The sequence below is a fragment of the Vipera ursinii genome (assembly GCF_947247035.1).
Source record: "Vipera ursinii genome assembly, chromosome: 12".
Taxonomy (NCBI): domain Eukaryota; kingdom Metazoa; phylum Chordata; class Lepidosauria; order Squamata; family Viperidae; genus Vipera; species Vipera ursinii.
The window spans coordinates 14,035,816-14,316,440 of NC_139525.1; the positions used below are offsets into that span (position 1 = coordinate 14,035,816).

Here is a 280,625-nt window from a genome sequence, read left to right on the forward strand (position 1 = left end):
CTTTGAGGTGTTAGTTTCTGGTGGGCAAGGAGCTTTTCTGGCTGGGAATTGACCAGGTTGACCTCACTATATATGGTCAGGTTCAGGCACATCCCATTTATTTCAGGGTGTCCAGCCAGTGGATTTAACATGGAGCAGCCTGAGTAAACTCACTCTCAGTGAGCTCTGAGTTCTATCCTCAGTGGCATGAGTTCTGCTTAATTAATTAAATTAAATGTATTAGATTTGTTATGGTGACCCACTCCAGAAAACTGATGAAATTGCAGAGGGTTTATAGCACAGCAATAGACTATGTGGCTCCTAAGCAGAAGGGCTTACAGTCAATCCCAGGTATCCACACAATGTAAAAGACCTTGATATCTACTTTCAGAGTCCACCAGCCTTCTTCAAGTTGTTCTCAATACGTATGACACAACTTCCAATGCTGGTGAGGCATGCAGAGGTCTTTGGGTCAATGTATTTGGAAAACATCTGGTAATGAAGCAGACCGTGCTAGGCTGGAATAATAATACGAGTTATAGGCAGCTTCTTATCATACTAAAATGCATAATTATAGGAGAAGAAGAGGCAGACCCTGGGGTTGGAGTCAAGAGAGGACTCAGCCTAGAATCCTTACGTGTCAACAAAGGCTCCAAGTCCAACCTCCCTTGAATTCTGTTGACTCTCATCTAGCGCCAAATTTAATGCTGACCATTAGTTGAGTAGAATCTTAGATGTAGGCTTGAGCAAAAAGTATGCGCCTGGTTTTATCCATCTGACAATAATTAATCTACAGAAGTTATTCCCCCCTCCCAAACTGTAACAGGCTGTAAGTTGGATGGCTTTAAGATTAGAAAACTTAATGGAGGATAGGTTTATCAAAATCTAGAAAGACTCTACTTTGCCAAAAGCAACAGATTAAAAAAAAAGTGCCACTATTCATTGAATTCTTATCACACTTTTTTTTTTCCTGGCCAGAGAAATTGCAAAATTGCATTCATGATACACAATGTGGTTTGTCTCATGTGTTATATAGTGTATCTTGGAGAATTTAGCCAGTGTGACGTATAGCATGGATTAGGGCTTTATGAGTCATTCAAATTCCTCAAATTCTGGCTCATTAAATCAGTTATGGATAAGCAGACTATTGCTTCATAACTGTGCAAATCCAGCCCCTGTTTCTGTCACTCATATTTGATGGAATTCACTTGTCTGAGCAGTGAAAATGGCCTCTTTCTCCAAGCCAATTTTCTATGCTGCTACAGTACAAACCGAACCTCATTTCTTCCTCCGTAATCAATTAATATAATGTGCATGTCTTTGGAACACTCAAGTGTAGCCAATTGTCTCTCAGATTAAAGTATCTTAGAAGAAAACTAGGACACTCTTTAGATAGAAATTCAAATAATAGGAAGGAAGGAAGGAAGGAAGGAAGGAAGGAAGGAAGGAAGGAAGGAAGGAAGGAAGGGGAAAGGGAAGAAGGGAAGGGAAGGGAAGGGAAGGGAAGGAAAGGAAAGGAAAGGAAAGGAAAGGAAAGGAAAGGAAAGGAAAGGAAAGGAAAGGAAAGGAAAGGAAAGGAAAGAGGGAGGAACAATGAGGAAAGAAAGAAGGAAGAAGGAGGGAGGGCAGAAGGAAGGAAAAGGAGAAGTGGAAGGGGAAAGGAAAATGAAAGGGAAAGATGGAAGAAGGAGGAATAGTGGGGGGAAAGAAGGAAGAGGGAGGAAGGAAGGAAGGAAGGAAGGAAGGAAGGAAGGAAGGAAGGAAGGAAGGAAGGAAGGAGAGAGAAAGGGAAAGGGAAGGAAGGCTTTTACCTCTTCCTGGCTATCTAAGCTTAGCCCATGGCATTTTCTTTCTTTCCCACAAGTCATAAAGGGGCCAAGTCTGAAGACCCCTGAGCTAGGTAGAACCAGCCTCTTTTGACCATCACTCAGTTTCCTAGAGACTGTATTCAGCTCTGAAAGCAACATGGGTAAGGGTGGGGGGGGGAAGGAAGGAAAATGGGGAGGGGTAGTACAAGTTAACTCCCCGGGAGAAGCAAAAGGTGTGGCATTTTCACCTTCCTCATTGGTTTTCCAAAAGAGATGCCAGAGTCTACTGCACAATAACACTTTCAAACCGAAATGTAGCTTTTAGCCCCAAGGGGAGGGGTGTGTGTGTGTGTGAAAATCCGTCTTACTGAAATAAACATGCTTAGTCAGTAAGTCCTCCTGAACTTGCTGGAGACAAACTTTTAAATAAATGCCACGCTTGCAACCGTAGCCTTATTCCAAATAGAATCTTCCTAGCTCCGCTAAATCCCTCTTCCCAATCTGCTGCCAGCAGGTACATCAGGACGAAAGGCAGTGCCATCGTTGAGCCCCAGAATTATGGCTATACGTTGTTGTGATCGTAAGACGAAACATTGTGTGACCGGATTTGAAGTTAATGTAACTGGATTTGAAGTTAAGCAAATGCCACAGTCATTAAGGAAATTCATTCTCCCCAATGGGCTTTTTTTTTTTGCCAGAAACTGGAAAAAAGCTGGGAAACTGCCCCCCCCACCAAAAAAGATCACAACTCACATTCATGTGACTGTTGGACGCTGCAAAGGGCCATAAAAGTGAGCCACTTGCCCAAAATCCAATCATGGGACCACAAGGTGCATCTTCGGGAAAGGGCGGTATATATAAATTCAATAAATTAAATATATGCAGCCCTAACTCCGAAAACAGGACACAAGTAGCTCTAGGGAGATCTTTCTTTCTTTCTTTCTTTCTTTCTTTCTTTCTTTCTTTCTTTCTTTCTTTCTTTCTTTCTTTCTTTCTTTCTTTCTTTCTTTCTCCGACTGGACTTTCTCATTTTGCTAGAAGACATTTTGCTTCTCCTCCAAGAAGGTTCTTCAGTTCTGACTAAATGGTGGAGAATATAAATCCTTCCATTGTCCACCATTCAGTCAGAACTGAATAAGCTTCTTGGATGAGAAGCGAAACAACTTCTAGCAAAACGAGAAACTCTGCTCGCCTTTTGAAAGGAAGCGCCTTTTGAGTTCTCTGCAAAGGGCGTCAAAGAAGAGAAACTCTTACGAATCTCCTGGAAGTCACTGGTGCTTTGCTATTGGGTGAGGAGCACAACAGAGCTGTGTTGTGTGTGAAGACAGTAGAGAGGCCGTGTTCCTTGTCTGTCATGTAAGTCATTGTCCAACTTGATAGAGCCTCATGAGATTGTCTGAAGACCAAGGCCCTTGGATTGGGCAGCTTTTGCTCCATCCCTTTCTGAGCTCAACCCAGAAGAAAATTCCACCCAGCCTAGGGTTCCCTCTTCCAGGCCTTCTCCAACTGCATGTCCTGACCCATTCCTTGTTTGTAAAGAAGCCTCAGAACCTTGCTGTAATTGTAACTGGAGACTACAATGCCTGTGCTCTCGTGGAACTAATAAGCTGTAATTAAAGCAAAGTCCCATGATCAGAATGACCAAGGGATGGATTTGAGAACGGAAAAAAACCCCTCTCTTCTCTAATGGCAGCAGACAAAGCATCAAAAGACCTGAGTTCCTCATCTAGAATTCTCACTGGAAAAGGTTTATAAAATCATCAGCTCATTCCAGGAACACTTGTCATCATTTCAATAAAGTCCCTGGCCCTTTAAAAAAAACCAAAAAACTATGTGCCTGTATTAACACTCCCAAAGGCTGTTTGTTCATCTGTTGATATAAAGTGCATGTCCTGTCTGCTTAATCTTTGATAGACAGCCCCAATTGTTTCCAAAATCCCCTACAACAAAGAGCTAGAAGGTCTATGGTTAAGTTGAGACCCATCATTCAATGGGACTTCCTGTCCCTCTATGGCTGGAATTCACGAGTGTGCAGAATATTCAATTGTGTATCAGGCTGGAGCTTAAGCCAGGCCCTTTGTATAACCACATCTGAGATCTGGTCAAAGATTTCACCTGTCAAGATTTTATATTCATTTGCTGGTTGACGAGAGGCAGAAGGAAATACAGCTGCCTCAGATGGCTGGGAGCTACTGTGCAACTATCAGCAATATGGCTCTCTGATCACAAGATAAGCATCTCATCTGGGACTTTCCGTAGCTTCAGGGAGGTTGATATGGGCCATCCAAAAGCTGCTCTCCCAAATAATAATAGTAAAAAAAAGTAATTCAAGAAAACAAAAAGTCAACAGTGTTTAGAGAACAACCATGGAAAAAGGAGAACCTCTTCAATACTTAGTACATAATATTATTATACAAGGGCTCCTGGTGCAAACAAAGGCTTTGAAGAGTTCAAAGCTATGTTTCAGTTATGTCAATATTCCTCCCTACACACCCCAAAAGAATGTGAAGTATTCTTGAGCACTTTCAGAAGAGAGCTACGAGAAATGGATGGAAAATTAGACGGACCAAAGAAGAAGATCTCTGATGAATCCAGTCAAGGGTTTTAGGTGGTCTCAGAATAGGGGTCTCCAATCTTGGCAACTTGGAGACTTGTGAACTTCAATTCCCAGAATTCCCCTACCAGCACAGGGATTTTAAATAAAAATCATATTTTTAACCTGCTTGAGAATGTCTACATATTTTTTTCTTGGCAGTGCTTTTAATGTTCTCTGTAAACTGTACAATGTAAACGGTAAAGAACCAGTTTGGTCTCTAGTAGTGAAGGCACCAGGCTAGAAAACGGGAGTGTGTGAGTTCTAGTCCTGCCTTAGGCAACAAAGCTGGCTGGGCGACTTATTTATTAATTCAGCGACTTCTGTTATCATGGCTACTTCCTAATATGCATTCTTCCATCGTTAAGAAATCTCCCTAACTGATGACTTTTTGTTTCTTAAAAGAAAAGGAAAAACGTACAGGTGTTGCTTGATATTGTCCCCTGGGATTTAGCATAAAGCTATGGTGGCGAACCTATGACACGCGTGCCACAGGTGGCACGCAGAGCCCTCTCTGTGGGCACATGTGCCATCGCGCCAGTCTTAGCCCTTCGCTTTAGGCCTCCGCTGCCGTGTGCAAAAAAAAAGGGGAGGTTAATTAATCAATCAATTTCAACTTCTTGCTGGAAAAAAAAAATCTTGCAAAGTTGGAATTGGATTGAACTTTTTAGTCCCACTCAGTCTGCCATTGCCACCACAGCCACGCCCACCCAATGGGCCACACCCACCCAATGGGCCACGCCCACCCGGCACCCAACAATACATAAGTGGGTTTTGGGTTGCAGTTTGGGCACTCGGTCTATAAAAGGTTTGCCATCACTGGCATAAAGCATGGAAAAGCCAGAGAGGGTAAAATGAGGAACGAAAGACAAAATAACCACCCACATTATTTGAGCTGTGTTATAATTAAAGAAATGCAAGAACAGACACTTCTCTGAAAGAGTTTCATTTAACCTCTTTCCTCCTCAGAAAGAGATGTTAGGGGCAAAGTCTATTTGATCAAACTGAGTAAGTTTTTACAAGAATACACACGTGCTCACCCAATCTTCCTACTTATTCAAAAGATACACAACCTCCTAAATTGACATTCCAGTTGAGATGCTGTGGCACTGTTGATAAGATGATCAGGTGACTGGAGGCTAAAACATACAAAGAACGGTTGCTGGAATTGGGTATGTCTTGTCCAAGGGGTAGGCAACCTTGGCTCTTTTATGACTCGTGGACTTCAACTCCCAGAATTCCTGAGCCAGCTATGCTGCCAGTCCACGAGTCATAAAGGAGCCAAGGTTGCCTACCCCTGGTCTAGTTTAATGAAGAGAAGGACTGGGGTGACATGATAGCAATGTTCCAATATCTCAGGGGCTGCCCCAAAGAAGAGGGAGTCAAGCTATTCTCCAAAGCACCTGAAGGTAGGACAAGAAGCAACGGATGGAAACTAGTCAAGGAGAGAAGCAACCTAGAACTAAGGAGAAACTTCCCGACAGTTAGAACAATTAACCAGTGGAACAACCTGCCTCCAGAAGTGGTGAATGCTCCAACACTGGAAGTGTTTAAGAAGAGACTGGACAACCATTTGTCTGAAATGATATAGGTTTCCTGTCTGGGCAGGGGGTTGGACTAGAAGACCTCCAAAGTCCCTTCCAACTCTGTTATTCTGCTGTTCTGCTATCTATGATGATCAACTCAATGTTTAGGATTGATACAGGGGGGGGGACAACCTGCCTCCAGAAATGGTGAATGCTCCAACACTGGAAGTCTTTAAGAAGAGACTTTCACTGTTCACTGTTCTGAAATGTATAGGGTTTCCTGCCTGAGCAGGGGGTCGGACTAGATCACGGGTTGGCAACCCACAGCTCTGAAGCCACATGCGGCTCTTTCAGCCTTCTCCTGCGGCTCCCAGTTTGCAGAGAGAGAGAGAGACAGAGACAGGCACTTGTGCTACCCTTCTCTCTCTCTCTCTCTCTCTCTCTCTCTCTCTCTCTCTCTGTGTGTGTGTGTGTGTGTGTGTGTGTGTGTGTGTGTGTGTGTGTGTAACTCAGCTGTCCTCCGAGAAGCTGACAAGCTTATTGGGCAGGGCTCCTGCATCTGCTGCATCTGCACAGGAAGCAGCAAAAAGCAGCAGCTCTCAAGGGCAGGAGAGCCAGCCCAATAAGAGCGTGTCTCAGGTTGTCCGAGAACAGCGTGAAGCCAGCTTGCCAGGTGAGCAGAAGATGAGAGAGAGAGAGAGAGAGAGAGAGAAGGGAAGTGCAAGTGCAAGTGCCTCTCTCTTTCTTTCTCTCTCTCTCTCACTCTCACACACACACACACCACTCAAACACACTGAGTGGGGGAAAAGGACTGGCAGACCAAGGGCAGAAAGAGAGAGGGAGGGAAAGAGAGAGAGAGAGAGGGAGAAAGGGAGGGAGGGAGAGAGAGAGAATATGAATATATGTCGTTGTCCTTACTGGACTTTTAATAAAGAACGTTTAATGAAATATTTTGATGTTGTTTTTAATTAAGAGGTGAGGTATGGGGATAATTATGCTGTATTTAAAGATGGTAGATAAGCTACTAAAATTGTTTTTACCTGTTGGGATGAAGGAGGAGAAAGGGTTTTTTTCCCCTCCTCTTTCTCCTGTCCTTTTCTTCCCCCCCCCCCGCAATTTTTTTTCTTTTCTATTTTTCTGTTTGTAGTTTTTATAGTTTGCACCGGCTTTTTATTTCATAAATACGAGGTGGACTCAAAGGGACATTTGAGTATTTTATTTGAAAGTAACCTTTAACCCAGCGTCTTTTTTTGGTTTTTTTTGGAGTTCAGAATGCTTTTGTTGCATGCAGAAATAAAAATTTGCTTTCTTTGTAGCAGTTCATTGATTTCATAAATGCAGCACACTATATTTTTTTTATACATAGCATAAAGGTAAAAAACAATATATGCCGTGTTATCTTCATTTTAGATGTCAAAAGGGTTTTGCGGCTCCCAGGGTGTTTGGCGGGAAACGAGTCCAGGTGGTTCTTTGAGTGTTTTAGATTGGCTAACCCTGGACTAGATGACCTCAAAGGTTCCTTCCAACATCAACATCATCATCATCATCATCATCATCATTATTATTATTATTATTGTTGTTGTTGTTGTTGTTGTTGTTGTTGTTGTTATTATTATTAAACTTTTATTCATTAAACATGAAACTCAGTCAACTGAACACTCAAATTGACTGGCACTAATGGTTGACACGGGTTGCTGCCAGCATCCTAGGTATCAACCAGGTATCTCCTTAAAGTGTAAGATGTTCCGAGTAGTGCAGTTTTTTGTAGCTTTCCTGGAGTTATTGCAGGAAGCTGCAATTTCTTGATGTATTTTGCAAAGTTTTTGGACGTAGTTCCCAGTGCCCCGATGACAATGGAGATCACTGTTACACGTTTCATCCATAATCGCGCAGTTTCGATGGCCAGGTCGTGGTTGTTGTTGTTATTATTTTTATTATTATTCATCCCATAATTACTAAAAAAAGGGGGGATAGCATTCCTGACAGAACAATTCCCCATGAATGTCCTCAGCTAAAAAAGGCTGGAAAGAGACTTGTTCTGAAGGCACAAGTAGCCTAATCTCATCATTTCAAACTCAGCCCACACCTTCACTCATGTCCAGCAAACTTCAAACTCGACACTCGATATCCAAGCCAGATCTTTCTAGACCATTTGGAATGCTATACCCTGGGTTAGCATAGGCTTCTAATTCAAGGTACATGTTTGATACCAATGCATTCCAAATGAGGTTAAGCCTTCAGAGAAAGAAGGACACCCACATCAAGGATGAACATCCGTGTCCTCAGTCAAGCAAAAGTCAATTTGAGAGCTGGATTGGTGTAGCGGTTAAGGTGCTGGCCTAAAAACCAGGACACCGAGAGTTCTAGTCCCATTTTAGACATGAAGGACACTGGTTGGATAACTTTGGGCCAATCACCAGGAGTTTGTGAGTTCTAGTCCCACCTTAGGCATGAAAGCCAGCTGGGTGACTTTGGGCTAATCATACTCAGCTCAACTCATCTCACAGTGTTGTTGAGGCCAAAGCAGGAAGAGGAAGGAATATTAGGTACGTTGAGTTGTTTATACAGATAATAAAGGTGGGAGGGAATAAAAATCAAATAAATAAAATAAACTTGCAATCAGGACAGAGGCAACAGATGCCTTTCACTCATCTCATCAAAGCTAAAGGCTGGAGAAGATTCACAGCAGCCAAGTAGCTGCATGAACAGGAAACAATTTGAGTACTTGAGGTCTTGGAGAAATGTACCTGTTGGAAGGTAGGTTATTTTCCCCACCCCTAAGAAAGTCTGTGAGATAGGTGGTGCTGAGAGGGATGGACTTCAAATCACCCAGTGTGAGAGACTGCAGGGAGTTGGGAGGCTAATGGAAAGAATGTTAAACATAAACAACCTAGAGATAGGAAAGGAGCCACTGGTAGCTTATCTCATAAATGGCCACTAAGTCCAGATGGTAAGAAACATTCAAACATTCCGAGAATCTCTGCCTTAATGAACTCCTTAAATAAGGGTGGGAAATTCCTCCGGCAGTTTCCAAGACTCCATATTTACCTCTAATGTTAGCCATAAAGACTGTACAAATCTCAGGCCCCAACCAAGATTGACACCAGGTCAATCTTCCAAGCTGAGTTTTTCATTGTTTCACACTGTTGAGTCAAAATCTTCAGACTGAAGATTCTACTCTCTGCATCTACAATACATTCTGTGAACTAGTAAAGAGGTTGTCTCTACAATACCCTCTTTCTGTCACAGGGGACATCCAGAACAGAGTTGTCTCTGACTCCTTTGGAGCACACATTTTGGAGCACAATCTCCTGGGAAGCTACCTCCTTACTACAAACCATTACATCAAACTTGGATAGTTTTTATTTTCTTAAAGTTGCCCAGCTATCTGGAGATGGTTTTCCTCAAAGGGCCAAAACCCAATAAAGCTTCCAGAGCTGGACAGCCTTAGAATATGAGACTCTACACTTGTAACCCAACACCAACATCACTACACACTAGCATTTGGGTTGAGAAAGAGGGACTGGCCCAAAGTCTCACATGGATCTTCTGTGGCTAAAATTGGGGTTCCCCACTTTTAGCCCAACACTTCACTAAAAGGTAAAGGTAAAGGTTCCCCCGCACGTGCGTGCTAGTTGTTTCCAACTCTGGGGGCCGGTGCTCATCTCCGTTTCAAAGCCGAATAGCCAGCGCTTGTCTGAGGACGTCTCCGTGGGTCATGTGGCCGGCATGACTAGACGCCAAAGGCGCACGGAACGCTGTTACCTTCCCACCGTAGTGGTCCCTATTTTTCTACTTGTGTTTTTATGTGCTTTCAAACTGCTAGGTTGGCAGAAGCTGGGATGAGTAACAGGCACTCACTCCGTTACGCGGCACTCGGGATTCGACCCGCCAAACTGCCGACCTTCTGATCGACAAGCTCAGCGTCCTAACCCACTGAGCCACCGCGTCCCTTAACACTTCACTACTATATCACAAATGGCTGTCTTGGAGGCTAAGCAAATATACAACAATGGTGTTCCACAACTAGGTGTCAGTTTGAATGAAAATGGTCAACAGTAACACTAGCAACAGTGGACTTGGAGTTCTTGATTTGTTAGTATTAACAAAAGTTTTCACAAGACATTCTGTCTAGATTTTGGACCAGATATGGAATTATGGCTCATTTGAAAATAAAAGCAAAAACTTCCAGTTTATTCCTCAGAAGAAAAAGGAAGAATGTACAACCAAAGTTGCAGGTCAAAGACCCTGTAGAAATCATAATTTCCTATCCTGGCCTAGTTATGTGCAGTGAAGGACCCTCTTGATTACTTCCTGTCTGGTGTAGCAAATGATAAAAGCCACATTTGTGAATTGTCTAGAAAATTGCTACTAATGACTGAGGGATAAACAGACTAAGTGGCTGGATAAACAACTGCAGTGGATTAATAGGTCACTTTTAATTGTACCCTGACTTCCTCTCTCTCTCTCTTTTTCTTTCAATAGGTCCAGGAGGATGCCTTCAAAAACTCCCGGGGTGAGTAGAATCTTCTAGCATACAGTTTCAGCCCATTCCCAGTTCAGTTTGAATCCCAATTATTGATTCTGTAAAAAGTGAGCAAGGGAAAAGAAAGGTTACAGGTAGTTCTTGTTTAGCAATGGTTTGTAGTTATGACAGTGATTGAAAACATAACTTTATAATCAATCCTCTCATATATGACCTTCTCAAGTCTGTAAAGCAAAAGAAAATTGAAGTAAGATCATAAGCATAGTGGTGGTTTTGCTTAGCAACCGAGTTGCCAGTCCCAATTGAGGTTGCTAATGAGGGCTACCTGCTCTGAAGAATGATAGAGAGACACACAGTGTAACCATCTATTTACAGATAAATTAAAAAGGTTTGTAATGCGATATAGCAATAGCCCTTAGACTTATATACCACTTCACAGTACTTTACAGCCCTCTCTAAGCGATTTACAGAGTCAGCCTGTTGCCCCCAACAATCTGGGTCCTCTTTTATCAACCTCAGAAGGATGGAAGGCTGAGTCAACCTTTGAGTGGGTCAGGATCGAACTCTTGGCTGGGGCAGAATTTGCCTGCAATACTGCATTCTAACTACTGTGCCACCATGGCTCCATGCCAGATATCATTTCTTGTTAGGAAATACGTAACAAGAAGTGGAAAGTGTGCTTTAAAGCAACAATTTCAATCAACAATGCCTACCAAGGGACACACTAAATTTAACTAAATTTCTGATGCTAAAGATGCAAAATTGGTGTCTGGATCTTCAGAAAATATAGTTTATTTCTCCCAACCAGCAAGACAACGAAGTCACAAACAGCAGGAATCTTGTCATTTCTTCACAACCTACTGGGTTTCCCTGAAAATAAGACCCAATTGGAAAATAAGCCTTAGCATGATTTTTTCAGGATGTTCATAATATAAGCCCCACCCCCAAAATAACCCCCAATTAAAATCGTCAGCCAGACGGATGCATTTAGTACTGTATTTCCCCCCAAATAAAACCTAACTGTGACTCTGAGGCAGCAGTGTGAAGCAGCAACCAAAAAAGCTAATACAATCCTGGGTTGTATAAACAGAGGCACAGAACCAAGATCATGCAAAGTATTAGTACCACTTTATAACACCCTAGTAAGACCACACCTGGACTACTGCAGCCAATTTTGGTCACCATATCACAAAAAAGATGTTGAGAGTTTGGAAAAAAAATTCAGAGAAGAGCAACTAAGATGATCAAAGGCCTGGAGACTAAAACATATGAAGAACAGCTGCAGGACTTGGGTTTGGCTAGTCTAAAGAAAAGAAGAAATAGGGGAGACATGATAGCAGTGCTCCAGTATCTGAGGGGCTGCCCCAAGGCAGAGGGGGTCACGTTATTCTCCAAAGCACCAGAAGGAAGGACGAGAAACAATGTTTGGAAAGTGACCAAAGAGAGAAGCAACCTGGAATTAAGGAGGAACTTCCTGACAGTGGGGACAATCAACCAGTGGAACAGCTTGCCACCAGAAATTGTGAGCGCTCCATCACTGGAGATTTTAAAGAAGAGGCTGGACATTCACCTGTCTGAGATGGTGTAGGTTTTCCTGCTTGAGCAGGGGGCTGGACTAGAAGACCTCCAAGATCCCTTCCAGATTCTATTCTATTCTATTCTATTCTATTCTATTCTATTCTATTCTATTCTATTCTATTCTATTCTATTCTATTCTATTCTATTACATTTGTCTTATTTTTGGGGAAATACGGTATTTGGCAAGGCAGTCATTCTCATAAACAGCAATAAATTTTGAGGCTAGGTTGATGCCTGGAGTTGTATGTTCCAAAGAACAATGAAATAGGGACAGCTGCCGCTTTGCAACAATACTCTCACAAAATCCCCTAAGGGGGGGGGGGAAACTCACTGGAAGTTTCCACTCCAACTTCTTAGACACTTGGAACTTCAGTGCAAACTTTCTCATCAATTCCACAGGTGTCCTTCATCTTAAGGACTCACCCATCTGCTGAAATGCAGAGTCAACAAGCAAACTCTTTGACAAATATTAAGAAAAGGCTGGTTTCCTTCCCTGCAGAAGTCATCTCCCCAAGGGAGATCAATTCTTCAAACGATATTCTGTTTGTTCAGCTAACTACTGCCAATATCCGGTCAACTGATTGGCTTTGCTGCAAGAAGTCTTCTCCAGACTCTATTCTCTAAATTCCCAACAAGGGCCACGATAGATATCTCACTCTGGAAAGAGGAGTTTGCATATGGAGTTGGGAGGGGGTCAAAGTAGTTGGGGGGGGGGGGAAACACAGTGTAACCAAACAAGGAAAGGTCTTGTTTGTCCTGACTTCACAAACATATTTTCTTGGTGAGTCACAGCCCTTCAAGGTAGACTAAACTAGGAAATCCAAATCATGCATACTAAGACTACATTTATCATAAGGTTCTGGTAAAAGAATCTTGCAAATCTGACTGTGGTTCCCCTCCTCCCTTTAACTTCAGAAGAACTGGGGGGGGGAGTCTTTTCTGAGATGCTTCCTTGGATTACCTTTCTGTCCCAGACTGCAATTTCTTTTATCTGACGATCGTCTGGGAGGCAGCTCTTTCTCCTGTTCCTCAAGGCTATTCTTTCTTCCCATTACAAAGAGTGACCCAACCAGAGTATAATTCTAGCTGCAATAGGTCCTTTTGAACACGTAATATCTCAAGTGGTAGAATAGAATAGAATAGAATAGAATAGAATAGAATAGAATAGAATAGAATAGAATAGAATAGAATAGAATAGAATAGAATAGAATAGAATAGAATAGAATAGAATAGAATAACAGGGAACAGAAGAGAGAATAAGAAATAAGGAATAAAGAATAGGATAGGACAGAACAGAACAGAACAGAACAGAATAGGGAATAAGGAATAAGGAATACACTAGACTAGACTAGACTAGAACAGAACAGAACAGAACCTTGGAGGTCTTCTAGTCCAGCCCCCTGCTCAAGCAGGAGAACCTATACCATTTCAGATAAGTGACTGCCTAGCCTCTTCTTAAACTCCTCCAGTGATGAAGCACCCACAATTTCTGAAGACAAGCTTTATTTTGGAAGAGAAATGGAGGTAGAAAGCAGCAAGAGCACTTAGACGTATACACTGCCCTTTTTAAATTATTTCAAGTGGTTTGTTTAAGGCTGGCTTCTCTGTTTGTGTTTTGTCTGGACTTCTGTTTTTCCACACAGGTGAGTGCATGTTGCACCAAAGAGAGATATTAGCTTATAACATTCCATTTTGGCCCTGGAGCTATAAACCCTTCTACTCTGCGTGTAGCTACGTGCGTGGTGTAAGTGAACATTCTGCTCTCTTTTCAAAAAAATAAAAATAAAATAGAGCCTAAAGCAGAAATGGAATCTTGGCTCAAACACCAAGTTGCATGTTCAAATCACAAGTCCTCCATCCCAAAGGTCACGCGTTTTAAAGAGCTGAGGACTCTCACTGTGACTTTGTACCCCACTCCCCACCTTCCCATTAAACCCCGAGGAAATATTAGGAAAGGCCTCTTTCCATGGGCTTTTCCAGTTGCAGTGTTCCTCTCACAGTTCCAAAGGGAATATGGAGAAATGTTGGGGAATTTCTCCTTTAGAATATCTGTAGCCCAGGATTGAATTCTGGGGTTCCTGGTTCTCTCAGAGCTTGGTTTCTTTCATGCAGACATTTCATTACCCAACTAGGTAACATCATCAGTGCAGCAACATCATTGTAGTAGAGAATCTGAAAAGGTCATTTGCCCCTTGTTTTAAGTAATTTCGTCTCCCAGAAAATGTGTCCCTTCAAAACAAGGTTTCTTACACTTTTTGCTGGGTCTCCCCCCAAAAAAACTTCGATACTAATATAAATAAAAGATCTTCATGGAAAAAAACCTATTTTTAAGAAAAAATAATAATAATCCCAAGTCAATGACATTGTTTTAAATGTTTGAAAATGTCTTTGATACCCGGCAAGTAGTTTTTATTTCATGGAACCCTGAAAGGGTCTTTGGTGGTGGTGGTGGTGGGACTTCCAGGACCACATTTAAAGAAACATTAAGGTAAAGGTAAAGGTAAAGTTTCCCCTGCACATGCGTGGTAGTCGTTTCCGACTCTAGGGGCCGGTGCTCATCTCCGTTTCAAAGCCGAAGAGCCAGCGCTTGTCCGAGGACGTCTCCGTGGTCATGTGGCCTGCATGATTAGACGCCAAAGGCGCACGGAATGCTGTTACCTTCCCACCGTAGTGGTCCCTATTTTTCTACTTGCATTTTACAACCTACTGCTAGGTTGGCAGAAGCTGGGACAAGTAACAGGCGCTCACTCTGTCATGTGGCACTCGGGATTCGACCCGCCAAACTGCCGACCTTCTGATCGACAAGCTCAGCGTCCTAACCCACTGAGCCACCGCGTCCCTTAAAGAAACATTACTTTAAAGGAAATATTACTAACCCACCAATACATTTAAATGTTGAACATATACTTTGTTGGGTGGCTTTGCAGCTTAGTTTTGGAAAGAATTCATAACATTATCAAGTTAGGGGACTGAAAAGGACCACATGAATAGGTTACTTCACTCTAGGGCCATTTTGCCCCTCCCTCTACTTGCTGTTCCAGCTAACACCGCAGTGCCTCTGCAGCCCAATAATATCAAATTCAGGAAAACCACATAAACCACAGTGCTTGTTATTAATCATACCCTCGTGAAATTAATATACTCCCTCGGGATTCCTCTGCCTCATTTCTGCTGCCGACCGTTCTGGAAGAATGCGATTGTGGAAGTGGTGAAAAAGTGTCCACAAGATTCTAAATCTTTTTCTTACACATAGGAGTTGTTTGGGGTTTTGTTTTTTTGTTTTTTTGAAAGTTGAAGGACAAACATTTTTCAGAATAAACACAGGCACGCAACTTCACACATGGGCTACAGGTAGCCTTCGACTTACAATCCTTTGTTCAGCAACCAATCTCAACGGCAGTGGGGAAAAGCTGCTCACAACAGAGCCTACTAGTGTCAGAGCATCCTCACAGCCACATGATCAAAATCCAGGCACTTGGCAACCAGCATGCATCTGCAATGATTGCAGGGCCCCACGGTCTTGCAACCACCATTTGTGACTTTCCAACAAGTCAACTAGGAAGCCAGATTCACTTAACAACCACACAATATACTTAACAACTGCAGTGATATAATGGCAAAAGAGGTCACAAAAGTAGCCATCCTTCAATTAACAACTGCCTTACTTAGCAATGGAAATTCTGGTCCCAACTGTAGTCATAAATACCTGTAGCTTAAAGAATATCTTGGTAGGATAAATTAGGAAGAAATCTATCTTAGCATGAAGTCTCGGAAGAGGGGGCAAAGGGAACTAACACAATGAAGGCATTTTAATCAAAATTAAGGCAGTGCAGAGAGAGAGAGAGAGAGAGAGAGAGAGAGAGACAGACAGACAGACAGACAGACAGACAGACAGACAGACACAGATGATATAAAGAGAGATGACATAGAGAGATGATAGATGACATATAGATAAATAGATAGAGATAGATAGATAGATAGATGACAAAGAGAGAGATGATAGATGACAGATAAAAGATATATGGATAGATAGATAGATAGATAGATAGATAGATAGATAGATAGATAGATAGATAGACAGACAGACACAGATGATATAAAGAGAGATGACATAGAGAGATGATAGATGACATATAGATAAATAGATAGAGATAGATAGATAGATGACAAAGAGAGAGATGATAGATGACAGATAAAAGATATATGGATAGATAGATAGATAGATAGATAGACAGACAGACAGACAGACAGACAGACAGACAGACACAGATGATATAAAGAGAGATGACATAGAGAGATGATAGATGACATATAGATAAATAGAGATAGATAGATAGATGACAAAGAGAGAGATGATAGATGACAGATAAAAGATATATGGATAGATAGATAGATAGATAGATAGATAGATAGATAGATAGATAGACAGACAGACAGACAGACAGACACAGATGATATAAAGAGAGATGACATAGAGAGATGATAGATGACATATAGATAAATAGATAGAGATAGATAGATAGATGACAAAGAGAGAGATGATAGATGACAGATAAAAGATATATAGATAGATAGATAGATAGATAGATAGATAGATAGATAGATAGATAGACAGACAGACAGACAGACAGACAGACAGACAGACACAGATGATATAAAGAGAGATGACATAGAGAGATGATAGATGACATATAGATAAATAGATAGAGATAGATAGATAGATGACAAAGAGAGAGATGATAGATGACAGATAAAAGATATATGGATAGATAGATAGATAGATAGATAGATAGATAGATAGATAGATAGATAGATAGATAGATAGACAGACAGACAGACATAGACAGCTTGGGACATTTAATTGGCGATTCTATGGGCTGGGTCTCAATGGACTAAAGGGAGGGAGTCAACCTCTTCTCCAAAGCACCTGAGGGTAGGACAAGAAACAATGGATGGAAACGAATCAAGGAGAGAAGCAACCTGGAACTAAGGAGAAACTTCCTGACAGTGCAATGAACCAGTGGAACAACCTCCCTCCAGAGGTTGTGGGTGCTCCATCACTGGAGGCTTTTAACAAGCGATCGGACAGCCATTGGTCTGAAATGGTAGAGGGTTTCCTGCTAGAGCAGGGGGCTGGACTAGAACAGATGTGGCCCCCTACTGAGCTGTGGCCTATTTAGAACGGGGCCATGTGAACGGCAGGCCGGTGTGCACGAGTGTGCAGCTCAACTTGCACAAATGCTGGGCCAGCAGCATGCACAGCTCAATTTGTGAAAGTTGAGCTCGATGCATGCATGCCACCACTCTTGCTCACATGACCCGGTTCTCTCCCCTCCCCAAGCCAGGCCACCAAGCTGCAAAGGTTAGGGACCGCTGGACTAGAAGACCTCCAAGGTCCCTTCATTTTGTTATTCTGTCATTCTGATAACATCATTGTAATCAGATATACTCTGAGAATTGCTACAGAGGAGCCTTCTTATCTTTCTTTCTCCCAACAAAACTCTCTAAGCTTCACTGTCTCTTTGCCCTCTGGAATGCAGCCTCTTCCTCCTGGGAGTGCAGACTCCATTCCATCATGTGTATGCATTTCTGGATGCTCTCACAAAATGGTGGTACTGAAGGTTATGAGCACCCACTTGCTGAATGTGGGAGTTGACTTCCCAACTACCTCTGCAACCTCTTCATCCATCCAGGATGCTCGGTTCCCACTTGGACAGGTGAGCCCACTTCCAAATGTCGCATCTCATCTGCAGTTTTATTTCAGAAATGGAATCTCTGTTGGGCTCAGAAGCATTACTGAAAATTGAGACGCTGCTAAAGGTCACGGCTTTCCTTTGACCTATGCCAATTTCTTTTAAAAGTTTCTAAAAAGCCAAAAGCAACAACTACAACATCAAAACATCATCTGGGAAAGAGGGCTTGCTGGTCATCAAGCCTTCTGTCTAGGACTATAATTGTTGATCATGGGCTGTCTGAATAAATTCTACATTTCAACAGCTGGGACCAAACCTGAACGTTAACTTGCGCAGATTCCCCCCCAAAAACAGGGGGCAGAATGAAACTGCAACAGCAGAAAGCATAAAAAATAGATAATTAACGCCGTGTCAATAATTACATCTGTTGCACTTTAAATCAAGCTGGTCAATAGTGTGATTGCAGATGCATCAAAAAAAGCCAATTAAATGTCCCAAGCCGTTATTCTTCCAGATGGAAGATGGAACAGTGACAAAACATAAGGGGATAATAATGCAAAAAGACAACTCAGATACAGTGGAAAAACACCCAGTGTTGTAACAGCTGACCATTACACTTCTGCCTGGACAGCTACTTCTGATACTACTCTAATCTGCAGCTGGGATCACCTGGAGCCCTCTGATTAGCCGTCTCTCTTTGCACAAAGTTTTAAGCGATTGTGTGGAAATGAATGGGCAAATGGGATTTGAAGTGGAAAAAAACAGCCTACTGAAATGGAAAGTTTGGATCCTAAAAGAGATGTTATCTGAGCCTTCTACGATTACAGTATGTCTGCTTCAGTTTCTGATTCAAGATTGCTGGCACATCTTTGCATCTCCCAAATACACAAATTTTCACTGTTTGCCCTCCTCATTTGAGACAGGAATATGCATTCAAAGGCACAATTTCTGCTCAAATAGTGAACAAAAAGACTCATAACAACTATAGGAAGCACTGCCATTGCAAGACAAAGGTTCAACCTCCATATTGTCTAATTTGTAGATTCTGTCATTTTTCTACACAACGGTGTGTAGCAAGACTGCTATAGACTTTTAGCAGATATATTTTATTAGATTTATATATTGCCCATCTTTTTTGGTTTAGGAAATATATTGACAACCGTACCAGATCTCAAAGCCACTGCGATATCGGGAGGCACCCCAATCTACAATGAATCTCCATTTTTATTTCTGTTTGGGGAAAAACAAACATGTTTTGCATCATGATAATCAACATTATTTTTTTTCTAGAAATATCCATCAATTTGATCTTTGCTCTGAGCCAACTGGCAACCAAGCAAAATTTGGGGATTAACCAATTGACTTTAAATTCCATTTGGCTGCAGGCTTTAATGGTTGGTGAACTTCCTCATAACCTAATTGTGTTTGCCTTCAGTGTTTTGGCAAAACCCCTTGTTGGCTAGACATTTTTTTGGCATTCTTTTAAACTCTTCTCCTTCTGGTGGTTTCAGGGGGTGGTTCCAGAACTTTGTTTTCAATAATCAATTCTGAATAACCAATCTCAGGAGAATAGCTAACCCTGTGTTTGTGTAATTTGTTCCCTTCCTTCTGCCTCTTCGTATTTCCTGAGTGAATTCACATATCCCGTGAAGCCATGCTTTGTTTAACGATGATTTATTGAACCAGCCTACAGTTGGCTGGTTTTCCATGACACATTAAGCCATAACACATGTTCTACAAACGTTGAGCCCCAAATAAAAAAAAATCACATTATGCCTTAGCTTGCTACATGATGAAGGGTGCAAATCGTGAAATACACTGGGATCCAGTCAAAGGAGTTTAACTCAGTTCCGACTGAAATTGCTAAAACAAGTTTTATCATGACTTGATCGGAATTAATGTCAAGGGAAAGTACGTGCCATTGACCTAAGACTGGTTGAGGATCGAGGGAGAAAGGACATTCTGTTTTTAATTCAACGTCTCCCAGATCTACATGTGATCTGGAACACATTTATGGCAGAAAAATACTCTTTTTCAGAATTTCACAATGGGGACTGTGCAGAAAAACAGATATCAAGGAAAGAAAAGCGCAACCACAATTTATATTCAGGGAAATGGTTGATGAAGACCATTGTTGAGAAATTATGATCTACGTAGATTTTCTTTTTTTAAAATCCAAGTGTGTATATTGACATTGGATTCAGGTTGAAATAAGATTACCCTCAGAAAATTAAAGGTCCCCAAAGTTAACCTGACTCAGGGATATTTACGGATGAAACATAAGAGCTAAATTTTGTACAGATTGCTATCGTAGGCTCTTAACCAAGCCTTCAATTTAGCATTCTAAGTTAAGCAGAGATAGCTCATTGACAAATAGTGTGAAGTAGATGCTATTTATTTCCAGAGCAAAGAAACCAAGGATGTGCCAGGATATTCACAAAGATTAAGAATATATTTCTTCTACTAGAACTCAGAATCATCCAAAAGGAAGTCCAACAATACAACAAAAAAGGAAGAGAAAGAACTTTTTTGGGGGGGTATGAGTGCCGATAATTTATCATGCTACTAATTAATGCTTAATCTGTTTCGACTTCCATCTTTCCGCTTCAAAAATCTGTTAGGAGGAAAATTAAACTAAAAGTTGGTTTTTTGTTTGTTTTTTTGAGGTATTCAGTTCAACTGGGGAACTATACAAACTGGTTAAATACATGGTTAAATACATAAATACTTGCCAAGCATACAGATTTTTAACACATGACCACAGGGATGCTGCAACAGTGTAAGTATGGAAAACTGTCCTGTCACTTTTTTCAGCGCCATCATAACTTTGAAGGGTCGCTAAATGAATGGTTGTAAGTTGAGGACTACCTGTGGAGATCTAGGACTCCTGCTTGGTCGTCTTATCTACCTTGTCCTTCCTTACAAAGGCCAACAGCCTTGACTACAAAGCAGACCAAAAGCCACACGTGAAGGCAACCACAAATTTAGTGTGCATCCTTTTCTTTTTGGGGCGGGCCGCGATGGCTCAGTGGTTAAAGACGCTGAGCTTGTCAGCTGGAAAGTTGACAGCCCGGGTTTGAGACCCAAGCAACGTGTGAGCTCCCGTTCTTACCTCAGCTTCTGCTCATTCTAAAGCAAATGTGAGTAGATAAATAGGTACCGCTTCGGTGGGAAGGTAACAGTATTCTGTGCGCCTCAGCATCTAATCTTTACTTTCTACCTTTTCTTCTCCCAACACAAATCAATGGTTTTTATCCAGGCAAAACTTCTGTTCTACTTGGGTCTACTCAGTTCGTCTACCAGCACGTAAACATAAACATCACAGGCACGGTCAGCCCTGCAAAAACCCCTTGAAAAGCAACAGATGGGGTTCCAGAAGCAGTTTGGCCTTGCTCTAAAGCAGGAGTCCTCAAACTTGGCCCTTTTATGACTGGTGGACTTCAGCTCCCAGAATTCCTCAGCCAGCGTGCCTGGCTGAGGAATTCTGTGAGTTGAAGTCCACCAGTCATAAAAAGGCCAAGTTTGAAGACCCTTCCCAGAATTCCTCAGCCAGGCACCCTGGCTGAGGCATTCTGGTAGTTGAAGTCCACAAGTCATAAAAGGGCCGAGTTTGAAGACCCCTGGTCTGGATCCAAGCCCACAGTTTCATCAAAATGGCCAACTGAGGAATTCTGGGAGTTGAAGTCCACAATTCATAAAAGGGCCAAGTTTGAAGACCCCTGCTCTAAAGCTTGCAGTTTCCAAACTAAAACACTTGGAGAGGTCCTCGTTTTTGTATGGGAAAGATTTTAAAATTTGCTTCAGCACCGATAAACTGTATCCAGGCAGCTGCATGGCAAGGAGAACTGTTCTTCTGCCAAAAAAATACCCTGGCTTTTCCTTGGTTTTGGTCCATGAATGCATTCTGTAGCTTTTAGAAGGGATGAAAACACTTCTATCTGATGCACCTGCCTTCAGCTGCTTTGGAGAATAGCTTAACCTCCTCTTATTTGTGGCAGCCTTTCAAATATTGGAACATGGCTATCATGCCCCTGACACTCAATTCTACAGAAAGCAGGGATCTTTCCCATAGAAATGTAGCCACTGTTTTCTTTATCCCTGTTTTGTATGGGAAGCCACCTGGATCATGGAGGCCCTTAAGAGATCTGGAAATTTTCAGATCTCTTAAGGGCCACCATGATCCAGGTGGCTTCCCATACAAACAAGGGTTACATTTCTGTGGGAAAGATCACTGCTTTCTGCAGAATTCAGTGTTCCACATTATTGTCTCCTGGAAGGCCCTATGAGTCACCCAAATCCCAAAGGTCCAAAATAATGCCCAGATGTTTGAGAGCAAGCTTAAGAGCATCAAAGCCGCACCCTGGAGATGTTTCAGCAAATAGACTCCCGCTGGGCTTGCAAACCTGCCACCACCTACAGGTTTACTTCTGACTGTGTACAATTTCACTTGAAGCATTGGGAACAGCTGCGGCATTCCATGTTTTATAGTGCAGTCGATGGTGGGAGCTGCTGTACGCGTAGGAGTAGAGAAATGGACACTAATTACTTAATGTCCCACTTGGCAACATAAAGCATTTTTGGAAATGATAAAGTTTGGGTCTTATGGTACTTACTAAAAATAACACCAGCCAACTACTTTTTTGTGTGAATTATTATTACCTCATTTTCACCTGACGTTTTGCTCTAGACATGTCAAGTAACAGTTCACAGATGCTGAAGATGGCTTAATTTTGAAGATTCTTCAGCCCTATTTCTCCCCTGGGAAATATTCCTCGGATTTACCCATGGGAAGGGAAACGTGACTTTTATTTGCCTGATTAATATCCCGCTGACAAATAGAAAAGATTTAACATTTGTTACTGATTAGTAGCCTCTAATAGTGAGAAAATATTATCTCAAGGGGTAGGGGTGGGGGTGGACTGGCAATCTTTCCTCAGGAATTTTTTTTTAAAAAAAATGCATTGAGCAACAATGACTTTATTTGAAAGACCACAGAAGAAAAACAGGAAGAATCAAGAACATTTAATAAAAGAAGAACACGGCAAGGCATTGATGCTATATAAAAGGTAAAGGTTCCCCCGCACATGCGTGCTAGTCGTTTCCGACTCTAGGGGCCGGTGCTCATCTCCATTTCAAAGCCGAAGAGCCAGCGCTTGTCCAAGGACGTCTCCGTGGTCATGTGGCCAGCATGACTAGACGCCAAAGGGGCACGGAACACTGTTACCTTCCCACCGTAGTGGTCCCTATTTTTCTACTTGCATTTTTAGGTGCTTTCGAACTGCTAGGTTGGCAGAAGCTGGGACGAGTAACAGGCACTCACTCTGTTACGCGGCACTCGGGATTCGACCCACCAAACTGCCAATCTTCTGATCGACAAGCTCGGGATTTGGGCCTCAACAAAAAGGGATGTGCAGTTTAGTTTGCAAGATATCAGAATATCTGGATCAAAGCTTTCAGAAATTGTAAGTGCCACGGTGACACAGTGGTTACAATGAAGTATAACTGGCTAATTCTGCTGACTGCTGATTGCCAGCAGTTTGGCAGTTGGAGTCCCACCAGCTCAAGGTTGACTCAGCCTTCCATCTTTCTGAGGTCGGTAAAATGAGGACCCAGATCGCCGGGGGCAACAATAAGCTACTTAAAGTGGGCTGTAAAGCACTGTGAAACAGTATAGAAGTCTTAAGTCCTGTTGCTATTCATCACTGGAGGCTTTTAAGAAAAGACTGCCCAGCCATCAGTCTGAAATGGCACAGGGTCTCCTGCTTGAAGAGGAGGTTGGACTAGAAGACCTCCAAGGTCCGTTCCAGGTGTTTTCTGATTGAAAGCTTCTGACTTCAGTCCTCACAGTTCCCTCTACTTGCAGATCTGTGTTGTTTTCACGAAAGTACGAAACCTACAGTTGTGTTGATAACGTATTTTACTTGTTGCACTTCACAAATCAGCCAGAGTCTTAAAGTAGGGGTGATAGATCAATGCGGGTAATTAAAAAAATAAACCAAACTGGATCTGTAGTCACACCTCGTTCTAATGTGACTTGCCTGGCTTTGGATTATTATGTAGAATGCGCAAGGCATTTTTGCTTTGCAAAGCGTACTTAATGGTTTAGTAGTGAGTTGAGTTAATCTATCCAACTGTTGTTTAACCAACAGCCTGCAGTTTTCTATGTCATGACATCATCTGTGAAGATTAGAAGATCTAAGGTTAGATGCCAACAGACTGGGATCACACAGGTCCATTATGTAAGATTTGAATTTGAAGATGTATACCTCTCTCTCTCTCTCTCTCTCTCTCTCTCCATGTGCAGAAACAGACACACAGATATCTGTCTCTCTCTAGCACATGCACAAACAACAAGGGGTTTGTTGCTGGCAGTTGGTAATCTACTTTGCTCCCGCTCTTCTAATATTTAAATAAATCCAGTTTACCAAGAATCTCTGTCTACTGATCTTCCAGCCTGAGTAACAAGATGGATGAAACCTGACACTGTCCATGTAATAACCATAAAAGACCACAGCTTATCCAGCTACTTGAACTTGGGGAACAAAGGAACAATTTCTCCACTTTTAGATCTTCAGTCCGACCTTCTCATTCGTGAGAGACATTATGGACCCCACTCTCATTTTGCTTCCTTTATCAGCTTGGGATCTTGACTGTTAATTTATCTCCAACCAGATCATTTCTGACCCTTTGGTTGCTTGGTTAGCTACTTGCCAGCTGGGACCTCAATCATGTCCTTCATCACCGACCGCTGAGATTCTGTCACAGGTTAAAAACTGAAGAGCCAGAGGAGGAAAAAAGACCAACAATAGCTGAGTTCACCCATCTGGGCAAGCCAACGCCATAATGAATATTGCGGTTGAACTCAGTGTGTGAATCCAGTTGTAGGCTTAAGAGCTTTTGTAGGAGAAAAAAAAATAGCACCGACATTGCCTTGAATCAGTGTGTCTTGAATAATATTACAGCTGTTTGAGGTTACCAAACAAGTTAAACCCATAAAGCAGACCTGGGCCTTTTACAGCCCCTGGGCCACATCTGATCCTTGGGATGTCCCTGCCCAACCCACGCATGAGGTCAATTGGAAATTAGAAATCAAATGTAAATAAGCACGCTGCAGCGGGCAGGAGAAGAGGCTGAGTCAGGTCTGGCTATGTGCAGACAGTTCACCCTGCGTGCCTTCAGTCAGCTGGCAGCCGCGCGTGGGCGAGGAGAGAAAGCACATTTCTGCGCTTGCGCAGTGCTGAACTGTCTCCTGGGGCAGCCTGAGAAGACAGTGATGGCGGTCATTACACGAGGGAACCCAAGACTCAGCAATCCATTGCCGCCTCTGTCGAAGCACAGCCTTGTGGACGAACAAGCGGAACGCAGCCGGAAGCTATCGGTTTGGCCCTCTACAACAGCTCCAGTTTCTCATGTGGCCCCTTGGGAAAATGAATTGCCCACCCCTAACATAAAGCAGGGGACGCGGTGGCTCAGTGGGTTAGGACGCTTAGCTTGTCGATCAGAAGGTCGGCAGTTTGGCGGGTCGAATCCCGAGTGCCGCGTAACAGAGTGAGCGCCTGTTACTCGTCCCAGCTTCTGCCAACCTAGCAGTTCGAAAGCACGTAAAAATGCAAGTAGAAAAATAGGGACCACCACGGTGGGAAGGTAACAGCGTTCCGTGCGCCTTTGGCGTCTAGTCATGCCGGCCACATGACCACGGAGACGTCCTCGGACAAGCGCTGGCTCTTCGGCTTTGAAACGGAGATGAGCACCGGCCCCTAGAGTCGGAAACGACTAGCACGCGTGTGCGGGGGAACCTTTACCTTTACTAGTTAACATAAAGCACCGTTTGGAAGACACACAATAGCTCACTTAGCCATCCTTTATTATTATGTACAGGTCAGACTCGCCAGCTGTGCAGGGAAAACCTGCATAGTGTTAACCCGATCTTTTAATGTCTTGAAACAGCACAGTCAGGGAATGTTAGTGTTTTGTTTCTTTTCTTCTTCTTCTTTTGTTATTATTTTAAAAGCGATAAAAAAAATAATTAAAAATACAGTCTTCCAGATGTCTCCCTCTTTTTTCTTTTCTTTTTTTTTCTTATGGGAATCTAGTCAAGAATGTCAGGTGGAGGAGAATCCAGGGACTACAGGCTGCGTAAAGTTGTAGGTCAAAAGGGTGATTGATAAATGAGTGGAAAATCAGGTGCGGCAGATGGACAGTTTGAAATTACATCAAAGCTCAGCTTTAATTGACCACCGTTGACCTCCTCCTTGGGCCCTTCCACACCCAGGGACCATGGAGACTTCTTGCAACTTCCTTCGGCACAAAATGTACAATCAACACCTATCCTCCTGCACTATATTGGTGGTGGAAAGAATGTTCTGTCTGCTCTCAAGGATGGTGACCTCTGGCAATGGGAGGACATCTCCAGCTGTATAATCACTGGGATGTGAGAAGGAAGATGTTATACAAATGATGAATCTTCCCTCCCTAAGCCATAGCATAGCACCAAAAACTGACAGCAAAAAACAAAACTGGGCCACCTCATCGTCCTGCATGGGAATTTCCAGGAGAGCAAGGATTTCTCCACCAAACACATCTGGAGGTTATTTTTTGGGGGGGTTTCCTGAGCTACCTCAAATCTCACCATATTTGTGGGGTCCTTGCTGCTCTCTGGGCTTGGTGGTTTTCTTTCAGACATTTCATTACCAAACTAGGTGACATCACCCTACTATTCAATGCTAGGCCACAAATATTCTCTTCTAGGGATCCCACCATACTTGGAACTTGAGGACCTCCTGGCCTCTTCTCTGACTGGACCTCTCTTTGTATTATAAAGAAGCTGAATTACATCAAGAGAAGAAGACTGATGATCCAGATATGTTTGGAAAGAAACATGAACTGTGTTTTGGACGCAGAGATAGCACTTATTAAAATATCTATATGAAATCATAAAAAATAAGCTTCCTGGCCATGAGAAAAAGAATCTAATGTGATAAATATCTTTATACAGCCAACCCAAGTTGTGCAATCATTGAAAATTGCTGCTTTTCCTAGAACTCTTCATCAGGTTACATACATCTGAATGATTCTTCCAGATAAACAGTTCTGAGAAAGGCATGAGCTTAGGATTGTGTAACTTCAGCTGGCCTAATTGATCACTGCAAAAGCTTTTCAGGGAGGTGTGTATTTGTATCAAGGCTTGACACACATACACACCACACGGAAATATCACTGGACTATCTTACAGGTGGCGTAAGTTGATCATATCTGTCTGGCTTTGTATAACAGACTAAGGTGGAAGCTGTGTTTGTAAAACCCTGCTACCTGGATTCACACATCACAGCAAGCCATAATCCCGTGAGAGCAATATGTGAATCCAATCATGGGCTTATGAGCTGCATAGAGAATGACATTGGTATACATTTGTGTGAATGGAAATTTTAATCCACTTTAACACAGGGAAGCATGATACTTGGAAGTAGTTGGTAGGATAGTAACCTTTTGTGTTAGGAACTATGGTGGTGGAGATGACTCCTGCGAGTCCCTTGGACTGCAAGGCGATCAAACTGATCAGTCCTAGAGGAGATCAACCCTGACTGCTCTTTAGAAGGCCAGATCCTGAAGCTGAAACTCAAATATTTTGGCCACCTAATGAGAAGGAAGGACTCACGGGAGAAGAGCCTAATGGTGGGAAAGGTTGAGGGCAAGAGAAGAAGGGGACGACAGAGAATGGGGTGGCTGGATGGAGTCACTGAAGCAGTAGGTGTGAGCCTAAAAGGACTCCAGAAGATGGTAGAGGACAGGAAGGCCTGGAGGAATGTTGTCCATGGGGTTGCGATGGGTTGGACACGACTTTGCAACTAACAACAACAACAACCTTTTGTGCTTCTGAGGTACCAGTAAGGACTATCTAAGATATTTAAGGAGATTCAGAATTGAAAAATGGAAAAATATGGCCATAAGCAATAGCAAATTCAAATTCACTCCAATGGGAGGTGATTTCTCCAAGCTAAAAAAAAAATCCATTTCCACCAAGAAGAAGGGGTCAGAAGATCTGGCTGACAGTAATCCAGTAGATACCTTTGTGCAGTGCACTAAATTGTAATGAGGAGACCACCAATGTTGGCATCAGCCCTTTTTTATGCCATGGGAACTGATCAGGAGTTTCTGCTTTTAACCCAACACTGCAACATCCAAACTTAGAAAACAGTCATTTATACTTGAAATTACCAAAACCAAAAAGGACAGATTTTGGAATCTGTCCATAAGTCGATAAAAGAATTTGCAGCCACATCAGATAGGAATGACCAGCAATTTGGAAGATTTTTCAAGAGGGTTCAACAACTTCATGGAATAGTCATATGAGGCCGCAATGGCTCAGCGGTTAAAGACACTGAGCTTGTCAGCTGAAAAGCTGACAGCCCGAGTTCAAGACCCGAGCATTACACAATGGGTTGAACTCCCATTCCCAGCTCCTGCCCACCTAGCAGTTTGAAAGCATGCAAATGTGAGTAGATAAACAGGTACCACTTCGCTGGGAAGGTAACAACATTCTGTGCACCTCAGTGTATAGCCATGCAGGCCATATGATCACAAAAAATTTCATGGGCTCCCTTGACCAAGAAACAGAGATGAGGCCTAGATTCGGACACAACAGGACAGGGAAACCTACCCTTCAATCTGAGTTGCCAGAAAGAATGAAAGTGAGATGTGAGGGCAGTTTTGTGTCCCGTTTGTGGTTCTCCCAGAGTTGGGAGTCTGAGGCTCATCATGGCTCCTGTATATGCCAGAAAGCTACATTTCCCCCCTTATCTCTACAATAGACCAATGTGGTCCATTAGAACATCTCAGTGCTGCTCCGAACATTTCAGACCACCCACCAAGCAGCAATGAGCTGTAAGTGCTGCCAACGGAGGAAGAAGCGATCATCAGTGTAACAGGAAGAATTGTGACCTACATTCAAGTTGACTTCCCAGACGCTTATAAATCATGAACTACTTCCTATGTGCAGATTAATCAACCTTATTCTTTTCCCCTGCTCACTGGCTGCCTTTGCTGGAATCTCTGTGGATGGACTGCAGGCCTTCCATGGGAAGGTCCAAAGAGTTGGCTGGATCCAGTCTTTCTCCTTCAGCTGTTCTTCTTCACAGCACTGGCCTTAATGTTCTAGGCAAAATACTAAGGGCGTGTTTGTCTTCTTCAAGGCCAAAATAATGCTGAAGGCTGTTCCCCTTCATCAAAATAAGGACCCCATTTACCCTTTCAAGATTATTGGAACTTCACTTCCTTCTCTCTAGGACATGGCATATAAGCGATGCTTGAGCAAGGTCCGCAGGATTGTCTTGGACGCTACACATCCTCTCCATGACTAGTTTTCTTTGTTACCTTCTGGGAGGAGGGGGTGGACTCCGTGGTATCCAAAGAACATCCAGATTCAGTCACAATTTTGTTCCATACAGTATCAACCTTGTGAACTCTCAAGCTTCCTCTTTCCGCTATGTGTTCAAAATGGATTGTGATTAATATTTATTAAGGAGAGACTTCCTGACAGTGAGAACAATTAACCAGTGGAACAGCTTGCCTCCAGAAATCATGGCTGCTCCATCACTGGAGGTTTTTAAGAAGAGGCTGGCCAGTCACTTGTCTGAGATGGTACAGGTTCTCCCGCTTGAGTGGTGGGCTGGACTAGAAGACCTCCGAGGTCCCTTCCAATTCTATTCTATTCTATTCTATTCTATTCTGTTCTGTTCTGTTCTGTTCTGTTCTGTTCTGTTCTGTTCTGTTCTGCTCTGTTCTGCTCTGTTCTGTTTTGTTCTGTTCATGTGTGTGTATGTATGTGTATATGTATGTATGTATATATACACATACATATATAGCATATGTATATGTGTGTGCGTGTATGTGTATGGTTCTATATTTATTTTCTTTTGAGAGTGGGCATCAGAATTTCATTTTTAATGTGTGCAAGTGTGTTCACCGAAATAAAGTGACAATAATAGGGTTATCTCATCTCATCTTACCCGCGCCCCTTTCTCCGGGAAGCACTTGCAGCCGGCTGTACAATCGCGACCCCCACAGATTCCATGATAAAATTTCTTCCCGCCCTGTAAAAACAAAAGGAAACAAAAAGGAATGTTAGCAACTTGGCACCTTTAATCCTAATTCATCTTCCTCGGAAAACATTCATTTGATGACCATTTGGACAAGTTCTATTCAGTTGCAAAATCTGGCTCATCCTACACTGGACACCCAACCTCAGCTTGTGATAAAGCAAAAAGTAGCTCTGGCCTCTTCTCCTCACTGGAAAAGCCAGAGTTGTGGGCTTCCGCTTGTCAAAAATGAGTCGATGCAATATAATACCATTTATTCAAACTGGACCAATATAAGTTGCACAGCATCTCCCAAAACCTCCTAGTGGTTTTGCAGAAAAAGGTGCAGAAAAACACCCGGGACCCTAGACCCCTGAGTCCTAAAACATTAAAATCCAAAATAATCAATTATAAAATGGCAAAATATTGGAAATAGCAATAGCACTTAAGACTTATATACTGCTTCATAGTGTTTTGTAACCCTCTTCAAGTGGTTTACAGAGTCAGCATATTTGCCCCCAACAATCTGGGTCCTCATTTTACCGACCGCAGAAGGATGGAAGGCTGAGTCAACCTTGAGCCGATCAGAATCGAACTGCTGGCACTGGGCAGAGTCAGCCTGCAATGCTGCATTCTAACCACTGTGCCACCACAGCTCATGCTTGGGCACATAAGTGACATTTTAGCGTCACATTGCGTGGATTTCATTCTTTTCTACCTGGTGCATTACAAGGAAAGCCACATATTTGACCTAATGCTAATATATTCTTTGGTCCTATAGCACAGCCAGAATTGCATTTCTTTAATTGTTGCAGCAAGGGAGAATATATTAATCTAATTTAGATGTTGGATCTGGGACACCAGTTATTTTTCTTCAGCTACCAACCCCTCTCTCCAAAGATTGCCTGGGTTTCTAAAATATTAGATAATCTCGAGCAGAGCAACTACTTTAAATCAACTTAAGCCTGAGCACAGAGAATTCATTTTGAAAAATAAGGAAACGCGTCCTATAAAATACCACCTTCTAACTTTCTTCTGCTTCGCTTGTCCAAAAAGGTCAACCTGCTCACTTGTGAATGAATGAATGAATGAAATCTGAGCAGGGAGGAAGTGCAACAGGGTCAGCTGGCAAGAAACCAGATGTTGCCTGTCACACAAGCACTTTATTTACAGAAGACGCTCCTCTGGGCCCTGCTAAGTGACTGAAACAGCAGGTTAAAGCATGCAGTAATTGAAATCAGCTTTTGACTTTCTGGAAGGGAAATCCCACAATTTTTCTTGCCTTTTGGAATCAGTACAGCTCCATCGATTGAAAAGAATGGGCTGCTTTGACTCTAGTTAGGAGTTAAGATCCCTGCTTAACACCCCAGCAACGAGATATGATAGAAATCAGAACAATACAGGATTTTCACCAAGAAGTATAACTGGACTCTAACTAGGATGCATTTTAAGACGAGTAAACCCCGCAAAGGAGAATAGCCAATACAGGCAGTCCTTGACTTTTGGCCATCACTGAGGCCCAGTTGTGAAAGTGAATTTTGCCCCATTTTTGCGATCTTTCTTGCCACAGATGTTAAGTGAATCACTGCAGTGGTTAAGTCACACAGTTGTTGTGAATCTGGCTTCCCCGTTGAATTTGCTTGCCATGACCCCAGGACACCATGACGGTCACAAAAATTTGAGTCAGTTGCCAGGCGTCCAAATTTTGATGACGTGACCACAGGGATGCTGCAATGCTGCAATGTTGTTAAGTGTGGAAAAAAGGGGCAAAAGTCACTTTTTTTCATTCCCCTTGTAATTTTGAATGGTCATCAAATGAATGGCTGTAAGTCAAGGGCTACCTGTGTTGTCTTTTCTTTAATCAAGCAAGTCAGTTAAGCCATGTCTGCAAATCCCATCATTTTCACCAATTGTTTCTCTGTGATGGGTAGAATATAGAATACAGAATAACAGAGTTGGGAGGGACCTTGTAGGTCAGACATGTCAAACTCGCGACGTCACGTGACGTCGCGCAACGTATCGGGACAGTTTTGCCATTGCCGGCAATGGGGTAGGCGTGGCTTCTGGATGACGCATCCAGCCTGTGGGCCGTAAGTTTGACACCCCTGTTGTAGGTCATCTAATACAACCCCTCACCCAAGCTGGAGACCCTACACCAGGGGTCTTCAAACCTGGCCCTTTTATGACTTGAGGACTTCAACTCCCAGAATTCCTCAGCCAGTGTGAGTGGCTGAGAAACTCTGGGAATTGAAGTCCCCAAGTCATAAAAGGGCCAAGTTTGAAGACCCCCTGCCCTTCACCATTTCTGACAGATGGCAGTCTAGTTTCTTCTTGAAAGCTTCCAGTGATGAAAGCTAGTGTTGAGTCTTTTCAGTTTTGAGCATATAATAATCTTCCTGCAGTTGTCATATACTCTACAATGATTAATGCTTTGTAAAAGGGCTATTTGTACATCTTAGCTCTCCAGCAGCAAACCCCGCGATTGCTCCAGGCTACCTCCAAATCGAACAAACGACAGTTACAAGCATCATTTTAGTATCTACTTAGAAGCCAAGGTACTAATTGAGACATCATAACAGCTATTGCCCAATTCATTTTGCAAGTTCCCTTGGTGAGAAAGCTGCAGATCAGTGCGACTTTTTTTTTTTAAAATTTATCCTTAGAAAAGGGTGAATAACTAGAGATTCCAAAAATGCCAGGCCCGGGCCAAAGCTATTAGATTTCATACAAAAACCCAGGTTATGTAACAGGAGGATTAGAGGCTTAGCAAATATTGCATTTGTGTTTCTTAATTGGAACAGTTGCAAGCCAGGCTGGAGAAAAGAAAGTAAAGCATTGAGAATTGGGGCACAGTAAGAAAGGGAGGATTTTTTCCAAGCAACTATCTGTGCATAAAATCTCAGAGGGAGCTCCGCTGTTTAAACCTTGAACGGAATTAACTGTGGAATTAATGGGGATGGAAACCAGCACCAACTCCTGAAAACCAACTTCTATTTATCTTTTAGTAGCCAGCAAGTCAATCTATCACAAGTTTAGTTACTTCAGGGCACATGCAATGTAAGAGCCGTGGTGGCACAGTGGTTAGAATGTAGTATTGCAGGCTAATTCTGCAAGCTACTTCTGCTGACTGCCGACTGCCAGCAGTTTGGGAGTTCGATTCTCACTGGCTCAAGGTCGACTCAGCCTTCCATCCTTCCGAGGTCAGTAAAATGAGGATCCAGATTGCTGGGGACAATATGCTGACTCCGTAAACCAACTCAGATTGGATCCTTCACCAAGCTGATTATGATTTATTCGAAAGTTGGGGCCAGCATTTCCATCGCTAAGCAAGGCAGTTGGTAAATCAGTCATCCCAGATTTTATTACCCTTGTTGTTGTTGTTTTTTGCTGTTAAGCAAATCACTGCAGTTGTTCATCTGGCTTTCCCATTGATTTCGCTCGTCAAGAGGTTGCAAATGATGCTAACACCATCCCGGCATGCTGCAACCGTCATAAATACATGCCAGTATAAATATATGCCCATCCCAAATCTTATTTACAGCCTTTTAAGATAGATTAATACACTTTGGATCCCATTAGCAATAGCAATAGCATTGAGACTTATATAAGGTAAAGCTAAAGGTTCCCCCGCACATGTGTGCTAGTCGTTTCCGACTCTAGGGGCCAGTGCTCATCTCCATTTCAAAGCCGAAGAGCCAGCGCTTGTCCGAGGACGTCTCCGTGGTCATGTGGCCGGCATGACTAGACACCAAAGGCGCACGGAACGCTGTTACCTTCCCACCGGAGTGGTCCCTATTTTTCTACTTGCATTTTACGTGCTTTCGAACTGCTAAGTTGGCAGAAGCTGGGATGAGTAACAGGCGCTCACTCTGTTACGCAGCACTCGGGATTCGACCCGCCAAACTGCTGACCATCTGATCGACAAGCTCAGCGTCCTAACCCACTGAGCCACTGCGTCCCTTTTTGAGACTTATATACTGCTTCATAATGTTTTACAGCCCTCTCTATGTGGTTTACAAATGTATAATATAATAATAATAGTAAAGTTGGAAGGGACCTTGGAGGTCATCTAGTCGAAACCCCTGCTCAGGCAGGAAACCCTATACCATTTTGGACAAATGGCTGTCCAGTCTTTTCTTAAAAACTTCCAGTGTTGGAGCATTCACCGCTTCTGGAGGCAGGTTGTTCCACTGGTTAATTGTTCTAACTGTCAGGAAGTTTCTCCTTAGTTCTAGGTTGCTTCTCTCCTTGATTAGTTTCCTTCTGTTGGTTCTTGTCCTGCCTTCAGCTGCTTTGGAGACTAGCTTGACTCCCTCTTCTTTGGGGCAGCCCCTGAGATATTGGAACACTGCTATCATGTCCCCCCCTTGTCCTTTTCTTCATTAACCTAGATATACCCAATTCCAGCAGCCGTTCCTTATATGCATCCAGTCCCCTAATCATCTTTGTTGCTCTTCTCTGTACTCTTTCTAGAGTCTCAACATCTTCTTTACATCAATATAAGAGCCTTGGTGGAGCAGTGGGCTAATGCCTCCTTAAGTAACACCAGCTGCCTGCAATCAGTGCAGGTTCGAGTCCCACCAGGCTCAAGGTTGACTCAGCCTTCCATCCTTCCGAGGTAGGTAAAATGAGGACCCAGATTGTTGGGGGCAATAAGCTGACTTTGTAATAATGCCGCTTGGGGGTGTGTGTGAAATCCCTGATTAGCAGGCATATACATAGAATGAAGGCTACTGCTAAGCTTGTAAGCCGCCCTGAGTCTTCGGAGAAGGGCGGGATATAAATGGAATTTTTTAAAAAATGGCTCCTCATTTCACCAACCTCAGAAGGACGGAAGGCTGAGTCAACCTTGAGCCCGTGAGTATCGAACTGCCAAACTGCTAGTATTCAACAGTCAGCAGAATTAGCTTGCAGAATTAGCCTGCAATACTGCATTCTAACCACTGCACCACCATAGCTCTTACATTACACGTACTGGAGTTACTAAGACTGTGACAAACTGACTCTATACAGAGAGGTTCCAGCACGAATCCAAAAGCTTGCAGTCTCTGGCCAACTGAGATTGGATCCTGCAATGACATCCTGGCACACATATATTTGCCTTCATTTGTGACACCAAAGAAAAGTCCAAAGTGTTTTACAAATCATGACAGCTGGCTTCGCGCAATATGGTAACCTCTACCAAGCAAGCAATACTTAAATGAGTGTGCAAAAGCCAACCATTTGCTGGCTGTATTATTCTCCCTTCCATCCATAAATTACTTGTCTAAATAGGAAAGAATGTTTACAGGCTTGCAAAAAAAAACACAGAATGTGATTTATCTCTTTCACAGTCGGGACAAAACTCCAATGAGTCCCATGCAATAAATTAAAAACTGCTTTTAAACACAGGCTGCTTCTCTCTCTCAAGTTGAAAGGCTGCAGGCTAAAGGTATTATTCCTCAGCTAGACAAGCAAAGCAGCACCATTAGCCTGTTCAAATTACCCAGCCTCTGATTTAGTTTCTAAATTAGAACCCTTATCCATCTCAAATGCAGACAGGGTGGAACCAATGGCAGATGAAGCCAGTTTGATTTCCCAAAAATAAGCCCCAAATACACACTGCAGTGTGTATTTTCAGGGGCATCTCCAGCACCTAGAACAAGGTTCCTGCATATCTGGCTTAAAGGCCACATGGGATCAAAACGATCGATCCTGGCGGAACCGTTTCTTCCTGCTGTTATTTTTAAAGCCTGCAGTTCTCCTTACAAGTTGCAAGCAGACCAAAGGCATCTGAAAGTCCATATTTAATTATAGCCCATCTAAACAACAAACTTGTACCGGGAGGAGGAGGGTTGGTTGTTTGGCTAGTCAAAATAGATGGTGGTAGAACAACAAAACCATCCAAAACGGTTCTAAGGCCCAAAAGAAGGATGGGCTTCCCACTAACTCCTGGGAATGCTCCTTACCCTCTTAAATTACTTGATTCTTCTTTCCTGGGCTGAGACACAAACTTTCAAAAAAAAAAGATGGTTCACTAATAGCCACCCCACTTTCCAAGAATATAGAATATAGAACATAGAATAGAATAAAACAGAACAGAACAGAACAGAACAGAATAGAATAGACAATAATAGAATAGAATAGAATAGAATAGAATAGAATAGAATAGAATAGAATAGAATAGAATAGAATAGAATAGAATAGAATAGAATAGACAATAAAAGAATAGAATAGAATAGAATAGAATAGAATAGAATAGAATAGAATAGACAATAACAGAATAGAATAGAATAGAATAGAATAGAATAGAATAGAATAGACAATAACAGAATAGAATAGAATAGAATAGAATAGAATAGAATAGAATAGAATAGAATAGAATAGAGTAGAGTAGAGTAGAGTAGAGTAGAGTACAGTAGAGTAGAGTAGAATAGAATAGAATAGGAATAGAATAGAATAGAATAGAATAGACAATAACATAGAATAGACAGAATAGAATAGAGAATAGAATAGAGAATAGAATAGAGAATAGAATAGAGAATAGAATAGAGAATAGAATAGAATAGAATAGAATAGAATAGAATAGAATAGAATAGAATAGAATAGAATAGAATAGAATAGAATAGAATAGAATATAATAGAATCTCACATACTGTATTTTTCCGTGTATAAGACGCTATTTTTTCCTGCAAACACCCTGTTCACCAATCAGGTGCGTCTTATATAAGTGCAGCGTCTTATACACGAAAAAATAATGGTAACCTCCGCAGCCCAGGGCATGCCTATGTGGGTTCTTTACATGCCACTGCCATGCTGCCTGGTGCAGCAGGATATCACTAGCCCGAGATGCTGCCTGCTGCTGGAGGATCGCGCTGCCCCAAGGATGCCGCCAGTGCCACTGAATCCGTCTTCTGTGACCCGTTTTTCACCGGCATAAGTCGGGCTGAAGCCTCAAGAGGCCCCGGGAAGCTACCTCAGTACAGTGATTGACAGCCGAGGGGATGGGCAGGACTAAGCCCGCAGAGTGCCATCTGATTGAAGGAAGTTGCCTCCCTTGCGTGATGGTACCGAAAAGTACCAGTAATTGGGGCGCATCTTATACAAGGTGCGTCTTACAGACAGAAAAATAACGTGTAATGTGCCTGCCACATATTGCAAACAGCTCAGTGCATCTTCAGTGCTGTAGATTCTGAAAGGACAGATTTTCTACCAACATGTTTGGAGTGTTGACGTCTAGCCTTACCATGCTCCATGACACCAGGGGACACAACATCACCCCAGTGAGAATATGAGCTGCATAAAAATCCCACAGTGGAGCGAGTTGATGCAGATTTGGGCAGAAAGAATAGGCTATGATATGTCAACAGAGATATCATTAGCTCCTTGTCTTAATCCCACGTTTACTGAGATACTTTCATTTGGAGATCACCAAGAACAGGACAGATCCCTTTTCATCAGCTTAACCTCACCAACCTCGGAGGAGCAGAACTAGAATTCTTCAACAATCTTTATTTCATATTATTAAGCAGCAGAGAGTAGGTGCAACCCTGCTCATTCTTTTGCTGAGATCAAGGCTTTTCTCTGGGAGAAGGGCGACACATAACCGGCCAAGTTGCATAAGGACTGTTTTTCAGGCTTGACACCAGGAGCACCAAAAAAGGAGAAAAAAGCTTGAACAAGTGTGAGACGTACCCTTTTGTGTATAAATAATCCCACACTCAGCAAGGCTGTTGCCATGAAAGTCCAAACATTTGGAACGGGCAAATGGTAGGTTGAACTTTTACGCAGCTAGGACAGAGCATCTTATCATAAAAGAGCAGCCCAAGAGAGGAAGATTAAATACAGTCTGGTTGAGAGAGCCAGTTTGGTGCAGCGGCTACGTCACGAGGCTAGAAAAACTGGGAGAGGGTGAGTTCTAGTCCTCTCTTAGATATAAAGCTACCTGGGTGACACATTCTCATTCTCTCTTTCTCTCTCTCTCTCTCTCTCTCTCTCTCTCTCTCTCTCTCTCTCTCTCTCACACACACACACACACACACACACACACAAACAAACACACACACACACACACACAAAGAAATTGGAACACATCTTCATAAGGAGATACAAATGGGAATCTGGTTTGTTTTAGATACTTTATCCCAGGAAACCGCAGAGAAAGCAGAAGCAAAAAATGCCAGAAGCCCATCATTTGAAAATGTTAACGTATGGGTCTTCTCTAAGTTTGGTTGTTTTCTTTGCAGACATTTCATTACCAAACTAGGTAACATCATCAGTTCTAGAAGGGATTGGGATATTTTTCTCTTTTTATATACTAAAAATATATACTAGAGAATTGTTGTTTTAACCATCTCGTCATGCTGGACTCTTGGTGACTTCTCCAAGCTACCTTGTCAAGCACAGCTTCTTTCAACTGTTGGATGTTCAACTTTGAATCAATTTTGATGTGATCAAGCCAGCGTATTCTTTGCTTGCCCTTCCTTCTTGTTCCACTAAGCATTCCTAGCATCATTGCCTTCTCCAGTGAAAATGTACTAGAGAGTATACATTACAGGGGTGTCAAACTCAATTTCATTGAGGGCCGCATCAGCATTGCGGTTGCCCTCAGGGGGCCGGGTGGGTGTGGCCTGGGTGGGCGTGGCCTACTGGGTGGGTGTGGCTAGAGTGAGTATGGCCTACTGGTTGGGCGTGGCCAGCTCGACATCGTTCACATCAAGGGTGCCTATGGGGGCCTGGGCAGGAGTGGGACAGATCTGGGGGTCTCTGGCAGGAGGAGGGCCTCTGGACCAGGGCCAAGGCAGTGGGGGCCATTCCCTCACTGTTTCCAGGATGGCTTTGCAGGCTGCATGAAACCACTTCGCGGGCCAGATCCGGCCCCCGGGCCTTGTGTTTGACATGTCTGCATTAGAATATACACTAGAGAGCAAAGCAACAACCAAGCTCAGAGAACAGCAAGGACCCCACAGTTCATCCCTGAGCTACAAATATTCTATCAGTATATCAAACTTTTAACACTCAAAGGAATGGTTTCCAAATCTCCTGCAAGCTATAATTATTTTATTTGGCCTGCAAAAACAGTACCAAAATGGTTCACAGAATTTGGATCCCATGAGTTTAGCAGTTTAGTTGGCAAACACTGCACAGTTTGTCGTATGATACTTAAAGAAACGTAAGACTAAACTCCAATTTCATATCTAAATGCACTTTAGGTTTAGCATACATGTTTTTCACTCCTTCAGAAATTTGAAAGTTTCCTGTCCCCCCTTTTTTTTTGCTTATGTGATGTCATCCATACCCATATCATCAGATGGGGGTTAATATTAAACGTGCCTTGATAAATGAAATAAATTGGCCAGTCAAGAATTTTCTCCTCCTATCCCATCCAGGGATATGGGGCTTTTTAATCACATTAATCCTATTTTCACACTTAGACCAGAGCTTTCTTAGGTTCCCTGCCGCAAACAGCAGGGGAAAAGAAAACACACTCATTTTTGAGAACTGAGTTGTTGATACAGGGAGTCCTTGACTTATGACCACAATTGAGTCCAACATTTCTGTCGTTAAATGAGACACTTGTTAAGTGAGTTTTGCCTATTTTACTACTTTTCTTGCCACCGTTGTTAAGTGAATCACTGCAGCTGTCAAGTTAGTAACCTAGCTATTGTGAATCTGGCTTCCCCCATTGACTTTGCTTGTCGGAAGGTCACAAAAGGGGATTGTGTGAACCCGGGACACGGCAACGTGTCATAAATACGAACCAGTTCCCCAGTATCTTAATTTTGATCACATGACCACGGGGGAACGCTGCAAAAGTCGTAAGTATGAAAAACGGTCACAAGTCACATTTTTCAGTGCCATTGAAGGGTCACTAAACAAATTGTTGTAAGTGCAGGGCTGCCTGTATTCAGTGGCACGCATTTTATCTACTCAGTCTGTGAGGGTGCAGACATGGGTTTCGGAGGCTGCAGGATGCCCACTCCTGTTCTAAAATTTATTTATTTATTATTATTATTTATTAATTTTATTTGTATACCGCCCTTCTCCCGAAGGACTCAGGGCGGTGAACAGGGCAGTACATGTTAAAAGACAAAATACAAAAATTAAAAAAGATTAAACAAAATGCCCACAACTCTTACAATAAGTTAAAACACATTAAAAAAGTAGGTTAAAACACATTAATAAAACCCAACCCCATGCCATCAGGCCAGGCCAGCTTGTTCGAAGAGGTAAGTTTTTAGATCGCGCCGGAAGGAGCGGAGGTCAGGCGCCATCCAGAGCTCGACCGGAAGATGGTTCCATAAATCCGGCGTGCCCACAGAGAACGCCCTCCCCCTGGGGGCCACCAGTCGGCATTCTTTGACCGGTGGCACCCTGAGGAGGCCCTCTCTGTGGGAGCGTACTGGGCAGAGGGATGTTGACGCCGGCCGCAGGTGCTCCCCAATAAGCTTTGTCAAAACACTGCCATAGTTTATGCTATTACAGAAGACAGACCTATAAATAAAATTAGCCAGCTATTTAGGAACCAATAGATTCCAGTTTCTCAATAGCAATAGATCTGTTTTTATAAGGTCTCATAGTAATGTAACTATTCTCCAGAACAAAAGCTAAGATTTGTTCAATTTTCAATTGCTTTGCACTTATCCTGCACTCAGAACTTCAAGCAGGTTGATTATAGAAAATATCTGGTGTCAATTTTTAATTTGCACAACATTGTTAAAATCACCAGATTGTACTCTATGTAACGTGATCAAGATGTAGCTGAATACAAAATTCAGGGGGAAAAACCCTGAAAAATGCTTTGCAATTCCAAATTAGTTAAACATAGTTACCATGCTAACTCCGCATACATTCAATTATTTCCCCACCCTTTTTCTGAAATAAAAGTGCTATAGTAGAGTCAACAGAATGGGACAAGTTACTCTGCTCCTATACAAAATATTTTTTTAAAACTTTATTCCCACTGCCAGTACAGCACATCTTTATCGAAACACATCTAAAATTGCTTTGAGCAGACCTAGAAAATATTCCAGGAACTTCAGCTGATACAAGATACAGCAGCAAAAATAACAAATGGGACTGACATCTTGAATCCACAGTTTCATTAAAATCACCCCAAATGCCTCTGAGCTATGCTTGCTTTCAAATTCTCCAGAAGTCTTCATCAGGATAAGTTAGTCAGCCCCGACTTGGTTTCTTCATAAGGGGAGTTCAATTCCCACAATGAACAGCAATGCTGGCTAGGATATCTGGGGAGCTGAAATCCAGCCAGGTTGGGCAAGGCTGAGATGGGTGATACCCAAAACTCTTAATGTTTTCAAACTTTAATATAGGAAGAACTATGTTGCCCCAGGTACACGTTCTTACTATTAAGTTCTATTAGGTGATACCCAAGGTCAGGTGAGGACTTGAATATGAGTTGCCTTAGTCCTAATCTAATAACAGAAATAACAAAGGTGGAAGGGACCTTGGAGGTCTTCTAGTCCAACCTGCTCAAGCAGAAGACCCCATATTATTCTGGACAAATGGCTGTCCAATCTCTTCTTTAAAACATCCAGTGATGGAGCACCTACAACTTTTGAAAGGCAAACCATTCCATTGGTTAATTGCCCTCACCGTTAGGAAATTCCTCCTTAGTTCTAGGTTGCTTCTCTCCTTGATTAGTTTCCATCCAGAGCCTTGGTGGAGCAGTGGGCTAATGCCTCCTTAAGTAACACCAGCTGCCTGCAATTAGTGCAGGTTCGAGTCCCACCAGGCTCAAGGTTGACTCAGCCTTCCATCCTTCCTAGGTAGGTAAAATGAGGACCCAGATTGTTGGGGGCAATGAAGCTGACTTTGTAATAATGCCGCTTGGGGTGTGTGTGTGTGTGAAAGCCCTAATAAGCAGGCATATACATAGAATGAAGGCTACTGCTAAGCTTGTAAGCCGCCCTGAGTCTTCGGAGAAGGGTGGGATATAAATGGAATTAAAATAAAATAAAATCTTGACTTCTGATGCTTTGGAAAAATAGTTTGCCCCCCTATTCTTTGTGGCAGCCCCTGAAATATTGGAACACTGCTGTCATGTCACCCCTAGTCCCTCTTTTCACTAGACTAGACTTATTGAATTCCTGCAAGCATTCTTCATATGTTTTAGCCTCCAGCCCCCTAATCGTCTTTGTTGTTCTTCTCTGCAACCTTTCCAGAGTCTCAACATCTTTTTTTTTATATTGTGGTGACCAAAACTGGATGCAATATTCCAAGTGCAATCTTGCCAAGGCTTCATAAAGTGATATTAACACTTCACGTGATCTTGATTCTACCCCTCTGTTAATGCAGCCTAGGACTGCCTTGGCTTTTTTGGCAGCTGCACCACACACCTGGCTCATATTTAAGTGGTCATATACTAAGGGTCCAAGATCCTTCCCACAGATGCTGCTATTGAATTAATAGTTTAACCACCCGCTACATTGCCTTTCTTCAGATTATTGGGACTTCAGATTCATTTCTGCGACAGTCCAGCATAGATCAGCAGCTCAGGGAAACAGGTGGAAGCTTTTTTTGGATGGGGGGGAGGGGAAGAGACGTATTACCCCCAAATTTATTACCAGATGAGTGAACCAGGTCTCCAACTAACGGAGGCAGATTCAAACTCTTTGTTTGTTTGTTTTTCCCCTGCTGTTAAGAAAGGTGATTTTTCTCAGAACCCAAAGTTTATTTTCAAGTGCATCAGCTCCTTGGTGTCGACATATTTCTCCTCTGACTACTGATCTCTATTTGCTGAGAGGCAAGGTCTGGCATTCTGGAAAACAGCCGGCCTCTGCTACTCTTTCTGCAGTCCGATTTAGACCGGCATTAAAAAATGTTTTAGAAAGAACCAGCCCCGATGCCAGGGCGTGAGATGTAATCTGCCCGAGTCATCTTGAGACCAAAGCCGGCTGCGCTGCAGACAGGCCGCTGAATAAATGTTGTCTCCTTTGGTGGGTGAAAGACACAGGGCCCCCCACCCCCACCCCAAAAACCTGGTAACGTATGTGTTTTCTCCTGGATGTGCTGCGCAGGTGCGGAGTGTCAGAGCACAGCCACAATGTAGCATTTGGCAAAAAGTGCCATGTTGCTCTTTCAATCAGACCCTTAGCTCAGTCCGGCTTCCAGCGAAGGCTTTGAAAGTATTGCAAGGAATATTATGCAGAGGAGAGGTTAAAAAAAGATTCTTGTACATGGAGAATGGAAACTTTAGGCCTCGGGCTTGTCACTCTGTGTGTGTGTGTGTGTGTGTGTGTGTGTGTGTGTAGTGTATGTTTGTGTGTGTGTTTTGCTTCTCTACCCAGAAGCTAAAAAGAAAAACATCATCATTCTCTAAGCATTTTCGAACAGGGTTTTAAGCTGAAATCTCATATATATATATAAATGATCATATATATATATATAAAGAGATCATATATAAATGATCTTATGACAGGCATTTGAAATGCAAGTTGAACTGTAAGACTATTGGAAATTTAACAGCAACCCCTCCCCTCCAATTCTACATCTCTAAAATTTCCACGTTCAGGGAGGATAAACTTAGTTGTTTCTGGACAGTGTGCACAAATCCAAAAAAAAGCAAAACAAAAGAGAGATAAACATACAGTACAGAGACAAATCTGATACTAAAGCAAAGTTTATGCGAAATCGCTGAATGCCATAAGTATCCTGCCTGCTCACAAACAGTTTGTTCTCCTTCCAGACGAGAGATCAGAGAAGGATTGCTGGAGGCTGGAGTAAAACAGGTCATTTTCCCCACCCCCCCACCCCCCTCCCCATCCCATGCTATTTAAGCTTCTTTTGCAAGTATCTTCTGCCACTCAGAAAGAGCTGGTCCAAATTCACTCATGCAGCCCCACACAGACAAAGCCTCAGAATAAACCGAGGGGACAATTGCGTTGATGACACCTTTAGAAATCCAGAACCGCAATCTAAAAAGTGAAAACAGTATACAGTATGAATCGGAAGCTGTCCATTTATAACACTCTGGTTGGCAACGGAAGGAACGGTACAGGCAGCCCTTGACTTACAGCAGTTCATTTAGTCACCCTTTCAAAGTTACAACGGCATTGAAAAATGGGACTGATGAACGTTTTTTTCCCATTTACGACTGCAACAGCATCCCCGCGGTCACATGACCAAAATTTGGACACTTGGCAGCTGACTCCTATTTGTGACGGTTGCCGCATCCCGGGGTCACATGATCCCCTTTCGCGACCTTCTAACAAGCGAAGTCAATGGGGGGGGGAGCCAGATTTACTTTACAACCAGGTTACTAACTGAACAACTACCATGATTCACTCAACTGTGGCAAGAAAGGACATCAAATGGGGCAAAATTTCACTTTAACAACTGTCTTGCTTAGCGACAGCAATGCTGGGCTTAACTCTGGTCCTACGTTCGAGGACTTATCTGCATGGAGTAGCGGTTAAAGTTTTGCTTGTGGTCCCAAACAGGCCCAGTTCAGGTGGACTTTCAGCCATGCAAACTCAGCCAGTCTTTTTCAGTCCAACTTAATTCATAGGATTGTTGTAAGGACAACAATGGGAAGAGGCAGCAATGTGTAACACTGGCAGGGAAATCAATAAACAGACGTGGCCAAAAAAGGGAAAGCAGTATAATTAGGGAGTAGCCGTATTATTTATAGCATGCAGGGCCGCAAAATAATGACATTAACTTTACTGAATTTTAACTGAATGCAAATGGAAAGGAAAGAAAATTAAAGTGTCCACGGCTTGTTGAAATGAGTCTCTAAGAAGGCTCTAGGACAGACATGTCAAACACAAGGCCCGGGGGCCGGATCCGGCCCACGAAATGGTTTCATGTGGCCCGTGAAGCCATCCTGGAAACAGTGAGGGAACGGCCCCCACTGCCTTGGCCCTGGCCCAGAGACCCTCCTTCTGCCAGAGACCCTCAGATCTGTCCCCACTCCTGCCCAGGCCCCCATAGGCACCCTTGATGCGAACGATGTAGAGCTGGCCACGCCCACCCAGTAGGCCATACGCACTCTAGCCACGCCCACACAGTAGGCCACGCCCACCCTGGCCATACCCACCTGGCCCCGAGGGCAACCGCAATGCTGATGCGGCCCTCAATGAAATTGAGTTTGACACCCCTGCTCTAGGACCAGGGACATAGGTAGATTAGCAGCCTCTTTAATTGTTTTAAATTGCCTGGCTTCAGCTGTCTCCTCAGATGCTAATCTTTTCCTGAATCCGCTATTTTCTAAAACCCGTTTAGAAACTTTGCCCACCTATTGCAGCTGTCAACCCACCAATTTACAGGCAATCCCCAGCACGAAAGAGCCGCCAGCTGCTTGTTCTGGGGAATTTGGAAGATGTAGGATGGAAAGAATACTTTTGTTTTACAAGACTCCTGAGAATACCATGAGTAGCCAAGAAAAACAAACCAATGGGCCATTGAACAAATCAACTCAGCATTCTCACTCATGGAACAAACAATAAAACGCTCAAATGATCCTATCTTGGATAGATTATGCGAAGATGGAGCTCTCCGGAGGCGGTAAAATGATGCTGCGAAAGAGAAGAAGAGGACAACCAACAGGGTTGGGGAGAGATGAAGTCTAGGGAAGGATCAGATAAGAGAGGCTGCAGCCCTCAGTTGTATAATGGGCAGAGAAAGGTCCTCGGAAAGGAACCTTCATGACTCCCAATTCGTTGGCTACTTTTTACAGCTTGGTAATTGAATTGAACTAAATTGAATGCTTTCTTTGGCCCAGTGTGATTGGACACACAAGGAACGTGTCTCCGGTACAGAAGCATTCAGTGTATTAGCAGTTGACCAGTCTGAGCCTGAGGGAGGGGTCAAATGCATCATCAGTCATGAGTCCCTTCCTGCCCACAAGAGATCTATGTCCAGCTCACCTTGAATTCCTTATCTACCGCCAAATTGCTTTGGCCAGTTAGTAGTTCAGATTCTTGCAGAAAGCTCAAGCTTGCAACATATCTTTATATCCATTTCAACCGCCTGGATCTCCTGATTTCCCTGGCACTTGACAGCGTACTTGCAAAGCAACAAAGAGAATAATAACAATAATAGCAATAAAAGGGGGAAGGAAAGAAGGTAATAAAGAGGAGGAGGAGGAGGAGGAGGAGGAGGAGGAGGAGGAGGAGGAGGAGGAGGAGGAGGAGGAGGAAGGAGATGGAGCTACGGAGCTTTCTCTGTCCATTATGCAGCGGTGGGCTATGCCCTGTGTTATCTGACAGTTCCCTTACTTGCTTCTCTTCCATCCTTTTCCCAAGGACATTCCCACTTACCATTACGAGGATTCAGCAGCAAGGTGGTTGGACTTAGCTACAGTGGTGATGGGACACCATTAGAAGACCTGAAGGATCAGGCTGGGGATAGATCATCACAGAGAAAATCTTATCTATGTGGTTGTTAGGAGTCAGCATTGGCTTGATGGGACATAATCAGCCAGTTGTACAAAGGGTTGAATTTTATAATCTGAAAGAGTTTTCAATGCATGAATCAGCAGTGACCTGGCAGCTTTATAAACCTTTTCCACAGAACCCCAAATGTGCTTTTTCAAAAGGCAACTGGACTTCCTTTGGGGTATTCCCCCCCCCTTGAAGACGTTTTTCTTCTTATCCAAGAAGCTTCTTCAGTTCTGACTGAATGGCGGAGGGTGGAAAGACCAGATGGCTGCAAGGAACACAAATCCTTCCCTTCTCCACCATTCGGTGAGAACTGAGGAAGCTTCTTGGATGAGAAGCAAAAGATCTGAAAGGAAAAACAAAGGAAGTCCAGTTGTCTTTTGAAAAAGCATCTTTAGGACAACCGTCACCTGGATGACTGAGCATCTCCATAGACTTTTCCACAGAAATATATACATCTGAAAGATTTCAACTTCTGTAATTGCCTGATCTGTCCGTGCACCAGATTTTATTTTAAAACCATACAGAAAATCCTACTTTGGGATTTTTTTCTCAGTCTTGTCCAATATCCACATTTCTTGTTCCAAATAATTTTCTCTAATGCAATTTTTCCACTCATGTGCACGCACACCCTGGAGAAGCACAAAAATCAAACTGTAAGTCAATTCCAGTCCACAGCTTGCAAAAGACCAGTTAGGTTCCCGTTAAAATGCTAACCTAACAAATTTCTGCTCCACTGCTACTTATCAGTACAAATAAGTCAGCTCCTGACTTCAAAACAATGTACAAAAAAAATTGCCAACTCCCCAAAACTTTGCAATATTCAGGGACGTCTCTTCTACCCCTCATCTCTACCCCTCTAAGTGGTTGAAATACTACAGGCAGTTGCAGATCAAAAATAATTGAGGTGGATTTTTTAAAAAAAACAGTCAAAGTCATGGTAGAAATAATTACCTAGAGTAGACTGTTAAAAATAGCAAATAATATTAATGAATTATATAGGGGGAAAAAACTATCCAGACTAAGCTGCTAGGTTGAGATGAAAGCTAATCTGCTTTCATTTCAGTTCTGCCTTAATTTTCAGATATACAGTATTTTCATTTTTTTTCTTAATCGTGTACATCCTAAAATATCTATGTTTATTAGAAAGAAATTCCTCCTAGTGCATTGTGTACATTATTTCACTTAACACATATATGCATTTAGGGGGTTATTTTTTCCCTGCTGTGCATTGATACATCTTTGTGTCTTTTCTGAAAATGGGAGATTCGCAACACAATATTTGGACAAGTGCATGTTCAGGAGAAAGTCATGTTTCCCTTTGATTATTGTGGGAAGATGTCATGAACATATGAACTGAACAGCTTTCCCTCCTACCTAGAGGTGTAAGTTCACATCATGCATGAACATCTAAGGAAGGGATTTGAGACTCTAGGACCACCACATAGCCTCCTAACAAAGGGAGGAGGAGGAGGAGGAGGAGGAGGAGGAGGAGGAGGAGGAGGAGGAGGAGGAGGAGAAGGAGAAGGAGAAGAAGAAGGAGGAGAAGAAGAAGAAGAAGAAGGAGGAGGAGGAGGAGGAGAAGAAGAAGAAGAAGAAGAAGAAGAAGAAGAAGAAGAAGAAGAAGAAGAAGAAGAAGAAGAAGAAGAAGAAGAAGAAGAAGAAGAAGAAGATGATGATGATGATATGATCACCTTTCTCCGGTCCATTTTGGGAGAAGAAAAGCTATGTGAGAATGGCGGTCTTCTGGGAGACAAACTGCTCCCTTTCCTTTCCCATTTCATCCTGGTATGAAATCCTGCTGCCAAAATTCAGCTATTTTGCGACCAAGAATTTGCAGCGCTCTCCAAGGTTTCGAAAGCACCATATATAGCCCACATGTCACTCAGTCCCCTTCGTTGGGCAGTTCCCCTCCATTAATAGAAGATGAATTACTAACATTGTGGCACCGTATATTTAAGTCCTTATGATGTCCTTTTCTATCCTACGTGGATCTAAAATGGTCAAGAAGGCAACAGGGACCAGTTGCTCACTAGGGAAGAAGCCTGCTTCATCTGCTCCTAAGAAAGGGTGGTCAAGTGGGTTGACAATGTACCCTTTATCGAAATAAACCAGCAGCAGGCTCTGAATGTTGGCAATGTTCCCCCTGGAAAGAAACCTACGTCACAGTCCAAGCATTTCTGAGAGCCCTCATTTCAAATGATTGTCTCTAATCCTTGCTAGACCTTGCTAATGCCACTTTAATTCCATTGAGTGCCATCCAAAGAATAAGCACTTTCTGGATGTCCCAGCTTGCTAACTAGGAAGAGCAGTGGGTTAATTTGCCACTCGTTGGGTCAAAGATTGCTTATCTCATCCCTTAGCAGAAGGGAAGGAAAAAGGAAATGGATCCTGGGGTTTTGAAAAGGAAGCCAGCGTGTTCATAAAGCAACCAGATAACACAATGTTGTTGCAGGGGGAAAAAAAGCATGTTTTCCCTGTCTGTTCCTTTGCCAGTGAAGTCACACACAGCTGCACTGTGATCTCATCTGCATCCAGCTAGGTTTTATCTCAAAGATGGAAGGGGGGAAAAAATCTTTGGCAAGCAAGATGATCCTATTTAAGCCTTGTTGGAGCAACTTACTGTGGTCCAACAAAGCTTATTGTATTAAAATAACATGCAGGCCAGAATGGCTATTGCTTCAGTTGAAACACCTGTCATCCTTTTTGAAGGCAAGCTTCATTCTGGATGTCCAGAGCTGGATGCTTCCCATGTGAAACTTACAATAAGCTTGACAGGATCCTGATCATGTGCCTTTTTGAGAATTCCAAGCTCCCATGAAGGATCCTTGGAAGCCCAAAACACAATTGTGGAAGTGTTCCATGAGTCCATTACCGAACCCCATAATGACAAAAACAGCATACCCGGCAAATTCAGTTCATAGCTGGCACACCAAAGAAGGTGTTGCAGCTTAGAGCCCAAAATAGTCAGATGATCCCCAGTAAGATACAGAAATCATGGGGGACCACATTCAACGCGGATTCTAAAGCAGAGGATGTAGTCCAAATCATGTAGGAAGGCAGCTGGTTTGTGAGCGTCAATAATAAAGATAAATTGAGCAGAGAGGGGAAGGTATGGGTGATGCTCCTCAATTATGAAGGTGTTCAACCCAAGGAGCAGTTGTAAAGGGGCGGTAAATCCATCAGTGTAAAGCTTTAGATCAGGGGTGTCAAACTCAATTTCATTGAGGGCCGCATCAGCACTGCGGTTGCCCTCAGGGGGCCGGGTGGGTGTGGCCAGGGTGGGTGTGGCCTACTGGGTGGGCATGGCTAGAGTGTATACGGCCTACTGGGTGGGCGTGGCCAGCTCTACATCGTTCGCATCAAGGGTGCCTATGGGGGCCTGGGCAGGAGTGGGACAGATCTGAGGGTCTCTGGCAGAAGGAGGGTCTCTGGGCTAGGGCCAAGGTAGTGGGGGCCATTCCCTCACTGTTTCCAGGATGGCTTCGCTGGCCACATGAAACCACTTCGCGGGCCGGATCTGGCCCCCGGGCCTTGGGTTTGACATGTCTGCTTTAGATCAACGATGACTTATCATCACGATGGAGAGAAGGTCCTGGTTTTGGTCCTTACCTAACCAGGTTATGCTTAGAAAGCGGATACTTGAAAGTCTAGAGTACAACTGTTAGTCCATGCTAACAATACTAGGTTGGATAAATCAACAATCTTGACTCAATGGAAGGAAACCTTCTTTGCCCTCCAGAATATCTAATCCATCATTTGGTTGTTATCAGAATCTAGGGTTGTCCGCCTTATTCAGTACACCAGACAAGACACACACACAGCCAGATGAGCTAATTCTACTTTATTGTAAATCTGCGTTACACAAATCTGAAAATACAATTCTCCCACGGTTTCCTTTACAGCCAGAAAAACTAGCTTCTTTCCTAGTTGTGGGCTACACAGTCTTTTATCTGACCATTCCCTACGCAACATCTCTTTGCCCTGCCTCCCAAGGTCTTCCCACATACCATTACATTAATGAACCAAAATAGATGGGTCTTTTTTTAGTAGATAGGATAGGATCTTAATATAGCAGAATTTTCAGCCTTTTTTTCTCTTTGGATTTTTTTTTTAAGAGGATGGGGACTTTTTAATCTTTCATAGAGCAAGTGAACTTTTTGTAAGGGCTTAATATGCATATTTCGCTGGAAAGCCACGCAGCAATTCTGCATTTTGCCACTGAGTTTTGGAAACGTGATTCTGAGACCTTCTAAAGGTTTACCTGAGCCTTTTAGGTTGACCACGGTTGCCACAGATTACACAGCAGAAGATAAAGTCTTTATGCCCTGTTTGGAAGGGACTGTGTTCCTCTGCATATAGTTTCAGCCAGAACAGATAATCACTGATAATCTTAATAACATTGGTCTGTCTAAAAAGAGAGCTTCAGGGACAAATTGTCTCCCAGAAGATGAGAAGTGATATCTGTACATCAGGACCTCATTTTCCCCCCCATGCTACAGCATGAAGTACCCAAGCTGTCATTTTGATTGGACTATTTCACAACAGCATCATCCTTTACTATAATCTGAAAGATATTCCAATACAGGTAGGCCCCAACTTACAAACATTCATTCCGTGACCGTTCGAAGTTACAACACCACTGAGAAAAGATGATCATTTTTCATACTTAACGACCGTTGCTGCCTCCCCAGGGTCATATGATCAAAATCCAGATGCTTGGCAACGAGTTCATATTTATGATGGTTACCGTGCCCCGGGGTTGTGTGATGACCTTTGGTGACCTTCTGACAAGCAAAGTCAATGGGGAAGCCAGGTTGATTGGACAGCCGTGTCACTAACGTAAGAACAGCACTGATTCACTTAATAACTGTGGCAAGGAAAAATCGTAAAATGGGGCAAAACCCACTTAGCTAATGTCTTGCTTAGCAACAGAAATTTCGGGCTCAGAAATTATGGTTGTAAGACAAAGACTATCTATAGTTCTTTGCCTTAGATCAGGGGTCTGCAACCTTGACAACTTCCCAGAATAGCTGGCTGAGGAATTCTGGGAGATTAAGTCCACAATTCTTAAAATGGTCAAGGTTGCCGACCCCTGCCTTAGATTGACCCAGGCATTAACAAATCTTGTTTTTCCAAATCCAGAAAGACCTAGTTTTAGATGGTTATTTCTGACCAAGAACCCTACAAGTGTTTTGGAGACCACCTTATCCAACCTCCTGCTCTGGAATGAGGTTGCAATTAAACTCCTGTCTCCTATGAGGCAATCTTGACTTGTTCTCAACCTAGTTTACAGTCCAGGGTTTTTCTGAATGTCTGTCTTCCAAGCGTTATCCAGACATCACCTGCATAGCTTCTCAATCCAGATAGAAATTTAAGCATGGGTCTCTCCTCTCTAGCTACTATACTCCTAAGACCACAGATCCGTTTCTTCCCAAGACAATAAACTGACTCATCTTCTGCAGAATATCTCACATGTTTCAGCAAACCTAACACCTGGTCATTGCCTCCATGAAATAATCACAGCCTCCTCCACAACATGTTCCACTCCAGATATTTCTGAAATAAGGGAGATTGGAAGATCCCCGAGGGGATACAGAAAATAAGGAGTAACTGACCCACGGTTCCAACACCTATTTAATTGGACCCAGGAACTCCAAGTTTGCTAGATAAAATTAAGCTTGAGGAAGAAAAAAAGAACAGCACTCATAAACCAGATGGAAATTAAGATTTATAAATGTGTGTTATGACAAACGCAATTAGGCAGACTACATGACTGGCAAAAAAAGAGAGAGAGAGAGAGAGATAATAGTCTGAACATTATGTTCAGTTCCAGGCAGGTGCTTCTAAACCAACGCATTAGTCATTTGTCCTCCACAAGAGGCCAATGAGATTTTCACCAATTTGTGGGTCTGGAACAACAAAGGGGAGCACACTCCAATTGTATTCCTTGTCCAGCAGATTAAATTGCTGGATTGTGAAAATGAAGACCCTTGGAGATCAACTCCTCATCTACGCTTGGCTTTTTGCTTCACAAAACTATTCCAGCAGCTTCTGGAGTCTGGACCATTCCGAATATCATTCAGTCCAAAGGAATGAAAATGTCAAAGCCAGCTGGGTGACTTTGGGGCCAGTCACCAGGAAACTGTGAGTTCTAGTCCCACCTTAGAGGTGAAAGCCAGTTTGGTAAGCTGGGGCCAGTACGTCTCTCTCAGCCCAACCAACCTCATAAGGTGGTTGTTGTGGGGAAAATAAGAGGAGGAAGGTTGCCCCCCCAAAAAAATTAATATAAAAAGCAAATCTCTCCATAGGATGGAATCCACAGAACTATGCATGCTGATTGAAGTAAGAAATCCATAAAGGAAATATGGAATTTGATTAACAGTGAGACCAAACACTTACATGGAAACAAGTTTTACAAAGAGAGAGATGGAAAGGCAAGGAGAGGGAGAGGGTGAGGGAGAAGGAGAAGGAGAGGAGGAAAGAAGAAGGGGAGGAGAGGAGAGATGGAAAGGAGAGAGAGAGAGGGAGAGGGAAAAGAAAATGCATTTCGTCTTGATTAAAAGGAAACAAGATCACCTTCTTCAAGTACTATAGTTTAGTAGTTCTCACCGACAAAAAAAGCTGTCATCATCCCAACGTAAGAGGATTAAAACCCTAGATTTGGTACGCCTGACCAGTGATCCTAAGGCATCTATTGCTACAGTCCATAGAATAAACACGAATTTCTGGTTAACTACAGGAAAAATCCCTTTATTTCCTTGGCAACCTTTCGGAAGTAATTTGCCATGGTTTTCTTCCTAGGACTGAGAAAGAATGATTGGCCCACGGTCATCCAGACGGCTTCATCCCTGCACTGGGACTAGAATTCACAGTCTCCTGTTCATTTCCTAGCGCAGGGGTAGGCAACCTCGGCTCTTTTATGACTCATGGACTTCAACTCCCAGAATTCCTGAGTCAGCTATGGTCTGCAACCTGCGGCTCCGGAGCCGCATGCGGCTCTTTCAGCCGTCTCCTGCAGCTCCCAGTCCTCTGCCATGTGCAGTCCACCCCAAAAAAAAGTGGGAGTAAAGAAGTTCAACCAATCAATTCAAATATGCAGGGTAGGTGCATATCTCGCCTTGGCTCCACTCTTCAGTCAAACCCTGTTCTGCGCATGCATGCATGTACGCGCATGTGCACACATTTTTTGCGGCTCCCAGTTTTTCCTTTTGTGAGGGAACCAGTTCCGAGTGGCTCTTTCACTGTTTCAGGTTGCTGACCCCTGCCTTAAGGGTAAGAGGGACAGACTGGTCCAAAGTCACCTAGCTGGCTTTGTGCTTAAGGCAGGTCTAAAACTCAGACTCTCCGAGTTGCTAACCCAACACCAAACTGACTTTCTATAACTCTGAGCCAAGAGGCCTATGGAGATGGATTTCAGTTCCTGCTTCGCAGAAAAGAATTTCTATCTAATGCTTTTGTTACGTGGCCAATCTGGAGAAAACTAGACCGCACTTTTCTCATTGTATCAAGGATCACTAGGAAAGAGGCTTTAACCACACAATACATTTTGATCTGATGACTAAATCTCAGACATGCAGAGACAAAATATTGTAACTGATTAACCAAGCCAACAAATTCAACTCCCCCAAAACTCTGGCGCTCCATGAATCTCCGTATTCTATGAACATGAAGATACTGCTCAAAAGAATTAAGAAATTGTTAGCCTACCTAACCATATCCGAGGAAAAGAACCAGAGAATAATAATATGTTGGATGGGGTGAACTCTCTTTCGCAGCCCTTTAGACATTTGCGTTTGATCTCTGACCATAAATAAATATATAATCTTTCTCAAGTCAGAAGTCTTAATTAAAGTATCTCCAGCTTGAAGGCATCCAACAAAGAAGATTTCACTGCTGATTATTCCTATCAGGTTTTCCCTAAAAGTGACATCAAAATCTGCCTTCTCACTCAGGATCTTCATTCGATGTCCTGCAGTTACAAACTAGTCGGAGAAACAAATTTGAAGCCTCCTCACATAGCCCCTTTCGGAAGATTTTTTCAATATTTTTTTTAAAAAAATTAAAGATGTTACTGTGTTCCCCAAGGGAAGAGAAACTAACAAAACTTATTCAAAATATCATTTCTGCAGATCTCTAAAGAAGAACTAAAACACAAGATATTTAACCACATAGTAAACAATTATATTGACTGTATTGATTTTTTTTTTAAGTTCAGTATCCCAAATCCAAAGCATCTCCTTTCCATTGTCTCAAGCTGGACTGAAGGAAAAAATATGGATGGAAACTAAGAAAATCTTCAGGAAGTGGTTTCAAAATGATTTCTCTGGCTAGTTGGTTACCTACAGGACACGGAAGTAAGACGCTCAGTTAGAAGGCAGCTTTTGATGTAGCTTTAGGGAAAACCTGGTAGGAATAATCAACAATGAAGCCTTCTTTGTTAGATGCCTTCAAGCTGGAGATACTTTCATTAGGACTTCTGACTTCAGAAGGGTTATATATTTGTTTATGAACAGAGATCAACCGCAAATGTCTAAAGGGCTGTTAAAGAGAGCTCACTCCACCCAACACATTATCTTGAACTGTTTGTTGGCTTTTGCAGCACCTAACTGACATTAGAACTGAATTTTTCCAATGACTTTCCTCAAATCCCCACAATTGAAGTAAAGAAGAACATGACGCAAGGGTGCCAAAGCCCAAAGCAAGCTATTCCCAAACTTGCACCTTCATGTATGAAGGCAAATACTGTATATGTGTCCCAGGATAATGTTGCAGGATCCAATCTGTGTTGGTCATGGGGATGAGTGGCCAAATCTTCCGAACTGTGTGCTGAAGCCCATCCTCAGGGAATTTCTCTCTGTTCTGTTCCCTGACCCAGACTGGATCCTTGAATCTTCACTTCCAGCGCTCTAAAAACCAGGAAATGATGGAATTAACTTACCTTTTTTCTAGGTATGTTCTTGGAAAGATCAAATAACTTGGCCGAGAAGAAATATGGAGAGCAGCAAAATATCTTTAAAAGGCTTGGTGCTCAGAGTATCTATCTCAGTTTATTAAACAAAAACGAGTCTCATGCTCTATAAGGGCATCATTGCTTACTTTCTCTCTTCTCGGTATTGCCATGGTATATGATCTTTACAGAACCGAGCACAAATCAAGTACAAAAGGCAATGTGTGAAACAGTGTTTGGACATGGTGAAAACAAGGATGGCTTGTAAAGATATAAAAGACATGAAGAAGGTAGAATGAATGCCGTCAGTGGAAAGTAGATTTAACCATTTCATATCATGTTCTTATGGCTTTGATTTCTTCAGTTTTCCATTTTTGGTTACCTTCTCCTGCTTTGCAAACGGCTGCTGATCCTAAAAGGGAATAGCATCACGGGTGTGATGGGATCACTGGTCAACGCAACCTCAAGCAACCAGAATGTAAATCAACTCCAAGCCAGAACTTTAGATCTTAGGGTTGTTGGTTTTTCCCAGATCTTAGAATGAGAGCTACCTGCTACAGGTGGAAGAGGAAAGTATGATTCACTAATTCAGGAAATCTTCAGTTGTCTTGTCTCTGGAGGTTCTCAGTCATCCAGATCATGGTTGTCCCAAAAGTGCTTTTTCAAGAGGCGACTGGACTTTCTTTGTTTTTTCCTTGAAGATGTTTTGCTTCTCATTCAAGAACCTTCTTCAGTCCTGACTGGATGGTGGGCAATGGAAGAATTTATATTCCTTGTAGTCACTGGTAAGAGATTGCCGGCGGGTAACACCCAGGGGGAGGGCCTTCTCAGTGGGAGCGCCTGCCCTTTGGAACCAGCTGCCCGCGGAGCTTAGGACTGCCCCCGACCTCCGTTCATTCCGCCGGGACCTGAAGATCTGGCTCTTCGAGCTCTCTGGCCCAGGCTGAGAATTTTAATTTTAATTTTAGTTTTAATCTTAATTTTAACTGGGGTTTTACTTGTGCAGGGATGAATATAATTTTTTTAATCTGTTTTTAACTTTTGTATCTCTGTTTTTTTGATTACCCTGTAAACCGCCCTGAGTCCTTCGGGAAAGGGTGGTATATAAATGTAATAAAATAAATAAATAAATAAATCTGGTCGTCAGCACTCCTTCTGAGAGTCATTGAGGCCACTTGGAGGTTTACCTGTGCCCTCAGGGTCACTTGAATAGTGCAAATGGATGTGGAGGGAAAGGGGAAGTTTCCATACCCATTTGCACTATTCAGGTGACCCCGAGGGCACAGGTAAACCTCCAAGTGGCCTCAGTGACTCTAAGAACCAGATGAGGATGCAAAGAATATAAATCTTTGCATTCTCCACCGTTCAGTCAAAACTGAAGAAGCTTCTTGGATGAGAAGTGAAAGATCTTCAAGGCAAAACAAAGAAAGTCCAGTCGCCTCTTGAAAAAGTGCCTTTGGAACTTTCAGCCGCCTTGAAGGAAGTGACCTAAATAAGGAGGCAGTGGGGCAATCAGCTTAAGGCGGCAACATTTCTGACCAAATTGGGCTCCTGACATATGAAGCTGCTTTAAAATGTTTTTAAAGGGGTTTTTAAAAGTAGTCCTAGCTCTCTCTCCTACCCATCCATTTTCCTTGTCCTGCAGTGCAATCTGTTTTTCAGAATGTAACCTAGCAAAAATGAGCTAGGATTAGTAACATAAATACAGTCCTTTTCTTTTCACTTTGATAGGAGCTGTGTACATGTATTTAATAAATAATGTTTACAAAGTGATTTTTTTTTAGGCTTTGTCCACCCTGCCAGTTTTTTTTTTTAAAATGTTCCAGAAACATACAGGAAACAAGAGTTAGCCGCTGGCAGTTAACTCAATCTTTTTTGGCAGGAAATTCTGGATACAGTTACACAGCACTACTATTTCTTTCCTCCTGTAAACAACATTGGTGGGGGTGTCGGAGAGGGGAACAAACCACCTCCATCTTTTGTGTTGCTTTCTTGTGTGCATAAGTGTCTATGGTGGTCTTCAAGTTAGGACTGCAATCGGCACAATTCCCACTTGTAAGTCCAATGGCTAAGAATTCTGGGAATTGCAGTCGCACAGAATTGCAGTCGTGCACTTTTAACAGAATAACAAGAGTTAGAAGGGACCTTGGAGGACTTCTAGACCAGCCCTTGCTCAGATAGGAAATCCTATCCCATTTCAGACAAATGGCTGTCCAGTCTTTTCTTCAAAACCTCCAGTGATGGAGCAGCCACAACTTCTGGAGGCAAGTTGTTTCACTGATTAATTGTTCTAATTGTCAGGAAATTCCTCCTTAGTTCTAGGTTGCTTCTCTCCTTGATTAGCTTCCATCCGTTGCTTCTTGTCCTGCCTTCAGGTGCTTTGGAGAATAGGTTGACCTCTTCTTTGTGACAGCCCCTTAGACAGTGATAGCAATTGCACTTATATACCACTTCACAGTGCTATACAGCACTCTCTAAGCGGTTTATAGAGTCAGCCTCTTGCCCCCCAACAATCTGGGTCCTCCTCTTACCGACCTCGGAAGGATGGAAGGCTGAGTCAACCTTGAGCCGGTGAGACTCGAACTGCCGAACTGCTAGCAGCCAGCAGTCAGCAGAAGTAGCCCGCAGTACTGCCTTCTAACCACTGTGCCACCACGGTTCATCCTAGATATGGTAGCACTGCTATTGTGTCACACACACACACCAGTCCTTCTTTTCATTAAACTAGACATACCCAATTCCTGCAACCGTTCTTCATAGTTTCGTATCTTCACTTTTGGAACAGATCAGGTTGCCAAAGGCTGTTTTTCATTCTTTTCCCTCACTTTTCTTCAGTTAGAGATGCAGGCAACCAACCATTATTTGCCATCCATATGCCGATAGAGAAGAGAGAGAGAGAGAAGATCCCTTTCACACTCTCTCTCACTTCCGCATAATTTGCACCACAGATAATACACTCAGCGCCAGACATCCACGGGTGACTAGCTGTTGATCAGTTTTTCAACCTTGGCAAGTCCTTGTGTGAACTTCTTCAAGCTTGTTGAATGGGGAATTCTTGAAGTTGAAGGGAGTTGAAGTCCATACATCTACAGGTTGCCAAGATTGAGAAACTTTGCTGGAGACAATAAGCGGGGGGGGGGGGGGGGAAGAGAAGAACTGTTAGATAAGCAAAGAGGGCTGAAACATTCTTTAAATTTGGAAAAGAAGATATTTGGGATACAAGAAAGTGGAGACTGGGAAGTACATGATTCTATTATTTACAGCCTATCTCAATAAAGGGGATGCGGTGGCTCAGTGGGTTAGGACGCTGAGCTTGTCGATCAGAAGGTCGGCAGTTTGGCGGGTTGAATCCCGAGTGCCGCGTAGCAGAGTGAGCGCCTGTTACTCGTCCCAGCTTCTGCCAACCTAGCAGTTCAAAAGCACGTAAAAATGCAAGTCGAAAAATAGGGAACACTATGGTGGGAAGGTAACAGCGTTCCGTGCGCCTTTGGCGTCTAGTCATGCCGGCCACATGGCCACAGAGATGTCCTCGGACAAGCGCTGGCTCTTCGGCTTTGAAACGGAGATGAGCACCGGCCCCTAGAGTCAGAAACGACTAGCACACATGTGCGGGGGAACCTTTACCTTTTACCTTTATCTCAATAAAACAAAGTTCTGGTCTTCCCATGGAGTTTGATTGTCTGGCTTGGTCTGTCTCGTGGGCTGACACATGCCAGTTTAGCTTCTTTGAATTCCCTGAGGTGGGAAAATGGAACCACTGTGAAGATAGTTGGATGAAAGTATGATGCACTGAAGTTGTTCAGAAGATGTGCAAAATTGTAAGCGTCATGCCTGACTTGATTAAAATGAACAAGATAGGTGGGGTCGTGTTAACTTCAACCAGAGGTTGCAAATTTTGGGGCAGTTAACATCACACTAGGCAGGATGGCAGAATGAAAACTACAATGTGCCTTACCCAATTGAGATTATGTCATTTACGGGTGGGACTGGAATTTGGGGGTCTTTTTTCAGGAAAATGAATACAGTCCTAATTTATGGATTTTCCAATTGTTTTTGTCCATTTCCTGACATGAAAGGGCAGGAAACCCTCCTATGCATTTATTTCATGGGATGAATGAAGGTGCAAAGGTATCTCTCAACCACACATAAATAAAAATTTGGGGAGATAACCTGTGAGTGCAGATTGTTAAACCCAAATTCTTATGGCAAGGCTATCAGAGGCCCACAAGAACAACGTTAAAAAAGAATTCCTCTTGCATATAATGATAATCACTCTCCTATGGTTCTGAAAAATTCTTAAAACCTAGTTTTAGTCCAGGCCTAAGAGTAATTTTCCCTCTCTTGTGTTTAGGAGGGGATGCCCCACTATATTTATGAGAGTAGTCTTCACAAACAAGAGTGGAACAACCTATTCTCCAAAGTATTTGAGGGCAGAACAAGAAGTAATGGATGGAAACTTATCGAGGAGAGATCCAGTCTAGAACTAAGGAGAAATTTCCTGATAGTGAGAGCAATTAATCAGTGGAACATCTTGCATCCAAACGTTGCCTCCATCACTGGAGGTTCTCAAGAAGAGACTGGACAGCCATTTGTCTGGAATGGTATAGGACCGTGATAGCGAACCTATGGCACGGGTGCCACAGGTGGTACGCAGAGCCCTCTCTGTGGGCACTCATGCCGTTGCCCCAGTCCTAGGCCTTCAGCTGGGTTTTATAAAACCTTTTCCCTTTAGCCCTCTGCCACCATGTACCCCCCCAAAAAAGGTTTAATTAATCAACTTCTTGTGGGGGAAAAAAGTTCTGGCAAAGTTGGAATTGATTGATTGAACTTTTTAGTCCCACCCGGTCTGCAGCTACCACTCCAGTCATGCCCACCCAATGGGCCATGCCCACCCAATTGGCCACACCCACCCGAAGGGCCATGCCCACCCAGCACCCTATGATACATAAGATGGGTTTTGGGTTGCAGTTTGGGCACTTGGTCTCTAAAAGGTTCGCCATCACTGGTATAGGATCTCCTGCTTGATCAGATGGTTGGATAAGAAGACCTCCAAGGTCCCTTCCTAATCTGTTATTGTTATATTTTAATGGCTGTTTTTAGCCCAGACCGTTTTGCCTTGCCTATGTTTTTAATTGTTTTAATGAGTATTTGATGTGGTAAACCCCCTAGTTTGTGGGTGGCTATATTGTAATAAATTTAATGAAATCATCATTTGAGATAGGATCGCCAACCCTTTTCAGCTGGTTTCAGCACAAAATGAAGCATTTTCAACAAGACAGAAGCCCTTTCTCCTGGTATCCGAACTTTCTTGTTCATTTAGTCATTTGTTGTTGTTAGTTGCGAAGTCGTGTCCAACCCATCGCGACCCTATGGACAACGTTCCTCCAGGCGTTCCTGTCTTCTACCATCTTCTGGAGTCCATTTAAGCTCACGCCTCCTGCTTCAGTGACTCCATCCAGCCACCTCATTCTCTGTCGTCCCCTTCTTCTATTGCCCTCGATCTTTCCCAGCATTAGGCTCTTCTCCCGTGAGTCCTTCCTTCTCATTAGGTGGCCAAAGTATTTGAGTTTCAAATTTAGTCATTACCCACTCTAAAAGATGAACCGTGTAGACACTTTAAAAATAAACAAACCCACTGAATAAATATTTGAGCTTAGAAATGCATGGATGTGAAGACAAGCAGGAAGTGATTTTTTTCAGTCCCGTTAGAACAAATGTCACACCTTTCTGGGAATGTGATGGTGCAACCTGCCAAGTTGCCAACTTGGGTCATTTCATCCCCATCCCTGTTTTATCTGCAAAATGTCAGTTTCCTCTTGAGAATGTCCATTCCGCCTTCCCTGGATTAAGAAAGAGAAGCATCCAAAACTGCTGATCCTATCAATCTGCTTGCTCCTCACCCTTGCCTTGGGATCCCCTCCAAAGGCTGAAAAAGAAGCCAACAGCTGCTTCCTTGAACAGACCCACCCACAAGAGTCCCATTGTGCTGGACAGACAAGGAGTGGACCATGCTCCCTTCTCTCTCCAAGGGGGAAAAAAGGGAGAGCAAAGGTGAGGAACATCATCTTCATCAGGAATCTCCCTGGAGACCATGCTCAAATCCATCTCCATCCCAGCCGGTCCATGTTCCTTGCAACGTCAGGTCACCTTGACCTTCACAAAACTTCTCTTCTCCCAGAAACATTACCGGAATTGCTCTACACCCTGCAAGCTCCATCAGATTTGGGTAGTTTGAACGATGCTATCACGCTTTGCTAAAATGTGTCTGTATTTTTCCCAAACTGTCACTCCCTTCAAGAGCAAACACGAGCAGAGGATGCTAACGTGATTGAATGCAAACCTCCCCCCCACCACCAAAGAAGGTGGGGGGGAGGGGAATGATCATACAAACCCTCTCCTGGGGATCTGGAAATGCAAAACAAGGCTAAACCTTTTTTTTTTACTGTCAAAAGCTAGATTTATGCAGCCGTGGCTTAATTTTGTGAGTAAGGAATGGACGAGAATACAGCACTGCTGAAATTCAGCTATAGGAATGCTGTCCCAAGGACTGGGTACTGCTGCTAAGTAAATTCATTTAAATACATCATCATCATCATCATCATCAAGTTGGAAGGGACCTTGGAGGCCATCTAGTCCAACCCCCTGCTCAGGCAGGAAACCCTATCCCATTTCAGACAAATGGCTGTCCAGTCTCTTCTTTAAAAAACTCCAGAGTTGGAGCATTCACAGCTTCTGGAGGCAGGTTGTTCCACCGATGTTCTAACTGTCAGGAAACCAGTCAGCCTTGGGGGAAAAAATTAGCCCCTAAAATTGCTTTCCAGACATGAGATTGTTGAGTGCCAGTTGGATAGGCAAGTCATATGCCCTGCTTTTTTAAAAAAAGTATTTCAAACATTTGGATGTACTTGGAAAAGACAGCTGGCTGAACTTTCGCCAAGGGTGAAATATTCAGTTATAATGTTTTCTGCAGGTTGATGTTTCACGCGTATTTTCTTGCCTGGCACTAGATTTCATTTCTCCTTCCTTTTACTGCAATACCCTTCCTTGTTTGGTCTTCCTAGACATCAAATGACAAATAATTCTTAAAAGAGGCAAAAATTAAGCAGGCTTGATTCACGAGCAGGATGAATGTTTGCTTATTCAAGGGCCCTGACCAACTGTCACTCCTGTTTGCCTTTTATGGTTAACAGCCTGGACTTTGGAGAGCCTAACCTGACATTGTTACAGTTTAAAATTTGTTCAGTGGGTGAGTTAGTCATCCTTTTTTGCACCACGTTTTCTCAATTTTATGAAACTGAAAGTTGGTAGTTTCTGAGAAACTAAACAGGGCCGATCTTCTAAATTCACTACACAATACACCACAGCAAACACAGCCCAAAATTTCTGCTGCTAAGCAAGTGAATTTTGCCCGATTTTATGACCTCTCTTGCCACCGTTGTTAAGTGAATCACTGCAGTGACACGGGTGTTAAGGGAATCTGGCTTCCCCATTGACTTTGCTTGTCAGAAGGTTGTAAAAGGGGATCGCGTGAACCCGGGATGCTGCAGCCGTCCTAAATGTGAGTCAGATGCCGAGCGTCTGAATTTTGAACATAGTCAGGCTGAATGGTCGTTAAGTGTGAAAAATGCTCATGTCACTTTTTCAGTGTGACTGCAACTTCAGTCACTAAATGAACTCGTGACCTCTCGTTTAGACTACTGCAATGCTCTCTACATGGGGCTGCCCTTGAGGACCACCCGGAGGCTTCAGCTGGTGCAGAATGCAGCCGCGCGAGTTGTCATGGGGGTTTCCCGATACTCCCATGAAACACCTCTACTCCGCGAGCTGCATTGGCTTCTGATTGCCCTCCGGGTGAGATTCAAGGTGCTGGTAATGACCTATAAAGCCTTAAATGGCTTGGGTCTGGATTACTTACGGGAGCACCTGCTGCCGGCATCAACTTCCCTTCGTCCAGTGCGCTCCCACAGAGAGGGCCTCCTCAGGGTGCCGTCGGTCAAAGAGTGTCAACTGGCGACCCCCAGGGGGAGGGCGTTCTCTGTGGGCGCGCCAGACCTTTGGAACCGCTTACCGGTTGAGCTCCGGATGGCTCCCGACCTTCGCTCCTTCCGCCGTGACCTAAAAACTTACTTATTTGAACAAGCCGGCCTGGTCTGATGGGTTTGGGGTGTTTTAATATTAATTTTATTATTTTTACTGTAATTGGGCTACAATGTTTAATTCTTTTTTAACTTTTGTACATTGTATTTCTATTGTATTTATTGCCCTGTACACCGCCCTGAGTCCTTTGGGAGAAGGGCGGTATAGAAATTTAATAATAATAATAATAATAATAATAATAATAATAATAATAATAATAATAATAATAATAATAATAATAACTATTATTATTGTACGTCGAGGGCTACCTGTACACCAGGGGTGTCAAACTCAATTTCATTGAGGGCCGCATCAGCATTGCAGTTGCCCTCATGGGGCCTGGTGGGTGTGGCCTCGGTGGGCGTGGCCTACTGGGTGGGCGTGGCTAGAGTGCATATGGCCTACTGGATGGGCGTGGCCAGCTCTACATCGTTTGCATCAAGGGTGCCTATGGGGGCCTGGGCAGGAGTGGGACAGATCTGAGGGTCTCTGGCAGAAGGAGGGTCTCTGGGCTAGGGCCAAGGCAGTGGGGGCCGTTCCCTTACTGTTTCCAGGATGGCTTTGTGGGCCACATGAAACCACTTCGCGGGCTGGATCCGGCCCCCGGGCCTTGGGTTTGACATGTCTGCTGTACACACTTTTCTCTTTCTGCAGCCAAGTGCGCAACTAATGCTAAGACCCTTTTAAAAAAAATCTGTTTTTTTAAAATATTCTTCTGAAAATTTAAACGACCCAACTTAAGTATCTAACAGAGTGCTGTAAAGAGATCACTTCTGACAGATGCCCGCAACCAAATGCTTAATCACGGAGATCAGCTGAGTTTACACTCACATTGAAAAGTTGCCTGGAAGCGAATCTGAAGTGAATTGGAAAAGGAATGCTTTTATCTCGGGGAAAAGAAACATTGGAAGAATTTTGAGAGAGGAAAAGAAAAAGAAAAAAACCTAAAAGAAACTCTCCATAACACTTTGAAACGGAAAAAGTTCTTTTTTCCCCTCATTGTCTTTTTAAAAGTATTTTTGTCTTTCTCTCACACACACGCACACAGGAAGCTGGCTGAAGAAGGATCAAACAGCTTTTCCAACAATCTGATGTGATTTCTTGTAGAGGATTTAAATCTGAATGGTCCAGATTACTGAGAAATTATTAGTAGTAAATCTCATGGACCAAATGCAAAAAACACAAAACAAAAATCAATGCAACCTCTGCATCTTCCACTGGAACAACCAAATAGCAGATTACGGCTAAGACAAGCATTGTGCTAAGTCAGGATGTGGTTTATTTGAAGGTGGCTTTGAGTACTATATGAACCTTGCCACTATGACTGGTAAGCCACAGTCTATGTGTTCAGCTAATGCATCTAACTGTGGCTTGTTGAACAAATCATGTCTTAGTAGAGGTAATCCTTGGTTTACAACCATTTGTTTAGTGACTATTGAAATCAGCACTGAAAAAAGCGATTTATGACCAACCAGGTTTTTTTTAGTTATGACAATTACGGCATCCTCACAATCAGATTTGGCCATGTGTGTCCAACCACACTTGGCCAATAAAAAATTCTATTCTATATTCTATTCTATATTCTATTGTATTCTATTCTATTCTATTCTATATTCTATTCTATATTCTATTGTATTCTATTCTATTCCATTCTATATTCTATTGTATTCTATTGTATTCTATTCTATTGTATTCTATTCTATTCTATTCTATTCTATTCTATTCTATTCTATTCTATTCTATTCTCTACTCTATTCTATATTCTATTCTATTCTATTCTATTCTATTCTATTCTATTCCATTCCATTCCATTATATTATATATTCTGTTCTCTATTCTATATTCTATTCTATATTCTATTCTATTCTATTCCATTCTCTATTCTATTCTATTCTATTCTATTCTATTCTATTCTATATTCTATTCTCTACTCTATTCTATATTCTATTCTATATTCTATTCTATTCTATTCTATTCTATTCTATTCTATTCCATTCTGTATTCTATTCTATTCTATTCTATTCTATTCTATTCTATTCTATTCTATTCTATTCTATTCTATTCTTACTACCGGTATTCTATTCTATTCTATTCTATTCTATTCTATTCTATTCTATTCTATTCTATTCTATTCTATTCTATTCTATTCTATACTATACTATTCCATTCCATTCCATTCCATTCCATTCCATTCCATTCCATTCCATTCCATTCTATTCTATTCTATTCTATTCTATTCTATTCTATTGTAGGATAATATAAAAGTCAGCCTTCCTCTTACTTTGATGGAAATTCTCTGGATCAAACAGTTCCATCAGCAGACAGCCTACTGGAGGCACCTTTCAGACTTTGTTATTCAGAGCAAATTGTCTGTAATTTCTATTTCTTAACCATTTTCAAAAAGAACTTACCCTACAAGTCAAAGCTTGCCTCCAATGCTCTTTGCACCGTTTCACTGCATGACAAAGCTACCTATCTATATTTAGCTAGCTGCCTGACCTCACAATTCACATATATGAAGTTCACTTGGAAGGAGAGTTAAAAGATAGGACAACCTCAACCTAGGATCACTATTAAAAATAATAATCAAATATAGAGCTTTTCTCCTTCATTAAAAATCAAAAAAAAAGTGAGCCAGTCCTGAATTTGAAAGCAGTTCATAGAAAACACATAGACAGGATGAACTGAACAGAAGAATAAGTAAACCTACTGTTTCAGACGGAACTGTCAGTGAACATCTTCCACCACCACCACCCCAAAAAAATGTGTAGATGATTAAAGTGAGGTGGACCTCAAATCCTTCCATGAAGTTAAAGGATTCTTCACAGGCCCGGTTACCAAATATTTCAGCGAGCGAGCCCACACTTGTCTCTCCATTTACATTCCTTTGCCAGTGGAATTTCAACCTGAAACTTTCCCCCCCCCCTCGCCTCCCACCTTCCCCACTTGAAAATGATCTCACCACCTAGGAATGAAAAGGAGAGAAATGGTTTGGTTTCTGGAATCTTTTTTTATGAAACATGCAAGACTTTTCGGAAGGATTGAGGAGGCACGTTTATTAGTGAGTCCTAGAGGTCAACTCTATGCTTGTCCCAAATTGCACCAGTGGCATTTTTAGTGCCAGAATTCTTTGAGATTCAACCTTACACCTTTGGCACATGAGAAGCTATAATTTTCCTGTACGGTTTTAGGAACATTCGGAATAGTCTAATACTGAGTTAGCCTGACTCATCCTAGCTCAGAGATCAATCCTTTAGGATCACCGTCTACATTAACAGAACGGCAGAGTTGGAAAGGACCTTGGAAGTCTTCTAGTCCAACCCCTTCCTCAGGGAAGAAACCCTAGACCAGGGATAGGCAACCTCGGCTCTTTTATGACTCATGGACTTCAACTCCCAGAAGTCCTGAGTCAGCATAGCTGACTCAGGAATTCTGGGAGTTGAAGTCCATGAGTCATAAAAGAGCCGAGGTTGCCAACCATACTGGACAAATGGATGTCCAGTCTCTTCTTGAAAAACCCAAATGATGGAGCACTCTCAACTTCTGAAGGCAAGTCGTTCCGCTGATTTAATTGTTCTAACTGTCAGGAAATTGCTCCTTAGTTCTAGGTTGCCATTAGTGGCATGTAAGACATCAGTGCCCAAAATACAGCTAAAGCCCAAGCAAAAATTAAATGCAATGTGATTTAATTAAATGAAATTCACCCCGTCACTTTCCTTTATCTTATTATTATACTTGTATCCTGTCTTTTTCTGTAGGAGATGAAAAAGACTCATGTGTTGTGCTATTTGCATCTCACAACACAGCAGCCCTGTGAGATAGATGATGGGGATGGGGAGAAAGAGATGGATCCAAAGGGATTCAATTCCATGGTCCAGAGTCCGGGAAGGCATTTCTGATCATGACTACTGAAATCTGAAGGTGACATTTCCTGCCATTTGAGATGGAAAAATAAATGAAAAGTGTAGGCTCCAAAACAAATATACCGGAGATAAAATACTAGAGAGTCAATTTGGTCTAGAATTTCCTTGGCTCCAAAAAATCCAAGATTGTCCAAAGGTGCTTTTCGAAACGCAACTGGAGTTCATTTTTTTTTCCCTTGGGAAACATTTTGCTTCTCATCCAAGAAGCTTCGTCAGCTTCTTGGGTGAGAAGTGAAACATTTTCAAAGAAAAAAGTACGACTTATGTCCAGTTTGGCAAAGCACCTTTGGAACAACCATGACATGGACGATTGAGAATCTCCACAAAGATGCAGTGTTACTTCTAAACAGTTTCCCTTATCATTCCTCACCTACAAACAGAAATTTTGCCAAACCAAAGGAAACTTCTCGTATCAATGAAGATGTATTCTGAGAATTTCTAGGGAGGGAGCTGTCATGATCCTCTTCCTCCTGACCAGGCTATCTAAAACAGGGGTCTTCAAACTTGGCCCTTTTATGACTTGTGGACTTCAACTCCCAGAATTCCTCAGCCAGAGTGCCTGGCTGAGGAATTCTGGGAGTTGAAGTCCACAAGTCATAAAAGGGCCAAGTTTGAAGACCCCTGATCTAAAACAACCAAGCTAACAAAATTCCATGTCACTTGGTCCTCTGGAATGCAGCCCCTCCCTTCTGAGAATCCAGACTACATTCCACCACACTGGTCCTTCAGAGGTAGTTGACGCCAAATGCCACAGGGCTGTGGCAGAAAAAAAAATTAATTAAAGGCTTGATGGAACTTCTATACCTTTATGGGAACAAGGAAAAGTTTTAAAGAATGAAGGGATGTTCCATCTGGATAATAACAGAACTCAACTCGGATGGGACTGGAGACACTTTCTTCCATTATCTAATCCCAAATCTGTTGCAGATTATGGCCCTTTTGCCAAATTCATTGGCGCAGGGCAGAAGGGAAATACAAAACTGGTCCAGTTATGAAATGAGCAAATGCAGCTGTTTTTATCATGATTGCACGGAGATCTGGGAACTCTGCCCCAAGAAGATCTTGGAAAGTTTGAATGGATGGAAGGAAAACAAACAAACAAGAAAAAAATACCCTCAGTGAGAAGAATTGGTGTAAACATTAATTAATCGGGCTCTAATATGTCCTCCGTAGATGATAATTCATTCCTTTGCCTGATCCTCTCTTGAACACACAAGGAATTTGACTCTTGACTGAAATGGAGAAGATAAAACTTGCACAGCTTAATACCACAGGAACAAATTCCAGTACAATTAAGAGAGGTTGACTGCAGCCATTGTGAACTCTTCTAAATAAATTTGCTGCTGGTGGGTGAATAGCCAGATAGTTATAGTTATAGTTATAGTTTATTTGATTTATATACCGCCCTTCTCCTTGGTAGGGACTCAGGGCGGTTCACAGGGCATATATAAAAAGAAAGACAATACAAAAATTGAATTCTAATCTGAGTATAATTCCAAACAAATTAATTAAATACAGATAATACAATCGTCTGATTCTCAATTATTTTGTCATGCCTGGATATTAAAAACTGCAATTTGATTGCTGCAGGCAATCCTGGTTGAGGTCAACTGATCCGGAAGACCTCTTTTGCTAGAACTTAAATATCCATTCAACTCTAAGCTCTGGATTCAATCAGCATTGAACAGCTTTGTTTTCATTACCCCCTGAATGTACTTTTATCGAGGCTTACCGGTCAACATTATTTCTTATCTCTTTATTTTTTTCCCCCCACTCTTTCTCCATTCTCAATCTACATCTGTCTTGCCATGACAGATGTTCTCCAGATGCGCTGGGATTAGAAGCACATATTCCCGTGCTGGAAATGTTGAGAATTGTCATCCCAAGACATCTGAAAAGCACCAGTTTGTGAAGGGCGATCAACACCATTCACACTTTCTCTGCTCTGCTCCCTTTTTGCTTTCCTACATATCACAGTACAGCCTAAACCTGTCCATCTAAAACCACTATTTTTCTACGTAAACATGGCCCTCTGTTTAAAAAAAAAAGGAAAGAAAAAATAGAAGTTCCTCTTTTGTCAGCATCAGCTTCAAGATCAGAGACTTCTGTGCCAAGTAAAGTTTCTACATTTGTCTCGTACAGCTTATCCAGTCCTTTACAAAGTACTTTATTAGGATGAAAAATGCATGCAGGTTGTCTCGGCTCTTTCTTAAAATAAATCTGTAAACTGCAAAGACACTGGGACTGCTGATGGTCAAGCAGCACATAAAAAGCTGGACCTCTTTTTCAACGTTCAGTAGCCGGGCTTCTGTTATGCAAAGCGCAACCTCAAACGTTTATATCTGCTTTTTTGGAAGGAAAGAAGAGAAGAGATTGATCAGTAGCAAGAGACTCACTTAGAGCAGCAATGGGGGCACATGTGGAGAATCCGAAGGACCTGGTTGGGAAAATATCCTCTTGGAGAAGATCTATCTGCAGGAAGGGTGTCCAACCTTGGCAACTTTAAGACTTACGGACTTCAACTCCCAGAATCCCCCAGCCAGCCATGAAGAATGCCCTGTCAAGCTTTTAGCCCGAGATATTTGATTTGTGGCACAATCAAGGAGGTTTCGGTGTTGCAAATTGCCTTAAATTGCTCACTCCTCTGACTTGCTTTCCTTTTTAATCTGCTGCACCTCACCCAGAGCAACAAAATTAAGGGGGAAGAGTATAAAACCTGTAAATTAAATAAAACTTTTCTGCAGCCAGAACACCTCCTCCCCCGCCCTCCCAGTCATGGCAGGGCAAAGATGAAATGCATGAAAAGGTGCAGAGCAGGTACGTGGATACAAGATTATAACTCTAGCTCACAGCAGCAGAAATTTCATGTGATCTGATGCTCCAGGATTTCAGAGCACCATTCTTGACCTGAAGACCTTTCAGCTGGATCTGTCAATTCAATTCAGAATAGATCTGGAAGGGATCTTGGAGGCCTTCTAAGCCAATCCCCTATTCAAGCAGGAGACCCTAAACCATCCCAGACAAGTGGCTGTCCAGTCTCTTCTTAAGAGCCTCCAGTGATGGAGCACCAACAGCCTCTGAACTCAAGCCATTCCACTGGATAATAGTCCTCACTGTTAGGAAGTTTCTCCTTGGTTCCAGGTTGCTTCTCTCCTTGATCAGTTTCCATTCATTGCTTCTTGTCCTGCTTTCAGGTGTTTTGGAGAATACACTGACCCTTCTTCTTTGTGGCAGCCCCTCAAATACTGGAATACAGCTATCATGTCACCCCCTGGTCCTTCTTTTCACTAGACTAGCTGTACCCAAATCCTGCGCCCCACAACCTGGATCTCAGAACTTCAATTAAGAATCACTAGATCAGACATGTCAAACACAAGGCCCGGGGGCCGGATCCGGCCCACAAAGTGGTTTCATGCGGACCGCGAAGCCATCCTGGAAACAGTAAGGGAACGGCCCCCACTGCCTTGACCCTGGCCCAGAGACCCTCCTCCTGCCAGAGACCCTCAGATCTGTCCCACTCCTGCCCAGGCCCCCATAGGCACCCTTGATGCCAACGATGTAGAGCTGGCCATGCCCACCCAGTAGGCCATGCCCACCCTGGCCATACCCACCCGGCCCCCTGAGGGTAACCACAATGCTGATGCGGCCCTCAATGAAATTGAGTTTGACACCCCTGCACTCGATCATTCACTGTGCAAACACTGAATCTGAATTGGTTTTGGGTCATCCAGGGCAGCCAGAAAAAGAAAAGAAAGAAAAAAGAAAAGAAAGATGCCATAGATATGTTAAGACCCACCGGCTATTTTAAGATTATAGTCAGATCCTGCAGTTTCTTTTTCTTTCTTTCCTTTTTTTTTAATCTCTTCAAGCTATGTTCTTTCAAAAAAAAACCCTCCACCCTGATTGCTAAATAATTATATAGCATAATGACTCATGCACATATTGTTTTATTAAAAGCTTTATAGCCCAGCAATTTAAGCTTGCAGTCTTTTCCTAAAGCAAAAAATAATAACTGTAAAAATCCTGGAAACCTTACTCCCAAATTTTGACTTTTAAGCAGGCCAGGTGCAAATTCACGCATTGCTTTCAAAGCTCCTTCAGGGTACTCGAATTCAACATCCCAAGTCAATTTACACAGGGATTTAATCCATAAAGTAGAACAGAACAGAACAGAACAACAGAGTTGGGAAAGACCTTGGACATTTTCTACTCCAACCCCCTGCTCAAGCTGGAGACCCCTTATACCACAGGTCTGCAACCCGCGGCTCCGGAGCCACATGCGGCTTTTTCAGCCGCCTCCTGCGGCTCCCAGTCCTCTGCCATGTGTAGCAAAAAAAAAGTGGGACTAAAAAAGTTCAACCAATCAATTCAAATATGCAGGGTAGGTGCATATCTCGCCTTGGCTCCACTCTTCAGTCAAACCCTGTTCTGCGCATGCGCGCATGTATGCTCATGTGCACACATTTTTTGCGGCTCCCAGTTTTTCCTTTTGTGAGGGAACTGGTTCCGAGTGGCTCTTTCACTGTTTCAGGTTGCTGACCCCTGCCCTATACCATTCTAGACAAATGGTTGTCCAATCTCTTCTTAAAAACCTCCAATGATGGAATACCCACAACTTCTGAAGGCAAGGTTGGTTGATTGATTGGTTGATTGCTTATCACCATTAGGAAATTCCTCCTTAGTTCTAGGTTGCTTCTCTGCTTGATTACTTTCCATCCATTGCTTCTTGTGCTTTGAAGAATAGGTTGACCCCCTCTTCTTTGTGGCAACCCCTCAAATATTGAAACACTGCTATCGTGTCACCCGTAGTCCTTCTGTTCACTAGGCTAGACAAACCCAATTCCTGCAACCGTTCTTCATAGTTTTAATTTTTAATATGTATTAATTACGGGCATAGTTGTTTAATCACTTTTTAATTTTTGTATCCTGTTTTTTATTATGTATTGCCCTGTTCACCGCCCTGAGTCCTTCGGGAGAAGGGCGGTATACAAATTAAATTATTAAATTAAAATTAAAATTAAATATATTTTAGCCTCTAGCCCCCTAAAGCAGTTTGGTTGATTGGTTCTGTGAATAAGCCCCTCCAAAAAAAAATGGCAACTAGGTAGATCAAACTGTAAATTAGAGACTGTGGGCATGCAATAAATAAATAAATAAAATAAAATGCCCTAAATTTCACAAGTGTTCAGCAAGCTCAGTCCTAAAAATCAGGCAAGATCTGGCATGAACTATCCCAAACTTCATGAGACTGCTGATGTGGAGGAATTTTATGAGTCTTGACATTACTGGATTTCAGCCATTTTTACATAGTTGAAAAAAAATATATGTGCCTTTCAAGTTCAACAGGTCTTATCTGGGGGGCATTGAAGGCAACATTATGTTGGAGAGGGATAAAAAAGGCAAAACAATAAATGGGAAGCTGTGACACAAGCCCCACCTCTTTTCTACGTGCATCAATCTTGCAATGCTGCTTCTGCAATCTGCCCCTTTTCAATGCATACGTGCACCCATGGATATCGGAATAAGCGAACAACAGAGTTGGAAGGGATCTTGGAAATCTTTTAGTTCAACCCCCTGCTCAAGCAGGAGACCCTATACCATTCCAGACAAGTGGCTGTCCAGTCCATTCTTAAAAGACTCCAGGGATGAAGCACCTGAAGGCAAGCTGTTCCACTAGTTAATTATTCTCACTGTTAGGAAATTTCTCCTTAGTTCTAGGTTGCTTCTCTCCTTGATTAGTTTCCATCCATTGCTTCTTCTTGTCCTGCCTTCAGGTGCTTTGGAGAATAAGTTGACCCCGTCTTCTTTGTGGTAGCCCCTTAAATATTGGAACCTTGCTGTTATGTCTTTGATAGTCCTTCTTTTTGCTAGACTAAAGGTAAAGGTAAAGGTTCCCCCGCACATGCGTGCTCATCGTTTCCAACTCTAGGGCCGGTGCTCATCTCTGTTTCAAAGCCGAAGAGCCAGCGCTTGTCCGAGGACGTCTCCGTGGTCATGTGGCCGGCATGACTAGACTCCAAAGACGCACGGAACACTGTTACCTTCCCACCAGAGTGGTCCCTATTTTTTTACTTGCATTTGTACGTGCTTTCGAACTGCTCGGTTGGCAGAAGCTGGGATGAGTAACAGGCGCTCACTCTGTTACACGGTACTCGGGATTCGACCCACCAAACTGCCGACCTTCTGATCGACAAACTCAGCGTCCTAACCCACTGAGCCACCGCGTCCCTTATTTTGCTAGACTAGACATACCCAATTCCCACAACTGTTCCTCATGTCATTATATTCTTCACATGTCTAATATGGCATTAGTTACATCTGCAACCTTGCCAGCCTTAACTGTAGATGTTCCCCAAGATGTAACTCAAGGAATTAGGCCACAAGCAGCCCAACTATCTCCAGACAGATACTGATCTTCAGAAGTCTGGAGTGGATGAAAACATCAAAGGGAACATTCAATGTCTGAGTTTTAGCACAGGCCGTCACTTCAGTTAAGTCTCTTTTCTGATGATTCCAGTGAATTTGCACTCACATTGCTCCCTCCCCATCCGATCTGTGGGACAAACGGGCTTACTCTGATTCATTGGGCCAGAAGCGAGGAAAGAGATCCCAATGCAAGAATGAGCTCCAGGCAAAAGCTAAATCCCTGGACGAGAATAATGGAGTTCAGCTAATAATGGGCCCCATCCTTTGAGAAGACCCTCTGGATTGAGTACACAGAAAATGCCATAAAGCCATAAAGGGATTTGCTTGGTTTATGGATTAGCACATTGTGCAAACCCAACAAATTGCAGAGTTAAACAAACCGCAGCTTAGCCCGGTGTGTGAATTCAACCTTGGCTTTAGATGATTTGGGGAAGTGTCTCCAAAGCCAAAGATTTGCCCTACGTTCGCATACCATTCAGAGCCATCACGCCATCCGTCTGGGTTTGACTTAGCATAATGTGTGACCTACTTATGGCTTATTCAACAAGCTGCAATGAACCCAGCGTAAGGTGTGAACTTAGTCATTGGGGGAGGAAATTTGCCATCAGCTATCATCACTTAGCAGGGTTTTTTTTCTCTCTCTCTCTACCAAAGCTACTTCCAGGACCCTCAAGGAAAGCAAAGTCCACTTTGGTGGCTGAATTCTTCGTCTCTCTTCCTACGCACTCCCTCCCAAGATTTTGTAATAGAAACCCAGAATTTGTGCTGTGTCTTCTCAGTGATATTGATATAAATGGAAAAAGCACGCTAGCTAGAGGAACCATCTTCCCTATAATGAGGTTTGGGTGTGAGAACTGGACACTAAGAATGGCTGATCGAAGAAGAATTGATGCCTTTGAACTGTGGGGCTGGCGTAAATTACAGCCCGAGGAACTAACAGAGAGGTGCTAAATTGTACAAAAGCAGACACATCAGTAAAAGCTAAAATCATAAGACTACATCTGATTTACTTTGGCCATATCATGCATGCAAATTGATTGGAGAAGGCAATGATGCTAGGAATGGTTAGTGGAACAAGAAGAAAGGGCAAGCAAAGAACACGCTGGCTTGATCACATCAAATCTGATGCAAAGATGAACATGCAACCATTGAAAGAAGCTGTGCTTGACAAGGTAGCATGGAGAGCACTTGCCTACAAAGTCACCAAGAGTTGGACTCAACCGAATGGTTAAAAGCAACAACTTCTAGAGATGGACGTTTGCGTTCACAGGATTTAAAAACAAACCTCCACAGGTCATCTTTTCCACCTGCTGGAATGAAAAAGAGGGGCCGTGACATCTTAGTTTCAGAAGGAAAGGGAGACGGGGTGCTCAGGGCCACAAATCTGACTTCACAGAGACTTTTCCTCTGCCATAGCAAAACCAGAAATGAATTGACCCTGATGCCAAAGAACAAGGTGGAATGTATATACAAGGCTGTTCCAGATGAGTGCAATAAATCCTTGTGGCATGTCCACATTTCATATGGATTCCTCTAGATTTTATGGGCAAGAACAGGCTCTGTGCGGATCAGATCAATTTCTATCCTTTGAACCAGGGATGGGGAACCATAGCCCCTTTATGACGTGTGGCTCAGGAATTCTGGGAGTTGAAGTCCACAAGTCATCAAAACGGCCATGGTTCCCCACTTCTGCTTTAGACAGATACACCAAGCAGAGACAAACTGATCTAGCTCTAACAAAAACTGTTGATCTATAAAAGAATCGCCTCATTTACACACAGGTGTATTCTGCTTTAACTACACCTGGCATAGAGAATATTCAAACACTACAGTAAGTCAATAAACTGTGTACTGCCCAGAGCCCTCTATGAGGGAGATGGGTGGTTAAGAAGTTTTAGAATAGAATAGGAATAGGAATAGGAATAGGAATAGGAATAGGAATAGGAATAGAATAGAATAGAATAGAATAGAATAGAATAGAATAGAATAGAATAGAATAGAATAGAATAGAATAGAATAGAATAGAATAGAATAGAATAGAAAACAGGGAACAGAACAGAGAATAAGGGATAAGGGATAAGGGATAAATTATAAGGATTAGATTAGATTACATTAAATAGATTAGATTAGATTAGATTAGATTAGATTAGATTAGATTAGATTAGAATAAGATAGATAGATAGATAGATAGATAGATAGATAGATAGATAGATAGATAGATAGATGATAGTCACAATGAGCTTGTAGTAATAAAGTACAATATTTGTAGCTCAGGGTTGAAATAAGGGACCCTTGGTGCTCTCTGAGCTTGGTTGTTTTCTTGCAGATGTATCATTACCCAAACTAGGTAACATTATCAGTGTTAAACTCAACAACCAAGCTCACAGAACAACAAAGACCCCTTGGAACCTTGCTTGTGTCCAGTGTGGCTGTGTTTGAACAATATGTAAACCCATGATTTATTCAAGCATGTTTACTCAATTTCCTAGATTTGCACAGTCCTTGAATTCCTTAGCCTGCCACTGGCTGGGATCACAAAGGGACTCTAGCATAAATGAGATAGCCATGTTTGAGCTCAGTTTGTTGAATCAATCCAATCTGGGGCTCAACCCCCAATTATCATCTGAGCATTTCAGCTAAGCCATGCTCTTTTACCTTTGGGAAAATAAAGTTTCCCTATCCCCATTTCACAGCTATCTCCAAGCCAAACCCCACCGAGGCAAGTATGTATTTGCATGACAAAGTTCACTACAAAACCCATGTCGTGCAAGCAGGGACTTCCCTGTGTGTGTCGGTGTCTACAGCTACATGATCAAAAGCTCACCTCTTCATAAGAGATATAAAAAGCACACACCAACAGAGGGTTGAACCGCAGACTCCTTAGTGCTCTCTGAGTTTGGTGGCTTTATTGCAGACGTTTCATGACCCAACTAGGTATCATAATCAGGGCTAATGTGCAAATAATCAGTGCTAGCATTGATGATGTTAACTAGTTTGTTTAAAAAAAAGGACTGCAAGAAAACACCTAAGCTCAGATAGCACCAAGGATCTCGCAAAAAAATCACATAGCTATGGACGCCACCATCTTGACTTTTTTTGAGCTACTGCTTGTTGACAAACCTCATGCTATACCCCCACTACCACAAACAATCTAGTCATCCATCTTGACGTGTAGCCTCTCAGCAACAGTCTGAAACTGGCCACAGAGTGCAAACATTCAGAAACAACCGCCTTGGTTTGAGTTGCAAAGCTGGCAGATTGCCTGCTTGTTGGAAGAAACTTTGAGCAGAAGCTGGATTTCAGTCTGTTTGTTTGTCTACAGCAATAAAATACAGAACAAAGAGGATAAGCCGGGTCCTCAAGAAGAAGATGAGGTCAATATATATTTGGACAGATATTCCAACTGATTGCACTCCACCATTGATCTCTTTAAGTTCTCAGGAACTGTCCAGACTCTAAGATAGTTGGAAGACAAAGGATGCCTCTTTATTGCAACGATAAATAGCTTAATTCAGCATGAAACTGTTCCCATCCGGTTTGACCTTAGGGATAAATTGCAGAATGAAGAGGAGCTTTGTGGATTTTATAGTGAGCTGAGTGATGATATTGGTCCATACTGAAATGAACAGGCAGTGCATTACGAAATACAGTAAGACGCTAAGGAAGAACAGTTGGGAGGGAGATGGTGGATGACTCCTTTACCCTCAGCGTAACTTCTCAAGATCATTCCTTGGCTCTTTGATCTGTTTGGTCCAGACTGTGGGGTTGTTAATTTAACTGGGTTTTAGATTTACTCTTGGGGCTTGAATTTAATTTAATTGTTTTAATTGTTTTTATTTTTTTGTATTTCATGGTTTTAACTGCCCTGTAAACCGTCCTGAGTCCTACGGGAATAGGGCGGTATACAAATTCAATAAAATAAAATAAATAAATAAATAAATAAATTCCTGGGGAGGTAAAATTGTGGGAGGATTGTACTCTAAGATGCTTTGAATTTTCAGAGGGAAAAAATAATAAGTGTTTGTTATGCCAGCGGTCCCCAACCCCCGGTCCATGGACCGGGATTGGGCCACGGCATGTCAGAAATGGATCCACGCAAACAAACGAAGCCCATTTGTGGGATGCAGGTACCACACAAAACCAGGCCCCCTCCATTCCACAGGAAAACCTCTCTCCACAGAACTCGGTCCCTGTTGCCCAAAAGGCTGGGGTCCACTGTGTTTTGCCACAAATGCAGGCAGTAATCAATTTAAAACAGTTCATTTAATGGCTGTTCGAAGTTACAAAGTGGCTTATGACCCTTTTTCACACTTACGACCACTGCAGCATCTCCAGGTTCACGGGATCAACATTCAGACGCTTGACAACTGACTCATATTTCTGAGGGTTGCAGTGTCTCCTGGGGTCATGTGATCCCCTTTGGTGACCTTCGGACACGCAAAGTCAAGGAGGAATCCAGAATCACTTCACAACCGTGTTAGTAACTTAACAACTGCAATGATTCACTGAACAAGGGTGGCAAGCAAAGGCGTAAAATGGGCCAAAACGTGCTTAACGAATGTTTCACTTAGCAACTGGAATTTTTGGCTCAGTTGTGTCGTAGGTCAAGGAGGACCTGTAAATGCCACCTGCAGATCAGTGAATCAGTAAAATCATCTGAGATAGGAGGTAGTCTTCTGAGATAATTTTCTATTACTCTGCATGTATTGAGCTCAATGGTATATTATTTATGGTTTGTTTTTTTTTTAAAAAGCCACCTGTAATTAGACGTTCTCATTAGTACTAGGCTTACTAATACTAATTTACTGCTTGCTGAAAGAAAACAACTGTTGCAGAGCAAGTCTCTGGTCTTGTAAATGAGCAAAGGGAACAAGAAGCTGTGAAAGGCACTTAAACAAATTACTGTTAAAAATGGAATATCTCCTCATTTTATTGAGTGAATAGTTTTACAAACAGCTCCCAAAGAGGTGCTAAACTCTGCTTCTATATTCTTATACTTCCTACTTCAGAAGTACAGAATAATTGAGTTGAAAGGGACCTTGGCAGTAAACCCTACACCAGGGGTAGGCAACCTTGGCCCTTTTCTGACTCGTGGCTGGCTCAGGAATTCTGGGAGTTGAAGTCCAGGAGTTATGAAAGAGCCAAGGTTGCCTACCCCTGCCCTACACCATTGCAGACAAATGGTTGCCCAATCTCTTCTTAAAAGCCTCCAGTGATGGAATACCTACACGTCTAGAGGCAAGTTGTTCCACTGATTTAAGTGTTCTAAAATTTCTCCTTAGTTCTAGGTTGCTTCTCTCCTTGATTAGTTTCCATCCGTTGCTTCTTGCCCTGCCTTCAGGTGCTTTGGAGAATAGCTTGACTCCCTCTTCTTTGGGGCAGCCCCTTGGATATTGGGATCCTGCTGTCATGTCACCCCTCGTCCTTCTCTTCATTAACTTGATTCATGATTTTCTGGAAACTGATTCTGCTCAAATTATTAGAGCTCAGCAACTGACACCAGTGCAGACTACAGAAATGCTGGCAGGATTTCTAAGAGGAAGGGACTTTGGAGGTCTTCTAGTCCACCCCCACCCCCACCCCCCCCCCACCCCCGTTCAAGTGGAAGACCTCACACCATTCCAGATAAATGGCTGCCCAGTCTCTTCTGAAAACCTGGGTCTGATTCAGGCGTCATTATTGTAGGAAAAGAGTTGCATTAGTTTTTAGGAGCCAAAAATCAGGATGAAGTCCGACAGCTCCTTTTCCAACTGGCAATTTATATTTATTTAATAAAATAAAATTGAATTTCTTTGAATGTATTAATGTAGTACATTCAACGCACTACTCAAATGTAGTGCCGTGCACATTTTCATTTTATTAAAAATTGTTCCTGAACTGCAGCTCAGGACAGCTAATGCCTCGTCTTCATAACACATGTCGGTCGGTAAAGGCGCTATCAGGTTCCTTCCAATTCTCCTGAAAATCAGGGGTACCTCGAGCCACTCTTACATTGATGCAAAACAGACAAAATTCCTCAAGTCAGTGGCACTCTGTCTGGGTAAGCAGGAGTAGAATTGTGTTGCTAATCTTCTCCTTCCTAGTCAACAGAATTTAAATTACTATTTACACAGACTCATCTGCTGGGGGAAAGCCTTGCAAGAACGGAAAGTGGGTCTCTGCGGTTGGAAGGACAAGTGGTAGCAAAAGGCCGCTTAACGGCTTCAAAAGTATTTAGATTTTGTCATAGAGAGCCAGGTTGCAGCAGTGGTTAAGGCACCAAGCGAGAAACCGGGAGACTGTGAGTTCTAGTTTTGCTTTGAGTACAAAGCCAGGTGGGTGACCTTGGGCCACTCACTCTCTTTCTTTCAGAGCAGTGGAGCAGTGGGCTAACGCCTCCTTAAGTAACACCAGCTGCCTGCAATTAGTGCAGGTTCGCGTCCCACCAGGCTCAAGGTTGACTCAGCCTTCCATCCTTCCGAGGTAGGTAAAATGAGGACCCAGATTGTTGGGGGCAATTAAGCTGACTTTGTAATAATGCCGCTTGGGGTGTGTGTGTGAAAGCCCTAATAAGCAGGCATATACATAGAATGAAGGCTACTGCTAAGCTTGTAAGCCGCCCTGAGTCTTCGGAGAAGGGCGGGATATAAATGGAATTAAAATTAAAAAAAAAAATAAAATGTAGGCAGGGACAGCGGTGAATCACTTCCAAAATCTTGCCAGGAAAACTGCAGGGACTTGTCTTGGAAATCACCAAGAGTCGACACAGGCTACGGCATACATGCACGTAGGCACATACACAAAGTCGTTGCTATTGGTCCCATGATCTCATGAATCTAGTTTCCCCCACTGATTTTGCTTGTTGGAAGCCAGATAGGAAATTTACAAATGGCAAACTTGACCAGTTCATCTCTCTCTGAACATCTCTGTTTAGAAAGAGATTCTTTGAGGGTTACACTGAACATGCTTAACAAAGAGTATCTTCACTTGGCAATTCCCGTTCGGCTCCTCGCGTCCCCAAGTGTGTTATCTAAGCCAAGCACTTGAAACGATCTTTTATTTACGCTCCTTTACATTTCTGGCAAAGCAAAGGGATGCCCTAAATGTGGCGATTAGCTTTCCAAACCTAGAGTTCAACTTTGCCAAGGAAGGAAATTCTCTCCGGCATTTTTTTTTTCAAATGATGATGTCATCACCACAAAGTCCTACCTTGGAGAATAGTGATGGAGAACAAGAGGATAGGATAGGATAGGATAGGATAGGATAGGATAGGATAGGATAGGATAGGATAGGATGGGATGGGATGGGATGGGATGGGACGGGACGGGACGGGACGGGACGGGACGGAACAGAATAGGAATAGGAATAGGAATAGGAATAGGAATAGGAATAGGAATAGGAATAGAATAGAAACAGAATAATAAAATAAATAATAGAATAGAATTATAATAGAATGGAATAGAATAGAAACAGAATAATAAAATAAATAATAATAGAATAGAATTAGAATTAGAATTAGAATTAGAATTAGAATTAGAATTAGAATTAGAATAGAATAGAATAGAATAGAATAGAATAGAATAGAATAGAATAGAATAGAATAGAATAGAATAGAATAGAATAGAATAGATGGAAGGGACCTTGGAGGTCTTCTAGTCCAACCCCCTGCTCAGGCAGGAAACCGTATACCATTCCAGTCAAATGGTGGTCCAATCTCTTCTTAAAAACTTAAAAACTTCTTTTCTCCTTGGATAAAAGCAAAAGCATGACCTCTAATCTGCTACAGAATTTTTATGTGTGTGTGAGCCTGATCCTAGATCTGGGCAGGTTTCTAACAGCATCACACATTCTTCAATCCACCTACTTCTGAATCCTGATCTTAAGGCTCAAGACCATCCTGGAATTGGACAGCCCATCATCTCTCTTTGATGCTATGCAACAGCCTTCATCCCTCATTGCTGACTAGGCTAAAGAGTAATTGTTTCTCCTTTTTAAACAACAACTTTGAAAGGTGATGGTCTCACCTGCACAATCTCACAAAAGTTTAGATATGTTTATCTTTTTTTTTAAAGCCTAGTCCTGAAATTTCTGGCCACTATACTGTTTATCCACTGAAGTGCCTGTATATGAATAGAAGCAGAACACACTCGCCTACACACGCAAACCAACTATGACACAGCAAGTGACAACTTCAGAAACATCTGGATCCAAGACCCAGCCTATCCCCCAAGATCACATTTTCCAAATTCGCCAAGCAGTGGGTCTGAAGAGGCCTTCTGTCCAAAGAGAAGTTGCTGAGGGTCACCCATCAGTGGAACTTATTTGTAACACCAGAAAAGGGTGTTTTAAACAACAGGACTGGAACAAGCGCTCTCTCTTCTCATTTGGAACAGGACCAGGAGGAGACCACGGCAAGGTCAAGAGGCCTGCAAACCAAGAATAGTTCAGAAGCTGGCCTAGTGTGGGAGGTGAAGTCGAGGTCAGCAGAACCTTTGAGACGTGTGCAGCAGCTCAAAGGGGTCCACAGTAAAGCAATATTCAGCTTATGCTAAATTGACAGAACGGTACCTAGCCAAGGTGCAGAGACTCAACTTTCTGCGCTTTATGATGACTGCAATCCTGCTCTAGTTTGGATTTATTTTTTTCCCCTGGTTCTTCTGCGTCAATGGATTAAGACTCAGTTCCCTGCATGTTCCTCTGGTCCTTCAGTTCTCTATTAATGTGCGGTGAACAAAACTAGGAGCCAGGATAGGATTCAAAAGTACTACAAGTGTATTCCAGGCTACGTATGCATGCTAACAGAGAATGAGGTGGCTGGTTGGAGTCACTGAAGCCATAGGCGTGAGCTTAAAGGGACTCCAGAAGATGGTAGAGTACAGGAAGGCCTGGTGGAACGTTGTCCATGGGGTCACAATGGGTTGGACACAACTTCACAACTAACAACAACAACATGCATGTTAAATCTAGATTGTTACTCCTGCTAAGTTGATTTCTGAGGAAGCTTGTACAAACGGGTATGCCCACAATTTGAGTTGACAAGCCTACAAAAAGCCATTTTTGGTTGTCACTTGGGTAGGCCACAGCAGTAAACCAACAGTCACATCAAGAGCCTTGTACCGCAGGAAAGAAATAAAGTGATGTAGCTCCTTTCTAACATATTAATACTTGCGTGCGTACACACAAACTGCCCAATACATTGCAACCACTGTTAGTTGATCACAGCTGTCTAAATGGTTGACTAACACAATCAGCTGGTGACATACTGCACCCCAAATCAAGGTGTCTGATAAAGGAAATCCCCTTTGATTTACAACCACTCATTTAGCAGCCGTTCAATGTTCCAAAGAACTGAAAAATAGTAGCACATCCTCATGCTTATGACAGTCAAAGCATCCCCAGTCACATGGTCATGATTTGGGCACTTGGCAACCGGTATGTGATTTATGACAGTTGCAGTCATGGATCAAGGGATTGCCATTTCTGACATTCTCAGCTGGCTTTCGACAGTTAATGGGAAACCGAGCAATTTGCTTAACAAGTGCTGCAAAAAAAAGTGGCAAAATCAGATGCAGTCACATGATGCCTTAACACCCACACTGCTTAACAACTGTTTTCCTGGTATATTTGTACGGTACGATTGTACGGTATATTTACGGTAAGCATTGCAGAAGGTAATTCTACAGTACAACGTGCTGGTTCTCCAGAGGAGAAAGAGACTTGTCAGAAGCCACGAGGGCATCAAAACACTATTGCACGCATCGTTGTGTGTCATTGCACACTTCACTTGGGCGATGACTTCACGGTGATGCCTACGCAGGAAATCTGCCATCCTCCAGATGCTGAGAAACTAACTTCCAGCAAGCTCAGTTGGGAGGGCTCAACACCTGAAATGGATGGAGTTAAGACCTAGGTCAGGGGTCCTCAGCCTTGGCAACTTTAAGACTAGCTGGCTGAGGAATTCTGGGAGTTGAAGTCCAAAGTCTTAAAGTTGCCAAGGTTGAGGACCCCTGCGTTAGCTAATGAGGGAGGTTGAGATTAACTACAAATTAGCCCCTAACACGTTATGTGAACACAACTAAAATTGGCACAACACATTTTGTTTCCAGAGTTCAGAAGAGCCAACAACCCTGCACCTAAAATTATCATATCCTGCCTTTTATTAAACTGATGGCCTATTTCCCGACACTTAAAATTAACAGCTTCAAGCAATGGCTGAGCTGAATGCTTAGACCCAAGAACCAAAACCTTCCTTCCTTGACACCTTTGCCAATTGTGTTTGTGTGGCACAAACAGTTTGGACCAACCCAACTCCAGGGGACATTTAGGCTCAGAGGGCCAAGTTAAGCCCTGCAACAGGGGGTCTTCCAACTTGGCCCTTTGATGACTTGTGGACTTCAACTCCCAGAATTCCTCAGCCAGGCACGCGTGCCTGGCTGAGGAATTCTGGGAGTTGAAGTCCACAAGTCATCAAAGGGCCAAGTTGGAAGACCCCCTGCCCTGGTGTGAAAAGGAGAAAAAGCAGAGGTCAAGGAAACAGGTCAACCAAGCCAGAAAGGCAAGAATGGATTGTCCTCTCTAGAGGACAAAGCTGGTCACAAAAAAAAAAAGACCTGCCAGCCTCTCTGCTCCTTTTGCAGCTTACTCCAGAGTAGAGGCTTGCAAAGGCAGCAACTGACAGGAGCCGGCCACAGGCATTTTGGCCCTCAGCCAAGTCCACGTGCTCCGGCACAAAAAAAAAAACCACCAACACGGAATATTTTTGCCTTTCTCAGCCATCCTGATAAGACCAGGCTGTTGCTTGGGATTTGGCAGGGATCTGGAGGCGACCCTCCAGCTGGCAGGGGAAGGGGTGATTGAGCCCCACAGATCACACTTGGGGCCTTGACCACCCCCTGCCAGTCACTTTTCCTAGGATCTCAACTTTTTCTTTTCTTTTTCTTTTGCACTTTCTCAAAGTTGCAAGGAGGGGAGGGGGGCCACTTTCCTTGCGTCCGGCCACCCACCTCGACCTTCCTTCAGAGGAGCCCACGGATTCCTCCTGCCCTCCCCTCCCTCCCCCCCCCACCCGAGGGCTCAGGGGCCAAGTCTTCCTGGCAGGATTCCCTGCCAAAGTGGGGAGGGGGTCTCCCCGGGCAGCCCGTGCCCTCCCGCGCTCCCCGACCCCTTTGATCCTGATTCGAGAGACTTACCCCGCGGACGGGATGCGCTGCCAGGCACAGGGCAATTACCAAGACGGGCGCGCTGCAAACCAAAAAAAAAAAGGGGGGGTGGGGGGGTGGGGAAAAGGGGGGGTGTCAAAATGTCACGTTTTTCCCACGGCAGACGCGACCCCCCCCTCCAAGATCCTGCCAGCCCCCTCTTTTATTCCCCCGGATCTGGACACTCACCCGGCGAACATGCTGCCTTCTCCTGAGCGGCGGAGCAGAGGCTGGACCCCGCGGGAGAACGCGGCTTTGGAGCCCCTTCCGCGGCCGGACCCCCGCGCCCCGTCCCAGAGAGGGGAGGCGGCGCGGCAGCGGGAAGGGCCGCTCGTGTGGACGCGCGGGCAGGACACGTGAAGAGAGGTCTCCGCCCTCCCGAAGCGGCAGGGGTGAGACAAGCCCGCGGGAGCCGGGCGATCGCTCCGCGCCGAAGCCGCGCGGCCGAGAGGCGGCGGAGGGGGGGGGGGACGAGGGCGGAGCCGCCGCCCTCCAAGCAGCCGCAGTGCCACCTCTCCTCCCCCCCTCCCCGCCTCTCCCCCTCCCCGCCTGCCCGTTTCCGGCTTGGCCCATCCACACGTGCCTTTGGCAGAGAACCAGGCGTTTCGTTTGAGGGGTTTCCATCCTTTTCCTTTAGGACCAAGGGGGTCTTTTTGCGCGCGCCCCCCCCCACTTCTCCAGGTTGCAGTTAGTGGGCTTCCTGCGACCGTGGGAATCCTGTCCCATCTCAGAGACGAGGAAGCCCCCCCCCTTCTCCTCCCAGTCAAGAGAGTGGACCGTCTCACCGGGGCTCTGACTAGCTTTTGGCATCTGGGTCTGGGGGGGGAGCAGCGCATCTTGAGAACTTATTTGGGGAGCAGGTGGTTCGGGAAATGACGGGCCAGGATCTTGTGGGAACGCAAATATAATGAGGGGAGGGGGGTCTTTGAGCCGCAGGCACGACCCCTCCCGTCAACCTCTTTGGGGGCTTCTCAAAATCCCCAAAGCTGCAGAGATTGTTTCCATTCCCTGGAGACGTTGGCGGGGACTGTCCGGTTTTCCAGAGAATGGGATATATTTTACTTGTGGAAGCGAGCAAGACGCCCCCAAAACGGAGCGATTCAGAGACAGCAGCCGTTGGGGTGCACTCACCGCCCCTCCCACCCCCCCCCACCCCGCTCTCTGGCGCTAGATCCCCACACATTGGGAGGCTGCAAAAACCTTAAAAGTTCCCTCTGGGAAAACTTTTTAGACTTGCCCCGGACAGGATCCTTCTGCAAGCCTTGCTCGGATTGACAGACTCGGTTATTGCGTTCTCCTTGTGGCGTGGGGCGGCGGGGGTTGACCCCACCCCGTTCGCCCCGCGGGTCGTAGGAAAGTTCTTGGTTGCGCGTGAAACTGGAGGGAAAGGGGCCGTCTGGAGTACTGAAGACGGGGTGTCACTGCTCCCGCCGGTTCCCTTGAATAACCCTCACGAAAACGCGAATCCACACGCGGGGGTTCTGGGAACCCAGCTGAAGAGGTTACGTTAATACCGGTAAAGCGAGTCACGCTCGGCACTCACACCTAGGTCGTCGGAACACAGCCCGAGGGAGGTTGCAGCTGCTGGGGAAGGGGGCAAACTGATCCGTTTCTCATCAGAGGAGAAGAACTTGGCGCAGAAAACCAACTTTTTTATTCCTCCGGCAAGTTCTCGGAATCTCCCGCTGGTTCATAATTTACTAGTTACCGAAAGGAACTAACCCGGGTTGAGTTTCTAGAACCGCTTGTTTGTCTGCGGCTCAAGCTACAAGGGCCAGAACGCGCCCCACCCCCACGAGTCCCCCCAAAGTCCGCGTAAAACCCCTCTAAAGGTTTCCCGATGAAACGCAAGGCAAGGCAGGTTAGCCCAGCCTAAACTAACCACGGCTTCGCGCAACGAAACTAGCAAGCAACGGGGGGGGGAAGATGGGGGAAAAAGTTTTCTCTTCCTTCCTTCCTTCCTTCCTTCCTTCCTTCCTTCCTTCCTTCCTTCCTTCCTCCCTCCCTTCCTTTTTAAAAATTCAACTCAGACGGAACTGTTGGTGGCCCAACAAGCGGCTTGCGCCCCGGGTCCGCCGCGGGAACTCCAAATCCCATCCGCCAGCGGCGCAGGCAAGCCGACCGGGCGGCGCATGAATCCGGGCCGAGGGCGGGCGGCGAGAGGAAGGCAAAGTAGTCCCCAGAGAGAGAGAGAGAGAGGTGGGGGGGGGGCGCACCCGAGCGAAGGCGGAGGCAGAGGCGGGCGCGGAGGCGGGCGCCCAAAGCCGCTTGCCCGGCCCAGCCCTGCCCATTCCTTGCCCACCCCATCCTCCTCTGCTTTTCTTTTTTTTCCCCTTTTTTCTTTTTTTTGGGGGGGTGGGCGAAGGCTGGGTCAGCTCCGGCGAGGCTGCTGGGCTCCTGCAGGAGGTGGAGAATGAAGCTGCGCCCGGCCGCCCGTCGCCTCCTCTTGCTGCTCGCCCTGGGACTCGGCGCTTGGGACGCCCAGGCTGCGGTGGGTCTTGCTCGGCTCCCTTCGGACGCCCCCGGAGGGGAGAGCGGAGTGGTGGTGGGGGTGGGGGTAGCAGGCGAAGCCGAGCCGCCCGGGTGGGGCTGAGCCCGAGCTGGAGCCGGCGGGGGTGCGGGGAGAACGAGAAGAAACTTTCGCCTCCCGGGGTGGGGTGGGGGACCTGCCAAGGCGCGGGCTGCGGACCCCGGAAAAGTTGGGCAAAAGTTGGTTTTAAAAATAGGCTCCGGGGCGAGCGGATGCAAGGAAGGCTGGGAAAGGGGAGGGGGCGCGGGAACGGGTCGGAGCCTGCCCTCGCGCCTCTGCGGGGTCCCAGGGAGTGGAAAAGCCGGCGTGGAGGTGGGGTGGGGTGGGGTGGGGGGAGAAGAATAAGGCTGGAGGGATTGGGAAGAAGGGACGGGTCCGGGGGTCCCGGGTTCGTAAGGCGCACAGATTGGAGCTGAGTGGCTTGGGTTGCGCCGGGGAGACTAGAAGGGCAAAGAGCCGCGGGAGAGATGGGGAGGGCTGCACCCCCCCTCACCCACCTATAACTGGCTCCTTCAGGTGGCCGCATCAGGGCACAGGGTCCTTATCTCTCCACACACACACACCCCTCCTTCTCCAGCCTCCTCTCCCGGGAATGTCCTTATCAAACAAAGGCAAGGGTAGTTTTGTCTAACTCCCTTCTGTGCAAAATCTACTCTCTCCCAGTGGCTTTTCTAGTAAGTGAAAGTGAAGGCATGGGCTCTGTGTGTGTGTGGGGGGGGGGCAGGTGGCCCTGCCTTGCCGGATCCAGATAGTGAGGATGTGAGGGGTGGCAGCCCTCGGATCTCAACCCCTTTCCTTTTCCCACAGTTTGCCAGGGTGTTAAGATCCCCTTCCGTAAGATGGAGACGGTGGCCTTAAAAAAAAAAGGGGTGCCGTTTGTTCTGTGTGTGTGTAATAGGACAGGCAGGTGGGTGGGTGGGTGGCGGGACTGTCTGCATCCCCGCACAAATGTAGCTTCTTCCCCATCAGAACGGCTGCTGGAGGGAAAGTGCAAACTTTGGAAAAGTCCATTTGGGGTGTGTGTGTGTGAAGTGGGAGCTGAAACAAAACATGGCACTTTTCTGTCCCCTCCTGCCCCTAAATATGAACATTAAATGGGCTGTATTCTTCTTTTTCCACTTTCTGGTGGTTGGTAAAATTTAGACTTCTTGAGAAGTGGGTAGATGGAATGAAATTGCATCCGGTCCTTGTAGGGTTAGCAAATCCGTGCCTTCTCTTTATGACCCACTGATGACACAAACACCAGTGGACGTTAGCGCTGTGATGGCTCAGGCTTGGAGGTAGCGGTGGTAGGGTTAGAGAAAAATGTGTCCACTCCTTGGAACCTACAAAATGTGTACTTCACCAGCTGTTTAATCTCTCCTCCCACCCTCTTAATTGTGTTCTTCTTCCCCCTTGCACGAAAATTGTCAAAATAGTTATTTTCTCCTTTTGCCTAGTTGTTGTTTATTAACATGCCCCCTTTGACACAATATGTATTATTAACTAATGCTATCTCTCCTTTTAAGGTAGTGTTTAATTGCCAGGCTCATTATGGAAAGCAGAATGATGGGCTACAATGCAGCTATGCGTGTTTGAAATCCCTTTTGGTCCAATATCTGTAGTGAACTCTTGTTTATTTATTCTCAGTAATGAAAACTCAGCCAGATGTTTGTCTTGCACCTTTCCCCTAAATATCTAATGACATGAATGGGAAATTAGTCATCTTATTTTATGGGACCGGTTTATTAATGTATTTTTTTTTCTTAGATTGGGACCACAGACTGAGATGCTTTAACAATCCTTAGTTACTCCTTAACAAGTTTTGTTTCCCCTTCCCCATTCAAGGCGTAAGCCTTGGCTATAAACTTGTGTTTGTCATTTAGGGCAAATAACTTTGTCCCATGTCTTACATGTTATCGAAATAATGTATATTTGTTGGCTGTGGGCAGATAAAGGGAACCTCAACCCCAAACTTGAGCTCCTGTGAAGACAAATCAAAATGAACTAATTTTAATTCTGTTCAGACATAATTTCTTTAATTGTTTTCTGGGACGTTAGGGAAATTCCTTTGCTGAATGATAACTAAACTGTTGGACAACTTATTCCATAATGCTCCATTCCCTGCAAGAGTTTCCATCTGGTGTAATAACTGACTTAGTGCATGTTAATTCAGACGTCAACCTCAATAAATTGAGCGGGCCTCTAACTTTTAATAAAAGTAATGTGAAGTTGCTGACAAACTACTCCATTCAGTTTGCCATCTGCTCTGAACTAAAATTCCCAGAGTTTGGGATGGGGGTGTGGGTGGGGACAAAATTAATTCGTTCTTTGTGTAACTATCTACTCTGCATAATTTGAGCGCATAATAAAGTGTAAATTCCTAACATTAGAAAAGGGGAGAGGACTCTGTATCCCACTTGTGCAGTTTGTAAAAACGTGAGTTCTTTTTCTTCGGCTTTTTTCAATGCTGGTTTGTTTGTAACACCTGCTTTGTTGATCCTGGTACACTGCTAAGAGTGCAGAAATGAGTTGTCCCTGGTGTGTGTGTCACCAATACTTGAAATTGGGAACTCTGCACAAAATTGAGTGGACGTGTCAGTGGGCCTTTAGGAAAGAACCGTGCTCCAGTCCATTTGAAGCGGAAAGGTTAGTTTTACTGAAAGCCAAGTGGTTACAGTAATGTGAAGCCAGAACTAAAGTTTGAGTGTGGAGAAAATCCGTAGGTTAAACTCCCCCCCATTGTTATCTTCCCATTGTCTAGTTGCATTTGGAGAAGATGTTTTGGTAACGGTCTTCCCCATCTTCCCCATCGTGGTTGGTAGATGGCTAGGTGCTACATTCCATTCCCAGGATCACGGCCTTGAGATGTCTCCAGAGGACACAACTATCATTTTCGGTTTCCTGTATCTTGCTTGCAGGTTCCCCCCTCTAAGTCTCTCTTTCCCCCCCCCCACACACACACACCCCTCAGCTCCCCTTCACACCAATGTATGGCAGACTGGCCTCTTAAGCCAACCTTGGTAACTTTTAAGACTTGTGGACTTCAACTCTCAGAATTCTGGGAGTTGAAGTCCACAAGTCTTAAAAGTTGCCAAGGTTGGGGACCTCTGCATCTTAAGCGAAGCATAGACGTGAGCGAAGGATATAGCACCTCTGACAGGAAAGGTATGTGTTTGTCCATAAGACTGAGGGACAGAGCTGAGCATAAACCAGTTCCTTTGCCTTCGAATATTTCTATAGGGGTGTTGATACTCTGTAAGATATCTGTAGGGAAGAAGCTGCATTGCCCAGGCTGCGTTTCTCATACAAACCTTGGCTGTATCCTCAGGGCACCTTTTTCAAGTTGTTGCCGACTTCCTCCGGTGCTGAATGCAACCAAGAGGGTGGGGAAAAAATAGTTGCAGGCACAACAAAAGTGCTGAAATAGTCACTTGATTGACATTGGGGTCTACTTAAACGTAGGTCACACACACACACATAATCTGTGCCCCCTCGGGTTTAAGGAAAGCAGCTCAAGAGGTGCTGTTCAAAGGCCAGGTGTGGCTTTTGCCCCCCACCCCAACAGTTGGATGCTTTGGGGGTCACTCCCTTTCCCCTTCAGGCTATGATAGTACGAGTAGGAATTGGATTCCAAAATGGTGCATACATAGAGAGGGGCTCCCGGTTCTGGTTCTTGGCGGGTCAGAAGTAGAGAAGGTGGCAGAGTGGAGTCCCGAGATCAGCCAGATGCCTGGAGTATTTATAAAGTTTAAGATACTCTCTTTCAGTTTCTGCTCTCTTGTGAACTCATTGATGTCCTGCGTTAGGAACTGAGTTGTTATAATCGGTGATTACTAGTGCTTTTTTTTTTTTTTGTAAAAGAAAAAGGTGCCGGAACTCACACATGTCATACAACCCGCCTTGCCTACCCTACAAAGTTCCATCCAAAAAAGGTGCCGGAACTCCGTTCTGAGCGTTCTATGAGAAAAAAAAAGCCCTGGTGGTTACATTAAACCAATTTACCTGCATTAGCAATGGCTTAGTGTCTGACGTGTCTTGTGTAAAATACACACAGTGCTGCATGGAATTTATCTGCCTGCTGCGTTCCCTTGAAGCATTATTATGGATTTGATTCACAGAGAGGCTATTTAAAAAGAGGGAGAGAGATGAGATGGAGAGGGAGGGTTGCCATGCATCAGCAGCCCCGTAGAGTGGATTTTTATAGATTATTTCCAAACCTTCATTATTTTTACGAATAACTCAAGGCGGCAAACATGTCTAATACATCTTCCTCCTATTATTTTCCCCACAACAACAATCCTGTGAGGTGAGGTGAGCTGAGAGAGAGAGACAGACAGAGAGAGAGAGACAAAGAGAGAGGGGGGGCCAGTCACCCAGCTGGCTTTCATGCCTCAGGCAGGATTAGAACTCACAGCCTCCAGGTGATTGGCCCAAAGTCACCCAGCCGACTTTCATGACTATGTGGGGAGCCTGGTGCGTTAACCGTTAGACCAAACTGACTCTCTCAAATCCCAAGTGGATTCATTTCAGAAGTGTAGCTCTTTGCGGGTGAAGTTAGGAAATGCCCAACTGCAAGTTTAACTGGGATGGGAGATTCAACATCATAACCTGAAAAGAAGCATGGCTCACTCCTGGCAGTCCTCAACGTACGACCACAATTGGGAATTGCTATGCAAGGCGGTCGTTAAATGAGTTGCATCCAATTTTAGGACCTTTTTTTTTGCCGTGATTGTTAAGCACATCACTGCAGCTCTTAAGTGAAGCATGAGCTCGTGAAATGAACCCAGCTTGTCAGAAGCGGCTCGAACGGTCGCAAACAGCAATCCCAAGATGCTGCGTGGCCAAGTGGCTGAATTTTGAGCGTGTGACCAGAGGGAATGCAGCAAACGGTCATAGGAGCGAGGACTGGTTGTAAGTCACTTTTTTTCTGTGCTGTCATTTCGAACGGTCACGAAACAAAACCAAGGGTTGTGAGCCGAGGACTACCTGAAATTGAGGCTCTCGGGAGGAAGACTATCCATGAGAATATTTTGCTGCAAATTTAGATACTGTTAGGATCAGCCACAGTCAAAGAGGGAGGGAGGGTTAGGGTGTTGGTTTAATTCATTTGACTCAATTTGATGCATCTCAACTCCAAATGATTCTGGGTGGCTCCTGGGACACCCCAACAGAAAAAAAACAATATAATAAAAAACAAGAAAGTCAGACTAGAACACAAGAAAACAGTGGGCTAATGCCTCCTGAAGTAACACCAGCTGCCTGCCATTAGTGCAGGTTCGAGTCCCACCAGGCTCAAGCTTGACTCAGCCTTCCATCCTTCCGAGGTAGGTAAAATGAGGACTCGGATTGTTGGGGGCAATAAGCTGACTTTGTAATAATGCCGCTTGGGGTGTGTGTGAAAGCCCTAGTAAGCAGGCATATACATAGAAATGAAGGCTACTGCTAAGCTTGTAAAAGGGAGGCGGTGGCTCAGTGGGTTAGGACGCTGAGCTTGTCGATCTGAAGGTCGGCAGTTTGGCAGGTCGAATCCCGAGCGCCGCGTAACAGAGTGAGCGCCTGTTACTCGTCCCAGCTCCTGCCAACCTAGCAGTTCGAAAGCACGTAAAAATGCAAGTAGAAAAATAGGGACCACTACGGTGGGAAGGTAACAGCGCTCCGTGCGCCTTTGGCGTCTAGTCATGCCGGCCACATGACCACGGAGACGTCCTCGGACAAGCGCTGGCTCTTCGGCTTTGAAACGGAGATGAGCACCGGCCCCCAGAGTTGGAAACGACTAGCACGCATGTGCGGGGGAAACTTTACTTTACCTTTTTAAGCTTGTAAGCCGCCCTGAGTCTTCGGAGAAGGGCGGGATATAAATGGAATTAAAATAAAATAAAATAAAATAAAATAAAATGGAATAGAGGAAATAAAACAGAAGAAAAACAATGCAGGTAATCCTTATGACTGCAACTGAGCCCAGCGTTTCTGGTGTTAAGTGAAACATTTGCAAAGAGAGTTTTGCCCCATCTTGCGACCTTTCTTGCCACAGTTGTTAAGTGAATCGCTGCGGTTGTTCAGTTAGTAACACGGCTGTCAAGGGAATCTGGCTTCCCCACTGAATTTGCTTGTCAGAAAGTCGCAAAAGGGGATCCCGGGATCCCTGGGGGACGCTGCGACCGTCATAAATGGGAGTCAGTTGCCAAGTGTCTGAATTTGGATCACGTGACCACAGGGATGCTGTAATGGTCATAAGTCTGGAAAACGGTCATACGTCAGTTTTTCCAGGGCTGTTGTAACTTTAAACGGTCTTTAAATGAACTGTTGTAAGTGGAGGACTACCTGTATAATAAAAAACAGGAAAGCCAGACCAGAACAGAAGAAGAAGAAAAAGAACAAGAAAATGACGAAATAGATCCCACCATCTAACCTCCAAGAAGAGCTTCCAGCCATTCAAGGCTCAGGAGAACAGATATTTCTGATCCTCTGGAATGCCAACAGAGTTGGGATTATATTCCCACGTAAAATAAAGCACAATCTTTATTTATTTATTTATTTTATTTATTTTAATTCCATTTATATCCCGCCCTTCTCTGAAGACTCAGGGTGGCTTACAATCTAAGCACAAATCAATGTGCTTAGCAATAGCCTTCATTCTATGTATATGCCTGCTTATTAGGGCTTTCACACACACACCCCAAGCGGCATTATTACAAAGTCAGCTTAATTGCCCCCAACAATCTGGGTCCTCATTTTACCTACCTCGGAAGGATGGAAGGCTGAGTCAACCTTGAGCCTGGTGGGATTTTTTTTTTAATCCCATGTATATCCTGCCCTTCTCCGAAGACTCAGGGTGGCTTACAATCTAAGCACAAATCAATGTGCTTAGCAATAGCCTTCATTCTATGTATATGCCTGCTTATTAGGGCTTTCGCCCCCCCCCCAAGCGGCATTATTACAAAGTCAGCTTATTGCCCCCAACAATCTGGGTCCTCATTTTACCTACCTCGGAAGGATGGAAGGCTGAGTCAACCTTGAGCCTGGTGGGACTCGAACCTGCACTAATTGCAGGCAGCTGGTGTTACTTGAGGAGGCATTAGCCCACTGCTCCACCAAGGCATCATTCGATTTACAATGTCTGTGTCCCGCTTTTGCCTGGAGTATAGATTTGCAGGCACCCACCAGGGCTTTTGCACCACAAGAAAAGACAACAGACAATTGTGAAAATGCAAGAAAATAAAATGGGAAGGTGCAGGCTGGCGTCTGTGTTATCACCAGTAAGAAGGTTTGGTCCGGGTTTTTTTTTTTTTTGCAAACTGAACTCCAGCTGCCAGAAAGGGAAATCGGAAAGGAATCTTTGGGGAGATATATAGAAACGAGACTTAAGAGTTTAAGTCAAATGGAATCTGAAAATTTACCTAGACGTCTAGATAACGTTGAAAATGGATAATTTGCTTCTCGTACTAAGTTCTTTTTCGGAAAGGGTCTCTGCTAAAGAAAACATCAGTCCCCTTGAAACAGATAGTCGATTAAACTAGAGTTAATTTAACATAATTCTCAATATCTCTTGAGTGTGAAGCAGCCAAACCTGGTCTTGGTTGCTTCTGACTCATCACCATTTCTGATCCCCAATTTTCACAGTGACTGGCTTTGCCCATCAAACTAGGTCATGGGTAGGCAACCTTGGCTCTTTTGTGACTCGTGGATTTCAACTCCCAGAATTCCTGAGCCAGCCATGCCTACCCCTGAACTAGGTCATATTTTGTGGACTTATTTGTTGAATAAGTCACACTTGGCTGGATTCACTCAAGGTGCTAAGCCACAAGCAACATTGTGGCTTTATGCACTGTACGACTTCACACAGTGTGAGATGGTCTGGTCCCCAAACAACACAGTTCTCTTTGCTGCCTTCCTAAGTCTTCAACTTTAGAGTTTGGCATGATTTTCAGTGCCAGTGATCAGAGAGGCATCCAAACTGGGTGTTTCTTGAAGATGAACACTTCTCTTTACCTTGACAAGCCTACCTTGTGTGGCCTTCAACATAGCTGGCTGGGGAATTCTGGGAGTTGAATTCCACACACCTTAGTCTTGCCAAGCTTGAAAAACACCGTTGTAATGCGTTATGGATCCCATTCTAGCCTTCCTGAGAATTCCTCGCATTCCTTTAACAAGATATTATCTTGATGCGCTTTTCAATCAGGAATGCCAAAATGTTTTGCTAGAAAGAGACTAACAAGTCCTTTATATCTAGTGCGGGAACCTCCCTCTGTCAGTCAGATGTGGACGATAAGGCTTCTGCATTTGATCAAGGGGGCCGACCCTTTCACCCAAATTTGCCTACCAACCCAATTCCTTCTGAAATTCCCAGTCCCCTTCCTAAGAAAATTACCAAAGAGAGTTGTGACTTCAGAAAACAGAAACCTTGCCCAAAAGATCAGAACTGAAAGAAAGATAAATACATTTAATTCAAAAGAGGGAGACTGTGAAGCAGAGGTCCCCAACCTTTTGGGCACCAGGGACTGGTTCTGTGGAGAGAGGTTTTTCCACAGACTGAAGGGGGCCTGGTTTTGTGTGCTGCCTGCATCCCACGGAGGGGGCTTTGCTTGTTTGTGTGGACCGGTTGCTGGCATACTGCGGCCTGGTACTAGTCCACGGAACGGGAGTGGGTGGGTGTTGGGGACCCCTGCTGTAAAGGATGCATAATTGATCAAACTTTTAAGATTAGATTTTTCCCTGGAGACCTCCAGCTAATGAAAGTGGACATTTTTCTACAAAGAAAAGAAAGGGTTCTCAGTAGTTGCACCATTTTGGGGGATACCGTCCCCAAAATGTTTTGCCTAATGCTCTCTGTACTGTCTTTTCAGCACTTACTAAAAAAATAAAAAAATAAAAATCCTCTTTTCCTGGCATTTTACCAACTTAGCATTTCTGGGATTTTAACATGCCTACTATAAGTCAATGGTTGCTATTAATGTGTTTCATTGATTTTTTTTTGTCTGACACCTTAAATGGACTTTGTAGGCTCCTGTGCTGTCTTTTTTCAGTGTGTCTTCCACCTTTCTTTTTAAAAGTAATCCTCTTTTAAAACCCAGAACTCTGGTTAGTAGACAAATCTACAATCCAGCGACAGAATTCAGATCATTTTCCTGGCTGCTTTAAACAAAGATTGCCAATAACTTGTGTTGGTTATTTAAACTCAATGCTTGAGCAGGGGGCTAGACTAGAAGACCTCCAAGGTCCCTTTCAGGTTCTATTCTATTCTATTCTATTCTATTCTATTCTATTCTATTCTATTCTATTCTATTCTATTCTATTCTATTCTATTCTATTCTATTCTATTCTTCATTCCTTCTACTCTACTCTACTCTACTCTACTCTACTCTACTCTACTCTACTCTACTCTACTCTGCAAAGTTGGCAAAGTTTCAGATGTGTGGACCACAACTCCCAGAATCTCCTACCCAGCTTTCTGGGAAATGAAATCTTAAAAGTTGCCAAGTTTAAAAGTTTAAAATGTACTGTTATTTAAAGCTTTTGCTCTTTGTTACATCGTATAACGGCTGTCCAAATAGTTTGTAACTAGTTTGGCAAAAGTTAGCTTTGTTTTCTATGCACTTTACAAATAGAAATTGACTAGAACTGGTGGTCTTCCTTCACAACAGGAGATGTGGAGCAAATACACTATCCTTAATTCTCCTCTCCACCCCAGTTGTGCTTCTCTCTTTATTAATGTGTTTCTTGCTTATTTCTCCTGAAGTTATTGAAAGTTTGTGGCTGCCCCCCCCTTTTCTTTCCCTCCCATAGTGGCAAGGTTATATGTTCATAATAAGGTTACTGTTACTGTCTTTGTATTTGTTTTTCTTTAATTGTTTTGGAATCTCTAATCCTTCTTGACGTTCTGGCTACTGTGCATACATAATGGAGAGTGAAAGCCTTCATCCATTGCCCTAAACTCGGGTTTCTCAACCTTGACAACTTTAAGACACATGGATTTCAACTCCCAGAATTCCCCACTCAACTGTGCTGGCTGGAGAATTCTGGGAGCTGAAGTCTATGCATCTTAAAGTTGCCAAGGTTGGGTTATCCTGTCCTAAGTCATCATGTGGGTTTTGCTTGGCTTTCTTTTAATAGGTTATGTGGACCCAGTCTTAATCATTATCAATGATTTACGACTCAGTTTGTAACATAAATCCAACCAAACACTGGTTTATCCAATAAATCAGGATTTAACCAATTTTGGCCTGGGAAAATATAGGAATCCAGCCTGGCTGAACAGACCTTTGTTTATTGCAGTTACTTTCATATTTAATTTCAGAGGTGTTTTTTTTAAAAAAAACCATGCACAGCTGTCAAAGATCACTTCCTCTTGGAGTTGAGTTCAGGTATGTGAAGCAAGTGCAGATAAATCGTGCCAGACACACATCAGTCTTTTTGGGGGGCAATAATGTGAACTCACAAATATCTCTACTATAATTTCAGGAAAGACTATTTGAAGAGTCATTGGAAACTGAGCTGCATCAGAATACAGGGGGGTGGAGGGGGTGGTGGTTTGAGAAATGTTTGCTTGCAAGACCAAATGACAACTGTCCAGCAAGGGTTGCACTCCTACAAACAAGCTTTCTTTAAATGCATCTTTTAAAAATGTTGGTTTGTAAAGTTCTAACAAATTCCTCTTGAGTTTTGGCTATCATAGACAAATGCAAGCAGTCAGAATCAGAATAGAGCCGGAAGGGACCTTGGAGGTCTTCTAGTCCAACCCTCTGCTCAAGCAGGAGACCTTATACCATTTCAGACAAGTGGCTGTCCAGTCTCTTCTTAAAAACTTCCAGTGTTGGAGCATTCACAACTTCTGGAGGCAAGTAGTTCCACTGGTTAATTGTTCTCACTGTCAGGAAGTTTCTCCTTAATTCCAGGTCACGTTTCTCTTGATTAGTTCCCATCCATTGTAAGTCCTCAACCTACGACCACAATTGAGCCCCAAATTTCTGCTGCTAAGGGAGACAGTACTTCAATAAATTTTGCCCCTTTTACCATCTTTCTGGCCACAGCTGTTAAGTGAATCACTGCAGTTGTTAAGTCAGGAACACCGTTGTTAAGTGAATCTGGCTTCCCCCATTGACTTTACTTGTCAGAAGGTGGCAAACCGTGATTCACATGACCCCAGGACACGGCAGCCGTCGTAAAGAGGAACCAGTTGCCAAGGATCCTAATTCTGATCACGTGACCATGGAGGAGGATGCAGCGGTCATCAGTGTGAAAAAACGATCACAAGTCAGTTTTTTAGTCATGCTGTTGTAAGTTCAAACGGTCTGAGGACTGACTGTATAGTTCTTCTACAATTCTGGGCGTAATTTAATCCTGGGCCTAATCCAAAGATAATGCTCCAGAATATCTCCGCTTCTTCCAGGCTGCTTGCTGTCAGAGCCGACAATTGCAGGGCAGAGCTCTTTTAGGTGTTCTCACTGGTAAAAGATCAAAGGTTAAAGATACAAAGCCGGCCTCAGGCCATCCTTAAAGATGGAAATCTCCCTCCTTTCTGCAAATCAAAGCCTGTCAGTTCCTTGTGATGTTTGGCAAGAACCTGAACGGAGGTATTTTTGATTTCATAGATAATGGACATTCCAATAGCTGCCTGTCGATTGCTCCTGAGGTTTGGCAAGAAGCTGGATTGAGGTGTTTCTGTTTCATAGACAAGGGACATTCCAATAGCTGTCGCTGCAGGTTTTCACTGGAATCCTGGAATTGTAAACTGTACAATTCATGGTCCAGAAACACTGGGGGGGCAGCGGGGGGGGAGAATGAGATTTTGACAGTATTTTTGACTCTGGCCACTAGAAACTTGGTGTAATTATTTTAGAAAGTTTCAATCTGTAGCCAAGAGTAAAACTTGGCTCTCGGGGATTCAAGGGGTACCGATGGGTTGTCTAACTGGGCTTTCTGCCCTGGGTCAAGCAGGACATGAGAAAAAAAATCCAAAATTCTCCTCTACGGCCTTTATTTTTACCCTTCCCTCCTTGAACTGGGAGGTGATGTAATTGATGTGGAAAAAACTGCGGGAGGCTCTGACCTCTTGAGGCAAAGTTTCCAGCTTGTTCTCTGGTCAGAAAGCAGAATGGCATTTTTTTTTCAGCCAAGCACTTAAGATAGCAAGCAAACTAAAATCATGCCAACTTAGGATAGAAGAAGAAAAAAAAAAGCATGGGTCATGCCAAGCTTGCTAATCTCGAGGTCTTTGTCCTTTGTGGGTTTTCACTTTGGCACCGGTCAAGCTGCGTTCTGACCCATAAATAGAATAGAACTGAGCCGGAAGGGACCTGGGAGGTCTTCTAGTCCAGCCCCCTGCTCAAGCAGGAAAACCTATACCATTTCAGATAAGTGACTGATAGCAGTGGGGTTCCTTCGGGTGCCTTCAACATACTTGGTCAAGGGCGTGACAGTGCTGAGGTCTATCTAGGCTGGCATTATGCCAGGCAGCCGAGGAGATGGTTTAAAAAAAAGTGAAGTGGGTTGATTGTGAGCTGGCCATTTCTTGTGGGACTATAAATATCTCACTGGGGTGGAGAAAATCAACCAGTTGAAGGAGCTGGGTTGAGTGGCGTAGTGTGGGGGGTGCAGGGGGGGCCGGCCGCACTGGGCGCAACATCTGGGGGGGCGTGCTCACACTCGCAGCTCTCTGCCCCTGCCTGGCTCACTCTCTCTCACTGCAGTGCTGGCTGTGCAAATCCGATCCGAGCCGCCGGGTCGCCGCCCACTGTGGAGGGGGGGGTGCCAGGCGTGCGGTGCGGTGCGGAGAGAGAGCGAGGGACTATCTGGGGGAGGGACAGTGCAGCGGCCGGGTGCTTGCCCCGGGTGCTGACAACCCACGCTACGCCACTGGCTGGGTTGCTTTCTAGGGCAGGGGTCCCCAACCCCCAGTCCATGGACCGGTACCGGGCCGTGGCATGTCAGCAACCGGTCCGCACAAACAAGCAAAGCCCCATCTGCGGGATGCAGGCAGCACACAAAATCACGCCCCCTCCGGTCCGCAGAAAAACCTCTCTCCACAGAACCGGTCCCTGGTGCCCAAAAGTTTGAGGACCTAGGGTACCTCTTAAATTTAGCTTATTGGTTTGAGCGAGTCCTCTTTAACTGACCAGATGGGTTCTTGACTGTGTTGATGTGCATTACAGGTAGTCCTCATTTAGTGACTTCCTTATTTAGCAACTGTTTGCGTTTAGGACAGTGATGAAGTAAGTTTACAATCTATTATTGTATTTTCGGCTTTCGCTGCTTCGCAAAGCAAAGGAAACCTGAAGTCTGATCATTCCAAGCATCGTTGGCGTTTCCCTTCCGACGACTTTGCTTTAACAGTCAAGTAGCTGGTCCCAATTATGGTCCTTAAACAAGGACTACCTGTATGCACTTCACAGCTTATCCCTTACAGCTTCTCCACACTTTTATTTGTCTTGCTGTTGTTTCCAATAATGGGTTCACACATTGCACTAACTCACAGTGGAGTTCCGTTCAGTTGCGTTTACTTGATTGTAGTTCAGCCTCTTATGAGTTCAGGTGTTGCAGTTTATAACTATGGAGTTGTGTATCTGGGAACCTAGCCAGTTGTGTCTTTTGCACTAATCACATCCGAGTCAAAAAGTCAACTTACAATAGTTCATTTAGTGATCATTTAAAGTTACAATTGCATTGAAAAATGTGACTTAACAACCATTTTTCACCCTTATGACCGTTTCAGCATCCCTGTGGTCACGTCATCAAAATTGAGATGCTCGGTACCTGGTTCATATTTATGACGGTTGCAGTGTTCTTGTGTCGTGAACAGCTTTTGCCACCTTCTGACCAGCAAAGTCAATGTAGAAACAGGACACACTTGACAACCATGTTACTAATTTAACAACTGCAATGCTTCACTTAACAACTGTGGCTAGAAAGGTCATAAAACGGGTCCAAACTCACTAAATGTCTCACTTGACAACATAAATTTTGGGCTCAATTACGGTCATAAGTCAAGGACTACCTGTAGCCTAATTAGTAAATCCAAAGTCAAGAATTCTTTTTTTTTTTTTTGACTGGAGCACAAAAGATTATGGGGAGGCTGAGCTCCACCACATGTTTATTGGACCCGTGCCCTTCCTGGCTGGTTTATGCAGCTAGGGAGAGGACACGAGGCTGGTTCCAGGCGGTGATATCGGCTTCCTTGAGTGAGGGTAACTTCCCCTCCGTCTTGAAGGAGGCGGTGGTGAGACCCCTCCTCAAGAAGCCTGCCTTGGACCCAGCTGTGTTGAACAACTTTCGTCCAGTCTCCAACCTTCGCTTTCTTGCGAAGGTTGTTGAGAGTGTGGTGGCGCATCAGCTCCCTTTGGCCCTGGATGAAGCGGATTATCTGGATCCGTACCAATCGGGTTTCAGGCCCGGGTACAGCACAGAGACGGCATTGGTCGCGCTGGTGAATGATCTCTGGAGGGCTCGGGATAGGGGATGTTCCTCTGTCCTAGTCCTATTAGACCTCTCAGCGGCTTTCGATACCATCGACCATGGTATCTTGCTGCGGCGTCTCAGGGGATTGGGAGTGGGAGGCACGGTCCTTCGGTGGTTCTCCTCCTATCTCCTGGGACGCTCGCAGTCGGTGTTGGCAGGGGGGCAGAGATCGGCCCCTAGGTCTCTCGTTTGTGGAGTTCCTCAGGGGTCGGTTCTCTCGCCTCTCCTGTTCAACATCTATATGAAACCGCTGGGTGAGATCATTCGTGGTTTTGGAGTTGGGTATCATCAATATGCTGATGATACCCAACTTTTCTTTTCGACCCCAAACCACCCCAGTGATGCCCTCGCTGTGATGTCCCGTTGCCTGGAGGCGGTTCGGGTCTGGATGGGGAGGAACAGACTTCAACTCAACCCTGACAAGACTGAGTGGCTGTACATTCCGGCATCCCGGGACATTCAAAATGTTCCATCTCTTTCTATGGGGGGTGAGTTGTTACCCCCCGTGGATAGGGCTCGCAACTTGGGAGTCCTCCTAGACTCACGACTTACCTTGGAAGAACATGTAGCAGCTGTGACTAGGGGGGCTTTCGCCCAGGTTCGCCTGGTGCGCCAGTTGCGGCCCTATCTGGACCGGGATGCCCTGTGTACGGTCACTCATGCGCTCGTGACCTCTCGCCTTGACTACTGTAATGCTCTCTACATGGGGCTTCCCTTGAAGACCACTCGGAGGCTCCAACTGGTACAGAATGCGGCCGCGAGAGTTGTCTTGGGAGTTTCCCGGTACTCCCATGTTACACCTTTGCTCCGTGAGCTGCATTGGCTACCAGTTGTCTTCCGGGTGAGGTTCAAGGTCTTAGTGATGGTTTTTAAGTCCTTACATGGCATGGGTCCGGAATACCTCGGGGATCACCTGCTGCCGGCGTCAACTCCCCTCCGCCCAGTGCGTTCCCACAGAGAGGGCCTCCTCAGGGTGCCTCCGGTCAGAGAATGTCGGCTGGTGGCCCCCAGGGGGAGGGCCTTCTCTGTGGGCGCCCCGGCTTTGTGGAATCAGCTGCCGGTGGAGCTCCGGATGGCACCGGATCTCCGCTCCTTCCGGCGCGGGTTAAAGACCCACCTATTTGAACAAGCTGGCCTGGCCTGATGGGGAATTAATTTGGGTTTTAAATATTGCTATATTTTATTGTTTTATCGTGGGCATTAATTTAATTCTATTTTAACTTTTGTAGTTTTGTATTTTTATTATATGCCCTGTACACCGCCCTGAGTCCCTTGGGAGAAGGGCGGTATAAAAATTTAATTAAATAAATAAATAAATAAATAAAATTCAGAAGTGGTTTCCAAGCAGAAACCCAGATGATCTCTAATTAAAGCAATCATTTTTGCGATTTCTGCTAGCTCCGTCACTTTTCACTACCTGGTCATGATTGAAGATGAATTCTTTGGTTCGAGAATGGAACTTGGGATGATATTTGCAGATGGTCTCCGTTTTAAGGAAACTTAGACGCTCTTGTTCACACGTCCTGAGCTGAGCTGTGGTTTGTGGCATCAGCCACAGTGGCTAGGTTCACATAAATCTTAAGCCACAGCCTATAATTACAAACCACGGTGGTCAAATTCACAGGGCGCAGTCAACCATGAAGAGATTCGTTACATGCTGGCTTTATCCAAACCCAGGCTTTAATTTTAAATAACTGGAAAAGGACCGTATTGTTCTTTGAGCAGAGACCTCTCCTTTGTAAAGTGGGAAGACGGCCATCTCTTCGTTTTCTTAGCAGTGAAATACGCTTCTATATTGTGTTTGTATTTCACTTCTAGGATACTTGTGAAATTGTACAGGGAGTCCTGGGCCAAAAAATTTATGTTGCTAAGAGAGACATTTTTTCGGTGAATTTTGCCCCGTTTTATGACTTTTCTTGCCACAGCTGTTATGTGAGTCACTGCAGTTGTTAAGTTAGCAACACGGTTGTGAAGTGAATCTGGCTTCCCTCTTGACTTTGCTTGTCAGAAGGTCGCCAAAATGGATCACGTGACCCCTGGACGCTGCGACCGTCACAAATATGAGTCAATTGCCAAGCGCCTGAATTTGGATCATGCGACCTTGGGGATGCTGCCATGGTCGTAAGTGTGAAAAACAGTCAAAAGTCCCTTTTTTCCAGTGCCGTTGTAACTTTGAACGGTTGCAAAATGAACTGTTTTAAGTTGAGGACTGCCTGTATTTCATTTCCATTTCTTGAAATTCTGTTTGGAACTTACCTGTGATTAGAATTGATAATGGGGCACCCTGCAATTGCTTGGCACTTGCTTCTGTCACTCCTGACCTTTGTCTACACAAACCATGGCTTAGGAGAGGTGTAGACCTAAACATCTGGAAGGAGCAGCACGCCTGCCCTTGTAGCTCTTAAAAACAAATGCAGATGTGTTAGCTGAGGCTGATTCACCAACACACGTGCCTCCCATTTTCTCGCTGAGGATTGAATGTGTGAACAGTTTTGATTGACAATAATTCCCCGGGATAAATGAACTGATGAATGAAAAAACCGTGGCCTTTGAGTTGTGTGTGGTTAAGTACACTGATTGCTTTAAATATTAAACTTACCGCCCTGCTCTCTTGTCATTCTTGAGAAGTAAATATATTTATCTATCCTGAGAATTTGTCCTTAACCACAACGAGGTCAGAGAATATGGGCTGTGTGCCATATATAAATGTGTGTGTGTGTGTGTGTGTGTGTGTGTGTGTGTGTATGTATATATATATATGTGTGTGTGTATATATATATATATTTGTGTATATATATATATATATATATATATATATATATATGTGTGTGTGTGTGTGTGTGTGTGTGTGTGTGTGTGTGTATGTGTGTGTGTGTATATATATATGTATATATATGTGTGTGTGTGTGTGTATATATAAAAAATATTCAAATTATTCAAATTGCTAATAAAGAATTTAGGGAGGCTGATTCAAAAGACTTGACAAATACTTAACACACACACACACACACACACACACACACACACACACACACACACACACATATATATATATATATATATATATATATATATATATATATATATATATATATATATATATATATATACATATATATCTATACACACACACTGTATAATGTCATCAAATGAAAGATTACACTAATCAGGCTATGTTGATATGTTTGGTTTCTATTTTTTTTTTAAAAAAACAACTTTTAGAAAATGACAGCCAAATGTTTTAAAGGACAGATACAATTATGAAACGTCTTTAGTTTAAACACGAGAATGTTTATATCTTAAGCGAATCTTAATGAATTTGACTTCGGTGTTGCTAATGAAACTAACTGCTGTTTACCCATTTGGTCACGCCTGCAAATACAGTGGCTTGGAATGTAACACGGTACATGGGTGACCTCAAAGAAAACACGAAGTGCTGAAAATATTTCAGGTTTTTTTCTTTTTAAGACTCTCTGGAGTAACGTGCAACTGCTGGTGAATTTATAGGCCAATGCAGGGAAACAGGGTCACCTTCTCAGATGTTCTCTCCCCATCTAGCTTACAGCCCTGAGATTTCCAGCCAAATATTAACCAGATCCAACCTGGCTTAGCTTTTTTTTAAAAAAAAATAGCCAACATCGATTGGGTGATGCCATCAGCTGCTGTTTGTATCCTAAGTTTGATGCCAGTTAGAAGGTTAGGAACTCAAACCTTCCAACTGGAAACAATAGAAGTATTTCGTGGAAATTTCCGTACAGGTTCGAAAAAGATGCTAGCTTTTGGGTGCAAAGGTATTATTTAAAAGCAGGAAAAAGCTACCATTTGGATGGAGTTGCCTTACGGTCCGTTTGAAATAAATGTTGCTTGTAATGTGAGAATGTTCGAATCTACAGACCGTAAAAACTCACATCCACATTAATCAGCAAATACACATGGAAGATTTGTTTAAGGTTTGTTTAAAAGAACAGCTGTGTTCATTAGCGGTGAATGTAACTGGTAGCATACCATGGGTGATCCCAGTAGCTGTAGGGTATATTCCCCCCAAGTTGGAAAAGCATAATCAGAAACAAAGATAAGAGGTGTATAGAAATTTGCCTGCACGGTGGCTCAGTGGGTTAAGACGCTGAGCTTGTCGATCAGAAGGTCGGCAGTTTAGCGGGTAGAATCCCGAGTGCCGCGTAGCAGAGTGAGCGCCTGCTACTCATCCCAGCTTCTGCCAACCTAGCAGTTCGAAAGCATGTAAAAATGCAAGTAGAAAAATAGGGACCACTACGGTGGGAAGGTAACAGCGTTCCGTGCGCCTTTGGCGTCCAGTCATGCCGGCCACATGACCACGGAGACGTCCTCGGACAAGCGCTGGCTCTTCGGCTTTGAAACGGAGATGAGCACCGCCCCCTAGAGTCGGAAACGACTAGCACGCATGTGCGGGGGAACCTTTACCTTTACTTTAATTTAAATGTGTAGAAATAAATGGATAAAAACATGTATTTTAAAGACAGGCAGGAACCAGAGGTAGCTTACCTTTGAACCAAATTGTCTAATCGAGTGTTCTTCTAGCTGGAAATTGGCTGGCTGGTGAATTCTAGGAATTGAAAGAAGGCTGTCAAATAGAATGAAAGAACACCTGTACCTGAGATGCCAATTGGTGAGGAAATAATATATGGACTCTGGAGATTCTCAGTCAATCAGGTCATGGCTGTCCCAAGGTGCCTTGTCAAGAAGCAACTGGACTTCCTTTGTTTTTTCTTGAAGTCATTTCACTTCTCATCCAAGAAGCTTCTTCAGTTCAGAACTGAAGGAGCTTTTTGGATGAGAAGTGAAACATCTTCAAGGAAAAACAAGGGAAGTCCAGTTGCCTCTTGAAAAAGCACTTTTGGGACAATATATGGGCTCATTTTGTTCAAAAGTGGTTGTTGTTGTTGTGCAGGAAAACGTAAACACTCTGATTTGATCTAGCCACCATTTGGTTTCCCGACTGGGTCTTGAGCCACTCCTCTTCTGGTCCTACTGATGAGACCTGTGTAGTAGCGTTGAAGCTCTGGTATAGCTCTCATCTTCCTCAGAGTACACAACTCCCACAACCACATCAAGGTGGTGCCTTGTTGGGGCATTAATATTCCTCATAACCTGGAATGTTGTAATTGCATATTGAAGGACTTTTCACGGGCTGATTTTCTTGTGTGTCTGTAGTGCTTTTCTTCCACATATGCGTTTATGGAATGACATTTCTCAAGTACAACTATAAGCAGAACGTTTGCAAGGTTGTACTATGTGTTTTTGTGTTCAGCAGACCGGGTATTCAGTAAGAAAACCTGCTTTAAGCATAGGAGCACGGACATCTGTTTTGTTTTAAGAGAAGAATGGAGGAAGCAGCGTTTTGGGAGAAAATATTGCCAGAAATGGAGAAACTAAGTTGCATTGTGTGTAATTATTCTCAACCAGTTGACAGAGCCTGCTGTTTTCTTTTCAATTACTAGTCTCCTATGGGATTTGTAGAACATTTATATAAAGGCAAGACATACATAAAAGCACATGGGATGTCTCATGTATTTATGGTTGAAATATGTGTTCAGGTCAGTAGAAGACTCTAACCTGTTTCATCTTAATTTCCTTTAAGAACTCTCATGAGAGAAGAAATAAAACTCAGTGGCTTCAACAGGTTTGGTTGTGGAAAATCATGGAAGATTAGTTCTTGATGTGGCCAGGTAGAAAGTTGTTTGGACTCCAAAAGTTTAACCTGCACCAGACTGGTCAACTGCAAGGAATAATGGGAGATGTAGTCTAGAGGAAGTCTACTTCTGCCTTATAGATTCAGTCCAAGGCTTGTAGACCTCTTTCACCTATCAAACCTGTTCTCTAAGCCATGGCTTGGTCAATGGGTTACCATCTTAACAATCATAGTTTAGGAATATGAGTATGGGGCAAGAGCCCCAGCAAATGTTCCTGTTTTCATTTTGCCAAAACAGAATAATCCAGCATCCATTCTTCTTTCTCTTCATAGCTTTCTGGTATAATGCAGATTTGCACCAGTATTAATCTGAAAGCTAGACAACCACTGAATGGATTAGTGGTCAATATGAAACCAGTTCAGAAGTTGTGGTTTTAAAAAAAAATTAAGCAACTGTTCAACAAGCCATTCCCAAAGTTGGACTGGCTGTCTTTTTTTCTTGGTTGGTAAATGTACTTTGAATTCATGATTTCTGGTTTATATATGTAAAGACCAGAGTTGAATCACTCAGAGCGAAGATAGAGTTTTCTCTCTTGGTGATAGAGGAGAGGAGAATATTCAAAATTTAGCCTTTATTTATTGCCTTTTTTCTGCATATAGAACACTGGGCCATAATGTTACATGCAAGTCCTCCATGATAATAGAACGTGGTATGTAATTCTGTAACCATTGAGGCAAGGGCTGATGCATCAGAGCCAAAATACTAAATTCATATTTGAAATGTTACTGGGAGTACATTTTTCTACCATAAGCCTGAATTCTGATCAGAATTCTGAATTCTGGCACCATGTGTTGTTGTTGTTAGTTGCGAAGTCGTGTCCGACCCATCACGACCCTATGGACAACGTTCCTCCAGGCTTTCCTGTCCTCTACCATCTTCTGGAGTCCATTTAAGCTCACACCTACTTGCTTCAGTGACTCCATCCAGCCACCTCATTCTCTGTCGTCCCCTTCTTCTATTGCCCTCAATCTTTCCCAGCATTAGGCTCTTCTCCAGTGAGTCCTTCCTTCTCATTAGATGGCCAAAGCATTTGAGTTTTAGCTTCAGGATCTGGCCTTCTAAAGAGCAGTCAGGGTTGATCTCCTCTAGGACTGACCGGTTTGATCGCCTTGCAGTCCAAGGGACTCGCAGGAGTCTTCTCCAGCACCGTAGTTCAAAGGCCTCAATTCTTTGGCGCTCAGCCTTTCTTATGGTCCAACTTTCACAGCCATACATTACAACTGGGAAGACCATAGCCTTGACTATACGCACTTTTGTTGACAGAGTGATGTCTCTGCTTTTTAGTGTGCTGTCTAGATTTGCCATGGCATTCCTCCCCAGGAGCAAGCATCTTTTAATTTCTTGGCTGCAGTCCCCATCTGCGGTGATCTTGGAGCCCAGGAAAATAAAATCTGTCACTACCTCCATTTCTTCCCCATCTATTTGTCAGGAATTGAGAGGGCCGGATGCCATGATCTTGGTTTTCTTAATGTTAAGAAGAAAATATATACTGTATCTACCAATATACATATGTACCTTACATATAGACATGCTACACACACACACACACACACACACACACACACACACACTTATAACCCATACATATATATAGATATAAATATTAATCACTGCCCTTTTGTCTAAGTTGAAGACTTACCTGTACAACTAGGATCATCTAAGTGCAGGATTCCAGATTCTGGAGCGGATCCCACTCAGGTGTGATCTACATGAGGAAAGGGGAAGGACGCCTCCTTGGAAGGTGGTGCCGGACAAGGCGTAGAGTTGTGTGGCATCTGCAGTGGGCATGTATGCTCCCATTTCCTCTCTGGGACTATGATGCTGAGACAAAGAAGACCTAGCAAAATTGTATCTTTCCTTGCAGACATGGTGACGTGGGATGGTGGCGGTTAGATGGTTGATAGCCTAAGATTTGCACCGTGGAAGGGAATCTACAGGCTGCATCTTGTAAGGGTGTGACTTTTGAAAAGGGAGGCGAAAAGAGATACATTCTTCCACGCTCCCTGCACAACTGTATTTCATATTCTCTTAGGCTACGTCGGTCTTCCAAATATTCTAACTACTTCATAGCTCTGGGCTGCATTTGGCACAGTGGGTGTTATTTGTTCTTTCCCGGTCCATTTGTGTGTCTAATGCAATGGTCCCCGACCGTTCCGGTTTTGTGAATCGGCAGAGGAGAGGAAACAGTTCCATGTGAACGGCCAGCGAGCGCCACGTGCATGCAGCTCCATTTGCACGAGGGGTGGGCATTTGCACATGTGCACAAAGCTCCATTTGCTCATACAAGTGGAGCTTCACGCATGTGTTCGAGTGCCTGCCACTCGCACAAATGAAGCTGCACACATGAGCATGCCTATCGCTCACACGCCCTGGTTCTGAACAGCCTGGGCCCAGTACCAGGCCACAGGTCGGGGATTGGGGACCCCTGGTGTGTTTAAGGCTTCCCTGCCACATTGGTTTCCTGAGCATGCCGGTAGAAATGGGATGAAAACCCCTTTCCTAAACCAGGCCCAAAGCTTGTCTTTTGCTGCAAATAGCTATGAAAAGTCCTGAAAGGACAGCTGATGGTTAATTGGTTGACTTTCTGCTTGCATTTTTTTTCCTACTTCTTAGAAAAAGCCTTGTGCCATTGATTCTTGGGAGTGAAAGCCGCCCCCCCTTGGGACTGTACAGGTAGTCCTCAACTGATGACCATTTGTTTAACAACCAGTTAAAGTTGTGCTGCTGAAAAAAAATGGCCTGCAACCGATCCTTCCACTTATGAGACTGCGAGCATCCCTGCAGTCACATGACCAAAAATTGGGCGCTGGAAAAACCAGCAGGTGTTTACAAATGGCGGCGGTGCTCCAGGGTCATGTGATCACTGTGACCTTCCCAAACGGCTCCTGACAAGCAAAGTAACCGCGTTACTAACTTATGAATTGCAGCGATTCACTTAACAGCTGGGGCAAGAAAGGTCGTAAAATGGAACAAAACTCACTGAACAACTGTCTTGCTTAGCAGCGGAAATTCGTGGCTCAGTTGTGGCCGTAAGTCAAGGATTACCTGTAGTGAACTAAAGAGTTGACATTCATTCCAGGCAATTTAAGAAATCAGATTATTTTTTTTTAAAAAAGCAGGTTATTAAAATATGCAAGCTTTTATTATCTCCAGATCTGCTCATAAGGCAAAGAGTTTATTAGAGGGAGAAAAAAAAACTTGCGGCTGAAGTCTTGACATTTTCTCTGTCTGGAACACACTGGAATAAGAGAGGGGGTGTCCAGCACATTATTTCCCCCCTCCACCCTGTGTCTTCAGATTTATTCCTGGACTTCTTGGTAAAGAAGGAAGAAAGATGATTTCCTCATATTTGCAAAGTGGAAAATTGTGCTATCCTCAATGCCCCTCCGGCAGGCAACGTAATAAAATTCCAAAATATTAAGGACCTTCGCTAAATATGCATCCAAAAAATTCAGTGGTGGGACTAAATTCTTTGCGTCAACTGTGGGAGGTGATTTCAAACCCAGAGTAATATGGGCAGGGAAGCTTTCCCAGAAGAAAGAAAACTGTTGGGTGTTGGGTGTTTTTTGCAAAGCACACAGGGCATGACTAAAGTTATTTCATGGGTTAGAAGCCAGATTTTAACTTCATTTAAATCAGCCTAATTTGAGGCATTAACTCTTCCCTTTAACCATCCCAAAGTGCTGAGTAAACTATCTCTGCACTGAGCTTCTTCTGGTGGGCTGATGCAGACAAATTTTTGAAGTTCTTTGGCAGCTCTATGGAAGTAATTTGACTTTAGATCAAGGATATTTTATTTATTTAATCCCATTTATATCCCGTCCTTCTCCGAAGACTCAGGGCGGCTTACAATCTAACAAGCACAAATCAATGTGCTTACCAATAGCCTTCATTCTATGTATATGCCTGCTTATTAGGGCTTTTGCCCCCCCCAAGCGGCATTATTACAAAGTCAGCTTAATTGCCCCCAACAATCTGGGTCCTCATTTTACCTACCTCGGAAGGATGGAAGGCTGAGTCAACCTTGAGCCTGGTGGGACTCGAACCTGCACTAATTTTATTTTATTTTATTTTATTTTAATTCCATTTATATCCCGCCCTTCACTGAAGACTCAGGGCGGCTTACAAGCTTAGCAGTAGCCTTCCTTCTATGTATATGCCTGCTTATTAGGGCTTTCACACACACCCCAAGCGGCATTATTACAAAGTCAGCTTATTGCCCCCAACAATCTGGGTCCTCATTTTACCTACCTCGGAAGGATGGAAGGCTGAGTCAACCTTGAGCCTGGTGGGACTCGAACCTGCACTAATTGCAGGCAGCTGGTGTTACTTAAGGAGGCATTAGCCCACTGCTCCACCAAGGCTGGACAACCATTTGTCTGAAATGGTATAGGGTTTTCTTCTTGAGCAGGGGGTTGGACTGGAAGACCTCCGAGGTCCCTTCCAACTCTGTTATAGCTCTGTTATATTCCCCAGGCATGCTGACTGGGGAATTCTGGGAGTTGAAGTCCACAAATCTTAAACATTGTCAAGGTTGGACATCCTTGCATTAGATGCCTTTTTTTTCCTGGGAAGAAATATCAGTGGTCTTCATCCAGAAATAAACTGATCTAACCCTGCTTTCTAGCTCAAGTAGCTTGCACCCTGCTTGTGGCTAAGATCTAGAGCTGAATTCCTCAACCTTGGCTGCTTACAGAAGTGTGGATTCCAACTTCCAGAATGCCCAGTCAGTAGGAAATTGGAGTCCAAACCTCTGAAAGCTGTCAAGGTTGAGAAACGTGGATCTAGATATCTTTGGGGACATAATTTTTTTTAATCCCATTTATATCCCGCCCTTCTCCAAAGATTCAGGGCAGCTTACAATCTAAGAAGCACAAATCAATGTGCTTAGCAATAGCCTTCATTCTATGTATATGCCTGCTTATTAGGGCTTTCACACACACCCTAAGCGGCATTATTACAAAGTCAGCTTAATTGCCCCCAACAATCTGGGTCCTCATTTTACCTACCTTGGAAGGATGGAAGGCTGAGTCAACCTTGAGCCTGGTGGGACTAGAACCGGGGTTGCCCTTTTGGAAATAAAATATATTGGGGTAGAAGGCAGCAGCGTGACAGAGGAGGAGATGTCCCTTTTCTTTGTGACTGTCCCGCTCTTCCCTAGCAACCGAATGCTGGCCAAGGGAATCCTCTTAGAGCTGCTGTTTTGTAAGAGGGAGACAATATGCCATGAAAATTCCATGCATGGGCTGGCCCCAGCCTTGCTTAGATTTCTTTGGACTAGCTAGGATGCGGCATCCGACTGACTTTAGCTCATCTGGAAAAGCTATGTGGGATCAAACATGGAAGGTATGTGGTTGGGAAGTCCCCAGGCGTTCCCCCAGCTAGGCTGAAAAGCAAAAACCAAAGCAGAACGTCTCGAGAACTCTTCCTGCATTGTTGCCGAGAAAATTGTGAGAATTTCTCCCAGGTTTAGCAGGAGCTGAGCTTGACCGGGAGGGCTCTTCTCTGACTGATTAAAAAATAAACTTCTCCAAGAATTGAGAGGGGGCTGAACTTGGAGACTTTTTGCCTGCAAAAACCTAGGCGGCTTTGCTCCACTGCCGCTCTTTTCCAATGGTTTTGGATGGTGTGTCTTAGCTGCAACCATTTCAGCAGCATCACTGTAGGTGTTCCTTGACTTAACAACCGTTCGTTTAGTGACAGAAGTTACAATGGCACTGGAAAAAGTGACTTGTGACCCCTTTTCCTACACTGATGACCCTTGTAGCATCCCCATGGCCGTGTGATCAGAATTCAGATGCTTGGCACCTGGCACATTTGTGACAATCGCAGTGTCCGAGGATCGTGTGATTTTCCCCTTTTGTGGCCTTCTTGCAAGTCAATGGGGAAGACAGATTTATTTGACAACTGTGCTACTAATTGAATAACTGCAGTGGGTCACTTAATGGTGGCAAGAAAGGTCCTAAAATTGGGCAAAACTCACTTAACTCACAAAACTCGAGAACCGTGGTGGTGCAGTGGTTGGGATGCAATACTGCAGGCTACTTCTGCTGACTGCCGGATGCCAGCAGTTCGATTCTCACCTGCTCAAGGTTGACTCAGCCTTCCATCCTTCTAAGGTCGGTAAAATGAGAAGGCAGATTGTTGAGGGCAAATATGTGTGAACCGCTTAGAGAGGGCTGTAAAGCACTGTGAAGCAGTAGAGAAGGGCTATTGCTGTTAACAGTGCTCTTGCTTAGCAACGGAAACGTTCCGCTCATTTGAGGTCGTAAGTTGAAGGCCACCTGTATGCATTTGGAATGAACTGGAGCAAAGTCACTGATGATGCTGATGCCCTGTCGTCTTCCAGTCTTCCCCGGCATCTGCAGCCTTCCAGATATATGATTCCAACTCTTTGAATTTCCACCAATTCTTTTGCTGGTTCAAGAGTTCTGGAACTTGACATCTGCACAGTGTCCCTGCTGGCCTTGACTGCCATGTCTATTTTCCAGAGTTTGCACACCCATCACCCTGGGCCATTATACACTTCTTGTAATACAGTATGTTTCCTTGAGAGACTGGTCTCCAAAGTGCCCTAAAGGTTTCCTCTGTCCAGTTGTGTCCAACTCTAGGAGAGCGTAACTGATCTTAGCCAAGGGAACCAACATTATCCAAGGACACTTCTGTGGCTATGTGGCCAGCATGGCTACATGCCAAGATGCACGGAACATTGTTACCTTCCCAGCAAAGTGGTACCTATTTATCTACTTGCATTTGCCAGGGGAAGAGCATGAGGTCATTCCATCATGGGGTGCTTGGATCTCAAACCCGGGCTGCCAGCTTTCCAGTTGACAAGCTTGTCATCTTTTAAATTGCTCTGGAGCACAGCCTTGCGGAAAATTGATATGCAGAGAGGTAGCAGGATGTAATAGTCAAGACGCTGGATTCAGAGTGTGGAGACTCCGGTTCTAGCCCTTCTTCAGCCATGGGGACCTTGCCCCAATCCCTCCATCTCAGCCCAAGAAACCAGCATGGTAGAAAGTGGAAGGTGCTACATTTGGAGCAATTTCTAGTTCTCCACTAGGTCCAGAAGCTAGCTAGGTACCTCACTACATCTCAGTTCTAATCTTTAACAGGCTCTGCAGTAAACTGGCTGAAAAATGAACCTCTTGGTCGCATCTTGAATTTTCATCTTGTTCTGGGTTAACCAGGTGAGGCCCACCCAAAGTAAGCAAACTTGACCATCGGGTGCGGGATAAATGTTAGGAATAACAACCGTGGTGACATGTTTCATCTTGGGTGGAAAACCCATAGTTCCATGGACCCATTTTGACAAAGGCCAAGCATCTTGAGTGCACCAATGAGCGTGTGTCCACACACGTGTCCAAAATTCCAGTTAACCCCCTTTAAAGCAGGTGTCTCAGCTGCATTTCCTTTCTTTCCCCATCTTTTTTTCTGGCAAACCTCTGTACAACTCCGCGGAGCTGGGCAGCTCTGCCAAAGGGAAGCTTGTTTTTGGATGATTGGACGTCTTTAGGTTTCTTTGACCCATCTGCTGGCTTCCAGAAATCGGGATTGTCAGACGCTCTACTACTTGCAAAAGGAGGAAAGGGAGAAAGGAAGGAAAAGGATCCTCAATCCAGCAAGTTTGAACAGATCGCGCATTGTAACGAACTTCAAAGGATCGAGCCTTCTCCAGATGCAAAGGAAGCCCGGCTTCGTAATTTAACCTTTTCAGAAACGATATTGGTCAGAAGAATTTCCACTAACAAGATACGCCAAGGGGTTGTTTCTTTCTTTCCTTTCCTTTCCTTTTTTTGTTTAGAAGAAAGCATGGCTGCTTTGTTTGAAGATTAGAGAAGAGAGCAGGACGATGCAGAAATAGCCGCAGCCACCCACAAAGCATTATGCTCACGTTCTGTTCACAGAGCATTGTGTCCCCATGTGCACCACCATTTCAAAGAAGTGAAGCTGGTGGCTTTCTCCTTCGCCCTGGGTGAGGCTTCTCTGTTCCTTGAGAAGCTTTTGATCAAAAGGGGAAGGCATGAAGGCATCTTCATCTTGAATGGTTGCTTGTCTGGAGAACTGCCGGTTTAAAGAGAGCCCTGCTTTACAGATTTGGGAATAAGCACTGATGACATTACCCAGTTTGGATGATGAAACATTTGCAGGAAGACAGCCAAGCTCAGAAGAGCACCTGAGATTTTGGACATGCTTGCCTCTCCCCATTATCCTTCAAGCCAGGTAAACCAGTGGCACAGTCTCTCCGACTCCATTCGGGGAGAAATAATCAAGTCACGCAGCGGCTGAGATTATCCTTTATGAATTTGGTCTCCTTGGGCTAAATGGGCACCACTAGTTATGATTCTGTGGATCTGTTTCTTGCTAAGCCTGAAGTGTGTGTAGACTTGCTTGGGTCTTTTACCATTTTTCAATAGCTGTTTCTACTTTCATCAGCATGTCTTTCAATCTTTTAAGGTTTTCTGGCAAGTTCATGTCCGGGCAGGTAGGAAATTGTCTATGTTGCCTTTGACCTGGTCCTCAGCCAAGAAACACTGCAGGTGTTCAGATTCCTTTGAGCTTGATTGCTTTCTCTTCTTCCTCCTCCTCCTCCTCCTCCTCCTTCCCCTCCTTCTTCTCCTTCTTTTTCTCCTTCTCCTCCTCCTTCCCCTCCCTCTTCTTTTTCTCCTCCTCCTTCTTCTCCTCCTCCTCCTCCTCCCCCCTCCTCCTTGTACTTCTCCATCTCCTTCTCCTCCCCCTCCTTCCCCTCCCTCTTCTTTTTCTCCTCCTCCTTCTTCTTCTCCTCCTCCTCCTCCCCCCTCCTCCTTCCCCTCTTTCTTCTCCTTCTCCTCCCTTTCTCCTTCTGCCTGTACCCCTTTCCCTCCCCGTCCCCTTCTCCTTCACCACTCTTCCTTCTCTTTCTCCTTCTCCTTCTTCTTCTTCACACCTCCTTCTCCTTCTCCTTTTCCTATCTCTGCCTTCCCCCCCTCCTCCTCCTCCATCGTTATTTTTTCTGAAAGAGTGGGGACCAAGTCACAAAGACCCAATTCTCTCCCAGTGCAGTGCAAATTAAAGAACTTCGCTTGGTTTCCTTCACGTGTTTCTCATTAGTCTTAGAACGTTTCCTTGGCCGCCTGTGACTTAAGGAGAGTCACAAACCAAAAGCATCAAAAAGGCCATAGGGTTTCTTCCCTTTGCGCTGCGTGGTAGACTTCTGTTCACTGCAGAGGGAGAAAAGAATGAACGAGCCTGCCTGCACTTCATCTCTGTTTTAGATGTTCGTCTTTCTTCTCCTCTCCTCTCTCCTTCCTTCCTTCCTTCCTTCCTCGGCGCCCTTTCCAACAAACCGGATAGTTTTAGGCAGAATATTCCCCTTTGGCTCATTCCTGCAATGCAAGAGCAAGCACGGACGGCGGCTCCATGTGTCATCTCCAGCTTCTTTCTGTGGTCCCAGAATAGCCTTTGACTGGAACATTACATTTTGGCTTCCTTTATTAAATAAGCTTTTTTTCTTTTCTTTTCTTTTTTTTAAAACACCCTGTAAAATCCACAAGATCATCTCTCGTTTTCTTAATGCAAAGATTAGGAGGCAAGGAATCCGCAACCCTGAAATGGTTTTTTTTTTTTTATTTTAATAGCTAAAATCTGGGTTTCCTAAAAGGCTAAAGGGCTTTGCCGAACTTGGCTAGCGTTGACTCTTTCGGCAACTCCGTGCAGTTCGGTGAAGCTTGCGTTTGTTATAAAAACATCTTTCTCTGTGCACGTCGCTTAAAATGCTGAACTGTTCTATCCCCAAGCCCAGTAAATATTGGTCCCTGTTATGTTGAAGTACAGGTAGTTCTTGACTTACATCCAGTGGCGTAGCGTGGGTTGTCAGCACCCGGGACAAGGCAAGTAATTTGCGCCCCCTAACCCGTGGATTTTAGCGGCGACCCGGCGGCTCGGATCGGATTCGCACAGCCAGCACTGCATTGAGAGAGAGTGAGTGAGCCAGGCAGGGGCAGAGAGCTGCGAGTGCGATTGTGCCCCCCCAGATGTTGCGCCCGGTGCGGCCGGGCCCCCCTGCACCCCCCTACGCTACGCCACTGCTTACATCTGTTCGTTTAGTGACTTGGGACCGTTTTTCACACTTACAACCGTTGCAGCCTCGCGGTGGTCACATGATCCAAATTCAGACGCTTGGAAACCGAGTCGTATTTATGACGGTCGCAGCATCCCGGGGTCACGTGACCTTCTGATAAGCAAAGTCTATGGGACAGCCAGTTTCGCTGAAGAACCGTGTTAGTAAGTTAACAGCTATAGTGATTCACTTAACACCTTTTGGCAAGAAAGGTCATAAAATGGGGCAAAACTCACCGAACAACTGTCTCGCTTAGCAACAGAAATTTTGGGCTCCTTTGTGGTCGTACGTTGAGGACTACCCGTAATTCTAAGTAAACCGAAACATTTTCTCCATTCGTGCAGAAAAAGTAAACTCAATAACCAATTAATGTTTGGGCGTGGGTGGAATACATGCTGGTTTATCTTCAGTAAGGCACGTCGGAAGGAGAGGGAAGTGATAAGTCACCAGTAGTCCTGCAAACCTGGGTCTAAAGAGGAATCTTGCCATTTGGCTGCTGAGAATGGAAATTTACAGCAGTGGCCAAGACAACATTCCTCCGGAATAAAGTGCCAATTGCTTTAAATCTGAGATTAACTCTTGGCCTGTATAGTTTCCATGGCAATAATATGGAAATTGTGATGCCGTGGCACTTTGCGCCACTGGTAGCTTGTGTAGCGACTGTGAGGTTAGTGCCCATGTTTCACTGGCATATGTTAGAACAGGTAGCTTACACTGATCAAAAACTGTCAAGGTAATGATTTAGAAGCTAACCAGCTGATGTAATGGAAGATGTATGATGTAATGGTGGGAATGACTCAGCAGGGTCTGTGGCCCTTTAAGAGCCTGCTGGTTCTGTGGCTCTTTAACAGCTTTGTATAAAAGGGAAGGCTCCGCAGATGTGTGCTCTCTCTTCTGCTTTCCTGCTGTAACTGCTATGTGTTGGAGCCTGCTGTATTAACACGTGTATGTATATTGTTCCTGGTGTATGATATTGTAGATAGCGTAAGATAAAGCACCATTTAATATAGATTATTGTGTTTACTCCTATAGATCAGAGGTCACCAACCTGTGGGCTGTGGTCCACTACCGGGCTGTGGCCTGCTGGCCACCAGGCTGTGGGACAGGCTGGCCAGTGTACCCACTCATCCCCACTTGTGCTAGCGCCATGGCCGCACGGCCTAAAGGGGGCACTGCACAGCCTAAAGGGGGCTCCACACAGCCTAAACAGGGCTCTGTGTGGCCTAAATGGGGCTCCACATGGCCTAAACAGGGTTCCGCATGGCTTAAATGGGGCTCTGGGTGGCAAAAAAAGGGCACCATGTGGCCTAAACAGCACCATATGGCGAAAACAGGGCAGCACTAATGCCCACATGGCAAAAATGGGGCAGGGCTATAGAGTGTCACGTGGGCACTAGCGCTGCCCTGTTTGTGCCACGCATACACGTAAAATGCTTCCCCTTCCCTTTCCCTCCAGTCCGCCAACTGAGAAAGGTTGGGGACCTCTGCTGTAGCTAGTGTAAGATAAACCACCATTTAATATAGACCACTGTTTACTGTGTTTACTCCTGGGTTATCTCAGTGCAATAAGACGGTGCATGCGGTGACAAAAACTTTTCATCAAGGCATCACAAGCCAAGACAGAAAGACCTGCACATGGGTTAGAGAACAAACAAAAATATGCAATGCCATCAGAAGAGTCAAAGAACTGAAAAGGAAGTGGGCTGGTCACATAGCAAGAAGAACTGCTGGCAGGTGGACCAAGACCAACCCTAGAATGGATCCCACTTGATTAAAAAGAGTTCATGAAGGAGACCTAAAACAAGATGCATTGATGACGTCAGCAAGCATTGCAGGCCCAACTGGCAAAGGAAAATCCAGTTGCCGTCTGAAAATGCACCTTTGGGATAACTATGACTCGGATGACTGAGAATCTACATCGGGCAAAGGAAAGCTTAAAACCGTGTTGGTTGGAAACATGCAGAAGAGCCTTCATCCTGCAGTGGACAGTGGCTAAAATGATGGATGTGGAAATGGTTTGCTTCTCAGTCTGGCCTATAGTACCTTAAGATTTGGCCTGTTCAGCTTCCAGTGATAACAAGGTTGGGTAAATGTTATCTATTGGCTAAGACCTCACATGGAAGAGAGATTAGGTGGCTCCACCAAGAGTTCAAAGATAAAACTCCGGGATGTGGCAGTCTGCCAGTAATATCATCTTCCTGCAGGCCAGGAATGCATGTTAGTGGGGGTACCATGTAGTATAGCCTGGGAAAACCCATTTAGCTAAACCGCTGATAGTTAACAGCTCTTGAAGGCCAAAGAGCATCGTATCCTACTTGGAAGCATTTATCTGTCTTCTTGGTTACTCTCTAACTTTATCTAAGGAAGGAACACCGTATTATCTATCTCTATAATCTTCTGTGGATAACCTGAGGATTCCTTGGGCTGATAAAGGAAATCCTGATTTAAGAGAGACAATAAAAGGAGATGAATGAGTGGGGGAAGCAGATGATAAGGCACAGGAGAAACTACAGAAAGTAAACTTGGATCTTTCCTGGAAGCAGGATTCAGCTGACCACCAGGAGAGCTTTAGAGTTGCAAACTCACGCTTGCTGATCTGGGAAACGGCCCCACTGAATTCAGTAGGACGTATTCAAGTAAGAGGAGCTATCAATGTATAAATTATTTTTGTTTTACGCGGGCCTAGGAACTTCCTTCAGGATTCAGATTGACGTAGACTTGGCCGCGGGCCCTTGATGCCTTCTGAATCTCTCTGCCTGCCAGGCTTCCTTAATTAGCCAGTATGTGGAGGCTGATTGATAAAGTGAGCTGCCAAAATGTAAAGCATCTTAAAGATCACAAGCGCCGTACGCAGCAGAGCCATGAATGGGGCACCTTGTTAAGGTCCTAGGCTTTGAGCAAGTTCTTTTATCATCGCCTTTTGAATTCATTGAAGGAAACCCTCTTTTCTGTACAGCAGGAGTGGATTTAGACTTAATGTCATGCCCGGTTGGAGCAAAATAGCTTCCTTTTGAAGTGACTGGCAAGTGAGTTAATATGTGTACGTAGAAAAAGAAAAAAAAAGAGGCCTTGAGGGGCTTCTTTGTAAGATGTCAGGTGAGGAATTACTTTTGACCTTCTTCCTGATTGGAAGAAGGGCTCAAACCCCCTTTGACTGCCGAAGGGCCGAATGTAAAGCACTCTTCCCCCCCCCCCAAATGTCCTTAATTGTTTCATTGAAAAGCATTTGGTGAATAAATTGGATAGGCTCGTGGGATCAGGGCTTCTGTAAATATTTGAGGGGAAACTCTGCTTCTAAAACTCGAAAAGTTCAGGCCAGAGACTTTGAGACTTGAGGCGATTTTTCTTTTTCCTTCAGCCGCGTTGCCACTCACGCACCCCAAATGTTCTTGATAAAAAAAATCGTATAATCACATTAGAGACTTACTAAATTAAATCAACTCTTTTCCTTTGGTGCCTGCTAGCTTTTCTAAGCCCAACCCCTGCCGTTCCGTAAGTAAAAGTTTATGATGGGAAGAAAACACAGTACAGTTGAGGAACAGTTGCAAGATGATGGGCTTCGTGCCCAATTAACCGGGAACATGTGATATTTCTCTCCTTCCCATTTGCCTTGCCTTTCATTTAAATGGAGAAGGCTGGGTGTTTCTGCCATCTTGCACAGGCCAAAGATTATTACAGGAAGCTCCTGATTACTCATGTTGTTTAAAAGTCCAAACAAATACTTCCGTTGTCCAGAATTAACATTCCAACTCTACTCTACACCACTCACCTGTTATGCGTAATGGAGATTCTTCAGTCGCTGGTTTCAACTAAAGAGGACTCAACTTGATTGCACCTACTAGATGAAAAGGTTGCCGTACAGGTGGAAGGCCTGTTTGGAAGTTTCCCTGTACTGGGGGGGGGGTGCCATCAAAATATTTTTTCCACCTCACATTTCTGCACAGAAGCAGATGCATTTTAAATATCCCATATCACGTTGTGGGTTTGGAAGCTTAGAAGAGTTGGTTAGTAATTGAAAGAGATACCTCCAGAGAATCCCAGGGTTCTAGGTTACGTCTCAGTTTGCCTATATCACTTCCCTACTTTGAGCACCTTTGAGTATCGGTGACCGTTTGACTTCCAGGTACAACTTAAGGCAGGGGCATGCAAACTGGGCAACTTTAAGACCCAGAATACCCCAGCCAGCCACGTTGAAGTCCACAAGTCTTCAAGTTGCCAAGGTTGGAAACCCCGATTGAAGGTGTTGGTGACCATCTTTGAAACTATATTGGTGCAAGATCTCCTCCTGGTTTACTTGCCTACCTACTGATGCACTGATGATGTTATCTAGTTTGGATAATGAAACATCTGCAAGAAAACAACCAAGCTCAGAGAGCTATGAATATTCTCCTCTGTCGGTACATGGTTTATGGCTTGGCATATCGTATGAATATTTGTGCTTAATTCAGTGAACCAGGGTTGAGTGAATCGTAGCTTAGCAGAGTGGAACCCCAGTGGATGCCTTCTGCTAAAAGAATACATTGGGCAATATTTTAAATTCTTCAACTGTTGATTTCAAAGTCCTTGAATGTAAGATGACGGAGGGAAAAAATTGTTTGAGGTATAGGAACGTATCTGGATCAGGCTGTTTACATAGCTGGTTAAAATTAATGGCTTTTTTAAAAAGCAAAACAATTAGCATAGTGCAGATCTTTTCTCAAACAGAAGTTCTATTCTCTCTGGGTTTCCTTGAGAGAGGGAAGAAATTCTAACCTTGTATTTCCAATGGGCAAGAGGGGTATTTTCCCCAGCAAAGAAGACTGTTGGGTCCCTCCAAAGAATGATGCATAAAGGAGTTGTAATATTTCTGGAGGAAGGAAGAAAAAAAATTTGTTAGCACAAGAACACCTTTAGAAATATGGTTGTAATTCAAGATAGGAACGGTTGCTGGAATTAGGTATGTCTAGTAGTTTAATGAGGAGAAGGGCGAGGGGCGACATGATAGCTGTCTTCCAATATCTCAGGGGCTGCCCCAAAGAAGAGGGGGTCAAGCTATTCTCCAAAGCGCCCGAAGGCAGGACAAGAAGCAACGGATGGAAACTGATCAAGGAGAGAAGCAACCTTAGAACTAAGGAGAAACTTCCTGACAGTTAGAACAATTAGCCAGTGGAACAACCTGCCTCCAGAAGCGGTGAATGCTCCAACACTGGAAGTTGTTAAGAAGAGACTGGGCAGCCATTTGTCTGAAATGGTATAGGGTTTCCTGCCTGAGCCGGGGGTTAAACTAGATGACCTCCAAGGGCCCTTCCAACTATTATTATTATTATTATTATTATTATTATTATTATTATTATTATTATTATTATTATTATTATTATTATTATTATATCTCAATTGCTTGCTTAAGGATTTAGTACATAGGACAACTAACTGCAGCACACTCGACCAGGGAGAAGTTGGTCCATCAAGAATTGAGGATTTGTTTAACTATATGTAAAATATTTAAAGGAAAACAGCTGGGCCAGGCAAGCTGCCATGGCCCCATACTGCTTGTGCAGCTTAAGAGTTGTCCAAACATTGCTTCTTTCATTTTGAGGTTATGATAAACCCCAAACTGTGTGTATGTACTAGGTCTCATTAAGCTACAGGTGCTCTGTAAACACTTCCATAGTGTAGTCATTTCCTTTGCAAATCAGAAGCTTTGCCAGAGTGAAAAATGTTCCATGTCTTTAACCCACTTGTTCCCCATAACTGTGCAGTGGTTAAAGTGCAGTGTGTGTGTGTGTGTGTGTGTGTATGTACATACTTAGAATATACTTATATACTTAGAAGTATATAACTCTAAGTGCTATTGCTATATAATAGCCATGGTGACACAGTGGTTAGAATGCAGCATTGCAGACTAACTCTGCCCACAGCTAGCAATTCGATCCTGACTGCCTCAAGATTGACTCAGCCTTCCATCCTTCCGAGGTTGTTAAAAGGAGGAACCAGATTTTTGAAGGGAGTATGCTGACTCTGTAAACTGCCCATACAGTGCTGCAAAGCCTTATGGGGTGGGTATATAAGCCTAAACACTATTGCTATAATGGGTCAACTGCCCCAATGTGGTAGGACTGCAGTTCCAAGCCAGCACAGCAACTCTAATCCATGTCACTGAGAGTTGGAGTTTTGGTATATCTGAAGGAGGTTCTAGAGCAGAGGTCCCCAACCTTTTGGGCACCAGGGACCGGTTCCGTGGAGAAAGGTTTTTCTGTGGACCGGAGAGTGTGTGGTTTTGTGTGCTGCTTGCATCCCGTGGAAGGGGCTTTGCTTGTTTGTGTGGCCCGGTTGCTGGCATGCTGTGGCTCTGTGCTGGTTGGGGACTCCTGTTCTAGAGTAAAGGAAGACCATTTGAACCAAAATGCTCCAAGAAACAATGGCTGAAAACTGAAAGCTGACAAGGAAGGAAAGAGCAGTGATCTCATTGGAAAGATGGGGACAGAATTTTGGCCCAGAATATAAGCGACTTCACAACTAACAACATAAGCTGCCAGTTGCTGGTTCTAAATCTGGCTAACCCCAAATACAATAGCCCTTTTTCTAGCTGAAAGAGTTTGGCTAACCCTAACTCCCAGCCTTGGGAGAATTGGTGGCAGACAGAGTAGAGAGGGCTTAAGGTGTGCCCCAAGATTGGAAAGCACTTTCTGGGAAGTTCATTCAACCAGAGGATGGAAATCTAAGGTTTTCGCAAGATTCCAAACCTACACCTTGCTAGCCTCTTTCCAAGCACCTTAGGAAACATGATCAAGTGCTTCCGTCACAAGGAACATTTCATAAGTTGCCTGTCCTACTTTGGAGTTCTGAGAGAAGTCATCCATCTGCCTGTTCTCCAGGACTCCACTAGGTTAAAAAGGAACAGAAAGAAGTAGACAGAAAGTTTTGACTTTGATCTGCTACTGGAATCAACTCTGCTTTTTGCCAACATACTGCCTTTGACAAATTGCTCCTGAAAGAATACAGATGTTGGTAGAGGAAAAAGAAGAAGAGGTAAAACCTTGGTGGAGCAGTGGGCTAATGCCTCCTTAAGTAAGACCAGCTGCCTGCAATTAGTGCAGGTTCGCATCCCACCAGGCTCAAGGTTGACTCAGCCTTCCATCCTTCCCAGGTAGGTAAAATGAGGACCCAGATTGTTGGGGGCAATTAAGCTGACTTTGTAATAATGCCGCTTGGGTGTGTGTGTGAAAGCCCTAATAAGCAGGCATATACATAGAATGAAGGCTACTGCTAAGCTTGTAAGCCGCCCTGAGTCTTCGGAGAAGGGCGGGATATAAATGGAATTAAAATAAAATAAAATAAATAAAATAAAACACTGATCTTGAGTTTTTCTAAGGAGAACTTAGAAAAATAACATCTGAGTTTCATTTGGGACTTTGACTTCAGTCCATGGTCTCTTGCAGAGGATTGGAGATGCCTGCTTATACAGTAAATCGTGTGAGCGTGGGAATATTTCTCATAAAGGAGAATGTTTGTAGCCCGGGATTGACATCCTACTTCAAGGTGTTCTTCTGCAGAAGAGGTTTCTGTTTTTTTCTACACATTTGCAGGAGGTGTGAGAATTTCCATCAACTTCTTAGAATTTCTTTTTGAGCTTCCTCTGTTGATTAGAAGGGAAGGCAAGAAACAATGGTTGGAAACTGGTCAAGGAGAAAAGCAACCTGGAATTAAGAAGAAACTTCCTCACAGTGAGAAGAATTAACCAGTGGAATAGCTTCCCTTCAGATGTTGTGGGTGCTTCATCACTGGAGGCTTTTAAGAAGAGACTGGATAGCCATTTGTCTGAAATTGTATAGGGCAGTGATGGCGAACCTGTTAGAGACTGAGTGCCCAAACTACAACCCAAAACCCACTTATGTATCGTTGGGTGCCGGGTGGGCGTGGCCCTTTGGCTGGGTGCAGCCCATTGGGTGGGCATGACTGCGATGGTAAAGGCAGACTGGGTGAGACTAAAAAGTTCAATCAATCAATTCCAACTTGGTGAGCTATTTTTTTCCAGCAAAAAGTTGAAATTGATTGATTGATTAACCTTCTTTTTTGCACACGGCAGCAAAGGCCTAAAGCGAAAAGGTTTTATAAAACCCAGCTGAAGGCCTAGGACTGGGGCAACGGCACGTGTGCCCACAGAGAGGGCTCTCTGTGCCACCTGTGGCATGCGTGCCATAGGTTCACCACCACGGGCATAGGGTCTGCTGCTTAAATGGGCTGGGATGGAGAACCTCCAACGTCCCTTCAAGCTCTTTTCGGATGGATGGATGGATGGATGGATGGATGGATGGATGGATGGATGGATGGATGGATGGACGGACGGATGGACGGATGGATGGATGGATGGAGGGACGGGTGGATGGATGGATGGACAGACGGACGGACGGATGGACGGACGGATGGATGGATGGATGGATGGATGGATGGATGGACGGATGGGTGGGTGGATGGGTGGATGGATGTGGCCAAGGAGATATTCTTAATGTTTTTACTTACTTGCTTCTGTTTCTCTGTACCTTCCTAGCTGTCCCAGGTTCTCCGTCAGAATAGGTCTCCTGGGATGAGTTCCTTTCTGGGGTCTTCTGAGAATAAAGGAGCCTGGGCAACTACTGTAGAGAGACCACGGAAAGCTGGAAAAGTGGTTTGTGTAACAGGCTGGATATTCATGCCACTCCTTAGCCACCTCATCACTGAAATGCAGGAACATCACACGGATCTTACAAACTGACTTCCTTCTAGCACTGCTGATCTTATTACCTAGTTAGGGTAATGAAGCATCTGCAAGAAAACAAGCCAGCTCAGCGAACACCAAGGCCACACACCTCAGGCCTTTCTTTTAGACTTGGGATCAGATGTTATGGAGGAATTGGGGGAAGGGAATTCAGTGACAGATTTCCAACTCACCTACCATGAGCTGATTGGTTTAAAAAGTTAATTTTTAACCCTTTCCTGGAGGGGGGATGGTTTTTTGGCAATCTACCGTGTACTGCCTGTAAACTACTGGTTTTAGCTTGAAGGCTGCATAATTTGCAGATGAGTTTGCAGAGCAGTTGGCAAATTGAAAAGGGCTTCTGACATTTTTTTTTCTTTTTAATGCAAGAACCACTTTGGTTAGTACCTGCGCTGATTTTAGGATCCATGTCCTCTTTCTTCTTTCTTGCTTAATCTGGCTATTGCCCATTAACCTAAGCTTGTTATCTAAGCCCAGTCTTTGTGGGATGCCGTTTGGCAATTTGGTAGATTTCAACAAGTTCTGCTTAAAAATTCCAATGCAGCATGTGAATAGAGGGAATTTATGCAGGAGAGTTAATTTAAAAACATGGTATAACTATCTGCATTGATACTCAGAAACAATCCTACGAAGTTCAGGATAGAGTATTTCCTTGAACAATCCAGAGTACATCTGAATTTAAATATCATGAGGTTAATCAACTAAGATTTTTTTAAAAAATATTATTTGGGTGAAATCTCTGTCTGAACTCAGCCCTGTTTTCGAAGGGAAATCCACCTTCAAACATTTTACTTGAGTCTCTATGGATAACTGTATTTATATGTTTTATGCATTTGCAGTGTGCAGTTTTGTTTTTCACTTCTGTATATCTTAAACACTCCATTTTTCATAGATTAATCGGTACTTTACTGAAATGGCTTCATTGTTTCATGGGCCTCTTTCATTACTTCTTAATGTTTGGTTGGTTGAAATAGGCTTTTGAAGTTATTTCATTAAGTCTTATTTTTCTTTGAGCGGTTTTAGGTGTGCTCAATATTTTATTTTATGTATTTTGAATCTTCTTTGGCATATTTAGAAGAGCAATGTGGAACTGCAACAAGAAATATGAAATTAGGAATGGAATTAAGCCAATGCCTCTAACATTTTATTTGTTGACCTATTCTGAATTAACTTTGAATGCTGATGTGATTTTTTTTCCAAAGAAGAAACTTTTAAGAGGCAAACATTGACATGAGTAAACAAGAGAAGGTGTGAATTTCTCCTCCTCTCAATATTTCTGGAATTTCTCTGAATTGTCTTTTGGGTGCTCTCCGAATTGTTTCTAGGTGAATTTTCTTTTTGGAGAACTTGAGGAGTGCTGAGATTGGAACGTTTTTTTTATTATTATTTAAGTAAACCACTTTGCAACTATAAGTAGAAAGCTCCATCTATTGGCTAGAGATTAGGTTGCAACCACGTCTATTTCTTATTATTAATATAGTTTTCTTGCAGCTTTGCTGCACATTGTCCTCATTTTAACTGTCTTACTTGGACAGTCCTTTAAGATGCTTCTAAGTCAAGTAGTATAAAATGCAATATATAAACAATTTCCTCAAGAGGGAACAACTGTTGAGCAATTCTGTCTGCTCCAATTATTTAGTAGTTTAATTGCTCTAATCATGACTTGCACAGCTGGCTAGATTACATGCAACTCAGAGGTGAGAGTTGGTGCCATATTTCACTGCATTGCTACCCTTCCAAAGGCAATATTCATAGGAAGAAGAATTGGGCTAGTAAAAAAAAAACCTGGCCACCATTTTTTGTTCAATTACAAGGTCATATTACAGCTCAAATTTCCTTAAAAATGACTTTGCCAAGTGCAGGTCTTTGCAAAGGGAAATGTTTTAATTAATTTTAAGGGTGTGTCCAATTAAGTTGTTCTTCAAAAGGGTTTGAATTATTACACACAAGTACTTACCTGAAGAGGCATTCCCAGACTTCTTACGGCACATATAGTCCTTGAGTTACAACTACAGTGGGGGCCAGCGTTTCCATAGCTAAGCAAGGCAGTTGCTAAGCAAGTCACGTCTAATTTTACAATCCCTTTGCCATGATTCTTTAGTGAACCATTGCAAGTTGCTAAGTGAATCCTGAGGTCAGTAAGCGAATCTGGCTTCGCCCATGGGCTTTGCTTGCTAGAAGTTGGCCGGCAAGGTTGCAAATGGGGAACACGTTACCCCAAGATGCTGCAACCATTGTAAAAACATGCTGGTTGCCAAGCACCTGAATTTTGATCACCTGACCATGGGGATGTTGTGACGTTATAAGTATGAGGAGCAGCAGTAGAAAGGCACTTTTTTTCAATGCTGTCCAAATAGTCACTAAATCGGGGGTTGTAAGTCAAGGACTAGCCGTGTAAGAGGAAAGGATACATTTCTTTCAGAACCCTTTCTTTTATGGACCTTGTGCTTCCAACTGCTGGATTGTGGTCCCTGGATTTCCCCACCCATGAAGCTTATCTTGCATGGGTCTATCTGTATAGATCATCCCAAATGAAAAGCAACACACAGCTCTCTCTCTCTCTCTCTCTCTCTCTCTCTCTCTCTCTCTCTCTCTCTCTCTCTCTCTCTTAGTTACTGGCATGATTGACTGAAGATCAGGATCAGTTCTTGTCCCAGGAACTGCCATGTAAGATGCAGTCTGGCTGAAAGCACAACAGAAAGACAAAGAATTCTGGTATAGTTATGTGTGATCAGGTGTTTAGATAGATAGATAGAGGAGAGAGAGAGAGTAAGAGAGAGAGAGAGAGAGAGAGAGAGAGAGAGAGAGAGAGAGAGAGAGAATATAGATAGATATTGAGAGAGAGAGAAGATAGATAGATAGATAGATAGATAGATAGATAGATAGATAGATAGATAGATAGATAGATGGGGTGTCCCAACTTGGTAACTTTTAAGACCTGTAGACTTCAACACCCAGAATTCCCCAGTCAGCCATGCTTGAAGTTGAAGTCCACAAGCCTTAAAGATGCCAAGGTTGGTACACCCCTGATTTACAGCCGCCGCCTCTCCCCTTGAGTTGGCTGGCAGTGCCAGAATTAAGATTAGGGGTATGAGTAACAGGTGAGGGCTCTGGGCACCTTTGAATAAGACAGCTATCTTGTGATGTTATAATAGTTGTACTAGGCCACAGAGCTGCTGAAGACTTTGAGGATGAGGAGAAGGATGATATTAAAGAGCAGAAGGGTGGATGATCAAAGTAGGGAGCTTTTGAAGTATTTGAGACATGGAAGGAACCACACTGGGAGTCTCAACGGCAGAAAACCTGGTCTCGATGATGACAGAACCAACAGATGGATTTTTGCTTAGAAGTGGGGAAACTGCCCTATTTTTGCATCTCTACAATGCAGAAGTAACCAACTCTTTTCCTACAGGCCCCCAGATAGGTCAATAAGTGAATAATGTGTTTTCTCTCCTTCTCTTATTCATGTAAACAGTTAAGTGGGCTTCTTCCTTGCTTAGTTGGCGGCGCCTGGAATGGCTGCGGCTGCGTTGGCTCTTGAGGGCGGATGGTTTAGGCCACATGATCAGGAAAGTTTGATGTGTTTGAGCAACATGGTGGAACTAAGGTAGCATATGACATACAACCGACAATCTTTGCTGGCATGGGCTGTTTCCAGAAGAGGCAGAGGAGGAGAGGACCTGGAGCTTATGGAGCGAAGGAACTGGATGAGGCTGTCAGCAGGCCCAGAGGAAGAGAGAGAGGCTTTTGGAGGAGTTGGTGGTGGCGGCAGCGTGCTCCAGGGGTGAAAAGAAGCAAGGCCTCTTTAAGGAAAAGGTGGAAGAGTCAGGATCAGAAAAAGGAAAGAAGGTGAGGTTGTCAGAATACAAGCGAATTTGAGGGCTAATCCACATGGAGCCCCATTTCCATCTGTCCTGTTTGCCATCGTTCACTCCCTAGAGACTAAAATGGACAATGTGAAATTTGAGCGGGCCACGAACAAGGAGGATATATCGGAGGTGGTGACCCTTTGAGAGCTGTATGCAACGAAATTTCATTTTGATGTATGCCTATTGGTGTACATTCAAAGTGACAATAAAGTTATCATAAATCATCATAGTTGTGTTGCAATTGACTTTCTGTTTTGCTGCTTGCAATTGGGATTCTCTGCTTGCTCGGTGTTCGGTACGCCTACCGTGTTTAAAGTATGTTTAGTTCCACAGTTGAAGCAGTCCAGAGTGGTGGCTCCCAATTAACTTTTGAGGATTAATTCTTCATCTCCAAGGACCACAATATCTCACACTGAGCTTCTTTCTCTCCCTTCTAGGCGTGCCATGGGTGTTCCACTAGCACGACCTGTGACTGTAGTGGACATAAAGGAGAAAAGGTGAGTCTGGAAGGAAGTGTAAATTTGTGCTAGACCTGGGGTTCCCAACTCTTAGTACGTGGACCAGCATTGGGCCGTGGCATGCCAGAAACCCCCATTCACGGGATGCAGGCAGCACATGGAACCACACCCCCTCCGGTCTGTGGAAAAACCTCCCTCCCTAGTGCACAAAAAGTTGGGGGCCACTGTACTAGAGAGTCAACCTGAAGAACCGCTTTACAGATGTTCCTCCAGAGATCTTCAGACTTGGCGACTTTACCACTTGTGGACTTCAAATCCCAGAATTCCTCAGCCAGTACTTGAAGTCCACAAGTGGTAAAGTTGCCAAGTCTGAAGAACCCCTTGCTCTTGGTGAAACAGATCAATCTGTTTTGCACAAGTCAGTGATCAATGCTCCTCCATTGCTCGGAATGTCTTATAGCTGGTTAGAGAATGGTCTTTTCTCCACATCTCATAAGATCTTGTTGATCTCACCCTGAGATCTCTACAATCTCAAGCAAAACTCTCACACATCCTTTGACGGTCTTGATCAATTCGCATGCAAGACTGCTTACATCTTGTGAAACTTCAGCTATTTTTATTTTTGTTTAGTTAATTTTTATTTCATCCCAGGGGCCTCTGGGTTCATCAAGACATAGTTCCATGCCTGTTCTTGTATGTCACATTGTGAATTATACTTTTTTTATTACATATAGCTCTAGTGTCAAGTTGGTACAGATAAACTTCATGTGCACATGCAATCTGATTTACCCACCATTCTAATTCCTAATGAGGTTTAGCTTTGGCTTAATGTTAACGAGAAGCCAACTACAGTGGTTTGAAAGCCATGATTGATGGCCTAGCACTATATACAAACTGGCTATGGCTTATTCTGCAATTCATAATTACACAGAGCATGACACAACATGGTGTATGAACCAGAACACTGATTTGGAGAAATCAGCTTTTAAAGTACATATCAACCAACAATTAACTGTTTGGATCTGAAATTCCAAGCTAACTTGAAGAGTTTGAGTGTCTTCTATAATTTGAGGCGCTGTTACAGTTCTAGCATCAGCCTAACTTGGGCTGTCTGTTTTGAAGCATACTTTCAGGCCAAGCTATTTAGGAGGAGCACCATTTTCTTTCCAGGTGCTCCAGGGAATGAGGTCATAACTTGGCAAAGGTGCTTGGTGAAGGTTGACTGCAAATGTACCTGTGCCAAGCCCAAGGGTTTGTCTCTTTTTTTTTGGCAAGGAAGACAGGTTAAATGAGGTTGCATTGCCCACAGTCCCAAGTTTTCCGATAAAAACAAGGGGCATTATAAAATGTACTGTTAAGACACAATTTTGGAACGAGAGGTTTGGAGAAAGCAAACAAGGTTACGCATTATCGGTGGGAATCTCAGAACTGACTAAAACAGTGGTGCATAACTGGAATTAACTGCCAAAGGGGTTCAAGTCACATATTGCAATAAGCCACGTTTTATTTAAATGTGCAGATGAGATCTAATCTAATTGACATCCTCCCTCTGATTATTATTTTTTTTATTGATTGGGAGGGCATGTTCATTTCTGACTGAATTGTCCAAAGTCAATTCGGTGCAGAGTCAACACTTTAAATCTCCAAATGAAGGCTTCACACATCACCTTTAGTTCTACCTACGGTTTTGTAGAAGCCGCTTTGTACATAGCATTGAGGCATATACTGGTTTTAGTGCCACAATGTTGGGTGCATGTATCACATTTATGCTTAAAGTGATATGTGAACATTTTACTGCTCCCATCATCCCTGATCATCAAGATTGGACAAATGGTCTTCAAAACCCCTTCTAGAATGGTTAACTATAAGCTGTAGATCAGGGGTCTTCAAACTTGGCCCTTTTATGACTTGTGGACTTCAACTCCCAGAATTCCTCAGCCAGCCACTGGCTGAGGAATTCTGGGAGTTGAAGTCCACAAGTCATAAAAGGGCCAAGTTTGAAGACCCCTGCTGTAGATGATTATTCTAAAAATGCCATTCACCATGAAACTAATATATTAGGGAAACATTTATTGTTGAGTTGTCTACCTGATTATAGTTTTTCCCATGTATGTACAGATTTGGTAAGAGTAGACTGGTATCAATCTTGGAAGGGCTGCATCATTTCAAAGAGGTCCTTTGGACCTCCTGAGCAAAGCTACTGGCCAGCTTGCTTCTAGAAGCAAAGAGAAGCCACCCATAACCTTGGTTTGCTCTGTTTTCCAGCCAAGTTTTGGCAAGTGTGCACCTTAGCCTTCTCCACTGGAGGAATCCTCTAAAAGTTCTTTGGCCTTAGCCTTTGTATCCTGTCAGTCTTCTACCTTGTTCAACGAGATTCCTCCTAAGAGGGGATCCTTGTAGCTGTTCTCCAGGAAGGAGTGTTGCAATTTGTTTTACGTGGGGCATTGCTCATTCTTTGCATTCCTTGCTGGGGCACAGATTGTCCTCTCTTGTGGCCAGGTGTTCAGCATCCCTGTTCTTCAAGAAGTCTTTTGAAGTTCACACTGGTTTTCCTTGCTAGAGAGCTAACATCTGTACAGCCTGCTGGTGTCTTGTAGTTCTTTCCTTCCAAAACAAATGACCTTCGGAGTCAATATCTGCCTGACAAGCCTGAAGCTTAGCTGTCCTACTTGGTTTGTGTCAATATAACTGTTCAAAGACTTACCAGGAATTTGATCATTTTTCTTATTTCCTGTCTATCCTTCTCTCATACACAATGGCTGATAATTATAGGGAATTGAGATAAGAATTTCCATTGCTAAGCAAGGCAGTTTTTAAATTTCACAAAAAAGGTTTTTAACTATAATCATTAAGTGAATCACAGCGGCCGTTGAGCAAAACATGTGATCGTTAAGCGAATCCAGCTTTCCCCGTTGACTTGGCTTGTTAGAAACTGGCTGTGAAGGTCCCATATGGAGCCAGGGATGCTGCAATGTTCATAAATACGTGCTAATTGCCAAGCACCCAAATTCTGACCACGTCACCATGGGGATGCTGTGACCTTTGTAAGTGCAAAGGCCAGTTGTAAGCCACTTTTTCCAGTGTTGTCGTAAGTGCAAATGGTCGCTGGATGAATACTGGTAAGTTGCGCAATGCCAATTCTGGCATTGTGGAGTACAGGCAGTCCTCGACTTACGGCCACAATTGAGCCTCAAATGTTTCTGTTGCTAAGTGAAACTGTTAAGTAAGTTTTGCCTCATTTTATAAACTTTCTTGCCACAGTTGTTAAGGGAATCACAAGTTGATAAGTTAATAACATGGCTGTTAAGTGAATCTGGCTTCTCCATTGAGTTCGCTTGTCAGAAGGTCGCAAAAGGGGATCATGTGACCCCAGGACACTGTGATTGTCCTAAGTATGAACCAGTTGCCAAGTGTCCAGATTCTGATCACCTGACCATGGGGATGCTGTAAAGGTCGCATCTGTGAAAAATGGTCATAAGTCACATTTTTCAATGCCGTTGTAACTTTGAACAGTCACTAAACAAAGTGTTGTGAGTCCAGGAGTTGCCTGTATTTGTATCTTAATAATATGCCAGTGGTTCAGTTGTATGCCTTTTTCAGAACATCGTCTTTAAACTCTCTGCCTTCTTCCTTTTGACCCAAATTCTCATCTCTTTAACCTTATTATTATTATTTTTTTCCTCAAAGAAGAAAAAAAACTTGCTCTGTTTTTAAAACTGGTGCTCGATATGCCATAAGCATCCCATTATAGCCCGTGAACCAGGTTCTCTGGAAAGATGCCAGATTTATAATTTCCCCTTGAGAATTATCTGTGCTGTTCAAACTTGCAACAGTTTCCAGAATCAAGGGAATTTACGTGCTTGGATTCCTTGTCCTTTAAAATAATAATAATAATAAAACAGTCTCATCTAAGCTTTCAGATTTAAGTATGGACTCGTTTGAACCTAGAGTAGCAGGGCAAATGTTGGGGTCTTCTTTCTAAGGCCTCGGTCCCTTACAAGCAGAATATTGAGAATTATACCCCATGCCTTTTTACTCTTTTCTCTTTCCAACTCTGAAGCAGTGAGTTGGGAGACTTGAACAGCCAAACAGGAGGGATTTACCTGAATTTGGAAGGCGAATTCTTCTTAAGGGTTCCAGGCACCTTCCCCAATATCTTGCCATGTGGGAGATGTTGCACTTTAATTCACATGGATCTTGGACCAGCCATTTGCTGGTCTCTTCCGGAGCTCTCTGTTCCATGCAAGGAACAGACAGTCCTAGGAACGAATTCCAAGTGAGAAGCTCTTCTGCAGGGTCTCCACTCTAGATTCTGTTCAGTAGCAGTCCCAGAATGTAAGTTCTTAAGCCATAGTAAAGGTAAAGGTTCCCCCGCACATGCGTGCTAGTCGTTTCCGACTCCAGGGGCCGGTGCTCATCTCCGTTTCAAAGCCGAAGAGCCAGCGCTTGTCCGAGGACGTCTCCGTGGTCATGTGGCCGGCATGACTAGACGCCAAAGGCGCACGGAACGCTGTTACCTTCCCACCGTAGTGGTCCCTATTTTTCTACTTGCATTTTTACATGCTTTCGAACTGCTAGGTTGGCAGAAGCTGGGACGAGTAACAGGCGCTCACTCTGTTACGCGGCACTCGGGATTCGACCCGCCAAACTGCCGACCTTCTGATCGACAAGCTCAGCGTCCTAACCCACTGAGCCGCACACACACACACACACACACACACACACTATACACACACACACACACACACACACACACACACACACACACATATATATATATATACCTCCAGAACACACATTTCATTTTGACACTTGAGCTAGTGCACACTGATGGTGTGCAAAATGTTTTGATTGTAAATGCTGCAATCTTAAAACTCCATCTTGGATTCTGAGCTGCTAGAACAATGTGAGAGAAACTCAGAAGAACATCTCTAGTACAATCTGAACAGCATCCTAATGTTTCCCATTAAGATCAGAAAAACCTGCTTCAGACTTAAAATGTCTTGAATCTGAAATGTTTGGCTCACTCCCTAGATGCAGTAATGAACATGTGATTTATTTTTTTCTTCACATTTACTGTTATACTTGATCAGAAATGGGTTGCATTTGATTTGGGTTAGTTCAGAGGGACACGGCCAATGAACCATGGCCCTGAATCTAAATTGCAGAGCTGAAATTCAGTGGCACATTGCTGTTCTAAGGCTGGTATGAGTTCCATTTTTTCTTAAACAGGAACCCAATGAAAGAGGTGAATTAACTCCTCCCAAATTCTTAAGGCACTTGTTTTACGGAAGTAAAAATCTCTGAGAAGTGTACCTAGACCCTGGTGAGTTTACAAAAATATCAGGGTGGGTTGTTGTTTTTTTCAGCAACATGGCTGTAATTTTTTATTGCCATTTTCTGGGATGCTTGTTTTGAATTCTTACTCTGGTTTACAATCCTAGTCTCCATCCAAATATTAAGCAGATCTGACCTTGAGTAGTTTCCAGACAAGGTTAGCTTGGCACCTCTGCTTTCTGGCAACTACAAACTTCCTTAAAATAAACTTGACTGGTGATTTCTCAGAATTGTCCATCTAGTTTCGTTGGCAACCCCACAGAAATTAAATGCTTCTTCTGCAATGTTTTATCAACTTTCCAGTCTAGTCTACAAGCTCTATGTCATCTTGTTTGAACTGTCTCATTTATCAGAACCATGACACTCTAATTATTGACAAGGGCCACCCTCCTTAATATTTTTAAGGTTGCCTAGGGCTGTCTGGGCCTTGCCATCTAGCTGCCAACTGCTTTACTAAAAACTAGAAAAAAGGGCATTCATGGTTGGAGTCCTCTCTCTCCTTGGGAGACATCACAGCCAGGTTGTAGAGGTGCGATGGCTCAGTGGCTTAATGACACTGGAGATGGCCTCAGCTCTGGTGGTTTGAGCCCTTGCACTGTGTGACAGTGTGAGCTCCTGTCACTCACTCAGCTTATGTCCGTTTAAGAGTAGAAAAAGTGTTCTAAGCAAGTAGATAGATAAGTACCACTTCACTGGTGAGACGAGCTGGTGTTCTGTGCAGGCAGTCAGATTCCTGATGGCTTTGAATCTTCCTGGTTGTGGCGCCCACTTGCAAGGCAGCTTTGGGGTGGGAGGACGGCTTTGGTGATGCTGCAGAAAGAGCCCCTCGTCTTTCTCTCTGGTGCAGAGCCAGCTTGTCCTCCTGTGGCACACCTTGGGAAGTGCACAAACGTGTCCTACAACAGGGCTGGTAGTTTGGCAATAGAATTATAGCCTCCGACCTACTGTAACTATGCCATATGCTAATAATAACAGCCCTGCCCTCTGTCTCTGAACAAAGGGAGAGAAAAAATTGTCTTCCTACCATTGACATATATGAGCTGTGGTGGTGCGGTGGTTAGAAGGCAGTATTGCAGGCTAATTCTGCTGACTGCCAGCAGTTCGATTCTGACCAGCTCAAGGTTGACTCAGCCTTCCATCCTTCCGAGGTCAGTAAAATGAGGACCTAGATTGTTGGGGACAATATGCTGACTCTGCAAACTGCTTAGAGGGAGTTGTAAATCACCGTGAAGCAGTACATAAGCCTAAGTGCTATTGCTATTGCTATTACTATATGAATCCATGTGATGTTCTCAGCCTATGATGTACTCCAGAGAAAAGACTGCCCAAACTAATAGATAAAGATTCCTGTAGGTGCTAATTCATCGTTTGGAAAATTGATAGAGCCGCTCTGTTTCTTGAATTTTTTTTTCTCCCTTTCAGATGGCACAGTTAATGGAAGTTGGTTTTGATCTTGCTTCTAACAGATCCTTTTATCCATCAGCAGGAAACAAGTGTGCTGCTATCCACATTGTCCAATGTGCGATGCAAATAGAATATAAAAAATGCTGCATTGCTGTCCTCCCCACTAACAGTTCTCATTCGAGCTAATGAAAGGGGGCTTACTACTTTTGAAATTCCTTCCAATGAATAAAACTTTCATAGATATTCTTCTAAGTGGGAATAAGTTATTTTTCCGTGGTTAGATGACCAAGGCACGTATGTGTGGGTGTGTGGGAGAGAGGGAGGGAGGGAGGGAAAGAGTGAGAGAATGTCCTATTTTTCAGAGTCCATCTTCATGACCTTGCATGTTTTCATTTAACCTGCCAAAAGGGTGTCCCTGGGGGCTTTTTCAGAAAAAGGAAAGATAGACAGGCAGAGTGGATTCTGCTGCAATTGGTGACCGCAAGTCTCTTGCGAAGAAACTAAAGACATAAACCAAGCCAGTCCATTAAGGATTGTACTAAAGCAAACATTCCAGGATAAAACCACCACCATCTCCAAAAGACACAATCTGTTTCTGGTTTGGGGAGATTAACTTCTGGAAAATCTGCCAGCCCACCCCCGGATCAGCTGTCTTGGCATAACAATTTAGTGGAAAAGACGAACATTCTGGACTTTGTAAGGACTTTCTCTCCCCATAAAAGTTGGAGTTAGATGAATGGACCTGATTGCAGCAGCAATGAGTGTACCACTGAGAGTCCTAAAAGATCAGTCTGGTCCAGGTCAACCTGGAGAAACAGGCCCATGTCATTAAGAATTGACACCAACTTCGTGACACTTTCTCAGGTCAAGCAATCACACTCCATCAAGAGCAATTATGTGAGTGTTCTCTTTCTAAACCAGCGGTCTTCAAACTTGGCCCTTTTATGACTTGTGCGTGCCTGGCTGAGGAATTCTGGGAGTTGAAGTCCACAAGTCATAAAAGGCCCAAGATTGAAAGACCCCTGTTCTAAACTGTAATCATCTGATTGACTGTAGGCTAACACAGTATTTGACCTCACAACCGTGTTCAAAGTTCCATGGAACTGAAAGAAGTGAGTTATGACCATTTTTCACACTTACGTTTGCAAGCATCCCTGTGGTCATGTGATCAGAATTCAGACGCTTGGCAACTGGCGTGTACTTATGACGGTTGCAGTGACCCGGAGGGTCATGTGATCCACCTTTTGCGGCCTTAGCATCAGACATTTTAAGGCTCAATTGTGGTCGTACGTCAAGGATTACCTGCATATTGCAGATCCTTTGAAGGTTTCCAACCGGCCTAAGGTTAAATTTGGATTGCAGATTTCCAGAGAAAAGAAAATTCAAGCCACCGCATTACTGCATTAATTTTGCTGAACTCTGAATGCTAATGAGCCAGAAAAAACATCTCTTAAGATAAATGAGGTGGCTGAGAATAGTTTTAAAATCTTGGTTATCACTGGATCATTGTCATCCTGTGCATCTCGGTCCAGATCCAAGAGAACAAGTATTTATAAGTGGTTGGTAATGACTTTAATAAAATAACAAATCAGTAATTTATGACCCTGGCTGCAGCCTTTCACATGGTAAGGGTAAGAAAAAACATTGTGAGGAACGCGAGAAACAACAGAAGGTTATTTGGACTATCAGCAGTCAGCAGAGAGAAGATCCTGTCAATGGTTTATTTCTTAAATGCCAGTTGACTCTGTGTTGCAGAAAGACCAGGGAGAAATCTTTAGAGACTCCATCTTTAAAAAAAAACTTGCTAATAAAGGAGATCTGGAAGTTCCTGCCACTGTGTCTAAGTTTTCAGTTTGTACTTTAGCACAAATTCTTGCCTTAAACCATCTTACTGAAATGTTTTTATTTTATTTTTATTTAAAAAAATGTATCTCTAACATATATATCTGTCTTAATATATCTATACAATCACTGTAATTCTTGCTTCTTTGACAGAGGCGCTGGTACTTCGCATAGATTAAGCCATGATGCTGTTTCAACCCATCTGTGCTGTGTAGAGAGCAAGCTCATTTCATTCTTGTTGCTTTCTTGGTCACAGGGGGATCGAGGCTTCCCAGGTTTAGAAGGCCAGCCCGGTTTGCCTGGCTTCCCTGGCCCAGAAGGACCGGCTGGATCCCGTGGCGAGAAGGTGAGTGATGGAAAGAACCGTTTTGGATGCTACGGTCGTCAGGATGGTGCCCTATTGGATGAGCTGTTTACAGCTGTTTATTTTGCTTTTTGTTAGAAGACTAGAGAGCCCGTTTGGTGTAGTGATTAAGACAGCAGGCGAGAAACTGGGAGACTGTGAGTTCTAGTCTCACTTTAGGCACAAAGCCAACTGGGTGACCTTGGGCCTGTCACACACACTCAGAGCAAAAGTCAGTCTGGTCTACTGGGAAAGGTGCTAGACTGAAAACTGGGAGGTCATGAATTTGAGTCATATCTTAGGCTCAAAATGAGCTAGGTGGCCTCGGGCCACTTCCTCTGCTTTCAGTCCAGGAAGGAGACAGTGGCCAACCACTTCTGACAATCTTGTCAAGGAATCTGTAGGGATTCATCCAGGCAGTCGGCAGGAATCACGTTTGACTTGAACGCAGTGAGAATCAGTTTGGTGTGGTGGTTAAGGAGCCAGTCTAGAAACCAGGAGATGTGAGTTCTTGTCTCACCCTTAAGCATGAAGCCAACTTGGTGACCGTGAGCCAGTCCCTTCCTTTCGTCTCTCAGCCCTCAGCAAGGTCAAGCTACAGTATGTCTGCAATCTTGTCAAGAAAATTGCAGGGACATTTCCAGTCAGTTGCCAGGAGTCAAAACCCAATCCGAAGGCATATCCACCCACATCCGGGAGATTAGTGGGCATCCTTAGGCAGTTGAATTGCCACTGTGAGAACACACTGCTGGACTAGGTGGGCCAGAGACCTGAGCCAGCAGAGCACCGCTCGTATTCTCATGTTTTCAGGTGAGGAGTAGGCAGAGCAAGCCCTGCTTTGTTAAAGATGCCTCATGAATATCTGCTTTCCTAGGAAGAGATCTGTTCCTGCCATTGTTGGCTTGGTCATACTTTGTCTTCTTCTTCCTGCAGGGTGATGGTGGACTTCCAGGGGCTACAGGACCCAAAGGCATTCGAGTAAGTGATGCTTTTTTATTATTATTTCTGGCATAAAGCAGAAAAGTAGATATGAATCACCAAGAGTTGGTTTTGATGGTGACATACAAACATATTACATGCATACTATGCATTTGTTGTTGTTGTTAGTTGCGAAGTCGTGTCCGACCCATCACGACCCCATGGACAACATTCCTCCAGGAGGTCCTATTGGTACTGTCCATGGGGTTTTCATGGCAAAGATACTGGAGTGGGTTGCCATTTCCTTCTCCAGTGGATCACGTTTCGTCAGAACTCTCTGCTATGACCTGTCCGTCTTGGGTGGCCCTGCACGGCGTAGCTCATAGCTTCATTGAATTACGCAAGCCCCTTCACCACGACAAGGCAGTAATCCATGAAGGGGATACTGTGCATGCATACATACATAAAACCTATAAGCAAACCCCACTCTCTTCTAGCAGTGATGATGTTCCCTAGTTGGGAAATGAAAGGTCTGCAAGAAAACTACCAAGTTTAGAGAACACCAAGGATCCCACAATCCTCCTCCTCCTCCTGTTCCTCCTTCTCCAGAAACTCCATTGCTTTCTAGCCCTGTGTCAGAATCCATTTATATCACATTCATAAATGTATGTTTAAAACATTATTTCCCCCCCCCCCCCGGATTCTGCCATCTCCCGAGGAAGGAGGAGCGGATGTGGATTCAGCCTGCCTTAGGTTATTTCAAAGACCAAGGAAACCTTTTAAACTGGGGGGAACAAAGGGGAGGATTAGGAAAGAAGGCATCTGGCCTGTGTCTCCATTTGAATCTGTAAAGGAAGAAGGCAATAACCGTAAAGATCCAAAGTTCCCTTTTTTCCCACGAAAGGGATGACACAAAGTAAATGATGGGGGGCTGACCAAATGGGGTTGAGGGAAGGGGGCTTGAACCGGGAACTCTTTATAAAGTTTCAATCTGTAAAACAATACCAGGTCCTGTCTTGTATTTCCACAACCAAACATGTCCTAGTAAAAATTCCTTTTGGACTAGAACTGACTCCAAGAGTTTTTGTTTTCCTAAGACGTGAATTGGGGTGGGTCCTGACACCCTGATTAGCTTACCTAGCTGGGTGATGAAGCATCTGCAAGAAAACCGCCAAACTCAGAGGAGACGAAGGACCGCACAGTTCAGCCCTGAGCCAGAAAATATTCTAACCTCGCTTGCTATCTGCTTTCAGGCCAGTGAAAAAGTCTCTGCTCTGAGCCTTTCTTTAAAAAAAAAGATGCTGTTTTCCTCTAAATATTCGATAATAACTAACTTGATCTGTGATTTTTTTTATACAAGTGTTATTGATTTTTTAATATTTACATATACATGTATTTGTGGAGCAATACGGTGGTTGGGTAGTCAAAATAACAGATAACCAGTTGTAAATAGTTCAGGTTGCACCAACAGGGATTCCTTCTCTGATTCCCTTTGTTATCACATAGCCAAAATAGTCAAGTTAATACATTTCTAGTTGTAACCTAGTCAATTAACAAAATTTTCAATATATTTTCACGAATACCTATCAGTATCCTGTTTTTAAATTTTATCTAATTGCAATAGGATATTCTAAAATAGCCTATAATATACAAAAGAAAGCTGAATTTTTGGCTAACCCACAATTCCCTATTTCAATAGAGAATAATTCTTTTGTCTACAAAACTTACATTGTTCATTACAAAGCATTCTTATGTTTTACCATTAAAGTCTAGTTATCATCTTAACAAATCACCAGTTATTAGAAAGGTATTTTTGGTCTTAACCGATCAACAATTATTAAAAAACTACTTTTATTTTTTTTCCATCTTAGGGTCCTCCAGGCCTACCAGGTTTTCCAGGAACACCGGGACTTCCTGTAAGTAAATTGTATTATAATCATGGTGGTTGAATGGCTGTCTTTAAAGACAAGCCACCAACCATCATAACCCAATCAATGTCTGCTGTTCTCCTTATTGCAGGGGCTACCAGGTCAGGATGGACCTCCAGGTCTCCAAGGTATCCCAGGATGCAATGGAACAAAGGTGGGATTAGCTGGAAACATACGACTTTCCTAACTAACCCGGGACAATTACTCTGCAGTCGCAGGAGAGCAGGGTTGATGTGCATGTTCAGAATTTTGCACATGTGCTGACAATCCTTGCCCCAAATGGTTGGTTGCTGAGGGATGGGCAACTTGTTAAAAAAAAAGCTGCCAGGAGGACATTTTTCAGTCAGAAAGTCTCCATTTACCCAAACAGGATAGGATAAAGCAGCAGGTTAATTTGGGAGAAAATTTAAGCAGGCTTGGATTTAAGCAGAGTTGGGAGACCACCAGGAAATGCCAGGGTTAGGTTGAGAAGGCGGCAGTGGCCAACCTATCTTACTGTCAAGGAAACTGCCCAGATCCAGCCATCCAATTAGTGGGGCTGATCTCACCACATTGAGGGCAGCATTCCTTTAACTCATGTGGAATATGCAGAGTGACCAACCAATGTCTGAAATACTCTGCTAATTACAGTGACTGCATTACTACAGTGGGTCCAACTTCAGACTATTTTTTTTTTTTTGCAAAGGGAAGGCTTTGGGGTGGACAGGAAATTCTGTCTAGAACAGGCACTTAAGGAAGTGATTGGCAACTTGCAGTAATCAGGCCAAATGCAGTCAACCAATCACTCTTTTTGCGATCTTTCATTCTCCAAAGATGCACTGCTGAAATTCAGTGGTTAAGTACAAGCTAACAATGGCATACATGCATACATGAAGAGATTTATTTGCAACGATGGCTACTTTGGTTTTCAACTCCCTTCTTGGGGGAAGGCGTGGGGGGAGAACTGACCATTCTGGCTAGGCTTCCTTGGAGTTAAATTCCAAGGTTCTATATCTCGGCTCTGCTTTTCATTTGGCAACTGAGGACATGATCTAGCAGCGCTGAATAAATAAGTGGAGTACGGTAGATGTCATCTTGACATTTCAGCTCAAGTCTTCTGATGAGGATAATCATAGGAGTAGCAACTGAAGGAATGTTCTCTGTCCTTGATTTTGCTGTCCAAGTACAGCTGGAAAGTGAAAGTGAAACCATGGGTACATGAGAAAGTTGAACACTGAATGGCAAAATTTGCCATTTTATCTCGAGGGCTTTGAGGTATGGTAAGGATAGTCAATGCTTCAGACTCAGTTCCTAAAGAAAGTGCTCTTGGAACGTAGGGCATTGCTGTAGCCTCTGTTTTAGCTCTTTAAAACAGCTGCATCTTTTCTTAGGATCCCATAATTAATGCCTTGTGCTGCTTCATTTTTGCGTCAGCCATGCTTCCAAAATCAATAATAATCAGTATTTCTAAATAGTAACCTATGTTTCCCCCAACCAACTAGAGCAATTAATCTCTTGCTCCATAGGGAGGAAGCCCTTCACTTCATATCATTCAAGGAATTGTAGGAAATGGACCATGTTAATCTATGGTGGCAAAAATCAAGAGTCTGGTAGCATCTTTTCTGACTCACAATTTTTTTATTAAAGCTTTTTGTGAACTGCAACTCAATTCATTAAATGCCTAGATTTACTGAACTGATGTAGGATTTAGATTTAGCAGCTAATCACCACACATCCAATGAACTAAGCTGCAGTTGCTACCAAACTCCTGATTTCTCAGGATAGAAAAATATTTGAAGAGCTTGCCCATAATTGCCCAACAAATAGAATGTTGGGGATAATCAGAATAGTGCCTGGGGCTTTGGAGAAGAGCTAATAAAAAAGGAAATAACCGCAGCATTAAAATCCCTAAGTCAGTTACTTTGGGATGGTTGCAGCAATTTGTGAAGCGTAGCTATTTATCTTCAAAATTAACTTGGAAGAAGTTAACCCATTTCTGAGCAAACCAACTTAGTTTCTTCATCAAGTGGTTTTAGGAACAGCAGAAGAAAGGAAGAAAAGAAAGAAAGAAAGAAAGAAAGAAAGAAAGAAAGAAAGAAAGAAAGAAAGAAAGAAAGAAAGGAAGGAAGGAAGGAAGGAAGGAAGGAAGGAAGGAAGGAAGGAAGGAAGAGAGAGAAAGAAAGAAAGAGAAAGAAAGAAAGAAAGAAAGAAAGAAAGAAAGAAAGAAAGAAAGAAAGAAAGAAGTAAATGGATGAAGGGAAGGAAAGGGAAGTAAATGGATGAAGAATGGAAAGGAAGGAAGGAAGGAAGGAAGGAAGGAAGGAAATGGATGAAGGGAAGGAAAGGAAAGGAAAGGAAAGGAAAGGAAAGGAAAGGAAGTAAATGGATGAAGAATGGAAAGGAAGGGAAGGAAAAAGGAAAGGAAGGGAAGGAAAAAGGAAAGGAAAGGAGAGGAGAGGAGAAGAGAGGAAAGGAAGTAAATGGATGAAGAAGGGAAGGGAAGGAAAAAGGAAAGGAAAGGAAAGATAAGTTGGGGAAAGTCTCATATGATTGCAGGTTGCCAACTCCCAGAATTCAGCATTGAGCAAAAAAACAAAACTACCTCTCTCTGTTCCAATGCTACTTTCTATGGAGATCTGTTGGCATGTTCAAACTTTCTGTCCATGTGATGTATTTTGCCAGCAACCAACCTCTACTATTTCGTGTATCTTAGATGATCTTAGATGATATGCCCAAAGAATAATAAATATAGAGCATGGTCTTCCATCCATCCATCCATCTGTACATAGGCGATCCTTTTGCTTTTAAATTGTGACATTCCTTCACCATTTTGCAGATGTCCAAATTGAGCCCCTGAAGGCCTTCAGTGAAATGTCTCCTTTTGTCTTCTCCAGGGAGAACGTGGTTTTCCAGGCACCTCGGGTTTCCCAGGTTTGCTTGGACCTCCTGTAAGTAAAAGAAATCACTTCTTACTGTGTGCTTGGCTCTGGATAGTTTTTGAAGCCTTAACCTGACTGTTTACTGTATTTTATGCTAGGCTCCCCAAGTTCAAACTTGTGGACTGCTCAGGGGCCAAATGGAGAACAGCAGAATATTAGTTTTTGATTATTATTTTTTATTATTTTAATCCCATTTATATCCCGCCCTTCTCCGAAGACTCAGGGCGGCTTACAAGCTTAGCAGTAGCCTTCATTCTATGTATATGCTTGCTTGTTAGGGCTTTCACACACACACCCAAGCGGCATTATTACAAAGTCAGCTTAATTGCCCCCAACAATCTGGGTCCTCATTTTACCTACCTCGGAAGGATGGAAGGCTGAGTCAACCTTGAGCCTGGTGGGACGCGAACCTGCACTAATTGAAGGCAGCTGGTGTTACTTAAGGAGGCATTAGCCCACTGCTCCACCAAGGCTCTAGGGTGATTATGCTAGGGTGCTAGTAGAATTTGCTTATTTTTAATTCTTTATCTCTCCTTTTTTCTACAGGGCCCCCCCGGGTTGCCAGGAATGAAAGTAAGTTTGGTTTCTACAGTGCAGAGGCAACCTTTTGAGCAGGTTGCTTCCTCTGATTGTTATTACCCGGTTAGCTCTCATTTTTCTGGGTTCTTTTCTACAAGGTGCTATCAGATGTAAATACATTTCTAAAATAAAAGATCTGACAAGCCAGCTTTGGCACTGACACATTATGGTGTCAGACCTGCCACAAACTTAAACCTCTTAGAAGAACAATCCTTGGTTCCAATTGCTGAGAAAGGTATATATTTTTACTAGAGGTCAAGTGTATTGCAGTGATGCATAGCCGGAACTGAGGTTTGTGTGCCAAAATACCTATGTTATGCTTTCCCCTCCTTAACTGTCTTTCATTTCCCATCTCAATGTCACCAATTAAAGTCTTGCAAGCTGTTTTCCTAACAGTCAGTTCAGCCTGCTCTGGTATGTCACTGCCTCCTTCTTCCAGCTGGGTGACCTTGAAGCAGCTTCTCGAGAGGGCACAACACCTACTTTCGATTTCCCAAGGATTCATCCCCTTCCTCCCTCTTCTCCATAGTTCATGGCAGACAGTCACCGCAAAAGAGCAAAGCACAAGCAATGCGCATGAGGTGGCAGCTAAGAATTGGCCTCTTAGATTTTCCCCAGTATTGTACCAAAGATTTTCTAGAATTTCCCATCCTCATCCCATTTTTCTTGGTAAGATTTTGTATTTCTGCTTTCTTTTTTTATTATTAGAAAAGGTGAAGGGTCTCGCAATTTGGATTTTTCCCCCTCTCCTGTTGCAAATGTTTCCAGCACTTTTCACACTTCTTCGTGCCCATATTCTAAATGAAATAAAATATAAGTCTCTCCTCCTTAGATTTCACTAAAATATGAGAAGCCACTGAAGCTACAAATTGCTAAAGAAAAAAACGGTTCGCTGAATGACACACAGGCTCTTTGGCCCTCCTGCAGCTAAGCTAAATGCAAGAAACTGACATCCCATTTAACAAGGTTTTCACCAGACATCACTGGACGCCAAGTCTAGTTCTCTAAGTCCAAGTGGATGATAATGGCCAATCATTTAACAAGCAGTGTAGCTGCCGGTAGCAACTTTGCATCTTGCAGCAGCCTCGTTAATTTTCTGAATATTTATACTCATGCAGTTTCTATTCTTGTGCTGGGTTTTCCAACTCCAACTTGCCCCAGTCTAAAAGTGTAGTATAAGCTATGGCTTAATGCCTTAATGTGCCTGTTCGGGACATTATGTTGAACCTTAGCTAATGTACGTGATGGTTTGCAGACCCAACTCTAAGCTGTTTTTATTCTTCTCCGTTCTTCAGTTCAGGCATCCTGTGAAACGTTGATCTAGCTTTGATGTAATGTCTGAGTTGAATCTCAGAGGTTTCCTAAACAGAAGACAAAACACCAACCCAGTCAATTAAATGTTTGTATGACGGTTGGTCAGATTAGGGGAAAAAAATCCTTTCTGAGTGCTTCTGAAAGTAAATTTCATAATAAACATAACTGCATTCTGGTAACATTTTCAAGCTGAATAAAGTATTTCTTTTTTCAAAGAAAAAGCACAATGTCCCTAATTTCCTTTTCTCTCCCCAATCTCTCTACCTTTCCTTGGTGCCACAAATTTAACATGAACATAAATCGGTACTTTATGCAACAAAAGAATGTCTCTGGGATGTTTAGTTGCGAGAACAAATATAAATAACAGAATTGAGGAGTTGGAAGGGACCCTGGAGGTCTTCTAGTCCAACCCCCTGGTCAAGCAGAAGACCCTATACCATTTTAGACAAATGGTTGTCCAGTCCTTTCTTAAAAGCCTCCAGTGATGGAGCATCCACAACATCTGAAGGTAAGTTGTTCCACTGGTTGATTTTTCTTACTGTCAAGCAATTTCTCCTTAGTTCTAGGTTGCTTCTCTCTTTGTTCAGCTTCTATCCATGATTCTTGTCTTGACTTTTGCTGCTTTGGAAAAATAGGTTGACGCCCCTCTTGTTTGTATCAGCCCCTCAAATGTTAGAACACTGAATATTATGAATGTATTCCTGCAGAAAAATGATTACATGAAGACGTTGTTGGGAGGATTTATGGTGAATGCTTCAGTTGGCGCTTGGATACGTCTTCTTCTTGAACTTCATCATGAGTGTAGCTTTCTTAATCCAAATCCCATCTTTACTTTTTAGGGTGAACCAGGAGATATTATCACCTCTCCCCTCCCTGGACAAAAAGGTGATCCAGGATTTCCTGGTCCACCTGGACTTCCGGTAAGTTGGCTAAAACATCTGATGTGCTTGAGTGGAATTTTTTTTCTTTTAAAGAAACTTGGTGGTACGCAGAATATTTTAATGACAGAGCAATATTAACAGGTAGGTGCTGCTTGGATGCGAAGTCAGAACTTAAAAAAAGATTCTCAGATCAAAGCTTTTTTTTTGATGCAGTCATGGCTGCTGATATAAAAGAGTTTTGAAGGAGTTGCAAGGAGACTCCCGCTGTGGACTAAAGAAAGTTGTTTTCAAGAAGAAACCTGTAAGTGGTAGCTTAATTTTGGGCAGGCTGTTTGGTATTTCTGGGCCTGACTTTTAAGTTCTGTAGCAAATGCTATCAGCTGATGAAAAGAACAGAAGATTCTCCTAATTTATGGCGTTTGAACTAAAGGCTTCGGTTCAGAAATGTGGATACGTATGAAAGTTGTTTCTCAGTGTAGTTAACTCTTCTTCTCTGTGTCCTTTATTCTTCCATTTGTTTCACAGACTCATAAAATTCCATAATGTGAAAGGAGTTGATTCAGTCCCCAAGTCCAATCCTCTACCCAATGTAGGCGTTAAATTAAAGCATCCTCCACAGATGATTCTCTAGATGAACACAATTAGCAGAAGGTCTATGGAGGTTATCCAAGCCATGGTTGTCCCAAAGATAAATTTCCAAAAGGCAATTGGACTTTCTCAATTCTTTTTCCTTGAAAACATTTCACTTATCATCCAAGAAACTTCTTCATTCTGAAGAAGAACTGAAAAAGCTTCTTGGATGAGAAGTGAAACATTTATAAGGAGAAAGCACACACACACACACACACACACACACACACACACACACACACACACACACAAAGTCTAGTTGCCTGTTGAAAAGCATCTTTGGGATATTTAGCAGAGAGCAAACAGTTAAGCAAACGTGGCCATTGTAAAGTGGCCACCATAGCCTTTAAATGAATGCTGAGGTTAAGTGTACCAACGGTTTGCTATGAGTCTGCAGTTTTGCCGTAAACCAGAAGTAATATGTGCCTCCTGTGGGCAAACTTCATCCAACAACTTTTCCTATTCTTCTAGGGCTCTGATGGTCCGCCTGGTGTAGAAGGTCCACTTGGTCCTCCTGGGCCCCCAGGTTTGACGGTACAGTCCCCTGATTATCTCTGTTAAATTAGTGAAAGGAATAAGTGGCAGCAGAAGAGACTAGAAGTGAATGAGTTAGAGGGGGTTTGACGGAGGGGGAGTTTGCTGAAGATTGGGGTAAAGGGATTGAGAAAATGGCCATGCAGGATCTATGCCTTTTTTTCCTCTCTTTTGTTATCCCAAGTTATAGAGGTACTCCTTAACTTATGACCGGTTGCTTAGTCTGATGTACCTACTAGTGGGGGTATTTACAACCCTGATTCCGGGTTTAGATTATCTTTCAACCTGGTTATGTGACCACACACTGTGGGTGCTTGGCATCTAGAGCAGGGGTCTCCAACCTTGGCAACTTGAAGGCTTGTGGACTTCAACTCCCATAATTCTGGGAGTTGAAGTCCACAAGCCTTCAAGTTGCCAAGGTTGGGGACCTCTGATGTAGAGGGAGCCAATTTGAGGAGAGGAATCTCTGATCTACTACTAGTCATTCGTGGACTCCAGTCCTTATCAGAGACTATGGCCTCTTTGAAGGTTGATGGGAGCGTTCAGTTTAGAGCAGGGGTGTCAAACTGCCAGCCTATGGGCCGGATGCATCATGCCGAAACCCCACCCACCCCATTGCTGGCAATGGGGGAAAAGGTCGAGATACGTCGCGACACATCACGTGACGTTGCGAGTTTGACACCCCTGGTTTAGAGCATCAGACTGATTTGATTTTCCTAATCAAACTGGATGACAAGAACGGGATCAGGAGGCAATTTTTACTTGTGTCTCATCATTAGTTGTACTATCAACTACAGATGTATTTCTCATGTGTACAGAAATAATCCTGGAAATTAATGAGTTTCTTTATTTTAATAGGGTCCTCCTGGTCCCCCAGGACTGCCAGGTCCTAAGGTATAGTATATAATAGCCTTATGTATGTGATTAGTTGGTATTTCTTCAGCTGCTTGTCCATAACCTTCTTGTGGCCACTGCAGCACTACTGTGGTCCATTGTGGCCACGGGATTGTGCTTTCCCACACTCCCTGCCAACTTCCTACAAGCAAAGTCAATGGGGAAGCCGGCAGGAAGTCAGAAGTCACTCCAAATCCCACTGTGTTTTGCCCACCTGTGGTCATTCTGTGTATCTCTTTAGGTAAGTAAATATTGACCCAGTGAGTCTTAGGTTGTCTAATCACTATGAAAAATCTGTAAACATAAAAGAAACCAATATTGATCCATAAGGAACATTTAACCAAGGTTCATCATTCTCATTTTCTTTCTTTCTTCACGGTATCCCTTATTTTCCATTCTTTTTTCAGGGCAATATGGGCTTGAATTTCCAAGGGTACAAAGGAGAAAAAGTGAGTGTGGAATATTGAACCGGCCCTTTGAACTGGTTTCCAGGATTGCTGGCCCTTTCTGTGGGAATGGCAAATACCACTAATCTGTCTTGCTGTTTTTTGGGGCACGTTAGGGTGAACCGGGACTTCAAGGACCCCCAGGGCCACCGGGACAGATCGGCGAACAGACGAGAAATAATGACATAGAATTTCAAAAAGGAGATCAGGTGAGTGACAGGAGATGGTTCTGGTGGCATCTGTCAGCTGCAAAAGATCAAGACCATATGTTAAATTGCAGTTCAGAAGATTTATTGTTCAAAACTATACACTAGAGCAGGAGTAGGCAACCTTGTCTCTTTTATGACTTGTGGACTTCAACTCCCAGAATTCCTGAGCCAGCACAGCTGGCTCAGGAATTCTGGGAGTTGAAGTCCACGAGTCATAAAAGAGCCAAGTTTGCCTCCCCCTGCACTAGAGTGTAACTAAAGTTCAACACTCAATTGATATCAGATAAGGGTCAAGAATTGAGGCCTTTGAACTCTGGTGCGGGAGAAGACTCCTGCGAGTCCCTTGGACTGCAAGGTGATCAAACCAGTCAGTCCTAGAGGAGATCAACCCTGACTGCTCTTTAGAAGGCCAGATCCTGAAGCTAAAACTCAAATACTTTGGCCACCTAATGAGAAGGAAGGACTCACTGGAGAAGAGCCTAAGGCTGGGAAAGGTTGAGGGCAATAGAAGAAGGGGACGACAGAGAATGAGGTGGCTGGATGGAGTCACTGAAGCAGTAGGCATGAGCTTAAATGGACTCCAGAAGATGGTAGAGGACAGGAAGGCCTGGAGGAACGTTGTCCATAGGGTCGCGATGGGTCGGACACGACTTCGCAACTAACAACAACAACAACAACAAGGATCAACAGGATACAGAAAGGGTTGGACCTGGACTGTCTGTGGCAACAAAAGGACTCTAGATTAATGACTTGTTTGACTCCACCCTCCAACTCTGCCTGCTCTTCTCCCATAGTGTCTGAGCATCTACCATTCTCACTCAATTACCCACTTGATGGGTCACACTGGACCATCCTCCAGCTCTTACCAGCATTACCGCAGTAGCATCAATTACTAAACTTGTTGCTACCCTACAATCTCTTTGTCTTTAGACAGAGATCTATACATTTTGCCGGAGGTTACATATGCATATACATCAAACAAAAGGGGTGAAAGTGTGGAACAAGAAATAGATTTAGCCTTCCTTCTTATGTTTGCCCTCATTTCGGTTTTACAGACTTTGTTTTTCAGAGTTGCCCTTTGCAACATGCTCTTTTGCATTGTTTATCCACAGAAAAGAGAGCCCAGAACTTAATAACTTAATCTTTAAAATAGTTAAACACAGTGTGCCTTCAGATTTACAAACAGCCACATACAATGACATAGACTTGATGTAACTATCATAAGATCTTCTCAGACATCATTTGTAATTACCGAGTCCTCAAAAAACATCCTTACCTTTCTCCTCTTGGACAGTTATTTGTCATCTTAATGGAAGGGGATTGAGAGGTGTGGATTGGGGTGGTTGTGAAAAAAACCCACCATGTTTGATGTCATGGTTCCGACAGATGAAACTGTTCAAAGAACTTCGAGGCATTGTTTACCTTAAAGAATCTTTATTCAAGTTGCATGGCATCTGCACGTACATGGTGGAAGCCAACATCTGAATTCTCCTCCCCTAAACACATAGTATCAAAGCACAATTCCCTCCTCTAACTAACAGTCATAAATTACATTCTCCAATTAGTTTGAAATGCCAACCTTCCCTCCAGTTCCCCAACCCGCTATTCCTTATCATCTCTTATTTCAAACAGCCTTGGAAAAACACTCTGCTACAATGTTGTTATGTCTAATTCCCATACACATTCTTCCTTCTCTCCCCCCCCCACCCCAGCATCATCTAATTCTAACTCTAAAAGTAACACACAAGTTAAGGGGGAAATGGCTGCATTTTCATATATTGTCAAAGCAAGAACATCCGACGTTAGCAGCATTGACCTTTAAAATGTAGTTAAAATCTTGAGATTGTCAAATCTCACATGATTGGTAGTGAAGACTTCAAAATCTCATGCAGATTTCGCATCAGGCAAATGTATGCATATATTTTAATTGAATGTGGGTCCTAAGGAGCCACAACTGTAGTGATGGCTCCAAACATCACATTACCAATTCCTTCAACAGCACAGAAGGCAACCTGGTTCAGACTGACTTGTTCGACTGATTCCATGGACCAAGCACAGTTGGGTGGTTTCAAATTGATCTGGTAGTTTGACAGACTTTTCTGCATACACATACATACAGCCTTTTGAATTAGATCAACTTGATTCAGTCACTCAGAGCAGTTATTTGAATGACAATTGTAATTAAATTGGATTGATAAATAAAGGTCAATTGGTCTAGTACAGGGGTAGGCAATCTTGGCTCATTTATGACTCATGGACTTCGACTTCCATGCTGGCTCAGGAATTCTGGGAGTTGAAGTCCACGAGTCATAAAAGAGCCAAGGCTGCCTACCCCTGCCTTAGAAATATGGACTTCAACTCCCAGAATTCCTGAGCCAGCGTGGCTCAGCTTGGAAACCTCTCCCTTTCCCCTCAGTGTGGCTGGCTCAGGAATTCTGGGAGTTGAAGTGCACGAGTCATAAAAGAGCCAAGGTTGCCTACCCCTGGTCTAGTAGAATTAAAATCTGGTTAGAGGAAAATCATATCCTCACAGAAGAACAAGCAGGTTTTAGACAAAACTGATCTGCCATCGATAGCTGCTTTGTCCTGAAGCATCTAATTGCCAAATATGCCTATAAGAGGAGACCCCTGTTTGCTGCTTCTATAGATCTTACTGCAGCATTTGATACTGTAAACAGAGAAGTACTATGGAGTAAATCGACATCTCTTAAACTAGAACCTAGATGGCTAGCTTTGATTAAAGCCCTTAACACTAGTACCTGTTGGAAAGTGTGGTATGGGGTTAAATGGGGCCCTGACTAACAGGATTCACACAAACAAAACAGTACGACAAGGGTGTATCCTGGCCCCATTATTATTTAATCTATACATTAAGGACCTACCAGGGTTAGTGAAGGATCCTATGGTATATATGCCAATGATCCTAAAAACATACTATAATAGCTTGCTCTACGCCGACGATATGATCCTATTATCGTATTCACAGGTAGGATTGCATGGGCTATTAAGAAGGTTTAACTCCTCTTGCCAGGACAGCTCCCTAATCATCAGGAAATCCAAATGTAAAAAATCATGGAAAACATCTTGAGAGACATAGATGGCAATTAGATAAATTGGTCTAGTGTTAAGGCACTAGGCTAGAAAACAGGCCCAGTGAGTTCTAGTCCTGCCTTAGGCATGAAAGCATCTGGGTGGGAGCCAGTCACAAGGAGATGGTGAATTCTAGTTCTGACAGTGAGAACAATTAACCAGTGGAACCACCTGCCTCCAGAGGTGGTGAATGCTCCAACACTGGACATTTTTAAGAAGAGAATGGACACTCATTTGTCTGAAATGGTATAAGGTTTCCTGCCTGAGCAGGGGGTTGGACTAGATGACCTCCAAGGTCCCTTCCAACTTATTATTATTATTATTATTATTATTATTATTATTATTATTATTATTATTGTTGTTGTTGTTGTTGTTGTTGTTGTTCTGCTTTACGCACGAAAGCTAGGCAGGTGACCTCGGGCCAGTCACTCCGGTCTCAGCCCAACTCATCTCACAAGTTTGTTTTTTGTGGGATAACTAGAAAAAAGGAAGGTATGTTGGATACGTTTGCTGCCTTGAGTTATTTGTAACAACGATGAAGGCAAGATACAAATAAATAAAAAAGGTTGCCTCCTCTCTAAGAATTGACAATACTTTCCACGGAATTTGAGCGCCTGATGGTCCACAAAACCTGAAGGTAGAAGTTGATCAGACCCTCAGGACGGATTGGTAACAATTTCCCTTTGCTCTTGGTAGGGTGTTCCAGGTGACCCAGGCCCCCCGGGGCCCCCAGGGCCCGCCGGGCTTCCTGTGAGTATTTTGCTTGGATTTGTTTGTGGAGGGGCATCAGGATTCTCCCCAGGTTGGGTCCCTCTTAATTGATAATGGGATGCTTTTCTGATTTCCAGGGCCCTTCTGGGGGTGGAAAAGGTGAAAAAGGTGAGCAAGGAGAACCAGGCAAAAGAGTAAGTAACTTCTTGGAACCGGATTATTTACCTTTCCAAACTATGTATAGCTTGGGGAGTTTAGGTTGGGCCACCAAATGTGGGGTGAGACATTATGACTTTCTCCTAGGATCTGTTTAAGAGTTGGTATGGATGGAGCCTTCCTGGATTAGCTAACCGTTGTCCCTGAATGAGAAAGAGGCCGTTGAAAAAGTGCATGAACACAACCACAGTCAAGGCATGTTCACAAAGAGACCTCAAGGTTTAACTTCTAATCTGGATTAATGAATCCAAAGGATTTCTTCCTTCCTGATTTGGTCTTTGGAACAGAAACTGGGGAACAACGTGCAAAAATAAAGATGTCGTTTCTGCTTTCCGACCAGGGCTTGCATCTAGGGCTTGCAAGTCCAGAATTCAGGTCGTCCAGATATGATTTTAAGATTGAAAAAGGCTGTTCCAAGTTGCACATTCGTGAGCTTCGTGTAGCGAGTAAGGTAGATGACCTTGATGGAGATGAGCAAGATCATAACAAGTCCATAGCAGATCTTGTGGCTTAGAAGGAGACCTAGAGAAGAACAGCTAATCACACTTGGATGATGGATGTCAACCCATTAGATGGACAAACTCCCGAGTTCTATAATAACAGAATCTTGCAGAATCTAATTCTCCTCCTCCTCCATCAACCCTTCTCCTCCTCCTCCTCCTCCTCCATCAACCCTTCTCCTCCTCCTCCTCCTCCATCAACCCTTCTCCTCCTCCATCAACCCTTCCCCTCCTCCTCCTCCTCCATCAACCCTTCTTCTCCTCCTCCTCTTTCATCAACCCTTCTCCTCCTCCTCCACCAACCCTTCTTCTCCTCCTCCTCCAACTCTTCCCCCCTCCTCATCCTCCATCAACTCTTCCCCTCCTCCTCCTCCATCAACCCTTCTTCTCCTCCTCCATCAACCGTTCTTCTCCTCCTCCTCCTCCATCAACCCTTCCCTTCCTCCTCCTCCATCAACCCTTCCCCTCCTCCTCCTCCATCAACCCTTCCCCTCCTCCTCCTCCTCCATCAACCCTTCCCCTCCTCCTCCTCCATCAACCCTTCCCCTCCTCCTCCTCCTCCATCAACCCTTCCCCTCCTCCTCCTCCTCCATCATCCCTCCTGCTCCTCCTCCTCCTGCTCTCCCTCCTTTAATGAATTAAAGAAGTGATCCTTTATGAACATTATCTATTTGCTGTAGACTTAAATATTTTTTCACCCCCTGTCTCCCTAGTAGCAGATCCTGCATATCTCCACCAAGGTCACCTTCCCTATGCTTTACACTTCAGATGTCACATTTGTTCTGGATTTTCTGGCAGAATATTAAATACAGGAACATTTCAAATTGATCTACGTACTTCTAGAGTCTACTTTCATTTCTAATAGGCAGATCACCAGAATAGAAAGTAGAAGGTGAAAACTTACCAGGTCATTCCTGAATCTTATCAATGGGTGCCAATGAGTGGTGTTTCCCCACCCCCCTACTGAAATGAAATTTTCATCCATTGACAACCATCCTGGTTTTTTATTCACTGAATTTCTCTCTCCGTTCTATTTGAACTGTGCTGACCGTGATACCAGTAAACCTCCATTTTCTTATCAGGTGCATGTTTTTTTTAGCGATTTAGAAGAAGGAAATCCAGTGCTGGTGGATTTTGTCACCATTCCAAAATGATTCTTAAATTTAACTGAACTATCTGGGAAAGAAGTGAGTGGAGGGGTGGGCTAGGGGTGAAGACGCTCGCCTCCCACTCAGAAGCTTGAGAGTTCGATCCTAGGCGGCCACAGATGTTTCGCTACCAGGGAGCAAAGAGAAAATATCTGTTGCAAACTCCGCATAGGTGTCAGGAAGGGCATCTGGCGAGTAAAGTTCAGCTCCATTCAGCCGCCCTGACTCTGCCACCAATAAAAGGGATTACAGGGTCGTAAAATGAAAAAGAAAAATCTGAGAATAAAAAGAAGGGGCTGGAACACTCTGACATTGGAGGGCTCTGATTTGCTATCCAGCTGTATTAGTGTGTGTAAGTAGAAACCGTTTATGCCAGGGCTTTTCGACCAGTGGTACAGGTACCACCTGTGGTACACTGGCACCTGGCAGATGGTACACGACCATCCTAGAAAAGTGGTAGTGGAGGAGGGGAAAGAGCTGAACCGGTGGCAGAGAGACGGCTGGAGCTGCAGGGCTGTCAGGGCTCAGTGGAAGCACCAGGATCAGTGCCAGGCTCCAGCTGGAGTTCAGTGCTGATCCTGGCGCTTCTGCTGAGCCCAGAAGAAGCGCCGATCAGCTGGAATGTTGCAGCATCTCCAGGGTCTTGTGATTTACATTCAGATGCTTGGCAACCGATTCATATTTATGACGGTCACAGTGTCCCAGGGTCATGTGAATTGACCAAAACCTGCTGCAACCACCCAGCAGAGGGGGGGGAATAAAAACCACCCACCCCCACACCACCCCCGCTGCCAATCCTCAACAGAAATGCTCACAACAATGAAAACCTTACTCAGCTGTGGCTCAGGGGGCACTTTTTCCAGTGCCATTGTAACTTCGAACAGTCACTAACCGAACTTTTGTAAGTCGAGGACCACCTGTACTTCATCACTTTTTTCCTTTTTTTTTTTTTTTTTTGGTCATCAAGTTTTTGACACCTCGCTAGGCGACTGGTGGTACTCGGATGTTGCCGTATCCTAAAAGTGGTACAATGGGTGAAAAGGTTGAAAAGCCCTGGTGTGTGCTGTCTTTTCTGGGGAAACGAAATCCATTCTACTGCACGCCATGGGAGAGAAGAGCTTCAGGCTGGCATTCCTCGTCCTGTTTCCAGCTTGAAACTTACTTTAATGCTGCCTGCTAACTAATGTGGATTTGTGGTTGTTTACCCAAGCCTCCCGTTTTCAGGCTTTGACTGCCAGCTCCAGGGCCAGGCCTGCCTGCCAGCCTCATAACTGTTTTAACGCCTTTCTCTGTGTTTTCTTTCAAAGGGCAAGCCAGGGAAAGATGGCGAACCGGGATTGCCAGGATTGACTGTAAGTTTGGTTTTTTTTTCCATCTTTCCTTCATTGGGAAAATGTGCAGATCCAACCGCCGTGAAATATTTCTGGGACTGAGATTTTTTCTTTTTCAATCGCTCTTGCCCAGGGTTTTCCCGGAGACCCTGGCACGCCTGGCATCTCGGGAAGAGACGGAGAGAAAGTAAGTTGTGCGGTTCAGAATCTTCCTGGGAATAGCTGGGAGTCACTCTGGATCTGCTTTCTCGGGAAACAGATTTCTGAGATATTTATGTTTGTCGGCAGGGTCAAAAAGGAGAAGCTGGTTTTCCTGGCCCACCTGGACAGGTAAGTTCTTATCCTGTCTCTTCTGCCTCCTTCTTTAAGTCGGCCTTCAGGCAGATTCGAGGGTATGTCTTCAGCTAACATCTTTTAGAACTTTTCCTTTTTGCCATTATTAAATCCTGTAATTTAAAACATGGCCATGCAGCGTTGTGATGCAAAGTTTGTTTCTTGCCTTTGTCCTAATTGAGAAGGGTATTGCACGGGCTTGCTTCCTCATGCTTTAAAGCTAGTGCAATACTCAGAAGGACGGCCGGCTTAAAATGTTTCTTTCACAGCTCGCTCTCAACTTACAGCCATTTGTTTAGTGACCAAAGCTATATCAGCACTGAAAAAAGTAGCATTCCCACGGTCACATCGTCAAAATTTGGTCCCTTGGCAACTGGCATGTATTTATCACTATTGCAGTGTCCCAGGATCACCTTTTAACAAGCAAAGTCAATGGGGAAGCCAGATTTGCTTTTTTTTTTATTAAAGAGTTTTACAAAAACAAAATTTTACAATATATCCCCAAATCCCTCCCACCCCAAACCCACCCACTTCCCCCCCCCCACTTCCCAGAGCTAAATACAGGATTATAGTTACAATAATCATATTCTAAATAAAAATTATGCATAATATACAATTAACCAAATTCATAATACGCTTTAACTGTCTTTTAACATAACTACCAACAACATACCAATAACAATATCCCACTAAAATCTACTCATAAGCTAAATGGAACTTTTTAGTCCCATATTTGTTTTGAATATAATTTATCCATCTCCTCCAAACTGAAATATATCTTTCCTGTGAATGATCCTTCAGATAAGCAGAAATCTTAGACATTTCTGCAAGATTCGAAACTTTAAACACCCATTCTTCTACAGTGGGGGAAGCCAGATTTGCTTAAGAAGTGTGTTACTAACTTAACAACTGCGGTGATTCACTTAGCAATTGTAGCAAAAAAAATGGTCATAAAATTGGGCAAAACTCAACAAGAGAAAATTTGGGCTCAATTGTGGTTGTAAGTTGAGAACCACCTGTAATGCATTAAAGCAAATGTAGATTTTTCACACACACACACACACACACACACAGACACACACACACACACAAAAGAGCATCGGTGGTTCTTTCCCCCCATGTTTACAAACTGTAATACAGGGGATATATAATTTTACTCTTTATTTTATACCTGTTAATGTTTAGATTTGACAGGGCTAGTTTGGTAATGAAATGTCTGCAAGAAAGTCACCAAACTGAGAGAGCATCAAGGACCCCACTGTTTTAGATTTATCACCCGGGTAACAATTGTATTACAAAGTAATAGAAGAATGAATATTACATTCTGCGATTGCTAATTGTTAGAATATTATTATTATTATTATTATTATTATTATTATTATTATTATTATTATTATTATTATTATTATTATTATTAAATTCCTTCACTAAGTCTCCACCTTAAGAGGCAGAGAGAGATCAAATGGGTTCTGATGAGAAAGCAAACCCGTTGTTATGATCCTTGTAAATTTATTTGCTTTGCTTTTAATAAATCTTGTTAAAGAAAATTCTGAGAGGAGTTTGATTTCAGAACCTGACAAAAGGGAAATTAATCTCCTGCTTGTATTTGAGCTTTGGAGACCTTTTCAGATTTTTGCTTTTAATGTATCAAATTTGGGAGCTGGCCAACTGGAGAAACTCTGTTCGGGGCCAAACAGGACGGGCCAATAGATTCCTGCCTGCTAGCGTTGATAGAATATTAAGAAAAATATCCACAAGTATTGATTACTTTTTCCCATATTCTGGCTGAAGTGCTGAACATAAATCTCCTTCGTTCCAGGAATGGTTCATCCATAGTTGTGTTTTTGGAGTAGTGGGAATCGTGGAATTATTTGAAACTCTCATGGGGGGGGGGAAAGATTCCAGTGTAGTTTGGTAGAATCCCATTTCTTCCATGCCCTATATTTGTATAACATTCTTCCTTGCTCTTTGGGCTACATCAGGTGATTCCAAGGCCGGGTACCGGTACAACAGTGGGACCAAAAGGTAGCAAAGGTTTAGCAGGCTATCCCGGAAACAAAGGAGATCGTGGTTATCCTGGCTCCCCGGGCCCTCCTGGTCCACCAGGCACCCCAGGTAAGACAGTGCATCTTCTCCTAAAGTAGAGCTTCAAGACAGTAGCACATCTGATACATCTCTCCGTTCCAGCCTGATCTCCCCTTTACAATCATTTTTCTCACTGTAGGAGTTGCAAGGGAAGGTCCTTCTGGCCCACCTGGATTACCTGGTGAAAGGGGACAGAAAGGGGATCAAGGCCTTCCTGGGATCGCTATACCAGGACAGCCAGGCATTGATGGACAACCGGGGCTCCCAGGAACACCAGGGCCCCGAGGGCCACCAGGATCAACCATCCCACCTGGTAAGTAATATTTCTGATCATCACCCATCAATTGCTGATCACCCATCTCAGTCAGTTTCCACAGCCTGCTGCCCATCAGGCATTAGGACTGGGTTAACTGATATGTGTGAACATGTGTGCATTTGAAAGACGGCAGCTGGTTGAAGAAGGCTGAAAGAGACTTTCCTTCTGGAGCAAAAAAAAAAAATGCTGCCAGGTAGGGCCACCAAGAAAATGAAGCAAATGTTTGAAAGATGACCATAACCATAACTATCTACAGGTAGTCCTTGACTTACGGCCACAATTGAGCCCCAAATTTCCATCGCTAAGCAAGGCCGTTGTTAAATGAGCTTTGCCACAGGTTATGACCCCTTTGCCACATCCGTTAAGCGAATCGCGGCAGTTGTTAAGTGAATCACGTGGTCGCTAAGAGAATCTGACTTACCTTATTGACTTTGCTGTTGGAAGCCAGCTGGGATGGTTGCAAATGGTGATCACGTGACCCCGGTACAGTGCAACCGTCGTACGTACATGCCAGTTGCCAAGCAATCAATTTTTGATCACGTGACTGGGGATGCTGCAATGGTCATAAGTATGAAAACCGGTCGTAAGTCACTTTTTTCCAGTGCCCGTTGTAACTTTGGTCACTAACTAAATAGTTCAATGTGGAGGACTATTCATAACTACCAGTATCTATTGAAAATGCTCAATGAGGTATTTATATCTGGTCCATATTAGCTGAGATTCAGGGACTCACAATCTAATCTGGGTCCAAGTGCCATCCAGGGTCTCCCTTACTAAAAAACCAGCTGTGCACATGAGGAAGATGATAATTATTGGTATCTGTTAAAAAAAAAAGTCCAACAATGGATTTCAGGCCGTATTAGCTGAAATTCAGGGCCAGGGTTATAACATGGTTTGAATTGCTGCAACGAAAGCAAGAGGTAATTGGTTAAGGGCCCAATTACTTCTATTTTAAATATTACCTTTGGGTTGGTAGCCTCTTAACTAATACATTGTTAGAGGATATATTTAGTTTTTATTTTATACCTATTAATATTTTAGAGTGTTCATCTGGGTAACAACTGTGTTCACATTAAGATGTGATCCATTTTGCTAGTGTATTATTGTGTTGTTTTGCTTCACTCTGTTTTTATTCTTTTACATTTTTGCTGGTCACTGACCAAATAAATATTATTGGTTGGTTCAATCCAGGATACTGAAATTCCACCATGTTGGCTGTGCATCCGAGAATCCTAAGAGTTGTAGTCCAAAGCCACCAGGAAAACGCCCATACTCTCTTTTTATTTTTCTTCTTTTTGTTTAAGAAATGTTTTTTTGATATTTTTTTTTACAGTAACAATCCTTAGTGCCTGGTGTACAGCTTGTTGTCTTGGTTCATATACTTTTAAAAAAACAACAACAACAATCAATAGTAGTTAATTAACAGTCAATAATAATTAATTTTTGTAATTCCATGATTAATATATTAATTAATAGTGTATTACTTTGATCGTCTCCCAATAATATTCTTCAACCTTAAAAAATACCATTCCTAATATTTTCAATACATAAATGGTTAAATATAAACATTTTTTTCATGTTTGTACAAATAATAATAATGTCCATGTATGACATTTTTTCTTATCAACCTGTGTTATTTTTATTTTTCTAAAAAATCATCTTATTAGTTCACCATATATCCTATTCTCATAGTTCTTATTTAAGCTTAATTTCCCCTTAATATTCAGACAATTCTTATCAGTCATAATTTGCTCAATATTAATCATCTAAACCAGACATGTCAAACACAAGGCCCGGGGGCCAGATCCGGCCCGCGAAGTGGTTTCATGCGGCCCGCGAAGCCATCCTGGAAACAGTGAGGGAACGGCCCCCACTGCCTTGGCCCTGGCCCAGAGACCCTCCTCCTGCCAGAGACCCTCAGATCTGTCCCACTCCTGCCCAGGCCCCCATAGGCACCCTTGATGCGAATGATGTAGAGCTGGCCACGCCCACCCAGTAGTCCATATGCACTCTAGCCACGCCCACCCAGTAGGCCATACACACTCTAGCCACACCCACACAGCAGGCCACGCCCACCCAGGCCACACCCACCCAACCCCCTGAGGGCAACCGCAATGCTGATGCGGCCCTCCATGAAATTGAGTTTGACACCCCTGATCTAAACATTTAGAATTTCCGTTTAGATACACCATCCCAATGTTTTTATATTTCATGCGTTATAAAAATACTATACTGCTTATCTATCTTATGACATCTACCTATAACATCTTCTCGGATCAGTTTATATTTCACTTATATTTGTAAAAGTTAATTTGTTAAATGACTATATATCTTATTTTCAAAGTTCTTATTTAAGCTTAATTTCCCCTCTCTTTTTATTCTTTTGATTTTTACTGTATTTTTAAAATGTTTTTTCTTTAACTTGGGAGTTGCCTGGAGTTGAGTGGCCTTCAAATTTAAGAAATAACTAAACAAATAAAGTTTCATTTTCTTTGTCCTGGTATTCAGAATGGAGACCAAGGATGCAAGTTTTGAAGCTCTTCTTAAGAGTGAAAAGTTGCTCTGAACTTTTCCAGCCTTCATTTCCTGTGAAAACGACTGGTGTCCTGACTCTCCTTTGTTTTTCTTTCTTTTAGTGGGTTTGATTTGTGAACGAGGACCTCCTGGTCCTCAAGGAATCCGAGGAGACCAAGGATTTCCAGGGGAAAGAGGCCAGAAAGGTACAAATCCAAAATATCGTTCATTCTTTGATTAGACTGAGATCCATGGTGTTGGTTTGGAATTTGGATTTTGTCATTGCTGCTAGTGTTGAAGTACCTGTAACATTTACAAGCTTCCTTTGCAACTCCTTATGATTTCAGTGGTGGTTTGCCACAAAATTGGGGAGGGCGTGTTCGGTTGCCTGACAAAAACAAAACAAGCATTTCTTGAGGCCATATCAGTAGACTCTGATTGTGCTGTACACCACTATCTGCAAAAGCATTGTAAATGAATAAATATCTAGATATGATAAAGACATTACAGAAATATAGGATGCAGTTCTAGGTAACTCTTCTAGGTAACCCCAACACTGGCAGGGCAAGCCATTGTATGTAAACAGGGAACAAACCTCACACTGACTTATACTGATAATGTTACCTACTCCGGTAATGAAACGTTTACAAGCTCAGAGAGCATCAAGAGAGCACCAAGGATTCCACAGGCGTTTAATCAAGAGAATCAATTTTTGCAAGAAGATGCTGTCTGAATGATTTTCAACTGACGTGTTTGTATCACTGCATTTCTTTCATTCAACTCCTTGCGCTGTGTGTCTTGTGATTCAAGGTGACAAGGGAGACACCTGCTTTAACTGCATAGGAAGTGGCATCCCGGGCCCTCCAGGACAAAAAGGTTTTCCAGGGCTCCCCGGAGATCCAGGTACACATTGGTGGCTCGTCTCGTTGCTTCTTTTTTTTGTGCCCATTAAGACTACTGTATCCCATAACTGTATAAAGCTTTGCATTATTGCATAGGACATAACATCCTCGTGAACCCTTTTTATTTGCATGCCGCAGAAATTACACCCACTGCATGAAACATGTGAATGGAAGGTAAAATTATGAGGAAAAAGAAAATTCAGTCTAGCCTTTCCCAAACCTGGCTTCTTTCCAGATGTGCAGACTTTCAACTCTTAAAATTTTCAGGAGTGGCTATGCCGGCTGGGAGTTTGTAGTTGGTTCCATATCTGGAGGGAGAGGTTCATGTTGGCCAAAGCTTGGACAATCAACTTGTTGTTCTGAAGAGCAAAGCATTGTGGGAGAATACACCACACTTTTCCCACGGATTTGCCTACCAGCTCAGCTGCCTCTGTTTGCATGAAATGGAGGAATGGAGGAGAAATGTATGCCACAGTTGTAGCTGCCAGCAGGATCAAAATATTAGGCATGCCCGTGTCTCTCAGGCAATGGGAGGAGAGGATCTTGTAAAATCTTTTTTTGGGATCTGTTAACAGCATCTTTTTTAAAGTTGTCCATTTTAGGAGGTGTGGATATCATCTCCCAGAATGCTCGCTGGGGAATTCTGGGAGTTAAGACCCATATCAAAGTCAACAAGTTTGAAAAATGCTATGGTCAGTAAATACCTTGCAAGCATTTTGGGAGCTGTGTGCTGCTAGATTTGGGTAATGCTTATGAGAAACCAGGTGTGGCCCGCTGTGAACCTAGGTTGGCCCTCCTTGCCCTGCAGGCTAGCATGGACTCAACCATGAGGATAATGTCTATGGAGTTTCTTGATCATCCAAGTCATGATTGTCCCAAAGGTGCTTTTCCAAAAGGCAACTGGACTTCCTTGGGGTTTTTTTTTCCTTGAAAATGTTCTGCTTCTCACCCAAGAAGCTTTTTCAGTTCTTCAGAACGTTTCGCTTCTCACCCAAGAAGCTTCTTCGGTTCTTCATAAGAAGCTTCTGGGATGAGAAACGAAATGTTCTAAAGAACTGAAGAAGCTTCAGAAACATTTTCAAAGGAAAAACAACAACAACAACAAGAAAATCCTTTGGGACACGGAGATAACATTTTCTCTCCTGTGCCATTAATCTCTTCTTTCCATTTGGATCCCAGGATCTCCTGGTCTTCCTGGGCCAAAAGGTGACAAAGGCGTTTCAGGTGTATTTGGACTTATTGGGCCTCAAGTAAGCATCATCCCTGGGAATGGAGGGAGAGCAAAGGGCCAAATGCTTGCACTCCTGCGGACTAAAATCATTCTTGTTTTGTCTCTAGGGTCCTCCCGGACCCCCAGGTCCTCTTGGACGTCCTGGTGCTAAAGGTGATCCAGGTGACATGATCGGTTTCCCTGGAATGAAAGGTGAAAAGGGAAATTCAGGTTTCCCAGGTCCTCCAGGGCTGCCCGGATTAGATGGTTCTCCGGGGAAAGATGGAATCCAAGGTTATCCTGGACCCAAGGGCGAGCCAGTAAGTCAGTGAAAAATGGCATAATGTTTGGAATCCTATAATGATAAGCCTCAATCAGGAATTTTCAAGCCTAATATCCTGGGAATAACTGGGTGCTGGTTGAGGAAATTTCTTTAGGAACTGAATTGAAACTTGGTGCCGAGTTTGTTGTTGTTTTCCCTTGATTGGCCACTTAAAAAAAAACAAATATAAAAGAAAGCATGAAAAAGAGTAAAGTTATATGATACAGATAAATAAACCAGGAATTTCAAAGTATCATGGAGGCTATAGCTTTGTAAAAGGTCAAGTCAAACTGTATTTTTGTTTGTTTGTTTGTTTTGTGCCTTTGAGTCAGTTTTTTGACTCTGGCAAGTTTTCTTGGCAAGGTTTTTGAGATGTTATTTGACCTTGTGTGTTTCCCAGGCGTGAGAGAGGGTGACTGGCCCAAGATCACCCAAATGGCTTTGTGCCTGATGTGTGACTAGAACTCATAATCTCTAGCTTTTAACCTAATAGAATGGATGTGGCAAAGATTGCGCCCAAAACAACTGGAACACCACTTGGACACCATCGGCATTGACAAATTCCGTCAATTGCAAAAGGTAGACTTACTGGGAACAGCTTCCATCCTGCGACGGTATCTGTAATATCATCAAATATCCACTTCTGCCTATTCCAGGTCCTTGATAAGGACTTGATAGGTAGACAAAAAGGCCAAAACCAGTCTGAACATCTGGGTGATTGTGCAAATAACAAGAACAATAAACAAACAAACAAACAAACAACAATTTCAAGGGCAAGAGATTTGGATTTCGATGACTCAGGCAATCCTATTAGCTTTCACCACCTGGTTCCCCTGGTTTTCCTGTTGCCTAATAAATGGTGTCGTCATTTGGTGAGTTGATGGGTTGCTTTGGATCAGGAAAGAGTGTGAAACTAGAAGCAACCAGATCATGGTGAAACCAACCTACGGGTTTTTTGATGCATTAATCGAGGCAGTCTTTTTTCCCCGTTGCCCTAGGGTAGCATTGCTTTCAAAGGAGATCGAGGCCCTTCTGGGGATCCAGGTCTTCCTGGACTCAGTGGAGAACGAGGGCCTCCAGGGCCTCCCGGATTTGGACCACAAGGACCTCCAGGAGACAAGGGGCTTCAAGGCGTTCCTGGACGTCCAGGATCCCCAGGAGCTCCAGGTAGGTATATTCCTCCTAGACGTCTATAACAATGTGCCTGCTCAGATTGATGAAAGATTATTTGCCTGGGATGATTATTTTAGTAGAAAAGAGGAGTTTGAAGTCCTGTGCTCTGGCTGGCTGGAAGGTCCGCTGTGTTTAATTCAGAAGAATGTATACATGTGGAATGGGGTGGCTTTGCCCTTTGCCAAGATGTACACGTGAAAGCACACAACCATTTATTACTGCTACCTTTATACAGGAATCTAGTCACAGTCAAAGCTAAATTGGCCCTAGATGAGGGTCACAGAATTCATGGGAGGCTGGACTTAAGTCTTTTGTGACAGCGTACTGATTCTAAACTGATGAGATATTTAACCCTGCCTTCCAGCTCAGCCGACCAATACAGACCAATACAGAACATCAGAAGACTAATCTAGTGTAGAAAATATGGGAGGATGGTCCCATTCAGTTTGGGTTTTGTTGTGAAATATAAGCAGTTTTCCTCTTGCTGTTTTTCTGGTGCTTCTAGGGCCCAAAGGTGAACCTGCTCAATCTATTCCCGAAAAAGGACCCCCGGGGCCTCCTGGCCCCCCAGGCAGAAATGGTGAAGATGGTTTTCCAGGTAAAAAGCTGCCATATTTCCTGACAACATAATAAAAGTCTGTTTCATTTCTGGAGGAAGGAATTTTAGGTTAGGGTCTAACCAATCACCTCTTCTCTGTCCCCATTTTAGAATAATTATGGAAGACCATGGTGCTCTGTGAATTGTTAGCATGGTTGATTGTCTGGTTAGTCAGATGTTTAGACTGGATTTGGCCTTTTTATCCACCTGTTATTTACTAAACTTGGAGGGTGCCTGGCTGCTCACAACAATCAAACAAAAGAATTTACATTGTCATTAACCAGGGTTTACTGATGGGGTGATCAGTGGATGTAATGATTGGAATATATTTCTTATCAGGAGACTCTGGTCAGCCTGGATCACCTGGGTTGCCAGGAAAACCCGGCCAAAAAGGTGAACCCGGCTTCCCTGGCATTGGACTTCCAGGCCCACCAGGGCCTAAAGGTTGGTCTCATTCATGCTCTGTAAAGGCAGTGTGTGGTACTGGTTGGAGCAGGATTTGCTAATGGATGGCTGAACTATAGTACAAAATGCGAAAGGAAAGAAACGTGGAAGAATTTAACCCATTTCTGAGCAAACCAACCCAGTTTCTTCATCAAGTGGTTTTAGAAACAGCAGGAGAAGAAAGAAAGAAAGAAAGAAAGAAAGAAAGAAAGAAAGAAAGAAAGAAAGAAAGAAAGAAAGAAAGAAAGAAAGAGAAAGAAAGGAGGAAAGGAAGGGAAAGGAAAGGGAAGGAAGGAAGGAAGGAAGGAAGGAAGGAAGGAAGGAAGGAAGGGGAAAGGAAAGGAAAGAAAGAAGAAAGGGGGAAGGAAGGAAGGAAGGAAGGAAGGAAGGAAGGAAGGAAGGAAGGAAGGAAGGAAGGAAAGGTTTGCAAAATTTTATTGGATTGGGTTGGAGTTTATTGTCATTGCCCTCTAATCTGTTTATCTTTTTTAAAGGTTTTCCTGGTGTATCAGGTGAACCAGGACTTCCAGGAAACCCTGGAAGACCAGGAGCTGATGGAACCCCTGGACTGCCTGGAGCAAAAGGACAGAAGGTCTGTGGAGAAAAATTGCTTGCTTTGGTGGAAGGATTCTCCTCGTCTTCCATCACCTGGTGTGTTCCAGATGGTTGTGCTATTTGGGAATGTTGAGGGACTGGAATCCCAACACATCTGAGGCACACCAGGTCAGGCAAGGTGAATTAATCGATGTAAAGATGACCTTGGTTGGTCTTGAGCCTTGGACCTTTCTTAGACTGATCCGGCTTCCTGGTCCTATGAAAAATAAACCTTGTGCTAGTTTCTTAATTGAGATGTGATGTGATAACTGAACAGGCCAAACAAAGTTGTTTACACACCTCTTTTCTGTAAGCAATGCAGTCAAATACAACAGTAGGAAGCACAGGATGGACTGCAGAATTGAGAACAAACATTCTGAACTAAATGTCTATGGAGATTCTCAGCCATCCAGGCTATGGTTGTCCCAAAGGTGCTTCTTCAGGAGGCAACTGGACTTTCTTGTTTTACTTTGAAGACATTTCATTTCTCATCCAAGAAGCTTCTTCAGCTTTGACTGGATGGTGAGATCCTTCCATTCCCCATCATCCTGTCAGAGCTGAAGAAGCTTCTTGGATGAGAAGCGAAACGTCTTCAAAGAAAAACAACGAAGCCCAGTTGCCTCCTGAAAAAGCCCCTTTGGGATCTTCTGAACTAACTTTTTGCTCTCTGGCATTTCAGGGAGAGCGGGGATTTGGCGTTCCAGGACCCAAAGGGTCACCTGGTCCACCAGGTTTCAAAGGAGCGCAAGGTGCCAAAGGAGTGCCCGGCTTCTCAGGAAATCCTGGCTCCCCAGGACGGCCAGGTTTTGATGGAGCTGTCGGAGCTAAAGGTACAGAAGAGGCTACCTGGTTGTGGCAGCCTTCAATGCAGATGAGTCTGACTGAAATGTAGGGATTCGGTTGAAGGCTACCTTCTGGTTTTCAATGTATCATTTTGGACCCATGCAGAATCAGACTGGATCAGTGCCAATATGAGCTCAGCATGATGGCTGAATCAACAAGTCTTGATTTGCAGTTGACTAGTCCTCCAGGATTGGAACCATCACTGATGTTCTTCTTCCAACCATAGTTTTGCTCTATCTAGAACCTATCCTCAGAGTTGTGGAGAAGTGTTACAATAGGGGAAAAGCAACATAGACTTGTAAAATTAATGTTATAAGGGGTGCAGTGAAAGAAATGTTTTTAAACAGTACTATTCTTTTGATTTACAAGATGATAAAACTATATATTTTTTATCTTTGAGTTACACTCCACTCTTGATGGTTTCATGGATAGGGCCGGGTGAATTTTTTTGATAGCAGTACTTCCATTTCCTCTTCTTCTTGATGTGGTCTGGATTAAAACTGTGATGGTTTCCCCTCCCACCAAGGCTCGTTCTATTTAGTTTTGATTCCAGACAAGGTCAAGAGTATCTGTTTCGAAGCAGAGCAAGGTGTGTCCTCCAGATGTCACTACAATACAGCTCTCAAAAGTGTCAGTTTATGAGAACATAATTCCAGGAAGGAGACTGAGTTTCAAAAAAAATGTGATTCCCTCTCTAAACAAACCACCATGGTTAGGTCTAGAAGTGTGATGCAGTCTGTCTGTCTAGCTATCTAGCTATCATCTATCCATCCATCTCTCTGCCTATCCATCCATCCATCCATCCCTCTCCATTTGCAGATGTAAATCTGGTCTGGTCAGTTAATATAGGATTTAAAAAAAAAAAACCAAGATAAATATGAATCATGAAACGACACAACACAATAAAAAACAGCAGAAACCAAGGTCAAATATGAACATGTTTAGAATCCTAATCCATTTTCCAGTTCATTCAACATCCTAACCCAGTGCAACACTATGCCCCCACCCCACCCTGACCCTTGAAGGAGGTCCAGAAGGATACTTATGGTCAATGTTCTCAAAAGTCCCTTGGATAACCATTGCCACTCTACTGCCTTCTCTGGAGTCATGGCTGGTGTCTCATTGAAGACCCAGGGAGGTGCAGTCCTGAAGAATTCCCGTCCTCTCATTGCCAGCCAGTTTTCAATAATACCTGAATTATTGAACAGAATCAATAATGGATAGGGGACTTTGTCCTCCCAGCTGCTTCAAAGGTAGGCAAGAGTTCATTGAATGTTGCGATATGCATATTTCAGTATGTTGTTTCTAAGAACATAGGTAGCTTCTGAAATATTTAGTTTCTTGAAATCTTCCTTCTTAGGTGATACAGGACCACGTGGCCACCCTGGACTCCAGGGACCTCCAGGGATTCCAGGAACTGGTGTGCAAGGACCACCTGGGCCACCTGGTCTTCCAGGACCAGCAGGACCACCAGGTAAGTGTCCGAGTAACCAGTTAGTAAGTGAGACAATTCCAGGTTAGAACGGTCAGCCTGAATTCCTGAGAGAAATCGCGGACAGTCTTCCCCAACGTGGTCCTCTCCAACTCTTTTGGCAACTCCTGCTCCCAGAATTCCAAGGCGACATCTAGCTAGGAATTATGGAAATTACAGTCTCAACACTCCTGGAAAAGGTTGGATTGGGAAAGTTCTGGGTTTGAATGAAACGAGGCAATATTTTAGGGTCCTGTTTTTGAGTTGCTTTTGGTAAAGATCAGCTGAGCTAAATAAGTTGGAGTGTAGCCTTAAAACAATCTTAAATAAACAAAGGAAGATAAATTATGCAGTTGATGCATAGCTTATCCTTCATAGATATATACAGATAGTCCTTGACTTTCAACCACAATTGAGCCCCAAATTCCTGTTGTTAAGTGAGACATTGGTTAAGTGAGTTTTGACCCATTTTATGGCCTTTCTTGCCACAGTTGTTAAGTGAATTATTGCAGTTGTTAAGTTAGTCACCCGGTTGTTAAGTGAATCTGGCTTCCCCATTGGCTTTGCTCATCAGAAGGTGGCAAAAGAGGAATCACATGACCCCGGGACACAGCAGTCATCATAAATACGAACCAGTTGCCAAGCATCTGGATTTTGATCACACGACTGTGAAAAATGGTTGTAAGTGCTGTTGTAACTTTGAACAGTCACTAAATGAACTGTTGTCAATCCAGGACTACCTGTAATATGAAATCATTGTTCAAATGACCAATAGTGTCAACGCTGCTAACATCGAATGTTATTGCTTGACAAGAGATGAAAAAGTAGCTATTTCATATGTTAAACATGTGTATTGCTTTAAGACTTGTGTATTGCTTTAGTTTAAAGTTGGGAGGAGGGAAGAGTAGGATTGCACCTTCAAGGCCATTTGCCTCTCTAAAGAAGATAAGGCTTTGGTGGGTCTTCTAATAAAAGGGAAACTGATTCTTTAAATTAATTGGAGAAGATGATTAATGACAAAATTAGAAAGGTGGAGAATTGTGTTTTTAATATATTGTGCAAGGGGCAGAGATTTCAGTTTCCAGCTTCTTTCGAGCAAGCATTTGCCAGTGTATTAGGCTAATAAAGGACTTTTAAGGTAAACAATGCCTCAGAGTCATTTGAAAAGCCAATAGGTCGGAAATTTGACAAATAGCTCCAGAGAGACCAAAACAGTTCTTCATTGGATCTGTGGCGGTCTACAAAAGATATAGATGATTTTAAGTCAAGAACTATCTGTACTTACATCTAGCTATTGTTTGTCTATGAATGCAGTTTTGCTTCCCTTGAAGAGTAGATTAGAAATTAATGTTGTCAATCTCTAATAATTATATGACAGGGCTCTAAGAATAGGTTGCATTTAAGAGGGTCTTAAACTGAGAAACAGCAAATCCTAAAACCCTTAGCCACAGTAGTAGCACTTTCAGGCAAATTACACCAAAACCTCTTCTCTAATGATTTCAGTTATGTTTTGGTTCTTCTTGTACACCCTGCATGATTTGTAAAAGCACAGATTCATTTTAAACCACGATTCTGCAAAATGTGAGCCGCCCATATCTATTTCTTTCAAGAAAATCTGTGGCTGGAGATTCAAGATTCACTGCATGTTCACAACTACATCGCAAAGTACACCCAACATTGTGCATCTCTTTCATTTGCTATTATATCCATTTTATTGTTCTTATTTTTTTAAAAAAAATGACAGAAGAAAATGTCTTTCATTTCTGGGCTATGGAGCAAAGAGATTTTTTAAAAAGCATTACTAACGTCTGCAAAAATGTTGGCCATGTCAATGGATCATGATCAGGGCAATATAGCTTGCCTTCATCATACGTTCATTGAGTCAGACCTGGGAGTGTAGCATCTGTAGGACTTCCTAAATAAACTCTGAAGCCCTCAAAGAGCACCAATCTCACAGTGCTTTAGTGATATGGTTGAGGGACTCCAGCCTGATCCTGGGGGTGGATTAGAAGACCTCCAAGATCCCTCCCAGGTCTGTTATTCTGTCATTGTTATTCTGATTCTTCCTTAAGATCGTACCAATATTTCAGGTGAGAACATGAGAGATCTTCAGAATGGTATTATAGATATCTGGGGATATGTCTGAAGTTTTAACCATTTGGCAGGTGTCCAGCGCATGATGACACCTGAAAAACCACCCCTAGGCTTTGACCAAGCAAAGCAAGTAGTAATCAATAGAATGAAGGACGTGGAGTTCCAAGAAGAACTAAATAGGTTGCCTCTTCACAGTAGGGATAGAATCACACAGGGTGTGTGGGAATCGGCAAGATATCTAAATGATCTGACCTTCCCAAAACAAAGAATAGCTTTCTTCAGAGCCAGATCTAACATTCTCCCCTCAGCACTCCTCCAGGGCAGGTATAAGAGAACACCAATAGCAGAACGGGTACGTATATGTAGTAAAGGAGAAGTTGAAGACATCTCACATGTTTTATTGTACCATGAGTTATACCGAGGCTATAGGTACATATATAATATAACATACATTCTCCCCTTATTAGAGAGATTGCCAGGAAGGGCAGACAATTTTTATGTAGGCTTTCTCCTCCAGGACTCAAACCCTTCTACCACGCATGCAGTAGCAAAATTCTGTGTTGCTGCAATGTCCACGAGGAAAAAAAATTGGTTACAGAATTGTAGTTGTCAACTTGTGCCAATTTTTGGAGATATCTCTAACAATTTTTGGAACATTATATTTACCCACAAACTTACCCTAACATTTTGAGAACATGTATTTCCTTTACAGGGATGTTATTATTTATTATTAATGTCAGTACTATTTTTAATATATTGTAAAAAGTGACATCTATTGCTGGTCTGTGACCGTAATAAAGTTATGTTCTATTCTATTCTCTGGAATTAAAAAAGGGAAAGGGAAAAACCACCCCTTGTTGTGTGGTTGGCAGTGTTAGTATTTGGAAAAGGTTCAATTCTTCCAACAGAACCTGAATCCTATGGATATGGACACGTAGCTTTCTTGGTAACAATAGAAATTATTTTGCTAGACTCTTGTCTGGCCTCCCTTTGTAGACTATCTCCAGATTTTCTGTGGTCTCCAACCCGGAACCTATCAGGTTGGACCTGTCTAGCTTTTTGCGATGAGTAAAGGTGGTCCTGATGCTGTTACCGAGGTGATCTGATACTGGAGAAATGATGCATTTAAAGTCAAAGTTCTAGCCCATGAATGGGAACCAGAAACCACTTTAGGGACCAGAACCATTTCCCCATCAGCTCAGCCAGTCATCTAGTCAGAAGATGGCTTGCGGTTAATATCCATTTCTCTGTTACTGTTCACTTCTTTGGATGGAGACCTTCATTGCAGAGGAAAGATGGGATGTAAGGCACAATGCATGGAATTATGCCTTCTTCAAGAAGAAATGAGGGTGCTCTCCAAATGTAAAATGATAGATACACCATCCTTTGTCCAAGGGTGTAGGCATGGAAGCAATCAAAGTGAAATGTTCATTGGGGTCTCTCCAGGTGACCAATAGAGAAGACAGTTGGGATCTGAACTGCAGAGAGCAAGCAGTAGACAGAGAGAATCTAATCGTGGGGGGGGACTGAAGGAAGGAGTAAGCAGCAGAAGTTGAGAGGATCTGTAGCAGAAATGGAGTAGAAAATGAGATGAGCTATATGGGTAAAACCACACATTTTCCTTTTGGAAAAGTGTGACTCCATAAAAATCCAAATTTGTTTTGCTATTCCCATTCCTAGACAATTTCTATCTACATCTCCCTGAAAAAATATGTAAAGTCAACATAAGACCTTTGCATATCTTTTTTCTTTCATTTAATTAAAACAAGTGCCCATAGACCTTAAGTACTCAATATAGATCAGAGTTTGCTCTCCTTTTTTTGGCACATTCTTGTCTTGATGGCAGATTTTTTAAATATATATATATATCTTGGATTTAAGACCCTTGAAGAATGTAACAGGTGGTATTGTAGGGTACCTGTGATAACATACTTGCCTGTGGGGATACAAGTATCCTGCCCCTTGTTATAAGAATGCTCTAATTTGGACCAATTTTGTGGACCAATATTTAGAGTAGTTCCCTGATCCATAGCATTGTGGGTCTCTGCTGCTCTGCAGATCTTCTCAAGATTTTGTATGAGGACAGGAAATGGGTCTCTTAAGGTTGCCCACCCCTCCCTCCATTATGTATTCAAGCACGTCAAGTGAATTGCTGCATGTAGCACAACCATCAGTGGAGATGTAGCCACAATCTGTATCCTGTCACTTCTGTTTGTTAATCACTGGACTTGGCGCACCATGTCATTGCTGATAAGTTTTTATTCTACACATTATTTTTTTTCTTTCATGGGACCACTGTTTCTGCGTATCTCAAACTTCTGTATCGTGTGGGTATTGTTTACCAGTCCTTTCTTTGTCTTGAGGAAAACAATGCCTGGCTAAAACTTAACTAACCATATCAATCCGCATGAACTTCATCTGTCACTCTTCGTGTTGCTGTGACGTCATCTCATCTCTTCTGAAATGTAGTTTTTCCCGCTGGTAACATAACATAGTGACGATGCAAGTTTTGCTAGCTGAAGCCTTTGAGCATCCTTCTTGGTTAATGTTTTCCTCGGTGGGTATGAGCATCATGTAATTAGCGGGGGGTGGATTTGGAGAATATTTTAAAAGGAGGAGGAGAGGATCCTGCAAAATATTAAAAAATAAACCACAAAAAATAATACTGAGCTATGCAGTACACCACTGCTTCACCTCCCTCACTCTGGGGCTTCCAAAAATAATTGAATTGAAACTTTTTTTTTTAAATCCCATTTATATCCCGCCCTACTCCGAAGACTCAGGGCAGCTTACAATCTAAGCACAAATCAACTTCCAAAGTCCCAACCGGTGTAACCAGTGGCTAGGGATGATGAATCGTAGACCATCATAATGATGGTGACTACCCTATTACTGAAACCAAAAAACTAGAGCATTTTTATTTAATGTCATTTATAAGAGACCTTTTTAGGAATGTCTGTATTTAACTCTTTTTTTCCTAAACTGGTGATTATCGTCCACTGGAAAACATTATCATGAAGTCTGTTCCACTTTTGTTGGTGTAAGTCTTCTATTGTCCTCTTGAAGTAGATAACAGAAACTAGAATCCAGGATAAGCCATTCATTCAATGGTGGCTCTGTCGAGTTGGTTGCCCACTCTTTTGATCAGCCTTTCTAGCCCAGGCATTGAACATGGCTCCCAGTCATCACTATGGAACTTCCCAGTGACATGGTTGCCAGGAAGATGGGAGCTGTAGTCCAGCATAGATGGAGAAATATTGGTGTAGGTTTTGCTCAAACGTCTGTGTATTAACGTTTGTATCCTAACCCTAACGGCGTTCTTCTGACTTTCTGCTGTGTTTCAACTTCCTGGTGAATTCTTTCCACGGTGACTTTTCAACTTCTCAGGCCCATCAGGTACAGTGGTTTGCTCCATCTAAGTCATTTTTTTGTTTGCTTGCTTTTCTCTGTTCCTTAAATGTATTGATTTGGTTCCTATTTATCCTTTTCCCCCAAAAAAACAAGAAAAGAACACCTCTCTATAAAATGCTGTCTCTGTCCAAGGTATTGATTTTTGTTTGTGGAGAGGGATTCCTGAGGTAACAAGATCTCAAGAGAAGGGTCTGAAAAGTTTCTTTCCTCTTCTAAAAGGTGGGGAAGGGAAGGGAAGAGAAAAATTGAGAAGCTGAAATCCAGAAGTAGGGATGGAAAAGGATGTACATTTGAAGAGCAACAGCCAATTTGGAGTTGGAAATAAATAGGGTTTATTAAAATTGCAATCCCAAAGGAAATTAGCCCTGTCTGTTTCTGGGAAGGACGGATACCAAAGCTGAAGCTCAAGTACTTTGGCCACCTAATGACAAGAGAGGACCTTGAAAAAGACATTGATGTTGGGAAGGATGGAAGGCAAGAGGAGAAGAGGACAGCAGAGGAGGAGGGGGTCTACAACCACTTGCCACACTCAACTCACCACGGCCATCTCACCGCAGCCAACTCACTGCAGGACAACTCACCATGGCCAACTCATCACGGGACAAAGGTTACACTAACACTGAAGAAGTACTCAAATAGAATCATTAAAGAAAAGATGCCAAGGGAGGGACCAAAACACAGTGTGAATAACAACAATGAAAATAATTTTTTAAAATAATTGTAAACGATTAACTTGAATTGTTGAGTTGTCCCGCAAGACGTTGTCCCACACTGTATGCAGCGAATTGGCGGTGGTAAGTTGACCCCGTGGCAAGCTGGCTGTGGCGAGTAGGGTCCATTCCAGAGGAGGAGATGGTTAAGATATCGACAAAATGAACATGAATTTGGGCAAACCCCAGGAGAGAATGGAGGACAGGAAAGCCTGTTATGGGGGTCGCGAAGAATCAGACACGACTTCACCACTGAACGACGACAAAAGTTACAAATTGGTTTCCTCTGTTTTGAGTTTTGAGGGTTTGATCATTTTTTTTAAGTTTTGGAAGGAAATTATTGGAGCTGGTTTGAAGGGAGATGTGAAAGTTTTGTTTTTCAAATGGGGGTGCGGGTTTCAAGACGTTGAGAAACACTGCTTTGTATGAATCTTCAGTCAGACAATGGTAAGAAAAGATGGTAAAGTCGAAGAAACGAGTAAGCCTTTTCAGAATTTAAGCTCTTCATGAGCTTTAGGAGAAATCATAAGAGGCACAACATTTTTTTGTTCTGTTTAATTTAGAATTCGGAAGCGCAATGAGAGAGAATTGTTAGTAACTGGACATTTTAGTCTTATTATAAGATTTCAACGCAGAGCAGGTAATCTGGACTCATGTCTTTAGAAGTGTATTTATTCAGTCTGTCCTTTTGCAGCACTGGTATCTGGTGGTTGGCCAACTTAGTAAGGATTCTGGTCCAATATAAGAATGTGCATAGCCACTTGCAAACTCAAAATATTTCAGCCTTGAGCTGGCCTATCTTGAGCTTGAAACAAGAGTTTCCAATTTAAAACAGTTTCAGGATAAAAGACATCCGATAGCCCATGTGTCAGAATACTTCTGGTGAAATGAGAATTCCTCCTGGGGTCTTGAAAGTTTAGAAACATTTCTAAACTGAAACTTTGTGTATTGTTCTAATCTAAATGCTCATATGTGACTAGTTTTTCTGTAGGATTTTAGTCACGCAATAGAACACACTTGGTTCTGTGCATATACAGAATATAGATGTGCATATACATCTATATGTGTTTCGCAGTTCGATCCTGACCGGCTCAAGGTTGACTCAGCCTTCCATCCTTCCGAGGTCAGTAAAATGAGGACCCAGATTGTGGGGGGCCAAAAGGCTGACTCTGTAAACCACTTAGAGAGGGCTGTCAAGCACAGTCAAGCGGTATATAAGTCTAAGTGCTATTGCTATCTATATGCAATTAGTTGCATACAGAAGTAGAAGTTTATGAATCTTAGACTTGACTTGCAAGGGAAGAAAGCTTTTATTGTGCAATATATTTGTCAGTGTTCAACTAAGGAAGATAATATGTGTTTCTGGGTGTTTTTTGTTTGTTTTTTGTCTTTTCAATCCCCAGTCTTTTAATGTTTTTATTCAGTTTTCTTTTGTTTTTGTAAAAACTCCATTTTTCTCTCGGAGCTGATTTTTTTAATTTATTTTCTGTATTAAAAAAATGAAAAAGTTAAATAAATAAATAAAAAATACTTGGTTCTGAAACTTAGACTTTGAGTGAAGGTCTAATAAGGAAGACATTAGACATGAGTTTTTCAGCTATACCTGTCCCCCTAACAGCCAAAGACAATCCTCACTGTCTCCCGACTTCTCAAAAGATGTAGAGTTTAGTTGAATTCTGTAAGGTCAATTTCCAAGGAGCTGGTGAGTAAATGCAGTTTTCCACACAGTAAAAAGGTAAAGGTTCCCCTGCATATGCGTGCTAGTCATTTCCAACTCTAGGGGCCGGTGCTCATCTCCGTTTCAAAGCCGAAGAGCCAGCGCTTATCCGAGGACGTCTCCGTGGTCATGTGGCCAGCATGACTAGATGCCAAAGGCGCACAGAACGCTGTTACCTTCCCACCGTGGTGGACCCTATTTTTCTACTTGCATTTTTATGTGCTTTCGAACTGCTAGGTTGGCAGAAGCTGGGACGAGTAACAGGCGCTCCCTCTGCTACGCGGCACTCGGGATTCGACCCGCCAAACTGCCAATCTTCTGATCGACAAGCTCAGCGTCCTAACCCACTGAGCCACCACGTCCCTTTCCACACAGTACCTTGTTTTAAAAAAAAAGATTTATTCATTTAAAGCATTTCTAATATTTTTCCTAGTACCTGGACTTAGGCAATGCTGCAGATTAAATCAAAACAATGAGAACAGTATTGCTTGGTTTATGGTACTACTAGTGTCTGGTTTGTGTAAAACACCATCTTGGTTCAAATCAACAGATCAACAGCCCAGCTGGAATACAGAGCCAGTGGAGAGAAAAGTGAATTTCCAGATATTTTTGCAGACATTTTCAACCTACTAATAATGCAGTTAAAATGCCTCAGAGAATCAATTCCTCATTTTCTACATATTAACAAGAATCAATCTGTTGATCCCTTATAAAGTCTCTTCTCTAAGGCAGGTTTACGTTGATTTTTTCTGTATTCCATACCTTCAAAACTAAATCCCAAGAGTTTGGTAAAAAAAAAAATGGTTTTCACCAAAAACTGCTGAGCGGTAGGCTTTGTTGAGTTGAGACTGAAGGAACTCATCTTAAAACCACAATTATTTAAGGCACAATGTGCAGCCACTGTCCAAATTCCTGTTTCTTAAAAGTCCCCAACCTGGTGAACTTCTCAGGTTTTGAGCTTCGTTCCCAGAATTCTCAACAATAGCCATGTGTGATAGAACGTAGTTTTGATTCCCAGGAAGGAGAGGTGCATCCCAGACACTTTGTGTGAGAGAAAGAGGGTAAAGACAACCACTCCCTAACAGTTCCCAGAGTATATGATTGATGTAGGTAGTAGTCTACTTCAGTCTGGCAAGATTCTGCCTAGAAGTGTGGAATAGTAAAGAAATCTACTTGGAAGAATCATCACATGTTGGTTTGAGGGGCCTGACGCCATGTTTGCTGAGAAATTCTAGGAGTTAACCCCTAAATACCTACAAAGCAGGAAGGTGAGGGAAGAATCTAACAAATGTTTTAGGGAAAGCTTTAATTAAAGGATTGTATTCTGACAACTTCTCCTAGGACTTCAAGGCATCCCTGGTATGAAAGGTGATCCTGGGCCACCAGGATTTGATGTTCCCGGTCCTCCAGGTGACAGGGGCAACCCGGGTTTTTCTGGATCACCTGGTCTTCCAGGTGGGCCAGGTGCCCCTGGTGCTCCAGGACGAGATGGAACTCCGGGCATACCAGGTAAACATATTTTGTGCTATTGTGGTTTGGGTAGATGAGAGGAGCTTTCTATTTACAGTACTGTCGGACAATTGCATAGACCAGTGGTGGCGAACCTATGGCACGCATGCCAGAGGCGGCACTCAGAGCCCTCTCTGTGGGCACGCGTGCCATGCCCCAGAGATGGCAACTGTCCCTCTTCAACCAGTACCTGCTAACTTGCTGAGGTCCCACATGGCCAGATGCATCCTGGCACATCTTTTTTCCCTCCGTCCTGTCCCTCCTGGCCTCGCATGCTCTCCTTTTCCCGGGCATGACCCACTGCATCACCTCCTCAGCTGTCGGCCATCCATCCAGGTCAGAGGCGGCTTCTTTAAATTGCTGGTGGTGGGTGGGGTGCGGAGCCCCAGAGTGCACCGGTTGAGGGACCAGGAAGCTGTGGCTGCTGATGGACACCATCGGCCCCCATGCGCTCACTGGCCTCTGTGTGCGGGGGCTGATGGTGTCAGGCAGCAGCCGCCTCAGCCCTTGCCTTGTCCCATGGCAATGGCACCCCCTCCCTGCCTCACCTCACCCCACAGAATGAGCCTCCTGCCTACCGCCCCACCTGCCAGAGACCTCCTGGAGCTCCCCCAACCCTGCCCACCCCCCACAGGCATCCCTCCCCACGAGCAACATTGAGTTGACCATGCCCATTTTGGCCACACCCACCCAATCTGCCATAACCACCACAGCCACGTCCACCCAGTGGGCCACGCCCGTCTGGCACCCGGTGATAAATAAGTGGGTTTTGAGGTTGCAGTTTGGGCCCTCGGTCCCTAAAAGGTTCACCACCACTGGCATAGATGCTAACATCCATAAAGGGGTGTCGTGATGAATGAAAAACAGTAGAGAGATGTCCTTCAACAATCAAAACCTTGACTCATTTCAAAGGTGATGAACTGAGAACATTTCAAGGTCCCGTACAGTCTGAAAGCTCTCCAAGAATTAAAAGCTTTCTGGTTATATTCAGTTATGCTGTTCTCACTGAAGTGAGAGAGGCATCATCTTGTTGTGGAGAGTTGTAGGGTCAACCGTATGTCCCTCCCATCTGCTCACAATGCTCCTAAGATGGCTCTCCCAAATTAAATAGGATCGCTAAACGTAAAAAAAAAAAGGGAATCATTTGAGCATAGGGAGAGGGCATCTGGTTTTCAACCTTGACAGCTTTCAACGGCGTGGACTTCAATTTCCAGAATTCTGAGAGTTGAAGTCCACACATCTGAAAAGCTTCCAAGGTTGAGTGATACTGAATTAGAGATTAGCCAATTGCCTTGCTGTTGGCAAAAATTTCAGGTTGAAATTCCAGGATGAAAAGGGAAGTAAAAAAGATTTGGAAAGTTAGGGCTTTTATAGCTCCAAATCAAACTGTTTCTGCTCCACTTCCAGGAAGCAAAGGCGAGATGGGAGTGATGGGGGCACCTGGTCCTCAGGGAACACCTGGATCTCCTGGCAGAAATGGCTTACCTGGCCCCAAAGGTAAGCTGTCTCTTGTTTTCCATCTCTGGAATTCAGGATTAATCCTTTGAAGCCTGTAAAAGTGCAACTATACTTTTGGTTTATCACCTATAGATAGAGGAGGGGAAATTCTGATTTCAGACACATCCTGCAGATTTTTTAAGACAAGGTGTTGCCAATAGGTGCTTCTCTTGGCATCCACTGGGCTCCTACCATGAGTTCCTACCATGCATATTTCTATATCCTTTTTGTTTAAAATAAAATAATGGAAGGCTAGCATGCTGCAAAGCCAAGCTCCCCTTCCATCACGTCAACATTTTTCCCCAAGAACTGCATTAACAGGCCCTGTATATATATTTTTTGAAAATAAACATAGTGGGAGCATGCAATTTAGTGCTTTGTGGCCCCTTCCAAACTCAACAAAATCAAAGACATGTTGGAATGGCAGAAGATCTCAGAGAGAGCATCTTGGTAGCAGCTCACCCATTTGCCTTCTGGCTGACTATGATCCAAGGTAACCCAGTTTGTGAGCGAGTCTACAAAATGCTCTCAAAATTCCAACTCCACTTACACCCTAAACATTTCCCTGCACCAGGGGTAGGCAACCTTGGCTCTTTTATGACTCATGGACTTCAACTCCCAGAATTCCTGAGTCAGAGCCAAGGTTGCTCTACCCCCGCCCTACACCTTTAATTGCTGACCTAAATGTGTAGTCGGCAATAATAAGCTATGATGGGAAGGTCTTTTGTATCAAAATGTTGACCTTGAACCAGAGCTGACTTCCAGCCAGCCAGATGGAGAAGTTAGTAATCACTCTAAGCAAAGCTTTGTGGTTGGCTTGGAAATGAATTGTAGTAGAATGGGATGAGATTAGAGGAATGGCACCCCAATGAAGAATGCTTTATCATCGTTGTGGATATGATTTAGAGTCCTTCCAATGTGGTAGGTTGATAACGTGAAGGATAAAGTGGATTTTCACTTATTCTATTGGGGCTTGTTGACAGTGCACTCCAAATTAACAAGAAACCTTCTGTGCTTTGGATACTGCTTAGGCAATGATGGTTTATCAGGACAACCCGGTCAACGAGGACTTGACGGACAAAAAGGCATCAAAGGAGAACCTGGCTTGCCAGGAGCTCCGGGAAAATTTGATGTTAACCAACTGGGTTCCAAAGGAGACAAGGGGGAACCTGGAGAGAATGGTAAGAAAACATCCTCTGTTTATTCCTTTCACATGATAGGAATCAACAGGTTGAGTGCTGACAAGTTGGGTGTTTTTCCAGTCTCAGAACTTCCATTAATCCATACATTTCCCTTCCCTTCTTGCTATGTTTCTCAGGGTAAATCTTCCTCTTAAAAGCATTTGCTCTCGGAAAAAGTGATAGGGATGGCTAAACAATGTTCATCACTCATATTTCCAAGAATTGGGAAGACGAGAATCAAATAATGGAATATTAATCTGTATCTTGCTGGGATATTCCTACGGTGAACAAAACCTGGTTTATTCCAGAGAAGAATAAACTCTGCGTTTGTTGGATTTGCATCCTTTTCATCACATTTTGTGTTCAAGTCAGCTAGGAACAAAATAGAAAATAAAATACAAATGTGTAATTAAACAGAAAGGCAAATCAGTCAAAATTTATCATTAAAAAGGAACTAAGTCGCTACTATCTCCCTTATGGCTCCTTTTGTGCGCTCTCTAGTGGATATTGCATTCAGTTTGGAGATAAACAACTCACAATAATGCAACAACATGATTAAACCCCTGATTGGGGAATGTTTAGGTGGAATATTGTCCAACCAGGCACCATCAGATGTTAAATACTATAGTTACCAGTATCAATAGGAAGATGGTGGAACTCAACAGCACCTATTCTTTGCTGCATTTCTTTGTTTGGCTAAGTCATACCTAAGTATGAAGACTACTCATTCAATCTTTTGTTTCCTTAAAGGTATTCCTGGTCTGACCGGTCAGAAGGGTTATCCAGGCCTGCCAGGTGACCCAGGGCCCCCTGGATCAGTTGGACAGCCAGGTGCACCTGGATTGTCAGGTGAGCGACAACCAACTCTTTGCTTTTCTGAATGGACATGTTATTTCAATGTTGAAGCAATAGCTCAGCTTTGCACCAATCCAGCTCTGCACAAAACACTAAATCCTATTAATAGCAACAGTCAGATCTTGCCCATTGTGCGGAGTCATTACATGGCCTCTCCAGTTTGACAAAGGACAATGGATGAACGTGGCCATTACAGCTTGTGAACATTTGCTTATTGCTTACATGTTTACAGCATGGCAATCCCTCCAGCATCAAAAAAACTAACCATAATTCTGTTTTTAATAGGTCCCAAAGGAGACACTGGGATCCTAGGCCCCCCTGGACCAATTGGGCCTCCAGGACTTAAAGGTGCCAACGGTGAAATGGGTTTGCCAGGTAGGAATTTCAGAAGCATTCCCCACTTCTTCCAACCATTCATTGAATTAAAGTTTGTCTTGGTAATTGGAAACATTATTCCTTGGCTGGAAAGATGTAGGAGAAGAGCAAGCAGAGCTGGGTGGGAGGGTGGAGTTAAATGTGTCATCAGCTTAGATTCCTAATGTTGCCACAAATGATCCAAGTCCAGCCCCCTTCCTTGAATTCCATTGGCCCTTATCTGGCACCAATTCATATTTGAACTTTAATTGACTGGATTCTTGTGTATAGGCTTGAACAATAAATCTTTCTGAAGGTATGTTCCTGATCCTTTGTGCCTGAGAAGAAATATAGGTTTGTATTGTAAAAAGGGGATGTTTCAGAATAAAACATTCCATAACTCAGTGCTCTCCAGATGTGTTGGGTCTCAGTTCAATAATACCATACCAGGAAGCTGAAGACCCACACCTCTGGATCATGCAAAATATTGGGAAAAGATGCTTTAGAAGATTGTCTGACAAAAACTGAATTTCAACAATGTAAACTGAAGAGCCATGGTGGCGCAGTGATCCGAATGCAGTATTGCAGGCTAATTCCGCCCACTGTCAGCAGTTTGATCCTGACTAGCTCGAGGTTGACTCAGCCTTCCATCCTTCCGAGGTCGGTAAAGTGAGGACCCAGATTGTTAGAGGCAAACGCGCGCCGTTTCCACCCCCTGTCCGCACGCGGGGAGGGGGGGCGGACGCGTTGCCGGGCCGCCCGGGCGCCGGGCCTCCGTGCTGTAAACTCTGTAAACTGCTTAGAGAGGGCTGCAAAGCACAGTGCAGTGGTATATACAGTAAGTCTAAGTGCTATTGCTGCTCAATTGCCTCTTCATGGCATGGACATAGATAGGAGCTTAGATGGCTTTCAACAGAAATTTATGGAGAGTCCATCTACCAGTAGTTATCAATCAAGTTAGTTTTTATGGAACCCTGAATTAGAAGCAGCATACATGCTGTAGGGAGACAACATGGTGATGTCTCCCTCTTCCCAGATGCCACTAGGAATCCAGGATGTTGGACTGAAGTAAAGGTAAAGGTTCCCCCACACATGCGTGCTAGTCGATTCCAACTCTAGGGGCCGGTGCTCATCTCCATTTCAAAGCTGAAGAGCCAGTGCTTGTCCGGGGATGTCTCCGTGGTCATGTGGCCGGCATGACTACACGCCAAAGGCGCACAGAATGCTGTTACCTTCCCACCATAGTGGTCCCTATTTTTCTACTTGCATTTTTTATGTGCTTTCGAACTGCTAGGTTGGCAGAAGCTGGGACGAGTAACAGGTGCTCACTCTGTTACACGGCACTCGGGATTCGACCCGCCGAACTGCCAACCTTCTGATCGAAAAGCTCAGCGTCCTAACCCACTGAGCCACCGCGTCCTTGAAACTTCTCCTTAAATTCTTATGCCATCCAAATTGAAAACAAGCGCCAAGTATTTCAAACATTAGCCACTCCAGTTTCTATATTTTGTGAAAGCCATGTGTTTCTGTGGTGCAGAAACTCCAGATTTCTCTTGCAAGCTTGGTATCCCATCTAATTCAACCCATCTGGGTTTGGTTCTTCTGGAGACCAAAACATACGAAGAACGGCCGCAGGATTTGGGTTTGGCTAGTCGAAAGAAAAGAAGAAATAGGGGAGACATGATAGCAGTGTTCCAGTATTTGAGAGGTTGCCACAAAGAAGAGGGGGTCAAACTATTCACCAAAGCACCAGAGGGCAGGGCAAGAAACAATGGTTGGAAACTGATCAAAGAGAGAAGCAACCTGGAATTAAGGAGAAAACTTCCTGACGGTGAGGACAATCAACCAGTGGAACAGCTTGCCACCAGAAATCATGGGCGCCCCATCACTGGAGATTTTTAAGAAGAGACTAGACAGTCACTTGTCTGGGGTGGTATAGGTTCTCCTGCTTGAGCAGGGGGCTGGACTAGAAGACCTCCAAGGTCCCTTCCAGCTCTATTCTATCCTAATGCCTTGCCTTGCCACTCCACTTTTAAAGTGTGATCCTTGATCCACACTGCCTCAGAGCTGCTATGATCTGTTTTTTTCACTGTTTTCCACAGGTCCCACTGGCACAAAAGGTTCACAAGGCATCCCAGGGCGTCCTGGCCAGGCTGGTTCTCCTGGATCACCTGGACTGAAGGGAGACAAGGGTGATCCCGGTATTTCAGGCATCGGTATCCCAGGTCCTCCTGGCCCCAAGGTAGGTTTGCCCAGCCTTCTTTCCAAGATAGGTTTGCCCACCTTCTCATAATCCCGGGTTGCCCTCTGCTACTCTCAAGACATCCCAAAGGTGCTTTTCCGAAAGGCAACTGGACTTCCTTGGGCTGGGATTTTCCTTGGAAACGTTGTGCTCCTCACCCAAGAAGCTTCTTCAGCTTCCAGATTTTCCAATTTATTTATTTATTTTTTCCTTTCCGCCCCCCCCCCTCCCCCAGGGTGAAAGCGGACTGCCTGGTTACTCTGGTCCTCCAGGCATTAAAGGGTCCTTTGGAAATCCGGGGTTGCCTGGATCAGCAGGTAGGCCAGGAGCAAAAGGCGAACCTGGCCTTCCGGGACCCTCAGGTAATTGATGTAACCTGGCTCGTTTGTCTTCTCTTTTCTTCTGTGGTCTTCTCCTTTTGCTTCTGGAACATGTACGTCTTCCCGAGCATGTGTCCTTTGTGAGGGTTTCTCTCCATCTCGAGTCCTCCAGGTATGCTGGCCTCCTACAGCATCCTCCAGCGATCTGGGACTCCTATTTAGACAGCCTTCGATTGGGCAAGGTTTTCGTGAAAGGAGTGGGATTAAAGCAGTTCTAGAGAAGCAAATAGCAAATAGATGGGGAAGAAATGGCGGTAGGGACAGATTTTGTTTTCCTGGGCTCCAAAATCACCGCAGACGGGGACTGCAGCCAAGAAATTAAAAGATGCTTGCTCCTGGGGAGGAAAGCCATGGCAAATCTAGACAGCACAGTGAAAAGCAGAGACATCACCCTGTCAACAAAAGTGCGTATAGTCAAGGCCATGGTCTTCCCAGTTGCAATGTACGGCTGTGAAAGTTGGACCATAAGAAAGGCTGAGCACCAAAGAATGGAGGCCTTTGAACTACGGTGCTGGAGAAGACTCCTGCGAGTCCCTTGGACTGCAAGGCAATCAAACCGGTCAGTCCTAGAGGAGATCAACCCTGACTGCTCTTTAGAAGGCCAGATCCTGAAGTTGAAACTCAGATACTTTGGCCACCTAATGAGAAGGAAGGACTCACTGGAGAAGAGCCTAATGCTGGGGAAGATTGAGGGCAATAGAAGATGGGGACGACAGAGAATGAGGTGGCTGGATGGAGTCACTGAAGCAGTAGGTGTGAGCTTAAATGGACTCCAGAAGATGGTAGAGGACAGGAAGGCCTGGAGGAATGTTGTCCATAGGGTCGCGATGGGTCGGACACGACTTCGCAACTAACAACAACAGAGAAGCAAGTCTTTATAGGTAGTCCTCGAATTACAACCGTTCATTTAGTGTCTGAAAAAAGTGACATGACCATTTTTATTTTTATTTTTTAAACTAATTTTATTCAAATAGAAATAATACAGACATAATGCAGATAAGTCTAAATAAAAAACAACATCAAAAAAATACAAATATTACAGTGCCCTTCCAGAGACCGTTTTTATTACCTCCATTTCTTCTCATATAACAACTAACAATATACAGTATAATTCAATTGTGCCCTTATCGCCTATTTCTGAGTAGTACACCTTCTGCTAGTTTTCTTTCTCTAAAATTTTACCTGTTTCTTGAAAACAGATGCTTCGTTTCTTTCTTGCTCTGAACTTCAAAAGCCTTCTAGAGTAGCTTGTGGAAATAACCAGAAAGGCCAATTTCCAAGGGTTTCGTGTTCCAAAAAAAGACAAGAGAGGGGATAAGGAAGGAAAAAGAACAAAAAAAGAACTTATTAATATTTTTCAAATTGCGTCATGGCCAGCTGTGATGGAAACAGATTGCTTAGGAATCAAAAGGATTACTTTAATGGAAGGAAGACAGGAGCTTCTATATTTAAGACAGAGGTTCCTGTATAGTCCATCTTCATTTGGCCTGATAACTAAAATCTGTTTTATTTAACAAATTTCATCTTTTTTTTTCTTTGCTTCTACTCACAGAAGATTCCATTTCATTTTTTAGGATTTCCAGCTTTGGGATTCTTGGTGCTCTCTGAACTTGGTTGCTTTCTTGCAGATACGTCATTACCATACTAGGTAACATCATCAGTGGTCAGTGATGATGGTACCCAGTTTGCTAACGAAACAGCAGCAAAAAAACAACCAACTTCATAAATGACTTAGATGAGGAAATTAAAGAACTCATCAGATTTGCAGATGACACCAAACTGACAGGAGTAGGCAACATCCCAGAAGACAAACTCAGGATCCAAAAACGATCTGGACAAACTTGAACAATGGGCCCTATCCAACAAAATGAGTTTCAGTGTGGAGAAAAACAAAGTTTTACATTTAGGCAGGAAAAATCAAAGGTACAAGTACAAATTGGGTGAGACCTGGCTTAAAAACAGAAACTGTGAGAGGGACCTTGGAGTCCTAGTGGACGATCAACTGACCATGAGCCAGCCATGTGCAGCAGCAGTCAAAAAAAGCTAATACAATCCTGGGTTGCATAAACAGAGTCATAGAATCAAGATCACACGAAGTATTAATATTGCTTTATTAGTAAGACCACACCTGGACTACTGCAGCCAATTTTGGTCACCATCTCACAAAATAGATGTTGAGATTTTGGAAAAAAATTCAGAGAAGAGCAACTTAAATGATCAAAGGCCTGGAGACTAAAATATATGAAGAACGGCTACAGGACTTGGGTTTGGCTAGTCTAAAGAAAGGAAGAAACAGGGGAGACATGATAGCACTGCTCCAGTATCTGAGGGGCTGCCACAAAAAAGAGGGGGGGGTCACATTGTTCACCAGAGCACCAAAGGGAAGGATGAGAAACAATGGTTGGCAGCTGATCAAAGAGAGAAGCAACCTGGAATTAAGGAGAAACTTCCTGACTGTGAGGACAATCAACCAGTGGAACTGCTTGCCTCCAGAAATCATGGGCGCTCCATCACTGGAGATTTTAAAAAAGAGGCTAGACAGTCACTTGTTTCAGATGGTATAGGTCAGGGGTAGGCAACCTTGGCTCTTTGATGACTCATGGACTTCAACTCCCAGAATTCCTGAGTCAGCTATGCTATGCTGACTCAGGAATTCTGGGAGTTGAAGTCCATGAGTCATCAAAGAGCCAAGGTTGCCTACCCCTGGTATAGGTTCTCCTGCTTGAGCAGGGGGCTGGACCTGAAGACCTCCAAGGTCCCCTCCAGCTTCTATTCTATTCTATTCTATTCTGTTCTGTTCTGTTCTGTTCTGTTCTGTTCTGTTCTATTCCATTCCATTCCATACCGTATTCTATTCTATTCTATTCTCTATTCTATTCCATTCCATTCCATTCCATTCCATTCCATTCCATTCCATTCCATCTATTCTATTCTATTCTATTCTATTCTATTCTATTCTATTCTATTCTATTCTATTCCATTCCATTCCATTCCATTCCATTCCATTCCATCTATTCTATTCTATTCTATTCTATTCTATTCTATTCTATTCTATTCTATTCTATTCTATTCTATTCTATTCTATTCTATTCCATTCCATTCCATTCCATACCGTATTCTATTCTATTCTATTCTATTCTATTCTATTCTATTCCATTCCATTCCATTCCATTCCATTCCATTCCATTCCATTCCATCCTATTCTATTCTATTCTATTCTATTCTATTCTATTCTATTCTATTCTATTCTATTCTATTCTATTCTATTATTCTATTCCATTCCATTCCATCTATTCTATTCTATTCTATTCTATTCTATTCTATTCTATTCTATTCTATTCTATTCTATTCTATTCTATTCTATTCTATTCTATTCTATTCTATTCTATTCTACTCTATTCTATTCTTCAGACAGCACCAAGGAACCCTATAATTCAACCTTGAGCTACAAATGTTCTCTTCTATCAGTATTTCTGTCTTTTCGGTTCAGGGATGTTGATGCCTACTGAAGTTGTGTGGTGTTTCTTTCAAAATTATGGTTTTGTTTTCACAGGGACACCAGGCGTTCCAGGACCAAAAGGTCTTGATGGACCTCCAGGAAGCCCAGGTGATCCAGGGCCACCTGGGCCTCCAGGTAGGTGCTGAAAATATCTAAGAGGTAAAAAGGTTTGCCTGGTTGATTTACTTGTCTTGAACTATCTTAAAAGCCTTTGAACTACTGAAGTATATTACAGATGAGAAGAAGGTTTTGCTCATACCCATCATTTTTTCCAAGTGAAATGAGGGTCAAGGGACAACACTGCTTGACTCTGATTCCTTGCCATTACTCTCGTCGATCTAGTATGGATTGAAAAATAATTCATGATGGTCTCCAGGCTATCAATCAGGCACCATCCTGTAGTGGATATCTGAAATCGACAACTAGGTCCATCCACAGTGGCTACCACTGAGCATCTTGTTAAGCCAGAAAGCATTGCTTCCATATCCTAATTCACCCATACATGTCGTGCCACCATTTCCTTAATTGTGATTTGTTGAGTAAGCTACAGTGACTGGATCCACACATTGCACTGTTCAAAAATAAAAACAAACAAACCGCTAGTTTTGTTTCTATGAGCTCAGTGTTTTGAGAAGTTACAATTTGACACCAGTTAGGATGACCTTGTTCTCCTTCCCTCTCCGGAGATACCTGGGTGTGGCTATTTATTTAGGTATTGTAATTTCCACCCGACAATGTGAGGTCGCAGCTCCCAGTTTTTTAGCTGATGTTGGCCTTCATATGCATCAAGTTCTTCCCAAGATCCTGAGATGTGGTAATGTATCATCAGAGCAGATGTGTAGGTTCAAAACAGTTTGGACTTTGGCAATTGACAGGTGGAAGTTTTGACAACGCATAGATTTATTATTTATTTATTTATTTATTTATTTATTTAATTCAATTTATATACTGCCCTTTTCCCGAAGGACTCAGGGCGGTTTACAGGGCAAAATTAAAACAATACAATATAAAAATTAAAAAAAAAATTAAATCAATAGCCCCAAAATTTAAAATTAGAATTTAAAAAACCTTAAAACCCCTCAGTCCAGGCCAGCTAACTCAAAAAGCCAGGTTTTTAGGTCCCGGCGAAACGAACGAAGGTCAGGGGTGATCCGGAGTTCCACCGGCAATTGATTCCATAGGGCAGGTGCACCCAGAGAGAACGCCCTCCCCCTGGGGATCGCCCGCCGGCATTCCCTGACCGGCGGGACCCTTAGTGCTGGCCAAGATTTTGTGGTATGGCACTCATGTGCCAATAATCACTGGAACCATCACGGACATGGTTATATGCCCTAACGTTTCAATTAGAAGCTACCCATTCATTTATAACAACCTTGGAGAGCATGGGGACTTGTTTTAAACGAATTTTTATTAAAGAAGTTTTTTGAAAAGTAAAAACTTTCCAGATTTTAAGAAAACGGATACTAAAGAAAAGTAAAAGCAAAATTTTAAGTAATTTTTTTTTAAAAAAAAATGAGGGGGAAAAAATCTCATCAGCATTCCCCTTGGTATTTTTATTACATGCATTTACTAGTTTGTTTGTGTGTTAGGTTTATGTGCCCCCCCCCATCTCGGTGGGAAGTAGACAATAGTTTTCAGATTTGATTCCTTAAGCAGTCTTTAGGTTTGCTAGGTTAGGTTAGATTAGGTTATGTTGGGTTATGGTAGGTAGTCTTTTGATTTGCTAGGTTGGGTTGGGTTAGGTTAGTTAGATTTAGATTAGGTTAGGTCAGTTAGGTAGTCTACATTTGCTAGGTTAGGTTAGGTTGGATTGAGTTAGGTTAAGTTAGATTAGGTAAGGTTGGTTAGGTAGTCTTTGAGTTGGGTTGAGTTGGGTTGGTTAGGTTAGGATACGATAAGTTAGGTTGGGTAGGTAGTCTTTACATTTGTTGGGTTGCGTTAGGTTGGTTAGGTAGTCGTTGGGTTGGGTTGAGTTGGGTTGGGTTAGCATAGGATAGGTTAAGTTAGATTGGGTAGGCAGTCTTTACATTGGTTGGGCTGGGTTGGGCTGAGTTAGGTTAAATTAGGTTGTCTTTAGGTTTGCAACCTATTCTCTAGATTAGAGATCCTAGTTTGCAGAGAACAGCATTAGCTTGCTTAGTATAAACCTGGACTTGAATTGAGTTTTTGAGTGCTTTCTGGTCCTTACTGTTTGTGGAGAAGACTGCGTATCAGGGGTGTAGCTTAGGGTTGATAATCTAATCTACATCTTCATTAGTATACACATAAAGGATAGCAGCAAGAGCAAATGGGGGGACCACATTTCATCCTTGTACATAATTGTGGCTAGCTGTACATCTACCCTTATGTGAAATGTCTAAATTTCTCCTTTCCTAAAATGTTTTAAGAAGAGCAGCTGAAGCGGTCATCTCTGTGATAAGTGAACAATTCCAGTCCTAAATCAAGCCTGTAGAAACACAAGGAATTGGTTTTGTCTGCCTTATGAATTGCATTAGAAGTGTTACTATTTACAACAGGCAGATCCTTGCATCACTTTTCTAAAACATCAAGAGAAATCATTGATGGCAATTCTTCTCTTCCTTAGGTGAATTTGGTCGCCCTGGCTCTCCAGGCCCTCTGGGGGAAAAAGGACAACCTGGGCAAGATGGCATTCCTGGACCTGCAGGACAAAAAGGTGAACCAGGTGAGTGAGTCTCCTTTTTCCCCAGTACGATGCTTTCCTTTTCCTTTTGCATCATGGCGATGAATCCATCGGTCAAAAGGTTGATGTCTTTTAACAGAGATTGCATTCAGAGGTCCATGACACAAAATTGCATCGTTAATTTGGCCATTGTGGTTGTGTTCTTCTTTCAGGTCAACCAGGATTTGGACTTCCCGGACCTCCAGGCCTCCAAGGACTCGCAGGCAAAGATTACATTTATTTATTAATGAAACAGAAAGTTCATTGTTTCATAACAGATCTCAGAATTTGGTACCAAGTGAGAGAGAAAAAAGCTTTTTCTTCTTGATTCCTAAAACATGATGGATCATCATCTGGATGGTCAGGTTGCTTCATTTTGGAGACAGAAATGCAATTGACATTTGGATATGAGAGGGCAAGTGTTGCAAATTCTGAAAATCTCAGAATGCCTTTAACCAGATCTCTTAATATTGCAAATCTCTGAATGCCTGGTTAAAAATCATGTTGGCTGCAAACCTCTTAGGAGATATATGCCCAAAATTTTGGGAAGGTCCCATCCAGACTGAGGGTAATGTAAAACTTGCCTCCAGAAGTTGTGGGTACTCCGTCAGTGGAGGTGTTTAAGAAGAGTTTGGACAGCCATTTGTCTGAAATGCTATAGTTTTCTGCTTGAGCAAGGGGTTGGACTAGGTGACCTCCAAGGTCCCTTCCAACTCTGCCATTCTGTTATTCTGTTAAAACTGAATTGCCCGTATTCCCCCCAAAAATTGCATCTAGCCATCTAGGAATTTTTGCTTAACAATCTAAGGAGTAAATTCTTTACTTTTGATTCACATCCCATGTCCTGCAATGTTGCCTCACTACCCATCTTGAATCGTGAGCCACAGATATGGAAACTCTTCATATATCTAAAGTAAAGTGAAAATAATGGGAGCAGCAAATTTGAAGGATGGTTTTGGATGTTCCTGGTCTTCTTGAGAATGTTGGCAGGTGGGAGATACTGGGAGGGATATATCAGAAAATATTGGGTACCAGTTTCTCCGCCTGCATCATCAAATACCCTGGTGGTCTCTCCCAACTCTCTTTTACTTCATCAGCGATTTAAAGACCTTTGTGGAATGCTGATCCATTTACACAACTCTCTCCTCCTTTGTTTTAAAAAATAGGTCAAAAGGGAGATTCAGGCTTCTCTGGACCCCCAGGGTCTCCAGGACCCCCTGGTTTAAAAGGAGAAATGGGTGCCAAGGGATATCCTGGCATCCAGGGCTTAGAAGGTCCTCCAGGACTTCCTGGGCCACCATCAGAAGGACCTAAGGGTAGCCCTGGATCTCCAGGCATTCCAGGACGGCCAGGTAAGAAAAAAAAAGGTCTATACACTGAGTATTTTGCTGGAAGGTTATTGGCTTATCGTTCTATCGTTTTGATCAGCTCATTCCAGGCTTGTGCTTTTGATGATCTGGCCAGACATTTCATATATAAAGTGCCTTTGAGGCATCGTTCAGTTATCCTGAAAAAGACAAGCAGATAAAAAAAATAGAATCTGCTGATAATCTGCCAGCAAAACTTTGCCAATTTTACATGGGCTCTGCATGTCATCACGGCACTCATCAAGCCAAGCACCCAATCAGCCTTAATAGCATCTGCCCAGGCTGCCTGTACCATGATGCCACCTGATCAGGAAATCCATCTTGTGCACCGAATGATAATTCTCACTGCTCGTAGGACCATTGGAAATCAAATTCATGTTAGCAGCACAGCATGTTCAATATTCATCATTTATACCTCCTTGTTTGGGTTATGCTCATCATTAATGCTCGTTCTTGCTCCATCGTATCCTCCATTCCAGCAGGTGCAATGCATCCCGTCTCATCTTCATTCTATCACCCCATCCATCTTGTTTGTTTGTGGTTCCTGTGTAATAAGTGATAATGTTAAATAAATGCCACCGCGCCATTACTGGTATCTGATAAAATCTGCCTGACGTGTGGAACCGATTTTTGGCAAGTTTAGAGAAAATGCTGTAACTTGTGTGCTATTGCTATATCTCCAACAGTCCTATTTTGGAATTTGTGGAATAAGACAACTGAGTTATTAGACTAGCCATTGTAGATAATTTAGGGCTATTTAGACTGACCTTTAATTCAAGGGAACTCTAAACTTGGCAACTTTAAGACTTGTAGATTTCAGTTCCCAGAATTCCATGGCTGGCCGAGGAATTCTGGGAGTTGAAGTACACAAGTCATAAAAGGGCCAGGTTTGAAGACCCCTGTCCTACAAGAAGGGAATGTGTGTGTGTTGATTTGATTCAAAGATGAATCAAATTCTTCTGCAGTCACGTGGAACTACCCAACAACGGAGCTCTTCTTCAGATGCCTTGCATTTACTTCAAAGGCATTGATGAGAAGTCCTAGAGATGTAGGAGGATTGGGAGAAGACTAAATTGCACCTTGTGACTAAGGGGAAGTGCTAGTAATGGCCTGGTGGCATTGTTTCTATCATCTTTGTTTTCACTGCATGTAGAATGTAGCCGTTCATCTCATGCTACCGTGCATCTGCCAGTGGGTGAAGACCAAACTGTTGTTATGAGTAAAAGGAATTGCAATTGGCCCATTGTTGAAGGAAGCAGTTGCAAGCCAGGAAGAAAGAGAACTCGATACATAGAACAATCTATTTTGCTGACAGCGATTGTCAATAATTGGCAGGAAATTCACACTTTTGACTGACTTCTTGAAGCTACTCCTAACACGGAGATGCTTTTGATATACAGGTAGTTCTCAGGTTACAACCACAACTGGAATCAGAAGTTCTTCTTATGTCAGTTGTGCCCAATTTTATTGCCTTCTTTTTTTAATCACAAATCGCTTCAGTTAAGTGAATCATGTGGTCATTAAGAGAATCCAGCTTCCCCCATCGACTTTCCTTGTTGGAAGTTGGAGGGAAAGATGACAGATGGTGATCACATGACCAGTGTAAATACATGCTGGTTGCCAAGTGCCCAAATTTAGATCCTATGCCGTCTTAAGTGCGAGGACCAAGTTGTAAGTCACCTTTTACAAATGTCCTTGTAACTTTGAACAGTCACCAAATTAATGGTTGTAAGTTGAGGAACACACACACACACACCGTAATAACTTGCACTTATTCCAAACGGCATCCCTTGAACAGCCTCAACAATTTTTTTTCCTTGGGGCTGAGACATTCACTGTAAATAATAATAATAATAATTTTTGATCATGATGACAGTTTGGTGTTCACGTGGAATTAAAAACAAAGAATCGTAGATGGATTGCTGTGAAAACATATTGGTTTGTTTATGTGCCTAACTATATTGATATTTTTCTTTGTAATGATGGCCTTGGTGAACTTTTGATCACCTCCTTCCAGGTGCCACAGGTTAGCACATTAACTCTAGCGTAATACCTTTTGCATGAAATTAAATATATAGTCTTGGATAAAGACAATTTCTTCTCCAGAATGGGTATGCCAAGTCATCAATCTATCCTGTATATATAATGAGGCAAAGGCAGAGGTTTGACTGAAAAATACCATTAAAATTTAAAGAAAAAGATTATGGTCTAAATTTGTACAAAAGTCTTTCACTGTCTAACACTTTTTTATTTTATTTTATTTTATTTTATTTTATTATTTTATTTTATTTTATTTTATTATTTTATTTATTTTATTTTTAAAAATGTGGGATTTATTTACCCCACAAATTGCAAGGATTGTGGCCCGATTGAAAATGAAGCGTGTTTATTTACCATTTATAAATGTCTCGTCTTTGGTAGAATCAATGTGATGCTGCGGGCCCAATGACATTTGCCATAACATAAGCTATAAATACTGTATGACTTGTTAACATTTGGGATCACTTACTGTGTGCCTTTGCAATTCTTGTCTCGTTTGTTTATAGTGAGAGTCCAGTTTGAATGAGGCTATAATAAAATGGATCTGTACTTTTGTCCAATTTGCCTAGGAGTAAATCCCTATTGAATTCAGACTCAATTCTGAGTTTAAAAAAAAAAGCAGAGCGTTTAGCTCTAAGAAGTTGTTAGCCTCCATGTTTTGTAATTGCAACTAAATTTTTTCCTTGTAGTAAAATAATGTTGATGAGACAAAATCATATTTTCTCTCTCTCTCTCTCTCTCTCTCTCTCTCTCTCTCTCTCTCTCTCTCTCTCGCTCTCTCTCTCTCTGTGTGTGTGTGTGTGTGTGTGTGTGTGTGTGTGTGTGTGTGTGTACACTTCTTAGGACAAAGTTGACTTGGCATACACATTTGCATAAAATGGAGTAAAAAGGAATATTGAAAGTTTTGCTAAGATAGCTTTTCAGAAACAAATCCTCCTGAGCCCAGTCATGGAAAAGTTCTGAATCTAAGTGTTACTTAAATAGAGCAATCAACTGTGGCTCCTTGAAAGTGCAGTTTAATTAAATGTATATATATATATAAAAAGGAAATGGAAATGGTGAAGCAACAAAGATTGGTTACTTTCTGTTTGTATATTTTGAAAAGGCTTAGCAAAACTTGGACCCTGTTTTGCAATAGAAAGTTTTGGTTAGTCTAATCTTTTGTTTAGCATTAATATAGAATGGTCAACTAAGAATGCAGAGATGGAAACATATGCATATGTACTTCCTAATTTATTGCTGATAAATTTGCATGGATTCTTTACATTTTTGTGATTATTTCACTGACTAGCTGTAAACTGTGCCTATTAACTCCATGTCACTTTAGCCATCCATTATTCTGGAGAAGTGTACAAATCATGATGGATATTATAAACCTATCCCAGAATTGGTTTCATCGGAAACAATTGGCAGTTATGTTTTAAGTATTAAAAGAAATACATAATAAATATACCTTTGCATCATATTCAATTGCTTTAATAATAGTATTAATAATAGCATCAATACTAGTGTCACTAGCAGGATTAATTAACATGGGCAAAAGGAACCTTATTTTTGAATTGAGCGGGAATCCTATGATGATTTTTTTTGGCAATAATGTAGTTTCTGAGATTTTTTTCTTTTTAAATTTTGCAGTCTAGCCTTCAAACCAGATGACAGTTCCTAGTCATTTTCTGCCATACCATGTTTAACATAAATAGTAAAGGTAAAGGTTCCCCCGCACATGTGTGCTAGTCGCTTCCGACTCTAGGGGCCAGTGCTCATCTCTGTTTCAAAGCCGAAGAGCCAGCGCTTGTCCAAGGACATCTCCATGGTCACGTGGCCGGCATGACTGGACGCCAAAAGCGCACGGAACGCTGTTACCTTCCCACCGTAGTGGTCCCTATTTTTCTACTTGCATTTTTACATGCTTTCGAACTGCTAGGTTGGCAGAAGCTGGGACGAGTAACAGGCGCTCACTCTGTTACATGGCACTCGGGATTCGACCCGCCAAACTGTCAACCTTCTGATCGACAAGCTCAGCGTCCTAACCCACTGAGCCACTGCGTCCCTTTAACATAAATAAAATTATGTTAATCCCACTCAGAACGATTACAGCAAAAATATCTGGCCTTTTGTCTTAATGGCAATGCAAAAGAAATTGGCTTTTGTTCTTCTTTAGAACTTGGAGAACTATTTCAAGGTCACTGGAACAGACTGCGAGTTGATTTCAACCAGGTTATCCCTTCTGCAGCCAAGTCAGTGAAATGATCACGAAAATGTTTGTTGTTTACCTGAAACTAACAGATATTGAGCCTTGATCAGAAGAATGTCAACCAAGGCTGACTGAGTTGTAGCAGCCTTATCACCAGAATAAGTTGTATATCTAAATAATGTTGTTTAGAAACACATGGTATGTGCATCTGATGTGGTGGGAAGGAGGGTTGTCTGTGCATGCACATTTGCAACCTATAAATACAAAATATGCTGGTGAGATGGGTTTTCTCTGTGTAGTATCAACTCATGAATGCTAATTCTAACTAGTCATCTTGTTTTGCACTGTTATATCTCATATCTTCCCCCTAACAACGAACATTGGCCTTTGGTGAACTCTGACTCTTCCAGGTCCTCCAGGTTAGATTCTTAACTTGGCAAGTTTGTTTGACTGTATTGATTGCTTGATAATGTTATTTTTGCTGTACACTTAGATCCCGGTTGCATAAGATATAACAGTTAATCATGATTTAATGTTACCCCACATTAACACAGACCTGTGTGGCGATAAAAAAAAATCAGAAGCTTTCTGTATCATACTTTTGCTCATATCCAAATTTAAACCAGTCCATGGTTAGCTTGAACTATACTTTATTGAACAAGCCAACTTCAAAACATCTCCTGTGGGAACACAACTGTCAGGTGTGAAAGATGAGGCTCACACCTGAAGCTCCAATGAAACTGATTTATTGTTACGTAGCCTATGTGCAGGAATCTTCTCAGCTAACAGCACCTGCTTGGACTTAGATACGGATCAACAGAATTCAAGGAGATTGGACTTAGTTCCCTTGTGGCTACATAGGAATTCTAGGCTGATCCCTCTTTTAACTCCAACCCTAGGTTCTGTTACTCCTTCTCCTACAATGATACATTGATCCATAATTCAGTTCACCTCCATTTTAGCCTTGCGTGTTATGCAAACTTGTGAACATTAGGTATTATTTTGTCAATATAACCATACTTTACAAAGCGGGCTTGTTTCTGTTAACCATTGTTACAGTTGAACTAGGTTTAGGTTCAGAATTCAGGTGTTATCACTTGAAAACGCAGAACCTAAACAGCTAATCTGTTTTTCCTAATTCTGTTGGAAAAGTTTTTTCAACTGGGACTTTTGCATTTAATTACAACTTGAGGAGGGCGATTGTTAAGCAGAACCTTGTGGTGTTTTAAGAATTGTGATTGTACTTTTCTTAATGTTTCTTTTCATGTGGTATAACAATTACCAGACCTTTTGTTGTTATTATTATTGTTATCTCAACAATTTTCCAGTTGGTATTAATTTTAGTCTTTAAAAGGCAAGCTGGATTTGGTAGATTATTGCCCCTTGATATATGCTATCTCTCCCTTCTACTTCTATGGTTGAAAACATTTCATGAGATCAACATTCTCTTCAATCAAACTTTTAAAAAAGCACTTAAACTAATTGGTTGGTTTAAGAAAATCATGTTCGTAGGACAGAAATAGCATAGAAATGGCCAGAATCTTCAGGACAGGCACCCAGTTAATTCATTTAAATCAATTTTGTCCAATTCCTGGCCATCTCATTCAGCTCCAATTCATCAGAAGGATATCACATGGGCAAATTCTGATCTGGTGTTTATATAGTAATATCTACATTCTCCCATTCTGTGGCAGAATGTGTTTAAAACAAGAAAAGCACCATATACATTTATCTCATTTTTATTTAAGATGCCAAAGACCTTTTCCGTGTTAAACTGTTACTATTAATGATCACCTGCAGTTTGTTGAAATGCCTGAAATGAATGAATGAATGAATGAATGAATTGACTTCAGCAAAAGGAGGAAGAACTAATCCAATGTGGAAAGATTGTCTCAAAGATCAGGACTGTCCTTCTTCCCCATGCCTTTTCTCCTTATCTTCGTTGGTGCCATTTCACTAATAATCATGGGCTGGTTAGTCCCCGTTTTTGTCTGCTGATCTTAGAAACCATAGATGGCCAGTTGTTGAGTTTGTTGACCAAATAATATTAAAGTTACTTTCATTGATATGAGAATGTCCACCAAATATATTTGTTCTTCTTCTCACCCCTGCCTGTACCATCTCTTTGCGCTCTGCAAGGCCTCAGGAGATCACCTGGGGTTCCAGGTTGGTGAGGTAGAACCCCCACCTTAAACCCTTTTTATGGCAGTTCTGAACTCCCTGTGGCTCCCAGCCATAGTTTCCTACAATTCTGTAGGAATATACACAACTCTGCTTAGAAGACCCAAACTTCCTTTCCAACCCAAGGATTCTATAAATACATCTCAAGAGGAAATGTTAACATCACGGTGTGGGTCCTCCAATTTTGTACCAGCATAATCCCTCTCCATACTATCTCAAAATCAGTGTTCCCTTCTCCTTGGACATTCCCCATGTAGAATAAAACTAATGAAAGAATACTTTATCTCAGCCCAAAGGCTAAGAAATGGTCAGTTGAATACAATAAGGAAAAGGTTAAATGTACGTTGGACAGTCGATGGTCAGAAACTAAGGCACAAAGCATTATAAATTGACATAGCAGAACCACCATAACCCCCCCCCCCAACTGCTTGGCAGATCCTTCCTTGACTTGACCTTGAACGTCAAATGGCCCACCGACATAAAGGGCATGGTATTTTAGCCCAAGGCCACACCGGCGATAGAGCTGATTCCAAAGAGAGTGATGTTGTACTGACACACACAATTCTCTGTTGTAACTTGAAGGTCTTCCTGGGCCTGAGGGACCTCGTGGACCACCCGGGATTGGGGGAGTGAAAGGAGAAAAAGGAAACCCTGGCCAGCCCGGTCAGCCTGGACTGCCCGGACTGAAGGGTGATCAGGGGGCACCAGGAGCGTCGGTAAGTGAAAAATGGGAGGGGCCTAAAGTTGGTTTCTATCACAGTGGAACCAAAAAGAGGTGGGAGGGGGATTTCATACCTCTTTAACGTGAGAACAACTCTCATCCACTTGGGTGGTATTTCAGTCTAAGCCTTGGGATGTTAGTTGTTAGTTAATTATATTTGTTAATTGTTTATCTGGAAGGGTAATGTCATCAGAGAGTGAGCAGAAGAACTGTAGGATGTCTGGCTTTGAAAGCAGATTAGAAGTTTTTTAAAATACATGAACCCAGACATCATGCTGTTTGCTAAATATTGAGAATGTTATTTTTTTAAAAAAAAACCTAATTCTAACCCCAACCCTAACCCTAATCGCAACCCCAATCCTGACCTCTTCTATTGTCTGGGTATCACTGGATTGCTTGAAAAGTAACAGAAGCCTAGAAGTGTGCATTATTTGGACCGGAAGCAGGAAAGGTGTTTCAGATCTGGTGTGGGCACCTTCATTGTACTTGGGGGCATCTGAAAGAAGTCACCCATATAGTCATATTTTTTGTTAATGAGGCAGCAACATATACTTTTACTGGATCTAAATGGACCTTTGCCTCTTCAGATCCGAAGAGCACCCTCCCCTAGAGCTTATGTGTAGGTGCTCCTCTGATGGAGCCCATCAAAAAATATTCCTTCAAAGGATAAACATCAAGTCTGACTGCAACTGAGTTGGTTGCAAGATGATAGCTCTTCGCCACAGCCATTAAGCAACATTTCTTGGATCAATGGAACAACCTGCCTCCAGAAGTTGTGGGTGCTCCAACATTGGAAGTTTTTAAGAAGAGATTGGACAGACATTTGTCTGAAATGGTATAGGGTTTCCTGCCTAAGCAGTGGGTTAGACTAGAAGACCTCCAAAGTCCCTTCCAACTCTGTTATTCTACTCTACTCTACTCTACTCTACTCTACTCTACTCTACTCTACTCTATTCCTGTATATTTTCTATTCTGTTCTGTTCTGTTCTGTTCTATTCTATTCTATTCTATTCTATTCTATTCTATTCTATTCTATTCTATTCTATTCTATTCTATTCTATTCTATTCTATTCTATTCTATTCCTGTATATTTTATTATCTATTCTATTCCTATATATTTTATTATCTATTCTATTCTACATTATTCTATTCTATTCTATTCTATTCTATTCTATTCTATTCTATTCTATTCTATTCTATTCTATTCTATTCTAAACTGCAAGTACATACCCTTGTTTCATCCATATGACATTTCTCTGCAGATGTTAAATATTGTGTGGTGCTTCAGCATCATACAAAGCACCCTTTATGGCTGATGAGTACTCAGCTAACCCATATTGCTTATCCAACTTTTTTCCTCGTTGAGGAATTCCCCACTGACCATTAAGGCAAGTTCTCCTTTGCTTCTCAACTGACTTGCTTTGTTTCCCTTTGATATTCTTTGATGATGGAAATATTAACCATTGTTGTGATGACACAGGGTGAACCTGGACGTCCAGGTCTGAATGGGATGAAGGGAGATCAAGGCACTCCAGGAGTACCAGGATTTCCAGGTATGCAGAACAATATGTGCCATGTGAGGTCAGCTTTGGAAGAATTTCTCCATGGTTTTATCTGTTCTTTAAAGCTCAGAATAGAATAGAATTCTTTATTGGCCAAGTGTGATTGGCCACACAAGGAATTTGTCTCCATTGCAGAAGCTCTCAGTGTACCCATAAACAGCAAGCAATAAGCACAGGCTCTTGATGTCTACCCTGTACTAACTTCTGTGGGTTTTGGCTTTTCAGGTATGAAGGGACCTACTGGACCTTTGGGACCTCCTGGCCCTGAAGGAGACCCTGGACCTTTTGGCTCCCCAGGTAGGAATTCTGAGATTAATATTAAAGGAAATGGATTCCATTGTTGCTTTCTAAAATATATTCCCATTGTTTCCTTAAAAACAACAAACCCAAGGTAACATAAAATGGTTTCACGGCATAGGAAAAATGGCCACATGCCATACCTGAATCGAGTGGATTCAACAGTTCTGGAGGAAAGATTTAATAAGATAGCCGGTCGAGTCAAGACTCTGCCCTTGTGGATCCAGGGAATTTGAATGAGTCTTAACATGTCATTTTGAGAGACGGCAGGAAGAGAGCCTTGTTATTTTAGGTAGCCAAAAAAAAAGTCATTCTGGAAGCACCTTTAAGCCTATCCAGTTTTTATTTGAAGATTTTGTGAGCCACAGGTTAGTATTTCATCTGAGGCAATGAGTGGCTTGACTGATGTGAGATTTAAATCCATGGGGATGAGTCTTCTCATTATCACCGCTTGTGCCTTGATGAGGTAGGTCAGTAGTTCTCAACTGTTTCTTCACCATGGACCCCCTTTAAATTCCTTTTTTTTTAATCCCATTTATATCCCGCCCTTCTCCGAAGGCTCAGGGCGGCTTACAATCTAAAGCACAAATCAATGTGCTTAGCAATAGCCTTCATTCTACGTATATGCCTGCTTATTAGGGCTTTCACCCCCCTCCCCCCAAGCGACATTATTACAAAGTCAGCTTAATTGCCCCCAACAATCTGGGTCCTCATTTTACCTACCTCGGAAGGATGGAAGGCTGAGTCAACCTTGAGCCTGGTGGGACTCGAACCTGCACTAATTGCAGGCAGCTGGTGTTACTTAAGGAGGCATTAGCCCATGGACCCCCAAGACCTAACTCAAGATTTAAATCATAACATGTCTTCAAGCCTTCAACCCCCTGCGACATCATGGACCCCCAGGGCTCCACGGACCACAGGTTGGGAACCACTGACATAGGTCGTTTAGTCCAACCTGTTCCTTTGATGTAGGGGAACTACGGTAAAAGCAACAGCAATCGCACTTAGATTTATATACCGCTTCACAGTGCTTTACAAGCCCTCTCTAAGCGGTTTACAGAGTCGGCATCTTGCCCCCAACAATCTAGGTCCTCCTTTTACTGACCTCGGAAGGATGGAAGGCTGAGTCAACCTTGAGCCAATAAGAATTGAGCTGCTGACAGCTGGCAGACAGCAGAAGTAGCCTGCAATACTACATTCATACACTGCGCCACCAGGGCTCTAATACATGATCAGCAAACAATATCTGGGGTCTTGTTGGAGGCCATTATTCCACAGAAGAATTGGCAACCTTCTTTCACCATTGAAGGGCACGTTCTTCAAGAGGTCGTCTCCTGAAGTGGGACACTGGGTGACCAGCAGTGAGTCCAGTCTTTCTCTAACACACACAAACACCCCATTTTCTTCTTTTGGGCATCTTCATCTCTCCCAGATCACACTTACAAAGCTCTGGACCAATCTCAGGTATAAGAATGTCAAAATTAGGCCAAGTGTTACATGAAATTAGCCCTCCAAGCCACATTTGACTCAAGGGTTTTACGGTGAGTGAGGTTCTTGAGAGGTTCATCTGACGCTGTTGGGTTTAGCCTTTGTGCCGGGGAAAGTGGCAAGTAAATATCGTCCTTCTTCCCTGTTATAGCCTTTCTGGCATTTGAAGAATGTCCACCTGTCAGCCTTCTCACCTTACAGATTGACATGCTCCATTCTTTCAATCGTTTCTCACAGGACTTGTTTTTCATAGCGAAAAAGTTACCTTTATCTACAAGCATTCTGGTTTGCCTACATTCTTCTTAAAAGTCAGGAATCTTACAGCAATCTCTCTCTGTCTCTCTGTGTGTCTCTCTGTCTCTCTGGCACTCTCTCTCTCTCTCTCTCTAGCTCTCTTTCATTCTTTTTCTCTTTTTCTCTTTCTGTTTCTCTCTCTCTCTCTCTCTCTCTCTCCCTTTAATTCAATTACTTCGTGCTTGATAAGGTTTGTGCTTCTTAAAATACAGATGTGATATCTACTGTAACCAACACAGGTGGATAATCAAAATTACTGGTTCCCTTCTTCCCACATAGATTTTGCTATGTGGCAAAAGCAATTCTTCCAAAGCCATTGGAAGAATGTATGGATTCCAACATTTAGCACCTCTTAAGACAGACCCTTCCCCTTTTAGCTTAATCTGTACATGGAATTTTGTCTCATAATCTCAGCAATTTATACCAGATCCAATTTTCATGGCGTCTAATGTAGATTGAACGCAGGCGGTGTTGCGCAATAAGCTTCCCACTCACAAAATCATTCTGAGCAGCAGGCAAACAGCTACACAATGTACGCAGGCCGTCGGTCAGATTTTACCGTTTGACTGGCTACCTTGGTTTGACAAAGGCTCTCTGGATGAGAGGATTTCTGCTCCAACACAACTTTAATTTGGGGGATGCCAGCATAGTCCAAGTGTATTTAGAAAAGTAGGAATGTACAAATAATCCTTGCTTGACAACCACAATCCAGCCCAACATTTATCTTGCTAAGCAAGACAGCTGCTAAGCGACTTTTGCCCCGTTTTGCAACCTTTCCTGTCACAGTTATTAAGTGAATCCCTGCAGTTGTTAAGTGTAATAATATGATTTAAGTGAATCTGGCTCCCACACACACACACACACACACACACACTGACTTTGCTTGTTAGAAGGTTGCAAAAGGGGATCACATGACCTCGGGACACTGCGACCGTCATAAATATGAGTCAGTTGCCAAGCGTCTGAATTTCGATCAGTTGACCACGGAGATGCTGCAACGGTCCTAAGCATGAAAAAACATGCTCATACGTCACTTTTTCCAGGGCTGCTGTAAGTTCAAACAGTCAGTAAGTGAAGGATTGTAAATCAAGGACTCTCTTGTCATTTCCCATTCACTGAGATTCTTCCTTAGTGGGCAGAACACTAAATTGGCTTAAAATTTGCCCCTGTTGCTGGTTAATACCCTTTTTCTCTTGTTTCTATACCTAGACACTGAGGCTTTCAACTTTCAGGTTAGAAAAAATATAATAATACAGGTGGTTGTCAGCTGAGAGCAGAATTTCTGTCATTAAGCAACGTCGTTGTTAAAGCCTCCGAGTCACACAAACCCTGTGCTAGATGTCTTTCTTTGATTATGATGGGTAGGACTCAAGAAGAGGAGAAAGAAACGTTTCCAAGACCAACAACGTCTTAAAATAACGGAGCCGTGGGAGGGAAATGCAAAACCTTGGACCTGATCTAGATCAGACTGAATCCCGGTATCGCTGAGTTATAATTGGTAGCTAAAATTGGTGCCTGTCTTTTGTTCCAGATGTCAAGTGTTTAAAAAGCAGATTGTTTTGGTAAAATAAGAATAGCAATAGCGGCGAGTTAAGCTGTGACTCAGAAATTTTGTGTTTGCTTTTTTTTTTCCCTGTCAGCAGCTGGCCCTCTTTGCTCTTAGGAAGCTCTGGGATGCCACAAAATGAAATGGATTATTGCTGGAATTATTTATATTTATTTATTTATTTATCAGATCATCTATCCCTTGTCGGTGCCAAGCAGGATGCAAAAGCTCTAACTCAGTCTGAAAAAAAAACAGTTTTGAGACCTGAGTGAGGCCAATCCGTCTTCTGCCGGTGGCATCTGATAATGCCAGATGTTTACCGTGTTTTATTCCCTCCTTTTTCTTGAGCCATCCGAAGCACCACCTGACTAAACGGTTTAGGTTCTCCACTTTCTCTTTCTCCTAAGGTCCTCCAGGAATACCTGGCCCAGCTGGAAAAACAATTGTGATTAAAGGTGATCAAGGACCACCTGGTCTTCCAGGGCAGCCTGGAATGAAAGGTCTAGCTGGACGCCCAGGGCCTCCAGGTTTGCCAGGTAAGTCGTTTCTGGACAGGTAACAATATGGATGAAAGCAATTAGATAGCTTTCTTCTGGCATTTGACTAAAGCAGGGGTCTTCAAACCTGGCCCTTTTATGACTTGTGGACTTCAACTCCCAGAATTCCTCAGACAGCAATGCTGGCTGAGGAATTCTGGGAGTTGAAGTCCACAAGTCATAAAAGGGCCAAGTTTGAAGACCCCTGGCATAGAGTAACATAAGGCATCAACCTAGTTCAGGTGTGGAGAACCTTGGCTCTTTTATGACTTGTGGACTTCAAAATTCCTCAGCCAGCGTGCCTGGCTAAGGAATTCTGGGAGTTGAAGTCCACAAGTCATAAAAGGGCCAAGTGTGAAGACCCCTGGCATAGAGTAACATAAGGCATCAACCTAGTTCAGGTGTGGAGAACCTTGGCTCTTTTATGACTTGTGGACTTCAAAATTCCTCAGCCAGCGTGCCTGGCTAAGGAATTCTGGGAGTTGAAGTCCACAAGTCATAAAAGGGCCAAGTGTGAAGACCCCTGGCATAGAGTAACATAAGGCATCAACCTAGTTCAGGTGTGGAGAACCTTGGCTCTTTTATGACTTGTGGACTTCAAAATTCCTCAGCCAGCGTGCCTGGCTAAGGAATTCTGGGAGTTGAAGTCCACAAGTCATAAAAGGGCCAAGTTTGAAGACCCCTGGACTAAAGTAATATGACGGGGTCTTTGCAAGCAATCTAAAGGAACTCATTAAACAAAATACATCCATAGGTTCAATTGGTCTTCCTGGTGACGTTGGACGTGATGGTCTTCCCGGTTTTGATGGTCCAGCGGGGCGTAAAGGGGAGAGAGGACTCCCAGGCCAGCCAGGTAAAGTGAATATATCATTTCTGTGGGTGGGAATGGGGAAGAGGAGGGTGTCAAGCAATGAAGACAGACGTAGATCTGCTCTCCTTTGTGGGTTGAGCTGAATCTCCAGAAAGAACAAAATCTATGGAAGCTTTTCTTCAGCTCTTATTGCCAGAAAAGAGGTAGGATGGTGTCAAATCGTAGGACAAAAACAAGGGCAAGGTATGTCTTGTGTCCAATGTCACAACCTGTCTTGCTTCAGCTGTGCCAGGACAGGAAGCAAAGCCTCTGCAACTGATCGATCCGAAATTGGTCCTGGAGAATCCATGTCAACTTTGCGCTTGCCCAACCTCTTTTAGAAGGCTGGTGGTTTCAAGATTGCAGATTCACATCTGTCCATCTGTCGAGAGGTGTGATTGACTTTGTTCATCCTACACACACACAGGTCTACGTGGTTCACACGGACCCCCTGGCCCTGATGGATTGCAAGGTCCTCCAGGACTTCCAGGAACAGGTTCGGTCGCCCATGGATTCCTCATAACTCGCCACAGCCAAACCACCGACAGCCCCTTCTGTCCACCAGGAACCAGCCGGATCTACGATGGATTTTCCCTTCTCTATGTGCAAGGGAACGAGAGAGCTCATGGGCAGGATTTGGGTACGCTTCCATTTTGCTATCGGCAGGTGGTTGTCGTTTTTTTAACGGAGATGGCATTGGAGACCCACTTCTATTCTAATCATAATTCAGATCTCAGTCCTATGGTGCTTTTTTTAGTTTCTGGGTGGTACTTTGGGGAAAGAGTGGCTAGTCTGATGTTTAGGGGTACAATTTCTTCTCTCCCTCCATCCATTGAGGCTCTTGTAAAGCAGATCCCTTTCTCTGGAAGTTTTGTGCAGAGCCACAAAATAGATGTGGGGGAGGGGCTGTACTTAAAGCCACCGCCCTTCCTCGTCCGAGGCCACTTGATGATCCATTGAGAGGCTTCTGCATCTCCTGGAACAGAACCGTGAAAAATGTGGCTGTAAGGCTGCTCAACCTGGCACTCTGCCCATCCACTGGGACCGCCATTCCTTGGCTAGGGATCCTGGGAGCTGTAGTCTTTACATAGTTATGGCGTGCCATATTGGGAAGGGCTAGTCTCTGGATAGGGGAAGTAAAGTCGGGGCTTCACATTGGGAGGGGAACTGATAGATTAATAACAGACACCCCCCCTTCCCTCCCCATCTTTTACTTGTATTTTATATTTTTTGTAGTATTTTATTCATAGAGTTTTATAATATTGTAAGCTGCCCATTTTATAATATTGTAAGCTGCCCTGTTATAGGATGGGTGGAAAGAAAGAAAGAAAGAAAGAAAGAAAGAAAGAAAGAGAGAGAGAGAGAGAGGGAGGGAGGGAGGGAGGGAGGGAAGAAGGAAGGAGAGGGAGGAAAGAAAGAAGAAAGAGAGAGAGAGAGGGAAGGAAGGAAAGAAAGAAAGGGGGGAGGAAGAAAGGAAGAAAAAGAAAGAAAGAAAGAAAGAAAGAAAGAAAGAAAGAAAGAAAGAAAGAAAGAAAGAAAGAGGGAGGGAGGGAGGGAGGAAGGAAGGAAGGAAGGAAGGAAGGATGGAAGGATGGAAGGGGAACACTTGTTTTATATCTCATTCTTACGAAGGCCGTCTTCCGTTTGCCAGGCACTGCTGGCAGCTGTCTCCGCCGTTTCAGCACCATGCCCTTCATGTTTTGCAACATCAACAACGTCTGTAACTTTGCATCCAGGAATGACTACTCTTACTGGCTTTCTACTCCTGAGCCGATGCCGATGAGCATGGAGCCACTAACTGGAAAGAATATCCAACCTTTTATTAGCCGGTGAGCAAGAAACTCTCGGATCTCAAGTAGGAGAAAGATAGGCTGGTATTTCTCATCCCTCTGTATGGTGATGCTGAGGCTGAAGATGGGAAACCAATGGAACTGTCTTTCTACAAAACTGCGAGATATGTTTTATGTAGGATGCACCTTCATATATAAAAAAAGCATATATATTTTTGTTTCAAACAGACAAGTTCCAATCCAGGTAGGATGAATTGTTAGAAAGCTGAAAAATTCCCTATGAAAAGCAACTACATTTCTTTATGGAACAAGACTCAATAGTAAAAAAGCAGTTAACAGATTAAGAAAGTATCAGAATAACAGAACCACAACAAAGTAACAGAATGACAAAATAACAGAATAACAAAGTTATTCTAGAGGTCTTCTAGTCCAACCGGCTTCAGGAGACCTTATAGCACAGCCAATAAATGGATGTCCAATCTTGAAAACCTCCAGAGATGGAGCACCTACAGTATAACTTCTTGAGGCAACTTCTAGTTGTTCCACTGGTCAATTGATCTGTCAGGAAATTTCTCCTTAGATCTAGGTTGCTTCTCTCTTTGACTAGTTTCCATCCGTTGCTTCTTGAGGTGCCTTCAGGGGCTTTGGACAATAGCTTGACTCCCTCTTCTTTGGGGCAGCCCCTGAGATATTGGAGCACTCCTATCATGTCACCCCTTCTTTTCATTAAACTAGACAGACCCAATTCCAGCAGCTGTTCCTTATATGTTTTAGCCTCCAGCCCCCTAATCATCTTTGTTGCTCTTCTTTGCCCTCTTTCCAGAGTCTCAACATCTTTTTTATATCATGGTGACCAAAACTGGATGCAGTATTCCACGTATGGCCTTGCCAAGGCCTTATAAAGTGGAATTAACACTTCACACGATCTTGAATCTAACCTTCTGTTATTGCAGCCTAGGACTGAAAGTTGGTCTTCCGGAGATGGATATTAAACTCAACACATCAAAACATCATGTTTGTCTTTTCCTAACCCCCAGATTAACTTGTGGAGCTTTACCGGATGTGGCTTAGAATCAGGGTTGAAATGAAGGCTTTCTAAATTCTTTTTTTTTTTATTGAAAAGTTTTACAGTACATTTTATTTATAACAAAACAAAACAAAACCCCTCCCAACCCCCTCCCCTCTTCCCAACCCTCCCCAACACCTCCTTCCCTCCCCCTCCCCCCTCCCCGACTTCCCAGAGCTAAATACAAGGTATAGAAATAGAAACAATCATAATCTACCATATGCAAACAACAATAAACTATTAAATCTATCGCACTTTAACTCTTATAAAATGACTACAAGCAATATAAGTATCACATCAATACTTATTCAAATGCTAAATGAAAGTTTTTAGTCCCATATTTATTCTGGAAAGGCTTTCTAAATTCTTGATCACTGGGAAGGCTGCATTCCGGCAGTATCAGAATAGCAACAGAATAACAGAGTTGGAAGGGACCTTGGAGGTCTTCTAGTCCAACCCCCTGATTGAGCAGGAGACCCTATGCCATTTCAGACAAATGGCTGTCCAAGCTCTTTTTAATCATCTCCAGTGGGATGCAGTGTCCTGACCTTAGCTTAGACACATTGAAAAGAGGGCTTACATCAACCAATTCTTAGAGAAATAATGTATGAGCTGCTATTAACCTTCCTGTTTCAATGGAGGCCCCCTTGGGAGACAGGGCGAGGCGGTCACCGAATACCAATGGATGAGAAGAGCAAATTGGAGGACATTTCTGAACATGTGTCTTGCTTATAGACTTTCCTAGAACATCTGGTGGACCCATGGATGAAACAAGTGGCCAAACTGTTACTCTACCGTTATTCTTTTCAATCCTTCAATACGGTTTCTTCTCCCTTCTCCTCCCCCTACTCATTCCCTTTTTCAGTTGCACAGTCTGTGAAGCTCCTGCGATGGTCATAGCAGTCCACAGCCAGACCATTCAAATCCCTTCGTGTCCACAGGGCTGGAACTCGCTATGGATCGGATATTCGTTCATGATGGTACGTGGTGCCTTGACTAGATGTTTGTACGATAACAATTCAGGTGCCTGTAATTCCATCCATCTTAGGAGTCCCTGTCAGGCTGAGAGGACCAGGAGAAATGGGGGGGGGAGAAGGAGGAACAAAGGAAACCCTTGTCCTAAAAAAACATGGGGAGTTTTGGAAATGGCCTTAGAAAAGGAATCAGAGGCCTGTGGAAACCGTCATTCAGCAAAAAAAATTTTTTTTAAAAAAAAAAAGCCCAGAGAGGTGGGGAGATCATTAAAAGGAACTTTTAAGGGAAGACATGAGCAGAATTTCAAGATTCTATTGTTACGGGTTGTCCTCTGCTTACAGACATTCATTTAATGACCGTTCAAGGTCGCAACGGCACTGAAAAAAGTGACTTAAGACTGTTTTTTCCACACTTATAACAATTGCAGCATCCCCAGGGTCACGTGATCAAAATTTGGGTGTTAGCAAGAGGCATTATTCATCTCTCCATCTATGTTCTGGATGGCTTACAGCAAAGGTCTCCAACTTTTCTCAGTTGGTAAATCAGAGGGAAAGGGAGGGGAAAGCATTTTTTACGCCTGCACACACGCACACAAACGGGGCCATGAGCATGCATGATGCAAACGGGGTGGTGCTAGCGCCTGCGTGACACTGGCTGGCACCGCCCTGTTTTTGCTGTGCGGTGCCCCCTTTTCGTAGCGGCAGCGGCACTAGCACAAGTGGGGCTGAGTGCGCTGCCTGTTCTGTGGCCCGGTGGCCAGCAAGCCACGGCCCGGTAGTGGGGTGCGGCCCACAGGTTGGGGACCCCTGGCTTACATACAACCAGCTCTGCTGGGGAATTCTAGGAGTTGAAATCCACCCATCTTCAAGTTTGCTATGCTTGAGAAACAGTGGCTTAAGGTGATAATTGTTTGAGCTAGAGTGATTTGGTTTATTTCAGCACACCAGTGCGGGAGCAGAAGGATCCGGACAGGCCTTGGCTTCTCCTGGTTCCTGCCTTGAGGAATTCCGCTCCGCTCCCTTCATTGAATGCCACGGCCGAGGGACCTGCAACTATTATGCCAATTCATACAGTTTTTTGGCTGGCAACTGTGGAAATAGCAGAAATGTTTAAGTAAGTCTGCCTCTTTCCTTTTTTTTTTTAATGTACATGCTGGATACACACAGCCTACTAAGCTCTGGTTTCCTTAGTTGTAGCTGGTGGAATGAACCGTACTAAGACACAAAACATTGGAAAAAATGATTTACCAACAGAGGAAAAGTTAATTAAAAAATGTTTATAGATTGCGCAGAAATGAATAGATTGACATTGAAAATGAAAGAGAAAGAAGATTCAGTACATTTTAGAACATGGGATGCCTTTTATCAGTGGCTAGAAAAACAAAAAGAATTTAACACTATTAGTAAGTTAAATGTTGGAAACCCAACATGTTGCTGATAAAATATTAAGTGTACATACATACATACATACATACATACATACATATTCATACATACCATACATACATACATACATATATATATATATATATATATATATATATATATATATATATATATATATATATATATATATGCAAATTATTCAAATTGCTAATAAAGAATTTTGGGAGGCTGAGATAATCATTTCGAACTCTTTATGTTCTCATCAGTCAGTCATACCCTTTATCTGAGATTCGAACCTGACTGTGTATGACTGACTGATGAGAACATAAAGAGTTCGAAATGATCATCTCAGCCTCCCAAAATTCTTTATTAGCAATTTGAATAATTGTATACCAGCCATGTAGATTGGATTCACATGGCATGCAGAACCAAATCAAAAATTTATCTGGTTACGAATAGAAGAGAATATTAGTAGCTCAGGGTTGAAATGAGGGGGTGCTGGGAGTTGGAAGGCCAGAGGTCTTAAAAGTTGCCAAGGTTGGACATCCCTAGCTTAGATGTTTTCCATCCTTCCTTTCCACCAACTCACAATGTGTCCTCTTTGCCTTTCTCTTGACCAGTAAACCTCAGTCGGAGACTCTTAAGGCTGGCGACCTCCGGGCCCGTATCAGTCGATGCCAAGTTTGCATGAAGAGGACGTAATGTGTCAGACTTTACACCACAGCAACTGGGAAATATTTTAATGCACTGTCCTTCAGCTATAATATTGGTGCTATTGTGGAAAAGAAGAAGAAGAAGAAGAATTTTGAAGAAGAGACACTCCCATTGATACAGATCTCAGTGCATCTCCCTGAAGGATAATCCCAAAACCAACGTGTTGCATTTTGGGGATCGGGGCGGGTTAGAAATTTGGCTGTTAAAGGAATTAAAGGAATCGGTTGAAGGAACTATGGAAAAGATCGCCAAGGCATCGGAAGATTGGGAAGATTGAAGAAGTCAACCTTTTTCCTGTAAGGACTGAAAATGTGCTCTTTGCCAAATTGACCCCCAAAAGTGAAGTGCCATTCCCCCCCCACAAAAAATAAAATAAATTCCTACAAGGAGGAGACTGTGCTGTGCCAAGAAACCCCACATTGTGGTGCTATTGATCCTACTGTATTCCCAGATTTTGATATGAAACGTTTAAACTTATTATTATTATTTTTCCTTTGTAAGTAATGAAATGTGTATATTGTGTAAACACATTTTTTTTAGTTTCCAACTTCTCCATCATTTTAGACACAAGCCAGCCTGAGCTCATTGACTTCACCAAACGAAATCAAGCCAACCTATATATATATAAATATATATATTAAAAATATATAAATAAATATATATATATATTAAAAAGTTGAAAAAGGTCAACTGAAAAGCAGGACACCGTATTCTAAGTCAGGAAACAGTTTCTACGGATCTGTTTCTCTCTCTCTCTCTCTCTCTCTCTCTCTCTCTCTCTCTCTCTCTCTCTCTCTCTCTCTCTTTCTCTCTCACTCACTACTCACCACTCATTCTCTCTCCCAGCGAACTACTACTGAGTTTTTAAATTTTTTATTTTCTTCCCCGAGTTTGGCTCACATTTTATTTGAAAAATGTATAATAATGTTGTAGCCTTTTAAAAGAAAACAGAGCTATTAATTAATGTCTATATTGTATGCCACTCTCTTGATAATTTTATTTGTCCATAAGAGCAACAAAAAAGCAGAAAGGTCATTTTAAAAGGGTTTTTTTATCTTCGCACATCCTGTGAAATATTGGACCAGCCTCCTTGCCAGACTGATCCCTTCCTTTTAGAGTCTCTAGTCTCTAGCTAGGAAACACCACTAACAGCCATGCTGATTAAGAATTGTAGGCCTTAAGATCCAAATGATCAAAGGGCATCTTATGCAGGGAGGCAGTTTTATAGTCTTTTATTAAGAAACCACAAGAGCAAAAAGTCATTCATTTGAATGATATTAATTTATGTTGGTTCAGCTGACCATACCTTCAAAGTATACAGGTAGCACAAAGTTTATATTATCCATGTACACACACACACACAATGCACACCCAAATCCACTTTTCCCCAGACATAATGTCTAGTATTTTATCCAAATAACTGTACACTTTGAAAATCCTTGTTGACTGAAATAAAGTGAAAAACTAGTGAAGGCTATTTTCGTTCATAGCTGGCTGCCTGTCAGTTTGTTCTGTATTTGTGTTGTGGTTCCTTGCAATGAAACCGCCCCCAAATCAAAGATCTTATGAATATCTTGCGTGGTGCCTATGGAGAACATTTGATAGACGTTTGTACATTGGTAGCAAATAGAGGTACCAAACAGGAATCAAACCGGATTCCTCCAATCTTGGTTAAGTAAAGCCAGCATTTGTCTTCCTTTACTCTATAGAGGCTGTAGGGTTGTGTGTAACATTTTAGGGCAGAGGGATCCATCATTCGTCATCATCATCTACATGCAGGTAATCCTCGACTTACAACAGTCTATTTGAAGGTACAATGGCACTGGAAAAAGTGACTTATGACCGTTTTTCACACTTATGACCATTGCAGCATCCGGGTGGTCACCTGACCAAACTTCAGATGCTTGGCAACTGATTCATATTTATGAGGGTTGCATAAATTCACTTACCAAATGTTTCACTTAGTGAGAGATATTTGGGGCTCAGTTGTGGTCGTACGCAAAGGACTATTTGTACTACTAAAACTCTACAGTCTGTCGATTGTAACTTTCAGTTGGGTGAGATGGTGCATCTGAGGGCAACCATTTTTGAATCAATGTAGCTCAAATGAGCTAACTTACAGAACGTGTCCAAATTTGGAATCTATGCCTCCTTTGGGGTTAAAATTTGGCAAAATTGTGGCACTTGCGTGCTTAGCCTGCTGGGCTGCCAGGCTGCCACAATCAAGCACTAGTAACGTGATCATTTTCAATGAGCCACGCCAGCTTCCCATAAAGAGTGTCAGTGGGGAAGCCAGCGGGAAATCAGAAGTCACTTTTGCTCCCACTGATATTTTGCCCCCCTCAGACATAGTGATTCATTGTTTAGGTAAGGAAATTATCTTGGGAAAAATGACCCAACAGGACACGGATGGGTGGTCTAGTACTTTGTAAAACTTGGCGAGGCTACAAGCTTTCATTTTTTTTAGACAGATTGTAACCAGCCATATGAGTTAAGGAAGCAATAAAATAATAAAATAAATAAATATATAATAAAATAATAAAATAAATAATAATAATAGAATAATAAAATAATGAAAAAATAAAATAAAATATTAATTAAATTAAATAATACTCAGGAAAAAGAAATGGCAGGGAATAAGCAAAGTAATAAACTGAGATGACTTTATTTCTCCACAAGATGGCAGCATATCCACAGGTATGGTTGTGCCTCGCTGGAGCAAAGATGAAAAAATTGAGAAGGAGCAGTGTTGTCAATCAGTGGGAGCAACTTCAGTAACAGGTACAGGGACCTTGGAGGTCATCTAGTCCAACCTCCTGCTCTCACAGGAGACTTATTCTATTTCTGATAAATGGCTTTCTAGTTTCTTAACAGCCTCCAGTGATGGGGCAGCCACAGCTTCTTGTGGCAAGCTGTTCCACTGGTTAATTGTTCTCACTGTTAGGAAGTTTCTCTGCAGTTCTAGGTTGCTTCTCTCCTTGATTAGTTTTCACCCAGTGCTTCTTGTCCTGCCCTCGGGAGCTTTGGAGAAGAGGCTGACACACACACACCCCTCTTCTTTGTGGCAGCCCCTCAAATAATGAAACACTGCTATCATGTCACCCCTGGTCCTTCTTTCACTAGAAGCTTTAAGGATTGCTGAAGGATTCCTGAAGTATCCTGCTGAAACAAAGGGAGATGTAAAAAAAATAATCATGGATTTGTGGGGGTGTAGATGTACTCAATTGGGACGCGGTGGCTCAGTGGGTTAGGACGCTGAGCTTGTCGATCTGAAGGTCAGCAGTTTGGTGGGTCGAATCCCGAGTGCCGCGTAACAGAGTGAGCGCCTGTTACTCGTCCCAGCTTCTGCCAACCTGGCAGTTCGAAAGCACGTAAAAATGCAAGTAGAAAAATAGGGACCACTATGGTGGGAAGGTAACAGCGTTCCATGCGCCTTTGGCGTCTAGTCATGCCGGCCACATGACCATGGAGACTTCCTCGGACAAGCACTGGCTCTTCGGCTTTGAAACGGAGATGAGCACCGGCCCCTAGAGTCGGAAACGACTAGCACGCATGTGCAGGGGAACCTTTACCTTTACCTTTAGATGTATTCAATACCCCACTACTTACCAGAGAGTTACCTGCCTGGAGTCACCCTTTAATCCTTAGTGCATACGTATCTTGTGTGTGAGGTTCTGATATCGATTGCAAGTTCTGTAAAAATCAAAATTAAACTCTCAGGACCTGGAGATCTGCCCAGCCCTGTCGTAGAATGATGGGTAATGCAAATACAACAATGATGGCTACCGACTTTAGTTTCTATTGCTTCGTCGTACGTTTTGCCTTCAGGGAACGGCACAATTGTTCAGCCACTGAATGGACTGGAAGTATTTGGGTTTCCTTTTTCCCCAGTAAAAAGAAGCAGCTTCAGAACTGTTTGGGCCTCTTAAACCGACGCTAATCCTACTGTTGTTGTTCTCATTTCTACCCACCATTTCTCCCCACTTGGTGAAGTGGAATTCCAAAAGTAACTGTCGGCATTAATTTTTGGTTTTATTTCTATCGGAGATGATTTGCTTCCTTCTCACTTAGGAACTATTGGCATTTGTAGAACCCTAGAACCAGCGAAGAACCATTGAGGTCATACAATCTGACCTCTTACTTCATCCAGGAATCCTTTTTAAAGCCACCTAGGCTGATAGCTAGCCTAGACTTGAATACATTTCTTTTCTTTTCTTTCTTTCTTTCTTTCTTTCTTTCTTTCTTTCTTTCTTTCTTTCTTTCTTTCTTTCTTTCTTTCTTCCTTCCTTCCTTCCTTCCTTCCTTCCTTCCTTCCTTCCTTCCTTCTTCTAGAGCTGCCCATCTCAATCAATTATTCTGGGGGCTTAAAATTAGGGGGAAAAGAGCTCATTCCTTTTTTTCGTTGGTTCTACTGTCCAGTCACTTTTAGTGCAAGAAACAGTTTTCCTAAGCGTTCATCTCGATGTTTCTTTCTAGTAACAACGAATTAACCAAACTTCAGACAATAAATGAGTTTGCACAATGGAAAAGCCATTGGGGACCAGCTGGCTGCCTTTACAAAATGCGCTAAGCTTGGTTAGTGCTAGACTTGGTTAGTCAAGGGAGTTGTTTCGTCTTTCGATGGCTCGGCATGGGATTCGCTTCAACGGTTGATAGCTCGGTGCATTGTACAAAACCCAGGAAACGGACGGAACGGCTTGCCACCAGAAGTTTTGCTTTTCGAGAAGAAAGTGGACAGCCGTCGTCCAGGGTCTCCTGCGTGAGCAGGGGGTTGGACTAGAAGACCTCCAAGGTCCCTTCCGATGCTATTGTTTTGAGACGATCAGATCCCACCCTCGCCCAGTGAGGGAATCTAGTTTCCTGTATAGGACTGACACCGATGGTTTTTCTTTTCCGGCTGGACCCCTTTGGATTGCCTCCTATCACCATCACCACCCATAGCTGCCATAGCTCACTCGGTGGTGCGTGGAGGTAAAAGAAGGACGTGGGGATGGCACTGAGTGTCTTTGCTGCTGCCGTCCAGTTTTGAGAGCAGGGACTGACACCGCCCAGCTGTGCTTGTTTTCTCCTCCTCTCCCGTTTGCAGAGTTGCCGGCTGGATTTCTCCTCCCAAAACAAAAACTTTTCTTCCCTTTCCAGATCCGAAGTGGCAGGGTGATAGCAGGAGAAATCCCTGCTTTGAACAAGCGGCTAAATCTCCAACTTTTTTTTTTAACCTTGCACAACCTTTTGCCTAAAATGGTATAGGGTTTCGTGCCTGAGCAGGGGGTTGGACTAGATGACCTCCAAGGTCCCTTCCAACTTTATATTTATTATTATTATTATTATTATTATTATTATTATTATTATTATTATTATTATTATTATTATTATTATTATTATTACAACCTCTGGGTGAGCTCCTGGTGTGAGACACCCCCCCGCCCCAGGTAGAACCAGGTTCAAATTCAGACGGTGATTCTCTCCTTCCTTCTTCCTCCCTCCTGTAGCTGCGTCCCACACCACACCGGTGCCTGCATGCACAGGTCCACTTTGTTATTTAAAGTGTACGGAATTTCCTAGTAGGCATTCTCCTTGCATGAGTCACCAAGCCACATGAGCTATAAGGGATCTTGCTTTCCAGAGGAGCTCCTCCTTGGAGAAAACGGGTGCTAATTCAGGATATTTTCCCTGCTGTTGGGTGGAAGATCTCTCTCTCTCTCTCTCTCTCTCTCTCTCTCTCTCTCTCTCTCTCTCTCTCTCTCTCTCTCTCTCTCTCTCTCTCTCTCTCTCTCTCTCTCTCTCTCTCTCTCTCTCTCTCTCTCTCTCTCTCTCTCCCATTTACAGCACTGCAAAAGTTCAGGCTCTTGAATAAGAGTTTAGAAATCACAATCAAAATGTGTGCAGTGTCCTTGCCAAATCAAAATAGTTTTTTTTTTAAAGCAAAAAAAAACCAACAAATCAGGTATTTTAAGAAGGGCTTCTTTCATTTCATTTCATTCTGTTGTTTCAAGACCAAGGAAGTTCATCATCTTCCGTTTAACAGAATAATGGTGTTGGAAGGGACCTTGGAGGTCATCTAGTCCAACCCCCCCTGCTCAGGCAGGAAACCCTATAATATTTCAGACAAATGGTTGTCCAAGTCTCTTCTTAAAAACTTCCAGTGTTGGAGCATTCACAGCTTCTGGAGGCAAGTCGTTCCACTGGCTAATTGTTCTAACTGTCAGGACGTTTCTCCTTAGTTCTAGGTTGCTTCCATCCGTTGTTGCTTCTTGTCCAGCCTTCAGATGTTTTATAGCTTGACTCCCTCTTCTTTGGGGCATCCCCTGAGATATTGGAACGCTGCTATCCTGTCACCCCTCGTCCTTCTCTTCATTAAACTAGACATACCCAATTTCAGCCACCGTTCCTTGTATATTTTAGCCTCCAGTCCCCTGATCATCTTTGTTGCTCTTCTCTGTGCTCTTTCCAGAGGCTCAACATCTTTTTTTTATACATCGTGGTGACCAAAACTGGATGCAGTATTCCAAATGTGGTCTTACCAAGGCCTTATAAAGCGGCATTAGCATTTCCTGTGATCTCAATTCTATCCCTCTGTTAATGCAACCTAGGATTAATTACATTGGCCCCTTTTGGCAGCTGCAGCACACGGCTGGCTCCTATTTGAATCTTACTTCTAGTAGAGATTTATTTGATGGCCTCTGACAAGTAGCTTTAGCCTTTACAGGTAATCCTTGACTTACAACCATTCTTTGGTGACTGTTTGAGCGTGACAAGGGCACTTTAAAAAGTGACTTATGACCAGTTGCCCTACTAACGATCGTTGCAGCGTCTCCATGGTCGTGTGATCAAAAATTGGGCACTTGGCAACCAGCATGTAGTGATGGCGATGGCACTATCCTGGAGTCACTGATCACCATTTCTGACCTTCCCAACTGGCTTCCGACATGCAGAGTCAATAGGGGAAGCCAGGTTTGCTTAACAAGATTCATTTAACAACTGCAGTGATTTAACAACCATGGCAAACAACCACTTTGCTTAGCACTAGAAATTTGGGACTCAGTTGTGGTTGTAAGTGGAGAACTGCATGTATTTTAGTTCTTCTGCAAGCAAGTGGTCCTCTCCTTGAGGCTTGGGACACCTGAAAGATATTATATGGAATGTTTAATTAGCTTTCTTGAGACATTTTAAGCCTTCCCTCTCCAATCTCTCTCTCTCTCTTCTCTCCGAAATGGAAATTATTTTTTTTAAACTGGAAAAAATAATTTTCTGTCTTGGGTGATAATTTACTGCGAGGTCAGGCTGTTCCTTTTTACAAAATACAGTTATGACTTAATTAGTTTGGCTCATGCATCTGTTTATACAAGAGATTAGATACTGGAATGAAGGATCCTGTATATTAAGATACTGGATACTGGAATGGAATTATGGTTATGTTTTAATTATATTTCAAGCAGTGAACCCTTTCTTCTGAAAGAAAAATGGGACTATCAAAATATTGATGAAGCAGTCAAGCTATGACTGTCTGACATGAGTTAATGTGATATGTTTTTAATAGGAGTGAAATGTTTATACTTTAGGACCAAGATGCTGAAGAGAATTTTGTGATCCGTCCATTTGGCCTGCAAGAATCTTGACATGTGTTTATATATTTTTTAAAAATGTGTTTGGTGGCTTTCAATCAATCCCACTCCTCATTTCTTCCTCTCTGTGTGCAGAGGAAAAGAGTGTGCTATTCCATGGGGGAAAAAATGTATATATGAACTCTCCATAGATCATTTGTTTACACTTTTAAGATCTAAGGGCAAGCTGAAGACACTAGAGTTTGCCCGACAGGCGTGAATGTATACAATAACACAAGAGATAAGAATAATATCACGGGTCCTTGGTGCTCTCTGAGCTTGCTTGTTTTCTTGCAGACGTTACATTACCCAAACTAGGTAACATCATCAGTGCTACCGGTAGTAAGGAGTGCAATTTGCTATCAGTTTACATTCTGGTGGCTTGTTCCGTTAGTGTTGGTGTGGATGGCCTTAGAGATTCTTTGGTTGGGCTGTTTGCTGTTGGCTTCATTGGCAGTTTCTTGACTGGGGTATTGTTTACTTGATTATTGGTCTGAAGTTAACCTTGGAATTAATCTATGCTGACCCGGGTGCTGATTGCTGGTTGGGGGGTGCTGGGGTCTTTTTAGGCTGGGTGAGAAGTCTCTCTAATTGGTCCTAAAACAACCACATGGAATCAGCATAGCACACAAACCAACTAAAGCCCTTCAGAACATCCTAAGCAGACCAAAAGACCCAGCAAACCCAGAAGAAAAAACATCTACAACAGAGGTCCCCAACCTTTTGGGCGCCAGGGACCGGTTCTGTGGAGAAAAGTTTTTCCGCGAACCGGAGAGTGCATGGTTTTGTGTGCTGCCTGCATCCCACGGATGGGGCTTTGCTTGTTTGTGCGGACCGGTTGCTGGCATGCCGCGGCCCGGTACCAGTCCACGGACCAGGCTTTGGGGACCTCTGATCTACAACATACAATGTAAGATCTGCAACCACCACTATGTAGGACAAATAGGCAGAAGATTGGCAGGACACATCCACAAACACCGAGTCGCAGTCAGAAGACATGACGAAAATTCTTTCATTTCACAACATATAGACAGATTTAACCATCGTTTCAATTGGGGAAATTTGACCATCCTAGACTAAGCCAAGTCCAAAAACATCAGGGAATTCCTAGAAACCTGGCACTCTGACAAATCAGCCATCAATAGACACATAGACATTAACAACATCTACAGACTGTGCAAAAGAGACACTCACCCAGCCCAAAACGGAACAAAAAGACTCCAGCAGCAATCAGCACCCTGATCAGAATATAACTTCAAGGTTAACTTCAGACCAACAGTCAAGTGAGCAATACCCCAATCAGGAAACATCCAAAGAAGCCAACAGCAAGAAGCTCAATCAAAGAATCTCTAAAACCACCCACCCCAAAGACCAGAATTTAAACTGACAACAAACCGTACTCCTCTCTAGCGCTGAAGATGTTACCTAGTTTGGGTCATGAAACGTCTGCAAGAAAACCTGCAAGCTCAGAGAGCACCAACAACCCCTCATGTCAACCCTGAGCTACAAATATTCTCCTTTATTAATACCAATAATAGTTGCCCCATTACAATTAACGAATTCTATGTTTGTAAAAGAACACCTCGACAGGGCATAGTTAGTATATCCTCCATGTTCCAGTCATAAATCTTGCCAAGTTAATAAGCTTAAATGGAACTGGGCACTGATTTAAAGTAGGCTCCAAAGAGTGATGTAGAATAGCAGGTAAACAAGGAGTTGTTCCACCAGACTTACTTGGAAAGGAGACATTGCACTTATCTCCTAGGCAAAGCCCTTGGTGTCTATCCAATGAATTACCGTTGTTTTCACAAATGCATATTTACGGCATTTGCTCAAGACTCTCCTGTTCTGGCAGGAGCAAACTCCGCAGACTGTACGGAGACCTCTGCAGATTCTTATCTTCACAACCAAGCCAGCCAGAAAGTTGCTTTCTTTAAGCCAGTGGCCACCTTTAAGACTTGTGGATTTCAATTCCCAGAATACCTCAGCCAGCAGCTTGCTCAGGTATTCTGGGAGTTGAAGTCCACAAGTCTAAAGGTGGGCAAGGTTGGAGACCCCTGCAATTTAAGCCAAGGCTGTACCACACATCAGGGAAAGCAATACTGGTAGTCCTTGACTTACAACGGTCCATTTAGTGATCAAAGTTACAATGGCACAATGAAAAAAGTGACTTATGACCATTTTTTACCCCATTGCAGCATACCCATAATCACGTGATAAAAAAAAAATTTGGATGCTTGGCAACTGGCTCATATTTATGATGGTTGCATTATCCCAGGATCACGGGATCCCCTTTTGCGACCATCTAACAAGCAAATGGGGAAGCCACATTCACTTAACAACCGTGTTACTAACTTAACTACAGTGATTCACTTAAGAACGGTGCCAAGAAAAGTCGTAAAAATGGACAAAACTCACTTAACAACTTTCTCACTAAGCAACGGAAATTTGGGGCTCAGCAGTGGCTGAAAGTCAAGGCTGAAGGTTGACCTAAGCTGTAAAAAGCAACCAGGGATGTCGTTTCCTTCCAATTCTGTTATTCTGTATTCTATTATTCTATGCCTTTCACCTACTGCTGTATACATTTAGCAGAAGTTCCTGTAAGAGGGCATCCGGTAAATTGAATGACTACAAGGAACCATGCAAAGTACAGTTATAGCTTGGCGATAAGCAAAACATGGACACCCGGTGATGGGCAGGCAGGCAGGCAGTGAACAAGAGAGGACAATATAACTACTCAATGGATTAATTAGGAATGAGCCATCAAATTGAACATCTTGATTTGCGCCTGGTGATTATCCATAGTTCTTCTAGAATAGATAATGTATTCCAATGTTCTCTTCAATCCCATTCATCCACCGTTATCCTCCAGTGCTTCTACCCATTCTACTGGGCCAAAGAGAATAATTTCTCCTAATTCCGAGGTAGGTAAAATGAGGACCCAGATTGTTGGGGGCAATTAAGCTGACTTTGTAATAATGCCGCTGGGGTGTGTGTGAAAGCCCTAATAAGCAGGCATATACATAGAATGAAGGCTACTGCTAAGCTTGTAAGCCGCCCTGAGTCTTCGGAGAAGGGCGGGATATAAATGGAATTAAAATAAAATAAAAAATAAAAAATAATTCATCATCCACTCATAACAGATGACCAAACTCTTTGAAAGATGTCAACAAAACTTGTCAGTAACCCACCAGCAAACATCGTGACCAAGGATGTAAATGAATCCTGGCTTATTAAATATCCTAAGTGAAGGGGCAAGTCTAATGAAATAGAAGAATTGAGTAGATTCACGCACGTGGGTGTAAGGGAGGGTTGGTGATATAATATTCATAATTAAGATGAAAAAGAAAGCGGGCGTACAAAAGTAACGCTGCTTTTTTGCCTGAGAAAAATAAAACACAGAGGCTGTGTTTCCAATTCCGTTGAAAAATAAGCTGCGGCTGCAGATAATAAGAAAGCGGGCTTTCGTAGTAGTTAAAATCCATAAATCTGTCACTGTCCAAAGTGCAAAGGGCTTACCCATCAAATGCAGACAACGTGACAGAGCTGGCCTTTTATGCAGCTGCAGATCAGCAAGACCATCCAAAGTGGTCTTCCAAGGGGGTGAAAAAAAATACAGACTTGCTTATTTGAAAAAATGAAGTCTGTAAATATGAGACAAGTCAAAGTCTCCGGAAAGAAATGGCCCATCCTTTGAGCAGAGATACCACAGCCTCCGCTTTGTCTAATTTGATCTGGAATTACCATCTCACATCAAAAATGGTGAACATACAATAAGTTGTTCTGCTCTGTTGGACAAAAAAATTACAGGGCTCCCTTGGATATTCTCAACTTTAGCCCGTAGTATGAAGAGATGGCAGAGGGTGGAGGCCCTAGGAGAAGAAGGGCATTTAAAGAACTTGGACGTAATCTTGACATATGTTCTTGGGATCTAGCAATCTGTGGTTATCAATCACTATTAATAGAAGTCTTAAGGTCTTCCTCTATCCTTGGCTAACCTGTTGAACCAAAACGAGTAATTCTTTTTGTCCTTTGATTGGGCTGTCTAGAACTCAAACTAGATAACCTCAAATAAGGTGTTCTGTGGTATCAGAATGGTTGTCTCCGATGGGGAAAGTGATGAACGTGGGCAGAATTGCTCCTGAAACCTCTTTTTTTTTAATGGCCTTCCAACATTTCCTCAAAGCATCTCAGTCAGCTTTCTGTGGGATACACTTTTGCCATCTAGACCGCCCTGCAGTGTAGCGTTGTTGTTTTTTGTTAAGTTCAGAAGGGTTGTGAATGACATGTTAGCTTTCATTGTGAAGTATCTTCTGTAAGGTTCGCTCTTCTCAGCTGGAGTGAGAAGGCAGTTAATGGTAGATGTCGAGACTCTGGAAAGAGTGCAGAGAAGAGCAGCAAAGGTGATTAGAGGGCTGGAGGCTAAAACATATGAAGAACAGTTGCAGGAATTGAGTATATCTATTCTAGTGAAAAGAAGGACCAGGGGAAACATGACAGCAGTGTTCCAATATTTGAGGGGCTGCCACAAAGAAGAGGGGGACAAACTATTTTCCAAAGCACCAGAGGGCAAGAGAAGAAACAATGGATGGAAACTAATCAAGCAGGGAAGCAACTTGGAATTAAGGGGAGATTTCCTAATAGTGAAACAATTAACCAGTGGAACTGCTTTAGAAGCAACCTAGAACTAAGAAGAAACTTCCTGACAGTTAGAACAATTAACCAGTGGAACAACCTGCCTCCAGAAGTGGTGAATGCTCCAACACTGGAAGTATTTAAGAAGAGACTGGACAGCCATTTGCCTGAAATGGTATAGCGTTTCCTGCCTGAGCAGGGGGTTGGACTAGATGACCTCCAAGGTCCCTTCCAACTTCTTCTTCTTCTTCTTCTTCTTCTTCTTCTTCTTCTTCTTCTTCTTCTTCTTCTTCTTCTTCTTCTTCTTCTTCTTCTTCTTCTTCTTCTTATTATTATTATTATTATTATTATTATTATTATTATTATTATTATTATTATTATTATCATCATCATCATCATCATCATCATCATCATCCCTGGAGGCTTTAAAGAAGAGGTTTGTCATAAATGGTCATGGGTTTCCTGCTTGAGAAAGGAGTTGGACTAGAACACTTCCAAGGTCGCTCCCAACTCTGTTATTCTGACTTCTGTGTTTACTAGTACTTTATCCCTCCAAGTGGTTAATTATTAGTCTCTGCATGAAGGGCTATTAGTTGTTTTCATGAAGACAAATTAGTTTCGGTATTACTTGTTGACCAGATAATTCTAAGGGGGGAAAAAAAACTAGGCTTCTCGGAGAAGACAGGCTAGCTCAGCAAAATGTACACTGCCCAGCACAGCATCAACCATTCCTTCTCAGCCACAGAAGATGTTGTGGTCCTTGAGCTGTCATTCATGTTTTCTATTTAAAAAAAAACAGACATGCATTTGGATGCTGACTCAATGGCAGTCCGAAAGGACTACCCCAAATCCTATCAATGCAGTCTAAAGCAACATTGGTCTGGCATACAAGCATCTAAATTAAGTCCTATAAATCAGGGAACTCCCAACCTTGGCGATTTGAAGACTTGTGAACTTCAACCCCAGAATTCCCCAGACTGGCTGAGGAATTCTAGGCATTGAAATTGACAAGTCTTAAAGTGGCCAAGGTTGGAGACCCCTGATACAAAGAGTGAGGAGGACATAGTGGCTTTTAGATCACCGTCTGATGCCCCCGGAGACCAGATTGAAGGACGGAATGCATTTGACTGTCCTTTTCAGTGGACTCTGGAGATCTTAGCCTTCTGCCTCCTATTAAAGCCCACCAATCACATCTAGAAGGAACACTTCCTATGGAGCGTTTTCACATGTGGAGGTGATGGGCAGCCAAGGCTATGGAACAAAGCAGAAATGCATTTTTGCTAAACACACACACAGAGAGACACAACCAAACACACACACCATCAGCCCTTTTTCTCATAGTGAAACCATCTGACTTCCTGTCTCTTTTATTTATCTGTCCATCCATGCAGCCATCCCATAGGGGGAAAAAATCCCAAAGAAATTGGGAGAGACTCCTACGTAATCTTAATGAAAATCCCATGGGGAAGTTATCTCCTAAGAAATTGGAAAGACAGGTTTCTACAGAGAATCAGAGCCTTGGTGGAGCAGTGGGATAATGCCTCCTTAAGTAACACCAGCTGCCTGCAATTAGTGCAGGTTCGCATCCCACCAGGCTCAAGGTTGACTCAGCCTTCCATCCTTCCCAGGTAGGTAAAATGAGGACCCAGATTGTTGGGGGCAATAAGCTGACTTTGTAATAATGCCGCTTGGGCCCCCCCGAAAGCCCTAATAAGCAGGCATATACATAGAATGAAGGCTACTGCTAAGCTTGTAAACCGCCCTGAGTCTTCGGAGAAGGGCGGAATATAAATGGAATTAAAAATAAAGAATTAAAAAAAAATCATTTCTAGGGTAAACCAGCAGGGTTTTGTTTTTTATAAAAAGTCCAATTCTATTTTTTCATCCTCTCTTCCCTCTAAGCACCAACTTCCACCCGTCATTTTGGAGGTGAGGGGGGAGAGAAAGAAACCTCTAAAGGGGAGGGTCTTTCAAACAGCTGGTCCTCTTGGAGAAGTTGTGCCCCCCCCCTCTGCTCTGTAGATGTGCTGAGTAAGTGGCCAGAAACTCAGCAAAGCCTCTGAAACAGAAGCGTTGACTGTCGTTCAGGTTCGGCAAGTCTGCGCAGAGAGAGCCCCTTCAGCAGTTTTTTTTTAATCCCATTTATATCCCGCCCTTCTCCGAAGACTCAGGGCGGCTTACAATCTAAAGCACAATGTGCTTAGCAATAGCCTTCATTCTATGTATATGCCTGCTTTATTAGGGCTTTCGGGGGGGCCCCCAAGCGGCATTTTTACAAAGTCAGCTTATTGCCCCCAACAATCTGGGTCCTCTTTTGCTCAAACCAACCCACCCAAAAACAAGGAGCAAACATCATCCAACCGTTGTTTGGATAAATGTGCCTTATTTACCACTCGTATGACTTTCTGCTATGTAGCAGGAGTGCCTTTAAAAAAAAAAAACTTTTCCCCTTTTTCTCCCTAACATATGCTGTCTGCTATAACATGAGGCCGGGAGAAAGGGGAGCTGGCTGCATGGGCTGCTTCATGTGGAAAGCATGCAGTAGAGAGAGTGATTTTGCTGGTGGGTTACGATTTTAATCTTTGGGAGAAAGAGAAAGGTTTGCCTGTTTCCTCCAGAGAAAACAAGCCGAATTAGAAAGAAAAGCCCTGTAAATATTTCCTCTTTTAATTCCCGGAGCACCAGAAAATTAAATGCATGCTTCAAAAGGTAACTGTATAGAATGACACACACACACAAATACAAATCGTTGCCTTTGGTGAATACCCTAGGCCCAGGAGGTGGTCTCACAGGAAAAGCTGAATGACTTCTGTGACACTTTCTGTCTGGGACAGGATTCCACCATAGGAAAGACAAAAAAACCAAAAAAGGCCTTAGTTTTGCTATCGCTAAATGATTTTGCTATCTCCAAAGTTTTGCTACCTGAATAATTAAGGGAGGTGTAGATTGTGTAGATGCTGCCTTTTAAGCATATGTCTCAAATTCAAGACTTGGAAGGGGAGGAAATAACTTTTGGTGGCTCTAGAAAACTGGGTTAAAATGAGAGAGAGACTATTTGATTAAATTTATGAGGAGTCCTCGGCGCTCTTTGATCTTGGCTGTTTCCTTGCTGACATTTCATTACCCAAACTAGGTAACACCATCAGTAAACGAAATGTCTTCAAGAAAACCGCCAAGCCCAGAGAGCACAAAGCACCCCTCGCTTCAGCCCTAAGCTATGAATCTTCTCCTTTACCAATTCAATTTATTCCAGGAGGAAAAATAACCCTTTTTTTGTCTTCATCTGGGTTCAGCCGTGTGCCAAGCCAGGTAAGGCATATATTTGGCTTGATCTGCAGCTTTCAATCCGCCGGCTGACTTTTAGAGTTGTGGCAAGATTAAGGCAAGGTATCACAATGAGCACTTAATACGTCCGGATCAATCTTCTGGCATCAGAGGTTTAGAGATTCTTAAAGATCCTTAAACCTGCTAAGTTTAGTCCAACAGGGCTGAAGGAACAAGGAAAGGGGAAATTGTGATTAGGCCAGGATCTCAAGGGGGGGGGGTGAAGGTCTGTAAGAGCTCCAGGAAGTATTGTGGGGCTTGGAGAAAGAGTGTCACATGTAACATTTACAGTATCTCCCCCTCCCAACACACAAGCCCAAAGACCAGAGCTAAAGTCAAGAATTGAAATAGCTGGAGACATTTTCAGAGACACAGCTAGAGGATCTCTTCAGAGGACAAGTTCTATTGTTCCAAAAGCTGCCCCAAGTTTTTTCCAAATTGCACACAGTTAACATTTGTCTACAGATTTCAACTCTTCTATCTAGCTTCTTTCTCCAGTTCCAATCCTAACTCGTGAGGTAAAGGAATATGCACAAACCAGCTTTCCGCAAAAAGCTGGCATCTTCTGAATGGGTTAAACCACGGATCCTCTTTGGCCACAACCAGAACTACCTTTGGAGAAGACAGTTGACAAACAAAAACGATGAGGAGAGTCGAATTAATTTAGTTCTCTGGGGACGCAAGCCTCGTAGCCTCTATCAAATGTAATGAAAACTATATGGAAAGCTTGAATTCATCCAGCTGAAATGGCGAGAGGCTTTTACACCATTTTCAGGTATCAGACAACTCCTATTTTGGATTGTTTATAGGCTACTATTTCATTACTGGAGTACAACCCAAAATGTGTTTCTGTTGTGTCCATTTTAATTCAGTTGCTCCTTTGAACCAGTTTTTTTTAGGCATGGGATGATCTTGTTGGAGGAATGAAACATGGGAAGGGAGGGCTTTGGGACAACCGTGGCATTTCCTGAAATTCAGAACCGCAGTACAAATGACCACAAGCCACTCATGACCTCTGGCTCATATTATTACTTTAGACATCTGGAAAGGCATTTTCTGTGAATGAAGTGAATGACTGGGAATGATTTACAGTGCAACCCCTTGCTTTAAACAAGCTTTCCCCATGCTCCATTTAAAGCAGGGCTGTCCAATGTGGGCAATATTAAGACTTCAGGACTTCGATCCTCCGAATTCCCAGTCAGCCACGCTGGCTGAGGAATTAAGGGAGCTGAACTCCACAGGTCTTAAAAGTTGCCAAGGTTGGACATCCCTTGCTTTAAAGAAAAAAAAGGAGCTATATAGGAGTTAAACTATAACACATTAAAAAGTGCCTTAAATCATACTTTCATTTAAATGACACTTGGGCTCCTGCTTGCTATAGTTTTGAATTTTTTTAAAAAAAAAAACAACAGTATCCCTGGGACATTCAGAACACCCCACAGAAGTGTTTAGTTGAAGAGGTATACATGAAGCGTTTTAAAGATTTAAATCCATTCTTAGCATGAATTGAACACGGGTGTGTGTCACTCTTTAAGTCAGGAGTCTAAAGAATCACTCAACCACTCACTACATGAACACATTTACTGCAAGTAGCTCTATGGAAAGCCAATTCAGATAAATATAAACACTATACAGAGCTTCAAGCTAGTCTCCCAAAATTGCAAATGTGCTGCATTTTACCATGAAAAAACAATGTAACAATATTTACAATGGAAGACACAGCCAGATCAATCAGCTCAAACCTTTAAACAGATCAGTGAAGCAGAAATAGCAAATATAATGAACAATTTCAACCATGTATGTTTTTCAGTTTGTACAGACAAGTGTCCCAATATCAAATTAAAATGTACAGGACAAACATTGTTCCATCGTTGCTTTCTCTGTACTCTACAGCAGCATCAAACGGGTGGCTGGAAGGTGGCCCACACAGATGTTTAGGAGATGGTCCTCCAGCACAATACTGAATAAGTTACTTGCTGTAAACTAAGACAAGAAAGATTGCATATTTTATTATGCTGTACCTGTTAAGTCTTTGTACCAGTAGTTGTGAGGTTACCCATTGATTCAGCATTTGTAAAAATCAGTGCTCTAACGGCCGCCTCAGGAATTCATAGGTGGCGCATGTGGCTTTCAACGCGCCTTTTTCACAATTCACCTCTTTGAACTGTCGCCCCTCCCCATTTGATTTATTCAACGAAGAGATGTAAAAGTACCTTTCTCCAGCCTCTTCCAAACTGGTACCCTTCCAGAGATGTTCAGACTCCCAGAATTGGGGATCCTGGGATAGGCAAGCTAAACAAATTGGTCGGGACGCTCGGTTTGGTGAGGGCTAGCCTACTGCATTGCTAATTTATATACTCCTAGCCAAAAGAACATGGCAAGACAGCACTGCGGTCTAGAAAAGTGGTCATACTTTTAAAGTTAAGATCTGTTTAGCAGCAACTAGTTAACTTTACCCTTGAAAATCCTGTTTTAATAGATGGAGAAACTCATCTGTGCTCTTAAAACCCTGCAACTTTTTTTTCCTTCTTCTTTCCGATTACAGCACTCCACCTAAATTCATCGGTATTCGGCTATATTGGGCAAAAGTTCCCTAGACCGTTAGGTGACAAGCACGTCAAATCAACCCCCCCCCCAAAAAAGAGATTCCAGTACATGGTGATGGACATCAAAACTGAAAAGGATCTAGTTTGCTTTACAAAAGATCAGATGTCAAAACATGAGGCAGCACTTCATATTTGTACAATGTTCAAGGTAAAGGAGTATCAGCCACGTGGCACCTGGGGATCTGCGTCCCGCTTTCAACTCCGATATCAGTGCTTCTAATTATTAATGCACACTCAATGTCTCCACCCTAGCATCAAGCTCTCTAATGACAGAAGCCTAGGATATGATGTACCTAGCTTTTGCTATAATTTTGAATTTCCAATTTTAAACAACTCCCATAGTAAGAAAGGCCTTCTTTTCCCCAATTAGGCATAATAATATTATTAATAATAAAGTTATTAGTTGCACTTTTGCTAACTTTAGGGGAAAATAAAAGAATGGCTCCAAATAAAAGGGATCTTTTATCAAAGTGTAAGGTTAAGGGGTTCTCTCTATAAAAGCTCTACAGCACATTAACATGGTAATGCAAGGGTAATATACAGTTGCAATTCCCCACCCCCCCATTTCAGCTTATAAAAAAATCAACTCCCCATTTATCCAAAATTTAAAAGTCATAGAAGTTAACTATACAGGGACATAAGAAAATGCTTTAAGTATAATCAAGATACAACCAATTCTTCAGTTCTATTTTTTTTACATTCCAAATATTCTCAGAACACTCTTAAATTTAAGAGGACATAGATTTATTTATTTTTTTAAAAAAGATATAGAACTCATAAATTTATTGTACCGTAAAATGAAATTAAACAAACAAACAAAAAAAAAAGAGTACCTCTTCTCTTGTTTATAGCAAATTGCTCTTCGTGGCTATGAAATCTCACCATCACCTAGTGGGGATCAATCGGCACGAGAGGGGACTGTTCATTCACAGCCCCACCCCATGCATGCGTGCCTTTTAAGTACCAATAAATTCACTGACGCTTACTCCCTCGTAATGGAGTACGAGACTTATGACCTCTGCTTGCCTCGCTCTCTCTTGAAGATGAAAAGGAGGCAAGCATGCTAGGTGCTCCCACCCACCAGCCGGCAGTTAGTTCACCTGCTTTCCAGCAATTGCAGCTACCATCGGCGGCCACCAGGGGAACAACTGAGAAAGGACTATTTTCCCCAGGTGGGAGGGAGAAGTGGTAGCTACTCTAGAGGAGGCAGGGAGAAAGGTAAACAAGAGCATCTCTATGGTGCATGCAAGAACAAGCAGGCAATGGAAACGAAGAGTTCTCCCAGATTCTACTGTTTCAGTTAATGGGAACTGGGAGTAGTGTGTGTGTGTGTGTGTGTGTGTGTGTGTGTGTGTTGGAATTTTGCTATCCAAAAGACTAGCTGCAGGCCTGTAGCTCTGAAACTATGATCTACTGATTTCGATGAGAGTTGCAAATACGTTCGCTTAGGATGATCGCCTTGACACGTCATCCTCTCAAAAAGGGTTTATAATTGCAGGGGGGGGGACAAAACTGTAAGCCAATGGTAAATTGTTTCATCCATCACTTCAAGTACTAGAAAAGCAAACCCATCATAGGAAGCTTCTCTGATACTGTGACCTCTTGAAACAAAACAACAACAAAAAAAAAACTGGTGCAGGAGATGTAGAAGCAGTGCAGGAAGTTATTGTTTTTCTACTCAAGCATTCGTATCGTCTCACAGATGGTGCTAGGAGAGCCAGAGAGCAGAGTGGGGAAGAGAGGTGGAAAAAACCCCTTCTTTCCTCCAAATTCATCCATGACAAAAGTTCATTTGGATTAGCGCGACGGTAGACTCAACCACCCCTCAGTGAAATCTCATTCCAATGATGCATGTCCGCGTCTGTGCTGGTGGAAGGGAACAGAGTTGGCTGGAGATGGGCCCTGCTTCCAAAAGCACCACACAATTATGGAGATACCAGCTGGAAAGCCTGCTCTTCTCACAATGGTTTCCATGGTAATGCCATCAGTCTAGGAAAAGAACAAAAATATTTTAGTGCAACTGAAATGGGAGGGGAAAGAGAGAGGTGCTTGTTTCGCATTGTTTCTAGGGGAATTCAAACTAAAATCCTGGTTGGCACATTCAGATGCTTTCAAGGACAATTTATGGCTAATGAAACCACATAAAAAAATTCCACTGAACCCAGTCCATCCCTTGCTCTTCACAACTATCACGGAAGTTTGCCAAATTTCTTTTCTAAGGTGCCACATGTAACCTGTACAATCTCAGCTGTCCAGAAGATTAACTTGTCCGGCATTTCTTTAAGGCGGCCCAGAGAATATATGGATACTTCTGCAGAGTGATATTTATTTTACTAGAATGATGTCCAATCCCTAATGTTGTTGGGTTTTTTTTTAAAAAATTAAAATTTCATTTCACCCCTTAACACGGAAGAAATTCAATGACTCAAAGTATTTCATACTGAGATAAATCAAGGGATCCATTAGTTTAATAAATTAAAACTTTTGAAGAAACCAAAGCACATGCAGGTCACTGTAAGCTGTTTGCACACAGCAGCTTTTCTAAGAGTTGATTTTTCACAATACTTCAAAAGATAAGAAACACCAACAGAGAAAAAAACTTGCCTGTGTTTTTCTAGCGAATTGTGGCACAACTTAGCATGCAAAGTAACTTACCACCTGGGTTGAATGTGGCATCCTTGAAATAAGCAAACTCTGTTCCCAGGCCTATGGTTTCCCAAATGCTGTTATTTGCTACACAATTTATACCCAGGAATAGGATTAGGCTCCCCACTGGAGGTGGAGGGGCTTGTCCCAACTATCCCTTGTACCAAAGCAAGTTAGAAAGATTATAAAGCAAAATTCTGTGGATGCCTAAGATTTTCCTGCAGAATTAACACAGTTGAACAACTGAGGGAATTGGATCCAAAAAGAATCCAAAATTTTACCTTATTCTTACTTTTTAATACTAATGTCAAAGTTCTGCCTACTTTTTTCAGACAGGATAAGCAAGAATTTTATCATCCAGCAGCTTATTCACAACTCCCTACAAATGTTTCCTTGGAACTACTGGACAAAAACATAACAGCCTAAAGATTTTTACCCTTAATTCTTTATGAAAGCAGCAGCAACTAAGGTATTTTTATACTTTAGAGAATGCAAAAGAGAAGAGACCTGTATTGTGTATATAATCAACCATCCTAAACTGTGTTATTTATGGGGTTTGTCATCATTCAGGAATTGGGGATCTGAGGTAGATGACACACATACAAAAGATTACTTACTGGAAAGAAGAGATAAATGAAACTCTTGCCCGCCCCAATCAACAACTTTACTTCCAAAAGCAGAACAAAAGTGAGAACGTTGAGTTTTTAGAATTACACCAGCCATGATCTCTCTTCCAGCCACTGCAAGATATCAGTAGCTCTCCCCTTCATTTATGCTAAAGCCACTTACTGAATGTGTTTGAAACAATCATCTATCCCACTGTTCAGTGTGATTACAAAATTCCTCCCTCTGGATTTGGTCCTCCCCTAACAACAGGCTCTCTATGTACCCATTCTTTCTTGCCTCAAAGGGCTGAATCACATGTTAACAAATATCCTGTTGAATAATTCTATTAGCAAATTAGGATCATATCTGAATGTTACCAAGGATCAAATACTTCCTATATGTAAAAAAAAAACACCCAAGCACGTCAAGGGCAGGATTCTAGCCTGGGAGGAGGGATAAGAGTCACATATAAGAAAGAATAATCTGATTTACACAGGAAAGAAATTAAACTGGAAACCTTCCTCCACCTAGGTAGACAAAAGTAGAAGCAACAGTGGGATGGCTCTATCATTGACGCCCTAAAAGGAAATCTTGACTCTTAAAATAACTTATTCCAAAAACATGTCCTTTTAAAAATATTTAATATTTAATCATTTCTAATGTGTTGCCTCCCATTTCAAATAATTGTGCATAATGCCCAATCATTAAGATGGGGACGTAAATCATAGTAACATTTACAGGTGCATATAGTGGCTATCACCAATTGTAGTGTTTTGTTAATGTAAGACCCAATATATACATCCAGGGTGTGGGAGGTCATGTAGAACAGAAATTGGGCCCAAGGGGTAAAAAAGAAAGTCCTTTTGTACTAGAAATTTATATTCTCCCCCCACACACACCTCCGTATCCATTCATAAAACGTCTGCTTTTAATTTAGGTTTCTTTATTGTGGCACTACCTGTATCTGTCTATCAGGATGAGAGGCCAGGCAAACAGTTATTTTACCTATTGCAAGTACTGTTTCTATTCTGAAACAGTTCCTGTATGTTCAACAATGGCTTAATAGGCAGAAAAAATCTGAGTGAAGTTTATTTCAGCATTTAGGTACAGCTTCAGTTGCTGAAAAGCCCTTATCATAAAGCAACAGGAGGGACCCCAGCCCACCGAGGGAAAAGATGGCCATTCCAATAGTTGTGGCATGAGTTGATGCTCTGCCTTCTTCAGTTTAGCAGCCCAGGGGTAGGCAACCTTGGCTCTTTTATGACTGGTGGACTTCAACTCCCAGAATTCCTGAGCCAGCCACGCTGAGAAAAAAGGGAGAAGTTTCCAAGCTGAGCCAGGCTGGCTCAGGAATTCTGGGAGTTGAAGTCCACGAGTCATAAAAGGGCCAGGTTTGAAGACCCCTGCTCTAAAGGTACAAACCAGTAGTTCCACCGGACGTAGAGTTGGTCTATAGCAGGGGTAGGCCACCTTGGCCCTTTTATGACTCGTGGACTTCAACTCCCAGAATTCCTGAGCCAGCCACGCTGAGGGGAAAGGGAGAGGTTTCCAAGCTGAGCCATGCTGGCTCAGGAATTCTGGGAATTGAAGTCCACGAGTCATCAAAGAGCCAAGGTTGCTGACCCCTGCCCTAGCCAATTCGTCTCAGAAAGCCATAGGTTTCTGTTTCAACATGTACAGTACCAAGGTAGTCATTAGGCTGCCTTTCAGATGCCTAATAAAATTACATGTGACCCAGGTTTAAAAAACAAACAAACAGCAACTAGCAGGGTGGGCAGAGCTGGCAGCTCTCTGGGTCATGCAAACAGTTTATGGATGAGTCATAACTTTAGGGCAAGCAGTGGTGAGGATTTCTCCTACTTCTCTTCTTCCTCTCTGCAGCAGCCCTTTCCACAGAGTAAGATTGTGCAGTTTTCAAAAGATATTTCCTCACTTTTAACGAAGAAACCCTTTTTTGTATTATGTACCTTAAACAAAACTCTCCATATTTTATTTAACCTCACATTTCTCCCCCTAGACCGCTTAGAAACTTTTCAGCTTCAAAACCAGGCCTGGCTCGTGTTCCAAATGTGAGCAAATTATGCATCTGGGAACAAACCAGATCCTGGGTATTTAATCTTAATAAGTAATGCGTGCTAGGATTCCAATATTGGACAATCCACCAGCTGCTAAACTTTCTACTTTTTCTTCCCATTTGCCTCCTCAAATTCAGGGAGATATGCTAGCAATACTTCAGAATAACCGACGCTTCTGTCTGCACAATATTTGAAAGAGAATACATCATTCCAATACAACTGCAGCCACGTGTCACTTTTTTGTTCACTTTTGCTTATGCAGATTTTTTTTTCTCAGACTCCTGCAATTATTCAGATCTCTCTTCCTACATGTTTTAGGAAGAAACTTATAAAGTGCTTTTTGCGACCTTCAGGTAGGATCTTGAAACCCAAATTCCTGCTCATTTATGACTGCACTGAAGTGGCAATGACTTTAAGAAGTGTACAAAAATGCAGATTCAACTGTGAAGCTTGGACATTTAATTCATTAACAATTTAGAGAGATTTTTGTTTGCTATTCTTATATGGGAAAATCTTTAATCATGTAAGTTCAATGCAAATATTAAATGCTATTACATCTTCCAACACTGATCAGTAGCATAACAGATTCCGGTGTGTGTTAAGACAGATTTGCACACTGAACAATCAATAAATTCAGATGAGTAAAACATGCTTAAAGAATACTAAAGCTGAAACACTTCCATTAAACTACTGCAAGATACAATGAGTGTTTACCAAACAGAATGTTAATAAAGAAATGCCCTGTTTTAGTAATTTAAACAGGAATACAAGCCAAGCTTCCAACAACCACACTTTTCCTTTCAATATACCATATATGCAACTTTTCAACCAAAATTTTAGTTTAATGTTTCTTGTGCTTATTTCCCTACTAAAATGCTTCTCAAGTTGCAGGTAAAATAATTCTTTGCATCTTTTAAGCATTCGGAGAAGGGCGGGATATAAATGGAATTAAAATAAATAAATAAATAAATAAATATGATGTCAAATATCCATAGGTCACCTTCTCAAGTTTAGAAGACTGGGAGTGAACAACATGCATGGAAGCAAGCAATCTTATTTTTATACATTCAGTTTAACAAAGTATTTTCTGCTTTGTCATTTGTTCATCATTCGTTTGTCATTTGTAGTTTATCTGATAAACTGATAAACTACAACCTGAACAAACAAAAAAATTCAGAACCGCAAACAAAATTAAACCATGATTTGCACTTCTGGTGTTAAAAGACTTTTTTTAAAAATGCTTTGAGTATGAAAATGATAGGAACTGACAATGCAGAAAGCGTATTATTAAATTGAGCATGTAAGAGCAGGCTATACATACACATTTCACACCATATTGAACCATGATTTGCTCAACAAGTCATGGTTAGAAAAAGTGGATTATTTTGGTAATATATAATTGGCTGGGTAGGTCTGCATGACACACAGAGCCCCAGATAAGTATCTGAAGGGAGTAAGGTGGCAGGTGCAGCCCTGTAGCCAACTAGAGATTTAGCACCCTCTACAAGTACAGGCTGTGAAATACTATGCTAATATTTTTATTACAGATGGTGCTCTGGAATGGAATTTTCTCAGGTCAAACAAACAGGACAAGGTCAAGAGTAGAGGAGTTCCTTTCATGATTACAATCAATGTAATTTTTACAAGCCAGGTAACTAGAGTCAACAATGCTTTGTTCTTTCATTCTTATTGCAATCTAAACCGCCCTCCAATAGTGATTTGTTTAGCGATGACTCAAAGTTACAACAGCACTGGGAAAAGTGACTTAAATGACTCTTTTTAACACTTATGACCATTGCAGCATCCCCAAAATTCAGCTGCTTGGCAACTGGTTTGTATTTGAGATGGTTGTGATGTCCTGGGGTCATGTGATCACCCTTGGCGACCTCCTGACATGCAAACAAAATTCACTTAACCACTGTGTTACCAACTTAACAACTGCAGTGATTCACTCAACAACCATGGCAAGAAATGGGGCAAAACTCACCTAACGAATATCTCACTTAGCAACAGGAAATTGGGGCTCAATTGCGATCCTAGGTCGAGGACTGCCTGTATTTGAAACAGCTTTCCTTGCACTGTAGAAGACTGCACACAATTTACCAAATTCATATATGTGCATCATGTATAAACAGTTGTGCCAGAACTTGGAACTCCCAATGTTATAAAACATCTGAAAAGTGTATTATTAGAATTATTAGCCTATATTCTTTCTCCCAATAATTTTCAATCTTTTGTTATTTTTTCTTTTGTACAAATTACCTCCATTTTAAGATTCTTGACCAGATGTTGCATTTTTAATTATTTATAAGGGGAGGAGGTGTAAACTGTTTCCCAACTGCATATGCCAAAACAATACAATTGAGGAGTCACTGATTTAGAAAAACCTAACGCTAGGTGAAAATGAAAACAAGTCATTTTAGCTCTGACCTAATGTAGTAAACTTCGGGAGCTGCTTGTGTTAAAAGCAAATGGGCTTTACGGAGGGGGGGGGAAATAAAAGATTGGGGAGAAGGTTCTTGACTTTTTGCTTGACACTTCTTCCTAAAACCACTTGCCAAAAGAAGCTTCAAATACAAGCTTGGGAGAATAAACAGTAGAGTTGAATTGGATACTCCTGTTTCCACTGCTTTGCTACAAACTGCCACAGCCTGAACTGACTTTTCTGTGAGAAGAAATGACTGGTGTTTTGTTACAATTCACTTCAGTCTAATGTTTACTCCTGCTCACAAGATGTCACCTTCAATTTATCACAATATAATGTTCTGCTTCCCTAGTTTCCAGTAGTTTTTTGGCAAGAGGAATCAACTCTTCCTATTCATAAAAAGCCTGGAGGAGGGGCATAGTAATAGAAAAAACTGCTAGCAATATTCTGGATCCCAGGAAAAATGGGAACTTCAGTACAGCACAATTACTGGCAGATGAGTCTTGCTTCTCACAAGGAAACTTTGCAGACTTCAATAAGTTTTTGTGTTAGTTAGTATATTTAAGAGTTCGAAGAACAAACCCTTTCAAGTTCTATTTGCAGAAACTATATGCAATTATGTTCAAGCAATAATCTTTTTTAAGCAAAAGACCTATGTGTTAGTAAGCCAAATGTGAAACATGCTGAGAAAAACGTGTATTCAACAAGTTACGGGAAACTCACGTTTTGCTTTACAATTTTAAGCAGAAATGTTTGCATTCAGACTGCTCGTCTTAGTAAGAAAAGTATGATGCCTTGGAGTAAAGGAATCAAGATTCATAATTCATACTTAAGGGAAATCTGTTGCATTTAACACGCAAAACAACGTTAGAGAATTTCAGTGGAGATACTTAAATTAAATGAGCAATTCAGCCTGTATCCTCCACAGAAGCTGCACCTTTATGGTTAGCTCTTAATCACAGAATACTGGAAACACCTCTGAGTTAAGTTTGTTATTAAGACTGTAACATCTAGAGACAAACATATCCCAGACACAGCCTTGAAGTAGCCTAAGCAAGTTTGAATAGGCGTATCATGATGTTCATGCTTTCTTTGCTCACTGACGAAATGAGAGAGGCTGTATTCACAGAATGTACCGAGCCACGGTTAACTTAGTCATTGTTTATTCACTTTATCCTTGTTTCAAAGTTCACACGACAAAACGAAGCCCTAGTAGTCACGAAAGTTGGGTTCCTACAGTATGTTAGAATAAAGTCTTATCGGACCTGTGGTGTTTTACAAATAAAGCCAGAACATAGCAACAAGACAGACGTAAGCCACCTACTCTGACATTATTATATTTCATTGTTCCACTTGGTGCAATTACTAAGGAGAGACACTTGAAAACGCTACTACTGTAGGAACGGAAAAGCACCCAACTACTTCCAAGTGGGAAACCACATTTTTACCACTGGGAACAGGTTTTATTCAAATATGGTGATTAAATAAGGAGCTCTAGGTCAATAAGCTTAAACGCTCATAATTTTGGGCTGGATGGTAGCAACTGCCTACAATACACTAACTCTCATCAACACAAACTGCATATACATAGCTTTTGAATAAGGAAATAACAGTCAGAATCTTAAACTCTACCAAACTCAGCAACTGTCCTCACTCCCAGTCCCAAACTTTTCATCTCTTTTCATATTTAAAGAGTTAACCATGGTAAACCTCAGTATGGAGTAATATATAAATTAAGCAGGGGCAAACGCAACCCTTCTCCTAGGTTTTCAAGTGAGGTATCAATAGGCAAAAAGATAGTAACGTGCTAAAAACGTAATCTGTAGTTTAAAATTGCTACAGTCAGATACAGAAAGCCAATTTCTCACTTCATATATGTAGATATGCTGGTAAGTGCAAATTACACTTTGAGATATAAACTGAGTTATTTCTTAAAGCAGCTCCAAAGGCAGTATATAAGGTCTCGCTAGTTTTCATTCTAATGAAACTGAACGCCCTTAATTTAAAGAAAGACAAATTCCACACACGACTGAAATTCAATAGCTTACGGGGAACACTTAAAACGCTCTGAATCTCGCCAGAGTCAAAACAAGTGAAAAGAACAAGGCAAGCTGCATATTTTTCTAAATCCCAGTGCCCTCCTGCTTACGGACTGACTCATCTTTTATGTAATCTTTTCCATAGGCTGTAGAGCACTTTCCCAACCTGGTGGCTTCAGGAAGCATTGGAGTACAACCCCATCCCTCCGCCCCCCCCCAACCCTCAGCTAGTATAAGCAATAATCACAGATGATGGGAGCTCTAACAGGGGACTCAGCCCCCAAAATGTAAGACGTACACAGAAACATTGTTCAAAATGTTGGGACTCTAGGACACTTTTATAATGTCTTTACAGGGAGGGACAAAGAGTTCTTTAAAAAAAACATAGTCATCTATTACTCAGTTGTCATTCTGGTATTTTTAAATACTATGTACAGAGAGTACATGAAAATAATCATTAGTTGCTAAGTGACCATAATTTAAACAGTAATTAGAATCATGCAATCATGTAATAGAGCACACTGAGGTGTGTTCTATTTTTCTTTCTCTTCCAAAAACTACTGCTCCCAGAAATCTTTAGGGGAAGAGAATCCAACTTAGTTCATTGTAACAATTACTTTTATAAAACTACTACGGTATATTTTAAAGTTAAAATACTATGAATAACGCTGCAAATCTTGCTTTGGCCTACAGCCTGTTAAACGTGACCTCCCACAGGGGGGGAAAAGGGGGGGACTGTATTGTAATTGGGGCATTTCTTCTCCAAGACCTGAGAAAATGTAAATTCTTTTGCAAGGGGTCTCTAAAACTATGAATTAGAAAATAAATTTCAGGCATCTGAAACATTACGATTTAAAACAGATGGTTCAAAATGCTTTAGAATGTGTACATCTATTGCTTTTTTTGCTACTATACTGAAAGATGTAAAACTTTTGAGCCAAACTTGGGGATTACAAATGCAAACATGATTTATGCCTACCCAAATGCTTTAAATCTGACTACTGTATTACCAAGCACAATAGGGACAACTGAACAAGGGGAAAAAAGCATATAATGTCAAAGAGTTAAGATTTAGTGACAATGATTTAATTCTTTGGTCAATGTTGTTGGTTTTGCTCAGAATCTTTCAGTTCTCTGCAACCTGTCCTTGACAGCAACTGAACACCCACCATACTTTGAGAAGGAGGGCCCTGTTTAGGGGATAGTGATGCCGCCCAAGGAAAAGGTTTGGGAAAATGAAAAGGGTTAAAGGTGCATCCATAACATTTTATAAAGTTGCATTTCAAAACAGTATGTTGAAACTTTACATGCATTAAGCCGTAGAGCAGGCGCCTGCCAAAATTACAAACCTTTCCTCGCAGAGTTGCACTTCAAACTGTCTGATCTGCTGAAATCTATGCTTACATATACTCCGCTTTCCAGGTTCAGAGTACCGTTTGAGAGGTGGCAATTTGGTGTGTTAGGGCTCTCCTCACAGTTTAGTGAATTCTCCCGTAAATTTAGAGCTATATAATTTAGGCCATTCTGAAACCCAGTTGAAGTATCTCTGGACATCTTGCTTTCGTGGCCATCTGAAATGTGTTCCTCGGGTTTCAACCACACGTTGTCGAAAGAGGCCGAGCTGTGCCTTTTACTACTGTCAGTAAAGAAAGAGGAAGAAGTGGTCACGGTGGCTGCAGAAGAAAAGGTCTCGGAGCTGTGCCGCCTCCGTCCCTGGGGGTCAGCTCGAATGACTTTAGGTACTACGGGAGGATCAGGATTAGAGAGAGGGAAGTCTCTGTGTCCAGCATATTGGTCAACAATGCACAGTCGGTTGACTATAGAAGGAGGACTATCAATCTTTAATCCGTTTTTGCTCTCTGTGGCAAATGGTCCAGGTGGTGTAGCTGCCATGTTGAAGGTCATCTCGGTGTAGGCATCAATCCGACCATGTGCCGTGTTGACACAAGCCGTACCAAACGAAAGCCTAGCATAATCAGCATCAGGCAGATTTCTGGAGATACTCGAATTTGCATAAACTGAAATGTCCGTCAAAGAGTTAGATAGTTCTTTAGCAGCTTTGGGGGACTGGACGTCCAGATCAACACTCATGTAGTCGGAAAGCGGCGACTGCCTGTGGTCACTACTGGAACCAAGAGATGATGGAGAGCCTTCTGCAGATAAAGAATATGGCGTGTTACTCGCTTTCTCACCAAAATCTATATTTATATATTCACCGGGGCTAGATGGCTCAAGTGGAATTGTGCGATCGTACATTCTTGGTATGGTGTTACTACCTCTAGTACCGAGTGGAAGTCTTGTAGGCCTGGTAGCCCTGTTCTGCGCAAGGCCTTCCTCTGAACTTTTCAGATGGGGTGATCTGGAAAGGCCATTAGCCAGAACTTCGTTGCTTTTCCCATTTTCAGATCCAACATACAATAATTTTCCAGGTGATGACATTGGAACATATTCATCATGTTCACCGGTTACAGCCTTAAAGCTTCTTGGGAGAGAGAAATATGAGCCAAAATTTTTGGAATCGATGTTGGCATGCATATAATCTGGATCACAGGGTTGCTTTGGAGCAGCAGAATTTCCAGGAGACATATCCATGTACTCATTATTTGTTGACTTTTCATGACCAGATTTAGTATTAAACTCAGTTAAGGGATTACGTACAGGCGAGGAGACAGTTCGGGGAAACATCATCATGTATCCTTTAGAATCAGCCTGAGATGACAACCAGGAACTGTTAATCTGTTTTGGAACAGACATGCTTTTAGGAGTCATTGGCAAGTAGTCACTGTTGCTTGTGAGAGAAGATGCAACTCCTGGCATCATTGGCATGTACCCATCATCTCTGGCTTTATTCTTGCTTGGATTGCATACAGAATCAAGAATTGATTCCTCATACTCAAGTTCAGGGTTATTTTTGAATCTTGGCGATTCAGAACAAGACAGGCGTCCATGGCTTCCAGAGGAATCTTCATCTAAAGTAGTTTGTGTTGTTTTCTGTTGTCCCGGTACTGAAGCGGGCTTAGTTAATGAGTACGTTCTTTTTCTAAAGCATTTGTCAGCCTCCCGGTAATCATCTCTTGAACTATTATCTGCCTGCTGTTTGTTCATGGACATGTATTCATTTAAACAATTTTCTTCTCTGATTGGTGGAGTATTGCCCAAGGAATCTGGCGTGTTACTTCTCACACGAAAGTACCTAAAGTCTCCGGGGCTAGAACCATATTCATCAGAGGAAATGAAACCTCCATCGCTTGGGGACCCACATACAGATGAACTGGAAGGCCTTACAAAGTTATCGGTCACCGATCCATGCCCACTTCCCGAAGAAACACTGATGGGGCTAGTAGTAGAAGGAAAATGAGAAACTGGTAGAGAGGCAGACCTGGTGTGATAAGAAGAGCTAAATGCTGCTCTAACGTATCGTCCACTCCCTTCTTGGCGGCCCAAGTTCATCCTTGCAGTATTCAAATGAATCAGACTTCCAGTAACTGATCTAAATGGTCTGGTCATCGTCCCCTCCCCTTCACTAGAAGTTCTGAAGCGATAAGCACTGCTACTTTTGGTAGTGGGAGGAGTCCCCCCTGTAACACTTTCAGTTCGGGACCTTCTTTGTAGGCCAGTCTGGCTAGGGGGTAGATTACCAAGATGCCTCCTGGTAGTTATGAAGGAAATAGGATTGGTACTGCTGCCACCACCAGAAGACTGGCTCTTGCTGCGAGGTCTGAACTCAGAGAAGGCTTTTAAAGCTTTCATGGTCTCTAGAAAAGTCTCATGCATGTTCTGGGCAACCACCGAATCATCTACTTGCATCCATAGCTCACCTGGTCCAATGGAGGCTGACCTGCCCACTTCAATGAAAAAAAAGTTTTCCGAGTGCCCACATCGCCGAATGTTCATTAGTTGCAAGTGGACGGAGGGTACTTCAGTATTGAGCTTGACCAGGTGAATGGCCTTGCTGGAAAGGCATAACCTGTACACCCCGGTCAAATTCTTGGTCTGCCCCAAACCCTTAGGCTTCACGTTGACTTGCCAAACTTCTTTGAACACCGTTCCCGGGCAGAGGGCAACTCCGTAGTGCTCGTCGTCGTCGTCCAGCTGCTGATCGGCCTGGTCCTCCTGCTCCAAGAACCCTCTCTTGCTTTGGCTCATGAGCTCACTGATGGCCTGGTACCACCCTTCTTGCTCGGCCTCGTTCTCAGCCACCATGGCAAAATACTCATCCTTGGTATACAGGGCAATGATGTGTTTATGCTTGGCATCTGCCCTCCGGCTGACAGTGAAGCACTGGTAGAGAGGAATCACCCTTTTGGGAGATGGGCAGCAAAGGGCCACAGTGCCTCCAGCCGCCGCCGCCGCCGCCCTTAAGCTACTCTTGAACTTCTTCTCGCTGTCATAGTATTCCAGGCGGGCCGGGCCCAGGTGACTCTCCGCCCGCAAGACAAAGTACCGCTTGTGCCCGTGCTTCTGCTTCCTCAGGTAGCCGCATTTCCTCACGTCGTCCCCCCAGGTGAGGCTGGCCGGGGGCGTCAGGGCAGAGGCCCGGGCAGAGGCGAGCGGAGGCCCACTCCGGCCCAGGGGGGTGGCAGGGGCTCCCGCTCGGCCCAGCGCGGCGGGGTCCCCGGGCAAGAGGGCGTCCTCTTCCTGGACCAGGCAGAGGGAGCTGCTGGGCGATTTCCTCAGCAGGAGCAGGAGATGGTGCGGGGGCTGAGCCGGGGGCGGGCAGGGAGCGCTCTCGGCCGGCTCCTGCTCCTCCTCAGTCGCCGCCAGCCTGGACGAGCCGCCGCCGCCGCCGTCTCCCGTGGCGGCTGCTGCTGCTGCTGCGGCCGCCTCGCCTTTGCCTTCCAGCGCGGGGCAGCCGCCCTCCCCGGCGGGGCCAAGCATCCCGCTCGCCATCTTAGGGGCCGGGGCAGGGTCCGAAGCGCTACGCCGGGCGGGCGGGCGGGCGAGGGAGGGAGGGAAGCAGCCGCCCTCACGAGGGAAGGGTCTCCCAGGCCCGGCCGGACATGAGCGGCCGCGGGTCTCTCCTCGGCGCCGGCCCAGCTGGCGGCTCCCGGCCTACGAGGCGACGGCGGCTTCCACCTCACGGCCGCCGGTCGGACGCGCCGGGCTGCTCCGACTCTCCCGCTTCTCTCCTCACACCAGCAAGCAGGCTCGGCGGCACCACGGCGAAAACATCACGTGATCCACCCCCCCTCCCTCCCTCCCTCCCGCGCGGGCGAGCGGGCGGGGAGGAAAAAGGGGGACGCCAGGCGAGGCCGCGCTTGGGCCCGCCCAGAAGGCGGGGCGGGGAGAGTCCGCGGCCGTGTTTGGAGGAGCGGGCGGGGCGGCAGCCAATGGGAGTCGGCGGAGTTTTCTCAGAGGGTCCAATCGTCAGTCAGCCCGCCCTCGGCTGGCGGGTGGGTTCTTTCCGCCTCTTTGAGAATGACGGGCGGCCGCTCGGCCCAATGAACGGCGGGAGTGATTAATAGTAGGGGGGCCAGGGAGTGGAACGACGCCGAGGCGTGTTATGTGTGTGTTTTTTTGGAGAGACAAGAGGCACGGAAGGAGGGGCTTGGGCGCCGTCCAATCATCTTCTCACACAGTAGAATCGACGCCAAACGGAGGCCGGAGCCGCTCCGTGCGTGCGTGTAAGATGAGTGACTGAGAAGAAAAAAAAAATACACATACACAGAGAGGCCGGCTGCTGCAGACGGAACGGCAGCTGGGGCAGCCAATCGGCGGGCGCGATTCCCTCGCCGCCGGCCAATCAGCACGGCAGGAAGGCATTTTGGCGGAGAATGCTGGATGTTTTTCTCCCCCTCCCCTTTTACAACTTTTTTTTTTCCTTCAAGAAACGGCGCCTCACACACGCACCCGCCTTCTCTCCCCGCGCCCGCTGCGAGGGCCGGGATTGGCCGCGGCGAGGGCCAATGGCCGGGCGCGAGGGCCGGGGGGAGGAGGAGTGGGTGGAGCCGCCGGCGAAGTAAACAACCCGCCGGCGCTCGGGCGACCGTTGGAGGAGGCGGCGGCGGGAGGGGCGCAAAAGCCAACCGTCGCCTCTGCTGGGAAGCGCGCGCGGCGGGGCGGGGCTTTCGACCACGTGCCCTGGGGCCGCGCGAGCCACGCCCAGGCCACGCCCCCCCCGCGGCGCTGAGGGTGATAGGGGAGCGGGAACGTGTGGAAAGCGCGAACACGGGTGCGGCGCTCTGAGGGGGGGAGGCTAAAGACGCGCTTCTCAATTCCCTCCCCCCTTTCCATGTGTTAACCCTGAAATAAAAGGAGGAAATGGGGCGACTGGGAGGGGGGGTTCATAAAAGCTTGAAAGAGGCGCAGATGGGCTTGGTGGTCCTGGGGAGGCTGTTCTTAGGCAGAGACGAGCCGGGTGGGTCTTGGACAAGGATCTGCGCCTCAGAGGTGGCCGGTCAAAAAAGTCAAAATGGTGCCCATCACCTTGACTACTCTCCTCGCCCCTTCAGAAGCCCTGGGGCAGGGGTCTTCAAACTTGGCCCTTTTATGACTTGTGGACTTCAACTCCCAGAATTCCTCAGCCAGCTTTGCTGGCTGAGGAATTCTGGGAGTTGAAGTCCACAAGTCATAAAAGGGCCAAGTTTGAAGACCCCTGCCCTGGGGTCTTGGACTAGGAGAAACACAAACACACACACACACACACACACACGAGATAAAAAACAGTTTGCAGCACATCGGGGTACACAAACTGCAGAGAAATGGAGCGGGGCTCACACTATTGGTAAAGGAATGGACTGCCGCATACAACTGAAGTGGGGCTTGCTCTCTCTCTCTCACACACACACACACACAGAGAGGAAGAGGGGCTCAGTACACACCACACACACAAATTAAATGGGGCTCAACATACACCACACACAAATTAAGTGGGGCTCCATACCGCACACACAGAGAGAGAGACAAATTAAGGGGTTCAGGACACACCACACAAGTGGGGCTTAATATACACAAGCATGCACAAATTAAGTAGGGCTCAATACACACCATACACGAATGAAGTGGGGCTCAGTACACACCACATACACACACGCACACGCAAATGAAGAGGGGCTCAATATACACCACATACATACACAAATTAAGTGGGGCTCAATATACATCACATTACAAATTAAGTAGGGCTCAATACCACAGGGCTCAATACATACCCTACACAAAGTGGGGCCCAGTACACACCACGCACACGAATTAAGTGGGGTTCAATATACACTATACACCCACAAATTAGGTAAGGCTCAATACACAGCACACACACACACACACAAGCGAATGCAGTGGAGTTCACAGCACACAGAGGGACTGATTGCACTGGAACAGGTCTACCCTTCAGGCCAAACATGGGTCAATCAAATTTGGTGGCTGTCCTAGCTTGGAAGCTAAGCTGGGTTATCCCTGGTTAGACCTTGGATGGGGGAACCTTTGGAGATTCCCAGGGCTGAAAGTTTAAGAGGTGGCCCAGGGTCCTGCAGCAGCCAAGCCTTTGCATGCTGATGCAAAGCAACTTACCAGGAGGGTCTCGTGGTTGGTCAGCAGCCTCCCTGCTCAACTTGGTTTGCTGTTAAGCCATCCTAGATGAAGTTTCCACTTCCACCCCATTTACTTATGCATTGGTCCTTTTTATCTCGTTTACTGTTCACTTTAATGTTTTAATATTTTTAACTTTCTAATTGTCTATATTGTTTTTTATGGTTATTGTAAGCCACCAGAGTTGATTTACTGTGAGATTGGAGGCATATAAATGTAATAAAAGTTTCTCAATCTGATTTTGCCCTGGCCTCCTTCCAGCCTTCTTTTTCTCCTCTTCCTTGTCCAGCCCCATTACAGGATATAACCCTGGGAGAGTAACTGGTACATTTTATGGCTTCAGCAAGACTGCATTTGTTATATTATTATCTGGACCGTTCGTCCTGTAAGAGACAGTCCTTTATTTCAGAAAGCTGTCCTTTATTTTTCAAAAAGTCACTTTTGTCCTTTATTTTGGTCATTTAAATTGTACCTCAAAAATGGCACAATGCCCGTGAGACACAGCCTTCCACATTCATGTGAAAATTATGGAAATTGAATTTTTTTAAAATAAACGCACATTTTTAGGACTTTAGATATTTTATTAGAATATGCACTGTAAATTTTTTATAGATTTTGCTCTTGGATTTTTTCTTTGTAAAGAAAAGTTATAAATCTAAACAGTTTTTTTAATCCTTATAAAACCCCTTTCAGATTTGCCTCTTTTTCGGATTTGTCCTTTAATTTTTCCAAGAAAATACAGTCATCAAAAATATAACAAACTTTGCTCTTTGGTAGTCCACATGGTTTTCACCAGCAGCCCCCTTCAAATCTCCTAGAACCCTTAGGGGGTCATATGGCCCTTTTGTTGAGAAAGCTTTTAGGCCCTGGCCAACCAATAATGACTGAAGGCCTACCATTACAAGACTGTCCACTTATTCAGACGTGCAGGATAGCCCCTTTGGAAATGTCCTGGTGTCCGAGGCCAAACATCCTTGCATGGGAACTGAGCTGCCTGTTTCTAAGCCATTCTCCAAAATTGTGGTTGGTCTCCACTCTCTCCTACAGATATTTTTTCCCCCTCTACTGTGTGATTTTATACCTTTGGGTTTTTTTTTTCATTTTAATCCTTATTTTTTAACTTTATAGTCTTATTCCATTTTTAACCCTTTGGTAGTTGCCTTGAATGCTCTTGCTGAGTAGAAAAATGAGATGGAAATAAAATAATTTATTTTGGGTAATATTGTACAGCAAAACCCTAATTTAACAGACCATTTGGGAAAGGGGTATTATTCCTGATTGTCCATTAAGTTGGAGAATGCATTATCCATTGCCTTGTTACTTCGGTACATTTGCATAATGTTAAATTGGAGATGCAAATACAGTGGAAAGTTCACCCATCACACTGAACTCTAGTAAACTGAGGTCATTATACGTGAGGAAGTTGCAGTGGTTGCGTTTCTGATTCTGAGGATTTATTTTAAAAGCTTCTCTTTAAAAACTGAAACAATCAGACATAAGAGACTGTTGGTAACTGGACGGCTGCAAATCTGTTCAGTAAACAAGGAGTGCTTAGTGTTTCCCCTGCAGACAGATATTTTGACCACCAAAGCTGCTTTTACATCTATGATACCTGAAAAAGAACAATATGGATGATAAAAGTCAGAGTAGAAATTGTTGACCAGACTACTTCTATAAGATGATATCTGGGGGGAAAAACCTAATACAAAGACGGAGTATTCCCTTAAATATGAGCATAAACTTGGTGACACAGCAAAGAGGAGCAAATAATGAAAATACAATTGTTTAAAACCTACATGACTACTAGCAGTTAAGGACAGAACATTGCAAAAACAAACCTGTTGAATAATAATCATTTTGAGACATATGTAAAGCATCAGAGGAATGCAAGTATCCAATTAATTCTCTTCTGATGAAAGACAGAAATGTTGTTAGAACTTGGGCATCTCACGGGAAGGAATTTTGTTTGTTCACATCAGTGTAACTCAAGGCTATGTATTATCGGAAAAGCAAAGATTAATCACATTTTTGTAATATTTGAGATATTCCTCACTATATGTTGGACCTGAGATTAATTTCATTTACAGGACATGATGCTGTTTATTTCACCAGGAATATACACTCAATGGTTCATTAGTGAAATAGAGATTTTTTTTTCTATTACTGCCTGTTTGTTGTTGTTTATGTCTGTTTTACATTGTTTATGTCTTATCTAGTCATTACATTATATCTATCTGCTTGTGGAAAATTTATAGTTACCTTTTAGAACATTTTCTTGGATGGTTTTACTCACTGTATTTTCATTGTTCATTGTACTTTGGTGAAAAAAGATGACAAGAAGTCTTTTCCCTCGCTTATTCCACATTCCAGAAATGGCTTTCTTTCTTCTTTCTTTCTTTCTTTCTTTCTTTCTTTCTTTCTTTCTTTCTTTCTTTCTTTCTTTCTTTCTTTCTTTCTTTTTCTTTCTTTCTTTCTCTTTTTCTCTTTCTTCCTCTCTTTTTTCTTTTTCTTCTCTTTTTTCTTTCTTTCCTTTTCCTCCCTCCCTCTCCTCCCTCTCTTTCTTTCTTTCTTTCCTTCCTTCCTTCCCTCCCTCCCTCCCTTTTCTTTCTTTCCTTCCTTCCTCCCTTCTTGCTTTCTTGCTTTCTGGCTTTCTTTGCTTTCCTTCCTTCTTCGCCATTCTTCCTTTCCATTCAGTACACAGTTCAGCTTAATAGTATAAACAAATTGCATACAGATAAGCACTAATTGTAAAACAAATTAGCCCTATTAGTGAAACAACTATCATTTTACAGATAGTAAAATCTGGCTCTGCTTAAAAGAACAGGGTCACATGTACGTAAGGGGGAAAAATTGTAAACATTAGCAAGGTGACCAGGGAATTATGTGTGGTTATCGACTGTAAAAGTCTACTAGCATAAAATGGGCGATGCAATGAAAGAATTTACAATTTCCCCCCCCCCCCGAAATGGAATGCCTTCATAGTTCTGAGACCATCGAAGAGAAGGCATTGCATTGTGCCAAAGAGAATGCCTCCTCTTTAGAGATTGTGCAGCTGCTCTGTGTTCACCTTCTGACAGTCATTTTCATTTGAATTGATGGGGAAATGTTGGTTGGGATCGCACCATTTTTGACTCTCTTCTTCAGCTTACATTCAACGCACTGCAGGATTTGCCTAATGATTTAGAGGAGTTTATGCAGCCTGGATCTGGCTTAGCTCTTTAAGCATCCAGTATTACGCATGGCTGCCTGACATCCACATGACAGGTCTCCCCTCATAGTCCAGCTATGAACACGGATCTTGTGCTTCGGAGAGTGAAAGGGCAGGGGTGTGGGTGATGCTCTCCTTCCACGCAAGTGAAAGTGACGTTCCAAAAAGCCGATGCATCTCTGCAGATGGCAGGAAAACGTTAACGCCCAAAGGAGCTTATCGCAAGATACTTCTCAGATTCTTAAGGGAATTTCAGCCACGGTCCCTTTCCTGGCTTTAGTTATTTATTTTTATTTGAACTAATAAGCCTACGTGTGCTGTTTATTCTATCTTTGTGCCACTCTTTGAGCAGAACGGGGGGGGGGGAATGATACAGGAGATTCAGCTAAAGACTCTTCCATATTGTCCTTTTTTTGCAGAAGGACAGTTTGCTTCTATTACGAAGCTTTCTAACAGCGGCATTGAAGGACTTCCTGCAGCAACATAAACCCTGCTTCTTGAGGGAGCATAGTCTTATCCAGAGGTCACTCTTTTGACAGTCAAGTGATGAGAGACCTTAACATTATCTAAATTCCAATTCTAGTCCATACTTGCTGTGTCTCTACGTAGTATAGATTGTACCAGTATTTTAAGCATGCTTAGAAGGAAGCTCTATTAAATTCAGCGAGATTTGCCCCATTAAAAAAAATCGTGTAAGATTGCAATCAAAGTTTTTTTAAAAGGTCCACAGTCATCCGTGAATGAAACACCAAGGATGTGGTGTACTATTTGAGAGCAGAGGAATGCTGTTTTGCCACTTGCGTACCCTTTTTATTTTGCATTTCCCAATCAGCCTACTTTCTTTGGCCCAATAGGAAAGATGTACATTCCTGAATTGTTTAGATGTTGCAAAATCATTCACACAATTGTCGTAACTTCCCATAATTCAATTGTAACCATTTTCAATTTCTTATTTTAACGTTTCGTTTAAAATGTCTCAAATACATCTCAGAGAGTTATTTTTTTTGTCTTCTTCGGATGCATTTAATATGTCATCTGTTGCAGAAGCAGATCACCCAAAGTTATTACAACATTGCAGTGATAACGGCTGCAGTTGTAATGTGGTTGCACTGGCAACGATTCAATATTAGCAACACTCTGAAAATGTACAGTGCATTTGCTACTAAATTAGCACAGCATCCTGACAGCTCCTGAAACCCCCCCCCCCCGTTTTTAAGGATAATGTTGGTTTTACTTTATCTTCTCTTGTTACCACAAGGTGATTAGGGTTTACTGTATTCAGGTTCTTGAACTCAGAATTTTTGCTGAAGGCAGTGTGGAAAAAAACATTCCCAGGAAACATTTGTTTACTTGCTCTTTCTTTTTTAGTCCCTTGACTTGTTTTGACAGTCGTCATGACAAAGCGTTTTTTACCTATAGGAAAATAACTGCTTGATTAGCATTTCCTGTTTACAAACCCAGGGTTTACACAGTCTGTACATTCGCTGAGCTATTCTGTAATTTGGAATATGTAAGTAGGATTCAACCAATGGACTTGTACAAAAATCCACCCATTTCTTATTGGTACACTTTATGTAATTAAGGCAAGTATTGGAACAGGCTTTCCTTTTTTCCAAACAGGAGCTGCCAAAATGAACAGGATTTAGGACACGTGTGGAAAGAACAGCTTTACGCAAATTCTAATTTTCTCCATCTCTGTAACAAAAGTGGTGATCTAATGTAAAACTGTGTTTTTCTGGGCATGGAATAACTTCCATTGAAAGTGAAGCCACCTCCAATAATTATAGACCAATTTGAGTGCCTAAATCCATGTTCTGGAAATCATAGACAATAGCAAGAGAAGTGAAAGAATCTACCTGGCCTTGCTCCTCATACAATTAGAATAAAACATAAATAAAATGGCCTCTATTGACATATATACAAGTGGCCGTGGTTTAGTGACTGCAGTGATGCAGCGATGAAAAAGTAATTTGCAACCCAGCTTCCCTGTTCTGTGAAACAGGCAAGCTGAATTCAGATGATAAGCAGTTGCCATTTCACTTAGCCACCGCTTCACTTAACGATCAAGTTGCTGGTCCCAATTGTGGTTGTTAAACAAGTATCTGTACTGCAGTGTTTTTATAGGACACCGATCAGGACAGTCAGCTCTAGAAGTAAACAAAACAGGAACAGCACATTCCCAATCCAATGAATTCACACTTGTATTCTGGAAATGAAACAGAAAAAAATGGAGCCACAATTAGCATCCCCAAACATACTATTGCACTAGAATAAGATATACTCAGTGACATAATAATTCCCATCAATATCCAGGGGCAGCCATTCCGTTTCATGAGCGTACAGGTGTATTCACCAACAATGGTTGCTGAAGAAATCCATGGAAAGTTACAGTGAGTAATAGATTAAACACTAAGAAGAGGTGTTCTCATAATTGGCAATTTTAATGGAAAAGTTGGAGAGCCCTCTATGGAAAACATTAGAAAATTTGAACTAGGAACCCCCAGTGGTGCAGGACAATGATCAATAGACTTCTGTATAGAAAGTAAGCTATGATGACACCCTGTCAGCTGCACAAAAAGATGGTCCTACAGCCGTATAAGTTTCACCTTCTGTAGCAACAATGGAAAAACTCTAGGCTGAATTGCACAACTGTCAAAGACCGGTTCAGTCCGTTGGTTCTTAATCACAGAAATAGACATCAGACTGAAAAAGCCTCGAAAAGACTCAATCCCAATTAGGTGCAACCTAGAATCCGTTCCCAGAAGTATTCAAAATTGAGAAATAAAGTCCTGTACCTAGTGGACAGGAGCCCAAGGAATTGTGGGAAGACGTTAAATGATTGTACAAGGGGAAGAACCAGACTAGAACAGAACAGAATAGAATTATGTATTGATTTAGTCTTTTGGCCCTATCCAAAGTATAAAACTGGACGCCAGCAAATATACAGTACAACGGAGCCGGAAGGCAACAACAACACAGGGCATCAAACAAGGCCATGAAAATAGCTAAGAGGCAAAAAGAAACCGGCAAAAGCCAGGATGATCCAGGGAAAATTAAAGAACTTAATCCAGCAACAGCTGAAAAGAGATAAAGAGTTATATCTGAATTCCGAGTGAAGACAAATAGAAAATAACAGACCAGAAAGGATAAGGTAACTATTTAGGAAAACCAGAGAAATCATGGGAATGTTCCAACTTTGTGTCAATGTCATATGGAACAAGCATGGATGCAACCAAATGGGAAATAAGATGAAAGGAATAGAGAGGAAACTTGTCCTAGAAGACCAACCCCAAAAATATTGTATTAAAAGACAAAACTATGAGAATGAGCAATTAAAAAAAACAAACCCTTTCCCCTGAAGTAAGAATCAAAGCGGCCAGGTTTCTCATTTATAGTTTTCTCCCTGTTATGTTAGATACGTTTGTTTGACCCCCTCCTTCCTTATATTTGATAGCAGCCCTTTGTAATGGGATTGTAGGTGTCGGATAAACACGAGGGAAACTTTATGGATACATTAAAGTTCACCTGAAACGTAAACCACAGGATTTCCTTCCTAGATCAATGAACCAAAGATAACGTTGCTAATTTAGAACAGTTAAAATGAACAAACCCGAATGAAATCCTAATCCCCCTGCCTCTCTCTGTCAACACAAACTCTGTTTATTGTGGGCCATTTCCCGAAGAGCACCACATGTTGTTTGCCTGCGCGCAAAGGGCACACAATGACTGTGCATTGAAAGTCCGGCATGTGCCAAATGTTCATGAAAGAGAAATCCACCAGATGCTCTGAAGCTGTTTACACATTTCAGATTCTTACGATTACTCTGCGACTACTCCTCGTAGTCCTGGGCAGAGCTCACCTACATATAGTAACTTCGGGAGTGGCTCAGATAAACAGTTGATGCTTAAAAGGCCCTCTGAGTCATCACTCTCCATTCTACATTGCAGAAATGAACACGCTCCGTTGGCCCACCGCCAGCCTCAGCGTACTCTCGCCCGTGTGGCCAGCAGGAAGTTTTGTTTTGTAAGCTGGGGCAGAGGGGGATGGGCGTTCCGTTCCCGCGCACATGCTACTAAGATAAACAGCCCTGCAGAGTTTCTCTTTGTCCGTGTATATTGACTTTGGTGAAGTTTGTACTAGGACAGGGTGTCCAGGGTAAGGGTAACACGGAAGGGCTCTGGACAGCCAGCTAAAGACGGAATTCTCAATCAGTTCAATTCTCAATCAGAACAGAGCTGAAAGGGAACTTAGAGGTCTTCTAGTCCAACCAACTGCTCATGCAGGAGACCCTACACCATTTTAGACAAATGATAACTCAGTCTCTTCTTGAAAACCTCCAGTGATGGAGCACCCACAACTTCTGAAGGCAAAGCCGTTCCACTGGTTAATTGTTCTCAGTGCTAGGAAGTTTCTCCTTCATTCCATCACATGAAGTTTCTCCTTAAGGTCATCGTCTATCGTATGAAGGATTAGCAACTACAGTACTGTAACAAGAAGAATGTGGGTACGTTGTACAGACACAGTAGCCAAAGCCAGTGGGTTGTTGCACTTATGGAGGGGACTGACTTGGCCTTAGCAAAGCTCTTCAGCTTGAAACTGGTCATTCAAACATTTCTCTTAGAAGTCAGAAAACAGTTGTTCATGCCAATAGAAGGGATTATGTATAGCTCAGGGTTAAACTGTGGAAAATTTCGTGCTCTCTGAGCTTGGTGGTTATCTTTAAGATGTTTCTTTACCCATCTAGGCAAGTCCCTTCTAGCACTGATGATATTACCTAGTTGGGTTCATGGAATATCTACAAGAAGACAGCCAAGTTCATAGAGCACCAAGGACTCCACCTGGGTGCTAATTTAAAATTGCTGAGAGATTTGCAGTGCTGGTTATTGGCAACCCTGATGCTTTTGATCGGATTGGTGGTAAGTTGAAATGTCTGCAAGCATTTCATCTGTTAAGAAACATTTCCTGCAGTAGAACAGACCCCTGAAATCCAATTCGGTGAGTCCACATGAATGCCTAATAGGTTGAGTAGGGCAGAACCGGCACAGGCTTTAGGTACCAAACCTGGAAACTCTTCAATCTTTTCTGTGGAAGCTCATTGTTTGACAGATGTTTAGTGCTTTCTCCACTTCCTTCTGATTAAAGATTCTTTGGAAGAATAATCAATTCTGTCTTCTGATGGAAATTTACACCAAGACTACCCACATTCTAGTACAACAAGCCTCTCCTCCATACAAACGTACAGCCAGTATAACCAACCATATAACCGTGTTAAGGCCCCATCACCCAGTCGACTATGGAAAAAGCTTGAGCTATTGATATGATCATGACTAAATAGCCTGAATATCGTAGAGTTTATTCAGTTCAGTTCAAAACTGAAGAAGCTTCTTGGATGAGAAGCGAAACATTTTTAAGGAAGAAACCAAGAAAGTCCAGTTGCCTTTTGGCAAAACATCTTTGGGATAAGCAGTTAAAACAAACCGTATTCAGGCTATTTAGTCATGGTCGTATCAATAGCTCAGGCTTTTTCCGTGCTCAACCGGGTGATGGGTCCTTAATATGGTTGGTTATAATGGCTGTAAGTTTGTATGGAAGAGAGGCTTGTTGTAGTCCTGCTTTAAATTTTAGTAGTCTTGGTGTAAATTTTCACCAGAAGAGAGAATTGATTGTCTTCCCGAAGAATCTTTAATCTGAGGGAAGTGGAGAAAACACTAAACATCTGTCAAACAATGAGCTTCCACAGAAAAGATTGAAGAGTTTCCAGGTTTGCTACCTAAAGCCTGTGCCGGATCTGCCATGAGACATGAGACATTTTCATTTTCTGCCCTCTGAGGATCTAGAAGCCACCTGTTACCAGTTGAGGCGGTCATGAGATTGTTTTTCCCATCTAAAATTAAATGGGTTATGACCAGAAAAGGTTTTTTTTTTCAACCCTAGCACGCCATTCATGGAATCCCTTCCGCCTGGCACAAACTGGAACTCATTCAGGCAGATGCATTTTTATACACCCAACCCACCCCGTGCCAAGCAGGACAGGATGTTCTATGAACTTACTTCAAGTATTTGATGAATTGATATCCCAGTTCTGTTTGCTTGACTTTTTTAAACCGAATTTCTACATTGTTTCTGCAACACTCTTGTGTTTTAGCTCAGGAGTCAAAGTAACTCTTTGGGGGGCAACGTCTTAGTTTTGAAGGCTGAAGTGAGGGACGGTCAGCAAGACCATAATGCAAAATGTGGAGGAAGACCCAAGTTTTACATAAGCCACGCTAGGATTTCCTCTTCTTCTATCTTTCTTCCAAAATGGATTTTTTTTTTCTCCTGATTTTTATTCTTTATCCATTTTAAAAATCATTTTGAAAACTTCTCTATAAATTACACTTTGGAAATTCAGCTAGGGTAACAATCCAAAACATATCTTTCCTGATAAATGTAACTTTATCAGCAGCAGGCAAATCTGGAATTCTATCTACTTTTTATTTATCGTTTTCAGAAACACATGCAAACTTGTCCTAATCCCAAGGCTGGATTTATCGGTATCTTCTCTCCAGCATCTTCCTTACTCGTTCCTTGCTTATTCCTAAGTTACTTCTTTTGCACAAAAGACATTATAAGCTATCCTGTGGTTTTATAAGATTTTTAAGGCTTATTATGCCCCTTATAATGGGAAAGGGAAACTTGACATCTTGCCTTAACACAAATACACATTGTGCTTTCACAGTTTCAACTAATTTCATAGCAAACTTTTTAAAAGGTTTTTTAAAAGTGAACTGTTAAAAGCAGTAAAATATTGGGGGAAGAAAAAAAATATTTTTTTTAGTTCACTGAAAGAACAGGGGGAACTGTGCATCATCCAATATTTACAGTAACTGCAGTTTGAGATTCTGTTGTCAGGGACAACATTTGTTTACTCTTGTTAATCATTTATTATCAAGATTTACTTTCCGCCCAATTTTTAACAAAAATGTAGACTAGAAGATGAATAATGATTACAGTAATCAAATGATTAGATTCACCATATTTTATACTTAAAATAGGCCTCTTACAGCCAGTTGAAATAATTCAAGTTCAGGTACCATATTTTTTTTCTTATTGTAAATGTGACTGTGCTGGACAGAACCCACAATAATTATACATGTATTTACATTTAATGTTTTGTTTTTTTAAAAAAATGATTAGGATGGAAAAACAGGTCCTAAATTACATATATGCAGTTCTTTCATTATTGGGCAATTCCATTGTGTAATCATAAACAAAACAATTGCTTGTATTGTTCTTGGTTGAGATATGAATAAATTAGCTACTCTTCTCAAGCAGTGGGATTTATATGATGAACATGGTGTTCAGGATTACAGATTTTGCTTCCAGTGTTGCATTATTAGTGAAGCATTATCTAACAGCCACATCTGAAAAATTAAAAACATTTTAGCAGCAGGATTTAATGTGGAAATAATAGGAAAAGTCATACTGCCTTATCAATTTCTGTTTTGTACTCTTCTCAACATAATAAATCAAATTTGGAAAGACAAAGAAATGTTGCCTAGACTCTTATTTTCAAACCTCTGGAATTCTTACTTCAACATGTCTCAAAGACACCACGTTCGAGACAGCCGAATAAAAGGTTGTATTAAACCAGTGGTCTTCCAACTTGGCCCTTTTATGACTTGTGGACTTCAACTCCCAGAATTCCTCAGCCAGTGCGTCTGGCTGAGGAATTCCAGGAGTTGAAGTCCACAAGTCATAAAACGGCCATGTTTGAAGACCCCTGTACTAGACCTTTTGCAGTCACGTATAACATGGCGCCTTTCTTTGTACATCATGCTGTGTTGCGGTCCCCTAGCCCATAACAATTTTAAGTGAATGAGCCCTTTCTGACGATGACTTCCCTCCACTTGTTGGATTGAATGCCTGCTTAATGCACACCTTAGTGGTGGTGCTATGGTGCAGATCTCCCTGCCATTTTGGGAATAAACGATTGCAATTTTATTTCCCTTGCTCAGGAAATGTCCCAAAGGTGCTTTTTCAGGAGGCAACTGGACGTCCTTGTTTTTCTTTGAAGAGTTTTCGCTTCTCCTCCAAGAAGCTTCTTCAGCGCTGAAGAAGCTTCTTGGAGGAGAAGCGAAACCTCTTCAAAGAAAAACAAGGACGTCCAGTTGCCTCCTGAAAAAGCACCTTTGGGACAAACATGACCTGGATGACTGAGAACCTCCATAGACATTTGCTCACGTTTTCACTTGCTGCACCCTTGTCGTGAAAAGATGGGGACTGTGATTGCATGAGGGAAGTCCCCCCTCTGGAAAAAAAAGTTTGCTTTTCTTACATTGGGCGGTTACAATCACAACGTCACCTTGCCAGGTCTATTTGGTTCCTTTGAGTACCTATTACTTGAAAAATATTACATATGTGTAGACTTATATAGGTAGACCTTGACTTGTGACCACGACTGAGCCCAAAGCTTCAGCTGTTAAGAGAGATATTTGTATCTGAGCTTTGCCCCATTTTGCAACCTTTCTTGCCACTATTGTTAACTGAATCACTGCAGTTGTTAAGTTAGCAACCCGGTGGTTAAGTGAATCTGGCTTCTCCATTGGCTTTGCTTGTCAGAAGGTCACAAGAGGTGATCACGTGACACCCCCACACACACACACACACACTGGGCACTGCACCCATCATAAATATGAACCAGTCTCTACGCATCTGAATTTTGATCATGGGGCTGCTGCAACGGTTATAACTGTGAAAACGGTCCTAAGTCACATTTTTTGAAGCCTTTGTAACTTTGAACAGTCGCCAAATGAAATCTACCGTCTGTCAGCCACTACCTTGGAAGATGCAGAACATCTAGAGAAGATCTTCAGCCACCTTTACAACTGCTGACGTGAAACTGGGTCCAAAGGAATTTTGGGAAAAAAACAAAGCAATCTCACAGCATCTCTGGTTTTTTTGTTTTTTGTTTTACCTTTCTTCTGAGTCACTGGCCATCAGAGCAACAGGTTAGTCCACAAAAAAAAAAACTTTGAAAGAGACCGCCAGGTTTTTAAAGCAAGACATACCCTTGACCCATGTGTCAAACTGACCTTGCTTGCACAGCCTCACATCAAAGTAAAGCTGAACGACTGCAAACTTTGAAAAACAAGAATCTGGAGTCAACAAAGAAAAAAATTAGATATTTTTTTTTTTGGAGGAAAGGAGTGTTTTATCTTTTTCTTTTTTAAAAGATCTTTTTACATCTTTTACATCGAAAGTTTATTTTGAAGGCATATTCAACTTCAACCGAACAATCTTTTTGCAACTAAAGGTAGGTTCCATGGGATTCGTGAGATTTATCCCAATTAACCTTTAACTGGATCCAGGTTAAGATGACATTAAAAAGAACGTTGGAAAAATATTTAGATGTGAGACTGCAGAGATCTTAACAACTGTGGCAAGAAAGGTCCTAAAATGTCCCGCTCAGCAACCAAAATGTGGGGCTCAACTGCGGTCGTCAAAGCCGACGCGTACTTGTAGCTTGATTCCTGGCACAGTTTCTCCAGATGCTCACAAGAGATCACAAGAGACCAACAAAACATTTTGCAGCTATGACCAATGTCTATCTGCCCCTCAGCAACTAAAATTTGTTGGCTACCACGGAATCTTGCTTTCCACTCAGCTATTAGCTGTCCACACTACACGGCTCTCTTTCGTGGCTTCAGCCTAATTCCCTTTTAAAACCATCTAAACTAATTGTAACTGTGAACCTCGTCAACAAACTCCGCCTTACACAAAGAAGGAACTTCCTGTTTTCAGATCCAAATTGACCAGCAATTCATTTCATTGAGTTATTTATTCCCTCTGGGAACCTCTTTCCCACACTTTCTCACCTTCCGAGCAAAGAGAACATTTTTGCCAATTTTCTCTTCCTGCCTTACCTTTCGGAAAGGCCCTTTGACTTATATAAAAAAAAAGCAAGACAAAACAAAAAAAGCACCATTTTTTCCCCAGAAAGATGCTCACGATCATTTCCATTCTTTTCTTTTAGCCTTCTAGTAGCACTACTGTGGAGCCAGTTTCCCTGTTTCATCATAATAATCGTCTTTATTGATTAGCCCGTGGGCCGTATCAAGGTGCAGAGTTCCAAACACACGTTACGCTAAAATGCAGTTAAAAACAGTTTAGAATGGAATTAGTTAAAATATGTTTCAGGAAAACAGTACTCTGGGGAGAAAGCATTAGGTAGAGGCCCGTGGTGGCGAACCTATGGCACGCGTGCCACAGGCGGCACACAGAGCCCTCTCTGTGGGCACGCGCACCGTCGCCCCAGTCCTAGGTCTTCAGGTGGGTTTTATAAAACCTTTCCTCTTTAGGCCTCCGCTGCCGTGTGCAAAAAAAAAAGGTTCAATCAATCAATCAATTTCAACTTCTCGCGGGGAAAAAAAAATCTGGCAAAGTTGGAATTGATTGATTGAACGTTTTAGTCCCACCCAGTCTGCCGTTACCACTGCAGCCACACCCACCCAATGGGCCACGCCCAGCTAATTGGCCACACCCACTCAATGGGCCATGCCCACCCAGCACCCAATGATACATAAGTGGGTTTTGGGCTGCAGTTTGGGCACTCGGTCTCTAAAAGGTTTGCCATCACCGGTGTATAGGCTATGCAAAGCATTCGAAAGAGGCGCTCTGCAAAAGCATGTTTGCGCTGACAAAGCATTTCTCTTCAACCTATTAAAGCAAGACACGTTCTTGGCCAGGGTGGCGCGGCTCCTTTGAGCGCTGTCCCCAGGTGTCCCCATCTGTTTGCACATCTGCATGCCCTTCCCTCGGCTGGGGGGGGAGGGGCTGTCTAGGCAGACATCTGGGGACTGAGCGAGAGACAGGGAGAGACACGTCATTTCTGCTTTTCCAAAGCACCTTTGCCGAGTTCCTTGCTCAGCCTTAGATATTAGTAAGGTTAATATATTCCTGTGATTTTAATTCAAGGAACAAATCAGGGTTTAATTGGGGGGGGGGAAATTGGCACTGCTCACGAACACAGCCGGGAAAGCTGTCTCCGGAGATTCTCAGTCATCCAGGTCATGGCTGTCGCAACGATGCTTTTCCGAAAGGCAAAACTTGGACTTTCCCGGCGTTTTTTTCCTCGAAAATGTTTCGCTTCTGAATTGGAGAAGCTTCTTGGATGAGAAGCGAAACATTTTAAGGGGGGGAAAAAGAAAGTCCAGTTGCCTTTTGGAAAAGCACCTTTGGGATTGCCAAGGAAGCTACCCAACTCCTTGGACTGCCTGCTTGCCTGCTTCCTTTCCTCCCTCCTGATTTGCAGTGGAAAGCTTCATTTGGTCTGGAAATACAGAGAGTCCACGGATTAACACCATTTCTTTAGGAATCATTCAAAGTTACGATGACGCTAAAAAAAAAAAAATTACCTTCAACCGGTCTTTGCACTTACTACTGTCACAGTATCCCCACAGTCATGTGATCAAATATCATCATCATCATCACCGCAACAAGAACAACAGAAGTTGGAAGGGACCTTGAAGGTCTTCTAGTCCAACCCCTTGCTCAGGCAGGAAACCTTGTACCATTTCAGACAATTGGCTGTCCAATCCCTTCTTAAAAACTTCCAGTGTTGGAGCGTTCACAACTTCTGAAGGCAAATTGTTCCACTGATTGTTACAACGGTCAGGAAATTTCTCCTTAGTTCCAGGTTGCTTCTCTCTCTGATTAGTTTCCATCCGTTGCTTCTTGTCCTGCCTTCAGGCGCTTTGGAAAATAAGTTGACTGCCTCTTTGGGGCAGCCCCTCTGTTTTGTAACTGGCATGTATTTATGATGGTTGCAGTGTCCTGGGTGTGTGTGTGTCACACGGTTGCCATTTGTGACCTTCCCAGTCAACGTCCGCAAGGAAAGTCAATGGGGAAAGCAGAATTTGCTTAACAACTGCACTATTTACTTGAAGCTGCAGTGATTAACTTAATCACTTTGCCAAAAAGGTGGTAAGATCAAGCACAACTCACTTAACCACAAGCAACGGTCTCAGTTATGGCCATAAGTCAAGGACTATCTCCTTTGTAATACCTTCCTTTTATCTTCAATGATGCCATTGCTTAGCACCTCTTAGAAGGATGATGGCATCCAATTTAGTATACGCTTCGGTATTTACAGGTAATCCTCGACTCGACGGCCACAGCTGAGCCCAAAATTTACGTTGCTAAGTGAGACATCTGCTTCGACCCATTTCACGACTTTGCTTGCCACAATTGTTAAGTGAACCGTGGCAGTCGTTCAATTAGTAACACGGTCCTTAATCGGGCTCCACCCTTGACATTGTTTGTCAGAAGTTCACAAAAGTTGACCACGTGACTCCGGGACCGTCACAAATGTGAACCAGTTGCCCAAGGATGTCAATTTTGATCATATGACCAGGGGGATGCCGCAAGGGCCGTAAGTGTGAAAAACGGTCACAAGTCACTTTTTTCCTCTGGCCGTAGTAACTTTGAACAGTCACTAAGTGACCACCTGTATTAAATTTGTTCCTTTTTCACTCTGAAAATCTTTCTCCCTCTGCTCTTTTCCAACGCTTTTTCCTGACTATTGAAACGGGCAAAGATTTTGCCCTGTTTGCAGATAATGCAGAAGTAAAATAGGTGAAACACTGAAATTCCCCCAGAAGGCACCGTATAACGACGCCTGTAACCCCCGAGAGCTATGGAGGGAAGTCACTTCAAGTCCATGAGTTTTAAAGGAAATAAAAGAAAAAGGCAATTTAGAACAAACCTTTGCCTTAATGTGGATTGCCTCAGATCCCCTCCCCTGCCCCCAGAGCTCGTTTGCTTAACAACATCAGCAAGGAAGAAAATATTTTTTCCCCACATCCCTTTCTAAGTGAGCCTGCTGAAATTAAGTATCCTTGGCAGAAAATCAGGAATGGCGTTTTGTGGGAAATGGCCACCCACTCTGTATTGAAACCAAAAATAAGTGCATTCCCCCCCCTCCCCTCCCCCCCCCCACGGTTTAATTCTGCTTGGCGTTTGTATGTTCCAGGCACAGCTTTGTTGCTGATACCAATAGGAGAACTTTAAGGCTCAGGAACAGCTGGTAGCGATGTGTCTTCTTTGTGTGTTGGGACAACTGTGATGTTTCGGATGGTCCTTGACTTAAAACCGGTGGTGGCATTCAAATAGGTGAACAACTGGTTCTCTGTGTAGATGCCGCTTCCGGAAGTCCGTTCTGGGCCTGGGCAACAAAAAATTAGCTGCTGGTTCTGCCGAAGTGGTACGAACCGGCCGAATCCCACCACAGCTTTTACAACAACTGTGTAGCAATCACCAGAAGTTACAACGACACGAAAAAAAAGTGGCTCTTGATCAGTTCTCGCACTTATGACTATTGCAGCATCCCCGTGTAGTCAACATTCGGACACTTGGCAACTGGCAGGTGTTTGCAACGGTTGCAGCATCCTGGGGTCATGTGATCGCCATTGGAAACCTGCCCCACTGACTTCCAAGAAGCAAAGTCGATGGGAAAACGGGATAAGCTTCACGATCGCAAGACTCACATAACCTCTGCAGTGGTTTGCTTAATAACCATGGCCAAAAGGTCCTAAAATTGGACATGGCTCTCTTTTAACAACTACCTTTCATATCAGTGGAAACTCTGGTCGTATGTTGAGGATTGGTGGCACGTTGGTCAGAATGCAGTACTGCAGGCTACTTCTGCTGACTGCTGGCTGCCTGCAGTTCGGCAGTTCGATCCTGTCCAGGTTCAAGGTTGACTCAGCCTTCCGTCCTTTCAAGGTCGGTAAAATGAGGACCACTGAACTGCTGACTTTGTAAACTGCTTAGAGAGGGCTGAAAAGCACTGTGAAGTGGTATATAAGTCTAAGTGCCTTTCCTATATAAGAGCCATAGTGGCACAGTGGTTAGAATGCAGCATTGCAAGAAAACTCTGCCCACAGTTAGCAGTTTGATCCTGACCAGCTCAAGGTTGACTTTGCCTCCCATCCTTCCCAGGTCGGTAAAATGAGGACCCAGAGTGTTGGGGGCAAATATGCTGACTCTGTAAACTGCTTAGAGAGGGCTGCAAAAGCACTGTGAAGTGGTATATAAGTCTGTTGCTATTGCCTGCATTCAAGAATATGCTCCACTAAACCCAGTGGAATCTTTTTTCTTTTTTTTGAATACGGAAGTATAGAATTGCACTTAGTCTTTTAATAAGATAAGAAATTAGATCATGTTCAACAGTTGATGCAATTATATAAGCTGAAAGCATCAGGCCCCTTGTATTTTGAATCACTTCCTTCCGTGCAGGCAGAAGCATTCATCATTCTGTTCTTTTATCCAAGGCCTGTTGTATAATCGTGATTTACCCAACCCCTTCCCCCTCCTTCCACTTTATTCATTCATTCATTCTCTGCTAGCTGTGGTATGGAAATATCTTTGTACATAAATAATACTTTATATAAAGGTAGAGGTAAAGGTTCCCCCACACATGCGTGCTAGTCGTTTCCGAATCTAGGGGGCGGTGCTCATCTCCGTTTCAAAGCCGAAGAGCCAGCGCTTGTCCGAGGACGTCTCCGTGGTCATGACTAGATGCCAAAGGCGCACGGAACGCTGTTACCTTCCCACCGTAGTGGTCCGTATTTTTCTACTTGCATTTTTACATGCTTTCGAACTGCTAGGTTGGCAGAAGCTGAGACGAGTAACAGGCGCTCACTCTGCTACGTGGCACTCGGGATTCGACCCATCAAACTGCCGACCTTCAGATCGACAAGCTCAGCGTCCTAACCCACTGAGCCACTGCGTCCCATAATACTTTATATACTTATGTCTAACTCAAAAGGAGTACTTTTAGAAAAATCACAATGGCTGCCTGACTGAGCAGGGGGATAAAAAGACATCAGAAATCTAGACAGGTAATCCTTGACCTACAACAATTCATTTAGCGACAGTTCAAAGTTACAACGGCACCAGGAAAAAGTGGCTTGACCCTTTTTCACAGTTATGACCTTTGCAGCATCCCCGCGATCACATGATCGCAATTCAGACACCTGGCGACTGATTCATATTTACCACGGTCGCAGCCTCCCCCTGGGGACAGGTGATCCCCTTTTGTGACCTTCTGACAAACAAATGGGGAAGCCAGTTTCACTTAACAACCATGTTACTAACTTATCAACTGCAGTGATTCACTTAACTGAGGCAAGAAAGGTGGTAAAATGGGGCAAAATTCACTTAACCACGGAAATTTTGCGTTCAGTTGCGGTGGTAAGTGAAGGACTACCTATATATATACATCCTCTCCTGAAAGAGAAGAGAATTTACTCTCTCTCTCTCTCTCTCTCTCTCCCTCTCTCTCTCTCTCTCTCTCTCTCTCTCTCTCTCTCTCTTTCTCTCTCTCTCTTGATTTATTGATAAATTTTTATCCTGCTTTTCAACCGTGCTGCCAGAGCAGCTTCTAAGAGGAATAAAATATACAATAACTGCTTCATTAGACTGGATAAATGGTAAAATTGAAACGCTCAGAGTCTTTCTTCCCTCCTGTTTTCCAAGGTGAAGGCAATAAGAGAGCTGCCTCATGAGGTCAATCAGTCCAGATGTATTATTACGGTATTAGTTTTAAAAGTAAAAAATAATTGCTAAAAGAATGTCTGGAGATACTTGCAGTCAGCTTCCCTTTCAAGGCCGCATCTGTTCTGCTTCCAGATGGGATGGAAACTGCTAGCAGGATGGCAGTTTGGCAAATGGGCTTCTAATTCAACCATCAATCTGGGTACTGGAGGTGGGGGTGGGGGGCAGGTTGATTCCCCACCAGTTGGGAAAGCCCTGCTTGAAAGCACTTTTGACAGAAACCAGTGCAGAGAACAGGGGTTCATTCAGTGGCAGCAGCATCTGATCGGGGGCGGGGGTGGGGGTGGGGCGGGGGTCCACGATGAGCCAGAACATGAATTGAAGTTGCTTCAGGAAGACCATCTCTTGAGTGCCATTCCCCACACATCTGCAGGTCAATTCCAGAAATGGCCACCTTCCCTTTGGCATTGAAACCTCTTAACATGTGTTTCCCTTCTCACCTTGCTCCTTCGGTGGACAGACGAAGCTGCACAAGACGAAAAGACCCGAGCCTTCACCTAAACAGCAGGCGTTGCGGAACATTATAGAGAAATAAATCTTCTATCATGACACAACAGTGGTCCAAGTGTCACACTTGCCTGAGAAGCTTGTAAATACGTTGATGTGACGCAATGCACTTGCTCTTTATCTCTTTGCTAACCTTGAGCGATTATTTTGCAATCTGCTGTTCAACAGTGAAGCTCTCCAAGCCACTTTCATGTTAATGGAAATAATATTTTGCATATCTGCACAGCCTGATAGCACAGATCCAAGGCCCGGCAGTTACAAATTCATCCTCTTTCCAAGCTTCCAGTTTGTTTCTTGTTTTTAACAAGAGTCAGAATTCCCACGAACAGTAGATTGGTACAAAAAACTTGGGCGTGCCTCCCAGCAGTCAGGTGAACTCCTGGAACACTACTTCACTCTTACAGGATAAAATATTACAGGTAGTCCTCGACTTAATGACTGCAATTGAGTCCAAAATTTCTGTCGCTAAATGAGACCGTGGTTAAATGACTTTTTCCCCACTTTACAACCTCTCTTGCCACAGTTGTTAAGTGAATCACCACAGCTGTCAAGTCAGTAACCCGGCTGTGAAATGAATCTGGCTTCCCCCATTGACTTTGCTTGTCAGGAGGTCACAAAAGGGGATCATGTGATCCCAAGAGACTGCAACCGTCAAAAACGTGAGTCAGTTGCCAAGCGTCTGAATTTTGAATCACACGACCACGGGGATGGTGCAGTAAGCATGAAAACTGTTGATAATTCTTTTTTTTTTCAGTGCCACTGTAACTTCAAACAGTCACTAAACAAATGGTTGTAAGCTAAGGATTGTCTGTAGAAGCTTGGGAACATGGGAACACAACAAAATGCACGGCTCAGCATTCAGTTTCCTGCCCAAGACTTCTCGCAACCTGGCTTGCCCCATAAAATGAAGAAATTACTGGGAAGCCTTCAGCCCAGAGGACTTATGAGACGCAGGCTGCTTTTTCAGGCCGGCCCGAAAAGCGAGGGGCCAACTGAAGCACAAGGTAGAAGATCTCAATCAATCAATCAATCAATCAGAACAGAGCTGGAGGGGACCTTGGAGGTCTTCTAGTCCCCTGCTCAAGCAGAAGACCCTATATCATTTCAGACAAGTGGTTGTCCAGTCTCTTCTTAAAAGCCTCCAGTATTGGAGCACCCACAACTTCTGGAGGCAAGCTGTTCTACTGGTTGATTGTTCTCACTGTTAGGAAGTTTCTCCTTAATTCCAGATTGATTCTCTCCTCGATTATTTTCCATCCCTTGTTTCTTGTCTTGCCTTCTGGTGCTTTGGGAAATCCCCTCTTCCTTTGGGGCAGCCCCTCAAATACTGGAACGCTGCGATCATGTCCTCCCACCCTCGTCCTTCTCTTCTCTAGACTAGCCACACCCAGTTCCTGCAACCGTTCTTCACCTCTGCTGGGAGAAGCTGCCTTTTACATCTCTGCAACCTGCCCTGATGACCCTGACCTTGTGGCACCCTTTCCTTTGATACCACAGGAGTGGACAATTGACCTGAGGTCTTTCTCTGGAATCCCACGAGAATCGGTCACGGGGCTTGGCAAAGATCCCAGGACAACTTGTTCTGAAGTGTCACCTCCCAAGAAGCTGCATTGTTGTCAGCAGAAACACAATGTCCACTGAAGGCAAGGTACTTTGGACTCTCGATCAGCTGGGATGCGACTCAGTGGCATCGCCTGTCGGTTGCCAGCTTGTGCTTCCCTCCCAAAGGCTCCTTTCTTTGTTCTTTGGAAGATGGTCCTCAGATGGAGACAGTGGTGTAGCATGGGTTGTCAGCACCCGGGGCAAGGCAAGTAATGCCCCCTAACCCGTGCCTGGTGTGGTCTGGTGTGGTTCTCTCCCATGCTCAGCGCTGCGCTGGGCGGCCGCTGCACTGTCCCTCCCCCAGATAGTCCCTCGCTCTCTGTCCGCACCGCACCGCACGCCTGGCACCCCCCCACACACAGTGGGCGGCGACCCGGCGGCTCGGATCGGATTCGCACAGCCAGCACTGCAGTGAGAGAGAGTGAGTGAGCCAGGCAGGGGCAGAGAGCTACGAGTGCGAGCACGCCCCCCCAGATGTTGCGCCCAGTGCGGCCGGCCCCCCCTGCACCCCCCACGCTACGCCACTGGATGGAGACTAAGCCCGGTGGTGAGGAATTTGCACCCTGAACTTACCAAGGAGAGCCGAACCAACCTTTCCTGGCTAGCCTCAGAAGAGTTGGCTGCGGAATCATGGGACTTACATTATGGGGTGTAATGTATGGAAGGACTGACTCTTTTCTGTCCTCTGAGCCGCTGCTCTAAACTCAAAACTACAGGCAGTCCTCGACTTACGTTCATTTAGTGACCGTTCAAAGTTACACCGGCGCTGGGAAAAGCGAGTTGTAGCCGTTTTTCACACTTACGACTGTGGCAGCGCCCCCAGGGTCATGGGATCAAAAGTCAGACGCTCAGCAGCTGACTCGTATTGATGACGTGCGCCGCGTCCTGGGGTCACGTGATCCTCTTTTGCTAGCTTCTGACCAGCAGAGTCCCCGGGGAAGCCGGTTTTACTTAACGACCATCTTCCCAATTTAACAACTGCAGGGAATCACTTAACCACTGGGGCAAGAAAGGTCATAAAACGGGGCCAAATTCACTTAGCAACCGTCCTGCTTGAGCACAGGAATGTTGGGCTCAATTATGTTCGTTAAGTTGAGGACTACCTTTAAGTCCTTCTTAGTTCTGGGCTGACACTTTCCACTTTCCCCCTGTTCCTTCAGCTTGAGGAAGGATCACAATCACAATCACAATCATAATAATAATTCAAAGAGACAAGCACCTGCCACGTAACACCCCGGAGTTAACAACTGTCGATAAGAAAGACAAAAAAGTCTGGATAGTGGACGTGGCAGTGCCTGGAGACAGCAGAAGAGACGAGAAAGAACTGGAGATCACAAATTACAAAGACCTACAAATAGAAATAGAAAGACTGTGGCAAAGGCAAGCAAGGGTAGTACCAATAGGAATAGCCGCCTCGGGTACAATCCCAAAACAACTGGAGCACCACTTGAACACCATCAACGGCATTGACAAATCCGCCATTAGTCAATTGCAAAAGGTGGCTTTGCTAGGCACTGCTTCCATCCTGCAACAATATCTGTAATGAATAAAAGTTATATAATAATAATACCTAGGATGCTGGCAACAACCCATGTCAACCATCAGCCCCAATCAATTTAAATGTTCAGTTGACTGAGGTTCATGTTTAATGAATTATAGCTTTATAATAATAATAATAATAATAATAATAATAATAATAATAATAATAATAATGATGCTACAAAAAACTGCGCTACTTGGAACATGTTACATTTTAAGGAGATACCTGGTTGATACCTAGGATGCTGGCAGCAGCCCGTGTCAACCATCAGCCCCAGTCAATTTAAATGTTCAGTTGACTGAGGTTCATGTTATAACAACAACAACAACAACAACAACAACAACAACAACAATAATAATAATAATAATAATAATAATAATAATAATAATAATAATAATAATAGAGCTGGAAGGGACCTTGGAGGTCTTCTAGTCCAACCCCCTGATCAGGCAGGGAGCCCTATACGCTTTCAGATTGGCTCTGCAAATCCTGCTGAAGGGGAAGAGCATTGGAGCTGAAATTCTCAGGGACAGGTGTGGCCTTTTTGCCCTTCCGGAGAGATGAGGTGGCCACAGGGAATGCGTGTGAACCTCCCGTCTCTCTCCCTCTGCAATCTTTTCTCCCACAGTCTGCAGAATCGCTGCCTTCCCACCTTTTAATTAAATGCCAAAAACATGAAGAGGGAACTCCTCCTGCGCGGTTAAGCTCAGCTTAGGGAAGCGTCAGCAGCCAGGGAGGCTTCCAACCGATGGAAGGATGAATCACAGTAAACAACCCCGGGGTACCCTTGCGGTCATAGCTAACGAAACCGGACTCTCGGAAACGTCAGGAGAAAATCCAAAGGAACGCTCAAAGCACCTCGCAGGACAACAGAAGCCTTCTTCGTGAGGGAAGGAAACCTGGGGAAACCTTTTATTTAGTTATGAAAAGAAGCTCTGTCTGGCCGCCCACTCACTTTCGGGGAATCTGGGCGGATTACAAAACAAACAACAACAACAAAAACAAATATACACAAAGCAGGGGTCTTGAAACTTTAAGACTTGTGGACTTCAACTCCCAGAATTCTGGGAGTTGAAGTCCACAAGTCTTAAAGTTGCCAGGTTTGAAGACCCCTGACAAAAAGTGAAAACATTAACCTACACACACACACACACACACACACACACAGAGAGAGAGAGAGAGGGGGGGGGCACTTGATGGGCTCCACCCCACTCTGGGTTCCCCAGGCAAAACCAGGTCTTCAGAATCTTGCGAAAGAGTGTTAAAGTGTGTGTGTGTGGGGAGCAATCTCATCTCCGCAGGGATGATGTTCCAAGGTGAGGAAGCCATTACAGAGAAGGCTCTTCTTCTGGGTCCCATCAGAGAGGAGCCACCACATTCCCTGTTTCCCCCCACCCCCAAAACAAAACAAAAAAAAATCTCGAAGACACCATTTATTGGTTCACTGTTTATGTGCCACCTTTCTACAAGGACCACTTTTTGGCCATCAGACAAAACTTCCAATAAAAGTACAAGGACCTTCACAGCTGTCCCCTCAACTGGTTTTCACCTTTACTACATCACTTGAAGGGCCCCCACGGGGAAGAGACGGAGGGTGGGTGGGGTCGATTTATTCTGAGGGTAGGACAAGAAGCAACTGGTAGAAGCTGGTCAGAAGGAAATCCAATCGGCACATAAAGAGGGATTTTCTGATAGTGAGGACGATTAATCAGCGGAGTAGCTTGCTTCATGGAGCGGTGAGTGCTCCATCCCTGGAGGTTTTTTTTCCAGAAAAGTTTGGATAATCATTGGTCCAAGTTGGTACAGGGACTCCTGCTTGGACAGAGGGCTGGACTAGATGACCTCTCAGGCTCCTTCTAGTCCTATGATTCTTAAGTCTAGTGAACCCAGATGGAGGCTATATTCTTTTTTCAGGGCTAGTCCAAGGTTCTGATGAAGGCTAAATAACACATACAGGGAGTCCTCAACGTACAACAGTTTGTTTACTGACAGCTCAAAGTTATAACGGCACTGAAAAATGTGACTTATGACCGTTTTTCACACTTACACTTGCAGCATCCCCGCAGTCACGTGAACAAAATCCAGGGCCATGTGATTCCCTTTTGTGACCTTCCGCCAAGCAAAGTCGCTAAAGGGAAGACAGATTCACTTAACCGTGTTACTAGCTGACCAAACGCAGTGATTCCCTTAACAACTCTGGCGAGAAAAGCCATAAAATGGGGCAAAGGTCACTTACTAATCATCTCGCTGGACCACAGAAATTTTGGGCTCCCTTGTGGTCTTAAGTCGAGGACTACCTGTAGTACTTCTCTCCAGGCCTTCAAGGGAGGGACATCGAACGCAAGGCTGGTTGATGATTTGAGTACTTGAGGCGCAACAATCCCCTTCTTCCCACCCTGGGAGGTAAAGAGAATTAGCCACACGCACACACACAAAAGAAGAAGATGGATCAGCAGCAGCCCCAACATTTGCAGCAGGGAAAATAAATATTTACAAGGGAACAAAGGGGTATCAAAGACGTAGAAAAGAGACTGAGATAAATACCGGCGTGTTCCTCGTCCTATCCTCCCAGCTGTGTTCTGCTCATCTTTCCAACACACAGCCTTGCGTGTCTTTCTGAAGTAGTAAAATGCATCGTGCAGGCCATCGCAAAGGAAATCATTTTATTCTCCCAGTTACATCAGGTCCCAGCGAATACAGCTAGTCCTCGAGTTAGAATGGAGTTGGAAGGGACCTTGAAGAGATTGACTTATTCTCCAAGCATCAGAGAAGAATAGAATAGAATAGAATAGAGTAGAGTAGAGTAGAGTAGAGTAGAGTAGAGTAGAGTAGAGTAGAATAGAACAGAATAGAATAGAATAGAATAGAATAGAATAGAATAGAATAGAATAGAATAGAATAGAATAGAATAGAATAGAATAGAATAGAATCTGGAAGAGACCTTGGAGGTCTTCTAGTCCAGCCCCTTGCTCAAGCAGGAGAACCTATACCATCGCAGACAAACGACTGTCTAGCCTCTTCTCAAAAATCTCCAGTGATGGAGCGCCCATGATTTCTGGTGGCAAGCTGTTCCACTGCTTAATTGTCCTCACTGTCAGGAAGTTTCTCCTTAATTCCAGGTTGCTTCTCTCTTCGATCAGTTTCCAAACATTGTTTCTCACCCTTCCCTCTGGTGCTTTGGTGAACAACGTGACCCCCCTCTTCTTTGCGGCAGCCCCTCAAATCCTGGCACACTGATATCATGTCTCCCCTATTTCTTCTTTTCTTTAGACTAGCCAAACCCAAGTCCTGCAGCCCTTCTTCGTATAAGTTCCCATCCATCACTTCTTGCCCTGCCCCCAGGTGCTGTGGAGAATAGGTTGTCCCCTTCTTCTTTGTGACAGCCCCTCAAGACGGCAGTCCAGTCTGGAAGACAAAACACCGCTTATCCTCCAAGAGTGGTTCACTTTACACTATGATTTCTGGGGGCAAGCTGTTCCACTGGTTAATTGTCCTCACTGTTAGGAAGTTAATTCCAGGTTGCTTCTCTTTGGTCGGTTTCCATCCATTGTTTCTTGTCCTGCATTCAGGTGCTTTGGAGAATAATTTGACCCTCTCTTCTTTGTGGCAGCCTCTCAGTTACAACCACAACTGAGCCCAAATTTTCTGTGGACTGGTACCGGGCCGCAGCATGCCAGCAACCAGGCTGCACAAACAAGCAAAGCCCCATCTGCGAGATGCAGGCAGCACACCAAACCATACATGCTCCAGTCCGTGGAAAAATCTCTCTCCATGGAACCAGTCCCTGGTGCCCAAATGGTTGGGGACCTCTGTTCTAAGCGAGACATTTGTTTAGTGAGTTTTGCCCCATTTTACGACCTTTCTTGCCACAGCTGTTAAGTGAATCACTGCAGTTGTTAAGTTAGCAACACGGTCGTTAATTGAATCGGGCTTCCCCATGGACTTTGCTTGTCAGAAGGTCGCAAAAGGGAATCACGTGACCCCGGGACTATGCAGCCATCATAAATATGAGTCAGTTGCCGAGTGTCTGAAATTTTGATCATGTGACCACGGGAATGCTGCAATGGTCACAAGTGTGAAAAATGGCCGTAAGTCACTTTTCTAGTGCTGTTGTAAGATTGAACGTTCATTAAATGAACTGTTGTAAGCTGAGGACTAACTGTAATGCACCCAGAGAAATTGTTTGGCTTCTAAAATTCAGATTGCCATTCAAATTTCGCTTGCAACATCATCACTCTATAAGGTCAGGATGTCTCTGTCAAAGGGGACCCATTTTATTATTATTATTATTATTTAGGGGAGAAGGTGGAAATATAAAATGGCAGAAAATATTTTAAAAGAGCCAGTTGGCATGGAAACGACCACTTTTTCTTGAACTACCCAATGTAACATTAAGTTTTGATTTGAAACAGGCCTGTGAGTAATTCCAAAAAGGAGAGAAAGTGGTTGCATTTAAAAAAAAAAAGAAAAATACGGTATTTGTTCCTAGGGTAATTTCCAGTTGCAAAATAATGCCATTCCTTTGCTGGCTTATAAAAAGAACGTTTTATTGCTCTTAGTGACTTATGGAACTAATAAAAGTGAAAAAAGATCAGCCGGTTCATGTGACGATTTCTGGTTCGATAACTTTGAACTAATATTAATTCCTGATTAAAATAGAATTGAAACAAAGATTGCTTTTTTTTTTACAAAAGGCTTTTTGACTTGTAAGTGGCTATTAGGCTGACATCAACAATGTTGTTAGTGATGTTTGTATGAGTGAATGTATAGCTTATATTCGGGGGGGGCAGGTAGGTCTCAACTTACGACTCGTCGGTTAGCAACCATTCAGAGTTATAAGTGGCCTCCACAGGGGGTACTTATTCAGTGACCACCCCCTCCCCTCTGTAGTCACGTGATCACACTTCAAGCACTCGGCAACCAGCCTTCCATGATTTAAGACATTATTGCTGAAACCCCCAGCATTTACTTCCGCTTTTCGGCAAAACTGTGCCCTAGCAAACCATTTGTTTGCCTAACCTCCACAGTGTCCGCTCAACAACTGCAGCCTTCACTTAACAACCAGAGCGAAAAAGGTCATAAAATCGGGTCAGTCAGATCGGTTTACAGCCATCATGATGTACGACTGTGATTGTCAGGCACCACTACGGCCGTAACTTAAGGTCACCTGTAGATGCAATGAACATCCGTCTCATACTGTGGGAGGAGGATAAATAGTGCGGGTTTCATTGCTGTCTTTATGGGTCAACTAGGTTATATTTTGTATACTTGGGAGGCTCCTTAGGAAATGGAAAAGTTCTGTCATAATGAGATTTCCCCAGGGGTGTGCACAATGGTCCTCCTAACAGTAGGAGTGGCAGAATCAGAGGGTGGAGTTAAAGGAAAAATCCTGCCAGAATCCCTACGTAGTCACAAGCATTCTAAATCCAACCTCTCTTGAATTTCATTGACCCTTTGTCCAACACCCTGCGGGTGCTAACCATTTGTTGAGAGCATTTCTGTGCATAGACATGAATAGCAATAAATCATTTTAATAGGAACTTCATCTGTGGACCTGATCTTTCACGCCTAACAAGAACTTTCTCTTCTGGATGGGGCATTCCCAGCTGGTAGAGTCACAAAAGTCAAATTTGGCTGTCAGTCTATTCCAGGGGTGTCAAACTGCCAGCCTGTGGGCCGGTTGCATCATGCAAAGGCTGCGCCCACCCCAGCTCCGGCAATGCAAAAAAAGTTGCAATACATCGCAACAGGTCACGTGACGCAGCGAGTTTGACACCCGTGGTCTAATCCCTGCTTCTTCTTCCTATACATGCAAGGAGTGAGGCTTCTATATGCAGTTACCACCATCCTTTTCCCTTTGATGAGCTTCTCTGTGGACCCTCCTGGTTCTGAGAATCTCCAAAATATCCCGTTTTCTCTCTCGATTACACCAATCAGGCTCTGCATTTCTTCAGTGATCAACCTTTGGAAACACAAAGGGATTTATCTTTGGAATACTGCAGGACCATCACAGGTCTGGTACAGTCCTGGAAGAAAAACTGAATGTCGTTGAGTTCCTCATAATGCTCTTTCACTGGAACAAAACAGAACAAATTGGGTTGCCACAAAGAAGAGGGAGTCAAGCTATTCTCCAAAGCGCCTGAAGGCAGGACAAGAAGCAACTGATGGAAACCAATCAAGGAGAGAAGCAACCTGGAATTAAGGAGACACTTCCTGACAGTTAGAACAATTAACCAGTGGAACAACTTGCCTCCAGTAGTTGTGAATGCTCCAACCCTGGAACTTTTTAAGACAACCAAATTGTCTTAAGACAACAGGAAGTTGGACTAGAAGACCTCCAAGGTTCCTTCCAACTATTCTGTTCCATTCTAATTCTAATTCTAATTCTATTCTGTCCAGGCAAAAAAGCAATGCAAATGGTATCCATAATAGCCCCAAGAAACACACAAAGCAGACTTATCTCCCTCACTCCTCTATTTTTTTTAAAAAAATCTTGATTCAGGTTTGACTCAACTCCTTTCCTTAACTGAAGTTGTCCATCCAGAGAATTATTTTTGTTCCTTAGAAACTAAAGTTGGTGATCAGTTTGAACAGGATCACCATCTGTTTCTTATATTCCATTACTCCTCATTTCCATACCTGAGATCATTTTGATCCATTTTTGGTTGTGGACAAAAAGAATAGAGCAAAATTATTTTTAGAATCGCAATGTAAATGATTAAATTTCAGAAAGAAAGAAGCAAACCATTGAGGGGGAAAAATCATACCACTGTTTAAAATAGCTCATTTTCAGCACAGTCTAAAAGTTATATGCCTGTGTTCTCTTAACTTATTGTACAAATCATCCCTGAACATCGTTTTCTGCAGGGCCAAAGCTGTTTTATATGGTAGTTGTAAATTGGATAATCTTTGATTTTTCTGCAGCCTTGTGGCGATATATCACTTGCAAAGTCTACTGCAAAGTCTATTGCAGGATCATAAAATATGATATAGTAAGACCGTTTAACACAGTGATTTAACTTGGTCTACTGAAAGTTAAATTATGGTGTTTCATTGCATTGTTCTCCTCCTGTTGTTGTTTTTTTCCTGTTATAAAGTGTTCTGGTGCCCTCCCTGGGTTTCAACATTGAAAAAGGATTGCCAGTATCCAGCCTTCCAGAGGTAGAAGGTAATTGATAGGTAGAGTTGTGGATTTTGCCATCTAGTGGCAAGCAGGCACAGTTGTGGTTCCTACTGGCCTTTCCGTTTGCCACGTTGGCATTTAATGTTCTGTAACACTGAGCTTGTTGACTGGAAGGTGGACAGTTTGAGACCCAAGCTCTGCGGGATGGGGCAAGCTCCCATGCCTTCCCGACTCCTGCCCATCTAGCGGTTCAAAAGCATGGTAGCACTTCAGTGGGAAGGTAACAGTGTTCTGTGCACCTTGGCATATACTGTAGTCATGTGGGCCACATGACCATGGAAGCATCTTCAGACAATGCTGGCTCCCTTGGCTAGGAAACAGAGATGACAACTGCCCTCTAGAGTCAGTCTTGACTGGACAAGGGAAACATTCGTCTTTTTTTTTAAAGACTCCAGACCAGTGGTGGGATTCAAATACCTGAACAACTGGTTCTCATATTTGATGCAGGCCTGGGCCTCTGATGCCTAGAGCGGACTTCCAGAAGTGGCATTATGCACTTCTGGTGGGCTATTTTAGACCTGGGAGGCCTCCTCCAGGCCTCCGATGCCTAGAATGTATTTCCAGAAGTGGCATCCATATACTTCTGGTGGGTCATTCTAGGCCTGGGAGGACTCCTCCAAGCCTCCGATGCCTCCTCCAGGCCTCAGGCCTAAAATGGACTTCTAGAAGTGGTATCCATGCACTGCCAGTAGACTGTTCTCAGCCTGGGAGGCCTCCTCCAGGCCTTCCAGGCCTAGGCTGGACACCTGGAAGCCAACCAGTTCTCTGAATTGAGGTAAATTTAGCTACCAGTTCTCCTGAACTGGTGCAAACCGGCTGAATCCCACCACTGCTCCAGACTCTCAGACTAAAGATGTAGGAGAAGACTTTTGAGACAAAAGAGCTTGTTGGTCTTTGAGACAATTCCTGAGATGATGGAATCAATCTTGAGGTTTATCCTGCAGGCCATGAATGTGGCCCTTCAAGCTTTCCATGACCTTGGAAGAAACATGTTCCTGGTTCTGACTTTCTTACCCTGAAGTTTTCAGATTCTTCTTCTTGTGAACAAGTAGAGTGAAGAGTATTGTCTAAAAAAAATGACATATAAGTTTTCATGTCAAACCCTAAGACCTGATTGTCCTGTTTGTGCAACTCCATTTCCTTGAAGGTTTAACAACTGAGGGGAAGCTTCTGTTCTAAGCCAGATGGCACCAGTTTGTGGAATGTACACTAGGATATTGTTCCAACCAGCCTTTAAGATTTCCAGTCCTGTGCAGTGACCTCATGGAGGGTGGAGGCTGCCTGGAGTTTTCTCTTGGAATGCAGCCTAACCCATTAGGAAATGTCAAATGCTCCATACACACAGGATCCTTGAAGAGGTGCAGGGCAAAGGCTGGAGCAGCACGCCTAAGTTGATCATCAGGTCCAGTCAATTGTCTCCACGGTGAATGGAAGAGAAAGAAGTATATTGTTTGATTAGTCTGTTGTCATGTGCAATTCAGCAGTCTGAGCACTGATGATGTTACCTAGTTTGGGTAATGAAACATCTGCAAGGAACGCCAAGAACCCCAGAAGCCTCCTCCTCCTCCATTCCACAAACCCCACTCCCTTCTCACACTGATGGTATTACCTAGTTGGGTCATGAAATGTCTGCAAGGAAACAACTAAGCTCAGAGAGCTCCGAGGAGCCCTCATTCTCATTCTCCTTGATCAAACCAGTCTCTTCAAAATTAGAGCTACTGTATTTAGCGGTGTGGCTCAGTGGGTTAAGACGCTGAGCTTGTCAATCAGAAGGTCGGCAGTTTGGCAGGTCGAATCCCGAGTGCCG

The 280,625-nt window shown here is 43.2% G+C and overlaps 2 protein-coding genes across 2 annotated transcripts; one reads left to right on the plus strand and one right to left on the minus strand.

The window, feature by feature from the left end:
• Window positions 1–86,714: 86,714 nt before the first annotated feature.
• Window positions 86,715–215,860, plus strand: COL4A5 (collagen type IV alpha 5 chain). Its single transcript, XM_083372300.1, is given in 52 exon segments — window positions 86,715–87,222; window positions 130,563–130,622; window positions 139,423–139,512; window positions 140,443–140,487; window positions 142,299–142,343; window positions 142,447–142,509; window positions 145,229–145,282; window positions 145,820–145,846; window positions 148,006–148,086; window positions 149,149–149,211; window positions 150,070–150,105; window positions 150,513–150,554; window positions 150,668–150,760; window positions 154,547–154,600; window positions 154,699–154,755; window positions 157,733–157,777; window positions 157,890–157,943; window positions 158,045–158,086; window positions 160,072–160,204; window positions 160,314–160,487; window positions 163,127–163,210; window positions 163,815–163,907; window positions 165,086–165,156; window positions 165,245–165,436; window positions 166,437–166,605; window positions 167,117–167,209; window positions 167,549–167,653; window positions 168,148–168,245; window positions 168,927–169,077; window positions 170,451–170,564; window positions 179,835–180,002; window positions 181,410–181,499; window positions 182,531–182,680; window positions 183,431–183,529; window positions 183,821–183,910; window positions 185,992–186,131; window positions 186,367–186,493; window positions 190,065–190,145; window positions 192,595–192,693; window positions 192,864–192,914; window positions 193,857–194,042; window positions 201,055–201,188; window positions 202,674–202,746; window positions 202,981–203,052; window positions 206,788–206,916; window positions 207,671–207,769; window positions 208,194–208,406; window positions 209,418–209,595; window positions 211,488–211,602; window positions 212,537–212,671; window positions 212,673–212,710; window positions 213,603–215,860. Coding segments are annotated over 52 exon segments (5,055 nt in total). The 5' UTR covers window positions 86,715–87,144; the 3' UTR covers window positions 213,685–215,860.
• A 14,963-nt stretch (window positions 215,861–230,823) lies between these two features.
• Window positions 230,824–246,815, minus strand: IRS4 (insulin receptor substrate 4). The gene is made up of 2 exons (XM_083372295.1): window positions 243,003–246,815; window positions 230,824–233,851 (listed from the first exon to the last, which is right to left on the minus strand). The coding sequence occupies exons 1-2, from the start codon at window positions 246,541–246,543 to the stop codon at window positions 233,847–233,849; spliced, it is 3,546 nt and encodes a 1,181-aa protein (XP_083228421.1). The 5' UTR covers window positions 246,544–246,815; the 3' UTR covers window positions 230,824–233,846.
• Window positions 246,816–280,625: the final 33,810 nt, after the last annotated feature.

Coding starts and splice junctions, on each gene's coding strand:
- IRS4 (XM_083372295.1), bottom strand. CDS start 246,543: ATGGCGAGCGGGATGCTTGGCCCCGCCGGGGAGGGCGGCTGCCCCGCG.